General features: G+C 30.0%; 28 protein-coding genes across 54 annotated transcripts; 9 read left to right on the top strand and 19 right to left on the bottom strand.

Annotated features, from left to right (window-relative positions):
- Positions 1–6228: 6228 nt before the first annotated feature.
- LOC123264076 lies at positions 6229–7218 on the bottom strand. Its single transcript, XM_044727139.1, has 3 exons — positions 6712–7218; positions 6607–6648; positions 6229–6531 (listed from the first exon to the last, which is right to left on the bottom strand). The coding sequence occupies exons 1-3, from the start codon at positions 6760–6762 to the stop codon at positions 6295–6297; spliced, it is 330 nt and encodes a 109-aa protein (XP_044583074.1). The 5' UTR covers positions 6763–7218; the 3' UTR covers positions 6229–6294.
- A 7771-nt stretch (positions 7219–14989) lies between these two features.
- On the top strand, positions 14990–37588 carry LOC123263765. Its single transcript, XM_044726739.1, has 3 exons — positions 14990–16624; positions 32990–33153; positions 36798–37588. The coding sequence occupies exons 1-3, from the start codon at positions 15283–15285 to the stop codon at positions 37164–37166; spliced, it is 1875 nt and encodes a 624-aa protein (XP_044582674.1). The 5' UTR covers positions 14990–15282; the 3' UTR covers positions 37167–37588.
- A 16800-nt stretch (positions 37589–54388) lies between these two features.
- LOC123263898 (chromatin accessibility complex 16kD protein) lies at positions 54389–55301 on the top strand. Its single transcript, XM_044726945.1, has 3 exons — positions 54389–54457; positions 54530–54703; positions 54775–55301. The coding sequence occupies exons 2-3, from the start codon at positions 54569–54571 to the stop codon at positions 55180–55182; spliced, it is 543 nt and encodes a 180-aa protein (XP_044582880.1). The 5' UTR covers positions 54389–54457; positions 54530–54568; the 3' UTR covers positions 55183–55301.
- Positions 55302–55381: 80 nt separating this feature from the next.
- LOC123263897 (biogenesis of lysosome-related organelles complex 1 subunit 5-like) lies at positions 55382–57829 on the bottom strand. 2 transcript variants are annotated; one of them, XM_044726944.1, is made up of 4 exons: positions 57682–57829; positions 57435–57517; positions 57176–57364; positions 55946–56447 (listed from the first exon to the last, which is right to left on the bottom strand). In XM_044726944.1, the coding sequence occupies exons 1-4, from the start codon at positions 57698–57700 to the stop codon at positions 56280–56282; spliced, it is 459 nt and encodes a 152-aa protein (XP_044582879.1). In that variant the 5' UTR covers positions 57701–57829; the 3' UTR covers positions 55946–56279. The 2 variants fall into 2 exon arrangements, with proteins under 2 accessions (XP_044582878.1, XP_044582879.1); XM_044726943.1 differs by lacking the exons at positions 57435–57517; positions 57682–57829 and adding an exon at positions 55382–55655 and having other exon boundaries at positions 55739–56447; positions 57176–57313.
- A 142-nt stretch (positions 57830–57971) lies between these two features.
- LOC123263894 (THAP domain-containing protein 1-like) lies at positions 57972–59771 on the top strand. Of its 2 annotated transcripts, none has more exons than XM_044726940.1 (4): positions 57972–58277; positions 58412–58723; positions 58965–59169; positions 59243–59771. In XM_044726940.1, exons 1-4 carry the CDS (start codon positions 58207–58209, stop codon positions 59543–59545), a joined length of 891 nt encoding a protein of 296 aa, XP_044582875.1. In that variant the 5' UTR covers positions 57972–58206; the 3' UTR covers positions 59546–59771. The 2 variants fall into 2 exon arrangements, with proteins under 2 accessions (XP_044582875.1, XP_044582874.1); XM_044726939.1 differs by having other exon boundaries at positions 57978–58277; positions 58824–59169.
- LOC123263895 (cytosolic Fe-S cluster assembly factor NUBP1 homolog) lies at positions 59664–62278 on the bottom strand. The gene is made up of 7 exons (XM_044726941.1): positions 62119–62278; positions 61665–61906; positions 61170–61271; positions 60539–60629; positions 60184–60449; positions 59912–60098; positions 59664–59842 (listed from the first exon to the last, which is right to left on the bottom strand). The coding sequence occupies exons 1-7, from the start codon at positions 62147–62149 to the stop codon at positions 59790–59792; spliced, it is 972 nt and encodes a 323-aa protein (XP_044582876.1). The 5' UTR covers positions 62150–62278; the 3' UTR covers positions 59664–59789.
- LOC123263893 (tektin-3-like) lies at positions 61479–64982 on the top strand. The gene is made up of 9 exons (XM_044726937.1): positions 61479–61577; positions 62250–62395; positions 63152–63394; positions 63542–63774; positions 63851–63960; positions 64035–64183; positions 64248–64470; positions 64542–64696; positions 64764–64982. The coding sequence occupies exons 1-9, from the start codon at positions 61533–61535 to the stop codon at positions 64972–64974; spliced, it is 1515 nt and encodes a 504-aa protein (XP_044582872.1). The 5' UTR covers positions 61479–61532; the 3' UTR covers positions 64975–64982.
- Positions 64983–65064: 82 nt separating this feature from the next.
- On the bottom strand, positions 65065–66169 carry LOC123263896 (cytochrome c oxidase assembly protein COX11, mitochondrial). Its single transcript, XM_044726942.1, has 3 exons — positions 65786–66169; positions 65400–65717; positions 65065–65310 (listed from the first exon to the last, which is right to left on the bottom strand). Exons 1-3 carry the CDS (start codon positions 65993–65995, stop codon positions 65146–65148), a joined length of 693 nt encoding a protein of 230 aa, XP_044582877.1. The 5' UTR covers positions 65996–66169; the 3' UTR covers positions 65065–65145.
- Positions 66170–66256: 87 nt separating this feature from the next.
- LOC123263892 lies at positions 66257–82421 on the top strand. Of its 3 annotated transcripts, none has more exons than XM_044726935.1 (16): positions 66257–66454; positions 69102–69391; positions 69544–69657; positions 70029–70442; positions 70629–75834; positions 75933–76002; positions 76269–76340; positions 77534–77720; positions 77843–77959; positions 78656–78832; positions 78929–79096; positions 79189–79281; positions 80014–80056; positions 80173–80285; positions 81705–81835; positions 82267–82421. In XM_044726935.1, exons 2-16 carry the CDS (start codon positions 69245–69247, stop codon positions 82301–82303), a joined length of 7089 nt encoding a protein of 2362 aa, XP_044582870.1. In that variant the 5' UTR covers positions 66257–66454; positions 69102–69244; the 3' UTR covers positions 82304–82421. The 3 variants fall into 3 exon arrangements, with proteins under 3 accessions (XP_044582870.1, XP_044582869.1, XP_044582871.1); XM_044726934.1 differs by having other exon boundaries at positions 75930–76002; XM_044726936.1 differs by lacking the exon at positions 82267–82421 and having other exon boundaries at positions 75930–76002; positions 81705–82040.
- A 271-nt stretch (positions 82422–82692) lies between these two features.
- Positions 82693–84773, bottom strand: LOC123263891. Its single transcript, XM_044726933.1, has 4 exons — positions 83580–84773; positions 83395–83506; positions 82942–83095; positions 82693–82857 (listed from the first exon to the last, which is right to left on the bottom strand). Exons 1-4 carry the CDS (start codon positions 83742–83744, stop codon positions 82713–82715), a joined length of 576 nt encoding a protein of 191 aa, XP_044582868.1. The 5' UTR covers positions 83745–84773; the 3' UTR covers positions 82693–82712.
- Positions 84774–84866: 93 nt separating this feature from the next.
- Positions 84867–102030, bottom strand: LOC123262988. The gene is made up of 16 exons (XM_044725495.1): positions 101274–102030; positions 100627–100884; positions 100402–100562; positions 99998–100338; positions 99314–99413; positions 99143–99259; positions 98909–99064; positions 98786–98833; positions 96240–96246; positions 92279–92536; positions 91992–92152; positions 91545–91867; positions 91360–91459; positions 90875–90991; positions 85312–85467; positions 84867–85232 (listed from the first exon to the last, which is right to left on the bottom strand). Exons 1-16 carry the CDS (start codon positions 101356–101358, stop codon positions 85176–85178), a joined length of 2445 nt encoding a protein of 814 aa, XP_044581430.1. The 5' UTR covers positions 101359–102030; the 3' UTR covers positions 84867–85175.
- On the bottom strand, positions 93140–97417 carry LOC123263890 (odorant receptor 13a-like). 2 transcript variants are annotated; one of them, XM_044726931.1, is made up of 7 exons: positions 96781–97417; positions 96240–96500; positions 94982–95142; positions 94561–94898; positions 94387–94486; positions 93721–93837; positions 93140–93631 (listed from the first exon to the last, which is right to left on the bottom strand). In XM_044726931.1, the coding sequence occupies exons 1-7, from the start codon at positions 96791–96793 to the stop codon at positions 93416–93418; spliced, it is 1206 nt and encodes a 401-aa protein (XP_044582866.1). In that variant the 5' UTR covers positions 96794–97417; the 3' UTR covers positions 93140–93415. The 2 variants fall into 2 exon arrangements, with proteins under 2 accessions (XP_044582866.1, XP_044582867.1); XM_044726932.1 differs by having other exon boundaries at positions 93142–93631; positions 96240–96568; positions 96781–97415.
- A 453-nt stretch (positions 102031–102483) lies between the features above and the next one.
- On the bottom strand, positions 102484–110374 carry LOC123262986. The gene is made up of 14 exons (XM_044725493.1): positions 110140–110374; positions 109799–110056; positions 106665–106825; positions 106253–106584; positions 106074–106173; positions 105714–105839; positions 105483–105638; positions 105346–105407; positions 104394–104656; positions 104139–104299; positions 103723–104057; positions 103303–103402; positions 103103–103228; positions 102484–103032 (listed from the first exon to the last, which is right to left on the bottom strand). Exons 1-14 carry the CDS (start codon positions 110153–110155, stop codon positions 102820–102822), a joined length of 2409 nt encoding a protein of 802 aa, XP_044581428.1. The 5' UTR covers positions 110156–110374; the 3' UTR covers positions 102484–102819.
- A 1379-nt stretch (positions 110375–111753) lies between these two features.
- LOC123262932 (odorant receptor 4-like) lies at positions 111754–113665 on the bottom strand. Its single transcript, XM_044725427.1, has 8 exons — positions 113583–113665; positions 113257–113514; positions 113039–113199; positions 112644–112978; positions 112470–112569; positions 112249–112374; positions 111977–112132; positions 111754–111891 (listed from the first exon to the last, which is right to left on the bottom strand). The coding sequence occupies exons 1-8, from the start codon at positions 113599–113601 to the stop codon at positions 111838–111840; spliced, it is 1209 nt and encodes a 402-aa protein (XP_044581362.1). The 5' UTR covers positions 113602–113665; the 3' UTR covers positions 111754–111837.
- A 2159-nt stretch (positions 113666–115824) lies between these two features.
- Positions 115825–122816, bottom strand: LOC123262929. 2 transcript variants are annotated; one of them, XM_044725424.1, is made up of 4 exons: positions 122445–122816; positions 119749–120701; positions 117276–118676; positions 115825–116103 (listed from the first exon to the last, which is right to left on the bottom strand). In XM_044725424.1, exons 1-4 carry the CDS (start codon positions 122454–122456, stop codon positions 115998–116000), a joined length of 2472 nt encoding a protein of 823 aa, XP_044581359.1. In that variant the 5' UTR covers positions 122457–122816; the 3' UTR covers positions 115825–115997. The 2 variants fall into 2 exon arrangements, with proteins under 2 accessions (XP_044581359.1, XP_044581360.1); XM_044725425.1 differs by having other exon boundaries at positions 115828–116103; positions 117276–118631; positions 122445–122805.
- Positions 122817–126700: 3884 nt separating this feature from the next.
- Positions 126701–129667, bottom strand: LOC123262931. Its single transcript, XM_044725426.1, has 4 exons — positions 128451–129667; positions 128234–128344; positions 127844–128074; positions 126701–127405 (listed from the first exon to the last, which is right to left on the bottom strand). The coding sequence occupies exons 1-4, from the start codon at positions 129614–129616 to the stop codon at positions 127321–127323; spliced, it is 1593 nt and encodes a 530-aa protein (XP_044581361.1). The 5' UTR covers positions 129617–129667; the 3' UTR covers positions 126701–127320.
- A 2964-nt stretch (positions 129668–132631) lies between these two features.
- LOC123263727 lies at positions 132632–135902 on the top strand. The gene is made up of 4 exons (XM_044726674.1): positions 132632–133291; positions 133374–133621; positions 134593–135220; positions 135520–135902. Exons 1-4 carry the CDS (start codon positions 132821–132823, stop codon positions 135838–135840), a joined length of 1668 nt encoding a protein of 555 aa, XP_044582609.1. The 5' UTR covers positions 132632–132820; the 3' UTR covers positions 135841–135902.
- Positions 135903–136739: 837 nt separating this feature from the next.
- LOC123262984 (mucin-3A-like) lies at positions 136740–151534 on the bottom strand. The gene is made up of 6 exons (XM_044725492.1): positions 151279–151534; positions 150812–151189; positions 150629–150715; positions 144177–144259; positions 140901–143307; positions 136740–139962 (listed from the first exon to the last, which is right to left on the bottom strand). The coding sequence occupies exons 4-6, from the start codon at positions 144250–144252 to the stop codon at positions 136815–136817; spliced, it is 5631 nt and encodes a 1876-aa protein (XP_044581427.1). The 5' UTR covers positions 144253–144259; positions 150629–150715; positions 150812–151189; positions 151279–151534; the 3' UTR covers positions 136740–136814.
- A 3992-nt stretch (positions 151535–155526) lies between these two features.
- Positions 155527–165982, bottom strand: LOC123262748 (sortilin-related receptor-like). The gene is made up of 4 exons (XM_044725137.1): positions 165660–165982; positions 157959–163914; positions 157678–157884; positions 155527–157317 (listed from the first exon to the last, which is right to left on the bottom strand). The coding sequence occupies exons 1-4, from the start codon at positions 165942–165944 to the stop codon at positions 157256–157258; spliced, it is 6510 nt and encodes a 2169-aa protein (XP_044581072.1). The 5' UTR covers positions 165945–165982; the 3' UTR covers positions 155527–157255.
- A 3086-nt stretch (positions 165983–169068) lies between these two features.
- On the bottom strand, positions 169069–192807 carry LOC123262744 (spectrin beta chain). Of its 12 annotated transcripts, XM_044725122.1 has the most exons (13): positions 192625–192804; positions 190319–190355; positions 185665–185854; positions 179127–185125; positions 177185–177289; positions 175946–176088; positions 175804–175850; positions 175274–175333; positions 174239–174340; positions 173538–173693; positions 172862–173129; positions 172603–172785; positions 169069–171317 (listed from the first exon to the last, which is right to left on the bottom strand). In XM_044725122.1, the coding sequence occupies exons 3-13, from the start codon at positions 185798–185800 to the stop codon at positions 171314–171316; spliced, it is 7203 nt and encodes a 2400-aa protein (XP_044581057.1). In that variant the 5' UTR covers positions 185801–185854; positions 190319–190355; positions 192625–192804; the 3' UTR covers positions 169069–171313. The 12 variants fall into 12 exon arrangements, with proteins under 12 accessions (XP_044581057.1, XP_044581056.1, XP_044581060.1 ...); XM_044725121.1 differs by lacking the exon at positions 190319–190355 and having other exon boundaries at positions 192625–192807; XM_044725125.1 differs by lacking the exon at positions 190319–190355 and having other exon boundaries at positions 173538–173684; positions 192625–192807.
- An 807-nt stretch (positions 192808–193614) lies between these two features.
- LOC123262749 (vam6/Vps39-like protein) lies at positions 193615–197362 on the bottom strand. Its single transcript, XM_044725138.1, has 9 exons — positions 197108–197362; positions 196848–197021; positions 195836–196569; positions 195328–195756; positions 194932–195249; positions 194431–194857; positions 194238–194339; positions 193814–194135; positions 193615–193739 (listed from the first exon to the last, which is right to left on the bottom strand). The coding sequence occupies exons 1-9, from the start codon at positions 197175–197177 to the stop codon at positions 193676–193678; spliced, it is 2640 nt and encodes an 879-aa protein (XP_044581073.1). The 5' UTR covers positions 197178–197362; the 3' UTR covers positions 193615–193675.
- A 106-nt stretch (positions 197363–197468) lies between these two features.
- Positions 197469–198782, top strand: LOC123262752 (N-alpha-acetyltransferase 38, NatC auxiliary subunit). 2 transcript variants are annotated; one of them, XM_044725145.1, is made up of 3 exons: positions 197469–197570; positions 197841–197932; positions 198016–198782. In XM_044725145.1, exons 2-3 carry the CDS (start codon positions 197870–197872, stop codon positions 198310–198312), a joined length of 360 nt encoding a protein of 119 aa, XP_044581080.1. In that variant the 5' UTR covers positions 197469–197570; positions 197841–197869; the 3' UTR covers positions 198313–198782. The 2 variants fall into 2 exon arrangements, with proteins under 2 accessions (XP_044581080.1, XP_044581079.1); XM_044725144.1 differs by having other exon boundaries at positions 197570–197932.
- LOC123262750 lies at positions 198364–200471 on the bottom strand. 5 transcript variants are annotated; one of them, XM_044725142.1, is made up of 6 exons: positions 199610–200012; positions 199398–199531; positions 199128–199327; positions 198830–198953; positions 198557–198759; positions 198364–198475 (listed from the first exon to the last, which is right to left on the bottom strand). In XM_044725142.1, exons 2-6 carry the CDS (start codon positions 199449–199451, stop codon positions 198469–198471), a joined length of 588 nt encoding a protein of 195 aa, XP_044581077.1. In that variant the 5' UTR covers positions 199452–199531; positions 199610–200012; the 3' UTR covers positions 198364–198468. The 5 variants fall into 5 exon arrangements, with proteins under 5 accessions (XP_044581077.1, XP_044581078.1, XP_044581075.1 ...); XM_044725143.1 differs by having other exon boundaries at positions 198364–198472; positions 199610–200010; XM_044725140.1 differs by lacking the exon at positions 198364–198475 and adding an exon at positions 200102–200471 and having other exon boundaries at positions 198538–198759; positions 199610–199810.
- A 1006-nt stretch (positions 200472–201477) lies between these two features.
- On the top strand, positions 201478–212988 carry LOC123262747 (pecanex-like protein 1). 3 transcript variants are annotated; one of them, XM_044725136.1, is made up of 12 exons: positions 201478–202355; positions 202550–202796; positions 202920–203198; positions 203489–203838; positions 203902–204045; positions 204283–204530; positions 204603–204862; positions 205034–205102; positions 205313–206134; positions 206225–209873; positions 209958–210070; positions 210847–212988. In XM_044725136.1, the coding sequence occupies exons 1-12, from the start codon at positions 202203–202205 to the stop codon at positions 211398–211400; spliced, it is 6888 nt and encodes a 2295-aa protein (XP_044581071.1). In that variant the 5' UTR covers positions 201478–202202; the 3' UTR covers positions 211401–212988. The 3 variants fall into 3 exon arrangements, with proteins under 3 accessions (XP_044581071.1, XP_044581069.1, XP_044581070.1); XM_044725134.1 differs by having other exon boundaries at positions 205313–209873; XM_044725135.1 differs by lacking the exon at positions 205034–205102 and having other exon boundaries at positions 201479–202355; positions 205313–209873; positions 210847–212985.
- Positions 212989–213695: 707 nt separating this feature from the next.
- Positions 213696–214441, bottom strand: LOC123263702 (thioredoxin, mitochondrial). Its single transcript, XM_044726648.1, has one exon. The coding sequence runs from the start codon at positions 214333–214335 to the stop codon at positions 213916–213918; it is 420 nt and encodes a 139-aa protein (XP_044582583.1). The 5' UTR covers positions 214336–214441; the 3' UTR covers positions 213696–213915.
- Positions 214442–214451: 10 nt separating this feature from the next.
- On the bottom strand, positions 214452–215420 carry LOC123263703. The gene is made up of 3 exons (XM_044726649.1): positions 215256–215420; positions 214910–215114; positions 214452–214616 (listed from the first exon to the last, which is right to left on the bottom strand). The coding sequence occupies exons 2-3, from the start codon at positions 215108–215110 to the stop codon at positions 214476–214478; spliced, it is 342 nt and encodes a 113-aa protein (XP_044582584.1). The 5' UTR covers positions 215111–215114; positions 215256–215420; the 3' UTR covers positions 214452–214475.
- A 4103-nt stretch (positions 215421–219523) lies between these two features.
- Positions 219524–222114, top strand: LOC123262732 (zinc finger protein 511). 3 transcript variants are annotated; one of them, XM_044725105.1, is made up of 4 exons: positions 219524–219629; positions 219743–220093; positions 220273–220474; positions 221536–222114. In XM_044725105.1, the coding sequence occupies exons 2-4, from the start codon at positions 219930–219932 to the stop codon at positions 222046–222048; spliced, it is 879 nt and encodes a 292-aa protein (XP_044581040.1). In that variant the 5' UTR covers positions 219524–219629; positions 219743–219929; the 3' UTR covers positions 222049–222114. The 3 variants fall into 3 exon arrangements, with proteins under 3 accessions (XP_044581040.1, XP_044581039.1, XP_044581038.1); XM_044725104.1 differs by having other exon boundaries at positions 219526–219635; XM_044725103.1 differs by having other exon boundaries at positions 219526–219654.
- Positions 222113–224552, bottom strand: LOC123262731 (protein giant). Its single transcript, XM_044725101.1, has 5 exons — positions 224196–224552; positions 222827–223913; positions 222664–222712; positions 222495–222629; positions 222113–222315 (listed from the first exon to the last, which is right to left on the bottom strand). The coding sequence occupies exon 2, from the start codon at positions 223890–223892 to the stop codon at positions 222846–222848; it is 1047 nt and encodes a 348-aa protein (XP_044581036.1). The 5' UTR covers positions 223893–223913; positions 224196–224552; the 3' UTR covers positions 222113–222315; positions 222495–222629; positions 222664–222712; positions 222827–222845.
- Positions 224553–225397: the final 845 nt, after the last annotated feature.

Here is a 225397-nt window from a genome sequence, read left to right as displayed (position 1 = left end):
AGCATATAGTATACCTTTTAGATATATATATTTCATATTTATACCATTATTATGCTATACTACTATTCTCAATTCTCTCAACAGACTACTCTTTCATATAAATACGAGCAACGAGCTACTTCAAGCATTACACAATATATGACTCAGCTTATTCCCCTTCTGGATGGATTCTTCGATAATACCTTCTATTACAGCTGCTCGCTAACAGTTAAGTTATAAATGTATACACTCAATATACTTTATAATATGAGAGTTAAAGTATTTTAAGACTTAATTCATTCTATTTGACGATAAAAAATTTTAATCATTAATAAACCCATCATTTTTCCTACTATAAGTAATCCACTCTGATTATAGCTCTTTCAATTTTAACTTATCAACAAATAATTGAATTTATTGAAAAAACCAAACCAAAAAGTACTATCTACATATAATCATCGTTGTTATTCACATTCGATACCTTATATGAAGTACACTATTACTGCAACGAATCAATCAAGTACACTATTACTCAAATCAATTCTCCATCAAATTGGAGAATTTTTTTCTATATCATTTTATATTATTATTATGAGTTTTACTTGTATACCGTTTTCTGGTTTTTACAAGGTTACTTTCCGCTCTATATTATCAACACAATTTTTCAACCCTTTTTTATTATCAACATATTCTCCACTCTTTATAATCAACATGTTCTCCACTTTTTATTATCAACATGTTCTCTACTTTTTTATAACCAACATAATTTTCATTCCAATGCGGCTGTGGACCAACTTGTGCTTTCTGTACTGCATTTACCCTATTCCTCACCCCTTTCTATCGGTTGTTGGAATAGTGGCGATGGGGAAACCACAGAGAAAACCCATGCCAGTACAGGTCGGCTACCGGAGCGACCCCCGACGGTTGGTGTTGTAACTATTCGAATAACCGTCGGGGCTCGAACCCTCGCCTCCCGACATGATGCACGAACGAACTATGAGGATAATGACTTAGTCTGCTCGGCCATCATGCCGCTATATAATTTTATATATTACATGATTTTATTTTTCTATAAAATATAGTACACTAACTTAGGTTTCTTATTGATGTAAAATCACTCCCAAAAGTCATGATTGTATTAACTGCTCCGAAAACATTATGGATTGAAATATTTCATTTACGTCAATAATATATTGAAAATACTATAAGGGACTTCTCTTTTTTCATTTAATGTAGTTATTAATTAATTTTACCCAAATAATCAGAGTATTCTAGCAAATAGTTGACATTCATTAGTATTCTACTGAAACGTGGCATGAACATTGAAGAACGATAAATTGACGACACTTAAGTATATATATTTACACAAACTGGATGTACACTCTTTAGTACTATCTCTATGCGTGGCTTTCTTAAGGTACCTACTATAAGTAACTAGTAAGACCCGACTGATGATACGTTTATCTTCCTTTACTTAGTGTTGGTTTTATCACGAAACAACTACTATCTCGTTTGTTTTCTCAATTTTGGGATACATTATTGTGTTTTCTTGATACACATACAATATCTATCATATTTCTAGGTATTCAATTCTTCATTTAAGTATGAAAATAGTGTAGAGCATGAAAAAAACAAACTTTCTAATGATCTTATTTATTATAGATAATCAGAAGATTTTTTAGTTCGAAGAAATTTGTTTCTTACTGATAAATAATAAAAATGTTTTATTAAATCATGTTTAAATTCTTAATTAATTTCAATATTACAGCTTAAGTAGATTCTGTTGGTGAGCTCCACACCGTGTTTATGTATACCTCTCTTGCATCCTCAATTCAACATCATATTTTACAAAACTCACTTTTTTTCCCAATAATATTGCTTGAAAAATAAATTGATGAAAAACAAGAGCATTTTTTTGAATCTGTCATGAATCATTAAACTTTTGGTATAAATTATTTATTCATCATTTGTTTTCATTTGTTAGCAAATTGGGTTTTTGCTATTTTATTTTTCATTTAAAGTAGATGGATATGATGTTAATTATATTTTTTTTGTATCAACTGCTCCAAAGACGTAATTGATTAAAATTATTTATTTACGTTGATTATACATTGCATATACTATGAAAAACTTCTTTCCTTTCTTTTTAATGTACGTATTAATGAATTTTACTTAGATAATCAAAATGTTCTAACAAATAGTTGATGTTCATTGATATTCCACTCAAGCGTGGCTTTTTAGGTATACTTATTCACACAAGCATCCTAAGACTTTTTACCTGTTTCCAGGTGTGGTTTTCTGAAGTTACCTGCTATGAGTAACCAAAGAAATCCAGCCGATAATATGTTTACCTCCTTTTACTGAATGTTGGTTATATTACAGAACAACTACTATATTTTATATTTTCTAAATACCTCGGTTTTTGAAACATTTTTATATTTCATACTAGCTGATCCGGCAAACGTTGTTTTGCCATATAAATTATTTCTAGTTTCTAGATAAATTCTAGTGTAGACAAAAAATAACTTACTTATTATAAGTGTGTAAGTATGTGGTATATGCGTGAAATAGGCATGGAGCGCTATGAACGATAAGGGAATATAAAAATAACAAACGCCAAACAATATTATTTTTAAGTTATTATAGTTTATTTCTTAAAATTACATATCACTTATTAATTACGACAGTAACACTACCGAACAACATCAATCTTTTAATGCTATAGCGTTAACAATATTTTTTGTTAGCCCATCTTTAGCGAGCACAAACAAACTGGATGGCTTACCCACTCGAGAGCATGCTACGTACAATTGCCCGTGTGAAAAACATGGTGTGCTCAAATCTAAGCCACAAATAGACATCGTTTGGCCTTGGGATTTGCTGATTGTCATTGCAAATGCCAATCTAATCGGAAACTGAATTCGTTTGAATTGAATTGGCACATCTGTAGGTATGATAGGAATCCGTGGTATTAATTTATTTTCACCTTTGAACTTACCATTTAAAATGCTGGCTTCGATAACGTTTTTCATCAATTTTCGAATGACTAATCGCGTACCGTTGCACAGCCGTGGCGGGTTTAAATTACGAAGCAAGATAATTGGAGATCCAACCTTCAATTGTAAATTATGCGGTGGCATGCCTGGCAAATCCAGTGAGTTCAAAAATTCTGTGGGAAAATTGACAGCTCGCTGGCATCGCAAACTGTATCAATAGATTTGTATGATACCAAGTTTCCTGGCAACAACTGTTGTATCTTCAAATTTAAATTGTCAACGTCTGCATTTTTTGCTGCTAAAATAGCTCTTTCTGCAAGCCACTCATGATTTATGTACTGTGTGTGTACATCTGGAAATATTTGTTCAATGAGAGTATCTTGCGAATCAGCGATTGTGCAGAAATCGGTCGGTAATTTTACGTAGGGGAAGGACGGGCAAAACGGATATGTTAATTTGAAAATGAAATAACAAATATATATTGCAATCATATCCATTCTTAACTTTGGCTAATAATTTTTTGGGTAATTGAAGTTTATAATTAAAGTAAAATAAAAATAATAACAAAGAAATTCTTCTTCGAAATTAAAAAAAAAAAAAAAAGTCAACATTATCCGTTTTGCCCTACCAGGGCGGGCAAAATGAATACTCAGGTCGCGTAAAACGAATACTGATTGGAAAATACATTTCAATCAAAACAATCGTCGCAAAAATATCAACCGCGTCCTGAATATGAAGAAAAAAAATCAAATCTGCATCGTCCTTAACAACATTAAACTAAGTATTGTATACTTACGATTTAAAATTTTATTTTTTTTCCTAAATTTCAATATTTATAAAAAAAAATTCCCACAAGTATGCAAAACCAATGCTTTATCGATAACGGTAAGTGTAGTTACTTAATAGATTGATAGATTGCTGTCTAAAATGTTTCTATCGACCGACCAGCGATTTAAAACGATTATTCATTTTACCCGCCCTCTCCGTCTTGCCCGTCCGTCCCCTATCCAGTTTCATCTGTAGCAACTTTTCCATCACCGATATCTAACACTTGTTTTGAGAATGTTTCAGCGGATGGATCTTGAAGCATTTGAACGTGCATATTTACTTTCAGCTGTACTTTTTCAACATTACGCCACAATGGAGATGATTTTAAGCAAGCGTTGATCTCATCAGCGTATGTTGAACGTGGAATGACGGGAAGTATTTGTCTGAAATCACCTGAAAGCACCAACAGAGTGCCGCTAAATAGTTTGTCGTTGTTTTTAATATCTTTCAATGTCCTGTTCAACGCCTCAATTGAATGTTTGTGTGCCATAGTACATTCATCCCAGATGATAATTTTACACTGTTTCAACACGGTGGCCATGGACGATTGTTTTTTAATGTTACACACTGCGTCAGTGTTATGTAAATCACTTGTTTAACTAAAACTTGATTAACTGAACTAATCGTGTCAAATACACTTAAAATTAATAATTTTATTATTATGAATAAAATAGTAATAATTAATAGTTAATATGAGAGTTACACTGAGATAGCAATATAATAATTGTAAACCTTACTACTACACTTGATACATGAACAATAATGATGGCCGAAAACTGTGTAGGGAGTGAGAGAAGTCTTATTGTGTGAGTGAAACAGGAGACCGGCTTCAGTCTCATCCCTACTCCGTGCTGTTTACTTAGAAGTGACACCGGTATAGCGTGGCATTTCACTCACCAGTAAAGGCGCGGCAAATTTTAAGAATCTAAGATTGGTAACACTAAGCATATATCAGGAATAAACTTTAATAATAAAAATAAATGTTTATTTTCATAAAAAAAATTTTAGATTTGCCATAAGCTAAGGGAAATTTTAATCGAAGTACAGTTAAAAACACGATAATTGATCAGTTATCGAGCGGGATGAAAAATGATTAAATTACTAAAATGGCTATAAAAAAATAGGGGTTGGTGATAAAAAAGTAAAAATTTAGGGTTGTATGTATTTTTTAATGCCACATTATAAAAAAATAAAAACAAAAAATTTCGTCCAAAAATTAAAAAAAAAATTTTAAGGGTGAACAACCCTTATCACTTAGGGGTATGAAAAATAGATAGTAGCTGATTATCAGACCTACTGAATACGCATATAAAATTTGGTAAGAATCGGTAAAGCCGTTTCGGAGGAGTACGGTAACTAACATTGTGATATGGAAATTTTATATATTAGATATACACAACATTTTACAAAATAAAGTTGAGTATGAAAAAAACGAACTTAAAAAATAAAGTCTTTATTCCCCTCCGTCGAACAGAAAATCTGTATACATATCATAGGCAGTAAGTAAGAAAGCTTCAGATCACATGTTTGTCGACCTGGCTTTGCCTTGGCCGACAATTGCATGTGATTTGAGACATTTCTCACTTTTCTGCCCTAGGTGTGTAAATATACTTTTTGTCATATTAACCGCGAAACTTGAATTTTCGAGCAATATACAGAGGGCACAAAGAATATAATTTTTGATAATTTATAGTTTAGTTAATTTACCTCGCATTAGTATCGAAAAGTAACTTCTTTTTCTCTATCTGTCTCTACATTTCTGCAGGACTACTGAAATACGCTATAGATGAGTCAAATTATCTTTTAATTTGAGAAAAGTCCGCAGGGTAGAGTACAAATCGCAAAAAAAAAATCTTAGCAACAGTCGAATCTTGCAAACGACTTCAACATCTACTTCCGCAATGGACATGACAAAAAATTTAGTTCGATACGTGATGCTCAAAGGTAGAGATCCTAACAAACGAAGTGAAGGCACTCATTTGAGGCTATGGATACATTCTCATCAAGACCGAATTATTGATCCGGACGAGCGTAACGAGAAGAAAGCGCCCGTAGCCTCAAACTCGTGACGTCACTTCAAGCCGTCAAAATTCCTACCTTTGCGCATACACAGAAAAAAAAATGTTCTTGAATCAAGTATATAATTTTGAAGATCTTAATATTCTTGATTTGAGTAGAAAGATTCTTGATTTAAAGAAATTTTACTTCAAGAATTTTTCTCTTGAATCAAGTTAATTTTTTTTTTTCAGTGTATGTATCGAAAATACCTTATTGCCGAAACTCAAAAATTCTCGAATTACGTGTCTAACTATAATCATAAGAAGTTCAAATCAAAAAATATCTTTTTAACAATGTTTAACAAAATGTTTATTTTTAGCAGCAAGTATTTATAAGCGTTTACATTTGTAGCTCAATTTACATTTGTAGTTCAATATACAAGTATATAATAATTAAAAACAATATAATCTTAGATTTCCAATAAAAGTTTATATCAGTCAGTTTTATCTTCAAAGACATTTAATGAATCGAAACTAGACGACGATACTTGTTTTTTCAAATTTAAATTTTGCTCTAACATTGCATAAAAATTTTTATATTTTTCAACCAAAGCTGGATCCACTGAATTTGATAAATGCTTTTGATGATTTACTGTGGCGTTCAATAACAATTCCAGCATACTCCGATTCATATGCCGAAATTCGTCAGAGTTACTGTAAACTTTTATTTTCTGTAAGAAAAATTTTCTAAATTATTTTAGATAATCTGATTTTTATAAAAAAATACATGCTTCATTTAAACTTACTGGAGGTTTGAGAAAAAAATTATCCTGCAACGTCGGACTCGGCTGTGTAAAATAACTTGTTAAGATTATAAACAGAAGCAGATGAAGTTTAAACTTTTAGCTTACCTGACTAATCAATATATAAACAGCGATAGAAATTATTAATAATTTAAACATCTTGATTGAATTCTATTTATTTCACTAGAATCTTTTAAATTTGCTATTAATTTTTCATTATATTTTTACACTTCTTTTTACTAAAAAGCTAAAACAAAATAAAAAATATTTGTTTTAGCGATACTAAATAGAAGAGCCTAAACACTTAAATAAACAGCAACACATGCGTGATTTGAATTTCGTTTGAATTGGTTGAAATAATTTATTCAACTCGGGAAAACCGATTCCAAGAGCGAGAGAATTGAGATTTAAATTAGAATATATGAATATTTTTAAAATCGAATATTATAATGTCGTTTTTAGGCAATCTGTGTATAAGTTGGTGTCCACTATGAATAGTTGATCGCTTTCAAATAAATTATTATAGATATGTTATCTCTTTATCAATGAAAACCATCTTATGGATTATGTTCAAAAGATATCTAATATAACAGTATTTGGTGGGACATTTGTTATTTCAACCTATCTATCTGTAAATATATGAATTTAACCTAGATTTTGAAAATTTTGTTCTTCGACGACATAATTTTCAATTCGAACCTAAAGTAGATTTGAATTTGAAATAATTTGTATCAATCAAATAATTTTTTCGGACACATCATAAAATGCAAATGTTTGAATTAAGCTCGAAGCGAATTACATATGACTTTTCTTTCCGTATACTATACGATAATTCAAGTCTAAATTTCTTTTTTCTATTTTTTTTTTCGTTTAAAAGAGAAACTAAATAACAGAAGAATCCAAGCTTATCAACTGACACCCTTTTCGCGCCATGTCTATAAGAACTTGGTCAACTATAGAACCCGTAAGATGTCGCTCTTAGTAACATATGATTGCGCAGCCTTTCCGGCAAGGTGTAGAAATTTTGATTATCTATTGACACTAATTCGGATTTCTATGTTAATACTGCTTTGGAATTTTCAAAAATTCTTGACCGAAAACTGATGATTTTTTAATGGGGTGTCACCGCATCACATAGTCCACAGAATCTAGTCAGTTTTACCTGGTTTTGCAAAACTAACTAAAAAGCACCCCGAAAATTATGATTTCGTTAAATTTCGATATTAAATCGATTTGTTAAGAATTCTAACAAGTATATCTTACGGCAAATTTAATTTGTTTATAGAATTCAAGTGTGAAAAAAATATATTAATTTAAAACTAAATAGTTTCGAAACTATTAATCTGACGCGTAAAGTTTCTGCAAAAAAATTGTAGAACTTAAGAAAAGCTACAATTCATTAGTTGTAAAATTCTACGATCGCGGATTTATTTCTTTGATAGATTCCTGACATTAAAACGAACATTTTAAGCTTTTGATAAAGTATGTATCTCAAAAATTTGATTTCTTAAAGCTAAAAAATTGATTGTGTTTGAAGAATAATATCTTGGAAACTGATTGCGCTACATACCTCGCGTATAAAGCTTTAAAAAAATGAAAAATATGGGAGCCCCAGTATAGCGTGAGTGCAAGATAAATAAAATAGACATCTTTACTTCAGAAAATCGCTTGATTTTGGTTGAAGACGAGAATAGAGCATTACTTTATGCATCTCGCGCTATAAAGCGTGCAAAATAGAAAAGAAAAACTGAACAATAAAAAATAGAAAAGAAAAATACAATAGATTACTGTTAAATCTACTAAAAAGAACCTAAAAACAATATTGCGAGCTTTAAGAAAGTAGTTGACAGTGGTCGCGAGATAAAGTAGAATGGTGTCTTAGTGTTATCATAGCAGAAGAGGGGAATAAGTCGCTAATTAGAGCCAGATTAAACGCTTGTCCTGGGAGCCATTTTCCTTGACTCATCCCTTTTATGTTCTCTTCATTCTCTTGCGCAACCGCCACCTTTTCTTCGGTATATGAGCGTGAATATAAGGGTGCGCAAGCTGTTTGAGTTTACCTATACTACACCAGGTTTCCTCTACTTAGCAATATGCTCACTGAAGTCTCTTTAAATCCAGCGCGGGTACTGAGGGAACTTAAAACTATTCTCAACTCACCAAGTGGTGAACACTCTCTGGACAAGAGGGCTGAGGGTACAAGCGAGGATCACCAACGGCAAGTCTCGACCTTCCGTTGGTAGGAATACGAGTAGAGGGCTTAATGAAAAGTGTTTGCCCCGTAAAAGTTAAGATTAATTCGCGCTCGGGGGGTGGTTACCGCGGTAATCAGCACGTAACAGTGGTTTTCTACTCTTACTTTAAGTAACTATTCATTTTATTAATAATTTTCATTATTATACCTAACTACACTAACAAATTAATTTTTCAATTAATTCGACAGTACACTTTGTCAATTACTGAGTAGTTAAAACAATGTGCTGTGAAAAATAAAATAAATAAATGATTAAATCATTTGTCAAAAATTAACTTAAGAGTAATCACACTAATCACTATTCACTAGGGGGGAGGGGGGGGGTGCGAATAGTGTTCAAATTGATTCGAATCAAATGTTATTATTCGATTCGAAATTCAAATAATCGCACACCCCTACCGAAAAGCATTTTAGGTAGCGCTCGTAAAATCTATTAGATTATTTTGAGTTTTAACGACTTTCAAATCGTTCACTCTCGAAAAATTTTATAAGCGTGAAGTTAAAAATCTGAACACCACTTTTATTCGGAAAATATTATGATATAAAGCCAAAATTTTGACTTACAAATAGTTTCATTTAATTGTATTTGAACCGCAAGATTCTGGAGAAATATATCTTGTAAATTGATATACTGATAACATAACTTCATTTAATAAAAGAAGTCTTAAATCAAAAACATCATTTTGACGAGTTATGTTATCTTGCATCAAGCAAAAAATTCTTGAATCTTGAAGTCTTGAAAAATAAAATTTACTTGTACAAGAACACCTTTTGAGTTTAAGAATTTTTTTTGTTAGATTTAAGATGATCAAACTCTACATAATGATGTTCTTGGTTCAACATTTCTTCTTTTAAATCAAGTTAATTTTTTTATTAATGCGCTCTAATAGGTTTGTGAAAATTTTAAATAATTCTATTCAAATTCTTGTCGAATGTTCGCATATCCCTAGTAATCACAAGTTGATTTATTAATTAAAAAATTTTGAAATAATGTTTTCGTAATAAAAAAATTTAGTTTAAAAAGAAATTAAAAGTTTTCAAAAATTTTTGCTTATTTGATTTTTAATGTATTATTATTAGGGGTGTGCAAGTCGATTCAACTAAAAACCAATCCCAGATAAGTTTTTCAGGAAAATAATACCAATTTTAATTATTTTTTCTTTTAAATTATTACCTCAAACTTAACTCTCTTGTAAGGAAACTATTCAGCGATCATGCGCACTCTGTCAGAGATTTTCAAGACTACCTTTGATAAAATAGTAATTTATGTCATATGGCCGCAAAGTGGCGATTTTCTGACAACGACGATGTTGCGATATGAGCTTAAGGTTCGTGACGGGAATGTACGAAAACGGGCGTAATTTTAACGTCGGAGGCGAAGCCGAGTTGAACTTTTGGAGAGAGTATAACAAAAAATTATATACATATATGGACATATGTAACCATATCAAGGCTGATATGATCATATCATCTCATATAAGGTCTCATATATTAACATATGATGAAATATCAATAATTATGTACGGACATATCAAGCCATATATGACCATGCCATATAAAAAAATAGTATACAGCCCTTAGGAAGTAAAAAAGAAAACCTCAGATCACATGTTTGTTGACCTCGGCTTCGCCTCGGCCAACAATTATATGTGATCTGAGGCATTTCTTATTTTTCTTCCCAAGGGGTGTAATATACTATAATCTGGTATTTTTATTATTATTAGTAGTATTATTTTCATTATGTAAGCAGTGCTGAACGTACAAAACTTTTGATTTTTTAAACCGTTCTTATAATTTCAGAAAAGAAGATGATAAGAATTATCTGTAAATGATTCAAACGTTAAAAATATCTGAGGAAAATGAAACCCGTGGATTTAAAGACAAATGGGAAACTATGAAGGTTGAGCACTCCTGGAACGAGGGGTTAATTTGGCGACACCTAGTTTCATTAACAACGCCATTAAAAGTAATGGCCGGCTTGGGGTAAGAAGGGTAAGCGAGTACAGAGGAGCAGAAAAGAGCGAGGCGGCTAGAATAAGATAAAATTACCTTCAGATACTGATGATAGTAGAGGAAGAAAATTTTGTGGGAAGCAACCTCTGGTCTAGGGGATCTGGAGATTCTAATTACGAAAGAGGACCTTGACGGAGAATTGCTGGCTGATATTTTCTCTTACTCTCTCGCCTATAAACTTTCCGTATCTGGGTTTCTTGTTCTCCCTTATTACATATATACAGATATTTGTGAACCACGTGCTTTAGTACTTGACTAATATATATGCGTGTATATGTATAAGGTGCATTTATATCTATATGCTACACTTAACTAAGGATAGTTGGTATTACTCGTCGGTATCCAGATATCTGGGCTCACTGGGGATACGCGGTGTAGTGGGAGAAATTCAAAGACAGAGACACTGAGAGAGTGAAACAGAAGATCTGAGAATGAGAGACCTAGTAATATCTCATATCCAAGTTAAGCGGCATAATTGCTCTCACGGGTGAGACTCGGAATTCATGGCTAATTTATTTGCAACGATGCATCAGAGACGCCATATACGGTACAGTAAAATGTTCGATTCTCTGTATACATATATAAATATATATAAATTACTCAACCGTAAATCCCAAGCTGATGTTATTAAAATACTATTTATTCTTTTTATCATTGCTAAACTTTGAATATTTTCATTGCACGCCTCTAAATGAGGCTGTGCTTAAATATTTCCAAATAAAAATCATATAGCACGATCTTCAACTTTTTGAGGATTTTTTTACTACAAATAATTATAGATACTATTTAATTATTACTTACCATTAGGAATGTTTAGTCAAGTAGCTGAATCTTTAGTTTCCTTGACACTCAAATCCGGTATTGACGTTAATGATAAAAAGCGGCGCGATAGTATTCATAAATCAAATACTTGAAAAAAAAGTTAACAAGTTGATGAATTATGATAAATAATTTTTATCGTTAAAATTAAGCATTGAATTATTGAATTTAGTTCTTCTGAGGTATTAATTTCTTTAACTCTAAAAACTTTGTAATAACTTTCGAATTTATTGTTAATCGCGTCACTTATTGAAGAAAAAAGATGATAAGGATTATTATGTTTTATTATTAATCGGTTTAATTTATGATATCTTATAAATACTCGTAATATTTTTAATTTATAACCTGACGAGGATATACTTGATAAGGTAATCTCAAATAATTAAAATTATATTGGTAAGGATTTAAACGATTTTTCTTCACGTGTACGTGAGTTGATAAGTTGATATGTAATGGTAATCAATTGCAGAGGTTAATAATTAAATAAGTGACTCAATACGTTATTTTTGTGTAGCATTGAATATACTCAATGATTAGTCAATGATAACAAGTAGAAGTTAAATTCATTGTAGTGAATTGGAATTATGGATTTTTAAAATCATATCAAGTCAATTTTCGATCAAGAAAAAATTCTCAAATTTTAGATTTTTAAACGGAAATAATTTCAATTGATTTTCGCTGCATGTAAATAATTTTTTTTCATCGTTAATTTTATTTTTAACTTAGATTGATTATGTTACTTAGAATCTCGCTCTCATATGATATCAAATTCTACTAAATTCAACGACTTAATTAATAAATACGCGTTATTCTTTTTTTTCGTTATCAAAAAAATTTTCTGTTTTATAAATAATCGATAATTAATCGAGAGTATCCAATCATTATATCAATAAAAAGTTGAGATAATCATTCGGACAAACCAGTTGAGTTTGTGTATATACAGTAACATTCATACCTTAATTACATTGATCATATCAGTCGATCATTGTTCAATTATAAATTAAAAAAATAAATATAAAAATCATGAATATCAATATTTAATTATATACATTAGATATAAGTGTTTTTTCAGTGAAAAAAAATTTTCTCACTTAAAAATACATCTAAATTACTAAAATTATTTTAATGTTATGCCTAACAAAATATTGTGTGTTTGCCTATCGCTATTTTTATTTAGTTAGATTACCCATCTGTCTCTGACTCCATGATGATAATGACAACAATAATCATATAGTATATACTTGTTGTTAAGTTTTTCTTGGTGGTCTTCAACTTGTCTCACAGGTAATCCATCACTTTTGAGAGTGGCAAATAAAAGGTACATCTCAAGTGTCGAAGAACGACCAACGACATCCGACTGTAGATAAAATGTTTTAAAAAAATATATCAGAAGTTTTTATTTAAAATACCTGTCAATGTTTATTTTAACAGTCATTATTATTATTATGATTATTTATAAACCTTTAAGCATGAAGGATACCGGCGTACAGTAGTCCTCTAAATCGGTTAATTAATTTTTGAGATTTTGTTTTGATTCATTTTTAAAGAATTTACCATTTCTTTAAACAATTTTTCAGAAATAACAAATTATTCCTCGGGGTTCATGACTCAGATTTTTGATGGATAAATTAATAGTTCATCTAAATTTATTTAAGAAAAATGACGCCTAGTATGTAATTAAGAGATCTATGTTCGAATTCTGGCTTGGACTATCCAGAATTTATTTTTCTAATTTCAATAAAAAACTAGTATTATTTGAAATTAATATTAACTTCAACAAATAAAGGCATTTCGCAAAGACATAATGTAAAATTAGAATGTCTACTGAAAAAAAAAAAAAACCACTTATTACAGTTACAAAAAAAAAATAATATTATTCCATAAAAAAATCTTGAATCAAGAACATCATTTAAAGAATTTGATCATTTTGACAAAAAGTAGAAAAATTTGCTAATTAAGAAATTTTTTTTCTTCCAGTACATTTTACTTTAATAAAGAATTTTTTTACTTGATTGAAGATGGTTAAAATTTTCAAATTTATATTTTTTACTTAAGATTTTTTTTGTCGAATCAAATTAGTTTTTTTTATCCGTGGATATTAATATTTGAAAATTGTATAGAAAAAAATTTTTTTTACAGAAGATTGTGCTCCGTTTCCTCGTGCTATACTGGAGGTTTAGCATTAACGATCAGGATGTCTCAATACACATAATTTGCTTATGCATAGTAGGACTATGTTATGAATCCAGTTAATGTCATTTAGTCCATGTATGCTGTTAGTCCCAAATTGCCTGTCCTTGTATAAACTATATACATTAAATATCCTGATGCCTCTCTTGAGTCCTTCAATAGTAGATGTTCGATCGGTGCAATTATCATCAGTTTACCAGAGATGTAATTACACGAATGATATCAATATAATTATAATCATCGATAAAGATTTTTCTTGTCTGATTGTAAAATGTGTTAACTTGACATTTTGACTTTATTATTCAAATAAAAATTTTTTTTACTTTATTATCATCACATGTATTATTCTTGAACCTTTACACAGTACTAATCGATGATTAAAAAAATTCCAACTGTTCTTAACGATATTAATTAAAAATAAAAAGACAGTTTACAAGCGTTTGTCTCTTTTAAATCTAGAACAGTAATTGTAAGGTGAATCGTTAAATCGTCTAGCCGCAAATTTACTAAAACCAATCTCGACATTCTCTAGCTCGATTTAGTCTGACATTGCGCATGTAATCTTGGCAAAGATCCTAATACATCGGATCCTAGGTTAGGTGGTAGATGCATAAAATTCCCCATTTTCCTTTCATCTACCCTCAATCCTCTCATTTCTTAACTAAAAAAGCTCTGTAAAAGCGAGTCGACTGGTGATTGGCCAAAAAACCCGCAAGCTTACAAGTGCAAGTATATATACAGCAAGTACAACGATACGTACCGCAGCATCCGTCTCAACTCTCACAATTTACTTTTGTTTCATATACAGACATATATTATTCGTAGCTATATATGTTTTCAGCACGTAGATCTAGATCTAGAGGCACTCTATCTCTCTATATACAGATATAAGAATATAACAACGCGTTATTTCATCTTCTGTCCTGCTTTTAGAGGAGAATTCCCGCGATGGTGGGTGGCGGATTGTGATATAGAGTTGAGAGGCGGAGCTCGACTGGGGCGGGGCACCCCACGATTAAATCGCCGTGGCGCACGCAAGAGAGACAGCGGAAATGCGGATCCAGAGGGTGGGAGATAATTTTTGGATTGTACGCACGCGGTGGTCTCGCTTGTCAGGATTCACTTTGCGACCTTACGCTGTCGACAACGTTTTGTTCATCCCTCGTGTTACATATTTATACCTATATGTATATGTATATTAGCTGATTTTTAACGAGTGGCTGAGTAGTTTTATTAATTTAAATAATTTAGCAGTTGAGTGAATTAGTGGATAATATAAATATAGAACAAAACCACTTAGTTGAACAAGTGGCTACTATAAAAAGTGGATAAGTGATTTTCGTCTTAGTTATTTGATAAAAGTTATCTTGCAAAACTAAAAATGAATTAATGTGTTGTTTGATATGGCTGCGATGCATTACAACACGACAATGGTAGCTGAGGATATTCATTCACGTCATCCAAGACATACTTACAGCTTAGAAGAGCCTGGTGGTGCATCGCCTAGCTCTGAAGAGGCGAGGTCGCCAATCGCTGGCTCTCCTGTTGGTTACAGTAACCCCAATGAATCGAGAAGAGACTCAGACACGGACACACTTAATTCAAGGCTGATAAATTACGAGTCTTTTAAGTTCAATGATGACAACCAAAGAGGTTTGTTCCGCGAAGAACACCCACCTGCTAAACGTTACCGGGAGAACACGAGTGACGAGAGAATTTGCGGAGAAACTGGAGTCTGTGCTTCGCCCTCGGATGACAATGAGAGCCACAACGAGCCTTCGGGGAGGCATCAACGGGGTGCTACTGGCAAAACATCATTTTGCATTGACGCGCTTTTGGGCAGAGCGACTGGAAATAATCAAATAAGGCATTCAAATTCTGACATTGAAACATCCCTGAGAGTTTCAGCTTCCAGAAGAGATTTCGACGATGATTCTGAAACTCGTGGCTCGGAATCGCTCCTACCGCCACCTTCAAGAAGCTCTGGTTCCTTGGGCAATCCACTGAACCCGTTTGTGCCGCGAACTGAGCGCAACCACACGGAATTAAGTCCGGTTACGAATCCGCGGATGCTTCAGGCTATCAGGGAATCAAATAACTTGCGTCTATGTTCGTCATATGATAGCTTCGCTGGTAACCCGGAAGATTTGGCAGGAGACGTTTCGCGTTATGACAGAAACAATGAGGACAATCAGGAAGATGACGCAACTACTGATGTTGATGTTGAAGAAATGAGGGATGATGACAACGCGAGGAGGACCAGCAGTGCCAGTCCTGGGAGCAATGGCAGTCATAGTCCTGTTTCCAGTCCACCGATTTCTCCGGGTTCTGAGGAACTTATGTCGAATCCGCTCAACTCGGGAATGAGTCTTGTTGGTCATCCAAGTCATCGATCTGATAATCTGTCCTGCGGACCATATAATTTGGGTGCTTCGGGAGTTAACGTGGCCGTCGCTATGAGGCAAAGCCAACAAGGTATTTTATTGCATTCAGGCAGCCCTCTTATTCATCCCTCGGGGCTTTACTATCATCCGGCAGGGTCGACAAGTGCTTTTCATTCGATACACAAAGACTCACAGTCTCTAGGTCATCCGAGGGCTGGAACCGGCGGCACTGGAGCTGGGTCAACTGGTCCACCGCATCCTTCCCCGTCACAACAACAATCGCATCATATTTATCCACTACAACTCGAGTGGCTCGCCAGAACTGGGATGCTCTATCCAAGATTACCTGCTGATTTAGCTGGTAAGTGTTTATTCTAAAGAATTAGTGTGAATTTTCACGCGATTTATAGTTGGAGTAATATTTATTTGGTATTGGGCCAGATACTATTATTCCGAGTAAAAATTTTAGGGGTTGATTAAAGCTGCATTGAAAAAAATACTACTTGATTCAAGAAAAATATTCTCTTCAACATTTTCCTCGAGCTTTGGGATTATGAGTTTTCTAATTCAAGAAATTAGAAAATATTGAAATTTTTTTTATTTTCTTTACCTTTTAAAAATAAGTCCCAAACATTTTTCAGAAATGAATGAAAAAAAAAATTATTGTTTTTCTTTTTAAGTATTTTTAACGGAGAAACTTTTTCTTAATTTCAGCAAACAATATCAAATTCTTGAAAAACAAACGGAATTATTCTTAGCTCCAGAAACATGGGTTTTTCGATGAAGAAATTGATTGTATTTTACGAAAATAATGTACTTTCGATTGAAGTTATAAAATTTTTTAAGCTAAGTAAATGAGTTGCATGACAAAAAATTTTTGAATCAAGAACTCTCTTCAAAAGAACTTTTTTGGATCAAAAATATTTATCTTGAATCAAGTCGTTTTTTTCAGTGTACATTAACTTTAAAATACACATTGTACTTTTTTGAACTTAAATAGGTATATGAATTTATTAGGACTTTAAAAGATTTAATTATTCTTACTCAGACTTAAAACTTGAAATTAATTTTTCTGAGGAATGAAAGCATTGAAGTAGGTCTATACAAATGCTTAAATTAACATTGCATTATTGTTCAAAATCAATCATCTACTCATAAAATTAACTTTTTTTTTTAATTTCATCTCTTTAATTTTTGTATAATTACTTTACTTTACGGAAAAAAGAAAAAGAGAAAAATTACAACATATAATTTAACGGGACGCTTCACATAAAAAACTAGAAAAATTACAGTTTCAGATTGTAAAATGTGAATATTAAATTTAAAGCTATGAAAATTAACATTCAAAATTTAAATTTTAAAAATGTTATTTTGAACTGCAATTTTTCTAATTTTAAATTTGAAGCGATACTTCTTATTATTTATAATGTAATTTTTTCTTTTTTATTTTTTTCCGTGTATAGCTATTAACTTGGTTCACTGTAAAATTCAAACCTATTCAGATTTCATCCGCCAGAGAAGTTAATTTCAGGCTTAAAATCTAAGTAGGTCTAATTAAATTCTCTGAAGTCCTAGTAAGTCCAATCTACGTTTTTTGAGTTAATGTATAGATTTTATCAACACGTCAAATTTTTAATCGGATAAAAAAATAAGGAAAATAAATTTAGATTTACAAATTTTTTAATTAATTGGAAAAATTTCTAAATTATTCGAAAAAACAAATTCAGTACTCTCAAGTATCGCTTAAGAAAGTTTTATTTATATTTTATATTAATAAAAAGCATGCATGCTTGTAATGTATGTCAATTAAAAATTCTAAATACTTATAGATAAAGACAAAAAAAAAAGTTCGTAATGCTACAATTAGATAAATATTGACTGTAATTGTTAAAGATATTGAGAGTTAATTGAGGAAAGTTAAATAACAATAAAGGAAATGAAGATGAGATATGGGAAGAAAATCTCGTTGTCAATTGATAACAGAAACCGTTAACACCGATACCGATCTTAAGAAAGTTATAAATTGTAGGATTTAATGCTGTCGTAATTGCCATAATGTTGATATAAGAAAAGAAATAAAAATATTATTACATTACGTTTATGCCGACGCTTGTTATATCCGATTATGTTATCGGTATGTGGGATCAAGCTGTGAGATATCGATAATCAATTTTATGATCTATTATATCCGGAATAACAACTTAGGTTTTTCCAATAAAATATGCCAGGATAGAATACCTTGTTCGTTTTTTTCTATTTGATTTTTTTTTTTTATTTTACCAAAAATAATCACTAATTTTAGAAATGATTTTTTGATAGTGGACTATATGTCAATTTAATTAAGTACAATTTTACAAAGATATATCAACGATAAGTGATATCTTTGAGTCACATCTCCGAAAGTCAATATCATGAGCGTTTTATTTTAAAATTAATATTTTAATGTATATATATATTATTTTTATCATCAATGAGTTGTTCGGGTTTGCTGTATAATATCGATAGGATGAAACGAATAGAATAGGGGAAATAAAAAAAAAACGATAAGGTATTTAAAGCAAACATCACCTTTAGCCTGGCTGATGTATCACGTCATCTTCAAAAAGCACATGTTATTGTGATGCTCTCGACACCTATTATCGACTATTAGTTCATTTCGCTGTCGTGTGAGTATGAGGTAACTGCGGTGAGACAACGTATGTGAAGGCACCCAGATTGGTTTAGAGACAAGATACAGTTGTTGACATGCCTAATGGACTGTTATGTCCTGTCATATCACTAACTGATATACAGGCACTATACTCTACATTAGATTTTTTTATTTTTTTATTAAAAATTATGATAAACCATCCAGTGTATTGAAATAAAACCGTTAAATGATTAGAGACGGTAATGCGTTGTCCACATTCAATGTTTCTTATCAATATATTAAAACCGATTGTCTCTATATTTGATTTTGTTTGTTTTTCGTAAATGTTTTTTATCTCTTATATAATTATTATGATTGCTTAATATTTGGATTTATTATTTTTTTTTTCATTTTAAAATGGTTTTATAACTCAAGTTTTCTTTTGTTATTTGGTGCAAATTTTTTTATCCGAAAAAATATTAAGCGACTTATTTGTCTTTGAAGAAAATAATTTTCATTAATTAAAAAAATTTCTTGGTTCAAAAACTTTTTTGTTTCGTTCAAGAGGAAAAATTCTATCGAAAAAAAATTGAAAAATTTTCAAAAGCAATTTTTTATAAACGTTTTTTTTATTACTAATTTATTTTTTCATCAAAATCAAAAAGTGATCAAATATTTAAATGTTAATGATTTAATATTTCAATCAACATAAGATGAAATAAATTTGACAACAAATGTATAATTAATAATTGAGAAAAATTAAACATCATCAATGTTGATTAAAATTGGAGTATAAAAATTGCGGTAACCACTTTTATCAAGCCAATCAGTTGAAGCTTTTATCGAATAAATTGGTTGGAAAACGAACGAATAGAAAGCAGATGTTAGTAATAGTACAGATCAAATGCGTGAGAGGAGGATGAGAACGCAAGTATTTTGGCAGATGATCCTGATTGGTAGTTGCTGGGTTATCTGGTGATCTGTTAGAAAAAAAAATACTGACGTATATATCAACGTTGTATTCAGTTGTGGAATTTATTTATTCGCGTACGGATCGATTGGTATTGGTGTGACGCGAATGATCTGACGAATTGTAAAAAATTGGTGGCGCCACCATTTACATGTAGAAATATACATGTATAGATGACTGATCGCATCACCGTCATCAATAGCTGTTTGTCTCTTTTGCTCGATGGGCCAATTGTAAATAGTGATGTAGAACGACTTTTATTTGCTCAATATTCGATGCTGGGTTATGAAATATACAAGATCAACAGCATGTATCCTATCCATCTATCGCTCGATTGCCATCACAAGCACCCATTTTTTTTCTATATTCTCATTGTAACATGTATTTTTATTTAACTGCCCCGCAATACGATGTCATATCCAACTATCACAGGAAATTTTATCATTATATTGTATTTTGTATTTTATTATAAATGTTCAATGCACAGAAAGAATGGTTCACTTGAACCAAGAAAATATTTTTCTTGCTAATTATTTTCTTGGGCGAAAAAAAATGTTTTTTTTGATACAAGAAATTTCACTTATTCCAATAAAATTAATTCTCTTGCTTCAATAAATACGTATCTTGATCCAAGACAATTTATTTAAATCAAGAAAATTTTCTTGTTTTGAGAAAATTTTTCTCTTGCTCCAAAAAATTAAGTTCTTGAAAGAAGTAAATTTTCTTGTCTTGAGAAACTTTTTCTCTTGCTCCAAAAAATTAAATATCTCGATAATAAATTTTCATTATTATTTTCATTGACGAATATGTCAAATGGGAAGATCAAATAATATTGAACTATTTTCTTTCATTCAATATGTACAATTGCGTGCTAAAATAATCTAAAATGGGTATCAAATATTCAAGAGAAAAATTTTCTCAAGGTGAGAAAATTTTTTTCTCAGCTGAAGTAGGTGGCGCTGCTTTCCTAAAGTATCTGAAAATCTTGATCCAATATAAAAATTTATTGTATCAAGTATTTATGATAATTTGAATTAAGAAAAATAACTTCCACCAAGAATAGAATTTCAAGAAAAATTTTTACTTCGGCCAAGACAACTTCGGTCTTCCCTCGGGAACCCGAAAATTTACTTGAGCCAAGAATTTTATTCTCCAGTCAAGAAATCTCTTTTTCTGTGTGGTAATAAAATACCAAAAAATTATTTTTCTTAAAAATTACCTACTCCAATAGAAAAGTTGATTCGATTTATGAAACAAAATTTTGAACCTAGAAAATCATTTTGAAGACTTTTATTATCTCGAATAAAGAAGAAAAGAAATTTTTCTTGGTTGAAATAAATTTTACTCATGGTTTAAGGAATCTTCTGCTTGATTCCAATTCCTAAAAATGATTCTCTCGGTTAAAGATTTTTTATTTCGTATCAAATTAATTTTTCTATCAGTATAGCCGTATTCGTGATTTCAACAATTCAGATAAATTAAGTTTTACAACATAAAGTTATTAAATGCGAATTAAAAATAATATGTTGGAGACAAACTTTTATGGTTAAATTTATATTGAATGTAAGCGGTTAAAATTACATATGCGTGCTTATACGCTTGAGGTGAGTGCAATTGAGAAATCGATACTACTATTAGTTACTCGGAAACGTTAAATTGAAATGAAAATGGTCGATTAGCATATCAACTATGAATATTAACTAAATTTTAAATATGTCTCTGACGATTCATCAATTCTAATAAAATAAATTTCGAAATCTTTACTCGTTACTTTCCAAATAAGAAAAATCTGATTAAAAAATTTGAGAAGTTTCTTCAAATTTTTTAATTATTCTTGATTTCAATTTTAAAATAAACTTGAATAAAATTGTCTAGATTTTTTAACTATTTATAATAATGCTAAAAATAAAAATTTTAATGGTTAATAATTAATAAAAAAAAAAAATACAAAGTAGTATTTATTGATAAGCTTACAGTAAAAGTATCAAAATGATACTCAAAGAAGAATAAATAATTTTAATATACCGATAATAAGAAAAATCAATTGACTTGATTGATAACAGGAAAGTTTAAGTAACGGATATAAAATTATAATACGAATATTTGAACGGACAATTTGCTCAGGGATATTCTTCTCTCGCCAATTACTTTGACAAACTCGTGGAAATTTTTTTAGCCCCTGGCAATTACACATTTCTCCTGTCATCCGGGGAAAACGACGAGACCGATGACGTACAACGGAAGAATAACTAACGGTCTCTGCTCGTACAAGAGCCAGCAATGGCCGATCGAAAACGAGAAAAGGTAATACATATAACTGTATAGGGGTAGCAGAGGAGGGATGATACTCGAGAGACGAATAGAGGGGTTCGTACAGTGGGGTCGACGGATGATTTAATTAGTTAATTGTGCGTCATTCATCCGTCTATTCATCCCCCTCGGCCTTCCATCACCTCATCGTCCTCATCCTCCTCCACCTCCTTCTACCCTGTCCTCCTACTCCAGCTCCAGTTCCTACTACACCACCAAATTCCCATCCTCCGCCACTCTGACTCTCACTACTCCGTCGTTACCTATTCCTCTCTCTTCATCCACACAATTGGCATCGTTTCCATGACGACCATCCTTGGACTCGTAGGAATTTACCGTTGTCCAAAAAATAAACCTCTGATAAAGACTACTCTATTACCATTGCTATTATTTTTTAATTTATCCAATCAAAACTATTACTTTATGTTAATGTACTTTATTATATTCATGAAATTTTTGAGAATTTTATTACTATTGAACAGTGTATTGATACTTGAAAAAAAATTTTAAGCCAATAAAATTATTGTAGAAAATTTAGTTATTTTGAGTCAAAAAGAAAAATTCTTAAACCAAGTAAAATTTACTTAAGCCAAAAAAACGGTTAGTTCAAGAACTTTTCTTTTTGATTAAAAATAATCAAATTCTTCACAATGGTTAAAGATTTTCTTCTTTAAACTGATCTTATTTGTTTATCCACGTATATATTTTAAGTAAGCAATTAATTTATTTAATTAAAGAGAAAAAATTTTGGTCTAAGACAATTATTTTGAAGAATTTTATTGTCTTAAATCAAGCAACAAAAGCCTTGAACTAATCAATTTTACTTGGTTCAAGAATTTTCCTGCTCAACTCCAGTCAATAAAATTCTCCAAAATAATTTTCTCGATTTAAGATTATTTTTCTTAAATAAAGTTATTTTTTTCGTCGGTAAATGTTATAATTATAATCTTTAAAGAGTTCTGTTTATCTTTAATATTCAATAAATACAAATTCTCCATACTAATAAAAGAATAACTAATGTAAATAATTATAATGAATTATGCAAAATAAATGGAAGATATACACATATATCAAAGGATTAAATTCCACATATGATTATTTGGCAATAATATATAATGAATGACTAAATACATAAACAAACCACCATGAAAATAGATAATACAGAGTAATGATTTTGAGATGTACCTCAGTAGTAAATTAACGAGACACGAATGCCTAATGTGTGGTCAGCCAACTGTACACACACGGTAGCTAAAGTCATACACACCAAACGGTAGCATGTGAAAGCGTGCGAGCCCGTTTAACGCAAGCACGAACGTTACACATCGGGTAACCAAGATCTGTTTGCTCGCGGACAGCCAAACTAGCTGCCAGCTAATTCAGAAACACCATTACCACCAATACGCGCCAACGATCGAGCGATGAGCTCAATATACATCTATACTGCTCTGTGCATACAAATGTACATATCTATCTGACTGTGCCACCCGTTTCAACACAGGTGAATAACTACTATACATATAATTATCCAATAAAATTTACCCTACTTGTACACTCCACATACATATCCTCTGTAATTATATTATTTATTATTTAAACATTTGTTTTTATACTGGATATCATTTATATTTTACTTTAGCCCGGATTTTTTTAATTGATTATTAACATTTAAATCTCATTAAATAGAGCTTGATACAATTTAAAAAAAGGATGGACGTGTTCATGTTTTTAGCGGACATGTATGACTAAAATAAAATGCAAATTATGTAATTTTATTTTTCATGCTCCAGAAAAAATACACGCTTTTATAAAAGCTAATGAACTGATAAATTAATGTTACTATTATGAATTAGTATATAATTAAATATTTTTTTTAATTATATTTAATTATTATTCCAAGCCTTGAAAGCGAAAATTTACTTTTAACTGTCGAGAAATCAGTCTAAAATTTATTTGTAATATGCAAAAGATAAATATTAAAAAAAAAAACACAAATTTAAACGAACTAGCAACCTTCAATCATTGTGTGACTGTTGAGTCATACACTGTAAAAAAAAACCGGGGTAAGTCCGAAACGGTGTAGGTGTTAAAATTTGCGATGTTAAATTCCAACACCGAAAGCGATGTTAAAATAACACCGCTGCCGGTATAAATATTTTTTTCCGGTGTTAAAGCTTGTTTCGATGTTGAAGATATTTTACTTTATGAATGTTTTTATTCACTAAATTACTACTATTGAACGGTATATTCATTAATTCATAAAACTATTAATTAATGTAATGCTAGGTGTAAAATTGTATAATTTTTTAATAAAGTTTGTATTACATATGTAACAATTGAAATAACTACAAACCAAAATTAAAATTTGTTCTAGATGATACTCGCGCCTCATAGATTTTTTATATTTTTCTAAGTCACACATTTTTTTCTTAACTTTTATAGGCATAATTTTGTTTATTTCACTAAAAATCATAAAAATTACACCTCCCCACAAAAAAAAAAAGTGGTCTGTACTTTTGACCGGACCTACCTATCTTTATGTATTTTAACGCGCTGAATCCGAATCTGAAGTCAGTTTTGCTCGTACACCTTCAAAATTTTGAGTAAAATGCAAAAAACCCCAATAAAAGGCAAAAAACTGGTCACAGTGATGAATAAATTTTGTGGACCCGGATCAAGTTTGGGTGTATTTTAATGGATGAAATATGATCTTAGAATTGAAAAATTGACAAAATTTTTAAATATATAAAAAATGATCTATAAGTAGAATGAAGAGAACGATTTTCTCGAATTTTAAACTGTTCTTTGTTGTTATCGAACTTTTTTGTTCTCAAACAATCTTAATTCTCAGAATTTTTATCTTCAGAACCTGAAGATAAAATGACGGCTCAAGGGGCTACTTAACGTTTAGATTCAGATTCAGTGAATTTTGATATACGTAAAAATCATAATTTATCTGGGTTCACAAAAATTTATTCATTGCTGTGACCAGTTTTTCGTAATTTTTTGGGGTTTTTTTTGCATTTTACTCAAAATGTTGAGGGTGTACGGGCAAAACTGACTTCAGATTCGGATTCAGCACGTCAAAATACCTAAAGATAGATAGGTCCGGTCAAAAGTACAGACCACTTTTTTTTTGTGGGCCAGTGTAATGAATACTACTTTAATATATTTTCTTAATTTAAAAACTAAGTTTCATTATGTTTTATAGATTTTATAATCTGGATGTTTTAAATAGACTGTTTACTCCGCTTTTACACTGGTATTACACCGTTTTTACACCGATTTAACACCGGTGTTTTGACACTGGAAAAGTACACCGTTACGCCGATGTTATTTTATCTAAACACCGCGCGGTGTTAAAATAAGTCCATTTTTAACACCGCTCTTTTTACAGTGTATTACCTAAAAATATATAAAATCGTAAAACGACACAACTCCACGCAATGATTTTTCTGATTGTACCAAATTTAGCAAAAAAATGCCTTCTAAAATAAAAATATGCTTATTAAAAAATTTTCCTTCCTTTCTCAAGTATATAAGTTATTATTTTCAAACATTTGATGTGGATTATTCGATTGAAATTTTCATTTTTTATCGCTATTGTTCAAGTAAAGGAGAAATATACAGAGAGCACTAAGAAAATTATTTTCGATAAGAACTACTTCTAACTTTTATTTAAAAATTGGAATAATTGATGATCTAAAAACATGAAAATGAAGAACATAAAAATGATCAATTTTCATTTTTTTTTCATTTGTTCTTAACCCATAATTTTCTATAAATTGACGTGATTGAAAAGTAGAAAATAATTGTCAATAAATTTAAGTATAAAAAGAGTGATTAACAAAAAAGTTCATTTCATTTCAAATAAATTGCATACGGATTAAAAATAACTATCTCACTACGAATGTAATAATAAATAAAAATTTTTTTTCTACCATCATTGAGTTAATGAATACTCTCGTAAAGTAAAAGCTGTTTTAAAATGTTTAAGTAAGTAATAAATAAAGTACAGATACGAGTATGTCTAATTTTGTAAAAAATAAAACAAAAAAACTTTGGAACAGAGTTCTAAATAGCGGATGTTTACGACGTGATTTGTGGATATACAACCCTCACCAAAAGCGCCACTGAGTTCGAGATTAAATTCGGTCATTTCAGGCTAAGGGAAATAGCTCGATAAAACTTTAGCCAACTACAGTAAAGTACCAAAGTACAACGTCAATGAGAGTAAAGGATGGAGATTTCTTTTGGTTTTCCAAGAGATAAAAAGTATAGATTAGACGTAAAAATTCACGTTGTTAATCTTCTTTTAGCTCACACGTTTTAGCAAGATAAAAGACAGAGAAAGAGAGAAAAATAAAGCAAGATAAGTTTGTGAGAATAAAAAAAGAACAAGAATAAGAGTAAAATAGTTAAATTGTCTAAAATCTCCAGATATATTGGAGTTAAAGATATAGTAAGATAAGCTATTCTGCACTATCTGTTATTCGCTGAGCTTTAGTTGAGAAACTGAGTAAAGGCGGGGCGTTATGGGGGTGAAATAGGGTGTTAGAAGCTCCGCCTTTGCATCCTCGTCAATTCCGCAGTGCATTGACAATTGTAACATGTATGGATTACATCCCTTATGTCATCTCAATCGCTCCACTATTAAGTGTAATTGTTTAATCAATTAATCATCAATATAATTTTCAAACATTATGACTATTATTATAAATCCATTATAGTGGATTGTGTCTTAAAACAATTATTTATTTATTGTGTCATACATTTAAAAAAAAATTTTTTTGGGACTAAAATATAAGATGTAAATAAAAAAATTAAAAAAGAAATGGTTATAAAAATAAAGTTGAACTGTCCACAAATAAGTGTATAATAAAGCACACATAAAGTGGTTGAAGAGGGATATATTCACTCTTAATTAGTTTAAACTCGTAACTCGACACTACACTACACAGTAGCAATGACGAAGAGGAGTGGTCCTACTCGTTTGAGAGCTTAACGAAGCTGTTCTCTCTTGTGCTGCACTTCGTTAGCGTCAAGAGAGTAAACGATCAACTCGACTGACCGTAAACGTTGATTCGACTATCAGCTTCACAATTACTGTCTCACTATCTGAGTTAGCTGAAAATTTTTTAAGCTCTTTCTTTTTTTATTTATCTCTACATTTCATCACTATCATTGTTATTGGACAATTATCAAATCATGATTTTTTTGTATAAATGACTAATTTTCTTTGATAAAATTTGTCAAAAATGATTAAATTAATCACGTATATAATTAATCTAATGTATCAAATACTCAGACCATGATCATGATCCATGATAGTTGATAGTCATTAAGTGGACATAATGTACAATGTTTACCACTATGACGAGCGTCGATCGGAAAACGAGATTGATTATATTCGTTTATAGGGTCGTAAAGTTATAAACGCCGTGAACGACCAATGCAACCCCAAATAAATTAAATTATCATAATAAAAGTTTATGTGGAGGGTGTTTATCTTTTCTCTTCTTCAATTCAACCATTACTACAATTACACTTATCTCAGTTTTTTTTTTGTGGTTTATTTATTATATATTGTAAAAATTACCCTTACAGTCACTAATGCACAGATTTTATTTTTGAATAAAAAAAATATTTATTAAATTAAGATTGCAAAAAATTTTTTACTTGAAAAAAATTACAAAAAAAAAAAATTTGCCTTATATATTTCCAAAAATTTTTCAACTATTAAAAATTTCAATTAAATGAATATTGAAAAAAAGCAGTGATTTTTTTAAAAATTTCCATCTCATAGCCTTTAATCGAATCTATTCAATTTATATGATGATAATTGTTTATGAAAAATAATTTGGATCGTTAATTTTTTCAGGCTTAACTTGACTTGATCTCTAGATAATCTAAATTACATGTATGTATAGGTGGATTCAAACGAGAGCGCGAATTGTCCTATTGTCCATTTGACAAAGTTGCCACCCTCCTTGTTTACCAACATCTGTCACTATTTATGGGCTGCGTTTGTATCATAAAACTAATCTTTTATTTTCTTTCGCTTTAATCTTTTTTTTTTTTTTTTTTTCATTTTGTTTACTTGAAGAGTCATTATTCAACGAATCACCATAAATAGAAAATTTTACGCTTAATCAGATAGTTCCTGAACTTTGATTTGTTGGAACTGAAATTTTTGTGAATACTTCGAAAGTTTATTGATTACATCGCTAATAGCTCTTAGGGTGTGTATAGTATTGATGCTCGATTAGGATTTTTATTTTATTCACTTATTTTATAGATTGATGATGACTCCAAATCATAAAACTAGTAAATATTTGTCGCAATAAATTCTTTATATTTGTTACCTACCCGAGTCAGAATAATGAACCTACATGAGCCTACATGAACCTACATGAGCCTACAGGACAATTTTTAATTGTTTCGATCGATATTTTTATCTTTAATTGTTTCGATTGATCAATATAATCTCGCAAAATACACTTATACCAATATTAAATAGTACAATACAAATAAATTTAAATAGTAACTAAAAATTTATTGATAAAAAAACTTAAAAATTCAATTTATAAATTGAATAATATCAATCAAAACAATTGAAAATTATTCTGTAGGCTCATGTAGGTTCATGTAGGCTCATATAGGTTCATTATTCTGACTCGGGTATTCATACATATAATCGAAGAGAAAATCAACAAGTACTTCTAATGATAAATTCAATAATTAAAATTGATTTGAGTTTTGAAAAAAAGATTTTGTATAATTTTAATAGTTCCTAAAAAATTTTTTAATTGAAACTGAAATTATGTTAAAAGTAAAAATAAAATAATACAACATTATTTGAAAAACAACAATCAATTTTTAATAATAGATTATTTTAAAAATAAAGTAATCGAAATATCATAGAAGAATTAATAATTAGAAAAATTTAATTGGAAAATTATTTGAATAAAGAGATAGGGTCAAAATAAATTTAGATGGTCCATTCAAATAACAGAAAAAATTAGAGATGTATAATAAAAATATAAATATAAATCATTAGGTGAAAAGCAGTAGACATAAGAGGGTAGATGAGAGCTAATATTGTGTACCTGGAGAAAAAATAAAAGATACTTATGGGCATCATCTGAAACTAAATGATTGTCATCATAACTTTAGAGGAGAAAGAAGGAGGGAGGAAGAGAAGAGAAAAGATCAGAGGTGATGAAATAAATAGTAAGTAGAAAGGACTAACGATTGAGGGTAGACTATGGACAAATTATTTTGGCCATATGTGCCCCACAGGGGGTAACCACCCTTGTCGTAACGATAAATAGCCCGCTAAATGCTACATCCTAAATGCTAAGTGTCGAAATACTTAGCATTGAACACCCAAACTCAACACTCGAGTTTGTTCAATGTATCCCTATTATGTCGATAAATATCGAAATTTTTTTTCTGTCCTTATGCTCAATGTAGACCTCATAGTTTAAAGACAGCTTGTACTGCACACGGGTCACAATATTTTCTCGCGCGTGCCGTAAATATTGTTCAACCATATGTAGATAATTTGAAAAGAAAATAGAAATGTTAAACAAACATGCAATAACATTGTGCTGTAAAAAATGGTGTTATTTTTATAGAACAACAATTTTGGCCACTTGTCATTGTCACAATAATTTTGAAATTTTCAAATGTTATGATTTAAATTATGATCAAAAATTTTTATTTACATTTAATGACTACAATTGACTGATTTGGGCTGAAAATTGACTAATTATAATAAAATTTAAAAAGTATAAAAAAAATTTTTTTTAAGAATCGTTCGAGTTTTACTCTTGAATAGAATAAATCTTTTACTGTCATTAATCATAACTGAAACTGATTTCAATCTTAGTAAGAATTTTTTTATAAAAAAATTTTTTGCAACTTATACTTTTTTTAATTTTAGCCTTTCTATGCGAAAATTAATTTTTTTTTTTTTTAGATACTAATTATTGAAAAAAAGACCTATGAAATATCTTGACGCTAAGATAAATTATTTGACACATTAATTCAGTTAAAAAAAATGTATTCAAAATTTTTTTTATTTGAGTAATTTGATTTGTTTTATGTGAAATTTTTCGCAAATAATTTTAAATGATTCAAATCGAATTTCCTTTCTTGTTCTTACAAATTTAATTTTCCAAACAAAATACAATAAAAATTAATAATAAATTTTATTTTAACTCCCACTATGACCAATTTACTAATTTATCTAATTATAATTTGATCTATAAAATTAATACAACAGTTTTAAACGATTTAATACAACAGTTTTAAGACAAAATTGAAAAAAAAAAAATTATTGTTAGAGTAAAAGCAACAAACGATAAATAATGATAAATATAACATAGTACAATAAAAACTGATTGAATATCATTGAATAACGATAATCAGCTTGAAATGATCCCCTCAGAAGGGATGATAGGCGCAAAATAGTACCTGCAGGTTTAGTCGAAACCAAGCAAAGTGAATCACACGTCACTTAATCCATACGTCCCATCTAAACTCGTCTGGCTGGCATGTGTACAAACATTGACAGCCGGTTCATGCGTTTATACGAATAGTATCTACGGACTAGTATATAGAAGTATATAGCTTGTTAAGTCGGTTTAGGTTTAGTTTTAGTTATTAGTTGTTATTCTCATCCTCAACAATTTTACGGTGTCACGAATCCATTTTAACAGCATCACAAATTGTTTGCTTTTCATATCAATCATTCGTATTCAAGTGAAAAATATATAATATTGTTTAATAATAAATAATTTTGTTAATTTTTATTGTGACACAGGATAGATCAGAAACATAAAATACATAAATAAATAAATTAATAACATTAATTGTCGGGTGTAATAAAAATAGTAAGAGGGTCGGTGTATATATGTATCATGGATTGAATCGGTGGCTGATCACTCCTGTCCGTTTTATTTCAAGCTAGACTCATTGGCAGAGCTAATTGGAAGGGCGGTACACCACGGACGTTTTTACCCTTGGTTACACTTTTTCCCCTATCTCATTGCTTTTTATCTCTCTCCAAATTCGAATCATATCTCCCCCAGTTGCCCAAACAAATCCACTAGGATTTATGTCGTCGTATAATTACATTAGCATTGGCTGATTTTTATTGGATGATCTTGCTTTTAATGCTACGTTTGGTTGATAAAAAATTAATCTTTTGTAAAATGTATATACACCTTCATTTTTCTTTCTATAGTTTTTTCCTAAACGTCGATTATTTTGTAAGATTGAATTATATTTGGCGAATTATATAAAAATAAATGATCTGGCCTGTGAAAAAATTTTCTGATATGGCCCGACATGGTTCGATATGTCTACATGAGGTCTGATATGCTTATACATGCCCATTCATAATTTTTTGACCAAAAGTAGGAGGACGTATGATCGCTAAATCGTCTCCTTACAAGAGAGTTAAGTTTGAGATATTGATTTTTTAAATAATTTTTGACTCTCCTGAAAAAAAAAAGCTTATTTAATATTGGTTTTAAGTTTTATTAACTTCTAAAGCAATTTTTTATGTAACCCTTTAACACTTGGCCTTTAAATTTCACTTTTTACCGTAGTACGCACGGTAGAGACGTATGACAAGAATATGATAATTTATAGAAATTCGATATGAATTTTTTTAATTACGGCATTATATTGTAGTGTGATTATAATATTTTTCAAATTAATTGAAGATTGGATTGTTAATAACAAATTGATTTCATTTAATGTAATCATACAAATTGAGAATATTCACTGAAAATCTTGGTTATTAAGTTCAAAAATAATCAAATGATTTTTATTACTTTTGTGTCACTTCAATGTTATAATTTCCCGAGTAAAAACAGAATTCCGCCACACCACCGCCGCAACACCGCTGCACTACAGTCGTGACAATTTTGATTATTTTACAAGTGCCGTATCACCGCCGCCGTGACAAGTAAAGAATTTATCTATTCGCCGCACTACCGCCGCACCAGCGCCGTGACAAGTAAATAAATTTCTATTCGCCGCAACACCGCCGCACCACAGCTGTGACGCGCCCGGGTAAAAATAAAATTATTAATTTTTACGAAAAAATAATAAATTTCGTTCGACCGCCGCACCACCGCTGCACCACCGCCGTACCATATCGCTGTTTGTTGGTATATATATTGAAATAAAATATTTGTTGATCATTCAAATAGCTTAACTAAATTTTTTTAGTTAACTATGGCTTGCAGCGCAGTTGGCAATGTTCGAGACTTCCATGCAGACGATCCAGGTTCGAATCTCCATCACAGTTCAATTTTTAAAATTCTTTCAGAGTATTTCGATAGGCGTACCGCTTCTGTGCAACCCGAGGACGAAATTAAAAATCTACATCAACAATACGACTAAAAAAATCAATAATCTCGCGGTGCTTTGGCCTGATTTGAAAAAATTTTTTTTTTGAATATTAGGCATTTGATTAAAAGGAGGTTGATCAATAGGTCTTACATTAATATTTCTAATCGCATTATTTATTAATTAATTATTGCGTGATAAATTAATTATGATACCATTTTTTGTGAAATTGTAGGTATGACTTAGGATTGGTGCGGCGGTGGTGCGGCGGTCGAACGAAATTTATTATTTTTCCGTAAAAAATAATAATTTCATTTTTACTCGGGTTATAGCATTAAAAATTAAATACTTACTGACAAAACATCAATCACAAAAAACTAAACAACTTATGTTAATATTGAAAAAATGTTTACATCAATCGTTATTACTAATAATCGCATTAATTTCAGGGTGTGCAGCTCAACACGCACTTTTGGGTAAAACAAGGCGACCTAGAACGGCATTCACGTCACAGCAGTTACTTGAATTAGAGAAACAATTCCGGCAAAATAAATACCTAAGCAGACCAAAAAGATTTGAAGTTGCGACTTCACTTATGCTAACTGAAACACAGGTATGCAATTATTTAACATTTATTTAATTATTCAAAGCATCGATTTTGAAGTTATATATCTAGAATACTTTTACCATCGAATAAAGCTGAGTAGATGCAATTAAATAATAGAATTTATTCATGATGCTTTGTCATAGAGAAATAAAATAAAGTATTGTTTTTTTAAGAATAATAAAAATGTTCATATAGATAAAAGCACTCAACAAGACTAATCCCATTGCATTTTATTTGATTCCTTTACTGAAAATCACCGGCAGGCTGCCAACTTAAACGTAACTCGAAAGCATTGCCCGTTCCCTGACAGATGGCTCGGCAAACACGCGATTCTCGTGAAAGTCTGATTTATGGAGGGCTCAGGCTCTGATTTGTTTCGATAATTTACCGATTCTGTCTCCGTGTTATAGCAATGCAGAAGTGGAAATAGAGAAACAAAAAAAATCGAATTTACCAAATAATATATGAATACAGATAAAATAAATAGTAAAAAAAAAAAAACGATTTAGAATCCTTAAATTGTTTGACGTTACAATTTAAAATTTGTAAGCAACACACTTTCGCGATAATACTAACTCCTAGAGTTACAGGTTTCCCATTCGCATTCGCGTGAACATAAAAGACGAAAAAAATATCTCGAAAAGAGGAAGGGTGGTATAATATGAGAGGAGTTGAGAACGTGGCGCATGAGGGTAGCACGACGAGGTGGAGTGAGATTGGCTCGTTGGCTGACTGCTGCTAGCGTATGATATGTTGTCCGAGAGATTTACATGGTACTCCCGCGTAACGTGAGGGCGAAAAATCGAGTTCCCTTACTTTATACATATATACTTTGTACATATATGTTTATATGTATATATATTTCTGCAAAGATATTTTACGAGTCTCTTCCCACTGCTCATGTCGCTTACGGCGCGAATACAAATGTGAGACTGTCTAAATCTCGTTGTATCATGTAAGCTGTTTGTTTCAGTTAAATTTAAACAAACGTTTGATATATTAAAAATTCGGGATTTTTTACATAAAAGAAAACTTCAAAATTCTTGAAAAAAATGCCACCTTATATAAAAAATATTAAGTTTGATTCAATCGTACACTAAAAGAAAAAACTAATTGATTAAAGAAAAATTTAATTTTCAAAACTTCACTTCTGTTTCTAGATATTCAATTCTCTTAGTTGAAGAAATTCACTTTTAAATCAAGAACGTGAAACTTTTAGATGAATAGAAAAAATTATTAATTCAATAATTTTAATCTTGAACAAAGTAATTTTTTATTTTTAAACAAGATGATTAATATTTCAATGAAGAATTTCATTTTATCTTAAACTAGCCGTTTCCCGCCAGCTTCGCTGGGCGAATTAAAATAGAAAATAAATAAAATTTTATGTTTCATTATTATTTTTAACTTCCCGCTAAGAAAATTGAAAATTTTTAAAAATCGGGAAGTTTTTGTTTTTACCCCGTTTTTCGAAAATCGAGTATGTGTGTGTGTGTGTGTGTGTGTGTGTGTGTGTGTGTGTGTGTGTGTGTGTGTATGTGTGTGTGTGTGTGTGTGTGTGTAAACCTCTCATAACTTTTGAACGGCTTGATCGATTCGATTGCGGTTGGTGCCATTCAAAAGGGTTCGACTAAACTTAGATTTTGAATACAACTTGGACCGATTCGGACCGATAGATTTTGAGAAATCTTGAAAAAACTGCGAAAAAAAATTTTTTTAAATGTGAGAGGTTGGCAATGGCCTGGTTGGCTCGGTGCTCGCTTTTCGAAAGAGTGGGACCCGGGTTCGATCCCAGCACGCACCAATATTTTTCAGTGATTATAATTAAAAATATGTGCGTTACGTTATGTTGCCAGCCTCTGAAAGTGGCAGAGATAGCCGGGCGGCACACGTCTGACTTGGGCGATCACACATTTTAAGCAACAACTTGAATGGGTGACCACTCTAGTCAGCGTTGGCTAGCGCGAGGGATCTCTGCACACTAGGAAAGGGGCCTAATGCTCCAGTGGTCGATAAAGAAGAGTTTCTTATCAATCACTGTAGACTTAACCCAGCTCTGACTGTACTAACATGGGTTTTCTCTGTGGTTTTCCCATGTTACTGTTCCAATAGCCGAGTGGTGAGGATCAGGGCAAATGCGGTACAGAAGGCACAAGTCAGTCCACAGCCGCAATGATAAGGCAGAGTTAACTAAGCAGAATGATAAGGCTTAGGGTGTAAAAGGACGTTATTACGCCTGTACACTAGAAATCCGTATATAAATAAATAAAATTTTTTTAAATGTGGTTTTTTTTTAATAACTTTTAAACGGCTTGACCGATCAATTCCAAAAACTAATCAGCTCTTAACATAAAAAAACCACGTCGATCGCCACCAAGCCGGTCAAAATCGGTTGATTCGTTCGAGAGATATCGTGAACGAAAGAAAACCGAAAAAAGTGTTTTTTCGGAGTTACTCCGAAATTTCTAGTTCGACCAATTAAAACTTAGAAAATCTTTATGAGGCTTAAAAAACTGCGTAGAATGCCGTCAACCACGTAAAAATCGGTTCATTCATTCAAAAGTTATTGTGGTTTGAAAATTCAAAAAATAGTGTTTTATGAAACTTTTACCAGATAGTAAAAGTTCGGTAGTAAGTGCAATTTTGAGCGTTTAAATATGAAATTAGCGGGAAGTTGCAGGGATGGCCTTTAGGGTCAACCGTTTTTCTATTTTTTTTTTTTTTATTTTTGTATGAACATAAATATGCCCCGTGGATAGAACTGCAAGCATCGATATTGTTTAGACTTGCACAAATTCCAAATTCTATTGAATTAGCTTGTATCTTTCATCCATGTGATTTTTCTAGCTAATTTTCATTGTAACTTTCAATGTGGAATCATTATAATATTTCTGTATTATAATCCGGTCTTAGCTGACCTCTACATAGCAAAAGTAATATTCCTACCAAGTTTCACGTTTCTAAGTCCTATGGTTCCCGAGATTTCATGATGAGTGACTCTATAGATGGGAATCCTTCGATTACCATCGAAATTTTTAATTTTTTAGCGGATTTTTTAAAAAATTTATTGCCTACAAAACTTTTTCCTGACAATTCTGAAGATAACGAAAAAAAAAATAGCCCAATCGGTCCAGTCGTTCTCAACTAATTAAAAAAAAATTAATAAAATTTCTAATCTAAAAATAAAAATATTTATTTAATGCTGTAAGATGGACGGTGGAGTTTATAAGAAAATTTGTTTTTCATCAGTTATTCCATTGGGTATAAGGGGGAGTAGGTGGGTGGGTGCGTGGGAGTGTGTGAGTAGATTCTTAGCTGAATGTAAAAGAACATAATCCGTTTAATATACTCCGTTGAAATCCATGAAAACAAAAGAATCAAGAGAAAATGCTTGTCTTTTGTTTTTATTAGCGAGATAAATGTTCATAAAAGTAAAACAGCAATAAAAAAATGAAGGAACGTTGGAATTCGAAAAATAAATAACCATAAACCATCTAGGAAAAATTTCGCATCGAATGGTCGCAGTTTCATGTCGATACGATCAGTGGTTTAGGCGTGATTGAGCCTCAAACGAAGACCATTTTCATTATATATATATATATAGATTAAAATCCGATAAAATTGAATGAACATACAATTTTTTGTTGCAGGTAAAGATATGGTTTCAAAACCGACGAATGAAATGGAAGCGAAGTAAAAAAGCACAGCAAGAAGCACGTACTGTTAAGTCTGATGATTCAGGAACATCATCAGCAGCAGCAGTAGCAACAACTACAACAACAACAACCGGAAATTCAGGACGAACAAATTCATTAACGGAACGTGAATCCGCTAGTAGCAGTCATATTAATAGCGAAGTTGGAACAACGTCTAGTGCCAGTTCAACTGCTTCAAATTCAACAGTAGTAAACGCTGGCACTGGATCACAGTCTGATGAAACTCGGGGTAATTCACACGAAAATCATCCGAGACTTCTTAGCGAGCTTCGTGAACCTCTTTACAGGCCTTACGTTGTTTGAATCTTTTAATTTTGTCACTTAACGTCTGAAAATTATACTTCAACTGTAAATATATGTTTAGTTGATATCTTCTACGCCGCTAGAACAACTTCAAAATTGATTTATTACTGTCAAGTACCTGTTTTATTTGTCAATTATTTTAGGTTTTTTATGTATTATTATTCACCCGTCATTTTAAAATATTATTACCTAGAAATAATCTTTTAAATATTTTTTGACTCTCCTGAAAAAGTTACTGATATCAGATCAGAAAGCTTCCATATAAAAACGATGTTGTGCGTTTTAGTATTTGTAATGTTTATTAATTAATTTTATTTAAACCAAATTTTTTTTCGGACCATGTAAAAAAATTAATTATAAAGTAAATCTCTTCATTATAGTTTTTTCACTAATCCAACTAGTCACATATTTTTTTATTTCATTAGTTTAGGGAAAGATTAACTATTAATTTCAAGTAGTCTTCAAAAATTTCTGTCTCGCTTTTTATAAATGACGTACTTGGTAAATTCTTTTACATTTATTAAACGTTGCAGTTAGGGTTTAAATTTTAAAAAAAGAATATCATTTATGATATCATTTTAGTGCAAAAAAATCCAAAAAAGAAAAAATTTTTTAGACTAATTAAAAAAATAACCATTAATTCAGTATAATTTTATACGACTGTACAGATTAGAACTTTTTTTATTAATAGACACTGATAAAATTTATAATGAAGATTTTTGCCTTAAATAGAGAACGAATAAAAATTTGATTAATATCTTATTGCAAGTATAAGAGTTACTTATAATAAAAACATGTTATTATTATTTTTGTGAATTATTATTATCATTAATACACACATACTTATACGTATTTTGCTTATGTATTATAAAAATATTAAAACCAAAACTTGTAAATAATAATTGTGTAATGTAAGATAGAAAAGAAAATGAAAATTGTGATTATTATAAAAAAAAATCTAATATATTGCGACAAGTTCCTATAATAAATTACCAATATAAAAATAGTCAAAAGTATGAATTAATTTATTATCTAACCTAATTCATAAATTTTTTTGCAACGTAACCAATAAAAAACTAATAACAGATTTCTTAAGCGGTAAAAAATATGAAAAGTAAAATACGATAGATTTGTCGTCTACGAACAAAGGTAGAAATGTCGGATGCACCGACTACTTGGTAAAACAGTGCACATCAGTATTTATGATATGCTAATCCCCAGTTACGAATTCCGTAACGTGGGTACTGGATCACGATTCGCGGATCGTTGTGCCGCGAACGGAATTCACTCGCTTGGAAATATCTACTAGTATCTCAGGCAGCATCACAATCTACGTGTATACCTATGTATATAAAACGTAAATGTCGTCAACATTCTCATCATTTTACCAAATCTCCATCCATTTGCTTTAGAATCGACTTGATAATACCTTGGTGAATGTAAATTAAACAGAGAATTATACATATATAGTATGAACACACATTATATGTACGTACGTATACATTTAAACCATAGATTCGGGTGGTATGCAGTTGACTGTAAAAAATTCAATTTTGTTTGTATGCTTAAATCACAAGGGTATTGCTGTCGGAACTCATCTGGAAGAATGGTGATTATGTTAATTCAACGAAATACCACCGAAGGACTATTTCAAAACTACTATTCCCGACAAACGTTGATTTTACTTTACGCTTGGACTTTACTTTGTTTTATTGTTTCGTTTTCAATTCAAACTTTATATTATTATGCTACTTTTTATTCATCTCTGTCGTAAAGAGATTTGCTTTATCTTATTTTGTATTTTATATAATACAGTCGAGAAATAGGTTAACTTTTTTCTGTTATTTTAAATAATAATTTAATTTGGATATTGCACGACTCATAATACGAAACATTTGAAAATGCTCTACGATTGAAAAATTATTTTTGTCTCCTTTCTTCAACTATTTTTTTATTATTATACTCTTGTAAGTTCACAGAACCAAAAAAATTTTATGGACCATTAGACAAATAATTCAATGGAAATTAATTTTCCTTAGAGGATTCAAAATCTTCAACTGCCATCTAACTCGGTGTTGTTTAATTATAATTGTTACACTGACGAAAAAGTTAACTTGATTCAAGAGGAAAATTCTTGAAAAGAACATAATTTTGAAGAGTTTAATTATTTTGAATCAAGTTGAAAAATTTTCAAATCCAGTAAAATTTATTTGAATCAAGAATAATTTTTTAGATCAAGAATTTTTGGCTTTACTCTATGAATTAGCAATATGATATATATTTTTTATTAAAAATAAATAAAAATAAAATGAGCATTATAAGCTATGCACTTTTGAATTTTTCAAACTTTTATTCCTTCCAAATGATTGAAAAAAAAAATTAGGAAAACGGTTGACCCTAAAGGCCATCCCTGCAACTTCCCGCCAATTCCGTTAATACCTGGCCGCTTTTTTGAGCTCTTCGAGCTCAAAAATACAATCTGTGTGTTCTTTTGAGCTCTCCGAGCTCAAAAGTCTGATAGAAGTTTCATAAAACACTATTTTTTGAATTTTCAAACCACAATAACTTTTGAATGAATGAACCGATTTTTACGTGATTGACGGCATTATACGCAGTTTTTTGAGCCTCATAAAGATTTTCTAAGTTTTAATTGGTTGAACTAGAAATTTCGGAGTAACTCCGAAAAAACACTTTTTTCGGTTTTCTTTCGTTCACGATATCTTTCGAACGAATCAACCGATTTTGACCGGATTAGCGGCGATCGACGTGGTTTTTTAAGGTTGAGAGTTGATTAATTTTTGAAATCGATCGGTAAAGCCGTTTAAAAGTTATCCCAAAAAAACCACTTCTGAAAACATTTTTTTTCCTATTTTTTTTTTAGATTCCTCCAAATTTCTCGAAATCTATCGGTCCGAATCGGTTCAAATTAACAGAAAATCTAAGTTTGGTGAAGCCCTTTCGAATGGCACCAACCGCGATGAAATCGGTTCAACCGTTCAAAAGTTATAAGTGGTTTACATACTTACACACACACACACACACACACACACACACACACACACACACACACACACATACAGACATAGTGACACCCTCGCGGGAATAGTCAGGAAAGCTTCCTAGGACCTCAAAACGTCGAGATTTGATGAAAACTCGATTTTCAAAAAACGGGGTAAAACCAATAACTTCCCGATTTTTCGAAAATCTTCGATTTTCTTAGCGGGAAGTCAAAAATTATTAAAAAAATGTTGGAGGATTATTGTTCAAAATTTTCGAGACAAATAAATTATGATAAAAAAAAAAAAAAATCAATTTTAACGTTATCATGATTAACAATTCTGTCAATGTACAATTGTTCATGTAGTGAATTCCCCCCAAAAATTAAAAGTTTCATGTATATTTAAATACACGAAAGTAGCATCTATAAATCATTCATCGTTATTGCCAACAACTTTTTCATATTCAAAATCCCAATTGTAATTTGTTCGCATTATAATTTCAGGTCGTTGAGGCGTGTGACGAACAACCAATCGTTCAATTTCACCGGCCTCCCAAATCACATTCTATACTACTAGCATCATCTCCTCTCTTTATACTCACACACACGATTTTCAAAGTAAAAGCTACATACTACATAACTATCCACGTAATTTGACAAATTGCCATCAAGTGAAATACATTGGCTGTATGAAAAAAAAATTAAATAAATAAATACCCGAAGGATATATAGAACCCGAGCTATTGTCAATTTTTCGTAATTGGCCATGCATTCACTAGAAAAATTCAGCGATGAACCAATCATTTATTTGTATGCGTTCCATATTCGCTACACCAACCAATGAATTTATTGGTTGGCTAAATTACCCTTTCTCGTACCACGAAATTAACTATTTCAAATCAATATTAAATGAAAAAATAAATAAAAAGAAGTTATATAACAACTAAAATTATGTCGAAATAAATATATAATAAGATGTTTTCAAAATCCAAAAGTATACGTCCTAATCAACTATAGATTCATGTTTAATAATTACAACAAGAATTATTTATTAAGATCTTAACTTTGTTTTCAATGTTAAAATTTTTCTATTAATACTACTTAGATTAAAAGAGAATTCAGTCTAATAAACTATCCTTGGGTTTACGTATGGTTTTCTCACTTTATTTCTACGTTCATATTTTAAAGAAGAAATAGGATCATTATCTACAACCTTCACGGATAATTTTAAATGGATCATGGAGAAATATTAATTGTTTGACAGATAAAATGCACGTAAAAATAGGTTTACTTGAACCAAGAATATTTTTGAAAGACTCACGTAGTTTTGGAGTAAGAAGAAATGTTCAAGATTTTTTTTCTTGAATTAAGATTACTTTTTCATACTGATGAAAATGTACTGACACGGAAAAAAAATTGTAGGAAAAATTACAATTGTCACATCGTAAAAATGCGTATAAAAGTAGTCAATACGAATTTTTAAGATGTAACATTGTAAATTAAAAAAAATAAAATTATGGATGTGAAGATATTGTAAGTCTGGTTCTGGAGTACGGCGTCACAATTCTAATTTTCTTTTCCGTGAGTATTTATCTAATATGAGATGACAATACCGCCTTGATTTTAAGTGAATATGTGATTTCCATTTACATTACTTGAATTACATGACGTGTGACGAGAAAAAACTGCTAAGATGTTAAACTACCTTATCTGTAATTAACATGTATATATGTGGTCGTTAAAATTTTGATTTTAATTTTTTTGACTTTTGATAGTCGCTTAGTTTAATTTAAGTAACATAAAATTTCTGACTCAAAGTGTCTTAATTCTTATAAAATTATAATAAAAATACTCGAAGAAAAGCGTACTCCTTGTCTCTTATATTGTGAAAGTGAAGTACAGTATTTTCAAGGCGTGCATGACAGAAAAATTTAATTTAAATTGAATCTATCACTTAATTTGAAATACTCGAAAACACTCACATAAAACAACAACTCGGCTCCGATTCACGAGACGTTATAGCCCAGTTAAAGGAATCTATACAACGATTGATAAAAAAGAGGGTAAAAAAATGTAGGTAGATAGGTATAGGTATATATAAATAGCAAAGACTGAAACGATGACAACGAAGACTCTTCCGCACCAGCGACTTGAGAGGAGGAGTACTCATGTTTATATGCATTGTATTGCTAAAACCCTTTTAACCGAATTACATTTAGTGATTCCAACATCAGCCACTGAGAGAGCTTACTGAAGTGCGTGTTTGTGTGCGTTTTCCTACATAACAGTCATCGTCGTTGTCGTAGTCGTACTCAGCCGTTTAACTCGTCGGCGCCATCGTATCTTGGGGCGTTGGTGTGATAGAAGTAAAATGGTGGTGGTCGAGAATAGAAACTAGGTAACACGCGCGACGAGAAGAGAGAAGATCAAAGAGAGAAGGAAGACGTCTTTCCACCCTTTTTTACCATATATTTTTCTATTCTGTCTCTGTCTGGATTCCGGTACAAGTTGAGACTTGATGGAACGAGAACAGCATCCCTGAATCCTGATTCCCTTAGTAAACAAGTGCTTGGGTGATTCACTGCTTGTTCACTTCTATATCGGGCGTCGTTTGTTTCTCAGCAAGCACGTCGCCATCGCGTCGTCTTTCCTATTTCCCCATCATTCTCAATATACTCTCAAAAATACCACCTCAAAACACAACTTTTTTATTTTATATATCCATTCCGGAGATGTATCGTCATTGTTATTATTTTTTTTTACCCTCATTATACGATAGCCTGTAAATTGTTTTCACTTACGGAGGATTGAAGAATAAAAGAAAAGAAAAATTTTTCGGCAAATCTAAATATACAAGCCTTCCAGTACTTATCTTATGATTAAAGTAATCAGTTAATTAAAGTAAGATGTCTAAAACAATTAAAAAACCTATGATTCCACTAAATACTCGTTATTCTATAGCACAAAAATAGTTTTTGTAAATATATAATTTTTTTAGGCAGAAAATGAAATTTTCTTGTGAATGAAATTAAATAAAAAATAAATTCATTTTATTTAAAAAAAAATGCGTGGAGTGTATCTTAAGAATTTTTTTTTAACAAGTCTACTTTTACATATATGCTTACCAATGAATTATTTACAATACTTGACTTGATACTAAGCATCCCATACTTTCTTTACAATAAAATGACCTTTGTTAATCACTCTATTCTTATTTTGAACTCATTGGAAAATCATTTTCTAGTTTCAAATTTGGTTTGTTATCAAAGCATATTTTTGTTTTTCAAACTCTAATTTAATCTATTAAAAGATTAAGTGTTCTTGATTTATGAAATTTCTCAAGTGAACGATTTGAATAAATTATATTTAGTCTTAAATCATAACTCGCAATGATAAAATGCTCATCTAGGAAATTAGTAGCAAAATCAAAACTAAATGTTAATTTTTTTTTATACACTATAAATGTAATTGCTAAATAAAAATTAAAACTTGTAGATTTTCAAACAGAAGGAAAGTACTGAGAGTATCTAAAATGAAAAATATATATATATATATATATATATATATATATATATATATATAAAAGTACTACCATTTAAGTATATATGCATAAAAAAGGTACGAAAAATAGGACCGCAAATAATATCGCAAACGATCCTTTTCTGAGTTAGCTCAGGATAAAATGGTGAAGAATAAAGAGGGTAGAGAAGAAATGTTATAAGAAGAATGATAAACTAAAGGAAAGGGAAGAGGTATGAAGATCCTTTCGCGTCGGTGCGGAGCCTCGTCATTAGCTCTAACGAGGTTACCCTCGGGCTGACTATATACTCCTCCTCTTCTACTAGTACTTGTACTTCTGGCTCTCCTTTTACTGTTATGTTACTCAATAATGTTCAACACCAGCATCGAAAGCCAGAGCATTCTCTCAGCACAATCGATCTGTCTTTATCTTACTCTTTATCTGGTTGCCACTGAACAATAACGTGGCATATATCTGAGTTCTGAGTTTGTGCACACAAACGAGAACGACTCCTGGACCAAAGCCCAGGGATCCTACCCTAGTTACTTGCTAAAACGCGAGAGAAGGGATAATAAGATCTGCGACAATCAACTCGAACGTCGCGCGGCACGACCCCTTGGGCGAGCGAGCAAGCGCCGTCCGCCACGTTACGACCGTATACTATGGGCTTTCTAACGTTTATACCCTTCATCCCTTGCTCATATACATAGCTTTTAAAATTTTTTATTTGCTTTTTCTATCTATGTACTAACTACATTTTTCTCACTCATTTTATGTAACTCTTCACTCTTCTTTACGTCATTTTAACCCAGTTGACAATCAATCTTTTCTAGGTTTTTATTTTTACCTTTTATTTTATGCTATTCCAGCTGACTAGGTATTTATTCGAATTGGCCAAGCTCCGTTGAGTTTCTTCACCAAAAATAGGATCAAAGATAATAGATTCGCGTTTTTTTATCAGCCTCAAAAAAAACTGTAACTCGATTCTAGAGAAAAAATCATGAAACAAGAAAACCATTTTGGAGAATTTTATTATCTTGAATCAAGCCGAAAAAATTTTGAAATAAATTAAATTTCTTTTAAGACAGAGAAAATTTCTCAAGACAGAGAAAATTTTTTAAAATGATTTTCTTGATTAAGCTCTATTTTTTGATAGATATAAATAATTATTTATTAGATTTTTCAATAGTAAAGTATGTTTAATAATTTTTACAAAAATTAAGATTAAAAAAATATCGAAAATGTAATTATTTTATTTTGTAATTAAAATGTGATTAAAATTATTTTTTAATGCTGTGTATAACGGCGAGATTAAATTTTCTAATTAATTATAATTTTGATTCGTCAAATTATTAGTCACCACAACAATGGTTGTTTACTGAGTGCTCAGCCTAATATCAATTAGGCTAGAAGTACTTTATTAATTAGACTACATTGTGAATTATTAAAATTTCAAAATTTTTTAACTTCCCGCTAAGAAAATCGAAGATTTTCAAAATTCAGGAAGTTATTGTTTTCACCCCGTTTTGCAAAAATCGAGTTTTCATCAGATCTCGACATTTGAAGGTCACAGGAAGCTTCCCTGACTATCCCCGCGAGGTTGTCACTACACTGAGAAAACAGTTCATTAATGAATTTAAATTTAAATGAAATGAGGCTCGTTAACTATAAATAAATCTCTTATTTAAATATCACAAGAAATATTTATTTGATACAAATAAATTGATTTATTTGAGACAAAGTTACAGTATATTTGAATGAAATCCAGATTTTTTTATAGTTCACAAATATTTCTTTGGTGCTAACAATTATATATTTCAACCAAGTCAGATTTGTTAACTATAAATAAATGGTATGTTTGAATATACTCAAAGCAATGATTTTTAGTTTTAAGTTAGGAAAGTAGTAAAAGTAGACATATCGAACGTTTGGGGTTAAATGGGCAATTCTTTTGGAATTATTAATTATACTGAAATTAACAATAATACTATAAAGTTAGTCGACGTTTTTAATTTTTAATTTTTTTTTTTATTTATTAAATTAGATCTAGAAAATATTTTTATAAAATTGCACTTATAATTTTTCAAGTTTTTTACGAATGAAGTTTTTTAAAAAAATTTCTTTTGTAACAATTTTTTCAATAAAAAAAATTCTAAAAATTTTTAGATGACGGCTAACTTAATTTTCATAAATTAACAAACATCTGTCAATTTTTAGGAATTTTATAATAATAAAATTATCACGAAAAAATTTTAATTAAAAAGTTCCATGTCTAAAAATTAAAAAAAAATTACAAGTGCATTAAAATATGTTTTTTATCGTTGATCTGTAATAAAAATTAAAAAAATTGACAGCTGTCTGCTAACTTCAGCATCATAATTATTAATGTCTATTATAGTTAACTATTTCAATACATATTTGTCTAAGCATATAGATATATTTTTTTTTATTTTATTTATTTCTACAAAAATTAAACAAAATACATTTGTAAACTGAGTTAATTTTCATTATTTATTTTTTACAAATCACGTCGAGAAATAACAGTGACGACCGTAGCGACACCAAGTGTAATTTACTTAAAGTGAGATTTGTTAATAGTTAACAAATCTTTATTTAAATGAAATAAATGAGTCGATTCAGTTAAATAAACCAAAACGAGGTAGTATTTGATTCAAAGTAATATATATTTGAATAAAAGAAATTTGTTAACATTAAATATATATTTTTAATTTATTTCAAATAAATCTGCGCATTTGAGCCAAACAAACTGTTTTCTCAGTGTATGTCTGTGTGTGTGTGTGTGTGTGTGTGTGTGTGTGTGTGTGTGTGTGTGTGTGTGTGTGTGTGTGTGTGTGTGTGTGTGTGTGTGTGTGTGTGTGTGTGTGTGTGTGTGTGTGTGTGTGTGTGTGTGTGTGTGTGTGTGTGTTTATAGAGGAGGTCAAATACATTTACGTATACCGGGACGAGATGTTTGTCCTGGGTATGTCGGACTCGGAAGTCAGTATTATTGACAACAATACCGACTAAACATCCTCCTCTCTCTTTCCCCATAGATGTTACGGGGAAGACTGGATCGGGACCGCGTTAGCATTACTTCAATCCAGTCCGTGTTGCGTCTCACGACGGTTGCTCCTAGTTACTAGTCTCTTTCTGCGATTTTTTCCTTTAACAGACGCTGCGCATAGGCTGCGACAGCTGACCAGTTATCTTATTTTTTGATCATGCAGGTTACTAAGCTCTCAGGGGAGAAAGTGGTGCCAATAGTTTCATCAGTACTGCTTTTGTAGTCCTTCCACCGGTCACACTCAAAGAACGTGTGCTCGACGTTGTCAATTTTGTCTGGGAAGTATTTGCACGTTGGTGTGCTGTGCAGTCCCATTTTAAAAAGATAGGCATTGAACTGCCCATGTCCCGTCAATAGCTGGGTCAAGAAAAAGTCCGTTTCTCCGTATTCCCGAGAAAGCCAGACGTTGATGTTTGGGATCAGGCGTGCCGTCCATCTGCCCGTCTCTCCCGATGTCCATCGGTCCTGCCACTCTTGTTGCGTTTCCGCCTTTATCCTCGTTCTTGTGTCCTTCATATTTTCGTCACTGTTTTTAGCGTCATAGAGTTTCGCTCTCTCAAACGCGAGTAGGTCGATGGGTGCAGCTCCCGCAATGACCAATATAGCCGCTTCGGAAACCGTTCGATAGGCGCAGGCAACCCTGAGAGCGCCTCGCCGCTGCACTGCCGCTATTTTTCGTCGGTAGGTTTTCTGTTTCAATATGTCTGCCCATATTTCTGCTCCATAAAGCAGTACCGAGTGGACTACTTCTAGAAGAACTCTTCTCTTTTTGGTTCTTGGTCTCATAGTGTTGGTCATGATTCTTGCTAGGCTAGACACCGTCTTGCTAGCTTTCTCGCATGCACTGTCAAGGTGTTCGCAGAAAGATAGTTTCTCGTCTATCATTACCCCTAGATAGCGCAGGGCCCTTGTTGACGTCAGTGTTGTTCCTTCCTTGTCCACAGCGAATGGTTTTGGGAACCATTTTTGACGTGTCAGAACAACCATCTCGGTTTTATGCTTGGCGAGTTTCAGGTGGTGTTTATCAACCCAGGTCTCGACGGCGTCAATGGTTTCCCGGACCAGTAATTTGGCCTCTTCTACGCTGTCTACTACTATCGTGGCCGCAACGTCGTCTGCAAAGCCCGTTAGCTCTACTTGCTTTGGTAGCGAGATTTCAAGAAGCTCGTCGTAGTCCGCATTTCATAGATCGGGCCCCATTATTGAGCCTTGCGGTACGCCAGCCGTTATGGCGTATTCTTGTGGGCCTTCCGTAGTTTCCGCTATTAGCTTTCTTTCGCCCAGGTAATTGTCGACTAGTGCCAGATTCTCTGGCTCCGCGTCACATTTGTGCTCCAGAGCATCTAAAATGTCTCTCTAATTTGCGCTGTTAAATGCGTTTTTGACATCTAGCGTGAGGAGGAGACATACTTTACGAGCTTTGAGGCTACCAGACCATGCTTGTGTTGCTGTATTTATAACTTTCTCGATCGCTCCGACTGTCGAACGACCTTTCCGGAAGCCATGCTGGTTGGTGGCAAAACCTCCAGCACGGTCGATGTCGTTGCGAAGTCTCCCTTGTATGAGCTTCTCGAGCAGTTTTTCAGCAATGTCTAGCATACAGAGTGATCTAAATGACGAAGGTGTTACGGGGGTTCCCTTTCCTTTGTCTAAGAGAACCAATCTCTGCCGCTTCCAGACCGCGGGAAATGTGCCAGTTGCCAAGCATGCGTTGTAGGTGTTCAGGAGTATGTCTGGGTATTCCAGGGCTACAATCTTGATCACTGCTGCCGGGATGCTATCAGGTTCAGATGCCTTTCCTGTTTTGAGTGACTTGGCCGCGTCTTGTAGTTCCTTAGTTGTGAAGGGTGTTCCTTCGCTGTTTTTAGCGTAGTGTTTCTTCTTCCGCGGCAGCTGTTTGGGTAAAAGCTCCGCTACAATGCTGTCCATTAAGGCAGGAGACTTCGGCGCTTTTGGTGAAGCCTTTCCAAGTCATTTGGTGACAATTTGGTAGGCTTTGCCCGGTAGGCTTTGCCCAGTTTCTGTCGGAACACACTAATCCCTTCGTTAGGTGAGAGATAGACGCTCATGAAGTAGGTTGTGAGGGTTTGAATCCAGACAAAACCTGCTCCACTTCCGCTGTTGTTGACGGTAACGTTCTTTGTGTTCACAATCCGAATTGCTGCCGTGCCAGTTTCGTCTGCGAACCATGTTTTACCTTCGATATTTAGATATTGCTCGCAGATAAAGCAGACGTTGATTTTATCTTCAAAGACACGCTGGCGCAGGAGGTTTTGCGCTAAGGCGCATCTATTCAGGTTGCCTTGTAGTATGCGTGTCATTTCTGCCCTCTCTTGGCTTCTGCAAGTGCTGTGCGAAATGCCCTGCAAGCTCCAGTGCCAGAAATATGGCATAGACCATCCTGGGCATCTTTGTCCGGAGCACAAAGGAAGCATTTTGGCTTTTCCGTGCAGTTTACGGCCTTGTGGTTCTCTTCGCCACACTTGTAGCAGCACCTGCTTCTGTTTGGTCCCGCACACTGGCGTGTTTGGTGTCCAAAACTAAGACATTTAAAACAGCGGGTTACTTTTGCAACTGGGCGTATACGACAGTTCACCCAACCGATCATTATATGGGCCTTGTCAAGGGCCTTAATCGCACTGGCCTCGTCTACTCCGCAGAAGGCTGCCGGATTTCCTCGTGGTGTGGGTTTTGTCAAATTTACCCGTTTGACCTCCAGGCTGTAAGTGAATTCACGTTTGAGTGCTTCACGGACTTCGCTCTCGGTAGAGATTTCGTCCAAGTCGAGGATCTCGATCGTTGTTGTTGGTGTTAGCGTCTTGACCGTGCCGATGTTTGCAGTGGCTGCAAACAGCTGACCTTACTGCAGCTGACCTTACTGCATCGGTGAAAGCCTTGCTGTCTTCGGTCTTTCGAGCCATTTCAAGGAGAACGCCTCCGTGTTTCGTCTTTTTAATAGACTTTATGTCTATGCCCGTCTCGACAGGGCTTACCTTGGCTTTGATTTCCTTTAGGATATCAGCATAAGTTTGGCCGTCTACTGGTTGGACAAGAACAGCCTTAGTTTTTGTCTTCTTTTTCCTCGGTTTCTTAGAGGCACCCTTACTTGACTGGTTTTGAGCTTTATTAGGGGGAGCCGCTGTTTCGTGCTCTTTTTCCTTCTTCCTATTTCGGTTTACTGTAGTCCAGACGGCCTCTCGGGCTGTCTTTTTCTGTGGTGGCTTCTCGATTATTGAAGAAGGGCTGGGCGTGGACAGCTGCCTCTTCTTGTTATTGTCCTTTACTTGCTGTGGTAATTTTTTAGGAGTGACCAAAGGTGGCTGTGGTTTTTTGGTCAGTCTCGGAGTTGTTTGGGTCGTTGAGGCCGACATGCCTGGTGATTTGTTGGCTAACCTATATGCTGTAGTGCTAGATGTAACCAATTTTCTAATCTCATGATGGAGATTCTTCTTGTCTTTTATAAACTCGGCTAACTCTTCGATCTTGATGCCGAGCCTCTCCATTGGTGACTGTTGGCCTGTAACGGTCGGTACAGAGTTGATTCTTCCTCGGTAGGTTTGATTAGTGACAGGAGCAAAAGGTCCACTTTTTGGAGGAATGTTGCTCAGTTGTCCGTTCTCTGCCATCTGGGCTGATTTCGTACTCCCTGTAACCTTGCTAGCATTGCTAGACAGCAGAGCCATGGGGTCTACTCCGCTGTTCAAACGGTCGCTTGATAACGACGAGTTCAGGCCCGTTTGCACGCCTTCTCTCGCCGGCACTGAGGTATCCCCCCTCTGCACCGTAGACGATGTTTGAAATTAATCTGGCATTTTCATATCATCTTTTGCTAGGTTTTGGTCCACCCCGAGTATTCTATTTCCTCGGTACCCGACGCATCTGACGTGCAGATATGCCGGGCATTCCCCTATCCGCCACCTGGGGAGGCGCCCGATGCGGGACCCAGCAAGCCCGAAACGAGGTGTGTGTGTGTGTGTGTGTGTGTGTGTGTGTGTGTGTGTGTGTGTGTGTGTGTGTGTGTGTGTGTGTGTGTGTGTGTGTGTGTGTGTGACTATGTGACCGATTCGGACCGATAGATTTTGAGAAATTTTGAAAAATCTCAAAAAAAATAAAAAAAAATCATTTTTGAAAGTGGTTTTTTTGGAATATCTTTTAAACGGCTCTATCGATCAACTTCAAAAACTAATCCGCTCTTAAGCTTGAAAAACTACGCCGATCGTCGCTAATCCGGTCAAAATCGGTTGATTCGTTCGAGAGATATCGTGAACGAAAGAAACCCGAAAAAAGTGTTTTTTTGACCTTTCTTCGCCATTTCTTCTCGGATCGTTTTTGATGATATAAAATAATTTCAGAACTTAAAAAACCGCGTCGATCGCCGCCAAAAACGTGGAAATCGGTTGATTTGTTCGAGAGATATCCTCGATAAAATATTTGGAAACAAGAGTTTTTTTAACATAACTCCGAGATTTTTTGGAATAACTTTTAAACGGCTGCACTGATCGATTTAAAAAACTAATCAGCTATTAGCATGAAAAAATTACGTCGATCGCCGTCAAGCCGGTCAAAATTGGTCTATTCGTTCAAGAAATATCATGAACAAAAGAAAACCAAAAAAAGTGTTTTTTTGGAATTACTCCAAATTTCCTAGTTTTATCAATTCAAACTTGAAGATTCGTCATGAAACTAAAAAAATTACATCAAATACTGCCAACCGCGTGAAAATCGGTTGATTCATTTAAAAGTTAGTGCAGTTTGAGAATTTAAAAAATATTGTTCTATGATACTTTTATCAGACTTTTAAGCTCGAAGTTGCACGGGAAGTTGCACGGATGGCCTTCAGGGTCCACCGTTTTTCTAATTTTTTCATTTTTTTTTCTGGCTATAAATTTACGGATGAAACTCACATACATACTCGAAATCGTTGACTTGATAATACTTTCAAGTGAGTATTGAAATTGTATAATATATAAAACAGTTTTAGGGGAAATTGTCTAAGTAATGATTGTTGATGGGATATATAAGTCCAAGTGATAAATAGTTCTATTTCTATAATAAAGTCGAGTCGTTTTTTATTTGCGGTCATTGGCCAAAAGTGATCATGTAAGTGAGAAAAGAGAAAAGATACTTGAGTGAGCATTTCTCGGAGCTTTTATCCGATCTGTAAGTCTCTGTTTGAGCCTCGACTACTTCTTGAGTTTGGGGGCTGGTTTCGCCTGAGGGTGGGTGTGTTACTGGGAACTATATTGTAGGCCACATGTGGGGTTGAAGTAGCCAAAGAGATACGAAGCTAACCGCATTGTAATCAACGTAAAATGGCGCCGAGTAGTGAGCGAATCAATTTATATCTTCACGATTTTAGCGTTTTATTTTGTGGCCATGATTTCTTCTAATGGCGATGCTAATCACGAGTCATGAATAATAAATAAATTCGAAATTTCAATACTGTTGTTTAGGGTTGTTATTTGTTTGAAAACCTCTTCAGAAAAATGATCAAAATTTGCAGAAAAAAAAAGAAGAGGAAAGTTTCAATTATACATGTGATAAAGTACCATGAAATAGATTTATTTCTAAAAGCGAAACAAGCTCGTTTCATCCACGAATTACGTGTATTGAATGACGAAATATATCGTACGTTTTCGGTGCTATGTCACGGATCGGCTATTGTCGATATTTGAACTAAAACGACATAGAAATTCAGGAAAGCAACTTCCGACGCTTCATTTCACGTTGGGTGATTACTGATTGCTGTGGAGTTTTCTGTGTAGTAATCTTTGTCTATCGATAATCTATTTTCAGAGATACTGACATTGAATGTAATTTAGATATAAATTTATAAAAAAAAATTTTTTTATTCATATCTTTTCCATCGCTATAAAAGTAATTTACGTATTTTGTTGTAACAACTATTTTAAAATAATTATGCAACAATAAAAAATTATTTGAAGCATTCTACGAATATTGTTTTTCGGCTATAGATAAATTTGTAATGGGCATAATTTTATATCATAACGATTTGTTCATTAAAGATGCATGATAAAAAAAATTGGATATCACATCAACAGGCGATCAAGTTTTGATAAAGTTAGTGCCATAAACACGATCGAAAAAATTTCAATGCAATTACTTTTAAATCATCTAACACACAAAAAAATTTTTAGTAAGCGATAAATAACTAAGCTTTTATACAAATTTTTAAATTTTAAATTCAATTATTTTTATTTATAAATTTTCTCCATATTTTAATATCTTAGGAGATCGTTTCAACTATTCTCAGTGGGGTCCGGTCATGAGAGTGTGAGTGATTACGAATAGGCACTTTTCTTGGATCCTCGGTGCGTTTAAAAAATGACTACGATAATTTTTGCAAGCAAAATCTATATCTATGAAAGAATTTTTAGAACGTAAGATTTTGTTTCGAGCTCTTGACGAGTTTTAAAATTAATGATAAACAAATTTTCGATCTTTGAAAACCTAAAAATAGTGAAAAGTAATTTTATTTATAACTTTAAAAATTTACTATGATAATAATAAATTCCCTAATTAAAAAAAAAAAGATTTAAAAAGATTCGACCCCTGCAAAATGTATAGTCATGTGGGGCAAATGTACGCAGCGGGTAAGAGTGCGCAATCTCATGTATTTGGGACTCAAATGAATGGGTTTGCGTACTCTTACCCACTGCGCACTCTTGCCCCACATGACCCTATCTATATATTTGTCAAGTTGAATCTTTTTTAATCTTTTTGAGCCATTCCGAATCTTTTCAAATCTTTTTTTCTAATCACGGTTGTTATAAGTATAGTTATTTTTCCTTCCTGTAAATTATTTGAGAAAATTATCGTTGTTCTGTTTAAAATTTGTTATATATATTTTGAATGATTTTATTTAAGCAGTAATTGTGTCATTGTTAGTATACTCACCGGATCGCTGAACCAATAAAATTATTCATCCATTCATCTTGATGACAATCAAACGGTCATTCGAACCTCGCATAATGTTGAAATTTTCCGATCCGTAATTTTTGTATCCATGACAATTTTCCAAGAACATGTGTCCAATTATTGGCTTAATAATCATAATACTATGTAACAAAATGTTTGATTAATTCTTTAAATCAAACACACTGTAAATTTCGACAGTATCTTTTGTCATTTATTCAAAAGTACACGAAACGCTTGGTTAGAGCGAGCAGTTCATGACACCTGTGGCGCATTTATGAATTCTGTTTAGCGCTCTATCGGTGAAGCAGGAAACTAATAGATTTTAACGGAACAGTTAGCACAAGATATTCCGTAGTTTCTTTTTAAGAATTATAAATCAAAATTTAATGTAATCATTAAAAGGAAGATATTCTTACTGAAAAACCTTTTTTTAAATAATTATTCTATAATTTCATATGCACTTTTCCGAAAGTCTGCTTGGCATCTAGTCCGTCTGAAACAGTAGGCGCCATCTTAAAACTTGTGACAAGTGCGCATGTGCGAGAGTTCGAGATATCGATGTAAGCCTCGCGAGTATAACATAACCGTCATTCAATGTAAACAACCGAATAAGTAAACTTTTCAATAATTTCTTTCACGCTTTATATCATTTATTTTATTTTATTTAAATATTATATTTATTTATTTAAAATAATATTAAATCCAAACTTATTTTATAATCAAAATCGAAGTATTTTAATTTTGTTGGTTTCATGTAATCATTTTAATTTGTAAGTAAACAAAATTATTTAAAATAGTTAACAGTAATTTATTTTGAAAATAATATATTTATATTTTTCCAGATTTTATTACTAATTATTAAACAATCAGAATTTGATAAAATGGCAGCGAATCAAACGCCGCAAAAAATACGAGAACTTCGATTACCATTAGCAAGAGTTCGTACAATAATGAAAAGTTCACCGGATGTCGAATCTATTGGGCAGGATGGTTTATTTTTAGTTACTAAAGCTACGGTAATTATTTAAAAAAATTTTTTAATTAATTAATTAATATATATTATTAAATATTTTATTTATTTTATCAGGAAATGTTTATCCACTATTTGGCAACAGAAGCTTACACCAAAGCGAATCAAAAAAACGCATTAGACTATAAACATCTAGCAGAAGTGGCACAAACTAATGAGACTTTAGAATTTCTTAAAGAAATAATGCCTCGCAAAATAACAGTAAGACAATTCAAAGAACTGATGGCTGCTAAAGAGGCTGCTGCACAAAGTAGTTCATCTGGTAGTTCCGATTCTGATAGTGACAGTCAGTCGGATTCGGACTCAGCCTCGGACAGTGATTCAAAAAAAGACGATGATGAAGATGATGATAATGAAGAAGATGATGATGATGACCATAGTAGTGAGGATAATAAATCTATATCAAATGGTAAAAACAATTCGAAAATGAGTGGATCTAGTAGTGAAAGTGAACATGATGACTGAAATAAATTATTAGTTTTTAATTTTCATATCATTTTTTTATTTATGATAAACATTCATTGGTATTCATTTTTAATTCTATTATTTATGAACAAAATTAGTGTTTACTTTTTTTTTTTAGTTATATTCATTTAGAATGTTGCCGAATAAATCATGGAATATTTTGTATCGTATAACAGAGTTAAAAAAAACTTCAATTGTATAAATTTGTTCAGGAAGTTATTAATCTTTATGTAATTTTGTATAAATTGGCATTGGTCTTGTTACTTCAATATAATCTTCATTCAATTTTTTAGCAAGAAAATAAATATCTGCTAACGCAACAATAAGACCACATATTATTCCAAGTAACAAACGGAATCCAAAATCAAGATTACCAAGAATTAGTTCGATTCCCCAAAAACCAAATGCAAACGCCGAAGCCACAGTTGTTATAAATTGCAAAATAGCAATAAGTTGTCTATTTATTTCTTTTACTGTAAATAAGAGAAAATAAGTGTAATTAACTAATAATTTTTTTTACTTCTATAACTATTTAATATTTATATAATTTTCTTACTTTGAAATGCAATGGTGTCTTCTGGAAATCTTTTTTTAACTGGATCAACTTCCTTAGTCATAGCTTGATATTCACGATTACTTTGTTGGGCCGTCAATTTTTTAATTCTTGCTTCTAATATTGGATTTCTGGGTGTCACTTTAGGTTTAGGCAAATCAATATTTGTACCATCCAATAATTCATGTAAATAAACTTTACTATCTGATGTTTTTCTGTACTCTATCAAATAATTATTTAACCACTTAATAGCATCTACTTTTAATAAACAGTCTGACTTGTTTGATGACTTTTTCAACGACCGTATACTTTCAGGAGCGTCTTTGTTATTTACATTTTTTTTTACAAACTTGATTAATGACGGCGTTGCTTTTACCTTTATGAATGGATCTTCTATTTGTTCTACTGGCATATTAAATTAATAAAAATAACTAACAAAAAGAAAAAATAAAAAAAAATTTTTAGATAACCAAATATTTAATATTCGTGAAAATAAAATATTTAGGTAAAATACTTGAAATTATGAATTTAAAGTAAAAAATAGTTAAGGATTGATATGAAGTTTTTTTTCTAAGTCAACGTAAAATTTTTTTAACTCTTCTTCTTTTTCGTTAAATGTTGCGTCAACTTTACGACACTTATCACTCATATCATTGATAAATTTTTTCCATTCTTCTTTTCGTAGTTCTCTATTTTCAGCTATTTTGCTATCCTGTGATAAACATGAGAAAAATTGTCGGATAATAAATAAACAATTAACCACAGTACATTGAATCTGATTATCTAGAACTAAACAGGTTCAAAAGTACTAAAGGACACTGAAGTTGTCTGACATTAAAAAGTTTTTTTTTTAATTTTATAGCAATAAAATTATTAAAAAAAAAAAAAAAAAAAATTCTATACTCTGAAGTTGACATGTACTATAAATTTTTTTAGAAATTTATGACAGTGAAATTATTATGAAAAAAATTCAACAAAAAAATTTCGCATGTGAAAATTAAAAAAAATTTCAAGTGGAAATTTTTTAAAGCAATGAAAATTAATTTAGCATATTTAATCACTTTTAGAACTTTTGTTAACAAATAAATTATGGCAATAAAATAATAAAAAAAATAGGCATGTAGAAATTTAAAAAAATTAAAAATGCAATTTTTTAAAATTAATTTAAATTTTAAATAAAATAAGAAACTGGTCAAATGACAGCTAACTTTAATGTCATTTTAAAGCATTTTTTGATTGTAATTGATTTGTTATAATAATTTAAAAAATTGACACCTGTCAGCTAACTTCAATATCATTAAATTCTACATGTGAACATTAAAAAAAAAAAATATTTGTAGAAATATTTTAAAGCATTTTTTTATTAGAATTAATTTGTTAAAAAAATTTTTGTAAATTGGCAGCTCAGCTAACTTCAGTATCATCTAAAAAAATACTCACAGTATTAAATTTATTTTCTCTTTGTATTATCCTTTCACACATAGTCAGTGCAACGTCGGCATTAGCTTTTAAACTTGGCAGATGACAATCTCCAAGTTGTTCCGCCCGATCAATTTGATTTTGTTCAAGTTCTGTAGAGTACTCCAAAATTTTAAATAATCGTTCAACTTCCCTATCACCACGTTTTTCCTAAAAAAACAATTTAATTTTGAATGCCATCTTTGTTAAATAAATAAAAATAAAGTATGTAATGAATTACCTCAAATTCTCGTACAAAATACGATAATTCACCTTGTAAAAACGGGCGGTGATCAAATAGTCTGCTCCAAATTTCACCAATGTCTACACAAGTATTCACAAGTGTAATTAATTAAAATTATTCTTAATGACATAAACTATTTAACAAATAAATTAATTATTTTTTTCATTACTTAAATATGATGAAAAAAATATTAATTAATTATTTAATTACTTTATTTTCAAGTTAAATTAATTTTATCTCACACCTTTTATCACTGACGCCATGTTTTTAGTCCACGATAAAATCCCATCGTGTCAACAAAATCATATGATTCTCCATGCTATAGTGCTTTTGAAGTTATAAACTGTCTTCGAGTATTCTCGGTGCGGAATTTTTATTTAAAGTACATTTAGTATTCAAAAATTTTTAACCCAAGAATTTTAAATTCAAATTCAATGTACATCATACCTAAATTAAAACATCCTTTTATTTTTATTTAATTTTTTACAAATCACACATTATATTACTAGTATATCATTCATTCGGAAAATACGGAAATTCCCGAAGACTTAAAAAAGCTTCTCACATACAATAACAATACTAGTTTAACCCAACCTGTATATTATTACTTTATCACATGACAGTTCTTTACAAACTATCATTGTTATCAACTATTTAAATTACTTTTAGAGTGAACAATCATTAAATTATTTAAATTATCAATATTCTTCAGATATTTCAATAATTTATTTAAACTATTGGTTATATTATAAATAAATTTATTTAAAAAATGGGTTTCCGATGTATTGTAACCAGCTGCAGAGCAAGATATAAAAAAGAAAGTCCATTATCATTTTATCAGTAAGTTTTATTTTTATTTTTAATATTCTCTTTGTTTAAAATTCAATAATAATAATTATTTTAATTATTAGATTAATTTGTATGAATTTTTTTGAGTAACCTGAGTTTCTACATTCATACATTTATATTTTCAGACTCCCAAAGGATGAAAAAATGAAGGAACAATGGTTTTCAATTCTAGCAATAAATAATTTAAAATTTTCATCTATTTCTCGAATTTGTTCCCGTCATTTTACTGATGAATCGTTTATTCCAAGGCATTTTGGTCGAGGTAGATCATTACGATCCGATGCTATACCAACACTGTTTATAGGTGATAATGACAATAATGATAACAAAGTTATTAAAACAAGAAAAAAATTTACTTCGCCAAATATTATTTCTGTACGCAGACAACCAAATATTGTTCCTGTGGGTAAACAAACAAGCGAATGTAATGAGAATGAGTAAGTATGCAATTTATTATTTAATTGTTGTATTTTTTTCTTTACCATTATCATAATTGAAAATATATTTAAGTAGTTATAAATTTTTTATTTTTTAAAGAATACATTCAGATAATCCGTCGCCAGTTATAAAATCTGATGAATTATTAGAAAATGATTCAAGACACGCAGATGCATTAAATTCTAATACTGTAATGATATCTGAAATGAATTTGAAAAATTGTGAGAATTCAACTCGTAGACGCAGATACTTTGAAGGTGATTTTAGTATAGAAGATATGGATTCACCGCAAAATGCAAGGTTTTATTTTCAACAAGCTAGAAACCGTATTTCGGAACTTCAAAAACAAATCCAAATAGTGAAGAAAAAAAATAAGCAGTTAAACGATAATCACTTAAAATTACTCATGATAATAAAAAAATTAAATCCAAATGACAAAAGCCTGGTAAATATTCTTTTTTATCTGTTTTAATGGTTAAATTACTAGTGTAAATATTCATTATATAATTCTTTTGCAGATGGATGAAATGTCAGAATTAAACAATCCAAATTTTATTGCACCGGTTACGGTAAAGTGCGAACAGCTAGAAAATGACAATGAAAAGACTGAAATATTTAGATATGAAGCTTATATTCCAGATGAAGATAAATCGACAATGTCGATTAATGATAATGAACAAGAAAATATGAACAAAATATTTAGATATGTCGCTACTAACAGTATCGACACTGACAAATCATCTTATAGTGTTGAGCAAGAGGCTGAAAGTGTAATTTATCGATATATTTTTAATGAGTCAGATCATGATTATTGTACGTGACATTTTACGGTAAATATCATCATGAACTATAATTTTATGACTTTATCGTATCATTTTTTCCACTGTGCATCATATTGGTAATTGAATTACCGAACTGAAAATAAAAATGGAACTTATGTGTGAAAAAATTTTCTATTTTAATAATAACACATGATTAAAATATAAATAACACTTTTTGTAATGCATTATTAATATACTTATGATAATAAATTTATAAAGTTTGGAATTTTTTATTGTATTATTATTATTCAGCTTCTGCTGTTTTCATTTCACTGTTTTCGCACTTGTCAATGATCCCTGTTAAATAAATTAATTTTATATTTATCTACTCAATATTTCAACGATTTAAAAATAAGTTTGACTTACGAGTAACAATTTTTTTGAGCGCAGCAATTGTTGGTGATTCGGGCATTTCAGTAAAAATGTTTTTACCTTCATCAGAACAGCGTGCTAGCAGTGGATCCAAGGGAATAGAGCCTAAAAATTCAACATTCATTTCCTCAGCCATATTTCGGGCACCTCCAGTCAATGCTGGGAATATTTCAGCGCTATTCTAATAAATAAATAAATAAATTAGTAATTACTTAATTAGTTAAAATAAAATATACCTTTATCGAGAATTTAAAAATGACACTTACTTTGCATTTTGGACAAACAAAAATACTCATATTCTCAACAGTACCCAGAATAGGAATTTTAACTTTCTTACAAAAATCTATTTCTTTTCTGACATCAAGCAAAGCTACTTCTTGAGGAGTAGTAACAATAATTGCTCCCGTTATTCCTGTATTTTTCAAGTATGTAGTTGCCGATAAATGTTCATCAGATGTACCCGGTGGTGTATCTAAGATTAGGTAATCCAAATTACCCCAATCAACTTCTGATAAAAATTGTCTAATCATTCCTGTAAAAAGTATATATAAAATTCAAATATGAAAAAAATTTAAGGTATCAGAAGTTTAATATTTATAAATTATAAAAAATATATTTTACCATTTTTTTTAGGTCCTCGCCAAATAACAGCATCACTAGGACTATTTAATAAAAAGGCTATTGACATAAGTGACAAATTATCTTCTACATACTGCAAAAATAAAATATTGAATAAATTTTTATTAAAAAATAATCTAAGAGTGCAAGAAGATGTTATGAAGTGCAATTAAAATTTTAACCCTCGGAGTATACACCTCCAAACAGAACTTGAAAGTAGACACGAGGTTAAATTGATCCTACTTGACTTTCGAAGAATTATATCTTAGAAACTATGCATTTTATCGGAATTCAGGTTATTAAATTTTTGGTAGGTAAAACAATGTTCTGATGAATACAATAATTATTATTCTAAATTAAATAGTTTTTAATGTTGAAAAAATTAATCAAAAATGAACTTATTTTCGAGAAATATTTTAGGATAAAAAAAATTCTGGAGTCAAAATGATCCTCAGTGTACTCCGAGGGTTAATAAATTTGTAGTATTAGAAATTATACTCTGCCAAAATATCGTATACAAAATATATACTTGTGTAAGTAAAAAAAAATAATAATAACATTAAAAAAATTGCAGAACACCTTCTTCTCATATCTTCAATTTATGTAAATAAATAAATAGAAAAAAAAGACATACAACTGGAGACCAGCCAGAACCACTTTGGTGTATTTGTTCTCCAACAACTCCCAAGACTCTTGGTTGTGACGGGCCACAAATGTCGATATCCAATACACCAACCTGAAAGCAAATTAATTACAATTATCAATAAAATAAATAATGGCAATAATATCATTTTTGCATTCATAGGTTCAGGAGTTTAAAGACAAAATCCAAGAGCAATAACATAAAACATTGAATCGCGAGTATGCATTAGTAATCAATAAGAAGCTGGTACAAGCTGATACGACACAAATAGCGAATCGCTATAGATAGATGGTGAATTTTCGGAGCTTATAGGATCAATGCTTGTACAATGTTTTTAGTCCTTGACATGGAACGATGTACATTGAAAACCAGATTGATGTTCTAGGTTTAGGCAAGAAAGTAAGTATTTTGTTATTTTCCACAATAACTCTAATAGAAAATTTTTACACTTGCTTACTTAATAAATAAAAAAGTTTCTTTACTTACATTTCTATCTGCACTGTCTGCAGCTAAAGCACGTGCTATTAAACAAGTCATTGTGCTTTTACCAACACCACCCTTGCCTGATAATACTAAAATTTTATTTTTCACATCAGCGAGCCTCTTTTTTACTAATTCGATTCCTGGATCAGGTTGCTTTGTTGCACCTGACGCACAAATATTTTGGTTTGGACAACCAGCACATGCTGATACCTTTCCTGCATCATTACTTTCTGTTCCAGGACAGTCTGTAAAGAAAAAAAATTAAAATTTTAATCAACTGTCATGTAGCTGACGTAACCTATCAATTACGTTTAATTTAAAAACAATTCCTTAATATTATTATAATTATGTTTTTTATTATTAATATGAGTTAAAATTTTTTTATTTTAAAAGATATGTTAGGTAATTTTTAATTATATTTATTTATTTCTACTTATACTTGTCATTAAGTACGTACGTTCTGGAGCATTTGTTGGTATATCAGCCATATTGGAATTACTGATAGAAAATATAATTAAAACTTTTGATTTGTTTTACTTATTGTTTGTTATTAATTTAGTTATTGCTGATTTAAAATTTTTTTGATAGCTAATTCAACCTTGGGCTACTGTTGGATCATCAATGGCTTGTTTGGAGCCTGCTATTCCAGTTCGTGGAAGTGATTGCAAGAGAGTTCATTCGCTAATGCCTTGGCGCCCGAATATTGGATATGAAAATGTTCAGTTGGTTCCATTGTAAGTTTAACGTTTGATTATTTTTTTATTTTTTGCTAGCTTATAGTTTTACATTATTTTAATTAAATAAATTATACTGAAATTGAGAATGAAAATAAATTTAGCAGATATTTAATAATTTTTAGAATTTTATTTAACAAATAAATTATGGCAAAAAAAAAATTATAAAAAAAATTGACATGTAGAAATTTTAAAAAATTAATAATGCAATTTTTTCAAAATAATTTTTTAGAATAAACTTTTTTGTTAAAAAAAAATTAAAAAATTTTCTAGTGACTGCTAACTTGAATGTCATAAATTGAGAGACATCTGACAATTTTTAGAATTTTTTTAACAAATAAATTTTAGCAAGAAAAATTTATTTAAAAAATTCTATCTTTAGAAGCTCTAAAAAATTATAAATATCATTTCTAGACTTAATTTATTTTTAAAGAAAAATAAAAAAATGGTCAAATTTCTGCTAATTAGAGTGTTATTTAAATAAAAATATATTTTTTAATGAACTTTAAGAAAAAATAAATTAAAAATTTTTTTATTTTTTATGAAAATTAATTTAGCAGATATTTTATAATTTTAATAATTTTTTAACAAATAAATTATGTCAGAGAAAATGACAAAATAAATTGACATTTAGAAAATTAAAAAAATAAAAAATGCAATTTTTTAGAAATAATTTTTCGGAGCAAATTTATTTATTAAAAAAATTAAAAAATGGTCAAATGATTGCTAACTTCAATATAATTATTTTTTATATAGATCGACAAAGTGTGTGTCGAATTATGCAGTGGATCCAGTAACTGAAATGTCTACTGAACCATTAAAATTTCCAAATCTCGTGACTGGATTTCGACGAAATCCTGTTCATGCATCACAATCAGCTCTTCATACTCGTTATACTCCAAATGAGTGGTTTCAAAAACAAATAAAGTATTATAATGAAGCTGATGCTAATACTTACTACTCGGAGCGCATAAGAAATGACGCTGTAAAAATTATGCGGTAATTATTTATTTAGTTTACATTAAGCTGTTTTAATTATCGTAATTAATTAATCAATTGATTGATGAATAGTTTGTCATATTTTGTACGACAAATAAATAATTTATTTACATTTTAATACTGTTATTTATTAATAAATTTTTTTAGAGCTGCAGAAGAAAAAATTCAAAACTTCCAACATGATTCCGATCGCAGATTAGGCGAACGAATTACTGACGTTACTTTTTGGAGAAATGAAGTAGCATCTGAATCAGAAAGACTTATTCAAGAGTGCGAAAGACTTCAAGATTGTCGGGCTGTGTTAGAAAAAGCTGTTCAGGATATCGAAGGACCACTACACATTGCTGAAGAGTGTCTTTATCATCGTGAAGCTAGAAAAGGCTTGTAACGGCATAATTAGCTAGGAATATAAATTATGAAAATTTTTTTTTAATTCTCTTGCTTTTTTTATTTTAGGAACTGAACTTGTACACGATGATTCAGAAAAATGTCTTCTTTCTGAATTATCAAATCTTCGATCAAGTCAAAAAAAATTAGAAGCGTGTCTTGATAGAGTCAAAGATCAGGTGAGTATTAAAAAAATAAAATTATAGGCTAATATATTGTAATAAAAAATATTATGAATGTTTTTTTTGTTAAGTTACGAAACTGTCGAGCTTCTCAGAATCAGTTACAACTAGATATGAAAAATAAAGAGAGCGCATTAGGAATTGATACACTTTGCCATCAATTAAATAATTACAGTCATGGTATACAATATTATTCGGGTATTGAAAAATATGACCCATGGTAAATGAAATTTTATAAAAATTATCGTATAAAAATCAAGACTATTAACTAAAAAATTTTTTAGCGTTTCAGAACAAGAAACTTGGGCAGATGCAGCTAATAGGATAGTTCAAAAGTCACAAACTGAACGAGCTAAATCAGTCCAATTGCGTGCTGAGGCAGAATCATTAGTCAATCGTGTATCCAGAGAAATGTGGGAATCATGGACTTACTCCAATAACGCCTTGGCTCGTCGTAGCTCTGAAATGCTGGAAGCTAAAAGCCAACTACAACAACATCTCCACAAAGTATTTTATGACTAATTGTAATTTTTCATATGATAATAATTAATAACATAACGCAATAAATAATTATTCAGGTTCAACAAGAAATATTTGATGTTGAAAAAAATATGGAAGTACTCCGAAAAGCAATTGCTGACAAGAGTTATGCTCTGAAAGTAGCTCATACTCGTTTAGAAGCACGAATGCATAGACCAGAATTGGAGTTATGTCGTGATTATGCTCACGTTAGGTTTGTAAATTGAATTACTTAATTAAAATATAAAATATTTGTATATAATATAAAAAATCTATTACAGCTTGCAAAAAGAAATTGAAAATGTAAATCGAGAAGTCGACAAAATGCACAGAATGTTAAAGGAAATAGAATGTCAACACCAACGATTACTACGAACAAGAAATTCATTGGAGCATGATCTAGCATTAAAGATAGACGCGATGTATATTGATAAAGAAAAAGTATGTGGCTTACGTCGTGCATACCCAGTTAACGCTCTCTTTAGATTTTAATTGCTACATGTACCAAAGAATAGTTGAATTAATTCGATTAAAATACTTAGATTAAGTCAAAATACGTAGGCAATCACCTGTACTTAATAGTTTAACTATTATTATATTACAATTTATTAGTAATATTATATCATTTGTACATTTTAATCCAAACCGCTATAACTACAATCTTCATGATGACGGCGTCGTATGTGGCTTTACATAACTTGGTATTGGTAATTTAAATCCTTTTTTAGCTTCAAAAAATGTATATGACAATGTAATATCACTCAAATTTTCCATTAGTGGATTTTCAGCAAACTCTGGGTCGATATAAAAAAATACTGGCATGTCAACCTTTAACATAACATAGTTGTCATTAATATTAGAGAGTAGAATTAAAAATTATGAATGTTATAAAATAATAAATAAAGATAATTATTAACTTGTTCATGAGGATTTAATTGTTGTTCTTCAAAACAAAAACATTGGATTTTATTGAAATATTGTCCTGCTTCAAATGGAACAACGTTGTACGTAGAAATACCGACAATTGGCTTATCTGTCGGATTAGTAGCTGTATAAAATGCAAGTGCTGTTTCACCTGGTACAACTTTTATTTCTTTTTGCTGAGGCTTAAAGTTCCATGTCATAGCTGCTGCGGTGTCAGCTGTAAATACTACCCGGATTTCTCTATCCCTAACGGGCTTCATTGAGTCAACCATCGATGCATCGTGTCCTACAGTTCCTCCATAACTTGTTGCCTAAAAACATATTAATTTTATGAAATTAATTGTAGTAAGATATCAACAATAAAAATATAAAATTTCACCTGACAAAAAACTCGGTATAGTGGTACTGCGGCATAAGCTAGACCAACTGAAACTACACCAAGTGCAGTGAGATAATGTGATGTTTTTAATTTATTTCGACGTAATATTTCTTCTTCTGTAGATTCTCTTATCGCAAATTTTACAGTATTTGTAAAAAATTGTCTATTTGGATATTTTCGGCATACACTATTTATAAATTTCACCAACATGATCAAATTTTTATTTTGCGGTTATTAAAAACAGTTTCTTATATCGAAATAAAGTATAAATTTAATTGTCAATTTTTAACATACAATTTAATTCGATCATGTTAAATTTATTTATTTAAAACTTTTTTTTTTATTTACATTTCACAACATTTCATCATTTTGACTAGGTTACAGTTTTAAAATTCTAACATTCTGTTTGTTACCATCAGCAACATTATTATCAACCGGGTATACTGAATTTCAGTTGTCAGTATTGTTTCAACTACCAACGTAAACTCTAGAATGCAGCAGCGAAATGGAGATAATGATGGGAAAATACGGAAAATGAAATAAAAGAAGAAGAGAGTGTTAGTGGCGTTAGTGATCGTTCGTTTCTTGATGTTTACGGTGTACCGCACGAAATAAATCCGGTTAAAAAGTGTAATAAACTCTTCACCGAAGATAGTTATAGAAATTGATGTGAGTATCAAATGAAATAAATATTTAGTAAATATCAACAATAATAATTTTACTTGTATATTTGGCATCTGATTTTTTGACTGAATGGCGTGAACCCCAACCAATAATGGTGGCACATTTATTCAGCAAAGCCACCAGTAGTGTAATGCTCTATATATCCACCAAATCGATAAAAACTATGGATGCATTCATTTTTAACCAACTTTATTCTATAAAAATATCCTTATCTCAATAATGGGTTATTTTATTTTTCATTTTCATAAATAAATAATCAGTAATTACTGCAGTGAATTTTTATCCTTACAATCATATTATTTATTTAAGTTTAAAAAAAAAAATTTTAAAAGATAAAATTTTATTGCTATTTTTTTTTTGGCTATTAATTACTTTGAGTACGAGGACCGCGGTCTACATTTAAACTGTAATTATGAAATTTTAATTAGTATTAGACAGCTATTTAACTATGTAATATTATTTATTAATTATTTACGGAAAATTTATTTGTTTATAAGATTGCGAAGAAATTTTTAGTAAGTACATATTGAGAGAAATTAATTATTTTATTAATAACTCATTATGTAATTGAATTTTTCAATATTAATGCTGAGAATAGAACATAAATTATTTTTATTCATGCTAGTATCGTTGGCCAAAATAAACTACTTGATAGCTGTCTCATTTATTTTATTTTATTTCTTTTAAAGAGTTCAGCTATTTTGCAGTTGCTGTGGTACTTACTCAATAATGTTTACAATAATAATAATAACAATAATGATTAATGATGCAATAAATTAGAAAATATTAGTGCGCGTTCCTTTTGTTAACAAAGGGCAATTTGCTGCATTATTTAAAAAATAATCGTTTTTTTAAATTAATCCATAAATTAATTTTCGTAGATCATCATTTATCGACAAGGATTTACAACTCTGCCAGAAATTACTACTGAATAATAATAATTCATTCAATCTAAACTTGTCGCAGTATATCTACCTGAGAAATTCTTCAATAACAATTTGTCATTATTTAAACATGTTCTACTGCAACGAAATTATTGCCAAAAAAATGAGTGCCAAAAACAAAGACTATCATTCAAAATCACTCGTTGATATCAGTGAGAATGGTTGAACAAAATAGAAAATTAAACAAAGAATTGTAATGAAAGAAGCTATTTTATCAACCAGTCTGTTCTGCCAATGGAAGTTTTGAATGATAGTAATTGTTATTGAAAATTTTTTGTCCGGCTGTATTTTTATTGTGATAAAAAAAAATGAAACAATGGTAAATATGTGATTGGCGCACTTAAAAATTTTCCATTAGCTATTTAAAATAAAACTCTATCTAAACATGGTCTGTCAGAACATACCTATCAAAGCTATTCTCCTCAATAAATTATTTACCGTAGATTAAATTATTAACATCAACGTTATTAGTTGAATTTTCACAGTCGAAAGTTTAAAATTATTGATAAAATAATTTTTCGTGTAAAAGTTTTTAATTTTTATTGCAATCATCGCATTCATAATTAATTAAGCAAATAAAATTACTTTATAATAGAAATAAAACTAATAAGATAGAATATTTTTAAAATCATTTTGAAATTATGTTCATAGTCGAAGTGTTAATATAAGGCTAATTAATAATTTTATGATGATAAAGTATAAATGATGGTGAATATTGGTAATTATTTACAAGTGGGGTCAACCCTATTTTGGGCCATATCTAGGAGAAAAATTAACATTTTTTAATGTTTTTTTGATTCTCCTTGTTTTTACGGTGGATTTATGATAACAAATGTTATGAAAGGAAAAAATAAAGATTTCGATAGCTTTTTTGCCTTCAAAAGTTGGACAAAATTTTGGCTCTCATGTTTTTGGATAAAATTTCTATTTTATCTATTTTGATGTTTTTGATATATTTTTTTTTTTAAAGTACATAAACAAACGAACAATTAAAAAAAAAAAAGTTCAATATCACAATTTTTTTTTAAATTTATAATTTTTTTTGTAAATTTGTTAAAATTGTGATAATCATTTTTTTTTTTTTTTAATTCATTTTTTTTATGTATTTTTCAAAAAAAATATATCAATAAATTCAAATGGAAATTTCGTTCAAAAAAATGAAAATGAAAATGGTTAACCCCCCTTGTAGATATTTATCTAAATATTATATTAGAGCAAGAATTTATTTGACAGCTATAGTATCGAAGACTTTGATTTAGAAAAGTTTTAATTTTAGTATTTTTTTATGGCAGATTGGTTAATGCGCTATTTCATTGAGCAAGCTTCTTGGATAGACATGCTATGATTGAATGTATTATTACGTTCTGTTAAGTCACTTATGATAGAGTTGTAAATGTATTCTTATGGATTGTGGCTTTTCTTTTGATTTTTCTCTGGAGTCAGGATATTTTTTAAGATAATTAATATTTAATATTGATAGAAAATATGTTTCCAAAAAAATCAATAATTATAACTAATGTACTATAATAATAACAACAACCCATTTCTACTTTTTCGTAGATATTCTTAATGCATTTATTTTTATATATATTTAAAATAGTATAGTGTAATATAACTTAATATTATGACGTTTGTTGTTGCGTACTCTGGAGTATTTGTAATAAGAATTTTCTCCACACCTAAAATAGCGTCCTATTGGACAACGCAACCCCTAAAAACGTCCTCAACATGCTCTAGCTAAGTCTAAAATCAAGAACAAAAATCGCATGAGCTAGAGTACTGAGAATTCGGAATATTCAGTAAACAAATAAGTAAACAAAGAAAATAAACAATGCAAAATTGGGGTCAATGGCAAGTTCCGCCGGCTGGTACAGCTGCTGGACCGATGCCACAACCACCAGCGGCTCCAGGTTATCCTTCTACTGGCACTGATCCCATGGCGACAATGCAAGCTTATATGCAATATTATAATCAACCAGTAAGTATTTTTCATTTTTATATTATAATTGATGATAATTAAGTAATAAGTAATATCAAGTGACAAAGACTTTTAATAAAAAGTTTTTGATCACTTTTTTTATTTTTAATATCAAAAGATAATCTAATAAATATTATATAAATTAATAACAGGCTCCCAGTGGATATACTACTGAACAATGGGCTGCAGCTCAGCAACAAAATTGGGCTCAATGGCAACAATGGCAACAACAATATCAGCAGTGGCAAGCACAATATGGTGCAAAGGTATAGGACGTATTTTTTTAATTTCAGAAGTATAATTTTAAAATAATAAAAAAAATATTACGTTTGTATCGTTATAAAAATTACAATCATTAATGTTAATTGTTAATTTTTATATTTAATTAGAATTATTGAATACATATTTAATACAAGATATTTGATTCATTTTTAAAGATACAGTCTATTGGAGTAACTTTAGGCCGTCAGATTAAAATTGGATACCTCAAAAATAAAAAATAAAATTTTTAAACAATTCTAAAATATGAACAAATAATAAACATGTGATTAAAAATTATCTTGGTGGCATAAAATTTACTTTTATGGATTGTAAATGAAAACAATATTCAATGTTAATAAATAATTATATTTTTCAGTATCAAGAATCAATGAAACAGATGTCTAGTATGACCTCAGGACTTCAACCTCCTCCACTTCCTAAAGAAGACTTTTCAACAAAACCACCTTTACCACCTGAAAACATGAACCAAAATCTTGGTATGCCCCCGCCTACCCAAAATAACTTTCCATTTGCGTTTAAACCAAACGTAAATCCTCCCTTGCCACCTGGGCAACCACCACCACCCCCTGAAAATCCTCCGCCGTCTGATAATGATTTAACCGGTATTAAACGAAGTGCTAATGATCATCTTAATACTAGTAGTGCTAAAAAAACTAAAAGTGAAGACGATGAACTTACTGATGCTGAAAAAACATTTGACGCGCAATTCAAACAATGGGAAGAACAATTTAATAAGTGGAAACTACAAAATGCTGATCATCCAGACAAGGTAAGTTATTCATTTTTCTTTAACATATTCAACAGATACTGATGTATAAAATCTTTTTTTAACGTGATGTTTTTTAGATTATTCATGTGTAATTGATCATCATAGTACTTTTTTTTTTGATACACGTTTATCAATAGTTGTTACGACTAATTATATAATTATAATAAGCGCGATATTTTATTTTAGGCACAGTACAAGCAGTATGAAGCAAAATGGACATCATGGCGAGAAAAATTGATTGAACGTCGGGAACAAATGAGAAAGAAACGTGAAGCGCAGAAAGCTAAAGTTGAAGCTGAAAAGAAAAAGGCTTTACCCGGTGGTGATAAATTACTCAATATACTATCGAATACCGAAAATCAAGGATTGATAAATAATTTATTAGGAATTGGAAAAACGCTTGGTTTGTCTGGTAAAGAAGCATCGTCAGTGTCAACTAGCCAACCAGCTTCAACTTCTGTTACGGCGAGCTTAGCTGTTCAAGCACCAGTACAGCCAACAATGCCGGTAATGTCTACCACGATGACACCTGAAGTGAGTCAACAAGCTTGGGCTGCTCAACAATGGGCTCAATATAGCATGGCTGCTATGACTGTTCCATCTTACACAAGCTATCCACCACCTGTGATTCCACCACCAGCTCCGTTAGGGGCTCCAAGTTCATTAGGTTATCAACCAATGGCTCCTCCGCCTAATCCGCTGGGCAACTTTTCTCAACCACCACCAGGATTTCCATCTAATAATTTTTCTCAACCACCTTCTGGAGGATCATCGGGAAATCAAAATGCGCCGTTTAAGCCTGATGACAACTCAAATGCGCCATTTAGAAATGATCAGTATAATAACAATAACAAAAATAATAATAACAGCAACAATAACAATAACAACAACAATCAGTCATACAATGATCGTTTTGGCTCTAATGATTCTAATAATCGTCAAGGCCAGGACGGTGTGGGTCAATTCCGATCTAACGATTCATTTAATCGCGACAGTGGCCCGAACCGATTCAATCAAGATGACCGCAATAATTTTTCAGGCGACCGGTTTCGTCGCGATGGACCATCAGGTCGGGACTTCGGATTTGACAATCGATCAAATGATTATCGTTCAGGTGACTCTTTTGGATCTAAGGATCGATCTAATGACAGAAACTTTGGTGATGATAGATTTTCTAGAGATGATGGAAATTCAAGAGATACCAATCGATTTGGAGGAGCTAATAGAGATTCATTCAACTCCAGTTTTGACCGTGGATCAGGTTCAAATAATCGAGAACAGATGGATTCGGAGGATCGTTTTGGAAAAAATCAATTCAATGATGATCGGTTTGGTTCTGACAGATTTAATTCAGGATCGGATCGAAGAGACAACTTTGACAATTCGAATAATCGTAATCAAGGCAGAAATAGTCGATTTGACCAATCTCCGGAAATGTCACCAGAGCTTAAAAAATTAATGGAAAAACGACGTATTGCGATGGATATATTTAAACCATCAGGAACCTTTTTAGGAGCTGATAAATCTGATACAAATTTTGGTTCTTTGAGTGAAAGTTTCAAAAAAATAACCGGTGACTCACCATTTTTGCCAAGGAATCGTTCTAGCGACTTTGGTAGAAATTCATTTTCTGACAACAATAAAGGATCTTTTTCGGACAGTTTTAACAAGGGTTCAGGATCTTTTGCTCCTAACAATGACTCCGATAATAGATTTCGGGATGATTTTCGCTCTCGAGGATCCGATTTCAACCAGCGTGGTTCTGATGACTTTAATAATCGTTTTGACAATACAGGACCTCGTGGATCTAACGATTTTGGTCCTCGTGGTAGAGATTATGGCCCAAGAGGCTCCGACTCCGATTTCGGTAAGGATCGTGGTTTTGGTAGCATGATGAATCGATCCAAAACACCTCCTAGAGATGATCTACCCCAAAATGATTTCATGAAACCACCGCCTTTGATGGAAGGACGTCAACAAGGGATGGAAGGACGTCAGCAAGGGATGGAAGGACGTCAGCAAGGGATGGAAGGACGTCAGCAAGGGATGGAAGGGCGTCAACAGGGGATGGAAGGACGTCAACAAGAAATGGAAGAACGTCCATCATTGATGGGAGAACGTCCACCATTAATGGGAGAACGTCCACCATTAATGGGAGAACGTCCACCATTGATGGGAGAACATCCACCATTGATGGGAGAACGTCCACCATTGATGGGAGAACGTCCATCATTGATGGGAGATCGTCCCTCTCTCATAGAACGACGTTCTCCTCAGCCTGAAGACCATTCAATGAAAAAAGGATACTCAACAATGATGGATGATCAATCTACAATGAAAGAGAATCAGACGCCCTCAGAGGAAAAACAACTGTCTGCAGTTAATGAAAAAGAAAATAAAAGTGAGCCAGTTACATCTCCATCAAATCTTCCGCCTATGGATATCCCACCGTGGATGGATTCTCAAATGATACAAAATCGGTCTGATGATAAAGAACATGGTACAGTAGAATCTTTTTCAGTTCCCGAAAAATCTAACGAAGCGAACAATTTTGAAACAAAAACTGAAATCGATAAGAATCAAGCTGCTAGAATTGTGGAACCTGAAAAAAAGTTGGACGTTTTACCGTTTATGGGTGAGAATGATCCAAAACCTGAAGATCTTAATATGGAACCACCTCCTGAATTACCAAATTTAGGCCCAGTTGATAGACCATTTGAAACAAAAGAGCAAGGACGAGACTTTAATTCTAATTCTAGTGACAAACCTTTTGAAAAAAGAGAATCTGAACCTCGTCCTTTCAGTGGTAATGAACCTAATTCATTTGAATCTAAAAATTTAGATTCATTCGGACCAAAAGGGTCTAGAGAGCCTAATACTTTTGACTCTAAGAGATCTGATTCATTTGGTCCTAGAAATTCCGATCAATTTGGACCTAGAGGGCCTGATGGATTCGGACCGCAAGGCTCTGATTCATTTGGTTTTAAACGACCCGATCCATTCGGACTCAAGGGACCCGCTCCATTTGGACGACAAGAAACTGAATTATTTGAACAAAAAGGACCAGAACCTTTTGGACCTAGAGGATCTGATTCGTTTGGTCCGAGAGGATCTGATTCATTTGGACCTAAAGGAAATGATTCATTTGGACCAAGAGAAAAAGATTCATTTGGACCTAGAGGATCTGATTCATTTGGACCAAGAGAAAAAGATTCATTTGGACCAAGAGGAAATGATTCATTTGGACCTAGAGGGAATGATTCTTTTGGACCCAGAGGAAATGATTCATTTGGACCTAGAGGAAATGATTCTTTTGGACCCAGAGGAAATGATTCATTTGGACCTAGAGGTAATAATTCATTTGGACCCAGAGGAAACGATTCATTTGGACCCAGAGGAAACGATTCATTTGGACCCAGAGGAAATGATTCATTTGGACCCAGAGGAAACGATTCATTCGGACCTAGAGGAAATGATTCTTTTGGACCGAAGGGACCCGATTCATTCGGTCCAAGAGGTTCTGACATGTTCGGACCAAGAGAACCTGATTCATTTGGACCAAGAGGACCTGATTCATTTGGACCAAGAGGATTTGATTCATTCGGACCAAAGACTGGATTTGATTCATTTGGGTCTAAAGGACCTGGTCCATTTGGGCCAAGAGGACCCGATTCTTTCGGGCCAAGAGGAGCAGATCCATTTGGCCCAAGAGGACCTGATTCATTTGGTCCAAAAGGGCCTGATTCATTCGGATCAAGGTTCGGATCTGATACGTTTGGACCAAGAGGTCCTGCTCCTTTCGAACAAAGAAGAACTGAATCACTCGATTCTAGAGGTTCTGAAGGGAGTAGTTTCCGAAATCTCGATTTGTTTGGTCCCAAAGGACCTGATCCATTTGGACCTAGAGATCAAAGTGATAATAGATTTTCGTCTTCTTTTGGGTCATCCTTGAATAATCAAAGAGATAGTTCATTGCTCGGTGGTCCTGGAGGCTTAAATGATGATCCCTTCAGTGCAAGAAATCCTAATGATCCATTTTTAGGTCCTCGAGGACCGGATGACTCTGATTTTCGTCCGGCCAATTCTGGACCATCTTTCGGTTCACGAACGTTCAGCGATCTTCAATTTATAACACCTAGCTCTGAAAAACCTGCACCGCTTCGTGGACTCAATGAAAAAACCTTTGGTCCCAATCAACCTGCTGATGATCAACCGAAAATTCCATCACTTTTATCCGTTAAATTCGATCCACCAATAGGCATGCTGAAAGAACTTCGCGATGAAATCAAAGACAGTCATCCTCTGGACTCTAATCGACCATTTGATCGACCGTTCGGGCCGAATTCTATATCGGGACCTGGACTAGGGCCACAATTAGGTCCTGATAGAGATTTACCAATGCGACAAAATTTCCCGATGAAAGATTTTCTTCTTCGTGACAATAATCCTGTATCAATACTAGGACCTGGTCCCAGCTTAGGACCCGGACCAGGACCTTTTTCATCTTCGTTTGGGCCTATGCAGGGTGGTCCAAATGATATGCAATCGGGCTTCAATAAACCTCCAATGCATATAGATATGGATAATTCTTTTTCTCGACGCATGGGAAATCAACCTGGTGTCAGGCGTGATGGACCGATGCATCCATCGTTCTGTATTGAAAAACAATTTAATTATAACCATGGTGATAGTGCTCCTAATGAAGTGTTCAACGAGTACAGGCCATCAAAAGTTACAGACTATGGACATATTCGTCGTCCTTCTGCTCAAGACTACGTCACACCAGTGCATTGCTTCGATTACTCTCATGGTAGATTGAAACCTGTAGTCCCCGATCATGAAATTTATCCTAGGTTGGAATTTAAATACTGGCAAGAAAATGAACATAATTTAAAGGAGTACAATGATAGTTTCTCAGCCTACAAAAATCGCCATAATAGAACTAAGATGGCTAATAAACGAAATAGAAGAGAACCCAGTCCTGTTTGGAAGCGCGAAGATCGCAAACGATTCAGTGATCATTATTCATCATGGGAGAGAGAAGACAATCGTAGAGATAGAGACAGAGATAGAGATCGAGAACGGGATAGAGACAGCCGCGGTAAAGACCATCGTGACAACAAACGAGTAGACAATTGGGAAGATCGACGGGGAGAAAGCCGTGAAGACAGACGAGGAAATAACCGAGATGAAAAACGAAGTGACAGAGGAAAAAAAGACTCATTCTCCTCTGGACATCATTCTGGATATTCGAAAGATTCTAAAGACTACAAGGATAATAAAGATTCTAAGGATCATAAAGAAACTCGGGATAAAAAAGAACGTCAGCCATCTTGGGAAATTGAAATTGAAAAACTCAGTGAAGAAACTGCACGTAAAAATGCTAGTCAAGGTAATTTAATATCTAATTTAATTGATGAGCAATGTATAATCATAATTTTTTTTTATAAACTTATAATTTTAATTATCTTTTTTTTTACGTATCAGCAGAAAAAGCCCGTGATAAGTTAAATCGAAATCAAAAGGACTCTAATACTGAAATAAAAAAAGACGAAGAAAGGTAAAATCATAGAAACTAATTTTATTTATTTTTATTTCTTATTGTAAATTTTGTGTTTTAAATTCTTGTTATTTGAATTTTTATTGGTAAAAAAAACAGCTAAGCCTTTTGCGGAGTTGTTTATTTTACCATAAAGCTTAAAAATTTCGAGTTTTATAATACAAAAATTTCACAAAGAATATTTTTTTATTTTTTATTGTGGAAATAAGAAATATATTTTTTAATGTGATATATGGATGAATGAATGTGTGTGTCGATGTTAATAGATCTAAAGGGAATGTAAGCCGACAGGAGAATTCGTTGAACAATATCGCCGACGCATCTAATCAGGATTCCAGGTATGATTATTTATGTGATTGATTATCATAGAATAATTTTCATATCAATATTAATTACACAATGATGTTTACTTTTAACATCAAGTAATTTTTGTAACTTTTATTGAGTGAAATTTTTTTTTTAAATGATTTTCGGATAGGAATATTTTTACAGTTGTGATACTATTTTTACGAGAAAATTTATTATGTAAAAATGATTTATATTGATCTTAATAAGCGACAATTATTGTTTAATTACCTCCTAACATTTGGTCGGTATAAAGAAATATATTCCAAGCTCAAATTCTGTTGCTATGCAAGTCTATCCTCTATAACGTTGTAATCGATATAAATTTACTTAGTACATCAGATATTTTAACAGATCTGAATAATTAATTTTTGATAAAAATTTTTTTTGAAAAACAAATAATGAAATGTCAAGGTTTGTTTATTAAAAAATAAAAAATAATAATATTAGTGTTACCATTTCAGTAAATACGGTATTAGTGTTATGATTTTCATTGGAAATGAAAGTGAGAATTAGTCACATTTTTTAATTATTGCAGCGCAATGCGCGCAATTTCCGTATCACTTATATGAATAAATATAGTAATAATTATATAGTTATAAAACTAAAAATGTGCTTCTAAAAACTCATAAACATATTCAATGATTTATAGACATTTAAAGCCAATTTATCGAAAGCGATTAATTATTGTAATTAATAATGATAATTATTATTATTACATCACCAATGCATACCATGCACGATTTTAAATCACTTAATTGAAATTTTCCATTTTTACCATATTACACCTATAATTATTTTTCGATGCCCATTATTTATGTGTAATTTGTTTATTATGATAATCTGTTGCATTTGAATTTACGTACTTTATCGTCCATTATTATTATCTCCGCTTAATTGTTTACACTTCCCCAAACAATGCGATAATTATTAAGAACTATTTGAGTCAATCAACTGTTTATTATTAAATCTGAAAATATAAAAATTAATATAATTTATTTTTATATATATTTACACGATAAATATTTTCGTTAGACGTTGCGTTTATATTGCACCTGATATCTCAGTGCGATTTCATAAATTTTGTATATTTTAAGCCAATAATGCTTAGCAAATTTTTTTTTTTGTAAGCCAAGGATTAAATATGAGAATTATCTCTAACAATAAGTTGTTGATTTTGTTACAGTCAAGATGTTACCAATATCGAACCGAAGTCCCCGCCAAGGACAATGGAATTGGCGAAAACATCAAATCTCACTATTATTGATGATCTACTCTTCCCACCTGGACGTCAGAATAGACCGCCAAAAATAGCCATCATCTTGCGAGGACCACCTGGAAGTGGAAAATCTTTCGTTGCTAAACTTATAAAGGTTAGTTATTGAAAATTATTATTATAATATAAAAAAAACATTTTTAGATTTTTTTCTAAATTATATATATATTAGATTATTATCATAATACGTATTAATATAAATTGTCTATTTTCTTTCAGGATAAAGAATTAGAACAAGCAGGCTCAGCGCCACGTATTCTCAGCTTAGACGACTATTTTTTGACTGAAAAAGAAATAGAAAGTACTGATGATAATGGCAAGAAAATTATTAATAAGGTCAGTGAAACATATTATTATTATTATTATTATTATTATTATTATTATTATTATTATTGATGTATATTTAATATATGAAGATCGGTGTTTTAAATTTATTAAATCAAAGATAGTTAATATTATAAGCCAGACTATCCGATCCAAATTGTTGGATAATGACTAATTTTTCATTATTATTTCTTCACCATAATATTTTATCGGTATGAGGTCTCATACCATCAGAGAAAATTTAGGTGAAAATAACAATGAAAATTTTTTTCAACAATTATTATTAGAGAATGATATAATTTTTTACTCAGTGTAACTTTTTTCAGTAACTAAAAAAATAATTCGGACGGCCCAGACCAGGACTCGAACCTGGATTATTATTGTCGTCCGAATTATTTTTTCAGTCAAATTTATCTCTAATGACAAATTTAGATACAAATTGAAAATAAATTGTTTATGCCTGGAGGGAATTCAGGCTAACAATATTATGAATAATTAGAGAAAAAATTGTTGTATTAGACTGGATAACCAATAAACTGAAAATTTTCAATGATTTACGTCAGAAAAATATCTATAAAGTATTATAAACCAGTCTTTAGAAAAAATAAATATTAAAATTATTATCATTATTATTAATTATTAATTATTTATTATTTATTAATACTTAAAAATTAAAACAGCTGGATCATGATTTATTTTCAATTGCAGGAAATGGTGTACGAGTATGAAGAGGGAATGGAACCAAGTTATTTAACATCACTAGTCAAAGCCTTTAAGAAAAATATCGTTGATGGCTTTTTCAATTTTATAATACTTGATTCTATAAATGAAAAAATTTCTGACTATGAAGAAATGTGGAGCTTTGCTAAATCAAAAGGCTTTCGGGTAATTTAATTATACTTTTACTACCAAAAATATTTTCATTTTTAATTAATATCAAATCCTAATTATATTAAATAACTGATTTTCTTTTGATTAAAGGTATACATATGTGAAATGGACATGGACGTTCAAATATGTTTAAAACGTAACATTCACAACCGAACTGAAGACGAAATAAACAGAATTATTGATTATTTTGAGCCGACACCGAATTATCATCAAAAATTAGATGTCTCATCATTGTTACAAGACGAAGCCATCGAACAGGTAACTTACTCAAATAATTTTCTGGATTCATGCACAGTTAGTGAAGAACTTGAGATGATCCGTTATTAATAAAATTATTTTGGATTTATCAGGTACAAATGGAAGAAGTAACTCCTGTCACTGATAAAAAAAGTACTGATTCTAATGAAGATAGCCAGGATAGTCAAGAAGGACAGAATTCATTGGTGAGACGTTTATTTTAATTTTTTATAAATTTAATAAATAAATTTTGTTAAGTTAATAAATACTTGTTAGATTTTTTAATTAATTTAATTTTGAATCGTTTGTAAAACTTGGTATGGCGTTAAATTTAATTATTACTGAAAACTAAAAATCTTGGTATTTGCGTATGCATTCTAATTTTTAGATAGAAACTGATCAAATGTTGAAAAATTTTATTCCATAGGTAATAATGGTAATACATAGAGTAACAGCGGTAACATAACTCAGATCTGTATAAATTGGATTAGTTTTTTATCAATCTGACCTTGATGTTAATTTAAAAAAGTTGTAGAAAGGATATTTAATTGTATATACTTTGTTTGAAAGTGTTACCCGCATAATTTATATACTTTTGATCGCATACGAATTGCTCTTAAGTTAATCAGATGAGTTTATTGATCATATGTAAAGGGTATATAACTTGTTGCTTGTATTGCTTTATTTGTGTAGAGTTAAACACAATCATTGGGTTTTTATGCTATAACTACTTATGTCTCTATCTTTACCTAATAATATGATATGATAAGTGAGTAGCACTTAATTTAAATGTATGTATGTATACAAAGTCAATATATAATAACAAGATATAAGTAGTGGTGGTTGTTGCTATATGTCATTAGAACTGATAAATTGAGCGTTAATAAAGTTATAAAGATTACTTGAGAATTAGTTTTATTAATTTTATTCATTTATAGGGAGTTAGCAAATGGGAAAAAATGGAAGCTGAAAACAAACTAGGTAAGCTTATATTTAATTATCAATTTGATGCTATAATTAGTTTCATACATGGTTATGAGTGATTTTATAAATGAAATTTTCCTGGACTCTGTTATATTAAAGAAAAAAATTTACAGACCGTCTGGATGGTTTAGCAAAACGCAAAAATGATAGTAAACCTCAAACAATGGAGGACTTTTTGCAAGTTCCTGATTATTATGACTCAGAAGATTTATCAGGGAAAAAACGCGTAAGTAATTAAAAATTTTGTAATCTATATTATCAAGAGAATAAGAAAAATTTTGTGGTCAGTGTATTTATATGATAAAATGGATTTTTATGGTTAAATTTGGTATCGTCAAAAAAGTCTTGACTTGGAGTTGTGGCTTTTCAAGGTTTCATATCATTCTCACCAATAGTCAATTTATGATGATAAGTATTTAGGCTGCATTCGAAAATGCTCTATCTCTAGATATCTAATTAAGAAATGACTTCATATCTTGTGAACTATTAACAATTTTAAAGATATAAGCTCATCCCGATGTTACACTCATCAAGACCTTTCATTTGAGTACCCACATAAATTTTTCACATATTTATATATATTATATGGGTGATTCTCTGTAAGGACGTCTTAAATCTGTACAAAATTGTCCGACCAAATTATTTTTGATTTTATTAGAAAAAAAATTAACAAGGGCTACAAAACTATCAGCTTAATGATAATAAATAAACAGCCAAATTAATTTTTGTTTTTTCGATATTTGTGTCTTTTGCCATATAACATGACACGGGACTGTTTGCCAGGGGACTGAGTTTTGAAGTGGCCCAAACATATATTTCCAGCACAAACGGTGCTTTGAAACTAAATAAAATGTCGATAAAGCAAGCGCTAACAGCCCTATGGTTATTAACTTAAGGCTATTTAGATCCTTATAAACCTTACAAAAGGTAAAATAACACACTGGATTTTTTTTTTGGCTTTAAACTTCTGGCAGAGGACTGTTCTTAAAATGCCTGGGACAAACTTTGGTTTAATGAATTTAATGAAACAAATTAATTTTCGGTACTTTTTATTGAAGAAGATTGTTAGTTAACTAATTAAGTTCATAAACATTATGGACCAAATTATATATTATGGACGAATAACTTAAAATTTAATCTTAAAATTTTAATTTTGGGAATGGGACAGCCCAGATGACTATTATTTCGGTGGTTTACGAATTTATAGCAAAAATACCAAAATTTATTTCATTTTAGTTTTCAATGCTCCAAATAGAAATGTTTTTTTACTTTCGTAACTAATTTTTTTTAGTAACAAAATAACAATTTTTCCAATAAAAAAATGCCTGGGACAACAAAAAACATCCTTACAGAGAATCACCCATATATATGTATATGAAAAATATATCAAAATGCATGTGGATACTCAAATGAAAGCTCTCGATGAGTGTAACATCGGGATGAGCTTATATCTTTAAAAACGTCAATAGTTAAGAAAGTACAGTGCAATTTAACAAAAGTCATTATTTAATAAAGCAAAATTTTATCTATTTATAGTTCACAAGTCACAGCAGTCACATAGTGACTGCAAGGTTGCTAGTACATTATTTAATAAAATAAAAATAACTTCATCAATAGTAATAATTTTTGATCAAATATGTTGCAGGTCCGATGGGCTGACTTGGAAGAACGTAAGCAGCAAGAAAAATTGCGGGCAGTTGGTTTCGTCGTCGGACAAACAAATTGGAACCGTATGATGGATCCTACAATGGGCAGTAGTGCACTCACACGGACCAAGTACATATAAAATACATTTATCTTCCTTAATTAATCCATTCAATTGCAATTCATGAAATTGCTGTGATACTGCTATTAATGATGTTTATGATTTGTCCCGTTTTTTGTTTTAAGTTAATTTAGTTCTTAGATAAATTTATATTGCGTGGTTTTGTTCCAACATTTGTACATGATACGAAATATGTTTAATTGTCTTATCTATGAATTTAACAAAAAAAACCTCATTTTTTTATAATTTAATAATGAAATTATATATTTTTTACGATTGCTATATCAATTTAATTATAATTGATGTTTATTTTAAACGCATGATAGGCGCATTATTTACGTTACTTTTTTTTTTGTTCGATTTTTTCCATATATTTTTGTTAATTAAACGTCCCGCTTTTATTGAATTTATGCGTGTATTCAATTACACGTTTCTCTTGCAGGTTTTACGACTCGAAGTTACAACACCTACATAATTGAACGGATTAATATCGCGGTTATTATTTAATTATTCAACAGCAATTTTATAAAAAATATTATTTAAGAATAATTAGAAAATTGAATGTCAATTGAGCCATTTTAAATAAAATTTGTAATATTAATAATGATGATATTAATAATAATAATTACTAATTGTTTAGTAGTTCGTAAAAATAGAAATCGCTTTTTTTCTTTATATGTCTTTTTTTTTATAAAATAAAAATCATTCATTTTAATCATGAGGTTAACCACAATACATTTTTCACATAAATCATTCCATAAATTGAATGCAAAATAAAAATAGTTGATTACTAAGTATATAAAAAATAAAATAATTAAATGAAATTTGTATATAATTTGAATGTAAAATTAAAAATAAAAATCAGTCCAGTAATTATAATAACATCAATTAATTATATTCAGGTCGCAGAAAGTTTTTAATATTCTCTTTTTTACAACTATACTCTGGTGGGCATTGTTTCAGTTCTCCATACTCAATTGCCTTGCGAAAATCAGAAATTGTTTTTTCATAATCATTGTCAGGGCGGAGAGTTCTGTAAAAAATTAAAAAAAAGTATTAATTAATCTTAATCTTTGTAATACATTTAACAAAAAAAAATTATGAATATAAAATTTACGGTGGCATTAAACTCAGGGTCTGAGTTATCATATCAATTGCGTGCAAGTAATTTCTAGCAGTTCTTGGTACTTCACATGCTGCTCGATAAAGACAGGTATCACCTATCAAATAACCCAATGCAAGAGCGATCTCTTCTTCTGATACAATATTTTCTGTTTTAAAAATAAAGAGAAATAAAATGTAAAAATCAATATTCTTGTAAAATCTGCAGAGAAAAAAAAATTAACTTTGATCAAGTAGATAATTTTGAATGACTTTCTTAAACTAAGAAATTTTTCTCGATTAAAGTAAATTTTACTTGATTCAAGATTTTTCTGACTTAATTCAAAACAATGAAACTCCTCAAAATTATTTTTTTAGTTTAAAGATTTTTCTCTCAATTCAAGTTAATTTTTTTTTTTCAGTGTGATATTATTATGATAAAAAAATTAAAGAAATGATCGATCATCACCTTCTTCAAGTTCGCGGTTTTTATAGTCATTATTTTCTAAATACTTTGTTCCTATGACCATAGTTTTTAACATCAGCAACAAAATTAAATTCGATAGATTTAAATTAAGAACCTAAGTATTAAAAATAAAATATAAAAAATAATTGAAAAATATTGTACCACTAAAAAAAATAGTAATTAGTTACCTGGTTCGTATTTTTGGATCTCTCTACCAATTCTTTCGCTACTTCAACCAACACTGAATTGGATGTCTGTCTGCGATTGTTGGCATATGCCACATTAGCATTGCAGCCAATTACAAAAACATTGAGGAAAATTGCAATAGTCAATAATTCGTAATAGCACTTCATTATAAAATAACTCTTAAAAAATGAACAAGTGTATAACTTCTGTCAGTGTTCTCGGTGGTAAACTAACGTAATGCCACTTTAATAATATTATCAAGCCTATAAATACTTTCCTTCTGTAAAAAATTTTTTCAAACCACTGTTTTTTATTAGGGTAATCGGAGTGTAAAATTGGCATGCTTTCCTTTTTTTTTTCTATTGTCACAAGAAAACCTAGTGACAGATATATTATTTTTTACCACAAAACATGTCATTTAAAATTTGCCGAGAATAAAAGGTGAAAGCTTTTCATAACTACTTTTACTTAATTTATATTACGCGAATCAGTGCATTACACAATTAAAATAAAATTGTAGTGATAAAATAAAAATGTAATCTAAATATTTATCACTAAATGTCAACTGTACTTAACTTTCATTCAATTACTTAGTAAGTTCATTCAATATGGATGGTGGTTTTTAACTATCCATTAAATAAAGATAGAAGAAAAAATCGTTAACCACCTGTTGCTTGAATGGGCATCGATTCACTAGAATTGTTACTTTAATATTTGTATTTTATGCTTTTATAAAAACAGCAAACAAGATTTAAAATTTTTTAACAGTAGATATTCACCCCGATTGAAATAAAACTTAATATGTACTTAAAAAAAAAAAAAAAAAAAAAAAAAAAAAAAAATTCTATTGCAAGTACATTACTGTTAACGCAAAATTTGTTAGTTAAACAAGTATCATCAAGTAAAGTTTTAGTTATTAGTTTTCGCGCTCCCTCCTAGAAAACTTCCAGCCATCTGCTAGAAAACAAAGTTTAGAAATTTTAGAAGTAAGTTGTAGTTTCCGTGTAATCAATTACAGTTTTCTATACTTTGAGGAAAAAAAAAGTTTCGAGGGTCAGCAGCTAGTTTGTGAATAATTAATGTTTAGGAGGGAAGAAAACGATAAAACTACTGAACTATGATCGCTGAGCAATGAACAAAATTATTTTTATTTCTACTGCATTTTCAGCGGTCAACGATCCTTGCGTTTGTAAGTTTATGAAGGGAGCAAAAAGTTTGTTTTAGGTATCTTTTCTAGAGATAGAGAATGACGAATTATTGTTGTTAAGTGAAGCGTTAACACAACACTGTAGCTATGGCAGCGTGCTTTTACTGGCGAGCTTGCGCAATTTATTTTGTCTGAGTATTTCAGCGAGGGAACAGCGTGGATGTTTCTTGCATATGAACCAATACACCCTATTTTCTAGGTCTCTGTCAATCAATATTGATTGCACATGCTGAGCTTGCGGATACCCTGAAAAATTTTTCAAAACGAATGCATTTTCACATAACTGATTGATTATTCTCATTAAGAAATTAGTGAAAATTAATTTATTTTTCTAAAATCATCAAGAAACAAGACTTTTTAAAATTTAACATTTTGTCGATAAAACTACTTGTTAATCTGTTGAGATGGCCAACATCACTGAAAGATAACTCATTGATGTTTTCACAACCTGTAGTTTATAAAATGTATCAGCACTATCAATTAATTAATGAAATTATCGTATAATTTAAGATGATTATGAAGCTTACGGCAAGAAATAAGTTGTAAGTCAACGGCATATATTTGCCAGCTGTTAGTAAAAATGGTTTAGAACTTTTTTGAATAATCATTATTAGTAATCGAGCACGTATTGGTGGTAAATTATACCATTTACTTTGATAAACTGCGTAACCAAGATTTTCACTCTGTACAACATAATTTATTTTAAAATATTTATTTTTTTTGCTATAAAGAATAAAAAAATTAACTTGAATCAAGAAAATAATTTTGAAGATTTTTATAACCTAGATTTGAGTAAAAAAATTAGGAAAACGGTTGACCCTGAAGGCCATCCTTGCAACTTTCCGCCAATTCCATACCTAAAGGCTTAAAATTGCACTTATAACATTTCTGAGTTCTTCGAGCTCACAAATACAATTTGTGTGTTATTTTGAGCTTTCCGAGCTCAAAGAAATAGCTTTTTTATGCTTTTAAGCTTTTCGAGCTTAAAAGTCTGATAGAAGTTTGATAAAACACTATTTTTCAAATTTTCAAACGGCAATAACTTTTGAATGAATGGACCGATTTTTACGCAGTTGGCGGCATTTGACGCAGTTTTTTAAGCCTCATAAAGAATTTTTAAGTTTAATTTGATCGAACTAGGAATTTAGGAGTAATTCCAAAAAAACACTTTTTTTCGGTTTTCTTTCGACAACGATAACTCACGAACAAATCAACCGATTTCGACCGGGCTGGCGGCGATCGACGTGGTTTTTTGATGTTCAGAGCTGATTAGTTTTTGGAATCGATCGGTAAAGCCGTTTCAAAGTTACTCCAAAAAAATCACATTTGAAAAAAAATTTTTTTTTAGTTTTTTTGATATTTCTTAAAATCTACTGGTTCGATTCGGTCCAAATTGTACTCAAAATCTAAGTTTGGTCAAGCCCTTTCGAATGGCACCAACCGCGATGAAATCGGTCAAGCCGTTCAAAAGTTATGAGAGATTTACATACTTCCACACACACATACGCGCGCGCATATACACACACACACACACACACACACACGGACATCATCGCGGAACCATTCGGGGAAGCTTCCTAGGACCTCAGAACGTCAAAATCCTTTGAAAACTTTGTTGATTTTCGATTTTCGAAAAACGGGGTATAACCAATAACTTACCAACTTTTGAAAATTTTCAATTGCTTCAGCGGGAAGTTAAATTTCTTAAATTAAAAAATTATTTTTGGGTTAAGTAAATTTTACTTGATTCAAGAATTTGAATTAGATTCAAGAATTTTACTTTTAATTCAATTTAATATTTTTTTTCAAGAAAAATGACGCTTAATTATTGAACTAATGAGATTATATAACAGCATACCTTTGATGATAAAAGTTCACCAGCCCAGCAACAGAAGAAAAGATGAAGAACCATAACTGTCGTGTGAAATATTGTAAATGTAATTTGCAACGGATTCAATTTACCTGTAAACATTTTCTGCGTAAAAAAAAAAAAAAATAAAGAGATAAAATGTATTAAATTAATTTGAACTAGATAAATTGATACTATACCAAAACCTTGCGGATAAAATAAAAAAAGAAGAAAGCTTTGTGAAATATTTTAATGAGAATATTTAATTTTTACCGTCGCAATAGAGAATCCTTGAAAACAAAATGTTAATACACAACTCATTAGTTGTGGTAGAAACACAAAGTTGCATGAATCTTCAAGTATATCAGCTACACTGTATTAAAATACAAAAGATTATTCGATGGTTCTGAAATTGATATTTTATAAAAATTTCACTGAAATCAAAAAATTTTTGTTACTCATTCAGTTGCTCGTGCCGCTTTACTATAATTTTTAATTTGCTCTTGAAGCTTTTCAAATCTGTTTTGTCGGCTATTTTTAGTGCCCAAATCTTCAATAAATCCAATTGTCCGCAAAGGTGGAACACAAGGACGACAATAAACCCATCAAAACTTCCGTAAACTACGGCGCTTATAATAGAGGTATAAAAGTGGACAACCCACGTTATTACAAAATTCGATATTTTTGATGTATCATAGGGTAAATATACGACCCAAAATAAGTTTAATGTCAAACGAGGATCTGGATTTTCCACTATTGTTGTTTCGATGTTATAAAAAAGCTGTATATTATGTACATTTACGTTAATTGTATTTAATTCTGCTTGAGTTTGAATTTGGGATGAAAAAAATTTTAATTTAAAATTTCTTAATATTAGAAATTAGTAGCAAAATTCTAAGTTCGACTAAATTTATCTTACAAGACTTAAAATTGATATATTTTTTTTTACCTGGACAATAGCACCCAGCAAAATTACATTAGTTGTAAGAAAAGTAGACAGAATAGTTATTCTTCTTCCTAGTCTTGCCATGTTCATAACAACTTCATATTCTTCATTTGCCATTGGTTTTTTCCAGTCTTCTTTCATTCCATCCAGAATTTTAGCAAAATCTGTTGATATTAAATATTAACTAATAAAAAAATAATAATTTACAATACAAAAATGTTTACATATCATTATCATTATCAGTATTAATTAAATTATAATTATAGCAATAAGTTTTTAGACAATAATACCATTTTTTCGTTGATAAAGAATCAGCATTTTAACAACAGACAATGTTATCGGTACATTGGTGGCACCGGCTTGTGCCAAAGCGTCGATTTCACCCCATAGTAAAACAAAGGCAGCTGCACGTGGAACCCATAGTGTTATAAGAAGTACGATTGCGTCGACCAAAGTTCGATGTTTTTTTATAAATTTTTGATTTGACTCTGGCCAAACTCCAATAAGGGCCAGTATAAATTTGTTTACTCCACATTCGTAATGAAATTCTGTACATCATTAATTATTTTACAATTTTATCGTAACATAATATTTACATACGTAATTCAATACCTGGATTTTCTTGCATTGAAATTGATTGTAGGAAATTCGGAAATAAAAAGAATCATATTCTTCGCTCTATTACCGGTTTTTATTGAATTTTTAACTATCCGTTATAGACGCGCATGACCTTTTAATTATGTATCTTTACAGTTTTTTTTTCATGAGTTCTATAAGAATATATAACGAAAGTTTACCTCAAATGAAACTTGCGCATAAACTCTTACAGTTGCGCAGAATCTACATAACTCAATAGTTGAGATTTCCTTGCAAATCAACACAATTGTCATGTACAGAGTCTTTTTGTTCTGAATTATTGTGATTTTTTTAAATTCACTAATTTAAATTAATATTTAAAAAAAAAAGATTTTATAAGTGACAATAAAAAATATTTCTCGATAATTTTTGTAATTGACATTTTTAAAATGAAAAAAAAAAAAAAAAAAAAAATATCTTCAATATTAAGTGGTAAATGTATGAGAAAAATTATGGGAGTGTACTGTTATTAAGATTAATAATTACTTGAAATCTCAATTCATTTTGTAATAGTTACAGCAATATCATTTGGTTTTCTTTCAATTTTTTATGTTAAAATTGTAAAAAATATTCATCATTGTTTTTACTATACATAATAAGACGTATATATATTTTTTAAGGGGAATTAATTATAACAGATTTTTTAAGTACTATCTTTTTAATTGTGATGTAAATGATAGTTGATATTATTTAACTTCTTTAATTTCCATTTTTTCAAACTTTTAATATACAATAATTGAAAATTATTACAGAAATAATTAACAAACAGGGTCAATATTGACTATAACATTGTTTATTGTATTTTAAAGAGTTATAGATACATTATTTAATTGAATTTAATCTTTTAACTAAACAAAAATCTGTAAAAAAATTGATTCAGTAAATCATAGTCTCAAAAACTTCACGCGGTTTTTCGTTACATTTTAAAATTGTAATGAAAACTTCATTTTGAAGTTGATTTAAAAATTTAATATCTATTCAATTTTTATTTCTTCAGTAGATACTGGAATTTTATTTAGAGTCAAGGTATTTTAAAAAGGGCTTTCGATGATCATTTTGTAATCATAGAATATTTCTAATACCTTAATATTCGTACCTTTGACAGTCGTTTTAAAAACAATAAAATTTAACACTAACAGTATTTTGAGTAAAAAAATAGTTATTATAATCAACAATGTTTTATGTTAGGGTGATTCAAAAAATAAAAATAATTTATTTTTTTCTTCCAAACTGGCTCAAAAGTTTTATTTTGGTGTAAAAAGACACCAGTTAAAATTTGATCCCGTAATATTAATATTAAGATAGTCCTCATCGCATTTTTTTAATTTCCATAAGGATAACATGGGAAAAATTATTTTTGCTTCTTCTGATTTTTATACCGCTTAAACGACAAATTGACTAATGAATTGCTGTTATAGTTTTCGTAGAAAATTAAACGCTCTACAAAAAAGGAGTGACAACATTTGCTGATAAGTGCACGCGTTCAGAAGTTATTCACGATCAAAATTAAATTATTCAAAAATTTGATTGAATTCGACTCAAATAATTTATACTACCATAAAAAAATTATTTTAATTTTAATTTGAAGACAGATCATCTTAATTTTAGTTCTTACTCGAATGCACGTTTTCATGATTACTTTTTTTAGCTTTTACTCAAAAATTTCAATATCCTATCTCTAAATTATTTATTGTAATTTTAGAAACAGAAATGGCTATTTTCTTCGTTTATTTTGTCAGTTTGTTTTAGATATCTTGTCTAGAGATAGAGAATAACGAATTATTGTTTTTAAGTGAAGTCTTAACACAAAATTGTAGCTATGACAACATGGTTTTACTGGCAAGCTTGCGCAATTTATTTTCTCTGAGTATTTCAGCGAGGCAACAGCGTAGATGTTTCTTGCATATGAACCAATACGCCCTATTTTCTAGGTCTCTGTCAATCAATATTGATTGCACATGCTGAGTTTGCGGATACCCTAAAAAGTTTTTCAAAACGGATCCACTTTCACATAACTAATAGATTATTCTTATTAAAAAATTAATTTATTTATCTAAAATCATCAAGAAACAAGACTTTTTAAAATTTAACATTTTGTCGATAAAACTACTTGCTAATCTGTTGACATGGCAAACATCACTGAAAGATAACTCATTGATGTTTTCACAACCTGTAGTTATAAAATGTATTAGCACTATCAATTAATTAATGAAATTATCGTATAATTTAAGATGATTATGAAGCTTACGGCAAGAAATAAGTTGTAAGTCAACGGCATATATTTGCCAGCTGTTAGTAAAAATGGTTTAGAACTTTTTTGAATAATCATTATTAGTGATCGAGCAGATTTTGGTGATAAATTATACCATTTACTTTGATAAACTGCGTAACCAAGATTTTCGCTCTATACAACATAATTTATTTTAAAATATTTATTTTTTTTTTACAATAAAAAATAAAAAAATTAACTTGAATCAAGAAAATAATTTTGAAGAATTTTATTGCCTGAATTTGAGAAAAAAAATTCTTAAATTAAGAAATTAATTTTGGTTTAAGTAAATTTTACTTGATTCAAGAATTTTTCTTTTAATTCAATTTAATTATTAAAAAAAACAATGAGGCTTAATCATTGGATTAATGAGATTTTATAACAGTGTACCTTTGATGATAAAAGTTCACCAGCCCAGCAACAGAAGAAAAGATGAAGCACCATAACTGTCGTATAAAATAATGTAAATGCAATTTGCAACGGATTAAATTGGCCTGTAAACATTTTCTACGTAAAAAAAAAAAAAATAAAGAGATAATAGTATATTACACACCTAGGGAAGTAAAGTAAGAAATGCCTCAGATCACATGTAATTGTCGGCCGAGGCGAAGCCTCGGCCGACAATTACATGTGATCTGAAGCTTTCTTATTTACTTCCCGTGGAGTGTATATTATTTTTTTGCTCGACGAAGGCAGAAAGCGGCACTTTCGTTTAGCGTAGCGGGCCGAAAGTTGACGCTTTCTGCCCGTCGAGCAAAAAAATGTATTAAATAAATTTGAACTACATAAATTGATACTATATCAAAATCTCGCGGGTAAAATAAAAAAAGAAGAAAGCTTTGTGAAATATTTCAATGAGAATATTTAATTTTTACCGTCGCAATAGAGAATCCTTGAAAACAAAATGTTAATATACAACTCATTAGTTGCGGTAGAAACACAAAGTTGCATGAATCTTCAAGTATATCAGCTACTCTGTATTAAAATACAAAAGATTATTCGATGATTCTGAAATTGATATTTTATAAAGATTTCACTGAAATCAAAAAATTTTTGTTACTCATTCAATTGCTCGTGTCGCTTTACTATAAATCTTAATTTGCTCTTATAGCTTTTCAAATCTGTTTTGTCAGCTATTTTTCGTGCCCAAATCTTCAATAAATCCAATTGTCCGCAAAGGTGGAACACAAGGACGACAATAAACCCATCGAAACTTCCGTAAACTACGGCGCTCATAATAGAGGTATAAAAATGGATAACCCACGTTAATACAAAATTCGATATTTTTGATGTATCATAAGGTAAATATACGACCCAAAATAAGTTTAATGTCAAACGAGGGTCTGGATTTTCCACTATTGTTGTTTCGATATTATAAAAAATCTATATATTATGTACATTTAGATCAATTGTATTTAATTTGAGATTTTTTAATAATAATAGCAAATTTCCAAGTTTGACTAAATCTATCTTATAAGACTTAAAATTAATATATTTTTTTTTTTACCTGAACAACAGCACCTAGCCAAATTGCATTAATTGTAAGGAAAGTGGACAGAATAGTTATTCTTCTTCCTAGTCTTGCCATTTTCATAACAACTTCATATTCTTTTTTTGCCATTGGTTTTTTCCAGTCTTCTTTCATTCCATCCAGAATTTTTGCAAAATCTGTTGATATTAAATATTAACTAATAAAAAAATAATAAATTACAAAACATAAAATATCACATATCATTATCATTATCAGTATTAATTAAATTATAATCATAGCAATAAATTTTTAGCCAATAATACCATTTTTTCGTCGATAAAGAATCAGCATTTTAACAACAGACAATGCTATCGGTACATTGGTGGCACCGGCTTGTGCCAAAGCGTCGATTTCACCCCATAGTAAAACAAAAGCAGCTGCCCGTGGAACCCAGAGTGTTATAAAAAGTACGATCGCGTCGACCAAAGTACGATGTTTTTTTATAAATTTTTGATTTGACTCTGGCCAAACTCCAATAAGGCCCAATATGAATTTGTTTACGCCACATTCGTAATGAAATTCTATGCATTATTCATTATTTTACAATTTTATCGTAAAATAATACTTACATACGTAATTTAATACCTGAATTCTCTTGCATTGAAATTGATAGTAGGAAGTTCGGAAATAAAAAGAATCATTCTTCGCTCTATTATCGATTTTTGCTTAAATTATTAACTATCGGTTATAGACGCGCATGACCTGTTAATTATATATCCTCACTGTTTTTTTTTTTTTTTTTTTTTTTTTTTTTTCCCATGAGTTTTATAAGACTATGCAAAAAAAGTTTACCTCAGATCAAACTTGCGGATAAACTCTCACAGTTGCGCAGAAACTACTCAATAGTTAAGACCTTTTCCAGTTCAGCACAATCCTCATGTACAAAAGTCTTTTTGTTGTTAATATTCACTATCAAAATTGGTTTGAAAAAATGCTTAACTTAATGGTTCTGAATTATTATGATTTTTTTAAATTCACTAATTCAATTTAATTTAATATTAAGAAAAAAAGTTTTATAAGTTCCATAATAAAAAATATTTATGGATAATTTTTGTTATTAACATTTTTAAAATGAAAAAAAATATCTTCAATATTACGTGGTAAATGTATGAGAAAAATTATAGGAGTGTTCTATTATTATTACTAATTACTCATTTCTTCAGTAGATACTGGAATTTTATTTAGAGTCAGGAAATTTGAAAATGGGCTTTCGATGATCACGTTATAATCATAAAATATTTCTAATACCTTAAAATTCGTACCTTTGACAATCGTTTTAAAAAAAATAATATTAACAGTATTTTGAGCAAAAAAATAGTTGTTATAATTAACAATATTCTATATTCACATATCACAGTAATTTTTTAAATTGATAAACTGCTGATTATATCAATATCGAATCATCCACGGCTTTCAACAGCTCGAAGCATAGAAAGATATCCCATTGAAGTTTTTAGTATTGCCACGAACAAGTGAATTGAAAAATTAGCAAATTTTCCGGCTGTTATGCGAAGTGGTCTTAAAGTGCGACAGCCAACAATTACGAGTGAATATGCATTCGTAATTGAATGATTGTACCAGATGCTTTCGTAGTAAGCATATCCAACGGACGTACTCTGGATCAAAAATGATAAACAAAATTGATGATCACATTTTTTGGAAAAATAGTTAAGAATTAAGATTAATTTATAAATAAAGAAATAACCTCATGATAAAGATGTTCTCCAATCCAACAAAATATAAATAGATGATATAACGTGTAAGTATCATAGCTCAGATAGTACAAAATTTGAAGACTTGTCGTTTGAGTTTTAGCCATACTCTATTAGAAGTAGTTAAAAAAAATTACAAATTATATATGATCCAATTACATAGGTATAAATAAACACAATTTCTTAGAGTTTTGAATTTTGGAAAAATTTCAAATTTTAAATTATATTTTTTCTTTATTTCATAAACTTATTCTTTGAATAATTTTTATTTTATGATGAAATGACAACAATGTCGCAGCGCTCAAAAGTTGCCATTGTGATTTCTGTCTTACATTGAGTGAAAAAATTTATTTTGAAAAATTTTCAACAATTTTATTTCTTAAAAAAAAAAAATTTTAGATAGACAACTTGTGAATTTTTATCAAAAATAGTTTTTTTCCAAATCAAAAAAAAAACTTCTTTCTTAACTATAGTGTTACTATGAGAAAAATGTTTATTTCTTCAACTAAAAAATAAAGTTGCTGAAAATTGTCAACAAATTGATTTCTTGTCACAAAAATGTCCATTTTTTTCAAAAAAAAATTTTTCTCAGTATAAACTAAATCTAAATCTAAAAGAAGACTACTAAAAAACTTTTGTAAAAATTGACATAAATTTACCGTTAACATAGCATATCCTTGGAAACAAAAAATTAGTGGATAGCATATCAATTGCGGAAGAAGTATTAAATTAAAAGTTTTTTCAATAGTTTCTCCCAAACTTGAATTACAAAAAACATAAATTAAATTAATTATAATTAACTACATTAATAAAATCAATCATTTATTTTTCACCTGATAAGCTCTTGGTGCCGTTGAATAACATATCGAAGCTTATTCGTTACTAGTTTGTCAGCATACGGATGTTGATTTACGTCATCGTAGAGATTTTTTAATTGAACCCGAACTATAGCAAGTTGGCTACAAAGATGCAGAACAACTACCGTCATAAAAGTATCAAAAGTTCCATATACTAATGACGTAAACAAGGTCGCAGTTATTTGGCACACCCAGGTTGTTTCGAAAATATATTTTCTTGATGTATTAAACGGAAAATAGCTTGGCCACATCAGATTGCTTGCTATGGTTGGAATTGATCCGTAGAGAAAAAACTTTTCTGGTTTTAAATAAGTCTATAAAATTTCCAAAAAAACTATTCTTTTTTCATTACAAATTTTAGATTTTTTTTTTGTTTTGTTAAACTGAAATTACTAACCGTAACTAAAATATGTAAAATTACAATTAACGGAGCATATAAAAGTGATATAAATGCCAGTATTCTTCCAGTTCTTGCTTCATTCATCATTATTTTGATATGATGTTCCGATTTTACAGAATTCCAATCTTCAGCCATTAGCTTAATAATCGATGCCAGAGCTAAATATTTAAGTATTTAATTGGAAAGTAAATATATTTATTATAATCTTTTAATTGGTATTTACATGGCTGCACAGAAAAAAAAATTAACTTGAATCAAAAGAAAAATTCTTGAACCAAAAAAATAATTTTGAAGGTAAATTTTTAACTTCCCGCTAAGAAAATTGAAAATTTTCAAAAATCGGGAAGTTATTGTTTTCACCCCGTTTTTCGAAAATCGAGTTTTCATCAGATCTCGACGTTTTGAGGTCCTAGGAAGCTTCCCTGACTATTCCCGCGAGAGTGTCACTATGTCTGTGTGTGTGTGTGTGTGTGTGTGTGTGTGTGTGTGTGTGTGTGTGTGTGTGTGTGTGTGTGTGTGTGTGTGTGAGTATGTAAACCTCTTATAACTTTTGAACGGTTCAACCGATTTCATTGCGGTTGGTGCCATTCGAAAGAGCTTCGCCAAACTTAGATTTCCTGAAAATTTGAACCGATTCGGACCGATAGATTTTGAGAAATTTGGAGAAATCTAAAAAAAATAGGAAAAAAAATTTTTTCAGAAGTGGTTTTTTTGGAATATCTTTTAAACGGCTTTACCGATTGATTCCAAAAACTAATCAGCTCTCAACCTTAAAAAACCATGTCGATCGCCTCCAATCCGGTCAAAATCGGTTGATTCGTTCGAGAGATATCGTGAACGAAAGAACACCGAAAAAAATGTTTTTTCGGAGTTACTCCGAAATTTTTAGTTTGACCAATTGAAACTTAGAAATTCTTTATAAGGCTTAAAAAACTGCGTAGAATGCCGCCAACCGCGTAAAAATCGGTTCATTCATTCAAAAGTTATTGCGGTTTGAAAATTCAAAAAATAGTGTTCTATGAAACTTCTATCAGACTTTTGAGATCAAAAGCTCAAAAGCATAGAAAAGGTATCATTTTGAGCTCGGAGAGCTCAAAACAACACACAGATTGTATTTTTGAGCTCGAAGAGCTCAAAAAAAAAACGACCATGTATTAACGGAATCAGCGGGAAGTTGCAGGGATGGCCTTTAGGGTCAACCGTTTTCCTATTTTTTTTTTTTTTTCTATGTTTATAGTTATTTTAAATAACTTACCATGTCTCTGTTTATACAAAACAATATATTTGGCGATTGCGACTATCGCAGAAACATTATAGGAAAGTAAATTAACCATACTATCAATATCACCCCAAATAGTGATGATTGTTCCGGTGTGTGGTAAATAAAATACGGAAACAACGAAAATAGTGTACAAATAAACTCGTAATTTTTTTAGTAAAGTAAAATTATAAAGTGGCCATATTCCAAGGATACGTAAGCTCAATTCACTCCATTGACATGCATATTGAAACCCTACTGATAATTAGAAAATTTATTTTTATTTTTCGTAAAGCTTACTTGAAGACAAATAGTACTGTTTCAAACTAAAAATAATTAGAAATAAAATATTATAATTATTTAAGTAAAGTTTTTTTGATATAATAACTTTTATGCAAAAAATGTTTATTTAAATTATAAAAATTTTTTTGAAATAAAAAAATGACTTTTATCATTATAAAGAAAATGAAATTCTTTAGTTATTTTTCAATTGATTTTCATATTCTAAGCAATAGATAGCAACAGTCTAAATCTATACCTGAGGTTTTCATATTTATTGTTAGGTTGTCAAATGATTACTGGTTGCATCCTACGGTGTTATCGATCGTTTTGAAGATAGTTGTAATATTTCTAGTGTTGCGCGCATGATCGATTATTTATTCAATTATTCCAGTAATTTTTTATATAATCATATGCAATGCGTACGAAAAAAGTTTTGTTCAAATGAAAGTTTATCACAAGATAGTAGACATAGACATATTACCGGAAATAGAAAATTATAATCTTATTGACGACATGTAATAGATTAATTTGATCATTCTTGTTATTCTTAAGATATTCGTTGTTAGGCCTTTATTTAATTTGCTTTAAAACTTCTTTCATTTCATGTTTGAATTAGAAATTTAAAATTGATATTAATAAAAAAATAAGAAGAAGAAGACTCGTAAGTAAATAACATATTTTTAAATTGAATTTTAAAGATTCCAAGATCTAAAATCACTAAATCTACTCTTTACTCATTTTTGTTTTGTTCAACAGTCAATAACATGGATAGGTAGCCAAATGCAGTTCTAAAAATAGGAAAAAATAAATTTCTTTAAAAGCACAAATGGTTATAACAGTAAGAATGAGAATTTATTTTAAAAAATTCTTAAAAAAATCGTTTAATATTGAATGAATAGAAACGTTGAAAAATTCAATTAGCTCAAGTTAAGTAGATTCATTTTTTTAAAACAAATTCACATTTTAGATACTTTTTTAACACCAAATTTATTAATATTATTAAAAGATAAAAAAGTTTTTAACTTCCTGCTTTGAAAATTAATAATTTTCAAAAATAGGAAATTATAGATTTCGTTCCGATTTTGAGAATGTGAGTTTTCTTCAGATCTTCACGTTTTTAGGTCCTAGAAAGTCGTTGCGATTAATTTTGGCTGAGCGTCAGGCTGACTCCTTTCCTAGGCGAAATAATACGATGCGTAATGCTGAGTGGCGGTACTTTTTACTCACACTGTAAAAAAACCGGGGTAAGTCCAAAGCGGTGTAGATGTTAAAATTTGCGGTGTTAAATTCCAACACCGAAAGCGGTGTTAAAATAACACCGCTTCCGGTGTAAATATTTTTTTCCGGTGTTAAAATATTTTTTGATGTTGAAGATTTTGACGGATCAAGGGGCTACTTAACGTTTAGATTTAGATTCAGTGAATTGACGTACATAAAAATCGTACTTGATCTGGGTTCACATTTACTTATTCATCGTTTTGACTGCAGATTTCGCAATGTTTTGCCTTTTTTTGGGTTTTTTTTTGCATTTTACTTATAATTTTGAGGGTGTGCGGGCAAAACTGACTTCAGATTCGGATTTAGCGCGTCAAAATACATAAAGATAGATAGGTCTGGTTAAAAGTACAGACCACTTTTTTTTGTGGGCCAGTGTAATGAATACTACTTTAATATATTTTCTATTTATTTTTTTAATTTAAAAACTAAATTTTATTATGTTTTATAGATTTTATAATCTTGATATTTTAAATAGACTGTTTACTCCACTTTTACACTGGTATTACTCCGTTTTACACCGATTTAACACCGGAAAAGTTACGCCGGTGTTATTTTATTTTAACACCGCGCGGTGTTAAAATAAGTCCATTTTTAACACCGCTCTTTTTACAATGCATGATCTGGCCGCACTGGTCTGGTGTATGTATGTATGTATGAATTTCGCCAAGTAAGTCAAAATCTAATGACGCGTTCGAAAGTTATATCCATGTAAAAATTTCTAGATTATCATTTTTTTTATACAACAATTGCATTTTTGTGCTCGGAGAGCTCAAAAATCAACCAATAGGAAGATTTTCGAACTTTTTAAGCTCGAAAAAGACGAGAAGTTCCAGGGATGACCTGCTGGTCAACCGTTTTTCAGATTTATCATACGTGAAACATCAATTCAAAAATTTTATTGTTTTATCAAATTAAATATAAGTATAAAATCTTACATAATCTTCAGTATTGTACACTAAAAGTATAATTTATAAATTGCGTACTTGAACTGCTCTAAGCATCGATAAGTAACCCATTGATGTCTTCAATAACTTTAATAGTAAAAGTAAAGATCAATAAACAACTTAAATAGTCAAATTTGATTTGATTAGTTAAATAAAACTTACCGAAACGAATAAACTGAGTGAAAATCGGGCATATTTTCCGGCTGATATGTAAAGTGGCTGCATCGCTCGATATCCAATTAACATAAGCGATCGTGAATTGGTATATGAGTAATTATACCACGAACTTTCATAAAAAGATGAGCTGATTGATTTACTCTAATAATCAAAAAATTCATTCTCGTAGCTTAAAAAAATCTTTGAAAAACAAAAAATTTATTTTAAGTGAATGTCAACCTCATTAATTAGTTGTTCTCCAATCCAACAGAAGATGAACAAATGATATAGTGTGTAGGTGTCGTAACTTAGGTAATACAAAATTTGTAAACTCGAAGCTTGGGTCTTAGCCATGCTCTAAAAAACTTTAATTGTTATATTAATTAGATTTTATATTAAAGCAATACTTACTGTTAACATTGCGTATCCTTGAAAACAAAAAATTAGCGGATAGCAAATAAATTGAGGAAGAAGTACGATATTGAATGTATTTTCAATTGTATTTGCCATACTAAAATAAATAACATATTAATAAAATTATCAAGAGTGACTTATATAAACAAGTATCGTGATGATGATTTTCATAGTGAATAATTAAAAGGTTACTTCCATTAGATAGCCATTAAAAGTTTTCGATAAGAATCATTAACATTAAAATCTTAACATGTTGAACCGAATTGACTGATTAGTCAATAGAATTTCATTAACTCAATCATATATTAACATCAACTCAATCAAATTATGATTGATAGTCATAATTTTTTTAAGAACAGTATTGTCAATGGCTAATTTTTTTTATATAATACATAACATATGGCTATTAATTTTTTAAAGAAATAAATTCTATTTTTTTTGGCTACTTAGTAAAATTTTTTGCTAATAACTTTCTAAAAAAATTGATAATATTTTTTTTTTATCAACTATTGTTAATTTTTATAAAAATTAGACCATGAAAATAGCAAATAATTTTATTGGTAATCACTAATCAATCACTGTTTCTGATAAAAATGTATGTAGTAAATTGTTCAGTGAACAGGCCCATTACTAAATTCATGAGTGGGTCTATTCACTGAACATAATGTATGTATATTTCACCTGATAAGTTCCTCATGTCGTTTAATAATAGCAGAAAGTTTTTTATTAATTAAATCATGTGAAAGTGAATATTGTGATTTCAGGCCATTATGAAGATTTCGCAATCTTTTCCGAACAATAGCAAGCTGACTGCATATATGTAGAACAATTACCGCGATGAATGTATCAAATGTACCATATATCAATGACGCTCCTGTTGTCGCTAATATTTGACAAAACCAAGTAGCCTCAAAGACATACTTTCTGGATGTATCAAACGGAAAATAACTTGGCCACATGAGATTGTTTGCTACAGTCGGAACTGATGTGTAAAGAAGATCTTTATCTGGCTTAAGAAACATCTACAAACAAAGAAAATAAGTTTATATTTCTTATCTACCGAACAATGATTACAGATTAATTACCGTGACAAGAATATGTAGAGTCACAATCAGTGGAGCATACAGAATAGATATGAATGCCAATATTCGTCCAATCCTAGCATTACCAATCATTATTTTTAAATCAAAGTCCGAGTTATTTGCTCTCCAGTCTTCGGTCATTTTTTGAATTATTGATTTTAAAACTAAAATCAAAAATTAAATCAGTTCATTGTTTTGAGAATTTTCTTTGGTCTTGAATCAACCCACCTTTTTTGTGTCTATAAATAACAATATATTTAGCGATCGCTACTAATCCGGAAACGTTATAAGATAGCAAATTGATCATACTATCGATATCCCCAAATATAATTACGATTGTCCCAGTTTGTGGAAGATAATAAGCGAGAAGGACAAAAATAACGTAGAAATGTGCTCGAAGTTTACTCCAAGTACTGTAGTGAGCGTTCGGCCATATCCCAAGGATTCGTAAACTCAATTCACTCCATTGGCAAGCATATTTAAATCCTAATATGCAATTATGTTTATTTTAAACAAAGTCTACTTATGCTACATCTTTTTTTTAAGAGTTTTCAAAAAGATCATTTTATTCAAGTAATTTAAAAGAAAAACTAAAATTTGTTTAATTTTAGAATCATATTTTATTTCAAATATCATCTTAATTAATCATAAAAAATATTTTTTCAGATTTCAACCCAAAAAGTGTCTTTTTTTTTAAATATTGTATTTTTTAAAATATTAAAAAATGGAAATTGATAAATTTTTTCAAATCAGAATTTCTTGAAGTAAATTTAATTTATAAATAAAAAATTGTAAATATTTGATTAAAATTTTTTTCGAACAATAACGTTTATTTTCTTAAAGTTTCACGGGTATTTTTACCACTTAATGTATACCTGATCCTTTTATATTCATTCTCAAGTGGTTGAGTGATAACTGTCGCTTATGATACATTTTATTGATTATTTTCAAGATTGTCATACTATTCTTAACACAGTGCGCATGAATGATTCATTATTAATTACCTCACTTGTTTCTTCATAAGATCATTTACATCATAAATGAAAAAAGTTTTTCTCGAATAAAACTCTGCTAAAAACTGTCAGTAGTAAAAAACCTATCGAACTACCAAAATTATACACATACTTTTTAGTCGAGTGATTAATTATTATAAATTATAAAACTACACGTTGATGATAAATTGATAATGAATTCATTAATTATGCGCTTTACTACGAATTATATTTAAATAAAATGAATAACTCAAATTAGTTTTTTGACCAAAAAAATTTAGTTCATGTAAAAAATTTACACGGAGAGAATTTAATGGTAAATACAACTATCCGAGTATTGTAAAAACAGGCTTCTTAGTATGAATGATTGCAAGAACTATCCAAATTGTTAACTGAACCATCCAGATAGTTACATTTACCATCTGGATAATAATTATTACCATCTGGCTGGTAACTTAAAGATGGTAAACTTAATCATAATATATGTTAACCGCTAAAATCATGTTGATTGTAAATTCTACAATCATGATGGTAATTATTACCATCGCAGCTAGTAATATGATTAGTCACTATGTGACTACCGTGACTTGTGAATTATAAATAAACAAAAATTTCGCTTTATTAAATAATGACTTTTGTTAAATTGCACTGTACTTTCTTAAATATTGACGTTTTTGAAGATATAAGCATATATTTATATATAATATATAAAATATATGAAAAATTGATGTGGGTACTCAAATGAAAGGTCTCGATGAGTTTAATGTCTGGGTGAATTTATATCTTTAAAAATGTCAATAGTTAACAAGATAAAAGGTCATTTCTTAATTATGTGTCTAGAAATGGAGCATTTTCGAATGGAGCCTAAATACTTATCATGATAAATTGGCTATCGGTGAGAATGATATGAAACCTTAAAAAGACGGAAATTCAAGTCAAGACCTTTGCAATGACACTAAATTTCACTAAAAAAAAACCGATTTTATCATATGACTATCCTGGAGACAAAATTTTTGTTATTTTCTTAATAATATAGATATACTTTTTTCAATACTCACTCTTATGTCAAAAATTAGAATGTTATTATATTCTGACTCTAAAATCGAAAAAGTTTAGTTTTTTATACTTCTTGTTTATTTTTTTTATGATTGCAATCATGATGATTTTAACTATCTCCGATGATAAAAGTTACCATCTAGATAATAAACCGTATCATCATAATTGTGGGAATTAATATATACTGATCGTACTAATTACAATCGCCGGATAGTTGCATTTATCATCTTAACTTTGCAAAAGTTAATAACCATCCTGAATAGTAGAAGCTACAAAATAGGGATGGTTACCGTTAACATAAAATTCTCTTCGTGTACTGTTATTACTATTACCAACACTCTGAAAACTACTTATAGTAACTCTAAACAGGAAGTTAATCTTGCTTTAAAGCTAATAACATCGATAAATAGCCAAAAGATGTCTTCACAACAGCGATAAATAAATTTCTCGAAAAAGCACAGAACGTTCCTGCCGTAAGTAGTAAAGGTCTGCGAGCACGATGACCAATGAACATTAAAGACCGTGCTTTCTGTTGTGATAAATCATACCAACGGCTGAAGTAGTATGATTGCCCAATTATAGTACTCTATATAAATGATTTTATTTTATAAAACAGAAACTTAAATTAATGTTTTGTATTGAAAACACGTATTTACCTCAAATGACAAAAAATCTCCGACATAACAGTAAACAAATAGATGCAAAACGGTATAAAATACGTAGACAATAGAAAATAACATCTCAAAAATAGAAATTTTTCCTGCAGATGGATCTATGAAGCTCTGAGGCAAATTTTTCATTAGTTTTATAAGAATAGTTGAGAAATGTTCATTTTTTTTTAATAAATTCTAATTACCGAGATCATTGCAAATCCTTGAAGGCAAAACGTTACGGTACATACAAACATTTGAGGCAGAAGAATTAAATTGAATGAATTTTCAATTGTTTGTGCTAGTCTGCTTATGCAAAAAAAATAAAAAAAAACAATAAAATAGTAAATAGTGAATTCGATTTGCCTTAACCATTCACAAATTCTTACCTTATTTATATGATAAAAAAAAATTATCTTAAGAGAAAAAATTTTAAATTTTAAAGATTATTTTGAATCAAAAAGAAAAATTATTGGATCAAGCAAAATTTACTTGAACCAGAAATAATTTTTTTTTCAAAAAACTTTTACTTCTTGATTTAAGACGATCTAACTCTTCAAAATGATATTTTTGGTTCAAGATTTTTTTCTTTCAAATCAAGATAATTTTTTTATCAGTTTACTTACTTGTTTATTTCTTCGTGATGTTCAACGATTTTTGAAAACTTATGCAAGTAGTCGTTCAAGTCATTTTCAACGTCATCATTAATAAGATTCTTTAATGAAACTCCAATAACTTTCAATTGTCCGCAAATATGGAGCACCATTGCTGAAACAAACGTATCAAAAGCTGCGTATGCTGTCATGGAAAAAATTGTGGCAAAGCATTGCGCTATCCACGAAGGTATGAAGAATATCATTAGTCTGGAGTTATAAGGCAGGTATCCAGGGTAAAGTAACCGTGGATCCGACAACCGGGAATCTAAATCAGTTCGTTTTATCAATTGCTTACCGATCCAAATCTAGAATTATATAAAAAAATTTGATATAAGACATGGATAACTCAGTTGATTATTAATTAGCTATAATATTAAATTACTGACCTTAAAAAACACAAATGCAATAAAGAGAGAATTGGTAATTATAGTTGAAATTACTGAAATAATTCGACTAATTTTAGCAGTCTTAAGCATCACTGTATATTCTTCTTTACTTCTCACTTCACTCCAATCTCTTGCCATCATATCGATTGCTACTCTCAACACTCGAAAAAAAAGTTTTAAATTTATTAATAAATTATTAAAAAAAAATAATTATAGGAATAGTATCTAAAAATATGCAAATTTAACTGACTTTACCTTTCCTGTAACGACGAAAAATGATAATTTTAATTATTGCGATAAATATTGGTCCGTTGATAGAAAGACTCTCAATGACAGCGTTCATATTACCCCAATTAAGGTAAGCTAATGTTGATTGAGGCAAATAAATAGTTAAAAATATCAACGAAGCACCAAACCAAGCTTTTAATTTAGTAATATATCCGTCATTTGCTTCTGGCCAGAGTCCCACAAATTTCAAACTAGCTTGATTGAACGCAATTGCAAACTTGAAATCTTTTTAGACAAAAAGTATTACTTAATTACAATATAAATTTGTTGTACGACTTATTATTATTTATGTGCACAAAATTTAAGAATACCCTGGCTATATTCCATTTTTTCAGGTGGATGTCTAGCGGCTACTGAGAACACCGACTGAAAATACTAGACTACACCCGGGAAGAAGAAGTTTTAAAATTTAAAGGAAAAGTATCGATCTATAAGATAATTGGGTAAATTTCATTCAACCATATGTCGAATATGCGTCGTGAATAGTTGCGCGTTGTTAAGTACCTAGCGAATACTTTTTTTGTCATTTAAAGTACTTCTAATGTACGCTTGAAAAAAAATGAAAAAAAAAATTTTAGTTCTTTTTTTTTATACAAAAATAACTTATCGTCTAAAGAGAGTATTTATATATAACATGATTCATTTTTAAGAGTGAAAGAAAACCTTTTTTTATATAAAAAAATTTATCATTTAAGAAAAAGTCGAATATGTGCCTAATAAATAAATTATTAATAATTTAGTTTGAAAAATATTTCACAAGGAAACTTTAATTTTTTTTTTTATTAAATAATTTTAAACTTATGAAATTATGTATTGTGTATAAGCAAGAGCAGTTAATGGATCATTTCTATATACGGAAAATAAATCTCTAAGGTAATATTATTGGATTATATAAATATTTATTATTTAAGGATTTTACGAAGGACTTCCTTTTTTAACTGCTAATAACATAGATAAGTAGCCGAAACTGGTTTTCAGAACCTAAAAATAGTAATTAATTTAATAAAAATAAAAATTAATGAATAATTTGATTTCAAATAAAAATACTCGACTCACTACAAGAAATAAATTTCTCGAAAACGCACAAAATTTCCCGGCTGTTATTTTTAAAGGTCTTCGGGCGCGATGTCCAACGAACATCAATGATCGTGATTTGTCTACAGATAAATTATACCAATTTCCTTTGTAATATGATTCACCAATTCGTGAACTCTAATAAAGAAAATAGTTATTTTTATTTGTTACAATTTAAAATTTGTTACAATCACTTAAAGAAAATTAACTTACCTCAAATGATAAATAGTCACCAACGTAGCAATAAACAAATAGATGTAAAACAGTGTAAAAGACGTATACAATTGAAAATAACATTTCAAGAACAGATACTTTTCCAGCCAATGGATTAATGAAACTCTGAGCCAAATGATTTCATTAGTTTTATAAATTAATACTTACAAAAAACAAATTTCTTGCGCCAACAAAATTTTAAGGAAAACAAAAGTTATTTTGGAGTAAGAAAAAATTTTCTTGGCTTCATTCAAGAAATTTTCAACCTTCCTTAATATTTTATTGAGCCAAGAAAATTTACGCTCTAGTCAAGAATTTTTTTTTCAGTGTACAAACATTAATAATTAATTTTATCATTACCGAGATCATTGCAAATCCTTGAAAACAAAAAGTAGTAGTGCAAATAATCATTTGTGGAAGAAGTATGGAACTGAATGAGTCTTCAATTACTTTAGCTAATCTTGATGATTGGAACATAAGATTTGTTTTCTAAATAACTTTTTAAAATATTTCTAACTGAAGTATTGAAAAAACCTCACTCGTTTAATTTTTCGTGTCGTTCAACTATTTTTGAAAATTCGCTCCAAAACTTCCTTGGATTATTTTTCGTGCTCTCATTAATAAGTTTCCTCAACGCTATGCCAACGACTGCCAATTGACCGCAAATATGGAGCACCATACACGACATAAATGTATCGAAAGCCGCGTATGCAGTCATTGAAAAAAATGTCGCTATTAGTTGTGCTATCCATGTAGGAACAAACAATCTTATTTTTTTTGTATCATAAGGAAAGTACGCGGGGTGAAGTAGTCCTACTGATAATCGAGGATCTAGATCCGTTCGTTTTGACATTTCATAGCCTTCCCATATCTACAATCAATACAAGTTCATTATTTTAACTCAAAATACAATAATCATTGCCGTATATAATTTATAATAAATCAACTTTCCTTAAAAAATATATATGCTACAAAAAGGCTGTTAGTGACCGCAGTAGAGATTACGGAAATAGCTCGACTTATCTTAGCAGTTTTAAGCATAACTGCAAATTCTTCATCACTTCTTGAAACACTCCAATCTTCTTCTATCGCATTGATAACTCTTTGCAACACTAAAAAAAAAAATAAAGAAATATAATTTTTCATTGTTATACATTTTTTTACTTTTCTTTAAGAAGAAAGATAACTATGAAAATGAAAAAAAATTTTTTTTCTATTTCTACACTGAAAAAAAATTAACTTGATTCAAGAGGAAAATTCTTGAACCAAGAAAATAATTTTGAAGTGGGTAATTCTCTAGAATCAAGACGAAAAATTCTTGAATCAAGTAAAATTTATTTAAAACAAGTAAAAATTTCTTAGTTTAAGAATTTTTTTACTCAAATCAAGAAGATGAAGTTCTTCAAAATTATATACTTGATTCAAGAACATTTTTTTTTATTTGTATGTATGTAGATAAAATTTCAAGTTAGAGTTTTCCTAAGGTCTTCTTAAGTTAGAACCCTCGCGACTTCCGTAGTCAAAAGTTTATGCTAGAGTGTACGGTACATATACTGGAGAATCATTATTGACATGCCTAAAACTTTTTGCTGTTTATGTACATATTTTAGCCAATCATGAACGAAAAACTGATCGTTTGAAAAGTCTGGCAACACTGCATGAGCGTTAAGATATTTTATAGTGGTTATACTGTAGTGTTTTAGACCAGCTGTTGACTAACCTCTGTTTTGATACATGCGTTTATTTATTTATTTACATACATTTATTCGGAAATATAATTACAATATCTGAAAAAAAATAATTGACAATATTGTTTTGTTTTTTCTGAAAAATCAGTAATTAAATTTTTTGTATTCATGTATTAACTGATTTTAAATTTTAGTATTTTTTATTATTTCATCTGACTATTATTTTTATAACTTATGGAAGATTAATATATATTACTATATTAAAATTGTTAACTTTTTGAATTTTTAATAAATATAGAAAAATATTTATTTTCTTAAAATAATCATTGTTATTTTTTTTTAAATAAATAAAATTAATAACTATAATGTTACACTAACGTAAATTAAACTTTTAAAATTTTTCAGCGTATGCGCGTCTCATACTTTTTTCGCGGCTCACAAAACTTGCGCTGTTGCCACAGCTTTATTAACGTATCCCTTCATCGGCTAGTCTGATAAATTTTGCATTACTTATTCATAAATATCTCTGAAACTATGTGGTAATTATCAATGAAATTATTTTTTCTCACCTCTGGGCGGAAAGCGTCAATTTTCCTCCCGCTGCGCTAAACGAAAATGCCGCTTTCCGCCTCCGTAGAGGAGAAATAGTATATTACACATCTAGGGCAGTAAAATAAGAAATGTCTCAGATCACATGTAATTGTTGTCCGAGGCGAAGCCGAGGTCAATAAACATGTGATCTGAGGCTTTCTTATTTACTGCCCGTGGTGTGTATACTATTTTTCTCCTCGACGGAGGCGGAAAGCGGCATTTTCGTTTAGCGCAGCGGGAGGAAAATTGACGCTTTCCGCCCGGAGGTGAGAAATAGACAACACCTGAAGTAAAGATCACATGTACGAGGCGAAGCCGAGGTCAACAAACATGTGATCTGAGGCTTTCTTATTTACTTCCCGAGGAGTGTATACTATTTTTTTGTCCAACGAAGGCGGAAAGCGGCAACTTAGTTTAGCGCAGCGGGACGAAAGTTGCCACTTTCCGCCCGGAGGGCAAAAAAATAGTATACACACCACGGGCAGTAAATAAGAAAGCCTCAGATCACATGTTTATTGACCTCGGCTTCGCCTCGGACAACAATTACATGTGACCTGAGACATTTCTTATTTTACTGCCCTAGATGTGTAATATACTATTAAAAAATTGTTTAGTTGCACGCATAAAAATTATTTGTTAGGACAACAAAAACAGGAATAACAAAAAAATATGCTGTGATAACAAATGAATTTACTTACAATAACAAATCAACTAGTTTATTTAACAAGATCAACTAAGTTGTAATAACAAATGAGTTTTTACTGCTCTGAAGTTAATTTTGTTGTCTTAACAAAATCGCTTTGTTACTTCAAAAAAACTATTTTTTTTAAATAATTGAAAGATTTGGTTACAATAACAAAATAATTTTGTTGAGTGAGCATATGAATTACTTATTATAACCTATGTGTTTGTTAACACAACATATTATTTGTTATCCCTATATCAACATAACAATTTGTTGTCACAACTTATTTTTTGTTGCTTTAACAAAAAATTTTTCTGCGTGTGTTAGTTAACGTTACTTTAGTTTTTTAAAAAGATCCTAAGAAAAGTTTCTGAGACATAAAAATGTTTATAGGTAAAGTTTTCGATATCCCGTATACCGTAATGTATAAGAGCGTTCAAAACTCAAACTTTGAACTTAAATATCTCTGAAACTAGATGGTCAAAAATTTTCAAATTGTACCAATCGATGCAGAATTATATGAATATGTATCTGCCAAAATTAAAAAAAAAATCCTAAGAAAACGACTCTGGCGAGGGTACTACCTTAATGTCAACAATTTTTTTTGCTCGACGGGCAGAAAGCGTCAACTTTCGGCCCGCTGCGCTAAACGAAATTGCCGCTTCCTGCCTTCGTCGAGCAAAAAAATAGTATACACTCCACGGGAAGTAAATAAGAAAGCCTCAGATCACATGTTTGTTGACCTCGGCTTCGCCTCGGCCAACAATTACATGTGATCTGAGACATTTCTTACTTTACTTCCCTAGGTGTGTAATATACTATTTTGCTCGACGGGCAGAAAGTGTCAACTTTCAGCCCGCTGCGCTAAACGAAGTTGCCTCTTTCTGCCTTCGTCGAGCAAAAAAATAGTATACACTCTACGGGAAGTAAATAAGAAAGCCTCAGATCACATGTTTGTTGACCTCGGCTTCGCCTCGGCGAAGTGATCACATTACATGTGATCTGAGACATTTCTTACTTTACTTCCCTAGGTGTGTAATATACTATTAAATTGTTAAAAATTAAAATGCTTAAAATATTAAAACTTAAAATGTTAAAAATAAAATTTATTCCTAATTCACCTTTTCTGTTATACCGAAAAATAATAATCTTAACAATTGTAATTAATACTGGCCCGTTTATTGAAAGACATTCGACGACAGCATCCATATTGCCCCAATAACAATACACACTAGCTGATTGCGGAAGATAAATTATCAGTATTATCAAACAGGCACTAAACCAGCCTCTTAGTTTGGTAACTACTCCATCGTCGCGTTCAGGCCAAAGACCGACGATTTTCATACTTGTTTGGTTCCAGGCGATTGCATACTTGAAACCTTTCTTGTTTAAAGTAATATAATAATAATTGATGATAAATTTTATTTTGATTTCATATTTTTATAAGAACTTAGGAAATTACCTTTGCTGTTTTCCATTAATGCTGTCTCAACGACAATCGAAGTGTAAGTGACCAGGTAATCGTTAAAAATCTATATACGGAAACCGCGCAATACTGAACAGTTTAAAAGTTGAATTAAAAAATCATGGTACCATGAGATAATTGGCGAGCCGATATGTTCGACCATCTGTCGAATTGAATTGTTAAGTTGTCAGTGGGCAGTAAAGTAACTCAATAAGAAAAAAAAATGAAAAAAAAAAACTATGATATTCGAGGGGACTTTAAATGCTATCATAAATCAATAAAGTGAATAAATATTACTTTTTTTATTAACATATATATTTGCAATAACAGAAAAGTAAGAAATTACTATGTGAAATATTTAAAAAACTTTTTTTTTCAGTCGTCTAAATTATCGAGTATCAAAAAATTTTTAACAAATAAATAAAGTTACGAATTAAAAAAAAAAGTCATTGTCATAAGTCCTAGTTTTTTGAAAATTAAAGAAGCTATTATCACTATTTTTGTGTCGATTTCTGGATGTATGTCTCAAATCTCAAAAATAAAATTTTCAAAAAAGTTTTTTTTGTCATAACTTAAAAATCGAATTTTACTTAACGCATTAAAATCAATCAATTTGTTTCAGAAATGTCATCATAGCAAATTTTCAAAAAGTCGTTTTTTCAATATAACTTTCTAATTTCTTGTCGAATTCATTTTTTCGTAGTGTGCAAATTTTTCTTATCGAAGTGTTCTGTAGAAATAAATGAATGCTTATAATAAAAATTGTAAAATTCAATTATTATTTAATATTAACATTGTGGTACTTACTTCAAAGGAGAGATGACTACTAATATAACAATAAATATAGAGATATAAAATTGTGTAAACCATATGCGCAACAATAAACATTATTTCAAGAACTGACAAGTCGTTATTCGTGCTATCAACCAAGTTCTGAAAACGCCAAATTTATTTATGGTATTGATCTGTTGTATCAATTATTCCTTTAATTAACTCGTCTATTCCAATAGAATAAAAAATAATTCAAGGCCGGATTCGCGACAAATTAGCTGACAACTAAACCATTAGCGACAGCTTATTCGTGAGAGTTAGATATCAATTAAATAAAAACGAAATATGTGCGAGGTATTAATGACAAACAAGATAAGGCCCCGACGTAGCGTAAGAACAAACCATTCAATAACGGAGAACGCGCACGTATTAAAGCGAATCTTCGAAAATGAAAAAAGTTGAAGAAAAAGAAAAAGAACCAAGCAGAAGAGTTGGAGATTTGAAAAAAACTAGTTAAAGATATATGTGACTGCATGATATAAAATAATTCCTATTTTAATGGTTCGTATTTTATTTATTCAGTTTTTAAATTTTCAACCAGATGATTGTTATATTTTTTTTTTATTGAAATCTATCTCTACTTCTTAAAATCACAAACGGTAGATAATCTTTTGTGAATAAAAAAAATAAATAAATCATTTGATCAAAAACAAATTTTATTGATTCGTTGAAGAAAAAAGTATAAAAATATATAAAAACTTATTTGATTACATGCTGTAACATATCAAAAAAATTTTAATATATGCAACTAAGCTAAGTGACATAACATTTTATACACAAATTAAATACTGTTTCAGAGAGAAAGAAAAATTCATCCACTGCACGAAATTTTTAAAACTAGAATTACTATAAAAAATTAATAATTTATTGTTTTATTGTCAAAAGCATTGACAAATAGCCAAAAGAAGTCTTCAAAATCTGAAAGAGTTAATCATTATCATTAATAAAAAAAGCTAGTTGATATAAAACTTATTCCAAAGAAATATTATAAAGTTATACTCACAACAAGAAAAAGATGTCTTGAGAATGCGCAAAATTTCCCGGCTGTTATAACAAGAGGCTTGTATGTACGAAAATTAATAAATATCAATAATCGAGCTTCTTTGAAAGGTAAATTGTACCATTTGCTTTCATAACACCATTGATTTATTGACATACTCTAAAAACAAAATGTTTGTAAAAATTTTTTAAATGAAAAAATTTTTCAAATAATTCAAATATTTGCAAGCCCTTTATAAATTATTAAACTTAAAAAGGCTACTGATCTAGACTTACATTGTAAGATAAGCAGTCACCAATATAACAATAAATAAAAAGATGAATAAGAGTGTAAATCATATATGAACTAAAGAACATCATTTCAAGTATCGACATGTCATTACTTTCGTTATCAATCAAACTCTGAAAACTCATTTAATTTTTGTAATAAAATTTATTTTTAGTATAAAAAAAAATTACTATACTAAAAATAATTTTTTCATTCATCTGTTACTTACTGAAGCTAAAACGTAGCCTTGAAAACAAAATGCCAAAGTACATACAAGCATTTGAGGGAGCAAAATAATGCAAAAAGAATTATCGATCAATTTAATCAACCTTAAAAAAAATTGATTTAAAAATTATGTCATCGCTTTATCAATGAAGTAAAAAATGATTTTCTTAATTCTCACTGGTTTAGCTCTTCGTGACGTTTTATGATTCGTCCAAAATTCTTTTGGAATAGATATAAATTTTCTGAATTTGTTTTGTTAATAAGATCTTTTAGTGATATTCCAACAACTGTTAATTGGCCACAAATATGCAACAAAATCATGGACAGGAAACTATCAAAGGATGCGTAGGCAGTTGTTGAGAAGTATGTCGTGAAACACTGAACAGCCCAAGTGGGCAAATAGTATTTATATTCTCTAGTAGAGTAAGGTAAATACGCTGTATAGAGAAGATTAAAAACTAAATTCGAATCGTTGATTATTTGTTCTTTTTTCATTTTTAATGCCAGCCAAATCTGAAATTTAACTCGGATTATTTAATAATCTAACTATCCATTTTATTTCATTCAATCAACCTTAAATAATAAGTATGCAATAATAGTAATATTGATGAGAAAAACAGAAATTATTGAAATTATTCTGCTTAGTTTCGCCATTTCTATCATCACTAATTTTTCTTCTTTTTTTCTCACAACCGCCCAATCTTTAGCAACTGAATCAATCAATACCCGCATTTCTGAAATAATAAAACACGCAGTTAGAAAAAATTATCAATCAAAATAAATTAAATTACCTTTTTTATAGTAATAAAAAATGACCAATTTCATTAGAGCAATAATGAGTGGAATAATGATGGATAGACATTCAATAACGGCGTCCATATTTCCCCAAAGTGGATAAACACTTGCTGTCAGTGGAATCCATATAAAAATTAACACACAAAAAAAGGAAAACCATATTTTGTATTTCTTAATTCCCTTGTTAGACTTGAATGGCCACGCACCGATAAAATTAAGCATGAGCGGATTCCAACCCACAGCATAGGAAAATCCTGATAAAATATTTTTTCTCAATAAAATCTGTTAATAAAATTTTTTTAAATTATCGGGTGGTAAGTACCTTCATTGTAATCGTCCATTGACGTTTTACTGATGATAGATGAATAAAAACTAAAGTTCTATTTGATGACATACCGAAAATTATTGATTATTAACTTCCACGGCGAAAGAAGAATGCATCAATAATACACGATGCAATAAGATAATCTCTCTTGTGTAGATCCGTTTAATTTGTAAAGTTTTAAAGTTTCGATCGAAAATTTATATACAGGAAAAAATTACTTGTGAAAATTTCTCTCTAGTTTTTGCTGCCATATGTTACGTTTTTACTTGGGGGGAAAAAAAAATCTTGCAGAGAAATAAATTAGTGAAAGTAAAAAATACGCTAATTAATGTTGGAAATACTTGATTTTTTTTTAAGGAAAACTCATTAGTGTTACAGTCTATTTAGTGTTTAGAAAGCTTCAAATTTATCTAAAACAATGACAAGCAGTTTATGAGTTTATGAGTGTGATATAGTCCATAAATAATTTATCTGCTAAATTTTTAAAAAATAAAAATGAAAATTTTAAAAGATCTGAGTCATTGTGGGTATAATCATTGTTTAATCAATGTAATAAAATGTTTTTGATGATCATACCCTATCTTATAATCGACTGTAATCACGCAACATTATCATGGAAGTCAAACTATTGAAGTGTCGTCATGGAGCAAATTACCGCATTATCGTGACGAGTTGAATCAAGTAGGCAAGTAGAACTTTGATGCTTTCTCATGACATGTAATGGATAATGTAAACACACGAGCATGAAAACTAATTAATGTACCTAAATGCAAATTTTATTGTTTTTTCATTTTTACTGTTAAATTTTATTTTTTTCAGTATATACTTTTTGAATGAAAGCATTTTATGACTTCTATAATTTAAAAAGTATTAAATACCAAATGTAGGTTGACGCTTAGATAATTTTAAAATATATTCTTAAAAAATAAAAAGTAAGATAAATTTCTTAATCAAATTTAGCATTTACTTTTTGGCAAAGTTTTATTTTCTTTATAATTAATTTTATAGTATTAATTACAAGTAAATATCTTCTTTCAGTTTCTGAAGAATTTTATAATTTAAGAAGTATTAAAAACTAAAAATGGAGGTCAATGCTTAGAAATAATTTAAAAATATATTCTTAATAAAATTTACTATAAAACTATAAATTTTAGAAAATAAATTTCTTAATCAAATTTAATATTTACTTTTTGACAAAGTTTTATTTTCTTTACGATTAATTTTATGGTATTAATTACAAGTAAATTTTTTCTTTCAGTTTCTGAAGAATTTTATAATTTAAGAAATATTAAAAACTAAAAATGGAGGTTGACGCTTAGATAATTTTAAAATATATTCTTAATAAAATTTACTATAAAACTATAAATTTTAAAAGACAAATTTCTTAAACAAATTTAATATTTACTTTTTGACAAAGTTTTATTTTCTTCACGATTAATTTTATGGTATTAATTACAAGTAAATGCCTTTTTTTAGTTTCTGAAGAATTCGATCTGATTGAATGAAGAAACATCTAACTTGATACCTTTAAAGTTGTAAACTACTTTTTGTAAAAATAAACAAGAATTTGATTGATAATAAAAAAACTATTTAATAATAACTCCTGTAATTGCAGATAATTATTATAAATTACTCCTAAGAATCTTTAATATACGACTATTAAGGGTATATCATATTAAAACCGTAATAAAAAGCAGCATGTTTTCATTTCAAGGATGATGGAAAAATTATAATCAGTTTAATAAGAATGTACTTAAGTAATAAAAAGTTATTTTATTATACATTTTTAACAATTATACTTACAAAGTAAAATATATGTTTTTGTTTTTTATAAATAGATTAATTTTTATGAGATTTTAAATATTTTATGCAAAGAATGTTCATTAAAATTAACTGTGGGGTTCAAAAACCCATCATGTAATTATAATGAATATCTTATATTTATAATCATCATAATTTATTTTAAATAAAATCAGGTTCGGCCAATTATAAGCAACAGTACTTTGATAAAGTATTTTACGGTATTGATTATGAGTATAAATTACATAAAAATATAATAATTATAAACAAAAAAATTTTTTTAAATAATTACATCTCTTTCATACTATATTGTTATTTTAAATAATTAAATAGAGAACTAAACATTTTCATATAATTTTTTACAGTCTCTTATTGAATAAATATTTATGTTTTATAAAATCGTATGAAAAATAAATAACTTAATTTTTCATACGACAGCCTCGTAATCGCCGTCAATTATAAATATTATTATTATAGACATTATTTTCATTATTTTATAATAAATAATAAAAAATAAACTAGATTTCACATAAATAAAACCTTAAATAATGTATTAATTTTTTAAGTATTACTTCGATTAATTTCAGATGGCTAATAAATAACATTCTCGGCTTACGTCGCAGGGCAGGCGAATCGTGAACAGTCATGCCTCCTGACGGCTTCCATGACCTCCTGGAAATGGTGAGACACCTGCTGTGTAGCCTCGGGCTGCATTACCCTATGAAAATAAAACAATAGTGTAGAATTTAATTGACGAGACGGAGAAGAAATTTTTTTAAAATTGTACAACTTTATAGTAAAGTATTAAAAGTACAGCGCTTTAGAAAGCGTTGAAAGGGTGTCAACAAATTATTATTGTAATTTATAATAACTGTTAGTACACATTGTCATTGGTTAATAGTATAAATAGTAATTCTTAATAATGAAATTACTGTAATTATATAGCACTTAAAAATAATTTTATTTAATCAACGTTAATTTGTTAAGTTAATAAATAGTTGCATGTTTACGCAGCGAAAAAGACAGTAAAATAAAAAACCTCAATTATTCAAGGTGTGAAAATATTAATAAAAATTTTTTATTTCATTTTATGGGAAAACATTGTTATTATGTCGAATAAAATGATGTTTACTGATAGTTTATTTATATTATTCATGACAATACAATTGTAAATTGTATTACCGTGAAACTATGCTAAGAGGTAAAAGTTTAATCAAGAATGCCGAGCCATTGATGTGTATGAGCGAAAGCCAAAGAAGAAAGTTCGTATAGAATTCTATATAATGTTAACCGTACAGGTTGCCAGATATATAGTTAATTATATCGATAATTAAATCATATGCATACTAACGTTAATATCAATATATATTTTTTAAAGTAATATTATTACATCAGTATTTTTTTCTTATGATAATTTATTTAAACTAATTCTATTTGTTTGATTTAATAAATTTTTTTAAAAAATCACTTTTATAAACTTTCGCTCAACTTTCAAAATACTTTTTTGTATTTTTTTTTTTTTCATTAACATATTTGTAAGCTAGAAAAAATTTTTAAATTTCTGCGGCTTTATGTATTAGTAATATATCAATAAATTGTTTCAAGAAGAAATTTATAAAAAAATGTTCATGAAAATTTATGAAGTAAAGCGTGAATAATTTAAATTCTTAGATTTAAACCATTTAGAAATTTCCAATTTTAATGTAAAATATATTTTATTCGACAAGTAAATTTATAATTCAAGCAATTTTTCCAAAGCCATAAACTTCAAAAGATATTTATAAAAATTTGTTTTTCAGTGTCCAATTTCTAAACCGTTAGAAATGAAAATACCATAACTAAAATGTATTTAAAACAACTAAAAAATGCATAATAAATAAAATAACTTACTGTCTAAATAGCGATTCAATTTTCTTCTCCATGACAAAGCTAGAGTCATGTCCTCTCTGAAGCATAGCCTCGCAGAACATTTTTTTAGCGCATGGCGTGTAAGACCAGTCACCATGAACTAGCGTAACAGCAACTTGATCATCGTCATCAAGTGTTTGTAGCACATTATCGACTTCTTCTTCACCAATACTGCGTATTTGTCTTGCTTTACCACCATTCAATTCATTAGTTGCATCCTGACTGTTGCCCCGTAGAGAAACGTCAATTTCTACAATGTCACTTATTGAATCAGGTCCAGTTCTTCTTAATCTCTGATTAATAGCATCCATGACGTCTTCATTAAAATTTTTATCTTCAACCAGAGGATCCAAACTTCTCTTCCTTCTAGCTTTAATATCTTCCCCGCTAGCTCGTTCTTCGATCAAAAAACCACCATCAAGTTCCCGAGCATTAGCTTGGTGATTGATATTCTCAGAGACTTTTGAATTGTCGGGATAGTAAATATTTGAAACATCTCCAGTATTAGCAGCATCTCTTGAAAGCGCTCTTTGGTATTCATCGAGTGTTTGTCCATCTTCATTGGAACGTCTCAGCATATCAACATCAAGGTAACGACCTACAGCCACGGCACCAATTCCCAAGGCAGCACCGGAGGCAACAAGTCCAAGTGCGGGAATTAAAATTGAAGAGCCTGAAGCAACTGTTCCTACTTTGTCTTGCGCTTCTTGATTGTTGGTACCTCTTGAGAGTCCTAAGTTCTGTGAAATTTTATGTGTCGCTTCAACCAGGGGATCAATCACTGGCTTAGTCAATTGCGAAACCCTTTCAACCCCAGTGGAGAATTGATTTTTAAGTTTTTCTGAAATTTTTATCCAAAATGGTGGCTCAACATGCTGCTTCAAACCGTAAAATTGATGATTCGGGTAATAATTTCTCGTGTTGTATGAATCAACAATATTTTTGTCATTCAATACGTATTTCTTCTTATGACGTTGCTCGGTGAATGAATTCTGGTTGTCAGGAAAGTTATCCGGACGCTTCTTTTCACTTTTTAAAATCTTAGCCGGTTGAACTCCGAGCTCTGGATGTGCGTACTGAAGAACTGGAGCACGCGCGCCAGGCTTCAGTACCAATGGGGCTATTTTTTGACTTTCAGGCGCGTACATCTGCGAAATAGGGTAGCTTTGAGTGTTTTCTGGATGCAACATACGCTTCTGTATATTTGAACGGTAGTTGTCATTTCGTGCCTCGTAGATTTCAGCCTTCAATGCAGCGCTGCGGTGACTGGCTGGGTCCCATTCTAGGTAAACATTGCGCTGGTGATAATGATCGTCGTCATCGTAGTTGCGGCCGTACCTGCGAATCCAGAGTTCCGGGGTTAACGCCTGTTGATGGCTCGTGCTGTTCGAAACAACGTTTCACGTCTGTCTGTCTGTCCTTTTGTGCTCAGGCATTCATTATTTCAACTCAATAATCGTTACTTTATTCTATTCTCTCGTACAATAATTATAACGGCTATTATTCTATTTACTTTTAATTCTGAAAACCGTCACGCTGGTTATAATTATTGCATAAATAAGTCTTTCATAATTTTTGTGTTAAAAAACGTGATAATTATCAAGAATACAGCTCACTTTAAAAGTACCGTCGTTTTTAGAATTTTGTTTCATTAAAAAGTGACGATTAAATCGTAATTTCTTATCTATTATTACTGTTTAATTTTAAGAATAAAATAAAGTCATTTTTTTTATTGTCCAGTGTAAAAAATGACTATTTTAATAAATTGTGTCTGGTAACACGAAAATAGAGAAAATTATTATTTTAACTGAACTCAAGATTATTTCTAATAATTATTAGTAATTTTAAATTTAGTTGCGGATAAAAAAATTTTTTCTATACTAAATTAATGAAAAAAAAAAAAAAAAAAAAAAAAAATGTAATTTACAGAAAAATTTATACTTTGAATTCAATTATTTTGTAGAAAAATTGTTAAATTAAACAAAATTTTGATTACAAAAAAAATAAAAATTCTAAAAATATCTTATTAAACATTTTAATCTCACTGAGCTTTCACTCGGGATCAATGGATTCAAAATGTCATTCAAGAATCACCTAACATTAAAAAATGACAATTTTATTTTTCTTCTTAACTTATTCATTTATGAATAACTTCATTCAAGATACTTTAAGCCTTTACTGTCACTTTAAACTTTAAATTCCAAAGATATCAAAAAGACAATGCGCTTTTGAAATTAAAGGTCGAAATTTTTATTTTTTAAAATAATTGTATCATCAATTACACTGGACTTTTGTTACTGAAAAAGACTATTTTTAATAAAGTTATTTTTTAATTGAAATATATTTCGTAGACAAGTGAGTTGTTTTCATTAACGATTTCAACAAATAATAAAGTAACATTCATTGTGTTGAATAGTTAAATAAACTAAATAATAAATATAAAAAAAAAATTTACCTGCGATTAACATCTTGGAAAAATCGTTCGAATCTCTGTTTCTCAACTTTATTATCCAAGTAAGACTTGGTTTTAGATTCATCATCAACATTAGTAGCAACAGTACCCAGTACTAATTTATTATTAATCACTCTAGCATTTCTCCATGTCTGTATTTTATCAATTGGTTCATCTGGAACACGTTTACCGTGAATAACTGGAGTGCCGTCGGGATCCAGAGTCATAGGCATCCTGTGTGGCGTGGACTTGACATTTATCGCTGACCTCACAGTTACTTCTGGCGGTACATTTTTGCCGTCCCGATTTTTAAAAAAATTAGCGCCGATATTAGTGCGCGTTGACAATTGGGGCACATGGGCGACATATGAATTCGCGGTGTCCTCAGACTTTTCTTTTCTATCTTTGAAATTACGTGCCAGCACCAAACTACTGTAGTTAGTACGTTCTTCTGTAGTCGGTTTAACGTTTGATGATAAAGGTTTCCAATTTAAATAACTTTCTGGCGTTGATGGTAAGTTTAAGGCTTTTCCATCGACATCTAAGGGGGTCCAGCTTCCGTAATCCATCTTCCTGTCACTGCTCTGGGAGGTCTGGGTCTCAGGTTTCACGTACGTTAGCTCATTCTTGCTAACTTTCTCTTCACTATTCGTCTCATTTACATCAGTAACATTTTCGGCATTTATACCTTTGGAATCATTTGAATGTGATAAAGAAGATAAAGACACTGAAGATGCTGTTTCGTTAATTGGATTGGAAATATTCTTAAAAGCTTCTGACTTTTCCCGACGTTTCACTATCAACGTTGCGACATTTCCTTCAGCGGTACGGACTTTTAACTCTTCTGTCTGCCCTGGAAGACTTCTCGACACCTTTAACATTGTTCTAGTGTAACTTGGCTTAGGCACTTGAGCAATCACCGGTAATAAACTCGCCGCCAAGATTAAAATCGTTATCTGTAAGATAAAAAAAAACATTTTAATTCAATACACACTGTCATTTTATTTTATTTTACGAGTTTCTTTTTTTTATAATAATAATAATGATAATTCTTAGCCTTTAATTCAATTGGAATATGCGTGATTATTTTTTATAATTCTGTTACTTGGGTTAAATTATATGTGATGCATATGCATGTTCTCTAGTTCTTTCTCTTGCGTACACTCGGAAAAAAAATCCTAGGTTCTTTGCATTTAAAATGATTACTTTTCGAAAGTTTTAATTTAAAACAATAATTTAATAATTTTCTCACAAGCTCACATTTATAATAAATTGCTATCGAATGATAGAAATAAAATTACAATGTTAAAATATAGCGAATGTCTGTCATTGTTAGAATTACCGACTATCAAGTTTAAATATAGAACAATTAAATGTCTACAATATAATGCAGTATAGTCATTTCATTAAATAATAATATATGGATACATATATAAAATAAGTTAGTAGATCATCAGACGTCAAAACGAAGCATCAGAGAAATTTAATAGCTTGTATGTAGAAATGCATATTATTTGTTCTTAATTCTATTTACATTTGGTCAAATTATTGCTTTTGTTTTTTTTTCTCATAATGATATTCATTAGATTAGAAATTTTATTGACACTTGATAGGTCACTTTCTAATGATGTGATGGGTATAGATGTAAATATTATAAAAAAATACTTTCAATAACTTGAAGATAATTTTTTTAATTATTGTAGATTATAATCGCAGTAAAATTGCTATAAAGTTTTATTGTTATTTGTCAGTTTTTCAGTAAGTTATTCACAATATAAAAATAATTTTTCGATTTGTCAAAATTTTCTATTTTTAAACCGGAAAGTTAATGCCGAAACTTTGACGGAAATTTTTATATACTTTTAATTTTTTTACTTTTATTAAAATTATAGAAGAAATTATGACTGAAGCGAGTAGACTTCGTTGTAATGCGAGTACATTACAACTTACATTATTACAACAATCCGAGTAGGCATTGTTGTAATAAGAAATTAATTTGTTGAAAATTTTCAATAATTTCATTTCTTCGCTGAAGAAATAAAAATTTTTCTCACAACTTTCTTGTTAAAAAAAAAAATTTGTTTGATTTGGAAAAAAACTATTTTGGATGGAAATTCGCAAGTTGTATTTCTAAAATTGTTTTTTTTTTTTTTTAAATCAAAGAATCTTTTTTTCAAGAAGAAAGTTACTATGAGAAAATTTTGGATTTCTTCAGCTAAGAAATAAAACTTGAAAAATTTCAATAAATTAATTTTTTATCACAATGCCCATTTTTTTTCAAAAGCAATTTTTTCTCTCAGTGTACTAAGAAAATGTTTAAAAAAAAATTGAATTTCCATTTTTCTAAAATTTCTACTTGTGCAATTTTTAGAATTTCTTTATGATTTTTTTTTTTATTAAAAACAATTGTCAAATATTTATCAACTTCAGTATCACAAGAATTTTTATAATTACAAAAAAAAAAGTCATGAACAAATAATTAATAGCAAACCTTTGAAAAATAGCAATTGAAAAAGAAGACTACCGGAAGTCAAGAAATAAAAGAATTATTATTAATACCCGCGAACCGTGAATCACGTACACCCACATACATATCATGTATTCACTAAATTTCCGCTCTATATAAATTTCAGTAAACATTAATTGTGATGGAATTAATCAGGTAATTATTTAACTTAAGTAATAAAAAATAACATTACCTGTAGCTTCATTTTGTTTATGTTGTTTTTAAGTATTAATTGGAATAAATTAATGAATATAAGATTGTAAAATCATGGCACGTTGCGTCCTCAATGAAAAATACGGGCACTTTGACTGGACAATCAGTCGTGACGTTGGGGTACGTGTTAAAGTTGCACACGAAAACCAACAAACTTGTCTGGCACCTGTTGACTCCTGGGCAATCCTCACGAGACTGACGGCAATCGGTTCTGTTGGCTCCTCATGTCGTATTGTGGTAGTTCTCTCTGACCCACTTACTCTTGTATTGGCTCTTTGCGTGTTGTATCTGATATACCTTCTGTTGTTTGCTCTCTTATGTATAATACTGAATACTTAGAGCTTGAGTCGAAAGACTGGGACTTAAGAGCCAAGACATTGCTCGATTTTACTTAAAACAAGATACATCTAAGCTTTATGGATTAACAGTAAACATATGAGACCCATTCAGTTATTGTTGATGGGAAAAATGTCATATAACATTAAAAATGATAATAAAAAATACGGTTATATAAATTGAACAATGCCACTTTACACCAACCAAACCGTTACACCTGCAACTTCTGTCAAGGTTGCCATGTAATATCAATTTGTCATTTTTATATATTACTTACTTTATTTTATATTTTACTAAAATCGGCCAACATTTGGTTTAACTTGTCAATTAAATTAATTATTCTGAAATTAATGGACATTTTATAATTTTTATATGAAAATAAATTTAGCAGATATTTAATAATTTGAAGAATTTTTTTTCTAAATAAATTATGGCAAAAAAATTGACATTTTGACTTTTAAAAAATGCAATTTTTTAAAAGTAATTTTTTTGAACAAATTTGTTTATTCAATAAAATTAAAAAATTTTCTAGTGACTGCTAACTTTAATGTTATAATTTTTATAAGTTCTTAAAAATACAAACTATCATAAAAAAAATTGTAAAAAATTCTAAATATAGAAATTAAAAAAAAATTAGATAAAAAAAAATTTATAAAATTGTTAGTTATCAAATTTCAGTTGTAGAAAAATATTACAAAAAAATTTGCATTAATAATTTTTAAAATTTTTACAGGTGCATTTTTGTTAAATTTTCTTCATGATAAATTATTAAAAAAAAAAAATTGTCAACTGTCCGTTGATTTCAGTGAAATAATTTTATTTTTTTTTTTTTTTTTTTCAGTGAGAGTAATTATTTTAAAGTTACGCGAGACAACCTGGAGCCGACTTATCTGAAAATAAATATGGTTAAGATGAAAAAATGACAAAACAGTGTGAAAAAATATGCTAACATATTAATAATAGTTTCACCGATCTCGTTTATGGGAAAGTTTAACACTAATTTATCCTCTAATTAACTCTTCAATAAGACACGACATGATGGTTCATTTAGTTGTACATACAATCCCATTTTTCGGATGACTTATCGCTGTCTATTTGGGTGGCTATGTCCATCACATCTCATACTCAATCTTATAAAAAATAAACGCGTGCGAAAGACTCACCTGTCGACACCACTGCATAACGCAACACATATTTATACATATAGAACTTTGTATGGTGAAGAATGACAAAGAAGAAGAATAAGAAGAAGAGTTCAGAGACCTCGAGTGAAAGTTTTAGTGTGATGATACCTATGACGATGCTCACTGACCCCATACAGATGATTAAATTTAATCTGTTGAATTAAATAATTAGTATTCACATTCATAATTTTAAATTTATATGTTTTTTGATACATAGATCAAATGGTTGAAATCCTAAGTAATTCTTAATGGATTACATGTTAAGTATTATGGTTATGATTTATATTTTATTTGGAGAAAAAAGTAAAACGTTGCATGTAAAAGATGATACATTGTAAGTATTAGGATTAGAATAATTCTTATTTATATATAAATTCATTTTTTTCCAGGTTACGGAGTTATGTAAAAACTGAGTTGAATAATTTTTTAGTGAATGAAAGCTATGAATAAGAAAGAGAGATTGTGTTACAAAAAATTGATAGCGTTTTTTATTTTTTTAATGAAGAAAGAAAACGTAACTTTCGTGAACAATCAGATCAGTCGGTGAATTAAAATTTTATATGAAAATAAATGAATTATCATACATAGTCGTGACTAATGTGCTTTGTCACGGTCAATTGATCGTGATACTCGATAAGTACTTTAAAAAATATACGCTTGCTCAAATAATAATAACTCCAATAGTAACAAGTATGACAACTCAATTAATATCCTTAATAGTTGTTAATTGTTAATAAATAAATATCTAATTTGATCGATTACTTTTTAGTTTAAAATAAAATATTTTCTTGTAAGTGTTACACGCTACTTTTTTTCTTAATTACTGTTTTAAATTAAACATTCGTGATTTATTATTGGCTATAAATTTAGAGATAAACTGCAGTTTTTTATTAAACGAAAATTTTTATATATTTACAAATAAAAATAAATAGGTATTCTTAACTAAAGTAATTTTAAGCTTGAAAATAATTTTTTTACAGTGGAATTTGACGCAAGCAAGATGCCATTGTTAAATGAATGAAAGATCAACAATGAATTACATGTAAATTTTATACTGTATTGTAAAAATCTGATGTCCTTTTAAAGCGACGCATTCAAAATTGCGATAAAAATTTATACAAGACAATCACCTACGTGTTTCATCACTTTCAATTGATCACCAAGGACTGTTTAATTTTTTATTTCTTACCTATTGTTCAAATGAAATGAAAGCTTACTCTTTTCCTTGACACATCAAACTCGCGGTTTGTAATCAATTTTTATAACTTTATAAGTTTATTCATTGACATTTATTTGTCATACATATTTTATTGGGTTAAAGATGAAGAAAACTATTTAAAAACCCGTAAATATTTTCTTTTTTATGTCATGCTTATAATTATCTTAAGTAATTACAAAAAAAAAAACGTAAAATGAATCTTCATTACAATCCTCTTTAAAGTTATTATTTCATACTAAATAATATTTAGCCTTGACTAATTGCAATGTACTTTCAAAAAATAAAATTTAATACGTATTAAAATACATATGATGAGGAAGTAATTTATTTTTATATTTGTGAAGAAAACATTTATTTTATTCACACAATCAACCTTTTTACTTATTTCTTTATTCGATACAAGTGAAAACTATCAGATGACCCGAAAAATTCAATTCAACGGAATTATCTCAAAAAAATTTTTTACACTATAATTTTTAACTCGTCATCATTACCGATATGTCTTCTTTCAAAAAAAAAAAAATTCATACCGATGTACTTATGCTCATAATCATACTTAAAATTTTTTTACACGTGAGAAATTTATCGAGAAGAAATCATTGTTACCTGAATATTAATTGAAAATTTTTCATTTTTAGTTTATATGTAAAAAAAAGATGCCTATACACTGAGAAAAAACAAATTTTTTGTCCAGAAAAAAATTTCTTGGCTTAAGAATCATTAATAATAAATTTTGGTTTTTTGACAAAAGAATATCAATATCTATTATGATAATAATATATTGGCATTAATTTTGATAGATTAACAAACGAATAGGTTCACTTGAATTAAACAAAAAATAATTCGATCAATTCTTGTGACAGAAAAATTTTCTCAAGAAATACCGGGATTCTTTTCAATGCATATAACTGATATTTTATTACCAATAAATCTAAAATACTATAAGAGAAATATCATAAAAATAAATATGTTTGTTTTATAGAAAAGATGCTGAGAATATCTGAATCAGTTTATGACGTAGGTGAAAAGCATTCATGTGGCCTAAACCAGCAATGAAAAATATTAACGATCGTATACTTAGAAGATCAAAATATAAGTATTTAATATTATACATTAAATTCTTTTGAAATAAAATTAAAAAGGAAAAAAATTATTGATGATATGTAAACATTGGTGAAAACAGAGATGAAAACTCGTCTGGGAATTTTCTACTGCCGACTAATCGCGTGGACCGGTTCCGTAGTCAGATACTTTGGAATTTTTCATTTAAGTGGGACTTAAATCGCTTGTATTTCCAGTCATATTGACTTTCTAACATATGATTAATCATATTAATTCATACAATAGAATCGAATTTTAAAAACTGAAAACAGTAATTACAATTATTTAAAATATTTATGTATTCGTAAAAGTATGATATTAAAAAAAATAGAAGTAGCAGTTTGATAAAATAATTATTGATAATTAGGATTAAAAAAATTATAGACTATTTGTAACAAATAATTACTTAATGGAATAATGAAATCGATTATCAGAGAGTAAGGTGAGAAATAATTAGTATTTGACCTGGACTTCCGGTCTCATCTTGAGAGGTCACAAGTGTATTTATACACATATATATTTAAATATGTTTATATACACTAATACACCAGCGAGATGGGATAATCGAGCTCGTCTTGCGATGCGGATAAGTGAGAACGAATTCTCAGGCCACACTGGCACACAAGTCTGACCCACTTGCAACTACTTTCACTGGCGCTCGAGCCAACAGAAAAAAATAAGATTAAAAAATAACTAAGATAAAAAAGAGATAAAAGTATGAGAAAGAAAGAGTAAGTATGATAAAAGAGAAATGAATAGGACATAAAAGGGTTTTTACTATTTAACACTTTTAGTTTAACTTTATCTAACTTCTTTTTTTTCCTTGACTACTATTTTATACCATAGACTTGTATTTTCACACACAAACTTACTAGTACAATCATATAATGTTTGTTTTTACAGTAATTTAGAAAAGCAATTTACGAAATTCCACATTTGGTGACACTCCTAGAAATTAAGTCAATAAAAATTCTATCGACAACTTTTTTTTTTTCTTCATTTGTTTGTTTCCTTTTTTAGCATTTTATAAAACTACAATCTTTTTTTTTTACTGCGGCAACTATTTCTTCCAACTCATTACTTTTTGCTTCTTCAGTTGACCTGAAAAAAAAAAAAAAAAAAAAAAAAAAACAAATAAAATTTAATTAAAACTCTCGGTAGATATGCATCCATATCTACAATTATTGAATACCAATAATTTGCAAAAAATTTTTATCGAGTTTCAAAATAATAATTTTATATGTGTATTTTACTTCTTCCAATTAGCCAAGTTAAAAAAAAATTAAGATTAATCTAGATTTCTAAATAAATTAAAAACAAATAAACATAAACGGGAATTCAATAAACGGTATATGTTATTATTACTAATTATTATTTTACTAATTTTATCGCCAATATTAAAAAAATTAATTAATTGAAAAAATCAAGAAAAATGTCATAACAAAATTAAAATTTCTAGAAAATATCATTAGTTGCACAAACTGATATATAATGAATAATGAATTTAATAATTATTTATGAAAATAAAAAATACAATACTTGATAGTTAAATTCCAAAGAAGACTACTGAGTAAATCAGTACTTTTATCAGCTCCACGTAATATAATTTCGCATATTGATTTATCCTCGCATGTTTTATTGTAATCATAATCGGCATATTTATTTTTATTTTCTTTGTAATCCTCTTCTTCATCGAAACTTTCTAGCGATGTTTTATGCTCAAGTGGAAGATGAATGGCCCGCAATTTCGATAATACAATATTTGGCTGCCTGATAAAAATAAAATTATTGCTGTGATTTTAACCATGTATAATAATAATAATTATAATAAATAAAATATGTACTCATAAATATAAACATAAATATAAATATATTAACAAAAAAAAAAAAAAAAAAAAAACATTTTAAGTCATTTTTTATCCATCTTACGAAGTATTGCCATCAATCTTAACGGTATTGGGTGGTTTAAGTGCAGCAATAAGAAGCCCAAGAGGTAAAAAGGCACCGATCAGATGAATAATCTTGTTCCAAGGTGAAATTCTATAAGTATATATCAAACGCGTGTTGTATTATATCAGCATAACATACAATTCATTAATCGTCATCATAAATTTTAAAATACAGTTTAACAAAAAAATATTATTACTGTTTCTGCTGTGGCGCTATGGCATATCCGTATCCGTGATTCGGATAATGTACTTCTGTAGCCTGCTCCTGGGGGTGGTAATATTTATAAGGAAACTTTCGAGTCCGGGTAAATGAGGTCTCACGGTGTGAACTCAAGTAAACGACAGCCTCCGGCTTATCAATTACGACTTCCGGATGCATATATCCAGGATTCTGCAGATAGTACTGATGATAGTAAGGATTCATTTCCGGCTTTTCTAACCCAGTACTTTCAGGAACAGCGTACTGATACTGATAGTGATACGGTGGATCCGCTACAGCATGTTGAGTTTGTTTCGGATAATTCACCTCCAAAGTCGGCTCTGGCAGACTGTAATGATAGTGACTGTGATGATTATTATTCCAATTCGGGTGTCTTTCATCACTGTCTGCAAAAGATTGATGGTAAGAAATTTCTGGACTCCTGGTCGTTTCTTGATCCAACTGGTGATTGTTTACTTCTTGATCAGGACTGTGATTTACAACATACTGAGGTTCTTGGTTTGCTTGATTCTTGTCTGGATTATCTTGAGAAGAAATTTCCTGACCGGACTGACTGTGACTCAAATTGACATCTTCCATCGGTGCTGGAGGATGTACAACCACGTAACCTTCACCCTGAATTTCATGGTACGAGTTAGCATCATCTTCAGCTTCAGAAGCGATAGGAACACCAGCGCTGTCCGGTTGCGGCTGTTGGTCATTCTGCTTTCTCTGGTAATCGTAAATAAACTTGATCTGCTGCTTTGCCGGCGGTTGGAGAGACACCACGGTTTTAGCTTTCACTGGACTCTCGTGGGGAACTATTTTTCTACGAGAAATCCCAGACTTTGATGATAACGAGCTGGCCGTTGCTAATGGAAATTTTATTCTGTTTCCAACTGTACTCGTTGGCACTTCTTCAGGTTCTATTGCACCCAAATGCTCACTAGGTCGAAAATCACTGTCCTTTTCAGCTACCGATGATTTAAAAACTTTTTTTGAAGATACACTGTTATTTGCAACATTGAGCTTAACGTCAGTTGAATTCAATCCGGGAAGAAAAAGTTCAGACACTTGAGACCGATTTGACACAGGGTGAAGATTTTCGATGCATTCAACACTATTGAAAAACACAAAAAGTAGCATAACTGGTAAACGATTCATACTTATGTTTAAAATATTTTAACAATTAACAAAACATTAGTCTTCTTTTAAAACCGCGAATTTATTTTAATTAGTAATAATGATAATAATTTTCATAAATATGTAAAATGTATGTGTAAAATTGAGTTATTAAACAAAAAAGACCGTCCTGCTGTCATTAGATGAACTTATACTGAACAACTAAACTGTGTCTTGTGTCCTCGCGCATCTTTATTCTTCATGAAGTAGTGGTTTCTAAAAAGCGTGAAGACACATAATGTCTCTTAATCGTCGTCCACTCCAGTTGTCTAGTTGGAAAAATAGTAAATTTACGTTTACAACCATTACATGTGGCCAGCAGTCATCAGTCTTCCGTTAAAGACATTTAGTTCCAGTAGTTGACAATACCTTTAGTATCACGCAGTATATCTTTACATATATATCTCTACAAGAAGAAATGACTTGATGAAACAACAAGAAAATTAAAAAAACAACAATAAAAACAAAAAATTAGCTACTTTTTAGAATTGAGTGTTAAGGAAATGATTTTCGTTAGATAGGAAACGGGACAAGTGGTCATCAAACACTTGGAACCAGGTCAACTCTACTAAATTTCGCTAGAAAGTTTTTTGTTATTGTTATTATCAGTTTAAATAATTTAAAAATGTGAACTATGCGATCTTTGTTTCAATACTTTTAGTTTTTTGTTAGAGATGGGTGGATTTTTTTATCAACATTTAATCGATAACGATCGGCAGACTTGAGCAGAGAAGAGGCATAGCCATTACGCTTACGTTAATAACGATCCTTTTCTTATTGCAATCGCAGCATCGAAGTAAGTGGATTGCCCGACAATGAATGAAAGTAGCATTCGCACCACAGAGGTGTTTTTTGCTATAATCACAGCGATATGACCTGATTCCTAGGTTCGAGTAGGCCAAACAGTACATTTAACAACAACAAACAATTATTACTTTGAGATTTAATGATTCACTTGGTAATTTTTAGATTATTGTACAAATATCAACTACATTTAAAACTCCTTTAATTTTCTTTGGTCAATATTTATTTTTACTGCGAGTAATTATTCGAAGAAAAAATATATTAAGATTTTCGGATTAATCATTCGTTTTTATCAGAAAAGGTTGAAGAAAGAAAAATTGAAGGTGGTAAAGAATCGAAAGATCATCGCGATGACTTTGTCGAGGTTTCTCGGCCAAACACTTAAATTATTATTATGGGAAAAGAAAAGTCGTGAATCATGATTTATACTTAAGAATTATTTTTAAAATTACAATTTTTTATTGTTGGATAAAAATAGACGATGATTGTTATTGCACCGATAAAAACTAAATAAATAAAAGTCGGTTAATTTATTTAAATTTTAGTCTTGTAGTTTTTTTATTTCCACTGCGCTTAATTTTGATAAAACTCTTTTTTTATTTTTTTTTAGAAACTTTCGAATTTATATAAAAAAATGCTGTAGATAAAGAAAAAACCATGGATAAAATAATGTTTAAAAAATCTAGAGATTTTGGAATAAAAAAATGAGAAAAATTATATCTAAAAATTAATTATTTAATAACGATTAATCTATAACTACCTCAAAAAAAAAAAAAAAAAAAAAAACTTTCCCGGATGTGAGTAAAATTAATATTAGATACGCACGTTTTGTACAGAAAGCGAGTTCAAAGTGCGTGCCCAAAGTTTAAATGCTGCTTTAGTTGACGACGAGATAGTATAAATTGTAAGATTCTATGAATAAGATTTCACTTTTTCTTCTTTCTCTCCATCATAAATTTGCCCTACTTGTTCAAATGCATAAAGAAAAATAAAATAAGGAAAAAATAAACTTGGATTTTATTCTCTTTAAATTGTCATAGAGATAATATTATATTACTCTATATAAATGCATATGGTATTATTAATATCATATCTCAACTATTATAGTTGCCAGGGAAATTGCTACTCACTAGTGCATTCGAGAGAGAAAATGAATTTATATACGAGAAAGTCGAGTTATTAAAAAATAATAGTTCCATTACAAATCCTCTTGCCAATTCATTTTTTACTTCTTCCTTTATTATCAGTTATCACAATAACTTTTATTTTACTTCGAGTAAAATCCAATCAAGAAATTATTTTTGTCGATTTAATCTTGAAAAATATTGCTATTATAAAATAAAAATGCTTTTAATTGAACAGTAATAAGGAATATAAAAAAATAGTTTGATATTTGATGTCTTTTCAAAATCTTGACCTTCCTCAAATTTTTGTTGAAAAATAAATCATAAAAAAATTGGAATATCTTCATTTACTCTCAAGCAAGTTCTCTGTCAAACCAGTTTTAATCAAGCGATTAAATTGAAAGGTGAAAGTAGGATCTGTAAAAAAAATCAAAAATTACATACAAAGCTAGAGCGTCTTCTACAATCTTTTACTCACCAAGTGGGTGGCAAAGCAAACACGATGATCAATGGCAAACAAATTTTTTAAATACAGTATTCTTCTCAAGTACTATAAAGACTTTTCACAAATAAATATCTCCATCTTCATAGTCAAACAAGAGATCTTTACAATATCTAGTTGGCATTCAAGTAATTAGACCGTGACGATGACGATTCTCTATACTATATTTTTGTGTGTCACATTAAATTGAAGCGTTAAAAATGCCGATTTTTTAAAAGTAATTATATCACTGATAAAGATCTGTTGGATCGCTAGAAAACTGTCCTGCAATAAAATTTATTGGCTATTAAAAAAGTGTAGTATGGTCTGGTAGTATAATAAAAAATAGAGAAGTAAAAGAATGGCGTGATATTAAATGAAGATAATAATTAAGTGACAAGAGAGTGAGTTTTTAGTAACTGTTAGTGTTGTTGTTAAAACACTTGGAGTTCTCTAAAAGTTAGATTTTACGGAGTAGAGAGACAATCGCTAGGCATGAGAAAGCGAGACAGAAAATGGACCACTCGTACATAACAAGAAAGTGGGGATCTGGATTAAAAGCAAACGGGGACATAGACCGAGACCCAGAGCCATCTCAGACCTTCAACAGTGGAGGTCATTGCTGCATGGAACTGTTATTGTTGTTGTTATTGTTTATGTAACACGCGTGTCCGTTTACGGTCTCTAGTACACCGAAATACGAGCGTAAACTCAAGTTACCGGTCAGTGATTTGTGATCAGAAGTTTTAATCAATAATTTTTATTTTTGACACTCAAATGTCATTCAAAGATTTGAACGTTATCTTGCTGTTAGTATTCCTGGTTTTTCAGGAATCACGTGCAGACACGCGTTATCTTTTCAAGCGAAATGACAACCAGTTTTCAGAAAGAAGAAATACCTCGGATACAAACTATTTCGGACTAACCAGGAAGGAGAAGGAAGAAAAGCCACGAGCTATTTTTCAGGATGATGAGTCAATGATCCGAGAAACGCTGAAAGCGAATCACGATCGGCGAAACTCGTTTCTTGAGACTTCTACCTTCGATCCGGACGTGCTCAACAAGTTTCTAGACGAATATGCCAGTAAAATAAAAAGTACTACTGATAACAATTACGGGTTGCAGCATCACTCCACCAAGATGACCGAGGCTTCTCTCGAAATTGGTGATGACAGTTCCGAAGTTTCAACTTCTACTGAAGATTCGGTGACTGTTCATGGAACTACTCTCGCTCTTGATAAAGTACAGGTATTTTATAAAATAATACATTTTTTATTTTCTTCATTCAATTTTTGGTAATGATTTTTGTTTTATTTTTGTGATAAAATAGCCTTTCAATGATACGGTGGAAAGAAACAAATTCTACAACGCTAATCAGAACGATGATCGAGATAGTAATGGTTGGGTTACCCTCGAAGCGATCCCTTGGTCGAAAAGCAAAATATCTAAGTGGCAAGCAAATACTAACTCACAGCGGCCATGGCAGGATACTAATAAATGGGACAAGCCAACGAGTGTAAAACCATGGACGCCAGATTACACATCTTCACGACCTCATTACGGGAATAACAAACCATGGTAATTATAATTAATTGTTCAATAATAATAACCTACTTATTCAAGTTACCAAAAAAAAAACAACCGCACACCACTGTGAGACAAATTTATTAAAATTATTTTTATAAAATTGAATACTAATGTTTCTTCTGATTGAAAAATTTTAAATAAGCATCTTTATTTGTTATAAGGGGTATTCCGAGTCAAATCGACTAATTTTTACTCCGACCTTTCGTACCTTATAAAAATGTTGTTCAGAATTATTTCAAATTTTGTTATTTAACAAAAAAAAAAAAATATGGATTTTTTGAAAAAATGGCCTTTTTTAAATTGCTATAAATTGTTTAAAATTTAACTTATTGGGAGGTTTTTTTTTATCAGAATTTTTGTTTCTATCTTTTTTGAAAAAGTAAAAAAAAAATAGAAGACAGTCTTGTATAAATTATTAATATTTTTTTCGACAACTTCATTCGGAAATAATGAAAAAATGTTTAACGCAATTAATCTCAAATTAGCCATGAGAAATAAGCCAACGTTAAAAAAAAATTTTTTTTTCCATTAAAAAAAAATAAAAATCGAAAATACACCATTTAAAAAAAAATTTGAGGTTTTTCAGAAAATATCAAAGTTTATTACAGTAAAAAAAAAATAGCAATAGTAATCATAGAGAAATTTTTTTCAAAAATATAAAAAATAACGATGAAGATAAGCTTGAATAATTTTTTTGTATTTTTTTTTTTTAAAGTACATTTAAAAACAAAAATTCTGAAAAAAAATGTTATAAGAAGTTGAATTTTGAAGAAGTTCTAGTTGTTTGAAAAAAAGGCTGTTTTTTTTTTAATAATTTATAAACTTCTTTTGGTTGGATGAAAAAATTTTAATTAAATAAAAAAAAATTGGCTCAAAAGTGGTCGATTTTACGTGGGATGCCCCATAATTTTTTTCATATAACAATATACTCATCATCACTTACCAACGAATATAAAATTCAGGTACGAAAAACCAAAACCAAATTGGCCCGACTACGAAACCGAGCCATCGAAACCAGTATACCGACCTTATCCAAACGATCATTATGATACAAGTGTAACCCAGGCGCAAAAATGGCCACCAGAGCGTCCAAGCTCGTCGTCATCATGGGAAAACAATCACCACCCTCACACCGGAGATATAATCACTGACAACAGACCATCAAACTTCCCGACAAGTAATTGGGACAAGTATGATCAACTACCCAAACCGTCGGGTTTTTCGCCTTACAATGATCGGTACCAGGATCAGTACACCCATGAAGAAAACCAGAACAGTTGGCCTGGATCGAATTACCATCAGAATAAGTACGAGCAATTGAATGAAAAGCCAGCTTTCTCACGACCCCACAAACCTGCGTACTTTACGGGTCAGTATGAATACGAGAATCGGCATCCTCCGACGTATCCATCAAGCGGTGATGGTCAGTGGGTATTGTTGTCAACGAATCGTGGCTACTCACGCCAAAGATCGATCAAGTTTGACTCGGATGAAGCTATCAAAACAATAAATGGAACCATAAGTAAAACAACTAAAGATTCAGCCGATCCGACCGATTCTGTGGTGCCTGTGATGACATCTAAGCGACAGGTTGGTCGTACCATTTAAATTGCAACAGCACGCTACGCTTCTATATACATATATAAATAAAAGAAAAATATTTATGTTTATATATATATGTATACTCTACTACTACTTTTTTCTTCTAACTTATTTATTTCTACTACTTCGCTTATTTATAATATATTCACGAGTGATTGCATATAATCATCGTTAACGAAAGATGAATGATGCCTGTGCTGGACATAATAATCAATGCCAATTAAATTATGTAATAATTTATTTATTTTCTTGTAAAATTTCACCGTGAAATTTAATATGAAACTTAGGTAAGATTGACTGTCCTGCCTTCATTAAATGGCACCAATACCACAACGTCTCACGGAGGACTTCTCGAGGTTGAGAAAACATTTAAGACTGTCGATGAGAGCCAAAAAGAATTTGCTGAAGCCGAAAGATTATCGATAATTAAAAAAAAACCTTTGAGAAAACAAGCCATCAATAGAAGTCCGTCTAACGCTGCAGTACTTGCAGCGGTTGGTGCTGGCATGCTGCCAGCTACCATGGGTATGATGCTGCCAATTATGCTGGGAAGAAAAAAACGATCAACTAGTATTACTTTTGTATATCCTGGTGGCATGAGGTATTAAATTTCTACGAAATAATTTACTCAAGATGTTTACTTTTAAATTTATTGATTTTACTTGTAGTTAGTTATTATTTATTTATTTATTATTTAATGTGTATTTGTATTATTTTCATGTATTCATTTATTCATTAGTTATAATAGTTTTTTGACATCAATTACAAAGCATCGAATTAAATTTGTTAGAAAAAATTTTATTTTATAAATTAAAAAAAATTTATTTTTGATGCTTTTTCTTGAAGTTATTTTATTTTATTTAATATTTTTGGTATGTTTTGTGATAAAAAATATTTCATGTACTTAAAAAAAAAAAAAGATTTTTTTATAGATAAAAATTGTTCTTTTATTCTCATTATTTATATATTTTATTTACAAGATAAACGCTGAAATCTAGCACCTATATATTTTATATCATATATTTATGATGTTTTTACAATATAATAAATTATTGAATCATTTTTTAACATGTAGTTCATCCACCTCCCAATACTGAAAGAAACAACTCTTCATTTTATTAATTATTTAAACACGAATGATTCAATGAAGAAACTATTATAATAATTGTAATACAAAGTTAACAATTTTTCTCAAAATTTAAATAAAAAAACAATCCAATGCATATAAAAACATTTAATAATTTATAATGGTAAAAAATGAAAAATCTATGATACATAAAATTAAAAAACTGGCAAATCGTGCAACACGCAGTTTTAAAATTTGTGAATGTGGTTAGTCAGTCATTTAACTTTTTAACAATTTCAATTAAATATCCTTCATATTTTAGATACACCATTTATATAAATATTTTGAATTCATTTTCAAATAAAAAAAAGAAATACAAGATATAAATTTTTTAAAATAATTATTTCAATTATATCAAACAAATAAAAAATTTAATGTACCCTAAAAAATAAGGATTGATTCGTTAAAAAGTTAAAAAAATTATTTTTCCTTAAATAAGTATAAATCCTAACAAATTTATTGATCCCCATTTAACCGTTTCTGAATATTTCCAATATACTTTGCAAAATTTTCACCCGCATGTTTCAGAATTGACAATCCAACTCTTAATTTAACTTCGGCGACAGTTTTAACAAAGTTAAAAAAGTTGAATTTTTCTAAAACTGGCTTTGTTGGAATACTGTCAGATAACGTGCCATTGAAATCATTTTCATTAGATTCAGTCGTTGAATTAAATTTAACTGTTTCATCAGTAACATTCAACACAGGTAAGTACTCATTACTCAAAGTCGAATTTTTAAGATTTTTAGTTTCGTTTTTAACATCAACTTCTTCTAATTTCGTATCTTCAATTTTATCTCCAGAATTTTTTATCAATCCATCATCCAAATTTTTATCATCAGATTCCGTTACTTTTTCCTTCTCACCAGTAACTTCATTGCCCATATACTTGATCGGTTTTTCAGTGACAGCCGAGTCAATAATATCTAAAATTTCGTTGCTCAAATCGTCTTCTTCTGCTTTTTCGATTTCACTTTTCGCAGGAATCTGCTGAATAACAGATTCTCTCTTCTGTCTGGTTATCAATTTTTCCAATTTTATTGCCCGTGGACCATGTTCAACGGCTACTGCCGTAGGAGTGATCTCAATATCGTCATATTGAGGAGCGTCTGCCTTTAAAGCCGACGCTTCGGCAATTCCCGCATGACTATCACTACCAAAATTATCCGCGATCGGGTTTTTAACGAAATTCAATTTCTCCGCAATTTCTTTCTCAAAGTCCGTTTGTTGGATACTTTCCGTAGTCGTTGTAGTTGTCGTCGATATCACCGGGAGTCGTTGATTATCATACGGATACTCTTTAGGGATGTTACCAACAACAAATTTACGATCTCCACTAGCCTGACTATTGATAAACTGCGGTTTTGTCTGTCTTTCATAGTAATTTGGTGTTGTAGGCAAGTCCGGATACTTGAATTCATTATCTCGATTATGATTATCATAAAACGGCGGATCAGGTCTGTAAACAGGTACCGCAGAAGTTGGAAAACGTGATTCAGCGACAGTATTTCTTCTTGTTGTGTAAGAATCTGTGTAAGCACCGTCGTAAGCTTGATATCTATAATAATTTTTATCTACATTCTTATTAACTCCCACATTGTACTTACTATTTTTATGATGATAATTATTATTATTATTATTGTTATTATTATTATTCATTCCAAGAAACACTTTTGATAAAACTTCTTCTTCGCTTTGACCGTAATTGCCTCCATATTCATTGACATTGTACTTATAATTAGGTTCGACCTCGTAATTTCTTCGAGCGATAGTTCCCCCAAACGGATAGAGAAAGTAAGAAGCCAATCCAAGACCAATACCCACTAAAGACATTACTCCAACACTGGGCATCACTTCTCTGCTCAAAAATTGATAAATCTGAGTGCCTATCGGTTTTGCGACTTGCTTCTTCTTGTTATTACTCTTGGTATTATTGTTATTATTAGTAACCTTCGACTCAGGCACAATTTTAGATTCTTGAATTGATATATCAGTAGATTCATTAATAAGATTTTCAACGTTATTATCAGCTGGACTTGGCGACAATGATGTAGAAGGAGCTAATGTAGTCGAAGGCTTGCGACGGCGAAGTTTATTCTTCTTTCTTTTATTCTTAGGTCGTTTCGTTGTTGATGATACTGATGACGAAGAAGATGATGATGATGATGATGATGAAGAAGTAGAAGATACTGACGAAGAAGACGATACTCTGGTAGAAGTCTCGACAATTTTAGTCAACTTAGGATTGAAATCAAACTTAACATCAATTGGATCTTTGAATTTTACTGAATCGTCGCTTTGGAGGTAATCATTCTTGTCATCAACTTTCTCGATTGTCAGAACTGGAGCGTTTACTTTGATAGGTTCAATTTCAATGGTTGTTGGACTGTCAACTGGTTTCTTCAAGTGAACTTTTAGAACATTTGTTTTTGTAGGTTTTGTCTTTACTTTGACGTTGGTGGCGTTTATCTCTTCTTTATCGTTCGAAGTAGCAACTGAAAAGCTTGCATCAGAATTGGTGTGAAGTGTTGCTTGAAGCTTACTGACAAATGATGGCTTAGCTTGAGAATTTTTGTTTGTAATCATTTGAACGGGTCTGAAAGTAACCTTTTCAATTTTGGGTGTTGCGTTCACAGTTGTCTTCGTGATATTCGATTTAATCGATGGTTTCCTGATGGCGGGGGGCTTGGTTGATCTATTCAATGGATTTGGCCTTGAAACTTTCATAGCCGTAGTTTTCATAATGATGGTCGTTGACTTAGGGGTCGTTGATCCGGAGCCTGAGTTGTTACCTTTTACCTTTTTGGTTGTAGTTTTTGTGGTTTCTTTATTATCATTATCTTGAGTCATACTAGAAATCGCAGTAGACGTTTCGAATTTAGTACTTTCAGTTGTTTCTGCCCGTGAAGTTGTGCTTGAATCAATGATCGTTACTTTTTCCATGTGATTGTTCACCACCGTTGTTTGCTTCAAAGCGCTAGCAACTGGTAAAATTTGAGGAGTAGGTTTTTCAGTAGCTACTGTTGTCTTCATACTCGTCTCGACTCTTATTGTCGTTGAGGAAGGTTTCGCGGGACTGGTTGTTGATGAAGGCTTTGTCTCGGTAACTTTCTGGGGATTTTTGTTGTCAGAAGAGTTTGGAGTTTTTAATGTTGAGCTTGGAGAATTCAAAAGTATCCAAGTTGATATTCCGCCGACAGTAGTTACTGGTGTCTTGTGTGTGGTTGTACGTGCTGTTGCTAGTTCTCGTTCTAGTTCTTCTTCAGTGATAGCCATCGCTTGCCCGGGGTGACTTGATTGGAAGAAACCGAATTTTGAATTGACTGGCCGCCCGAAACTGTGCGGTTCTAAGTTAATTTCAGATGATTTCTTCATGCTGCCAAAAATTTCCAGCCCTGAAGGAGTTTCTTTGACATTATTGTCGGGTTTTCGTATCAATAAATTCAACTTTGATTCGATTTTTGGCAACTTTGACTTGTCTGGCTCAGTTGATAAGTTTTCGGGATTAGATACGTTTAACAATTGCGTCGCTACGGTTTTTAAAGACTGATCGATGTACTGGTAGCCTTTAAAATCTCGGACGCCAGTACCAGGAGCCTCATTCCTGCAAACATAATGTTTTATTTTTGTTACATTTATTTTTATAAAAATAATAGTATTAAAGTTTTGGGATGTCAAGGATTGGATCGATTTATCTTTGAATGTATACTTACCAATGTAATGCGGATTTTTTTTTTTTATTATTGTCTACTTTAAGTGTAAATATGACAATAAATAACAGTTATTCTTACAATTATTATTTATTTTTATTGTAATTTATTAGTAATACAATTTCATGCGTTAATGCCCTAACTTGTTATTATTTAAAGTTTTCTTAAGTACAATCGCTTATTTTTAAAAGAATAGAAAACTAATCTATTAATAATACTATTTAAATAACTATTAATTATAGGAATAATTTTTTTATTTTTTGTAGGAATTTTAGAATTTTTAGTGAATTTAATTTTAAATAATTATAAGGAAAAAATTTAATGCTTAAATAATATTGACTGATACAAACTTTTTTAATGATTAATTTAAGAAAATTTAAACTAACTTTGACAATCTGGTGTAAATTTTCATATTAATAATTAAATTATTTGTTTCATTAATCTCAATTCAATTTTATAAAAAAAAACTAAAGACCCACTAAATTTTTATCCCATATTCTTTACAATATATATAAATTTTGCTTTCATAAAATTGAATCGAAACTTTAAGTTATAGCATTATAATTTTTTCCGTAAATGTTATAATGTATAATTTTTTATTTAAAACTTATTTAGTTGAAAAATAATATTCCAAATTTAATTTGTTTACAACTACAATTAAATATTAATAAAATTAATAAACAAATAAAATATTAATAATAAAATTCCTACAATAAATTCGTTAACTAAATAACTTTTTTGTCAAAATAAATATTTATCATAAATAAATAAATATACATAAATTAATTAAAAAATAATAAGTAAAAAAAAGTAATAATATTAATAAATTCATCTCCTTCGCTTCTTTCGTTTGCTTTTCCACTCAGAAACATTTTGATAACGACTTATCGATTGTTTAACAAAATCTTCAAAACTCGGTCTAAATAATATCGTAACTGTATCCGCAGCTCTTCCAAAATTAAGTCCACTTGCAAAAGCCCAAGGAAAAAAAATCGCGGAAACCCCAACGATTCCCGCAGCAAGCGCTGCAAATGGAGCAGCTGCCAGGCTAAAGATTCCGTAATTTAGAGGATTAAGAACAGTTAAGTAAGTAAATACATTAGTAATACCCTCAAGAACACTCGAGGTACTGAAATCAAAGTCGTCGTCATCATCATCATCATCATCATTTTCTTCTAGCGCCGCCAGAGAAGTGGAATCTCCACTACCGCCGCCATTGCCATTACTACCTCCAGAATTGCTACCAGAAACTAAATTAGACAACTGATTCCCGATATTGGGAAGCCCAGGACGACTTGGTCGGCTGAGAGCAGAGCCAGCTAACCCACCATTAGAGTTACCAACTGCTTCTGAACCTCCTGAAATAACTTGGCCAGTTTCCGATGGACCAGCATCTGCAAAATCATTTTGAACACCGTCTGAAAATACCGCCTCACTGGGATCATCTTCATCATCTCCTATCAAATAATTCGACTCCTGATTGACATCATAAGGTCCTTCAAATTCAGATTCATCATCAACAACTGCTGCGTCATACAAATCATTACGATCTGGATCTGCCTGTACCGAACTAGGATATTCTGGCGTCAATATCGAACTAGAATCTGTTGAAGTAATAGCAGCTTCACCATTCACGTGTTTATCAATGCCTGATTCATCGCCGCCTAAAACGCCATTGAAATTATGGGTACTAAGCAATTGTGAGTTAATTATTATATTAAGATCCGTACAACCTTGCTTGCTTTCAATAGTATTGTTAACTTTTGTTATTGAATTGATAGTTATCGTTGGACATAAATTGTCTGATGTGTCTTTTAAATTTGTTGCAGACTTGGTATCATTTTCAGAAGCAAAAGTAATATGGACATTTGGTGGTGAATTCAATTCATTTTTAAAAGGCACTTTACCCTCGCTAACAGTGACGTTTCGTTTTTTTGACAAAGGATTTATGATATGAACAACTGTATTTTGAGTTATTTCAGAAACCGGCCTGAAGACTGGCCGCTGAATAACTGTTGGTTCTGTTGGAAAATCGGTTGAAGTCGGAGCGTCTGTTAGAGTTATTATTGAAGTCTCTGTTTTGTTTTTAACAGCTTCAATTGATTCCTGTGAGTCGAAAATTTCCAATGGATCGAGAGCAATTCCAAGATTTGGATTATTTGACAAAGCGTCTAAACTTTGAGACAACTGAAAATTATTGGGACTCTCATCAACACTCGGAGGCTGGGTATTTGTATAGAAAACGGGTTGTATTGATGTTACACTGGGTGTAAATACGTTGGATACCGCGCCGATAGTCGCTGAATTAGTAGCGATATGTGGATGATTTGAAAATGGGGGAATTTGAAGCCATTTTATTATTTCTTGGACACTTGGCTGTAACAACGGGTCTTCGTAATGTGTTAAATTTGATGAAGGTGACCATGAATTTATGGCTGAAGAAGGTTTATCTTTATTCGATAAAACGGGTTTGTCGAGTTTAGGATTCACATTTTTTACAGGATTATTTTCGGTATTAGAATAAGTAGGATAAGGTGATGTGTATTTTTGATAATTTAACAAATCTTGCTCATTACGAAGAGGGTCATTAGGCCAGTTTTTTAAATAAACTGTTGATATTACGGGATTTTTAACTACCGGATATTTTTTATTCCCACTGACAATCGTTTTGTTCGTCTTTATACCAATATTTGTCGTATTAATCTTTGGTGGTTTTTTTTTCGTCGAGTTCGCTACAGTGAAAGACATGTTCGGTTTAACAAAAATATATTCATTATTTTTAGATGGTGATTTTGAAGAAGAAGAAAACTTGGTCGAATTTACAATAGTATTTTTGACTTTTGTCTTTAGCTTGTCTAGAGTGAGTGAATTTGAGGGATCCAATGCGATCGCATGAAGAAGACGACTTTCATTTCTGATTCGAGTGTCTTTTAAAGAAATTTCTTTAGCCTGGACTAATGGTACCGTCGTTGAGGTAAGTGCATTAAAATTAATCCAATTGGTTGGCAAACGAGAGCGACGAGATGATTTAGTTTTAATATTATTTATAATCCCCGGTGTGAAATTACTCTGGTTTAATATTTTATAATAATAATAATTATTATTATTAGGTTCATAAATGTTTCGTGTACGACCCGACGACCTATACCTGCTGCTTCCAACGTCTTGAAGTTTTGTAGTCTGCAATGCATCACCGGCTTGTTGTTTCGTCACGTCCGTTCGAGACACTTCCGACGAACCTGCAATTTGATTATCGTTATCGAACGGTAATTTTAAGTGGATTTCATTAGTATTTTCTTATTTTCTTTTGTTAGTAATTATAATGATTTATAATTAAATACTCTTAAATTATAATGGTGAGTTGATTGGTATTTTTATAGCGTTTTAAGTTATTGAGTAAATTAAAATTATAGACGTTCTTTATAATATGAGGGAAGAAATTTATTGTATGTGATTATTAACTTGCTTCATGTTTTGCATAATCATTGGATAATATATGACAAGTATAAAGATATATCATTTTTAAAGTACTTTTATTTTTGCTACAATTATTATCATCAATTTTTATTGAAAATTTATAATGTTAATTTTTAGTAATTTAAATTCTGATAATTTGTTATTTAATGTGATTTAATTATACCTAGTTATAACTTTATATTTTTATATCTTTACCCTCTCGTCAATTTATGATTGAAATTAAATTGATAAAAGAATTTATTTTAAATACGTAGATAAATTTATTAATATATGATAATTATGTATGGTTGGTTTTATTTTTGAATATAAAAATATTTTAATCGAACTCTCATAAAAATTTTAGTTAAAGTATTCTTTTTTATGGTGATTTAATTCTTGATAAAAATATGTCTATTTTTAGTTATTTAAATTTAGAATAATAACAATTAAAAAAATTTTTTTAATTTAATATTTCAAATCTAATATTTTTAAAAATTTCTCCATAGGAAAATATGTAAAATTTGTATCAATTTTCATTTATTATAACACAAGATTTTTATCTTATTCAAGATTAATTATAAGTCATTATTGATCGAATGGCTACTAAAAAATTAATTCGTAACATCTCAAATAAATGAGAAATAATAATTACCTATTTCTGGAGGTCTTGCATCGATCTGGGCTATTGAGAACAATGCCCAGAGTAACACGCTCGTCGCTACTTGCATTTTCACACTGAAATTAAAAAAGTAAATCAATTAGTAAATTAAAGTATGTTTTTATGCATAGATCCACTTATGATATGGCTTGTGACTATTTTTTTACAGAAAACTTCCAGAGAAAATATCGGAGTAGTGTCTAACATAAACAACTTTTAATAGACAGTAGAAATTTTTTTATGATAAAACGTAACTATAATAATTGCATAATTTTAATGGTAAAATTACAAACAATGTCCATAATTGTCTTAATAGAAACATGATAATTTTTATTGTATGAAAACGTTCAAGTACTTTATGAAATTAATTTTTGCTAACGACTTGTACGTGGAAAAAATAAAAAGTGCTTGAAATAATTTTTTTTTCAGGCGATGTCTTAACTGGTGTAACAGAATTCATTTGACGAAATTTAAGCAACGAAATTACATAATGGATAAAAGGTACATTTATGAAGAGTAAGAGTATAAAAAATTATTGTGTACTGCGAAAAAGTACATTGCGAGAGTTGTTACGTCGAAAACAACGTACAGTAATATAGAGATGTGAATTTACAAAGAATTTATTTCAAAAATGGCTTCATAGCACTGTCAATTCATGATATGAATCTGTTATATAGCTTGCGGTGTAAATATCAAATAACTATAAATTTAATAGTGTTTTATATTCGATACTCATACGAAGCTGCCGTTTAAAAAAAATCTTTTTTTTTACTTTTTTATTCATTTATGCTGAAACAAAAATAAATCAGCTTATCTATTAAATGGAAATCTAATTTGAATTTTATATAAATAAATCATATAATGATCGGCTGTCATGTTCATGTGAAATATCGAACGAATATAAATAAGAATAATTTTAATTAGAAATGATTACACTTCAACTTCAATAAAAGTTGAATTAAAATAATTAATATTAACAATTGGAAATTAAAAAGGAATATTTTTAAAAAATCTGAGGAAATAAAATTTTTATCACATAAAAAATTTTAATTCTTAAAAATTAGTAATATATACCTTAAAGTATAAAGAAAAATTTGAAAAAGATATATTTTTTAACTCAGGTATAAGATATTAATACCGGTTTTTATTTCTGGCTTCTTTAAATTTAAATTATGTAATGTATTAAAAATACATAAAAAATTACAGAAAATTTATTTTTTACATTTTTTAATAGCAATGTTATTTTAGTTAGAATTAAATTCTTTAAAAATAAATAATTGTTACCAAAATATCTAAAATAACATTTTATGATAAATAATCTACATATTTTTGTAAATTAATCGCAGTTGTATCAAAACTAATTAGATTATTAAACAATCTAAGTTAATTATAAAAATATTTTTAAACTCTTTATAATTTTCTACCGTAATTTATATTTTTTATTGATATTTTTTTAATACATAAATGTCTGATAACGGTACTGGCGTTCCTGAGTTACGATGCTCCGTTTTGCATGTGTCGTCTCGCCGTCACGCCTTAATTCTTTCACGATATCTTTGATACTCATTTTTAATATACATCCACCACTATTAATAAACTAATAATAAATAAAATATGTCAACATAACAGTATAAAATATATTTATACTTATGTGATAAATAAATGTAAATGGTGAAGTTAAACAAAGAAATAGTAACTCAAAATAAAGAATTCAAATCATACAAGATTAAATCATGGTAAAATCATAATACGCAGATGGAGTTGGGTTTTCCGGTACGGCAAACATTTTAGCGGAACAGATTTGCCTTCTTCGAATAGTAATAAATATAACGAATTTAAAATTAAAGACTCGTGCTCGGGTGTAAGTAAAACATTGTGTATTATAGTAGGTGTAGTACAATAACATAAATTTAATGTAATAGTAAGTATAATAGTTGTAGATCGTGAGACTCAACTATTTAGAGCCGCCCGGGTGATTCAAGCATTATCGCAGTCACTGGCTTATATTTTATTCAATATAATGCATCGCGTTAATTTTAATGCAATAAAAGGGACGTTACGATGAATAATAGTACGCTTGATAAATACCATCGCGTTGCTACAAAACATTAAATCTTAAAAATTGACTTCAAACAAAAAACCGATAGTTAATGTCATTAAAACCCATTTAAAATTAGTATACGTGTTTCGCGATGCATAAGGAGCTGCTCTAGATCCCTAAGCTTTAATTACGTTAATTTATTTTAAAAGGAGACTAAAAAAAAAATAACAACATAAAAAACTTACAATAATCGACGACTTGGCTCCTACCTCTACTGAGGAATACTACCTGAGAAATAAACACCGATTAAAATAAATGACGGGGTAAAAAACAGAAAAGCTAAGCTGAAAAGGAAACGATTGAGTTATAAAATTTTATAAAAATAAAGACGCGCACACGCGTGAAAACAACTTGTTGAAACAATGCTGAGGACAATGTTTCGACTGACTGTGCACGGCTGACCGAATGTCCAGCGTGTACCTTCTTAGCACGCACCTCTCCTGACCAGAAAGGAGAGGTCCGAGTTCTCCCCAAACCGTTATTCCAAGGGGCCAGTGTATGTGTGTACCTACAAGCAAGAACAACCAACGGACGGGTTGAATAACCTTCGTCAACTTATTATATGCTAACTACTAAAATCCCGATCAGCTTAATCCCGGTAACTCAACATATTAAGCTATCACATACATGTAATTCTGTGTGTAGCTATCCAGTCACTAGATAATAAACACTGAGAACAATCTGTCAGATAACCGACGCAATGACGTACAAGAAACGGCTCCGAGCTTCAGGCAACCTTGACTTTACTTGTATTCCTGCTTTCAATTATTTATACCTTATCCTGGAGAACGGAGAAGCTTCAACTGGTGTTTTGTAACGCATAAATCAGTACACATGTATGCAAATTAAAACCGTCAAACCATTATTATATTATAAATTTTATTTGCTATGGGCTTTTACATTCTTGTTATCTGGGAAGTAGCAACAAAAATTTTCTTACCGGAACGGCGATTTTTATGTTTACTGAAAAATTAGGACTCTACACGGAAAGAACGAGATGACACTGCACTGATAGAAGGATTTGTTTATAGTTAAAAATATTTGTTAATATTTAACAAATCATTTATTAGAGACCACTTTTTAGTCCTTAATAAATATTCCTTAATAAAGATTTATTAATATTTAATAAATGAATATCAGATTTATTGAATACAAACAAATCATTTTAAATATTAAGAAATATTTGTTTCATACTAAAAAGTGGTCTCTAATAAATGATTTGTTAACTATTAACAAATATTTTTTGGTACAAATAAATCCTTTTATTAGTGTGGATATCATCCCAGATTATACTGAGTGAAAAAAAATTCCAGATAGTAGCTAGTATAATCCAGATTACAATGAGTATAATCCAGATTATAATGAGTATAATCCAGATATCACACAGTATAATCTGGATTTTTTCAGCTACTATCTGAAATTTTTTTTCACCAAAGATATCATTGAGTATAATCTAGGATGATATCCAGTGTCATATTTTTCTTTCCGTGTAAGTTGAAAGATTTTTCAAAGTTGATTTTTTTTTTTAATTTTGATAAGTTGAAGAAGATATATAAGCACGTGGGTGAAGTATTTGATACCGTTAGAAAAACTTGAAGTGATCGTGATCTAGATTATTAGTATTAACATAATTATCGAATCTCGGCTGCGTGTTACGGATATTTTTATTTATTTTATTGATATCTTCATTACTTCGCATGACTAAGAAGAAGTATTTCAAGATAGAGTAGGATATTTTCACTGGTGGGTGAAATGGAAAATACTCGAACTTTAAATAAACTTTTGACGCGAAATTAAAAAAATTATAAAATCAAAATAACTTCAAATTTTTTAATATTTTTTGTACTTAGATTTTTGAGTAAAAATTAATGAACTTTTTGATCAGCAAAAAATTCTCAAAAAAAATTTTTATAAATTGACTAAATAAAAAATATTATCGATAACCTCGATTTATCTTCATGAGAAATGAAATGATAATAAAAGAAATGTTTTCTTCGAAACCATTAAAACAAATTTTATTCAAAAAAAGCAAATCTCAAGAATCTCTTCCGCGAATTCAGACTATTCTCTCGTATAAATTGTCTACCGTAACAGAATCCGGGGGAGTTATTCCTCACGATCAACCGCATTTTCTACTGCCCACAATGAGCACGGTTAAAAAATAAGACGACGAGCATTAAATGTAAAAAAAAAACAAAAATAGCACATAAAGAGGAGAAAAAATAATAGTGAAGATTATGAACTTGATACTAACAAGCCATCAAATAGATCCTTATCACTTAATTATTTATTTTTATTTATTGTAATTGTTATTTGTTTTGCTTTTAAAATCCTTTAATCCAATCTTTACATCTTATAATCGTGAATCCACATGTGGGACATAGCGGAACTCCCTCAGCACGTAATATAATGTATGATACTTCCCGTGTTTTATCTTCATGGGGTACTGGTGGATTAATAACGCATCAACACGAGTCTGAATTAATTTGATTATTCGTCACGTTTCAAATTATCATTAACTACCTTTATATTTAAATTATATATTACAATAATTAATCATCATGTTTCTTCTTTCATTAATTCAAAATTAAAAATCAAATAAAATTTATTAACAATAATAATAATGATAATAAGAATTTTTTTATATTGATTGAAGAATACCAATAATAAGAGTAAATGAAAAAGAAAGTATTATTCATAATTAAAACATTGAAATAAAAAATTTAAAAGTAAATGACTAAATTATGTTAAATTTATTAGATCAACACGATTACTGCACTCAAGTGTATTTACAAACATCTATGTTTTCTCTGGGATACATTTAAATAGCGTAATTCAAGCAGCTTATCTCACCGTATAAATCAGCGCATTTCTAAGTAAAATCTAACATTTAACGCATCCTCAATGCTCTCATAAATAAAATTTAAATAAAAAAAAGAATACTTCAAATAATAACACTTATTAACCATACCTATTTCTTATTATTACTCACGGATTTAGTAACACTACACTATTATAATTGTTATTTTCTTTATCAACACCTATTATTGCGGTTGCATTTTGTTTTATCTTACATATATTTTCTATTTTATCAGTTTTATTTTTTATTTAATGCTTTCAGCAATAAAATGTAACCTAGTTCGTAAATATCGTAAACTATATCGAATACTATCATAAAAGGAATACGCACGTTTTTTTTTTTTTTTTTTTTTTGTAGTCTTGTCTTCTCTAAAACCGCCGAGATACTAACACCGTAATTACTGCGTGTAGTGGTTAAGTATTTAGAGCAGTTATTGTTACTAAAATTTTCCCATATTTAAGACTATTAAATGAAACAGTATGTATTATTCTTTTTATTTCTAACGCGTTATAATTGTCCCTAAATGTCATATAAATCCTTTGAAATGAAACAGGTATATTGAAGTAATAAATAAGAACAAGGTAACTACTGATACCTTGATAGTAGAACTATAAAATGAAATAACCGGATAATTACATTCTAAAAGTATGAAGCTAACTTTTGAGATTTATTAAAAAAAATGACAATAAAAAATAAAACAAATTTTAGCTAAATCATCACTAAAATTTTAACGGTAGTTTTTATTAGTGACCATTACCGTTCAAGTTCATGATTCTTTGATACACGGAATAATTACGGAGTATGTAAGGTGAAATACGTGGCCCTATATATTTATCTATGGTTATCCAATGATTGACGGTTATAAATAAATCAAGTGAGAAAATCCCGCTATAATGTGTTATGGTTTGCACATTTTATATAACGTGTTAAAACTTTGAATTTGCATGTAATCACCTGCATTATTATATTTCATGTTTAATTGTTACCTTACAATAATTATTCTAATTTAATAAGCCAAAGCAATTAAAGATAGAAGACTATGAAAAATACTGATTTTTTAGCTTAATTATTATATTATTAAAATTTTTAATTTATTCAAAAATAATATAACTATTTTAATAATCTAGCCGGATTTATCTGCACAATATTTATCCGGAAGTAGCTCATTAAATTAATATTCACCGCAAAATGCAAAATTGAATTTTATTTTATACTTAGTTTGTATTTTTAATCAATTTTTAGAAGATTGGACATGTGATGATTGATTATGACCAGTAAGATGAATGCAATGAGGTTGCAATGTAAATAAAATTACTCAAGAATCTTAAGTAGAAACGAATTAAAATGTCACGATTAGTCAGCCAATTTACTGACTTCGCGCGTATTTTTCAACAGTATTAAAAACATTTTAAATGTACCGATTCAATTTTTCATAAATATTAAAATTTTTACAGTTATAATTTTTGAGAAGAAATAGATATTTACCTTCATTGATTGTAGCTTTAAATCCAAGTGTAATTTGATGAAAACAAACTCCAATAACATCTAATGATTAACGATTATTTGTTATTTCTATAGAAAACAAAAAAAAAATATTAACAAGTTAATTATTAATTTAACGAGTAATGATTGATAATACTAGTAAAGTAATTAAATAAATAAAATTACCTTCCGTTTATTCATTGTAAAAACTAAATAATAAACTTTTTTATAAATTAACTCTGCATCAATAAATCTCGTAAGTAGATCAATCCTTTTCTGTTTCAATGAAGCTTACACGGAAATTAGACGCTGATCATTTCCTCTTCTAACAAGCTGATCAGCCTCCTCTCGTAAAGAGAAGTAAAGTAATTGAATGGCTTATACTGTTAATATAACTTTTATGTTTTTATTATAATTATAAGATGTCGTTTCCTGATCTTTCAATTAAATAACTTTGAAAATTTGCAAATAGTCGGCACTATTGCAAGATTGTAGTTCTTATAACATTTATATCCTTCACTTCCTTCTTGGCATTTCCTCAAAGTAATAATTGTAATTATTTCTCTAAAAAAAAAAACAAATAAACAAATTAGATAAATAAATAAAAAAACATACTAGCGAATTCATGTTCTAAAACTCATTTAAGCACTCACAGAGAAGAAAAAAACTGTATTATATAAATAATGAAAATAAATAATTGCTCTGAAATAGTTAGAACTTTAAAACAAGTGCATGTCTCGAATTAGACTGAGAGTTGATGTCGAATAACGCCCCCGATGTAGCTAGCTTTCGTGTGCCTCTCTTTAATCCTCAGACTACATTTTAATAGTGGGGGTTTAATCCCTTCTTTTGCACTCTTAGACCATAGACACCATAAATTCTTTCTGTATTTATACTTTACTTTTTTTTCCTCTTCCTACACATATTTTACACTTACTTTTTATTTCCTTCAATTTTCTTGTCAATCTTATTTTCTTCTTCTTTGCATCTAATGATCCTTCAAGTTTCATTTATCAGTAAGCAGCCTTTATTTTCATTTTCATTTTTTGTCTTTTGTAACACACAATTTATTTTTCTTCTTCTACTTTATCATTATCCTCTTCTAATGATATTTTTTTTTATCCGAAATTTTCTCAAACTGTCTGTCAATCAAAATCAAAATTTTTTACTCCTCTCTTTTTAAATAAATTCTACTTATACAATTTTTTTTTTTCTTTATTACCTTATATTTCAATCATCTCTTCATCCAGTAGAAACTTATTAAATATTTTTATTTTTTATTTTTACTGCAGTTACTATCATTTTTCTTTTCTCTCCATTTTTCTACTTTTCTTCTCAACACCGGTTTTTCATTCCAGTCTATCTTATTTCTTCAATTTCTCCACCTACTTCTGAAAATTTTTTTATGTTAATTATAAGCTTGACTTTTAATTTCTTATTTCTTCTTTTTTTTTTTTTTTTTTTTTTTTATTTAATCAATTTTTAGCATAGCAACATTCATCATCTTTAATCTTATATCTTCTTTTTTATTTTATATTAATTTCATAAACTTATTTAGATTTTTTTTTTGTCTTCTTATTACATTTCAGAGTACTCGCATTATCATCTACATTATCTTGTTTACGTCTACATATATTTTACATATACACATAAAGATCCACACATATGTAAATACTTAGTAAAACCATTTTCCCACGAGTACTATGTACCATTTCATGTACGACTACAACAAATAAAAGCGGTAAGTGGAAAGTGATGTTACTTACGAAAAATAATAGTTTATTTAGTGAGTACCATTGTTTGTTTTTTTCAACAGTTTATCCAAACACTTATATTGTTATTGTAATAATCATTGTTTTCATTAAACTTTTCTTCACAGGTTGTAATCATTCAATCAATGGAGTCATAAAAACTTAATAACAAATAATCAAAGTGAATGAATACTTACAAAATGTTGAAGCTTTTTTTGGACGATGGACAACTTGGATTAAATTGAGATATAAAAAAAATGTTCAACAAAAAAAGTCCATGAGTCATTGAAAAAGTGATATAAAAACAAAGTATGGCATGACCGTGTTATACTACTAAGTTAGAAAATCACCCACGCAGAAGGAATGATTCTAAGCTTCTTGCCTCCGGCGCAATAATTAGACGCAACAATTAGTTGTACGGTACCGAGTACGTGTATAAGCTCGGATTAAACGGCCCTTTTTATTGTACTTTTCTATTTAAATTATCATATTAAAATAATTTATATTTATATTTATATTCGGTAAGCAAATTCACTATTAAGTTTTATAAAAACAACAATTTAATTAATATATTTAGTTTTCAGCTTTCCACTTTTCACCAACTGGTTCTCAAGAGAAAAAAGAAAAAAATTTTTACCACTATTGTTAATTAATTTTTTTACAATTGCATACTTTTTACTTAAAAAATTAGAGATAGTTCTTATTTTTAATTGTCTATATTATTAAGAGAATAAGAAAAATTTTGTCTCTAGGATAGTCATATGATAAAATTGGTTTTTTTTTTTTAGTGAAATTTAGTGTCATTGTAATGGTCTTGACTTGAATTTGTGCCTTTTCAAGGTTTCATATCATTCTCACTGATAGTCAATTCAAAATGCTCTATCTCTAGAGACATAACTGCGAAATGACCTTGTATCTCGTGAACTATTGACATTTTTAAAGATATAAGCTCATTCCGACATTACACTCATCAAGACCTTTCATTTAAGTACCCACATCAATTTTTCATATATTTATATATATTATATACATGTATATATGAAAAATATATGAAAATGCATGTGGGTACTCAAATGAAAGCTCTTGATTAGTGTAACGTCGAGATGAGCTTATATCTTTAAAAATGTCAGTAATTAAGAAATGATCCTGTATCTTGTGAAATATTGACATTTTTAAAGATATAAGCTCATCCTGATGTTACACTCATCAAGACCTTTCATTTAAGTACCCACATCAATTTTTCATATATTTATATATATTATATATATATATGGATATATGAAAAATATATCAAAAATGCATGTGAGTACTCAAATGAAAGCTCTTGATGAGTGTAACATCGGGATGAGCTTATCTCTTTAAAAACGCCAATAGTTAAGACGGTACAATGCAATTTAATAAATATTTAGTGAACTATTGACATTTTTAAAGATATAAGCTCACCCCGACATTACACTCGTCGAGACCTTTCATTTGAGTACCCACATCAATTTTTCATATATTTATATATATTATATATATGTAAATATGAAAAATATATCAAAATGCATGTGAGTACTCAAATGAAAGCTCTTGATGAGTGTAACGTCGGGATGAGCTTATATCTTTAAAAACGTCAATAGTTAAGAAAGTACAGTGCAATTTAACAAAAGTTATTTAATAAAACTAAATTTTATTTATTTATAGTTTACAAGACACGGCAGTTACATAGTGACTGCAAGGTTGCTAGCATTCATTTAATCAGGATTTCTTAAAAGACTCTAACTATAATATATTAAAAGTGATTATACTTAAAAACTAATATTGATGATTACTAGCGAAAAGTTATTAATATAACGAAAAGATTTATCACTTGCTGTTTTAAAAATCTATAAAGCGTATTGAATAAAATTTTAAATTATTACTAACAATGTTTTTTATAGATGCTTGCATGTCACTGAACTATCATCGTTCGTGACAGTGGCTATAAAAAACTATTGAAAAAGTGTCAAAAAATTCAACTTCATGCTTGAGAGAATTCACTTCTCAATTTATTTAACGTGAAAAAATCTAAGATTTAAAATCCTTTAACGGTCAACAATATTTTTTCAAGTTTATGTAATGAAAGAAACCAATTTGTTATGGAAAATAAAATAAATTTAATAAAATATAAAATACTAAGTAGCAAAGACAAGTAAAAAGAAAATAACCGGAAATTTCCATCTGTTGAAACATCTGCAGCTAAATATTCTCCCGTGGTGATATTATATTAATCATAACGGATAGAAAGAACATCTGAATAATATATCTATGTAATATCTAGGTATGAAATGTGAGGTATGAACTACAAGAAATAATGACGATACAAAAAAGTATAGTAAAAAAGACGGATGTTAATGAGACGCATGATCACTGACACAAGTGTAACGGGTATACACATTTGAACGGAAATTCATTGTTACAAACTTTATGCCTACTTCCTTTGGACCAGCTCACATTCCTCAACAATTTCGTCTAAAAGCCCTGTGATTATTATTCGCGTTCTACTTTCCGCATTTTATCTGAAAAAAATGACAAAGTAAAAAACGAACAACAGCAGTAGCAACAACAGCGTTAATTACTTAAGCTCAACCGTGTCTTTTTGTTTTAAATGTGGTATGCCCTGACTCATAAAAATGCAAAACGTCCTCTTGACTCATGAATATTCAAATGTCACCAGAAAATCCAAACAGCAAATGATCTAACGGAAAATACTTGGAATACTAACTTTTCGTTTAGTTGCTATGCTAAAATATTTTTAATGCTTGTATTTTTTTGCATAACAATAAAGTTAGTTAAAAAACATTGTCTAACACATTAATTTTTATTTTATGTCATTTTACTACATATAGCTCAGTAATTTTGCAGTCCGCTGAATAGAATTACTGAAAATAAAATTAAGAGTGAAGAAATAAGAAACAAGTGATGAGCTAAATGAAAATCACCATAAATATAAATATTTTTAATCATTACTTAAAATTATTGAAGATTTAAAATATAAATATTAAAATTATTTAAAAAAATTATTATTATTAATTAAATTAATTATTAATTATTTAAAATTATTAAAAAAAATATAAAATTAAAAATATTATTGAATTTCGATTCTGAAATGTGTAATAATAATAATAGTTATTTTAGTTGCTTTTATTTAACTTTATTTATTTACACGCATATATATTAAATCACTGTTATCATAACTTTGCAAGATTTACAGGCTACAATCATAATCATTTTATTCACTTATTGGAATAGCGTCAGTTCATTATCTACTTTAAAATTCTTCTCGATTTAACCCTCACATTTATAATCGTTACTGCTGCAAGCTCTTCAGACTTTTAAATATTTATACGAAACAGTCGGATTTGTATAGAAATATATGAAAAATCTTAGCTTTACGATAATTAAGAAGTAATATCACACTAAAACAAATCACAATTATTAAATTAATTGGGTGAATTAAAAATTCTCAGACCTTATTGGAAATACTTTCGGAGTCAGAGATAGTTTCAATTAAAATGAGCGGAAATAGGTGACATTACATCTTAATTATAATAAATAAAATATTAATTAATATTATTAAAGAAAAATAAAACGTCATATTGCTCATTATTGAAATGGCAAGATTTTCTGGCGTGCAAAAGTAAATTAATAATTAAACATTAATGATTATCGTCCGGTTTTTTTTTTGTTTAATTTCACAAACATTATGCTTAGATAAAAGACAAGCTGTAATTGTTATAATTTTTTAATCCGACTGACTGGTTCTCTTTATTTCACATACTCTCTACAATACCTTTATAATTATTACGCTTACTTTCTTTCACATTCTCACATAAAAAATTTATCCATAATATATTCAATAAAAAAATCACGTTTGTTAAACATAACAATATTATTTGACAATATTATTGTATATTCTTTATACAAATTCTACAGTCATAGAAACATAAAAAAAATGAGTCTATTAATAAATCGTATGAAAAAATTTTTAAAACAAGTCCCAATTAATTTTACAAATAAATTTTCTTAAGTTATTTTTATTTCAGTATAAAAATTGACATCAAGATAATTTCTTTGTCACCTTTGATTTTTTTATTGTGGTATTTTCTTAATTTACTTTTTACAAAACAAACATCTTTAACTTTTCCATAATTATCGATTACATTTCAAAAACAATATATATTTGAAATATATTGAAGTCTGTAAGTAATTTTACATTTTTATAATTCAAAAAATCGATATGATAATAAATAGTTCAACCAAAGTAAATACGGACGGTAAATTTTTTTTGTCGACTCCAAAATTAATTTTACGAAGTACAAATGTGAGTTTTAATGAAAAAAAAAAAAAAAATATCTAATACCTTATGTAATTTTAAATACTCAATTTTAATACCAATTCATTAACCGTTAGTACTTTTAATGATAATTATGGCAATCAAGAATCAAGAACTATTTTAAATATTTATAATAATTATAACAATAATATTAAATGATAAAGAAAAAAATATTTATCACGAGAAAATTAAAATATATACAGAGCTACCGTCGCGCGACGCTCTGTCACCGATAATTTATAATTATATACTTAAATAACTGTAATTGAAAAATGAAATAGTCTATTATTTTTATTGAGATAGCGTATAAAAGGCGACAAAACATCGCGCAAAGGATATTTAAATTGATTTCAATATTGTTATATAATCATGCGTACCTGATCAGCAGTTAAATTATTATTCATTTTTCTCATTTACCTAAACTTACAGTAGTCAATAATCATAGTGTCTTTCTTACAATTAATGTAAATTTATATATATTTATATATATATATATACTTTTAAATTTATTATAATAATTACTTATGCTATTACCAGAGGCTCGTCGTCCGAAAAGCCGCGAATCACAGGACTGTCTTCTTCATCTTAAACAAAAATAAACATATAATTAATTAAGATGATAAAAATAATGAGCGTACAACATTTAAAAGAAAAAATAAAAAAGAAAACAAATCAAACTGTTAATTAAAGAACAAGTAACTTTTATTAGCTGCTGCATTTAATTAAAGTTGGTCTCAAGTAGCGAAGAAATAGTAATGAAAATAAATTAAAACAAAAAGAAAAAGTAGAATATAAAATAAAAGTAAAAATTAATTAAACAGCAATTATAAATCATAACAACAATTTCTGTTATCATCATTAGTATATTTTTAAGCCAGCTGTGCATTAATAACGAAAAACACATATCTAATTTAATTATGGAAAAGGAGAAAATTATTAATCACCTAGAGCATCTGTGGTACCCGGGAAAGTAGCTTGACCTCGTCTCGTGTCATAATGACTGTTAGCAAATAGCGTAAAGTTATTAGACAGCCGCCTGTGTCTCACGAAGAAATACGCGAATCCAACTCCTAATGCGATTATCAATAAACAAATTGGTATGGCAAATGAAAGTATACTGGATGTATTAATTGTTCCAGGCCAATCTGCAGCTGTAATAATAAAAATAAAAAATAATTATCATTTTCAATAGATTAAAAAAATGAAATAAATTTAATTGACATACTCAATGGAATTTGAACTCCAACAATTTCACTGATTCCGCTCTGGTATCCTTTATCAGTAATCAATTTGACAGTAAATAGATACATTGAATTAACTTTAGCTTCCGTGAAAATAAAGGGCGGTCGATCGACATTATATACTTTGGCTGTTGATTCATTAAATGCTCTGGTATTTTCATTTACCAGTACTTGATAATGACGCTTTGTGTCATTTTTCATATTATCAGAATTCATTGGCTCTTCCCAATAGACTGTAAATTTCCCATCTTTAGCCTCTACACGAATTTGATGAGGTGGAGTGAGTGGTGCTGCTTGATAAACAACTGGCTGGCTCTCAATAGCATCAGTAACATTTGTCGCAACTGTTATTTTATATTTACCACCGTACTTGATACCTGTAAATGTATGTTTTATCACAGTTTCGTTTGTCGGTGGTAGAATAACTGTTGACTTTTCATTAAGTGTCATTTCAGTAACAGTAAGCCTGTAAATAATAGGATCGTCAATCTTCATACAACTAGCACTCCATGATACAATTATTGAGTCGGTTGTTTTAGGTGCTGGAGTAACGCGTAATTGCTTTGGTGGTGCTTTGACATTATAATACGTATCTACTTGTACAGGTTGGCTGAGAGGTCCAGCTCCATATCCATTACCACGAACTCCTACAGCAAACATGTATGTTTCGCAAGCCTCAAGATTTTTTATCGAAGCGGATTTATTAGGAGTCAAAATTTTATAGTCCTTAAATAGATCTTGCATATTTAATGCATAGTGAATAGCGTACTGCCATCTAATTTTTCTTGTACTCTTTGGTTGATCCCAGCTGAGTTTAACAGTCGTTCCATCGAGTTTTTTCGATTCTGCATTAAGATTAGGTACTGATGGTAATGGTGTGTCTTTTGTTGTAGCCGCTATCATAACAACTTTACCAATATAAGATTTTTTCATCGCATTTACTTCGAAAGTATAGGGCGTACCCGGCGATAAATTAGTAACAACATAGTCATTTTGTGTTGTATTCAATGTATGATAAGATGGATAAGGTGGAGGTGCACGTGGCGTGATATGATAACCATCGACACCTTTCAACGGTGCCCATGTCAGATGAACAGAATTATTTGTTGTTTCTATAACTTTTAGATATTGAATATCGTCGATATTAGCAGCACCATCAAACACCAATTCTGCAACTGCTGAAGGTTTAGAATCGTACTTACGATTTTTAGCAATTACCCAGAATGAATAGGTCTTGTTAGGCTCGAATGGTAGATCAAAAGTGTAGGAAGTCTTTTGAAGAGGGAACGGTGCTGGTGGAATTGGTGGCGTTACATAAGCTTCGTACCCAGTAATTATACCATTTGGATGTTGAGGTGGTCGCCATGAAAGCTCAACACGAGTACCATTCTTCTGAACAACTGTGACATTCCAAGGCTCTGATGGTATTCCTTGATCGGTTTTTATGATCCAATATTTAAATGGAGGATAAACAGTAGTCTGACCCTCTTGTCTGACGTAAACAGTCAAATTGTAAGGTGTGTAAGGCTCAAGATTGTTAAATTGATACCTATTATCTTTTATCCAACCAGTAGCATTTATCCACTTGGCGTTAGGTTCGACTTTAGCTAACGAGGGTAAAAATTCAAGTGTTGTGTTTGATGGAATTGGTTTGTGCCAGTTAAGATACAAACTAGTAGCATTTGTCAATCTCTCGTCGAATTCAAGTACCATAACTTGGTACACTCGAGAATTATTTTTGTCACAGTGTAATTCATCAAATCCATCAACACAATCATGTTTACCATCACAATAGAAAGCCAATGGAATACATTTATTTTCATCGCAAAGGAAAGAACCGGTTTGGCAGAAAGTTGTCGGTGGCTCTGTCTGATGAATGTCACAGCTAGCCTCATCACTGCGGTCAGGACAGTCGAGAACTCCATTACAAATATTTGTCAGTGGTATACAGCTGCCATCTGTTCGACACATAAACTGATCAGGACGGCAACCTGTACGTGTATGATCACAACGTAACTCATCTTCGCCCAATTTACAATCCGGTGTGCCATCACAAATCCAGGAGTCGTCAATACACTGTCCATCGTAACACTGGAACTGATTATCTCTGCAAATACGAGGAAGTTTTGGTGACTCGGTGATGTAAGGTGTTTCTGGTTCATCAGGTGGTACTCCGCAACCAAGTTCGTCAGATGCGTCACCGCAGTCGTCAACGCTGTCGCATTTCCACCAATATGGTACACATTTGGTGTTATTGCACCTAAACATCCAGTCGTTGCAGGTATTTGTCGGAAGTGCTGAGGGTGTAGGTGGCTCAGGTGGCGGTGATGGGCAATGATCTTCATCAGATCCATCGTGACAATCTCTATCACCATCACAAAGCCATGACTTGTAAATGCACTTGTGAGCTGTATGGCCATCTTCTGTTGTATTGCAAGCAAACTGCCAATCATGACAACCTCGACTCGCACATTCTTTTTCATCAGTACCGTCGTCACAATCATTTTCACCGTCGCATTCCCAAGTCTTTGGTACGCAAGTGTTATCTGAGCAAGCAATTTCATCAGTTTTGCATGTGTTTGGTACGGCACTCTTGTTACAGTGTCGCTCGTCCGATCCATCACGACAATCATCCTCACCATCGCATTGCCACCTGTGAGAAATACAACGACCATTATCACATTTGAATTGTGTGTCGGTGCAATTCAAATAAGTACAATTGAGTTCATCTCTGCCGTCATTGCAATCTTTATCGAGATCACACATCCAGAATCGTGGTATACATTTGTCGTCATCACATTCAAAGTTATTTGGACTGCAAGTTGCTTTTTTACAATTAACTTCATCAGAATTATCACCACAATCGTTGTCACCATCGCATTTCCAGAATTCAGAAATACAAACGCCATTTCCACATGCAAATTGATTTGATGCACATGTGCTAGCAACACGTGGACATGTTGAGTTAGCGAATGGTTTAATACCACCGGGACACATGCATTTACCGTCAGTCATTACCATACCGTCGGGACAAAGACAAACAAATCCATCATTCGGAGCACCGAGACACAGATGTGAGCATGTGCTATTTTCGCATTTATTTGTTCCAGTTTGGACGCTGTGGGCAAATATTTTTAAATCCATCAATCCAGATAGTGTACCTAAAGGAGTTGTTATACCAGCACCATGGTCTTTATCCGCAACAAAAATCATCGATTGCTTCCAGTCATCCCAATACATGTTTTCTTTAAATACAGCAACAGCGAATGGATGCGAAACTCTGTCATCGGTGGTGATTACTTTTTTAAATCTTTTGCCATCGTAATCTGATGATCCTATATAATCTTCTCGTGCGTCTACCCAGTAAATTCTTTCAGCGATAAAATCAATACAAATACCGTTTGGCCATTCTACAGTGCCTTTTGTAAACAACCGTTTGATATCAGTACCATCCAAGTTAGCACGAGATACTGATGCATTACCAGGAGCCCAATCTGTCCAAAACATGTAACCCATCATGGGATGTACTGCGATTCCACGTGGTTTTTGTAAATTGTTAGATCCCAATATAGTACGTCGCATTCTGCCAGCCATTGTCAAATCCGTCCGGATTATTTGTATTCGCATTTTAACACCGTCAACAAAATAAAGTACTTTTGAGACCCAGTCATAAGCCATACCTTCTACTGAACTCAAATCAGTCTCAACAAGTATTTCAGGATAACTCGTACCATCTTTGAAGCATTGTCTTCCAATAGTATCATTTACTATATCAGCCCAGTATAAACAATTGTTTTTAACGTCATATTCAATAGCAATGACATTTTTCAAATCATGAACCGGTAGAACTTCCAAACTGTGAGATCTAATGTCAATACGAGAGATGTGTTCTCGCTGAGCAACCAAAAGAAATTCCTGTGGTTCAACAATCGGACAAGGTATTTCATCAGGCTCAAATTTTTTAGCGTAACCTCCGGAACAATCATCATCCGGAATTTTACGGTATCCTTTAGTTCTGTTGTAAAATTTTCCAGGAAAACATGAAGATGGTACTTTGTATGGATCGTAATGTACCAAAGCATTATTTTTAATACAGTGAGCAGGACTGCCGCTTTTGATAAATCCGTAATCACACTGATAATCTTGAAAATCACATGGACAGATTTCAAAGCTTGTTGGTCTGTCATAGTCGATACCTGTATAACATTTAACAGATGCAGCACGTCGTTTGTAAACTTCTCGACGTCCCAATATACAAGACATTCCAGGTTGATCAGAGCTAACTGGTGACCAAAATTTAAAATCGTCATCTTTACATTCTTTTTCGAATGCATTGCGTAAATCGACTTTAATAATGAGCCATTTATGTAACCCGGGAGTAGATCCAAACATCGTGAAAACAGTTGTATTCTCACCGGGCTCAGTCATCAAACCATAAACCCGAAGCATTTCTTCGTTAAACTGCTGAGTTTGCCATGTTGCTCCTTCATCGATCGAGTACAAAATGTCTCGGGTTTCTCCACGTGTTTTGAAGTATTTAACGGCAACAAGAACTCCACCATGATCACCCATATTGAAAAAGTAGAAGTCCTTGAGTACTTGTTTCCATGTAAGACCGGCATCACGTGACACATACAGAGCTGGATGACCTTTCAAACTTGATCCTAGTACACCTGTCGCCATTATTATCCCAGGAGCAGACTTTGAACTCATGATGGTCACTGACCGAGTTACAGGATACAATTGACTGAAGCGTTGACTTAAATGCAATGACCAAGTTGAATCCGGTACATTCTCATGTTTAACATTCTCTGGTGGTTTTATTTTATTCCAGGTAACACCGTGATCAAAAGTTATCAAAGATTCCAGATATTCCGGTCCAACAGAATTACCTTTAAAGTTTTCTTTGATGTGTGACACGATATAAATACCTCGTAAGCCCTCAACTTTATATAGATCAGTGAAAGCTTCTTCGGCAAGTTCATTCACCCAGCTGCCTTTCCATGTACTATTTGGGAAATGTGTGAAAATTCCTTTTAGCGATAATGTGAATCTGGCCATTGTGTGGTCAACAACCTCTGAAATATAAAGATTTATAAGTGTATCGGTATGAGCAACTGCAACAAATATTCTATTGTTGGAAACATCTGCGATATGATATTGTTTTCTTTCCAGTTCTGTGTCAAAATGTGCCATGACGAATGTTTGATTTTTAAAAGAAACATACAAGTCCAGTGACTGAGCTGTTTCATTAGCTGACGGATCTACCACAGATTTCTTGGTAGCAAACATGTAATCGCCTCTTATCTGGAAGTCTTCGACATTCTTTATAAGTACAGATCTCAAATCTCGCCTCTGGTTTTGATCGAATGTAAGATCTAATTCTACTACCGTGCTGCCTTTAAATTCATCACGGACGATTATAATTGTTTTAGGACTGGAATTAGACCAGTAAAATGCTTTTACTGACTCATGAATACGTAACCATGTTTTACCCAAGTCACTTGTCATCCACAATGTCCGTCTCGGATCAATTTTATCCAGGGCCAAAAAATACAGCGGATTATCTTCGTAAAATAGAATTTCGCTTGGATGAAATGGTACACTGGATTTATTAATTGTTTTACCATTGTTGTTTGTTGTAAATATAACGCTGTTCGCGCTATCCGCAAATACACAATAGGTATTAAATTTTGGATGATTGTAAAATTTATCAAGCGTAGCATATTCGACCGGATTTGAATTTATTTTAAATAATTCCGATTTATTTTCAAAGGTATCACCGTAGTCGTAGCTGATGTAAACAGCGCTAGGATTTAATTTTTGCGTTGGTTTATCACGTGGGCTTGTGTTATCTCTCGCCAAGCAAATTATTACATTTGATTTTTCTCCAACCCAATGGACCATCAACTGCTGGTGTGGGTCCTCTAAGAAGTTTAACTGTAAAAAAAAAAATTATGAATGTTTGTGAATATAAAGTAGAAAATAGAGAGAAAAATATTGCTTTAGAAATTATGCTCTGTTTTTGTTTTAAAGAATTGCTATCAGCTCTGTGTAACGATGAGTGATAACTGGTGATTTCAATTCTATGAATATTAAAAAAAAAATAATAAAATCATACGGAAGTATGAGGAAAAGTATTAAAACTATAATATTTATAACTCCAACACGCGATTACATCCAGTATCGGTATCAGACTACATTAAGTTTCATACGCACAATATTACATCAGCACTAGGCTCTAGCAATATATAATAAATAAAATGAAATATATAATAATAATAATTATTAGCAGTATAAACCAATAAGTCAGTTAACTCTCATCTAGTTGAAAAGTGAAACCATCTTAAGTGATTTGATAGGCGAAAGTAAATTGATAGTCATATCATATTGATTGCCGTGATTAAAAAATGTTGAGATTAACAAAAATATGTAAATAAATTAAATTTTATTTAAATAAATTATTTTTTTTAGGATAACTCCTATAGTTTTATAATAACTATCAAGCATTGGATAGATATAAACCGTTTATTTATACTACACTTTGAATCAAATTACAAAAGATATCACGAGTAATAATATACGATCTGCATACTTTATTGTATGTGTATCATGATTCTTTTGTCCGCTTCAATACTAAAAAGATTAGCGATTGTATGTGAGTGTAGTGTACAAAGAGCATCATGAAGTTATTTTCCTCTCGGACTAACAATATTGTTAATATTATATTTTATAAAATAGCATTTGAATTAAAAAATTTTAACACTCTGAAAAAAAATGTAATTGCTGTTTATTTATTTTAAAAAATCTGCCGGGAAATAAACGAAATAAATACGTTTATTTATTTGAGATATACCTAACTTTTATTTTTTCCTTATTATAGAGTATTTATTCTCAACAGCTGATTTAATATCAAGTATAACGATTACCTTATCTCAAAGATCTTGCTGATAATATTGTTAAAATAAAAACAACAGTTTTAAAGTCTGACACTCAAATATTTTAAATATAAAAACGTTTCTTCAATAAATCTTTAAGACGTAAAAAATTTATTTGTTTGGAATTTTATAATTAACATTATTATTTGATATCTGATAATTATTGAACTAACCTATGGACTAATTATTAATTAGTCTATTTATTACTCCAATTACTAGTATACAGTTTATTAGAATCACCTAAATTGTTGTCAAGATAACGAAATTGGAGTGTAATTGATTAATCATTGACGTTTGATGTTAATTATTTAGTTCAACTATTTTTTATATAATTTTAGAATCGAATTGAATATTTAAAAACTTAATTTTAGTGCACTGTTAGTAAGTAACATTGAAATGCAGATAAAAGAAAAACATTATTTTTAATTGTGTGTTATCTGGTGACGCTTCTATTTTAAATTGAATTGTATGAACAATAAACACCAATTATTTCTTGAGAATAAATCACTTTTGAACAAGTAAATACTTAATAAAAAAATAATAAATTGAATGAAAACAATTAATATGTATTAGGTTTAACAAGTGCACATAAAAATAGTAATTTTAAAATAAAATTTTTCTGTCTTCATGTCTTTAAAAAATACGTCGCAAAAACTTTTGTTTTTTGTTATTTAAATGAATAAGAGCTTTTGAAAATAAAAATATCAACACTGTAATTTATTGATAAATAAATATTAACATAACTACCTTGACTGTAATATTAGATGACGAATTGGAAAATCCTGATGGTGTTGGAGTTTGCGGTACATTTCGACGAAATCGTCCCAAAGTCTCATCATCATTATCATCACCAAAATAATCATTTTTATCGATAATAAAAGACCTTTTTTGACGTAATGATTGGTCATTATCGGTGACATATAGTGTTCTTGGATTTTCGTAACTATTTTCACCATTATTAAAATTAATAAATAAGAATAAATGTAATATAAGCGTTAGCTGATAGAACCCCGATGTGACCCGGGCGGCCATCTTGTATGAACTGACTTTCTCAACTAAAAACTCGAGTTAGCATGTTGAATATAGATGCATTGTATAGAGATATATAAACACATCGCTGGCGCTGTCGTTTTAAACACTCGAAGCTTCTCTCCACCACACTAGTGTTATCTTCGTCCTTCCTTTCTTTTTTTTTTTTTTTCTCAATAATTTTGTTTTCGTTTCACCACCCCCAAAATTTCTTGGCAAGCAACATCAACGTCATCATAGATTCTCTTCCTATTCCTCCATTCTGGACCTAAATGCAACCATTATATACTTTTACGCATGGAAATACATTATCATGCATGAGTTAACAATTTAATTAAAGATATGATACTCATCTATTATTTATTAATTATTATTATTCATGTTACTTGCAATCATAATTATATCTTATTTTATAATATATGAAGCGAAATTTTACTAAAAAAATTCTTACCTGTTAATTTTTTTAAAAACTCATAAAACTTGTCGTCTGCCTCGAAATAACTGGTACGTATCTAAAGTGGAATTGAAACTTGTTTACTAATGTAATTTTATAAATTTTAAGACAGTTATTAAACTTTAAGTAGAACGTTGATGAGTTCAATGTTGGATTCGTATGCTATATATTATTAAAAGAAACTTAAAATAGCAGACACATCCGATAATTTTTAATTATTGTTCCAGATCGATGTAACTAGTAAAAAAATGAAACTAAAATTAGCAGACATGTGTCATTTTTTTAATTTTTACAACATGAATTTTCACTAAGAAAACATTTAAAAAAAAAATAACAATCATTTTCTAACAAATCTACGAGTAGAATTTTTTATAACAATAAAGTTAGCCGACATTTTTAATTTTTTTTTATTTATTAGATTAGAATGAAAATTAATTTAGCAGATATTTCATCATTTTTAAAATTTTTTTAACAAACAAATTATGTCAGAGAAAATAAGAAAAAAATTGACATTTAGAAAATTGAATAAATAAAAAATGCAATTTTTTAGAAATAATTTTTTGGAGCAAATTTGTTTATTAAAAAATATTAAAAAATGATCACGCGACTGCTAACTTTAATGTCATTTGATAGAACTAAAAAATATTTTTTAAAAATTGCACTGATAGATTTTAAAATTTTTTGCAAATGAAAATTTTTTTTTTTATTTTTTAGTAATAATTTTTTCAATTAAAAAAAAATTATAAAAATTTTCAGATGTCGGCTAACATAATTTTCATAATTTTTTAGAAAATTTTTTTTATATTTATTTGTTGAAAAAAATCTTAGAAATCATCAGTGTCATTTATAAAAAAGAATAGTATAAATAATTTTAATTTCACATGAAAAAGTTTTTTAAAAAAATAACATATTTTATGTACGTTATATTTAAAACAATGTCATTTCATGCAATTTTATTTTGAAAACGATAATAATTACCTCAATTATTCAGAACTGATGGATTAATTTAATTTCCTTTTATTGATCTTCAATTCTACATAAAATATTTAACGACCTACATTTCGATTCAGTTCAAGTAAATTAATTAACAGCAACATTTTATGGCAAAATAAGTTTAAAAAATTATTTATAAACATTTGTGTCACTCAATAACAAAACAAAGAAAATTAAATGTCCTTGTAATAAAACGAATAAGCAGATAGATATGTATATATTTATATCCTGACAAACGTCTGAGAATACTTTATAAATAAACAGAAAATAAATATATATATATTATAAATAAAGTGCATTGAACTATTGACCAATCATATCTTTTAATATCCACCCGTTCTTTGTTAACTTTACGCGGGAATAATTTTAAAAATGAGATAAGGAAAAAATAAAACGATAAATGATGAAAGCATGCTAACGTTTTATTGAATGCCGGCTTTCTTAGCAACTCAAAGGTTGGATTGAATGTATTTTTTAATTTAATTCAATTTAATGGTTTTTTTCTTCAAAGATGTGATGATACGGGCGAAGAAGAGCTACGGGCATGAAGAGCGAATGAGTAACCATTTTTAAAATGACGATCTGACGATATAATAAAAGTATATTAGATAATGGGTTTCATTTCCTCATGGCACCACCAGTGGTCCCAGATCCCTCTCATCAGTCCATTTAAAGCCAGTACGACTGTTGATCACTGACCCTCGTATATAAAACTGTCACGATATTTTTACTGCAACAATCTCACCATACACATCTTGATATGTATTGATGTTTTTTTTGCATATCCTCCTGTAATCTACACTAATTGTACTCACAATTTTTTCAACAACCATTTATTACATAAGCTTCACATTATCTTCTCATAATTGTATTATTATTTATCAAGAACTTACATTAATAATATTTATTTATTTATAATTTCTTTATTGTTAATAAAGTTTTTACGCATAATCACGTCATACGAATGTGCTAAGCACAATAAGAAAAATGATCTTATAATAATGAATGGTATTTTTTTTTATTATTGTATTTTATTAAGATACTATTACTTTTCTTTATTTAATACGTATCTTTCTTCGATTGATCCGTTATATTCTTTGAATAAATAACCATAAAGATAAATAAAAATATAATAATAATATTAATTAATTAATTAATTAATAATACAATTGCAAAGCAAGGAATATTAAATCCACTAATAATAAAGCAAGATCATATTTCATTAACTTTCATTTTAAAACTAGAAATTAATAAATTTATACTTTAATATATCATTTATATACACATAAATGTATATGTAAATTTATTATTGTTTTTGACATAGCCATTTGGGATGCACCCGAAAAATCTTACAAGTGTTTATTTATATTGATTTATTTATGCATTTATTAATTTGTTTTTTAAGCATTAGTTGTTTAGGGAATACTACGGTTGCTCTCATTCCATTTCTTACTTATTTCAGTATATTTTATTTAAGAAATTAAACTGAGTAAACTTCAATTGTATAGAAGAATGAAAAACTGCTAATTATATAGATTTTATTTACTAATTAATGAATTCAATGGTTTATTGTTTTGTGAAATTTGATTAAACTCCTTTTTGTTCTTTTCATTTCTTTGAGATGTAAACATTTATTTTCCTTTTTTGTTTCTCTTATTTTAATTTATAATTAAACTTGTCCACTATTTCTTTCGTACTTGCGAAACTTTTATGCACATCGGTAATTGCCACTTCATAAGGCTATGAAGATAATACATTAAAAGCTTGATATAACATATTTGCACAGTTGTAGAAATAAAATTTTATAAAGATAAACTAATTTTAAATAATATAATATCATTTCAGTTATTTTAATCATTCACACAATCATTCTCACTTAATAATAAAAAATTCATTTTATTTTTAGATATTTTTTTTTCTTTTTCTATTTTTTTTATTTTTTTTTTTTTTTTTTTTTAAGGAAGGCCATTCTAAAACGAAAAGAGCAAACTATTTATTTGTTTTACAATTATATATTATTTATATTTATCAATTAATAATATTTATCCTACTTTAATAAAGTTTTATTATTTATATTTATGTAAAAAACATAGAGCGATTAGTATGTCGCATTAATTGCAAAAAGATTAAAATAAAATTTCGACATTAAAGCCAATTGTCTTTACACATCATGTGCATATATTTTAATATATATTTTACGTGCAATAAAAGCTTTTTGTTTCTTACAATGTAGAAACGGACGTATTGCTCTCTTTAACGAGTCATTATTAATTTTTTTCTTTTATTATTTTTTAAAATTTTATTTAGAATTTAGTTTTAATTAAAACACGTCGTGATGTTTTTTTTTTTTTTCAATAAAAATTAAGAAGAAAAAAATGACATTATGTTTCTATACAGCAATAGGTATATATGATTAAGTCTCATTCGCACAATGAAATGTGATTTCAAGACGCAATATATGTGAAAAATAACAAAATAAGCAACAGAAATAAAATATATATTGTATTGAAAAATCTTATAATTGTTTTTATATATAGTATGATTTACATTTTCAAAAAATTAAAACACTATCCATCATTCGATAAATACTTTATAAAATGAAAAATAAAATTTTCAAAACTGTATAATATAATTCTCAAGCTATTTGACGTAAGAAATTGCAGTGTCCGATACGCATGCATCAAAGCTCGCGTGAGTCACTTAAAGTTTTTTTTTCTTTTTATTATTATCTCATTATTACAAATAATTTTCATCATTTAATTTATATATTTAAAATCGGATTTGTTCGAAGAGAATAATACGAAACAGTCGTAAAGTTCGAGAGAATCATCTAGAGTTTATGAATTTTATTTTTATATAATTTGTATTTTATACCTCGTAATTTCGTATAGGAGGAAAAACTCTTCTTTGTTAATACAATAATCTTTTTTTTCTTTCAATATTTTATTTTTTCACGTAATATAACATTCTTTAAAAGTTTTATGATTATTATTATTATTATTAATTAATTATCATTTTTTATTTCATCAATATAATAAAACAATCCCAGGAAAGCGCGGATCTTAAAAAATAAATGGCAGTCATTTCGTAGTTCATACATTGATAAAGAAAGAAACATACAATTAAAATTACTAAAAGTTTCATAAATATCACTCGTCAATTGTACATATATAATTTTTAAAAATATTGTTTTTTTTTCTGTTTGTAAAAATAAACGAGTAAACCGACTATTATAGTCTTACGTCACTATTTTTCATAGCTTGCTTGGAATTCATTGAAAAATTGTGCGCTTTACTAATACATGAGACTTTTAAAGCATTCTTCGAAATAAAATCTTTATGAAAACATTTTAAATCAACAACATCGATAATAAATTTACAAAAAATTTTTAGATGTTAATAATTAATAATACAAATTGTCAATAATAAAATTTATCAAACACGATAGAGCCAAATATATATCATTAAAAAATTAATATCTTTTAATGAATTGAAAAATACTTTCTTTTATAAAAAACAAATTAAATAAATAAAAACAATACTTTAATTGAAAGCACGCTGACCTGGGAAAGTTTAATGTTAGATTACTCTCTTGATTATGGCAATAGCAAGCCGTTTTAAAATATATTATATTTCAAAACGTCAAACACGACAAATTATTAAATATAAATTTGCCGCTTGCCAATATAATTAAAAAAAAGTCTCTGTTTATTAAAAATCTGACAATTAAATCACTTATGACTATCTACATAGTCTAATGATTTTTATCTTCTAATTTGTTATTAGCGTTGCTTTAACGTAGTAGAGCGACGAAATAGCAGCATCATTTTCATTAAATATCATTCTATTATTAACTTTTCTCCTTAATTACTTTTTTTCTGTATAATAGCCCATACTCTTTCTTGTCAATATGTTACCGCTCCAGTTTAGCTGAAAAAAAAAATATAAACATATTAACATATCTATAAATCAATAATTATTGAGTTATTTATTATCATAATTTCTTCTGATCTGAAAAATAATTATTAACTATGTAACATTGCTTATATTATTAATGATATCAATGCCTACAAGCTAATACAAAATAAATATATGAAACGATGATAAATGATAAAAAAAAATTATAAGTATAACGATGACACATAGCTAATAATAATGCATGATTAATTCTAAAAAATAAATAATTTAAATAATAAATGACTCATAACATTTTTTTTAAATATTCAATCAACAAGCGCCTAATCTCAAACTGATTACTTATTTAGTGCGTCAGTATGCTTCATATACCAATAACTATCCTAAAAAAAGAAATAAATATTATTATCAACTCAATAAATATTTCAGTAAGGCATATGAAACACGTGAATGCCTGATTGGATTTTCAAGTTATCCGAAGAATAATTTACGTCATTCCGCATTCACAATTGGAAGAACATTCCTCTCGACATGATCAGTAAACTAAATCACAGGGATACAATAATTTTAAAAACGAATAGGTTTAAAAAAAAATAACTTTAAAAAATAGTAAAAAAAAAATATAAATTTAAATAGGGAGATGATTTACGTATCGTGCAAAAATATTTACGACGTTTATGAGGAATAATGGTGTGCGACTCACCGCATAAAAATGTTGTTCCAATTGTGTACTGAACTTTTCTTATGATCATGGTATTCGCTTTCTACTTTTTGGCTTTTCTAAAAATATGATAAATGCGATATGATCGAAAAGGGATGCTGAATGATGACCTATTGTCAAATCAACAAGTGTTACAAAATTTAACAATTTAAATATTATCAATTGCTTACTTTATTCTTTTAATTCATCAAGATGGAATTTTCATAATAACACCATTACTCATTTGTTAACAATGAATAATAAATAACCAATAATGTATCCATTATTCATAGTCGTAATGAATACATTTTTTTTGCAACTCTTATTGTCGATGCGAATAAAAAAAATGTTTATTATTTTTAAATGATAGTAGAATAATAAAATAATACTATGCATTTATAATCTAGCGATGAAATGAAGACACAGTGATGAAGGAACTTACAATAGCAGGTGCATTATCATCTTATTTACATTTTTTTAATACAGTCATTAATTTATTAAAATAACAATAATAATAAAATGATATACATAAGATTATTAAGACAAAAAAAAATAAGCCAGAGAAAAACAAGTTATTTACTAAATTAAAAGCCAACTTACTTCTTTTTAAGAGTGAAAAAGCTACGTCGTTTTGTTTCAGCTTGAGTTGGTGCTGGGAGAGTGTGTGCTCTTGATGTACTCGCTCCTGCAGTTCCCTGGGCAGCTTGATTTAATACCGTAACCCATTCGTTCATTTCACTATCATCTTTAGCTTGGAACAAAAAGTCAGCACCTCCTTGCGACCTAAAAATAAATTTTTTATAAAATTAATATTTATTAGTTATAAATTATTTTTAGCATAATAAAAAAAATAACTTACTTGACTCGGAAGACGTGTTTTTTCTTGGTATAATCACTGGCGACGGCGATCGTAGCACCACGAAGATCGAAGGGTGCTTCACCTTTGTAAAGTTGATCTGGAGCTGCCTTGCAAGATTTTTGATCTTTGTACGCCACAAGATTTTGTCCACGGACAACCAAATAAATCTTATCCCATGATCGGTTGGTTGCTTTTTTCGTTGTACTTTCCCATTCATGCTTACGCACAAGTGTGCCTTCGAATTCATCATCACTTGGGCTTCTCTGCTCTGTTCAAATAAATAAATAATTAAAATTTAATAAATTTTTATTTTTATATTTTATAATAAGCTACTTATAATATAAAAACTTAAAATGAAAATATGATTATGATTATGACTGATTTAGTCGATACTATAAACTAATTTAATATAGAGTACTTCGGTCGACTGCATCACAGAATACTACCTGAAACTGTTTTTAATTTATAAAATTTAATTATAAGTTAAAATAAAACAAATCTGGCTCAAGACATGCTTAATAAAATGTAAGCATTCATTCATATATTATAAAAGCAAACAGAAAAAATAACGAGCTTAAAAGGATGCTTGCTTATCATAACTAAAAAAACTTATTAATTAAAATACTTATTAAGTCGTTGATAATAATCTATTCATGGGCAATTACGACAAACTTACCGTGGAAGCTGTGCTCATCATCACTCACACCGCTACGATCTAAACTCGGTGACTTGGGAGTTTTTTTCCAACGGAAGCTTCTGAATGGTGACTTGCTGCGACTACGTTCCTTTCGTCGCAATGTACCAGGTTCTGAACCAGTTCCACCTTTAGGAGCTTATATTCGGATTACAATTCAATTAACTACTTACTCAATATATAAATGCTTCATTTTGTAATTGTTTATTGTTTAATTTCACCACCGTTCCCATTATTTTTTGTCATCTACTTAAACGTGCTTAAAATTTCAATTTTTTTACGTGCGACATGCACATGCATCAAATAAATACTTATAGCAAGTTTAAATTTGAATTTATATTTTATAATTTTATGAAAAAGAATTTTGTACTGCCCAAGCGTCACATAAAAAACTGATGACTTTTTGGTAAATTTTATTTAACAAGAAGTCATAAATTAATAATTGTCAACTTAGATTCAACAATATATTACCAAAAAAATTTTTGTGTCGCTTGGGTGATAAAGAAAAATAGAAAAAAAAAAATTATTGAATTTAAAAATTTTGAACTAAAAAAATTTGTAAAATGATTTTAAGTATAATGAATATGTATTGACGTGATTGTTAAGTGAGTGATTGAATAATTGTACTTGTAATAATTAATTTTCTTAAATATGTTGAATGTCGGGCTTAAATTGACACTTACTTGTTGGTGTTGATGGGACAGAAGCACGAGATTTGGAAGTTGTTGGAGTAATAGATCGTGTCACATCTCCAGAAGAGAATCGCTGGGGCCTTTGAACATGCACTATACCACACCAATATACAAAATCATGCATTACAGTTTTTGTTTCAAATTTTATATTAAATACAGTTTTTTACATAAATAATTAATTTAAACTGTGATTTGTATGAGCGAGTTACTGATATAATATTATAAAAAAAAATATAAAATAATAAGCAACTACAAAAACATGCAAGCTTACATTTTATTCAAGAGCGAAACATGCAAAAAAATTATTAATAGATAAGCAATATTTATACTGTTTAATTAATACAGAAAGAAAATATTTTTAAGCCAGATGTGCAATTTTCAGAAAAGTAATTACTAAACGATATTGTGCTTAAATTAAGTATTAGTTAAATATACTAAGTTAATAATAATTATATTAATTATAAATTAATTAGCCATTAAAATATGAACATATTGATTCCGCCACCTGTGGATAAAAATGTTAAGGCACACAAAAAAGCATGTATATTAATTACTAGTCAATAATTTAAAAAATGTAAATTTTTGAAAATTATTAAAAAAAAAATAAATCTTCCAAAGTACATGTCTGAATTAGCTATTTCTTAACTTTGTTAGAATTTTTTAATTCTACCTCATAAGTTATCGATAAAAAAACAATAAAAATTAATAATTACGACAATAGTATCACTAATTGAACATGTACCTTGATAAATGTAGTTAAGTGATAAGTAATTAATATGATATGTGATATGATTTGTTGAAAAAAAAAAAATAACCCAAAAATATCTCAAGTTAACACAAAAAAAATTGGTGATTATCAATAAATGGTGGTATCAGTGAATGGTTCAAGATATAAGGTGTCGAAAGTGATTTAAAAAAAGAATAAAAATTTCTAGACTACTTATATTAAAATTGTTGAATAAAAAATAATAATGAAAAAAAAAACTGGATATGAATTTTTTTTTAAGTATTCTACCGAACACTCACCTTCCTTGGGTTTTTCTTGGGATTGCGGTGTTCGTGTAGAAGAAGCCTTGCGCGGTGCCACTGCGGTTTGTGCATTCCGTGCCGCATTTTATAGGAAAATAGGTATTATTTGAGGAATTCAAGGACAAAGGATTAAGAATAGGAGAATTTTATTGAGAATTTAAGGATCGAGAGAAGGTAAGTGGCAAAAATAAACGTGCTTGTTAGCGATATTCATGCTTCAACGCGATCTTTTTTCTTTTATGTTTTTTTAAATAAATTTCCATGATTTATACTTCAGAATTATTCTTTTGTAGACACGACGACTAATCGATATTCTGTTTGACTTCTACTTTACAATTTATATCAAGTTATTCCATTAATTAATTCCTTCATCTTATGATAGTCAGATTAAATATTTGAATATTATTTAAAATAATCTTTTTTTTTTTTTATATAAAAAATTATTTCGCGAAGTACCCAGACGTGCATTTTAATCAATAATACGGACAATTTTTTCATTATTATAATTTTATTTAAAAATTTCTTACCATCATCATCGCCACGGTCACCGCTAGTTACACCATCGGCTTCGACCCTGTGAAAAAAATTATTTAAAAATTTAATAAGCTTGATCTTGATATATTTATATAATACCGCTGTAAAAGTAATTAATAAAAAAGTTCAAATTACCGTTCACTCGTTGGTTCATCAGGACTAGTAACAGGTGTTGTTTTAGCTAATCGCGCTGCCTCGGCTGCTGCAGCTTCTTCTTTTTTACGTCTCTCCTCCTCTTCTCGCTCTTGTTCTCGTCTCTTCAATTCTTTTAACTCAAACTATAAAACGAAATAATTGATCAATTATGGCTATCAGGAGTTATTTTTAAATTTAATACACCTTGCAAACAAACAAAAGCGGTTTTTAAAAGCATAGCCAGCTTACCTTAAACTAATTAATGTTGTAGTTTCATTTTAAGGATTAGAAAAAAAAAAGGAAATTACGAAGAAAGAGTTTAAATGACAAAAATTAGAAATTAAAATGATTTTTTCTTTTTTTTTAATGAATAATTTTGGCTAAATATATTATTATTATAAATTATTAACATATTTATTTAAGAATCTAAAATAAACAAGGATTGAAAATAATTTTAGAACCCGTCCATTTTCTTAAACATCGGATTACCGTATTCAGAAATTTTATTCGGCGAATGAATCGCTACTTCATCAAAAACAAAATCGTTACTTAAATTATCTAGATTTTTAATAGAACTTGAAGAACTATCGCTATATGATCTAATAGAATTATTGTTACTTTTTACCCAATTAGAATCCCATAAAAATGATTTAGGACGTACGAATTTTTTATTATTTTTATTAAAAACTTCTTCAGATTTAGATGAGAACTGAGGATAAATAATTTTAGTCCCCGTGGACGTGTATTCACGTTTATATCTATTCACTGGTGAATAAAAACGATCTGAATTAATGATGATGTCATGTACAATACTATTTAAAGAACGATTTCGTTTCTTCGTAATAGTGAATGCAGGTTTTACGGGTATGGATGTAGTAGAAGTTAAAATAATAGGATATTCATCAGGAGGAATAAAAGTGAGCCTGTGTTCAAGTTCCGCCATTGGCATGCCCAATAAGAAGTCACTACAGTACACCATCTCAGGCTAAGAATAACCCATTAAACATGATTCCAAAACACATACAACGATTAACATAGTGATGGTCAGTGTTAAAAGCATATTTATCTCAAAATTGAGATAATATTTCATAATATCATGCATTGTCACAGACAAAATTAATTAATGTTATTCATTTTTTACGTCAATTAATCAAACATAGTGAATACTAATTACTTTGTGCTGAAGTACTAATTGTTAATGAGTCATGCAACATACAATAATTTATTTAAATAACTTACCGTAGTTAAACGTTCCAAGGCACTAAACCTTTCTTCCTGTGCAGCTGCTGATTTTTCAAATGCTTCGTGTTTCTTTATTAAATTCTCAACTTCGTCGATCGTGTGCTGCAATAGTATAGAAAACAAAAATTATTAAGTATTAATTAAAGTTGTTATAATTAATTAAATTGCATTATGGGGTTACATGGGTTTCACGGTTTCAAAAAATCGATTTTTTTTGTCTTATTAAATTCTACAACATCTCTAGAATATTGTCCTAAAGTTTCAAATCGATCCGAATAATAATTTCGGAGATACAGTCTTAAGAAGTGGCACGCTTAAGGCGCTGTTGTATTCTAACTCAAAACTTTAATCGCGTTTTTCTCAAAACTATGTTTTCAAAAACGGTACCCACGATTCCTCGTGAACTACTCAACCGATCTTGATGAAATTTTAGACAGGTCTTCGAGATATAATTTACAAAGTCTTGAACGGAAGATTTTTTTTTTCAATTACAACTATTTAAAAAAAAAAAAATTCCGCGAAATTTTAACCAAATTTTTAATTTTTTTGTAAAAGCTTCTGCCAAAAATCCAATTTTCATTTTTTTTTCTTTCGTTTAAGACCTAGTTTAAAGTCTTAACTAAAGTACATATTTTTTTTTTTTTCACTTCAGATGATCCTGCTAGAAGTTCTACTGATCACGCGGACGAATCTTTTTTTCCGAGGGCTCGTCGGAAATGATGTCACATTAGCAGAGTTTATAATATTTTTTTTTCAAAATTTAAATAATCCCTTATTAAACATGTATCTTCAAGAAAGTAAAAAGTTTAAACAGAATATTTCATTTTTTCTATTAAAACAAACTAGAAAAACGGTAGACCCTGAAGGCTATCCGTGCAACTTTCCGCTTTCATACCTAGGTGCTTAAAATAGCACTAATGATGTTTTTGAAAAATACAATTTATGTGTTGTTTTAAGCTCTCTGAGCTTAAAGGGATAGCTTTTCTATGCTTTTGAGCTCTTCGAGTAATTCTGAAAAAACACTTTTTTCGGTTTTCTTTCGTCAACGATAACTCACGAACGAATGAACCGATTTCGATCGGACCGGCGGCAATCGACGTGGTTTTTTTATGTTAAGAGCTGATTAGTTTTTGAAATCGATCGGTAGAGCTGTTTGAAAGTTATTCCAAAAAATGTCGGAGTTATGTTGAAAAAATCCTTGTTTCCAAATACTTCGTCGAAGATATCTCTCGAACCAATCAACCGATTATTACGTTCTTGGCGGCGATCGACGCGGTTTTTTGAGCTCTAAAAATTATTCTATTTCACCAAAAACGATCCGAAAAGAAATATCGAAGTTATGTGAAAAAAACACTTTTTTCGGTTTTCTTTCGTTCACGCTATCTCTCGAACGAATCAACCGATTTTGACCGGATTAGCGGTGATCGACGTGGTTTTTCAAGCTCAAAAGCGGATTAGTTTTTGGAGTTGATCGATGAAGCCGTTTAAAAGTTATTCCAAAAAAACCACTTTCAAAAAAAATTTTTTTCCGATTTTTTTTGAGATTCCTCAAAATTTCTCAAAATCTATCGGTCCGAATCGATTCAAATTTATAGGAAATCTAAGTTTGAGGGAACTCTTTAGAACGCCGTTTGGTAGATTCCGATCGGTTCAATCGTTAAAAAGTTATAAGCGATTCACATACTTACACACACACGCACACGCACAGACATAGTGACGACCTCGCGGGGATAGTCAGGGAAGCTTCCTGTGACCTTCAAACGTCGAGATCTGATGAAAACTCGATTTTTGCAAAACGGGGTGAAAACAATAACTTCCCGATTTTTGAAAATCTTCGATTTTCTTAGCGGGAAGTTAAAAATTGTTGAAAATAGGCCATTTTTATCCGGAGGAAACCCATGTAACCCCTTAACTTGTTTAGAATTAATAATCAACTTACTCCAAGCTCTTGACTCATAAGGTAAGGTTCCTGGGCAATTAGCCAAGCTTCAGCAACTGCCGCGTCCCTCGCGAATTGATAAACTTCTAAAATAAGTTGCAAATTCTCCCAGCGTTCTTCCCACCGATGTAATAAAGCATTTCTGTGAGCTGTTAAAGCCGATAATTTTTCTTTTATTTGTACACTGGCGTAGTGGTTTCTGGCAAGTAAATCTTTGCCAAGATTTATGCAAGCCAACAAGTTGTCTTCTCTAGTATCAATTTCAGCTTTCAAACTCTGGTGGTTGTTCATCAGTAATTCAACTCCTGATACATCTCGCGGTTTCTCTGAAGTATTCATCTGCCTTACAACGTCATCCATCCAAATCATTAGAGTCCTGACCATATTAAAGAATCTAAATAGATCACCAGTGTCTTCTAGTTTAGCCTTTCTGCCTTCACAAAGAGATTGAAGATTATTCCAAGCTGCAACAACTTCAGCTTCGCGATTTGTTATCTCGCTAGCTTTGTCACCAGCATAGCTGGCTTGTAATTTTGCTGACTCCTCTTGTATCTGCGTAACTTGATTCTGGAGTGTCGATAAATCTTGAATAAAGTTGCCGTGCTTGCGTTGAAGTGCTGATACTGAGCCAGCATCACGTCCAAGCTCATCCGACATGGCATTCTGTTTTTCAAGAATCCTTCCAAGAACATCCTTGCAGTCGTGGAAGAACTTATGTAGTTCACGACTTGCTGCCAACATTTGTGTACGCGTTTCAATCAACTCCAGAAGATCTTGCCACACTTCATTCAATCCGTCTTTCCATTCAGCAATTGTCGCTGCATCTGAGTGTCCAGTTGCTATTAATGAATCTGCTATTTCATTAACAGCTGCTACACGTTCAGACCCGATCGCTTCAGTGTCACGAGCAAACTCCTTGAATCTCTCCCACAGTAGCGTAACATGATCGTAGTCCTGGCCAAGTTCTTGACTGCCGGCAACTAATTCTCTCTCCGCGATCCATTGTTCCAAATCATCAACTTCACGGTTCAACATGAACAATTGAAGCGCTTCGTCTAATTTGGCACGTCTTTCACCAGCAAGATCTTTAAGACCCGCGTAGAGTTTGTCAACTTGAGATTGTTTAACTGCAATTTGATCTGCAAGAGGATGTTGATCATTTATTAATTGTCTGGAGGTTTCTCCTAACTGACGAATTGTCTCAGCGTAATCTTCGACAGCGTGTTCCAATGATTCGTGTTTCTTCATCAAATTTTGGGCTGAAATTTCGTCCTTTCCACGATCTTCGACCATCATATAAAGCTCTTGCTCGCTCATCCATGACTCCGCTTCGGTTGAATCGAAGAAATACTGTTGGGCTTTTTCATTTTGAAGAAGATGATTGTTTCTGTCATTAACAGCTTCCTTGAGTTCACGCCATTTTTCATGAAGCTCTGATATAAGTCTCTGGAATTCAGAAGTTGCTTCATGACCTTCGTCAATTAATTTTTGTCCGTTTCCACAGACAGCATTTATTCTCGGCTCATGGTTCTCAATTTCCGTGCGAAGTGATTGATTCTTTTTCTTCAACATATGAACATTGAACAGTGAATTACCGTACTCGTTGCTTGTAGCCTGAGGCATTTTTTCAGCAATCCAAAGTTTTTCATCCTCAACATCGCGACGGAACTGGAAGGCTTCTTTTTTCTTCTCTAACTGGCGTTGACGATCAATCAACGGTGCCTTAAGCTGTTCGAATCGCTGAGCAACTTTTTCTTTTTTACATTTTATCTCTTCCATCGTCTCATCAGGAACTGTAGTCTGAAGATGTTCTGTCTGTTTATCAAGTTCAGTAACCTGTCGTGCTTTCACTGCCATTTGTGTTTCAATCATCTGTTGTTTTTGCATAAGAATATTGACAGAAGCAAGATCTGATCCAGTATCTGTACTTTCGATTTGTTTTTCCAATTCATTCATCCACGAGTCGATATCATCGCATGTTTGATGAATAAGTACTTCACGATTCGCGTCAAACAACCGTTTACCTTTATCTTGTGTTGTAGTTTCAAGTTCTTCAAACTGATCAGCCAGTTCATTAACTTTTGGATTAATAATATTTTCAAGTTCAGGTTTCTGTTGAATAAGTTCATTAGCAGCGCGTTGGAGTTGTTCCAAACGATCTTTATTACTCGCTATTTCAGCCATAAATGCCTCATGACGCATCCATTTACTATGAACGGTTTTAGCGCTTCTGTAAGTTTCATCTTGGGCAGTAATGTGTTTCTCTTGTACCCATTCACCGAGTTCTTCGCAATCCTGTAAGAACATTTGCAATTGCAATTGATCTTTCAATTTCTCCATCAGTTGATTAGCCTTATCACGGTTAATACTACGACGATCGCTAATATTATCTGCCTTCTTTTTAACTTTATCTGAAGCAAAGTGCCCTTCGTCAACCAATCGAGTGGCAAATTGAACAACTGAATTTATTTTCTCGTCGTTTGCATCCATAGTAGTCATAAAAGCTTCGTGTCGTTTTATCATATTTTCCGCTTGCTCGAAATTCGAAGGAGTTTCGTCTTTGGCTAAAACGTGCTCCTGTTGAGATAATAATACCTCGGCTTGTCTGGCATTTTGATCGAACAGCTGGAGACTCAATGAATTTGATAGTAAATTCTGGCGGTTGGCCCACATTTGATGTAACTCTTCCCATCCCATTTTCAGAGCATTCAATCTTTCTCGGAGGAACATATATTGGGTATCACCATCTCCTGCCTCACTGGTTAATCTCTCACCGTACTCCATCATCTTTGTGTAATCATCGATGTAGTTATCGATTTCTTCCTTGATGTTTTGATGCTGAGTAAGTAACTTTTCTGCATCAGTTAAACTTGTTGGAGTATCCTCGCTGGCAACATCGGTTTGTGTCTTAGTCAACCAAGTTTGGAAGTGATCTAGATCACGTAAGAATCTGTGAAGATCACCAGCTTCCTCTAATTTAGCATCGCGTTCCTTCAACATATGCGTTAATTGCTCCCAAATAGTATGAATTTGAGAAACTCTTTCACGGATAAGTTCTGCTTCTTCAGGATGATCTTTTTCAATCAACTGCGCTTCTTTCTCAAGAGCGTCTAATTTAGCCTGGATAGCAGCAAGATCACGCTCCATACCACTGAGTCTTCGCTGTAGTGTCATAACACCTGTAAGATCCATTTCCAAGCTGTCTGTCTGTTGGAGAATTCTCTTCTTATCTTCAATCCAAGATACAGTCTCACGACATTCAATATGGAAGGTTTGTACACCATGAGCCGAGTTCAATGCTTCACGTTTGTTTTCTGCTTTGTCACGAAGTTCTGCCCACTTCTGGTTAAGTTCATTCTGTCTTACAACAATCTCCTCGGAGTTGGGGTGCTCAACATGAAGAAGCTGGCGCGCCAATTGGTTAACAACAGCTACTCGTGATGCGTTTGAATTCATTTCTTTCTCAAAACCATCATAACGATGTTTCATTATCTCTACATCTTCAATGTCTTTAGCTGGTACCATTGTATCCAACATACGGTTCTTTTCTCCAATCCATTGTTCTACACCATCGGATTCACTGAAGAGTTTGTAGAGTGACAAAGCATCAAGAAGTCTCTGTTTCCTCAATTTAGCAAGCTCCAAAAGCTCCTTGTACCGAGAGTCAATCGATGCAAGTCTTTCAAGTACTTCCGGTGACTTAGCATCTTGTTCCCCGAGTAAACCAGCTTGTTGGTGTAATTGTTCAATAGTTGTAGCGTAATTTTTCAACTCATCAGTAACATCTTTGTGTTTCTTCAACAGGGATTGCACATTCGCTTCATCTCTACCGACATCTTCTGAAGATACAAGTCGAAGAGTGTCCAACATCCAAATATCGATGTCATCAGCATCGGCAAACAATTGATGATAATCAACAGCTTCTTCAAGACGCTTACGCCTGAATGCTGAGAGATCTAACAAATGATTCCACATTGCCAAAATTTCTTGGAGTCTTTCTTGAATCCTGTCGGATCCAAAGTGTTGTTGACGTACCAATTCATCACCTACAGCGGCAACAGACATAAGCTGAGGCTCGTGAGATTGAATTTCATTCTCCAACGCCTTATGCTTGGACAAAAGAAGGTTGATAGTCGTAAGATCATGTCCAATGTCACCAGTAGAGACAATTTGTTCTTTCTCCTTGATCCAATTTTCTTCATCAGCCATGTCCCAGTAGAACTGCCAAAGTTTCCGAGACTCTTCAAGTCGAGCACGACGTTCAACTGCCAAACGCACCAGCTCTGAGTACGCATCTTCAAGCTGTTGAACACGTTCAACAATAATAGCGGGGTCACAAGGACGATAACCTTCATCTTGCTCCAAGAATCTTTGACTTTGTTGTACGACAGCCTTGACTCTTTCACCGAGAACGTTAATGTCCGCTTCAACTAACGAGTGTTTCTGCAAGAGATCTTCCACTCCCATCAAATGCTTTCCATAGTCATCTGTCAAAAGACGCTGCTTAAGTTCTTCCATACTATCAAGAATATAGAGCATTTCCTGGAAGTTTTGCTGAAGCTGAAGAGACAATTCAAGTCTCATACGCCTAGCACGCAATAACTCCAAAAGATAATTCCATAAACGTAATACATTAACTTTACGTTCGTTTATCTTAAGAATATCGTGGTAATTTTCAGCTTCAAGCTCTTGCGAAACCGCCATAACAGCTTGTACACGTTCTTCATAAGCAAAGATATCAGTCTCAATGGCTTCGTGTTTTTTAGCAGCAGCTTCGACCGCAGCAAGATCAAAACCAAAGTTATCCTGAGAAACTAGTCTCTGATTCTCAGATAACCAAGTCTCTCTCATACTTGCTTTTCTATTAAATCTCGCGGCAAGTTGCTCTAATTTTTCTTGGCGTATCAATTCTTCTCTAAGAGCAAGCTCACGCTCATGTTCAGCTTTCTCCAGTCGTTCCCATGCCTTATTGATATCCGAAATCATTTTACCTTCTTTGGGCGTGTACGGTTTTTGATTGTTAGCCCGCATTTTAGACTGAAGGGTAAACAAAAGCACTTCTAGATTACCTTTCTCAACAAATTTCGGTGGTTTTTCGATGGTTCGATAGTTGGAAAATTGCGATAGTTGAGACTGAACACCCACGAGTGAATTAGCAAAACGACGATCACCCAAAGCTTCAATAGTACTTTCAATCCACCGTAAAAGATCACTTGTCATGCCTTCGTATTCATTGATCATACGATCGTTCTCCATTGCAATGCCGACAACTTTACCAATTCTTTTACCGTGCACTGTTTCTTGCTTCATTTTAGAGAAGTAATGGTAATATGTAACGACGTAAGTTATTATTGATTTTTCATCAGGATGGTCTACGAATATATCTTCGGCGTCAAGAAGTTTTGTAAGTCCCAATTTATCTTCAGCTACATTGAAAGCATTGTTAAGATTATAGATAGCATTAGATTTTGATAATTTGTCAAAGTGTATTAAATCAGGGCGGTGTTTATGAATAATAGCATTGAATGCCAATCCATCTCGCCAAGATGTAGTGAAATTTCTCACATTAACATTGTGATAACCAGCGGTTTTCATCTGACACCACAATAATAACGCATCCTTGGCAGATTTTGTTTCTTGATTATCAGTTTCTTCAATCGTAATATCTTGAATTTGAAATCGTAATATAATAGTCCATATAAGACCAAGAGTAAGACGTGGATTTCCGTCGACAATATCATGTGATCCCATATTTTCCAAATGTACACGTTGTTCACGTAAAAATTGTAACGCTTTATCAACATTTTCCAAACAATGGATTCGCATTTTACCTTTTGTTGGCCGAGGTAATCGTTCTCCTGACAATATTTCTAATAGCTTTATCAACATTTTTCCATCTCGGAGATCTCCATAAAGATCGCCGATTCGACTCGAGCAGCGTACTAAATGTGAATTCACCCATTTTTGAAACGTTTTCTTTTGTACTGACTCACGTTCACCTAAACGAAAAAAAAAAAAAAAAAAATATATTACTGAATAAAATAATATAAAAAAATTTTCATAACTATAAAAAATTAACGATAGCAATAAAAAGTTTTGAATGTAATTTTACAACACTGATTTTTATTGCAAAAATAGACAAGAATTACCCCGTAAATCTAGTACTATTTTATCATAATAATCTTCAAGTGAATCACTTATAGATAATCTTTGGGTCATATTGATTGGAAAAGTCTAAATAATATATAATATAAATGAGTGTAAAGTCAATCAAGTCTAGTACATTACTGATTTGCGATATAAATGCTTAGTTCGACTAGTCGGTTTCACTATTGATAAGAAATATATCTAAGGATGTGGTTTTGCTTATTTCCTACACGACAAAATATTTTTTGTACATATGTGTGTATAAATAGAATTAGTATATCTTAAACTTTGTACGTTACACTCATGTAATATAATTATATATGTATTATTAAATAATACATTTAATCAGATAGAGATATATATGGATATAAATATAAATGTAAATACATACCAGCTAAGGCCTTGATTCGTGATCGTTCGAATAATCTCGAGCTTGAGTTTCCTCCGTCGTATTCGTACTCGTCGACAATCTCTTGCTGAAGCGTTGGGTCCCACCCTGAACGCACCACTGAGATGTCGGTCGTCATTTTGCCAATTGGACCAACAGCTCACTTTTATTTAACCCTTCTCCAAAGGGCCTCCTGAAAAATAAAAATTACTTTCATTAATTATTTTTTCATAAAAACTATTTTTTAATTTTTTTCTTTTATTTTTATTTAAAAATAATTTAATTCCAAGAAATATTAACAACTCAATTACGAGCGTAAATTTTCTTACATAATCAAATCATGAATTTTTTTTATCTTGATTAAATATTAAAGAAGATATTCAAGTCTATGACTTACAATAATTCATAATTCATAAACTTGCACTTAAAAATAGCTCAATTTATATTTTTTTATTTCAATTATCTCAAGTGTAAGTATAATAATGATAATAATATTTATTATCGCACAAAACAGGGCGATGTCAGTGAATATTGAATGTATGTGTAAAGATATTTAGCAGTGTAGGCTCTTAAATAAAAGCATCATCATCAACCATACGATGGGATTACGTCACTCGTATGATATCACAACCACAAAATATATACGCACACAAACACACACACACACACACAAACATACATATAAATTTTTTTTTCTCTACACAACCGGTGCTGGCAATTTAAAATGCTTAGGCATATAGGTGTGCCGTTATATTGTGCTTGACTAAGATAATCGAATATACTACACTAATAAATTCTATTCTACCTGTTCTAGAGGTCGTAAAAATAATATATTTTTCCGCATTTACAATATTTACTTATATATAAACTACCGTAACTACTTACAAGAATCAATCATCTGTTCTTCATACGAAAAACTTATCTTCAATAAATAACAAACTTTAAAATATCTGACACGATACCATTAATATTAATTATCACAAAATAAACACACAACGAGGCATCAGTTCTTATAAAATATTACAGTAGTTTCTTTACTAATCTCTGAATAGGCACTAGTGTATTTTACTCATCATCGTTTTCTTATACCTCTTGCCATTAAGTGACTGAGTCGCAATTTTATAAAAGCCAAAGACGATATTTCTTCAAGGAAAAACGGCTTTTTTTTCACTACACTAAAATGGAGAGAAACGTAAAGTGACCTCACGTACTGGCTTACACTATTTTTCGAATTTTACTGAGTTTTTATTTTTAAGTACTAATTTATAAATTATAATCCTAATCATTTTATACATTTGGAAACAATAATATTCCCTAAAAAAAAAATTTTAAATCTTGATTGATATAACTTTTAATCTGATACGATATTTGTATTTTGATGATTTATACATCAAATAACTTTTTTATTAAAAAATGATATCAAATAGTTCAGTGAAAATAAAATTAAAAGTTATTTACTAGACTATTATATTTAATTAAATAATTTTTAATTTTATTACGTAACACGTAGTAATCTTTTGAAAATGTGGACTGTAAATGTTTATAACTGTTAATCTAGGTCACAAAGTAATGACGTTTGCACAAAAGTAATATCATCCATATGAGTACAAACATTAAAAACATTTTTTTACTCTTTATCTCAGATATTATTCGTTTTCTATTATCAGCTTGCAGCTATTAAACATTCGCAAATGTCACACCCATACTCACTTACTATTTTCGATATTCGATTATCGCAAAAAAATATATATTCAAGGTTCAATTGACAATATTGAATTATTGATCCATCATTTTAAGTTATTTACCAAGTAATTAAAAATAAAAAATAATTACTTTAACTGGCTATGAAAATTAAGTTACCCGACATCTAAAAATTTTTAGAATTTTTTATTGAAAAAATTATTTAAAAAAAATTTTCATTTGTAAAAAACTTGAAAAACTGTAAATGCAATTTTAAGAAAATATTTTTGTTCTAATTTAATTATTGAAAAAAAATCAAAAAATTAAAAACGTCAGCTAATTTTAGTATTATCTGGCACTGAAAATTAAGTTAGCCGACATCTGAAAATTTTTAGAATTTTGTTTTATTGAAAAAATTATTACAAAAAAATAAAAAATAATTTTTTATTTGTGAAAAATTTGAAAAACCGTAAGAGCAATTTTTAAAAAATATTTTTTTGTTTTAATTTAATAACTAAAAAAAAAAAATAAAAACGTCGGCTAACCTTAGTATTATTAACTGGTAAGAAAATTTTTTTTTACTATAATAATTTTTATAGAAACAAAAAAAAAATCTGACTCAATAACAGAGATTAGAGAAAAAAATGAATTATTTGGAATTTGACAAAGGGTCAAGTGTATTCAGATGAATGAATGAAGTAGCCTTCTGGTAAATATAGTCAGTTAGTTACATTATTGTGAGTGTAATTGAATTTAAAGCAATTATGTAAGTGGCGTCATACTTAATGGAGCAAACTTTGTATTACGGACCAAGAATTTAATATTGAGCACACTCTACTAGATGTAACTCTCAGATCAGTTCATGACCATAGTACTCGATTACGATGTACAGTCTAGCCGCGGCTCATTATGTTACAAGATGATGATAGTCGGTAAACGCGAAGACACGCCCGGGAGGGCGTAACGGAATGAATCACGATGTGAATGACACTAGACCGTAATCGACGAAGTAAAGGTTAAGTTTACTGACTGTCTAGTTTTCTTTCCGACAAATTGTACTTTTATATATATCTATCGGTCTATTACTTCACTTTCTATCTCATATATTACCGTTACGTCATTCTGATATCATGCCAGCTCAAGACGAAACTTTACCTTATTTTTTCATTTAATTTAATAAATCCGACACTTTACTTCGCATTCAATTAATCAAGATTATTATTTGATAAATAAAATCTACCTTTTTAGAACTATTTTGTCATTTTTAGTTAAATTGGTATGAGTAATATAAATGAGAATAAATCAATTTTTTTTAAAGAAGAAAAATAGTTATCAAGAAATTGTCGTTTAGAATTTTCATTAAAAATATAATAAATAAAATTTAAAACCATTCAAATAGATATAACGGTTACAGTTAAAACAATAGTCTTATTTTTAAGAAAACAGCTTTAAAAGAAACCTCGTAAAAAAAGTAAGAAACTCTCAAGTAACGCTTTATAGTTATAAAGTAAAGAATAATTAAATTACTCAATTATACTTTCGTAAAAGAAATATTTTTCAGAGAACAATAAATATTTTTAATGAAAAAGATAAAAAATGTAATTAAATAAATAAGATTAATTAAATTTATCAATCTAAGCTGTGTAAATAATTACTTTTTATCACTACTTATCATTAAGCTATCAAAAAATAAATAATTTTTGATAGTTTATATTATTTTAAAAATTACTATCTTCATTTGCAATATTTTGTTGTTAAAATTTCAAATGTTTCAATTAAAAATATATTAGGCAGCAAATCAATGAGCTTTTTTAATCTAGAATACTTTCTTGTTATATATACAAAAATAATTAAAATTGACTAGCTTCTCGCGACTAGAGACAAGAGTAAATCAATGAAAAAAAAAAAAAAAAAAAAAAAATCTTTTTTTACCAAATCAAAAGAAAAATAACGAAGCAAAAAACCACTTGTTCTTATACATTCTTACTTCTTTTCACTCTCTATCTTCCCCTAAGGTACCAAGGTGAGACGAGACACACACACACATACACACAAAGTATGACTATTGATTTTCCGATGCAGTCGACGCGGCGCCGGGTACTTATGTGTTTCACTGTATGTATACTAATACCACCAATACTATATACTACATATCACCACTTTGCTAATACTAACAAGTCGATTTTTTTTGTCACATCATTCATACATATCATACGTACACCTGTACCACGTATTTTAGTCCCAATAGAACTCAAGATACAGCATAATACATGCGATAGACTAAAACGCCAACCACGACTGGTTTTGCTCAACTCAATACCAAATCTCAATAGTCAAGTAAGGTAATGAAAGGAAGACAGTAGTGACTTAAACAAATACATAAAATAATCCGTCTTCAGAGTCATTGACCGGTAATACTTTCTCTGATGTAAATAAAAGATGCAGTATCCAAGATTAAAAGCAAGTACGAGACAAAAAGAGAAGAATTTATAAAATTAATGTAATGATGACGATGATAATGATGATGATGAATAGGCAAGAGAGTCACGAATAAACGACTAAGGGTCAATCTCAAGTATTCAGGTTGACCTTCTTGGCTCTACTCTGTCGACGCCCTCGATTATAAATTTTTATTGTACTTATTGGTTATTGTACATATTTTATTGAAGATACTTTGATCGAGGTGAAGAAGATACGTGTAAAATAAAAAATTCTTGTGACTTTGAATGGCTGATGTGATTTAAAAAGCCACTAGCTACCAAACAGTTGTTATATTGTTCTGAAGCAAAAAATGAATATATTAATGATAATGAAAACAATACAAAGAATAAGTACCAACGGAATATTAACTATAATGTGGTGATTCTAACCCAACACGGGACTACGTCACGTCCGCATTTACGTTAATTTACGGTCGACTGATCTGGTCTGTTTCGTCCGTTTCGTCATTTACTTGAAGTGGAATTATGTATAGTACCTTCTTACTCCGGAAGCGATGACAAAAAATAAACCAACTGTAATTAAAAAAATAAATAATTAGATCTTTTGTTATTTTCGATGAATTAATTATTTTTTTTTACTGATATTATTACTATGGAAGCAAGATTGTTAATCTATTGACGTAATTAATCAACAGGATCTGAGATAAAACGTATAATGAATAAAGGGGATTGAAGAAAAAAAAGTAGGGCAGAAAACAAAAAGGGTGCGTGGTCATCTAAGCACACGGTACATAATAAGCTTGTATAATTGTATCGTGTTAGCGTTCACTAGTATAGTAGACAAGTAAAGTAACGTTAAAGAACATAACATCTAGAGTCGATGAGGAAAAGTGGAACGAGTTTACGTACCCGTGAAAAATATGGAGAATTATAATACAAAGCATGGAGAAAATTTTTAAAATATAGAATTGATATAAATTTATAAAAAGGTGTGGTTTGTGAAACGTTATACTATTTATATTTAAACGATATATTTTTTAATGGATATACTTGTTATAGTAAATATTGTTATTGTTATAAGTAATAATATAATTATGTAAAAAGGCGCGAAAGATATTATATTTACAAAGTATAATAAACAGATGCCGAAAACCCTAAAGTTCTAAATATAAAATAAACTTTTTCTTCTTTACTTATTTTTATACGCTCTTTCGTAAACTTTTTCATTTTGGAATACATTTAAATACAATGGAATGCTTTACTAAAGCAGTAATTTTATCCAATCGCTCACTGAAATTTTTTCGATAATTTATATTATATTTAAAATACTTTTTTTTAGTCCATACAAGATAACATTTGATGATTATTTCTCAACATCGTATAATTATGTGATAATTTAAAATAATACATGTATTTTATAAGATAATTATTATCTTGAATAACAATATACAGTTTTCTTAAAATATTAAATTTCAAACGAGTATTGTAATGAAATAGTACTCCATTGTTTCAAGGTTTAAAATAACTGGTTTAAAATAACTGGCTTTTTTTAAAAAAAAGAAGTGCAAAAATAAATAACTCATGTTTACGATCCTGACAGATGATATATCGAAACGGAATAAAAATTCGATTCAATTAGAATATCACTTACAAAACAAAATGTAAAAAAGTCGATGACTTGTTCATCTGACCATTTAATTAATTATTCATTAATTCCGAACGTGGAACATCCACGGTGACACGTACACGTATACATAAAATGTTTCGTAATAGTAAACAATTTATCTGTATATTCCCTTGGGTATGTTTAAATATTTTAGTCACTAATAATCCAGATAAAAGATAGAAAAATAAATTTATCGGAAACTAGTTTAATGCTTTGAAAAGAAAAAAAATAAATATCGGTAAATAAAAAGTTTAATTTAATTATACAAATATTTGTATAATACTCAGGGAAATTATAATACCCGTAGAAAAATAATCAATTAAACGCAACTAAAGTAAATATTTTAATCGTGAATAATATCTATTAATGGATCTAAGTATTAGTATTAGTAAGGTAGTTATTATTGTATCATCTATAATAATAACCTGACGACAATTATGCTATTGCAAGATAAATTTGTTTTAAATATCAAGTTCAATCTAAGTTTGTCATGACATACTATTTAATTCTATGTATTTTTTCATGATCTTTAGTGCTTTATTTACAATTAAATCAAAACAAGTTGAATTTTTATAAATTATCACTAATTAAATTAAAATTTAGTTTATCTCGAAATTATTAATTAGAATTATATCATAAAAGCTTATAAAAATAATCTAATAGTAATAGAACTATTCAAAAATTGATGAATTAGGTCACCGGTGGACAGACAGGTTGTCTTGACAAGTACTCAATCAAAATGTTATGTTAAAACAAATCTTATTAATGAATTAATACTGAAAGAACAGGTCTATTGATGCTATTAAATCTCATATTCTCTCGGCCTTGATAGTAAGATGAACAATATCATAAAAATATCTGTAAATCTTTACTATCAATATATTTATCTCCATAAATCAAACGGACACTTTTCATCTTTAATAATAGTGATTTAAAAAAAAAAATAAATCATTATTATAATAACAAATAATTAATATAAATCAAAGAAAGTATTTTTAAAATAAAATGGTATTGAGTAATTAAAAAAAATAAAGTATTAAAATAATATCGAGTAGACGAGACAACGCCATTTTTACATGGAAATTGCTTCGGCGCTTCCTACCCTTCAGCCAGCTCAACTATAAATTTTATATCTGATGATTATTTATTATTTTTAACTTAAATGTTTAAACTTACCGGGTTAAATTAATACACCGAAAATCCAATTATCACCTTCACTTGCACATAAAACATGCACGTCAATAAACCACGATAAAAACCCAACGTAAGATATATATAATAATAAAACACACACTCTCTTCTCTTCGGCTTTTCCGTACAACCTCTGGCACTCTCGCACTCAACTGAACCGGCGCGCAACTTACTGTAGTATTACGCTACCCGAATGCGCATTCAAGAAATAGTTCCCTGTGGAATTGAAATTATAATCTAAGTATTTATTACTTAAGCTTTATGAAATAAACTTACCTGGTGAATTATCTAACTCTCTTTATAATATGCGACTAAATTAATCTGTACGAAAATTTTTACCTGACAAGAAAATAAAATAAAATTTTATTTATCTCTTATATTTTGTTATAAAAATTAGAGAGCGATAAATTAATTATTACTGTGTAAACATTTTTATTCATAACAACAAAATATTAATTATTGATTATCCATAATTAATACTTGTAAATGAAGAGAGAATAGAGTCGGGTACGATGTTTAATTAATTCGTTCCTGTAAATTTTCGTATATGTACACACAGTGTATGTAACATAGCATCGGCGTAAGAATACAAGCTTAAACATGACATCATCTATACGATTTTGAGCCGGGCACGCCCCATCCTTCACCAGTTTATTACCCGGGCTTTTTATTGGACAGTTTCATATTTGTACGTAAATTTAAATAATCTTTTCACTATTACTAAATAAAATTATGTTTGTAAATAACTTTAAATTAACAAGTTACATTAGTCAATTAATTAATTCTTGATAATTACATGAGGAATAGTGTGTTTTTTTCATGTTGATAAGTTAGAAATTTCAGATTTTAATAAGTTCTGGAAATATACCTGCAAGATATAAAAAATCATGACCTTAATTATATTTTATTAATTTTTTTTTAAATTATATTTATTTTTGCAGCTGCATAAAAATTTTCTTAGTTAATTAAATCACATACAATTATTTAATATATTTTACATAGTGAAAATTATAAATATTTAAGTCATTTAATTATTTTATGTTTTACGTTCTTGACATGAGTAATGAACAATTTCTCCGTTTGGATACCTTGCAAACGCACTGTAAATAAACAATTATTATTTGTAATGATTATTCATTAATTGATTGTAATTATTAATAACTACAGTATTTACCTTTGATTGCCGAATCTTTTTTTACATACAGGACATATATTAAATTCAGTCATGAGTACACTTTTAGATTCATAATGCATTCTTTGTTCTTGTACCTGAAGATGTTCAGCTTGTAATAATCCTTTCAATACTTGAGTTTTTCTCCTTTCACTCAATTGATTGTGTAAACTAGCCTCTAAAAAATGTCTTATCCGCCCAATTGGAACGTTATCAGGTAACACTTCGAGAGCATTAATTGGAGTTATCTTCGAAGCATACTGTTCTAATAATTCTAACGCAGTTTCTAAATCTGGCTGAGCTGTCTTTTGTATCTCTGATGAACCTTTAATCCAATAATTCAAACAACAATAACTCTCCGAATAATATTAAAAAAAAAAAAAAAAAAAAAAAAACATAAAGTGAATTAATAAATGTTTGTACGTACCAGATACAAAAAATGGTTCAGGTTTAAGAAGTTGTTGAATAAGTGTCACGTAAACTTCATCCGCTCCGTCCTGACACTTCCCACCTTCAATATTTTTTTGACCTTCGAAATAAACATTTTATATTATGATTAAATATCGTAAGTGTTTGTAAAACTGTTGCTGATAATACGGTATAAATTGTCTTGTACTTACTCTCGTATCTAGCATAAACATTTTTACAATATTGAATCGCCCTTGGCACATCGTTGAGTAAATTTACATAGATAGATATTGCCTGATGATGACGACCTAACCTACCGAGTATAATAGCTCGTTCTTCGTATAAACAATCTGATGGAAATTGAATCAATACTGTTTCAGCAGTATATTGTGTTGATTTTTCTAAAAACTGTTGTAATTTTTGTCGAACATGTTCGCCACTCTGTTTTTCAGCTGGTGTTGCTGCTAAGCTCATTGACGCTAAGCATTTTTCTTTGTACTGATGGACAAGAACATTGTGAAAAAGAGGATTCTCATCCTCCCAGACACGCACCACGTATTCTAAATAAGTTATTACTAAATCTTTGTGACAGCGAAGCAAATAATCTAAAACTTTTGGTCTCGGAAGTTGTTCCACTTCCTAAATAAAAAGCACGTAGACTATTAAAATAAATAATAAAGAACACTAATATTAAATAATAGCTATATTTTTACCTGAATATCTTCCATGAATATACGTAAACCTTGTTCTGGATCCTGTTCTAAAACCCATCCGGAAAATTTCAAAATTAAGTCCATATGATCTTTCCCCAAATGTTGTAAATACTGAATAGTTCTTTCAGTTCCACGCAAGCTTGAATCATTTTGTTTAGATTGCTTTTCCAATAACTCAAGAGCTTTTTTATGTTGTCCTTTTGTTTGGTATAAAATAATTAATTCCGGATATTTTTGATGCATCAAAAGAGTTTTTTCAGCTTCAGCCAGATGACAATGATTGAGACGCAGTAATGGAGCAACTAATGCATCGTTTGTCTGTAAACTTAATAATTGAAGAAGCATTGACAAATAAAAATTTTAATTTAATAAACAAATTAAAAATATATTAATTACTTGTAAGTAACATTTTAATAATGTTGTATCTATTATTTTTAATAATTGTTCCGTTGCAACAGCTGTCATAGCTTTTTTATCTTTATCCTTTTTTTCAGTTTTATTATCTTTGTCCTTTGGGTCAGTGCTGCCCATTAAATTATGTCGCACTTCAGTCAAGAAACCAATCAATGCCAATAGTCCATTTTCTAAATCCCGATCTTGTAGCTTTGGTAAACCAGCAACTGGTTCATTAACATCATTAGTGTTACTTGACTGTGATACTAAATGCGGAAATAGTCTTATAACTTCATACGGATCTGTTCCTAGTTCTTGAAATTGTTTCATTGCTTCTTGAAACTTTTTGTTACAAAATAAATGATGAGCATAAAGCGTTTGAATTTTATACGTTCGCTTAGCCTTTTCCTCCTCTGTGGTGTCTGATAAACTCTTTAAAAGATAAATTTTATTATCATTACTACAACCGTTTTAAAAGCTTATTATTAAAATTTATGAAATAAATACTCACTGTGAGTTTCAAAGCTAATTGAAATTGATTTTGTTCGAGTAATTTTCGTATTTGTAGTTCAACATCAACCGAACTAACACACCAAACCTGACTAATCGAAGCTATATAAACTCTTCCTTGCTTACATCTGCACAAAAGTCGCGCTTTATTAAAATCCGTCAAAGTCTGAATATGTAAAGAGCCCTCAAGAGTATAAACTTCAAGAGTATCATGTACAATTCCTAGCAAATAAGGATCATCCCATACTGTAGCGGTTGGTGAGTCAGTCCACTTGACTGGATTATGCTGTATCAAGTCACCAGTGGTATTCATTATAATAGACTGTGAATCCTTGCCCAAAGCAAATGAACTGTTTGATAATTTAGTAATACTTGGCTTTGGTGGTTTACCAGTTGGAAATAATTCTTCGGTTTTACCATCAAGATTTATTAATGTGTAAGACAAACCATGGAAACCCACTATCAGTGTCTCACCACACCATGCTAGTTCTCGTGGTACATCTGACAATGATATTTCATTGCGTGGTTCATCGCCTAAATCTTCAAACTGATTATTATTCGCTTTCCAGTAATATAATTGAAGTTTTCTCTTCACAGCTACACATAATCTAACACCAGTCAAGCTCCCAGCACGTTGAACATCCAAAGCAAACAGTGTTGCTCCCTTAGTCTTAGATAATTGATTTATTTGTTGAATATTTACAGAATTTAAATCATGAACACAAATAATGTCATCTAAGGAAAATAATTATGAAAATTAATTTAGCATATATTTAATAATTTTCAGAATTTTATAACAAATAAATTATGGCAAAAAAAAATAGAAAAAAAATTGACATGTAGAAATTTTAAAAAATTAAAAATCCATTTTTTTTTAAATAATTTTTTGGACAAAATTTGTTTGTTAAATAAAATTAAAAAATTGTCAAGTGACAGCTAACTTTAATGTCATAAAATAATTTTAAAATTCAGATAATTAATTATTAAAATTAAATAAGTGGCAATAAAAGTACCTGTCAAGAGAATTAACAAGCTATACTCTGGTACAACATCAACTTGAACAATTCTTTTTTTACTAAAATTTTTGCTATATCTTAACAATTCCAGTTTTCCATATTCATTTGATTTCATAGGTACATTGTATATTAATAAATGACCTTCACGTGTTCCAATTAATAAATTATCATCTGCAACAATAATGTAATAAACATTGTTAACGAAATAAATTATTCTAATTTTTTTTTAGTTACAAAAAAAAATAAAAGTACTTTACCATAAGCTGCCATAGATTCAATTTGAACAGTTAATTTTAAAATAGGACTTGCTTCGTATGCGTCATGCATTTTGTCTATTTTTTAATTGAATTTTTGGCTATTACAAAGATGAGTAATAAATTATTATTTTGACAATAAGTAAATATCTGACCAATTGACCGCAGCACAATCAAATCCTCCTGAGCTTAGAAACAATGACTTTCACATTTGGAGTTAATCAATTATTATATTTTGAATTTTATTCATTTTTAATATTTTTATCCTTGAATATTATTATTAATGTTTACATTATTTCTTTAAATTTGCCATAGGTGAAATTTTTAATATTTATATGCGTAATTTTTATTTAAGAGATTATACTTATGTACGAATGAGGCGTCTGACTAATCAAGTGATGATTCTAAATGTCAGCATTAGATAGCAGCACTTTTTTGGGAGACAGGCTATAAATATAATATATAGGTATATACATATATTTAAAATTTTTTTGACATTTATATTATTAACTGGTGATAGTGTGACATTAAAGTGAACAACAAATACATAATTGCAATTTTTAAATAATATAAACACCAATAATTTTAAAAAACTTTTAGTCTAACTTTCGAAACAATAACTCTAACCTAAACATCTTTATTATTGAAAAAATTTTATAATTCTGTTAAAATTGATATGTTGATTAATTTACTATAAAATATATATTACATTGTTATTAATAATAAACAAATATAGGTTCACGTGTACTATAATTAATTTCTAAGATGAAAGACTCAACGAATAATTCATCAGAAATGGAGAATAAATCAGTTCAAGGAAACGGAGAGGTTATTATTTTTTTAATTTTATAAATGCAAATATTTAACAATAAAAATTTGTAAATTTATTTAAAATATTTACAACGTTACAGACATCACCTAACGAGGAACCTGGTGCTAAACAAAAATTGAGGTCATGGCTAAATCGATATTTACGAGTGAAAATAACAGATGGTCGTGTATTAACTGGAGCATTTTTATGTACTGACAGAGATGCTAATGTAATTCTCGGTTGTTGTGAAGAATTCTTGTCGGAAGAGCACACAGAACCACGAGCTCTTGGTTTAGTTATGGTACCACGCCGTCACATTGTGTCAATTCATATAAGTGATTGGCATAGTGAAGATGTTTTGTCAACAAAAAAACGATGTTCCTCCAATAGCGAATAAATAGACTTTTTATCCTTCATTTTACTGTCGCCGTTAATAATTAATCATACTTTTGGTGATTCCTCATCGAACAATATTAAGTATTGTCTAATCTAAATGTGTTGGTACATTGATTCGGCAGTTTTTTTTGTCAAAAAAAGAAAATATTCACTAATTTCAGCTGCTAAGTGATTAAAATTATTATAAATATATAAGAGTAAGAAGTAAGATAAGATGAACGCTTATTTACAAATTATTGTCTTGCCTTTCGGTAACACATTTCTCTTGTAAATTATTATACTCTTTCTCTAAGAGGTTGTTATCGCGAATTTCTCGGTCTTTGTGTTTAAGAGCATCATCCATTCTTTCACACAGAGTCATCGCTAAGTTTTCCATTCCTGCTGAATTACTCACTACTGATGCTGCTTCAACCATTCTTTGTACATAATCCATGTATATTAATAAATCCTATAAAATTGTTCAATATTAAATGTCAATAATAATTAAATTAAAACTGAAAAAAAACTTAATTTTTTACGTTTAAAATTTTTTTCTTGCTATTAACATCTAATCTAACAGCAATTATCAAATCCTGATGTTCATCAGACACTTCATAAATTAAAGTTTCTTCTATAAGACTCATTAATTTTGATAATAATAATCTATAAAAATAAATAAATAAATAATATAGTCATTTAACTTTTTTATATTTTCAATGTTTAATTTATGACATAAATTTTTTTATTAATTAGAATGGAGTATTTTTTAAATGTAAATTATTTAAAACTCTAAAATATAATTTGGAGCCTGTTATGTTTAGTATACCATAAACTAACCTGTATTCCCGGCTTGTGCTTTCAATAGCGGTGTAAGCTATTGTTAGAGCTTGGGAAGCACTATTTACAACTTCAACAGCCGATTGTTTAATCATAAAATCATAATTTAATTTATCAAAATTAGGCATTTGAACTTTAACTATCTTTTCATCCTCTGTATCTTTTTTTTCGTCAGAACGTGCGAACACTATTCCTACGGACTTTGAATACATACATTAATTTTAAAGAATAAAGTATAATAATAAGTAAATAAGTAAATTAATATTTTACCATAGCTGGAATAATATTTTTCGATAACAATCTCCATGTATGTCGAAATGCCATTCTTTATTTTTAATTTTATTAACTAAATAACAATTCTATTCTATACCAAAACACAAAATACCTTTAAATAAGAGCGCGATCTAGGAGCCATGACAAAAATATCAAATAAGTGAGTGAAAAAAAAAAAGAAACAATAATATTTTTCATGGAAATAATACCTTAATAACTGTTAAATAATGATTTCTTCAGTACCTACTGATTATTTTACTCAACAAAGAAAAGTTTCTATATTATCTACTGTTCTCAATTTTTCGAAGTGTTTACTTTTCGGATTATAACGAAGAGGATTTAATAATTTTCTATTGATGACGATGTGGATCATGTCTTTTTGGTGAGATGATTTTCTTGCACATATACTTCTGCAAAAAGTCAATACGCTTTTTAGATAATGTCCAGTCAGAGATTTGTCTTTTCAAATAAAAAAAAAATTTTTTTTGTAGATGGCGACTCTATTTTTGTCTTTTCGGATAAATAAGTTTTCGGTAAGTTTCGGGTATACAAAAAGGATGTAAATAAATTCAAAATAATCATAAAAAAATCATGATGAGTAATTAACCAATGAAAACATAGTTTTAAATAAAATGCTAGTGTTTTGAACTAGAACAAAACACGTATAAGGTCTGTAGTTTTGTCGGATCAGCCTGAACTACCTTCTTCTTGGCGTTAACCTCAGCCTTGTGTTTACCCAGATCTAGGATGTCACTTAGTGGAGGTTCTTCCTGTTCTTCCGCGGTCGATTGTGTGTCCTCGTCCCTCTGAAAATGCAAATTCACTAGGTGTTGCATTTGTCCCTGTAATGCTCTCATTTGCTTGCGCATCTCGTCGTACTGTACACGCTTAGGAGAGGGAAAATCATCGTGGTCGCCGATAGATCCGTCTCGCTTTCTCTTATCGTTCTCCTTGTCACTCGACATCCCGCAAAAGATATTATTTCCTTGTCAAGCTAATATCTTTCTCAAAAATGTGTTTTTCACCCACTACCCGAGAAAAAATGTTTATATAATCATATATAATTGTATATAATCATATATGACTATATATGGAGCAATATACAACCAAGCAAGATTATATAGTTCCATATATAATTATATATAAGTATATATGATTATATATGCTTATATATAATTAACATATATAAAAATTTTTTTTTGGTAATCACAAAAAGTGTAAAATGATGTTTAAAATTACGTTTAAATAATTCTAAAATACAAAATTTGTTACATTTCCTATGAGATGTTTTGGTCTGCTCTGTTACTACCTAATAGTAAAATCATTATTTATTTTATTATTTAAATAAGTGTTATATTATAATGAGATTCGGTAAAATAAATAAATTATGAATTATGACTACCCAAATATATTATAAAATCAATTTTTATATTATATTTATGATAAACCCATATGATACATTATCTAGATCATAGAATCATTGTCATCTACGACAGCAGCACAGCAGACAGAAACTTCAAGGCGTACGGAGATCACCAAAGTTAAGCAGCATTGAGCAGGGTTAATAGTTGGATAGGTGACCGCTAGTGTTATAATCGTAAAATTATAGCTAGATTTTTTTTTTTTTGCATTTTAATTGGTTACAGAGAATTGCGTAGGACCATATTAAATACTCTATCCATAAAATTAACCCAATAATTAATTAGATGTAATAAATATATAATTAAATATTGTTATATATAATTATATATGATTATATTTGGCCATTTTTCATATATAATCATATGTAACCAATTTATATATAAATATTTTTTCTCGGGTGTACACTAAAATACTTTCTTTTTCTCGTGTATTAGGATTTATTTCACTTATTTAATGTCTAAAACTTTGATTATATTTTTATTTCTTTTTTAATACAAAAATGGACGACTATCGTAGTCGAAAGTACTCAATGGTATGACGTGAGACGCGGTCAATCCCGCGCTTGGGGTGATCACCGGGGCAAAAAGAGGGGTAAAGAACTACAACAAACTCAGCCAGATGGCACGTAAGTAGGACGACTAAAGGTAAGTACACAACAGTTTCTCTCATAGGGATGCCGTGTATCGGACGGAGGGATATAATAGAAACTTTACGATTGAAAAAGTACGAAAGGGAATTTAGTTCAAGAGCCTCCTCACGACAAGACCTACTAAACGTCAAGTCAAGTTTATTGTCTTTTAAAGTTTTCGCTCAGCACAGTTTTGCATCATCATTTAGATCAACTAGTCATACATACATAGTTATATGTACCATACAATTACAATCACCACCAATGAAATGTCAGTTATTATATATATCTATATTCTATGGCTGTGAACATCTGAGAGATGGATTTGGATATGTTCATATGGCTCATAGGTGATAAAATACATATCGTGTGTGCGCAAGAGATCCATTGATTATCAGTCAGAGATAAAAAGATGCACAACCTCACTGATCATCACTGTCTGATTATCATCTCACCGAATAATACACTTCGCAAGTAGTCATTCAACGTGTATCTAAGTGTGTGAATATTCTAATAATTATTATTATAATTATAATAATACCAATAACAACAATAATAATAAATAGTATAAAAGATAAGTGAAAATAAATAATAAGGATTAAAGGAAAAATAAAATTAATCTTTAACGACAAACGTGTTACGACACGTTAAGTTAATAACGACGAGAAAAAAAATCCAAGTAAAAAGAAAAACTGAAGCTAAAAGAGAGTAAAGTAATGGGAAGATGGTGAAAAAGTACTACGGTCACTGGCATGGGTTCGCAATCGCTAGAAATATTGAGACAAGGTGTCTGGGCGAGCTTGACAGGAGGCTGGTTTTACGATCCACATCTAGATGTTTTTTCCAATACATTTCATCTTTACGTATGGCTCTTCTTACTATGTTTCCCTTTTACTATTTATCTTGTGAGTTATGTTTATTTATTTATTTATTATTGTTGACTTATTATAATTATTTACTGTCAGTTGTTAAATAATCATTGATGCTCAATTATATTATCTATGTACAATTAAATTAAGTTATATTATATTGTTTATTCATTTCTAGAATGTCAATAATTGTGTCATTATTTTTTGCTTTTATTTTTTTTTTATTATAGTTTTTACCTCCCACGTTTCACGTTTGGCTGGCATACTGCGCATCTATCTTGATGCTATTTGGAACAATAAAATGTGTGAATCATGCACTTCATTGTGTATACGACACAGGGAAACGTCTGGAAGAACCAGGACCATGTGTGAGTTTGAAAAAATCCGAGAGCGAAAAACAACGTGCTGCTCGTAGTAAATGCATTGATCGGTGTTTAGATCAAGCTGATCTTGGCATTGAATTACAAATATTAAATGGTAATTATAGTTTATTGATTTTTTATTTATGTTATATTTGTAAACATTTACATAGAAACATTATTGTTGATGGTAATTAATAATGTAAAACTATTTATGGATTTTTTTTTATTGTTAATCAAGGGAAAACTGATACACCTCCCGTAGAATGTTCATCGAGAAATTCATACATCGAACAAAATGCACCTAGTGCTGACGCTGATAGTATTACTTCTGAATATAATCGTGACAAACCAAATTCTACGATAGATTTAAAAGTTGAAATTCATCGAAAAAATAGTTCAGAGAGCTCTGAAGAAGCACAGCAATTAAGTAAACCTACTGTTACTTGTATAAATGTGCAAGATGCTGAATTAGTTTCTACACAAGACCGTGAACCCCGACTGAGAACTAAAATTGATGGTATTAATTTATTTTTTTATCATCAACTGACAAATTAAGTCAATTGATTCAATTAGGTCACGATATGCTTGACTATTTATGCTTTATTACAAACACGTCTATAATTTATTTATTGAATTTTTATAAATTATCGATTTAGAGAAAACGTTATTGACGCAAAGTCGTGATATAATGTTGTTGTATTTATTTAATATAAATAGTCTAACTTTATCATGATAAATCAATTAATTGTTGTAAGAAATATTATAAAAAGCTTGATTATGTTTAAATTATTGATTTTATAATTTTAGATTGGCGACTAACACATCAAACGTGTGTTGTACAAATAAAAGATCGTCCGAGTTCTCGTAAATTGTGCAGACACGCATCCGAAGATTCTCAAAGTCGGCATACAAATCAAGGTACACTTGGTAAAACTGGCTCTGAAAGTCGAATTAAGCAAACAAGCTCTTTGGAATTGGAACAACATGGTGAAGATTATCCTTATTGGAAATCTAATCAGAGTGTTCGTCGTCTTACATCTAATTCCATACCCATGGAAACTCATCTCACGACGGATCATCCTCAAAGTTTAGAAACTATTTCTAAGAAAAAAGATTTGGATAAAATAAAAATGCCTTCACATCCGCAGTCATTGGAGGTAAAATTTTAATAAAAATTTTATTTATTAACTTATTAAATATTAAAAATAAATTATAATTAGGTGATTGCAAAAAAACTTCATCAACAACAAGTACATCCTCAGAGTTTAGAAACAATTGGTGCTACTATTAAAAATGTAGATGCGTCAGACGACAATAATTTACCCCTTCATCCTCAGAGCTTAGAAACAATTAATACTAAAAAGGTACAGTGTATAATAATTTTTCTCAAAATTCTTATCAAAATTTGATTAGTAGAAATTTTAATATTTAAATAAATTAGTCTTGGGAATTTGGACAATAAATGAAGATATTAAATTATAAAAATTTCAACGTTTCGCTGATTTCCAAAGTCCAAATTCCCAAGATTAAGTTATTGAAATATTTTAAATATGAACGAGAGCTTAAAGAGAAGTTTTAATTATTATTTATAAAAATTTTAGATATTACCACAAAATACTTTAAAAAGAAATCAACTTCAACTATTACCGTATTTAAGTTACGGTTCTGAAATAGTTCATCCGATTGCCGAACAAAGTGACGAACAATTTGCTAATGAAAGTGCCGGTGGATTTAGTCTTAGAGACTCTTACAGTCCCTTACTTACGAGAAAAACAATAGGTGATAGTAGTACCTGCCCAAATCGCGACCGAAGTTTAAGTGCCGGTGGTTTTGAAGATAGATTTTCTAGGTCTGTATAATCTAGTGCTAATATTTCTTAAAATAATATAAATAAAATCATAAAATTGAAATTTTTTTATAGATTTAATGGAGAAGTAGTGATAGACAATGATTCAGCTAATTCCCGTGAAGCTCTTTTAGATAAAGGACAATCATCGTTCAGTCGGAGATTCAGCAATGGTAGTCGGAGTAGTCATGAATTGTCAGATGGTGATAGACGAAAAGAATCACAGGAGGATAACGTTAATAGGGTTGATGATCTTGTTAATTCAGGCAGTGTTGTTGGGCTTGATTGGCTCTTTGAGAATCATGAATGTACTGCTGAGTCTTGGGCTAATAAAAGTAAGTAATTTATTAGTACATATCTATAATTAGTCAGTAGTAAAAACTGCTTATGATAAATTGACAATAATTTTCAATAACCATCACGTTACTGACTGTCTTCCCGTGACTTCGGAAATTTATTTGGTTTTGTCGAGTAAAACCTATAATTCTCTCGATTCATGCTGCCAGTTTATTGGACGTTCACTCGTTCTGACGATACGGACACTTCGGAGAGTCTTCAAACAGCTAGTACTGATTGTAAGTTACTTAGTCGATGTCAATGCCTGGTACTCTCGGGTACAATGACAGTAGGATATTATTCTCCTAAATTAGAGTCTAGGAAACTCTATAGCTCGATTTTAAAATTAATCGCAACAAAAATAGAATATTAGATTTAATAAATAATTATATTGATTATTTTTCAATTATAAATGATAATGTATTTAATATATTTAATTTATTTTTTAGATTTTCACTCAAAAGAACCAGACTCTGGGTCTTCGAGTACAACAACATTGAGTATTGACAACGAAGTAAGGAAAACTCTATTACCTGCACCAAGTACGATAGACAGTAAACGTCATCAAGGCGCTATTCCTAAGCAAAACCGTCCGAAAGTATGCCCAGAAAATTTAATAAATAATTCAATAAATATATGTTCAGCATTGGAAACTTCGACGAATAAACCACGACGGACTATTGAGTCACGTCGCGATCGTGATAGAAAACAGGCAAAAGATAATAGTCAATTTGAGCAAGCCAGTAGTTCAAACAACGAATTAAGTACTTTACTTTCGACTCCTGCTCCTCCACTGCTGGCATCTCTGCTTAAATCTGATTCTCAAGTTAGTGGGTCTAATGGTCCCGATAATGCCCCATCTGCTGTACGGATTGAAATTCCTGTACCTAATATATCAAGGAGAAACAGAACTAGAAGACTGAAACGTCAACGAGTATATCGCAGACCAAGACATGAAGATAATGTAGGTGTTTTTACAGCACTTGAAGGTTTGATATCTAATGGAGATTATCACATTGCAACAAATCATAATGATACCAGTGAAGGTGCCATTCATTATTTTCATGACGATAATGGCCGTTGGTTTGCGTATAAATTTGATGAAAAAGATCCGACGTCTGCAACAACAGCACCGGTACCACCTGGTGGTATCAATGATAAATTTATAAATTCTTTATTACATCAACAACAGCAGCAGCAGCAGCAACAGCACCATCAACAGCAAGCTCAGCAACAACAGCAGCAACGCAGTCATAATATTCCTCTCGATGGTAATTGTCTTACTGATTCATTAAGTAATAGTTACAGTAGTTTGTCAATGAATTCTGCTGGATTAACATTAATTATTGATTCTCCACCAGTGTTATCAAGCCCTGCCAATAATCAAACAAAAACACAAAATTCGTTACCAGCAAATATTTTATCAACAAATACTGATGGTAATTCAAATGTATTCGATCAACCAACGGTTTTATTTGATCATGACTTTTACTGTCAAATACGTGCATCAAGAAATTGTCGTATACATCATCTATTTGAAAATATAAATGTTAATGCACAACAACCAGAAAATCAGAATCAAGTGGTAGTACTGCCATTACCGAATCATCAAGAGTCTGATATTCATAATAGTTCATCGTGGAATAGATTTTGTGATGGTATGGATCCAAATGATTCAAAATCAAAACCTACGAGACATTATTATAAATGGAAAATTGGTAAACTTCCTCATATTAAAGTAAGATTTGACAGGTTATCGCTGCTGGCTTTGCTCGATCGTAATTTGACAATTTTAGAGACAACAATATCAACTATTCTTGCAGTTACTGTTGCTGGTCTTGGATTACAGTTACTGCAAAAAGGATTTTACCGTGATATATTTGCTTTTATTTTTTGTTTTGTGACCGCTGGATGCCAGTATTCATTACTAAAATCTGTTCAACCAGATGCAGCCTCACCAACACACGGATTTAATCGTATAATCGTATTTTCACGATCCGTTTACTATATTATTGTTTCAAGTATAGTTCTTATTCTCAATGAATCACTGCATAATTTTAAAAATTCCGAATTTCAAGTCTATGGTTTACGTGTAACTGATTACGATACAATTAATCAAGTTAAAAATATTTTACTTATATTTTTACTAGTATTCCCGTTAATTTTTTCCCTTGGTCTTTTTCCGCAAATAAATACATTTCTTATGTACGTCTGTGAGCACTTAGATATCCACCTGTTTGGCGGTACCGCTACTACATCTCTTGTCTCGTCAATCTACAGCCTCGGTCGCAGCGTAGTAACAGTAGCTATTTTGTATGGATTTGCTTATGGTGCATTGACAGAGCCAAAATCATCCCAGCATATATTATTTTCTATTTTTGCTGGGCTTTTAGTTGCCATATCTTATCACTTGAGCCGATCATCGTCAGATCCCAGTGTGATATGGGACATTGTCAAGACAAATGTATGGCCACCAGAAATGTACCTCGAGGAAATAGGAGCCAAAGTTATTGAAAATACATCAAGACAAGACTCAACACCAGCTACAATTGTTACTACTACCACCGCAACTATCAACAAAGATACTAAGATAAGAACAACAGGTCGAAAAAAGGATGTAAAAATAAAAGTTGGAGAACAAATAACAGATTCTGAATTAGTTGATCCACTTCCAAAAAAATTACGGAATACTGTAAAAGCGAGACTGAAGAATGATCTGATAGTTTGTATAGTTATTGGTGTATTATCATTTATAATTCATTGTTCAACAATATTTACAGCATTACAATCTCAAATTAATCATGTTCTTTGGGGTGTAGTCAGTTGTCTTGGATTTATTTTACATTATATTATACCGCAATTAAGAAAACAATTACCGTGGTTGTGTTTAGCTAGGCCAGTATTAAGAAGTCACGAACACGCACAATTTGAAGTTCGTGAACCCGTTAAAATAATGTGGTATGAAAAAATCTACGTTTATTTGTGTTTTATTGAACGTAATATACTGTATCCAATAGTCTTCCTATGGGCACTAACAGAATGCTCATCAAAAATAGTCACTAAATTTGGTGAAAATGTCGGTGCATTAATAATTGTCGTTTGTGGATTAAAATCATTAAGATCAGCTTACGCAGATCCATCATCGCGTTACTTAGTGTTGGCATTTTCATTATTATTTTTTCGTTATGACTATAAACATTTAAGTGAATCATTTTTGGTGGATTATTTTGTTACAGCGATAGCATACGCTAAAATTCACGAATTATTATTGAAGATACGTTTTGTGATAACTTACATTGCACCTTGGCAAGTAACATGGGGGAGTGCATTTCATGCTTTTGCCCAGCCATTTTCAGTTCCACATTCAGCGATGCTTTTTCTCCAAGCAACTATATCAGCTATACTGAGTACACCATTAAATCCATTACTGGGCAGTGCAATATTTATATGCTCCTACGTACGACCGTTAAAATTTTGGGAACGTGATTATAAAACACGCCGTGTGGATCATTCAAATACACGGATGTCATCGCATTTAGAGCGCAATCTTGGCGCAGATGATAATAATCTTAATTCAATATTTTATGAACAATTAACACGATCTCTTCAGCATAGTTTGTACGGTGATTTGGCACTTGGAAGATGGGGTAATGTCGAGCAGGGTGATTGTTTTTTACTTGCCTCAGACTACCTCAATTGTCTTGTTCATGTTATACAATTGGCAAACGGACTAGTCACTTTTCAATTACGTGGACTTGAATTTCGTGGGACTTATTGCCAACAGCGTGAAGTGGAAGCTATATCAGAGAGTATAGAAGAAAACGATAACTGTTGTTGCTGTGAAATGGGCCACTTTTCAAATGTATTGAGTATGAATGCGGCGTTTGGACAACGATGGCTCGCGTGGGAAGTTGCTAGTGCCAAATATGTACTTGAAGGATACTCGATTTCGGATAATTCTGCGGGTTCAATGCTTCAAGTATTTGATTTTCGTAAAGTCCTTGTTACTTATTATGTTAAAAGTATTGTTTTTTATGTTATTAAATCCGCTAAATTGAAACAATGGTTAGACAATAAAGATATCACGGATTCTCTTAAGCCAACTTTAGAAAAAACTTTTGTCGATTTAGATCCTGTTTTTAATATGAATATTGATGAAGATTTTGATTTTCGTGCAAATGGTATATCAAGAAGTAGTTTTTGTAATGTTTATCTAGATTGGATACAATTTTGCGCTGTTAAAGTTGATAAAACTCTTGAAAGAACACGTGATTCTTATCTTGTATCACTGTGTTTAGCATTAAGTCTTTTAGGTAGACGTGTACTTGGAGCAGCTTCTCACAATACTGTATCAAGTGTTGAATTTTTTCTTTACGGTCTTCATGCACTTTTTAAAGGTGATTTTAGGATAACGTCAGTACGTGATGAATGGGTACTTCATGACGTAGATTTACTTAAAAGTGTCGTAGCCAAAGGTGTAAGGATGGCACTAAAATTACATCAAGATCACTTCATGAGCCCCGAACAGTACGATGATCCTGCAGCGTTGTATGAGGCAATTGATAATCATGATCGTCATTTAGTTATCAGTCACGAAGCTGATCCTCTTTGGCGTAATGCTGTGTTAAGTGGTGCACCGAGTCTTTTAGCGTTACGACACGTTGTTGATGATGGCATTGATGAGTATAAAGTTATTATGTTAAATAAACGTTTTTTGAGTTTTCGTGTTATTAAAATGAATCGTGAGTGTGTGCGTGGACTATGGGCTGGTCAACAGCAAGAATTAGTTTACTTAAGAAATCGTAATCCAGAAAGAGGATCAATACAAAATGCCAAACAAGCATTGAGAAATATTATTAATAGCTCCTGTGATCAACCAATTGGATATCCAATTTATGTATCGCCACTTACTACTAGTTATGCTGAAACAAATAAACAACTTTGTTCTATTGTTGGAGGACCATTTAGTTTAAATACTATTAAAAATAATGTACTCAAAATATGGAGAAAGTAAGATTATTATTTGGTTCTTTAAAAATTATTTTTTTTTTAGTCTGTGGCTATGTTAATTCTTTTTTTTTGTTTTCATTGCAGAGTCAGAAGAAGATGTGGTGAAGGCTGTTCTTCAGGTGGTACTGGATCTCAAGATGATGGAGGATTTGGTAACGATGGCGTTTATGCAATGACTACTTACAATATTCATTCTGGTAAAACTAATTTATTTATTTTATAAAATAAAAAATAATATAGTGGACTCTCGAAAACTCAAACTTCAAGGGAAGTTAGATATTCAAAATTTGCAAGTGGATCAAAAAAATTAAGAAAACACTTGATTTGCAAGAAAATAACTTGGAGAGAAAATATACATTACAAACAAGAATATAAGAATCATTGAAAATGTTTATTGGGATTTAAATTTGATTGTTTTTTTTTTTTTTTTTTTTTTTAAGTCGCATAAACTACTAAGGTCATGAGCGACTACGGTAGGGGGTAAACTTTTTGAGATTGGAACTCGTTTTTTTTTTATTTTTTGAGCATGAGCAGAATAATACACTTAAATATTGAAAATATTAATTGGTGTACACCGGACTCGAACCCGGTCCAATGCTTTGGAAAGCAAGGGCCGGATCCGATAGGGCTACTGCGCGCCTATATAAATTTAATTGTTATAAGCTTGGAAAGTTCGGAGAAAAACATCTTTAGATTTTACTAACTTCAACTTATAGAGTTTCACTTTTAAAATTCGAGTTATAGAATATAAATATCCTTTATCGATACTGGAAGGAAAACGATACTAAGTTCGAGTTACAGAGTCTAAATAATTCGAGATATCGCGTATTTAAGAGTTCAACGGAAAGGAATACAAATTTTTTTCGAGTTACTGAGGATTTTGACTAACAAGGTTCGAGTTACCGAGAATCCACTGTAATAATATTTTGGTTTGATTGAATAAAAAAAAAAAAAAATTATTTTTTATTTTTAGGATACAGTCAATCTGGTCATAACACTTCTGGATCTCAATCGATGGATTCTGGGTGTCAAATAGGAGGATCAACAGGCCGTGGATCACTTGGAAGAGCTAATACTGGTTCACTGGGTGGAAATCGAGGTTCTTTGGCTTCTGTTGGTAAACCAACAAGTTCAACTCTGGCTAGTCTTGCTGGATTATTAAGCAACAACGATATTAAAACAGAATCTAAATGTGAAACGAGCTTTTCCAATAAAGACAAGGAAGAAATATCACAACGAGTGAGAATAATGGATCCAAATCAAGTTTACGATGCTATTAATCTTGGTAGACGTATTGACGTTATTTGGCCAGATGAAAAAATGCGACAGCAAGGTGGCAGATCAGGCTGGCAGCATTGGGTACCTGAAAGAGGTATGGAAGGCTGTGTTGTTCATCGATGGTTACCGAATCATCGTGACCCTAATCGACGTTCACATGTCGATAAAGTTATTTTATTGGTAAAAATAGAAGACAAATTTGTGCCGATTGCTGAACAAGGTGTAAGAGATTTAGGTGCTGAGGTGTGAGGTTTGATTTCATTTTAAAGAAAAATATCTTTTTCTTCTTCCACTGATTTTAATAATTTCTTACCGAAAAACTGAAACAAGGTTGATGTATAGAACAAAAAAAAAAAACAAACAAAATAAAATGTGTGATTATTAATTAGTGATAGACATTGTTTTGATACAATGTATTGACATTTCTTACGAAACAACAGAGCGATATTGTTGTACTTTCGTATTGTAATATATTGTGTAATATAATGAATTTTATGTAATTATAAATGATTTTAAATTATCAGATCGTTGCTTTTAAATAGTACGAAATAGCTTAAACAAAATCTATATAAATTAATATTAAGGTAAAACAAAACTAATTGTATATAATTGTATAGGAAAAATACTCTTCGTTGTGATTCATTATTGAAATACTTATTTGATTTTTAATTCGGGAGAATTCAACGGTAACATATGAGTATATTGTATAAATAAAAAAAAATAAAATGTGAATTAATGCGATTATTAAGATTTGTAAATAACGTCATGCGTGTTTTTCTACATTTTGTTACATTTTTTTTAAAGAAAACTATATGTATTTATTAATAAGCTGTAAATAGCCATAAGAACTTATAGAAGCATTAAAGATGATAATATAATGTTCAAATATTAAATATTAAGAATTAAAGTGAAGAAAAAACGAGAAAGAGAGAAACAGGTTTAAAAATATATAGTGAAATATCTTCTCAGATGAAGACATATCTATTATTAAATCAGACGCTTATTTAATTATTTTATGTTAAAAATTATTGTCATTATTGTAATCAAATGGTTATTTAACCTTTATTAGTAATTATTGTATCTGTTATTTTTTTTTATACATATATATCCTGTTAGCTTTTTTTTTCTTTTTTTGATTAATTAAAATCTTAATTTCACAATCATTGTTTACTTAATTTTTTATCAAAACGAATTGTTTTATTTTGTGAATATTAGCACTTCAATGTGAATCATTAATACTAGAGAAAATAGTATGAGTATTGTTTGAATTGAAAATGAAATTTTTTAAATAATACGTTCGATAATTTAAGTATAAAAATCAGTTAATCACAGCATTGCCTTATCGAGGTGTAACTCTAAACACCTGACTGATAATAAAAAAGAAATAAAATGAAGAAAAATAATAATAAACCTTAGGTAGTTTCAATTGTTGGTAAAGTCGGTATTTAAATTATTTAAAGATAAAAAAAATATTATAAACTGTTAATAAATATTATTAATTAGAGGGAGAGAAACAGTCAAGTGACAAATTATATAATCGTTTTTATCGGCCTATTTCTCTTCTATTTCCATCATTAAATTTGTCATATGAAGGATCGTTAATAATTATTATTTGAATTTAAAAAATTATAAAGTAAATTTTAAACTACAAAAAATAAAAAAAGACTCAATTCAAATAACTAAACAATTTTTGTGCAATCTGTTACCTATATTTATATAATACACGCTTTTTGAAGCACATCGATTAATCAAGTTACACATTTAAATATTATAAAACACTTTTTAATGACAAAAGTATTCTGTAAATGTAAATAATTATCAAATGCTTATTAATTATTATAATTATTATCAATAAGACCATTAAATATCTTTGGTACACTAAATAATTGATAATGTACAGATGAATAAAAGTAATAGATTTAAACCAAATAAATAATAAATAATATTGTAATATTAATTTAATTATTAAAGAGCATGTACGGAATAAATAAATTTTAGTACAGTGAAAAAAAAAAACTATTTATTTGTTATCATTAATTTTAATTATTCGTATTATATAAATTAACAATAATTAATGAATAAAACAATCAAATAAAACAATATAATTATCATGTTATTTATATTTATATTTTGTAGAAAAAAAACGGAAAATTTTCATACAATCTCACTACAGGAATATGTTTGATTTTGGTCACAATGGAAGATATTAATAAAATTAATTATGGTTAAAAAATTTTTAAATTATTACAATTTTATAACGAAGTTTATTTTTTAAATGACCATTCTTTGTTACACTACTTAATTTTTTTTGTTACAAAAATAATTACTTCCAATAAACCCAACAATTTATTCAATTAAATTACTAAATTTAATAAAAGTTACATGAATTCTTTATTTTTTAAAAAAGTATTTGTTTCAATTCTATATAAAAAAACATTCTAGAAATTCACTGATCGTCAAATAAAGTAATATATACAAATTATAATATAAAATAAAATAATGAAAAAATTTAACAACATCAGAATGTGTGATCTACTGATTCAAAAATAATAAATCAGTAAAATAAATTTATATTCATGTATAATTAAATTTTTGGATAATCTTTAGAAAAAAAAAAATTAAAATAAAACATACACTCAAAATATATCAACGCAAGTGCAATTATAATATTGCCAAGACTAAGTCACTCTGGCAAGTTTGAGCAGAACAAAATAACTTTAATTATAGCGTAAAAAAAGAAATTAAAAACAAGAACAATAAAAATTTAAGAATTTCTACTCTGCGTATTGGAGGTTGATTCTGTTAATTTTTTAATTAAATTATCTATCATATTAGCATCCACTAGTCCGATGAATTTATCAACAACAAGCCCGTTTGACACAGCTATTACAGCTGGTACAGCTTTAACTTCGAATGTATGAACCAATTCGGGATTTCTTTCTACATCTACTATTGCAAGATTAAGATTTTCCATCGGACCGATTAGCTTTTCTAATTTTGGCGTTAATATTTTACAAGGATCACACCATTCGGCATGAAAGTTAACAATTACTGGCACTTTACTATTCATAACTTTAGATACAAATTCTGTATTCTGTGTTATTTCAAATTTTTTATAACTTTTTCCTAGTAAAGAAATATTTCGTTTTGTTAATTTAACAACACTTCTAATATTGCCTAACATATTTAAGGCTTTGAATTAATTACTTTTTAAACAGAAAAATTATGCGATGATTACAACTTAATTTTTATATCACGAAAAAATATTTGACAATAATTACCTACTCTACTTAATTATTGACTTTATAATTTGATTGATGATTTTTAATAAATCCAATTGACAATTCTTTGAGGTTTCTTAAAGTCCATTAACTCATACTTGACGTATCCAAATAATGCAATTAATGAAGAACCAACTAGCACAGTAAGAAGAATAACTCTCCAGACAAAAAGTTGATCATACGGCTGAAAAACAAAATTTATTTATATTAAATAACTTGTTAATCAACAAAAGATTTTAAATAATTATAAAACTGGATCAATAAATTTTTTTTTTAATTCTGATAAATTTATTATCAAAATTTGATACTAAATTTTCCAGATGTTTTGTGTGTAATACTTTTCGGTAATTTTATCAAAAAATTTAACGAAAATTTTTAATTTAATAAAAAAAATTAAAAAATTGACAACTGCAAAAATTGTTACTTAATAATAAATATTTTTTTGCTTGAAAAAAAGTTGATAAATGGTGGTCATACCTTTTCTTGAAAATAAGAAGGATATTCTGAACTTCTCGGTACACTCACAAGAACAATTGTAATTATTGCAGCAACAATAATAGCAATAGCACCAATTTTTTTGTCAATTCTAAACGATACAGCGAATATCAATGCAGCTGATAACCACAAGGTTAGAATGACAAATAAACCAACTCCAATTCCTAATATAAGAGTTGTCATTACCCTACAGAAAATAAAAAAAACATATGTATTTACAAATAAATTATTTCAAGTTTGGTAGTTTATATAATCTTTGAGTTATACATATACATCTGTATAATTCAAAAGCCGAAGGAATAAAAATAGATATTTAAGTTATAATTACCTTTACTTTTTTTCCTATTTTGATAAAAGTATGATTTTTTTGCGTTTAAAAAATTTTTTATAGATTAAAATATTAAAAAACGATACACTTACACGAATATATTCTTTTACATATTAACTTTATGTTTAAAAATTAAATACATTAAATTTTGTGAATACCGAACTAATTTTGTATAAATATAAATCAATATGATACAATACATATGTATAAAACATATATTTGTAGTACGGTATAAATGGGTCGTGATGTTAGCAAATACAATTATGGCGACCAAATTTTTTTATTTTGTTTTTCTCTTTAATTTAATTTAATAAAAATTTATAATGACGTCATCGTATAGAATATCTGACAAGGTGTTTCAATTAAATGATGATTTGTTAAAAAGTATCATTTTTTATTTGTATAAAAAAAAAAATAATGATAATAAACGGGGATGTGCTTATATTTATTTTTTTTTTCATCAGGACCTGACAGCCTGACAGTTACAGTTTAATATTTACAGTAAGTAAGAAAGACTTTTATCTTATCGACTAAATATTTACTTGAACTATACTTGAACTCAACCGCAGTTTCCAACTTTTCAAACTTTTCATAAAAATACTAACTGTTGTATTATTAACCCTGTTAATGGCCCCTAGCCTGTTGGGTTTGTTTATTTAAATAAAATAAAATAAAAAAAGCCATTCGGCAGCCGAAATGGAAGTAGATTTTTCAAATAAAGAAAATTGATTTTTAATAAAATAATATAATAACACTAATAATGTATAACTTAATTTATGAATTAAAAACAAAATTCAATAATAAATTTAAAACTATTTAGAACAAATTTTGGAAAAAAAATTAACTTTTGAAGAAAAAGTTTCTCAAAGAATTGCAAAGATTTTAAGATTTGAATTATAAATGACCAAATTTTAAATAACTGCTTAGGAACAACAATTTGCAAATCAATCAGATGTTTGAAACCGGATAAAATTTTAATTGAAGAAATCAATATATAGAACTAATCTGTGACATGTTTACTAACGAATTACCTGAAAACATTACACGAAAGACTAATCATTATCGTAATTATTGAATTTACATCATGATTAAGGTATAATGCAGACAATAATTCTAAAACGGCTGCAACAGTAAAACTGTTTCATTAAACGAACTCTAAAAGGAGTAATATTGAGGCTATTACCACTTCGGAGTAGTGGAAATTGAAGCTTATAAAAAGAGCTTTACGATGCATTTTACCGAATTTTGATATCTTGTCTCGATCAGTAATTATATCAAGTGAAGTAGTAAAAACATCAATTTTTACGATTTTCAAAATTTCAAAATCCTGTCATTTCCAAATTACTCGCCCGATTAAGCTCATCTTCGAACTTAACCTTGGTCTTGATCGATAGATAAAGCATGTTGAGTTTGAGAAGAATCGGTTATAAATTGAAAACGCTATCGTGCTGACAAGCCGCGTTATATCGTATAAATATATATATATATATATATATATATATATATATATATATATATATATATATATATATATATATATATATATATATATATATATATATATATAAACTTTTGAACTATATACATTTTCTGACTCAGCTCGACAAACTGAGTCAGAAAACGACTAAATTTTTTCAAAGTTGCGCCATGAGGACGGCTGTAATAGTTAGATTTTTATAAAATCTACTAAAAAAGTTTGGAAAATCCCAAAGTGCACGCGTCATAACGCTCATTCATTTTTTAAGAAAAAAATTAATTGTGTAATTGATTAAAAAAAAAAAAAGAATTAAGTAATTTCTTACATATTTTTTATTAACTTCCCGCTAAGAAAATCGAAGTTTTTAAAAAATCGGGAAGTTATTGTTTTCACCCCGTTTTGCAAAAATTGAGTTTTCATCAGATCTCGACGTTTGAAGGTCACAGGAAGCTTCCCTGACTATCCCCGCGAGGTTGTCACTATGTCTGTATGTGTGTGTGTGTGTGTGTGTGTGTTTTTTTTTTTTTTAAGGGGGGGAATCCTTTTTACTTTTTAGATAATAGTTGACCTCATCGTGACTCCGGTTTACAGTCAACGCTCTCTGTATTTGACTCACCCGTACAGGACCATTCTCTGTATTTGACTCATCCTTGTCCATAAGAGCTGTGTAAAATCGTCAAATACAGAGGAAGAATGTGGTCAAATACAGAGAGCGGTCAAATACAGAGAGGTCCAATACAGAGAGCGTCGACTGTAGCCAAACGTTGATCCTTGATATGAGACGATGCGTCCACCTACCCTTCACTGTGGCATCCCACTGTAGTTGCCATCGACTTATGCTCTTCTGCCGTTCTTCTGTTCTAAGCTCCTCAGCGCTTAGTGTGGTTGACTTCTTTCGTTGGTAAAGGATCCGTCTTTCCTCAGCTAAGACTCTGAGAGGCAAAGTTCCGGAAATGACACACATTGCTTCCATAGATATTGTGCGGAAGGCGCTCGCTACTCTTAAGGCACTCAGACGGTAGACTGGTCCAGCCTTTCTCCATGATTCTTGCTTCTCTAGTGCGTCCGCCCAGATAGATATTCCGTAAGTGAGCATTGATGTGACTACAGATGATAGCAGTAGTCTTCTGCTCTGCTTTGGGCCTCCGACGTTTGGCATCAGTCGTGCTAAGCTAGCTACCACTGCTGATGCTTTTGCACTCACGTGTGCAATAATTACCGTAATTACCGTAAAAGATTAAATCAACTCTGTTGATCAACAGCAAATGACTTTATTATATTTTTATGCGTCCCGGTAGCTGTATTTCGATTGCTGTTTATCAACAGCATTTTCGCCCCTACTCTGTATACGAGCCTGGCTTACTCCCAGTATCTGTGTAAATTCTCTGTAAGGTAAAAGACCCAATACCGGAACGAGACCCAATACCGGAACGATTTGACAATTATTATTTTATATTTTATCTCGTACTCAATCAAATTAAACAAACTTTTCTTTATTAGAAACCTCAATCTTTTTTTTACATAATAAAATATGAATGAAACTTTAAATTATATTGGAAATATAGAAAAAAAATGTTAATGATGTCAATAGTCTTAGATTTCTGATTTATCAAGGTCTCTTAATGGTTTTGCTAAAAATCACTCGATGATCTTAAGCTCATAGAAACCTAATGGAAATACTTTTCACTAAAATTTTTTTTTTTATGTATTAATACAAATACTAAAAATTCGATGCAATTCATTGATAATACAAAATAGACCCTATTGTTATTTAAAATTTACTGTTCGTCTATTGGTACACCCGAAATGAGCTAATACCCAGTAACGGAACAGTCAGCAGTATTGATATTATTTATTTACATTTACGATATATACTGTGTTGATTGTTTACATCAAGCACAACAACAAAAGTTTTTGTGAAATAACATTTAATACAGAAAGTAATTTTATTATAAAAATTGTTTTAAATATTCGTAAATTTTAACTTGAAGAACAAAAGCAAATTTCTGTTTTGAAATTTTCTTTTTTACATAAGTGTCGTCAAGTATAACTTCGAATCGTTTATTTTTTTTTTTTTATTTTTAGTAAAAATTTATTTGATTTTTTAATATTAAATAATTATTGTTAGTTTCACTATAAATACATACATGTCATTTGAGTTCTGAATTAACTGCTTAATTTTTTATAGGTAGTAGTAGGATGCCGAAAGTTAAGTCGAAGATAACATTTTATAAATTCGTTTTATAAATTCAGAAAAATTCACATAAAGTATTATGATTTGTTAATTAATTATTTAATTAATCCAGCTTACGAAAAGCGGACTCTTTAGATTAAAAAAATTAGTTTTGGGTATTGGGTCAACCATATTCCGGTATTGGGACTAGGCATTTAAGGTGTTCCGATACTGGGTCTTTTAGACTTTTTCAAAAAACATGTTTTTTTTTAATATTAAATTCGACAAAATTGATAAATTTAATTATTTTCGTGTAACTACATATTTATTCTATATGATTGGATAAATTATTATTACTAATGAACCATTTGAATATTTTCTAAGTAATAAAAACCAGTCATGTACCCTTCGTCGTTCCGCTATTGGGTCTTTTACCTTATTCGTTCTGAACTTTCTAAGCTATCTTTTCCTGTCTTTTGGCTATTTTTTTCGAATTTAGAACTGCCTACGCCATCTCTTGGCTGTCCGGTCAACTTTTTAATCAGTTATCGACCGCCCGAAATCTGTTTTCGGAAAAAAATGTCGTACACTCAAATTACAAACAATTTGATGTCAAGTTAACGGAAATTTTTTGCCAAGTGAATGTAAAGTTATCTGTAAGTCTAACGTCCCGGAATTTGAGAATCTGAAAATCCGCAACGATAGTTTGAAGCCAGTTTGACAGGTAAAGGTAAAGAGCGCGAGTTGTAGTAAATAAAAAATAATTTAAAATTTTTTAAATAATTCTTCTAATTTATTCGAACTTTTTTTTAAATATTTTATTCTATCTTTTTACAGATAATTATAAAAGTACAACAATGTAAAATAATAATTGTTACCTCGTATGAAATTCATCAAATTTACATTGAAATAAATGTATTTTGTAAAATTGAGGTTATCTTGGACTTCAAGCAAGTGAGAAGTAAACAAATGCTTTCAACAATAAAATTCTTCAGCTGTTCAAAAAGAGTAACAAATATTAACAATGGCTGGAAAATTGTCACCAGATGATGTAGTATTTTTAAAAAATATTGGAGTAGGTACGAGAGACATTAATGATACATTTTTTGAAGACTCCCATCGAGCTTGTAAAGTTTTTCAACGAACTGGGATTACAATAGACGATGAGGAAGAATTTTTTCATCAATCGTGAGTATATTTCAATTTATATAGAGAAATCATGATCTAAATTAATTATATTGAGTGTTATAATTTTTACCGTGAATTTGTAACTGCCAATCATCCTTTATTTAATATATTCAGTATGTTTATTTACATCTCTGTATTTTTAATTATAATGTTGTAATTGATAATTCTCTACATTTCAGGATGAATGAATTTAAATGCAATGCACCAGGATGTGAGATAAAATTCGATAATCTTCTGGATTTTGAAATACACTACAATAGTTGTCACAGATTTACTTGTGCAGAATGTAAGAAAATAAACGCTAATGCACGATTGTTAGAAATTCATATTGAAGAAAATCATGATAGCTTTTTCAAAGTTTTAGCTGATAAAAAACCAATGGTATGTATTATCATGTTTACTTTTTTTTTCTTTCAATTATCAAATCTAAATGTTTTAATGAATTTTATTGTCATACTTACACAATAATCATTATGACATCGATAAATATTGGAATTTCAAAATGTTTTATAGATAAAAACTTTAAAAACAAACATTTTACTAAAAAGTATAACTATCACTTATCAAGTAACTTTTTTCAGAAACTTACTTTCTAAGAGTAATAATAGATTTAATTATGTTGAGTAAGGGAATCCTTCAAGTAAATCAATTAATAAAAATTCGAGCTCAAACTTTTTAAAACTTAAAAAATTTTTTATTTAAAGCATTCTTTATTAACTCATTTGACTTAACATATGTATTATAAGTAATATTCCTTCTTAGAACTTGGCGGTAATTTGGGATACCATATTGCCAAATATTCAGTTACAGTATGCAGTAATAGATTTTACACCTAAGTGTATTCCAATATAAAGAAGAGATTAACTAAATAGTTTAAATACGTGTCCATTGTAAATACAAAATACTAATATGAGATTAGACAATATTTTTGACAATAGTAAAAAATTACAAATGTAATTAAAAAAAAATTCGCAGTTTGCATCACCAAAGATCTATCTAGATAATAAAATAATAAATTATTTACCAAAAAAGTTTTTCTGCTCATATTTATGAAACTAATATAATATTCATCTTGATGAATTTAAATAAATAATTAATTATGAAAAATTTTTTTCCAAATTTCTATTTATGTAAGTAAACAAAAAGTTATTATCACTGCCCTAATTGTTTGATACTTACAATTTTATTCTAATTAAAAAAAATAAAATGTTCTCAAAAAATCAATTATCTTAAAATTTATAATTCAAAAATTATGTTTATCAATTTATGAGAGTTGATTTGTTTTTTTTTTTTAATTAAAATAAAATTGTAAGTGTCAATAACTGGGTCTTTTACGTTATATACAAATTAAACTGTAAAAAAATAAAGTTTTTTTTTTTTAACTATAAAAGTTTACAAATTAAAGAGATATTTTTTAATAAATTACTTTTTTCTTTTTTCAGCATCAATGCTATGTCTCGGACTGCTATATCAAGTTCAAAACCTCTGAAGATAGAAAACAGCATTGCATTGAAGTTCATAAATTTCCCAAGTTATTTAAATTCGACGAATTGTCACAAAAAAAAACCGTGAAAAAAACTATCACACATCTAGAAAACGCAATGGAAGTAGATGATAATAAAAAGACAATTAAATTATCAAATAATAAAAAAGCTAACGACAATAAAGGATTAAGTGTTGATTTGAACAAGAACCAAAAATTAAGAACATTTAGTTCGCAATGTAAGAGTAAAGTTGATGAGTATCATCCAATTGGTGGTAGTTCAACATCTTCAGGCTCTTCATTCGGGCAGTTATTATCATCAACAATGAAACCTGTATCTTCATTGATGTTCATTCCACGACAAATCATGCATAAACCACATCCACAGAATCTCAGACGAAGCAGAACGATAAAAAGTGATATTGAAAATGATAATTTAATGGAGCTGAGTGATGCGTTACCTCTTGTATAGTTTAGTTATTATTATTCTATATTAAAGTTTTACATGGTGTAAATAAATATTTCTTTTTATACAAAAAAAAATTAGTTAAGTTTATAAATTCCAAAATTTATCATTATTGTTACGGATAAATATCAAATATTACAGAAGTTAGTTAATATAAAACTAGTATACTTGGTTTTAAGTAATAGATACAATGATGGGATGTATATTTTTCAGTCAATTATTTATAATAATTCTCTCCTACATTTATAACCTCTAGTCATAAGCTATACATTTGGGTGCGTCAAAATTTAATCTTCGAAAGCAACCTTTTAAAATTGGAATTTTGAGTTTCGCTTTTAACAGGAGCTGTATTTTGTCCTTTCCTAATATATTTTGGTGTGTCACACAGAATTTTTTAACAGAAGCTTCGTTTGGTTAAATTTTTAAATTCCAGAAAAAATGCTTAAACAAAATGAAATAAAAAAAATTTCTACTCAGTTATACAATAACTAAATCAGACGAATCGTTACTTTTTGTTTTATTGTACAAAAAGGTATGGATAACAAAATAATATCTCAAATTTATACGCTAAATTAGACTCGATTAAACTCATTAAATTAAATCGATTTGACTCGATTAAACTCATTAACTATGTACATTAATATTTACAAAATCTATTTGTATCTACAACCCTGATTCAGAAAAATGATTACCTTTATTTTAATTGTATATCTATATAGTATTTAAATCAGATGCTTTTAAATTATTTTAAATCATTTCAAATTAGATTTCTTAATCAGGGAACTAGTTTCTAAACAAATTTATTAACTAGGATAAATCATGCAACGCAGCCTTGCAGTTTCATTTCTCAGTGCTATGATTTCATATTTTAATTTAATATTTTCTTGCTCTAGATAAGCTGCCCTGATAGCGATTTCATCTTCCTTAGCTCGTCTTGCGTCGCGCGATCGTTTCGCCGCTTCATTATTTTTCCTGCGCCTTTCCCAGTAAGCCATGTCCTTGTCATCGACAGTGCTGGTTGGTAAGTTTGAATTTTTACTCAACCTTCTCATTTTAATATTAGTACCGTCATTGGATTTTCTCACCGACTCAAGCATCCGCTTGCGAAACTCGCTGTAAGATTCTTTTGAATTTTGGTCGTACATGAATTCCGGCGGGCTGACTGTCAAAGCCAGTGGGTCTTTAGGATACGCTTTGAATGGCCGAGGTGCTTTCTTCCCAACGTCAGGTGTACAAGCTTGCTCGGATACCTTTGGATTTATTGTTAACAAGTTCGTCGTCGGTGCTAGCACTTGAGGGTAAGAAATACTGTTATTTGGCACTGGCATCACAGGATGATGTACTGGGTGCGTTATTGGATTATTCATAAATAACATTGGCGATGAAGTAGGCGAATAATGATGATGATGATCTGTTTCAGGTGAAGTTTGTTGCGGTGAAATGCCTTGATATTTTGACTTCGTTGGCGAATCTGAATCTGAAGGTGGTGTTACCATGAATGAACGACTCTCAGGACTTTTTTGTTCGTCTTCAGATGAATTATTATGATAATCTTGGTAATAACGAGGACAATTTTGCTGCTTCTGGGCCTGATGCTGCTGCGCTAATTCTTCATGATAATTATTATTATGATGATGATAATGATGTTGCTCGTTGGTACTCTCGCTTAACGGCGACACTGATCTTGCTTCCAGTGACACGGGACTTAAATTACATGAAGCTATTTGGCTATCATGTTCTTTTTTGCAAGAAAGATCTAAAACTGTTTCTGTTTTTTCATTAAAGTTTTGTTTCAATGATGTACAGTCTAACGCGAGGTGTCTTGAAGGTGAGTTTACGTACGCTGTCATTGTGATGAGTTTTATGGTCGGCTAAAAATTAAAAAAAATTTTTTTTATTTTGTTATTAAATTCTATTCATCAAATAAAATTCACTAATCACTTTTGAAGAAAAAAAAAAGAAGCTCAAATAAATTTGAGTTGCAAAAATTTAATTTCAAGTAAAAGAAGCTTATAAAAATTTAATTTAAAAAAATGCACAATTATTGTTATTATTAGTTAATAGAAAATTTTAATAGAATTAATTCTCGGCATTAAATTAAAAGAATTAATTAATAGAAAAAAATAATTTAATAAAGTAGATTTAATTCTTACCTAAAAGTTATTCCGAATCTTACAATTACTCAAATCACAACACTGCGTTATAAACTTAATTAAATAAATTTTGAGTTATTTAAAATATTTAAATAACAACAACAAGTTCAATTATTGTATAACAATTTGAAACAAAAATAACCACAATCCCGAGTGAGTACCGACGAGCACGAAAAAAAAATAATTGTGAATATTTTGAAAATAAATAGTCATCCGTTGATGGTCAGTAGTAGGTGAGTTATGGTTCTCTCGGGGATGTTGCTTCGTTTATATACGCACCCCTTATAAGCTTCTCAACTACTACATTCAGTATAGGGTAGGAGAAGACGCTTTCTTTGCTCGACTCAGAGAAACCATACTAAGGAAATAGAAAAACGAAAAATTTTGAATAGTGGGAGGAGCTATTATGACCAATAGGCAAACAACCGTCCTGATAGTAGTGGCACGTGTTCAAATTCATTGGAAGTGGTAACATACGCTTACTGTGTGAGTGTATTACATTGTCTAATAAACATTATGAAGGACTGATAATACTTGATATGAGTTATGTCCACGTGTAATTGATAATTAGTATTTTGATATTGTTATGAAACTATATTTTACAATCTACAACTTTATTTGTTTGATTTACCTTCAAGGGTTAATTTGGATCCAAAGCTGCCATAACTTTAATTTTTAAAGATTAAATATGTATTACTTTCTATTTAAGAACATTGCAAAATAAATTTTATCACTGACAATCCTTTTTTTTATCAAAAATTTTAGTTTTTGAAACTAATTTTTATTCAAAACTTTATGAGTATTCTTCTTTTTATTTAAATAGTCATAATTATTCTCAAAAGTTAATTTTTTGTTATTTTTTAAAATTTGTTTGCATTTATTATTATAAATTTGGTTGTAAAATACATTTACTTTTTTTGCCAGTTTAAGTAATTATATTTTACACAACGATACTTAATGAATGTAAGATTACTTAGTGATAATGTTTCAAGTCATAATTGACGTAAGAAAAAATAATTAGGCACAATAGATATAAGTAATTTGTGAACAAAAGTAAATAATACTACCTAATCCTCTACGTAAGAGTATTTCTAAGAAAATATATTATTTTTATAATAATAATAATAATGAAATGTATTAATGACAATGTTCTTAGTAGATTGAAATGAATGTTAAAATCTTATTGTCAATAATTGAATTTT

The sequence above is a fragment of the Cotesia glomerata genome, linkage group LG4 (genome assembly GCF_020080835.1).
Source record: "Cotesia glomerata isolate CgM1 linkage group LG4, MPM_Cglom_v2.3, whole genome shotgun sequence".
Lineage (NCBI taxonomy): Eukaryota > Metazoa > Arthropoda > Insecta > Hymenoptera > Braconidae > Cotesia > Cotesia glomerata.
This window is presented reverse-complemented; position numbering and strand designations above follow the sequence as displayed.

What these genes read in the sequence shown, in the direction of transcription:
- LOC123264076 (XM_044727139.1), bottom strand. Translation starts at nt 6,762, where the DNA reads ATGTTTAAATTATTAATAATTTCTATCGCTGTTTATATATTGATTAGT. An exon ending in TTTATATATTGATTAGTCAG is followed by an intron (nt 6,649 to 6,711) that starts GTAAGCTAAAAG and finishes TATTTTACACAG; the next exon opens with CCGAGTCCGACGTTGCAGGA. An exon ending in ATTTTTTTCTCAAACCTCCA is followed by an intron (nt 6,532 to 6,606) that starts GTAAGTTTAAAT and finishes TTTTTCTTACAG; the next exon opens with AAAATAAAAGTTTACAGTAA.
- LOC123263765 (XM_044726739.1), top strand. Translation starts at nt 15,283, where the DNA reads ATGGCTGCGATGCATTACAACACGACAATGGTAGCTGAGGATATTCAT. An exon ending in ATTACCTGCTGATTTAGCTG is followed by an intron (nt 16,625 to 32,989) that starts GTAAGTGTTTAT and finishes CATTAATTTCAG; the next exon opens with GGTGTGCAGCTCAACACGCA. An exon ending in TTATGCTAACTGAAACACAG is followed by an intron (nt 33,154 to 36,797) that starts GTATGCAATTAT and finishes TTTTTGTTGCAG; the next exon opens with GTAAAGATATGGTTTCAAAA.
- LOC123263898 (XM_044726945.1), top strand. Translation starts at nt 54,569, where the DNA reads ATGGCAGCGAATCAAACGCCGCAAAAAATACGAGAACTTCGATTACCA. An exon ending in TTTTAGTTACTAAAGCTACG is followed by an intron (nt 54,704 to 54,774) that starts GTAATTATTTAA and finishes TTATTTTATCAG; the next exon opens with GAAATGTTTATCCACTATTT.
- LOC123263897 (XM_044726943.1), bottom strand. Translation starts at nt 56,147, where the DNA reads ATGCCAGTAGAACAAATAGAAGATCCATTCATAAAGGTAAAAGCAACG. An exon ending in AGACACCATTGCATTTCAAA is followed by an intron (nt 55,656 to 55,738) that starts GTAAGAAAATTA and finishes TCTTATTTACAG; the next exon opens with TAAAAGAAATAAATAGACAA.
- LOC123263894 (XM_044726939.1), top strand. Translation starts at nt 58,207, where the DNA reads ATGGGTTTCCGATGTATTGTAACCAGCTGCAGAGCAAGATATAAAAAA. An exon ending in AGTCCATTATCATTTTATCA is followed by an intron (nt 58,278 to 58,411) that starts GTAAGTTTTATT and finishes TTATATTTTCAG; the next exon opens with ACTCCCAAAGGATGAAAAAA. An exon ending in AGCGAATGTAATGAGAATGA is followed by an intron (nt 58,724 to 58,823) that starts GTAAGTATGCAA and finishes TATTTTTTAAAG; the next exon opens with AATACATTCAGATAATCCGT.
- LOC123263893 (XM_044726937.1), top strand. Translation starts at nt 61,533, where the DNA reads ATGTACATTGAAAACCAGATTGATGTTCTAGGTTTAGGCAAGAAA. An exon ending in TCATCGTGAAGCTAGAAAAG is followed by an intron (nt 63,775 to 63,850) that starts GCTTGTAACGGC and finishes TTTTTATTTTAG; the next exon opens with GAACTGAACTTGTACACGAT. An exon ending in ATTGAAAAATATGACCCATG is followed by an intron (nt 64,184 to 64,247) that starts GTAAATGAAATT and finishes AAAATTTTTTAG; the next exon opens with CGTTTCAGAACAAGAAACTT.
- LOC123263895 (XM_044726941.1), bottom strand. Translation starts at nt 62,149, where the DNA reads ATGGCTGATATACCAACAAATGCTCCAGAAC. An exon ending in ACCAACAAATGCTCCAGAAC is followed by an intron (nt 61,907 to 62,118) that starts GTACGTACTTAA and finishes TTTTCTTTACAG; the next exon opens with ACTGTCCTGGAACAGAAAGT. An exon ending in GCTCAAAAAAATTGTTACTC is followed by an intron (nt 59,843 to 59,911) that starts GTAAGTCAAACT and finishes TTTATTTAACAG; the next exon opens with GGATCATTGACAAGTGCGAA.
- LOC123263896 (XM_044726942.1), bottom strand. Translation starts at nt 65,995, where the DNA reads ATGTTGGTGAAATTTATAAATAGTGTATGCCGAAAATATCCAAATAGA. An exon ending in TATACCGAGTTTTTTGTCAG is followed by an intron (nt 65,718 to 65,785) that starts GTGAAATTTTAT and finishes ATATGTTTTTAG; the next exon opens with GCAACAAGTTATGGAGGAAC. An exon ending in AATTAAATCCTCATGAACAA is followed by an intron (nt 65,311 to 65,399) that starts GTTAATAATTAT and finishes GTTATGTTAAAG; the next exon opens with GTTGACATGCCAGTATTTTT.
- LOC123263892 (XM_044726934.1), top strand. Translation starts at nt 69,245, where the DNA reads ATGCAAAATTGGGGTCAATGGCAAGTTCCGCCGGCTGGTACAGCTGCT. An exon ending in GCAAGAAAATTATTAATAAG is followed by an intron (nt 77,960 to 78,655) that starts GTCAGTGAAACA and finishes TTTCAATTGCAG; the next exon opens with GAAATGGTGTACGAGTATGA. An exon ending in GGAAGCTGAAAACAAACTAG is followed by an intron (nt 80,057 to 80,172) that starts GTAAGCTTATAT and finishes AAAAATTTACAG; the next exon opens with ACCGTCTGGATGGTTTAGCA.
- LOC123263891 (XM_044726933.1), bottom strand. Translation starts at nt 83,744, where the DNA reads ATGAAGTGCTATTACGAATTATTGACTATTGCAATTTTCCTCAATGTT. An exon ending in GATCCAAAAATACGAACCAG is followed by an intron (nt 83,507 to 83,579) that starts GTAACTAATTAC and finishes TTTAATACTTAG; the next exon opens with GTTCTTAATTTAAATCTATC. An exon ending in ACCCTGAGTTTAATGCCACC is followed by an intron (nt 82,858 to 82,941) that starts GTAAATTTTATA and finishes AATTTTTTACAG; the next exon opens with AACTCTCCGCCCTGACAATG.
- LOC123263890 (XM_044726931.1), bottom strand. An exon ending in TTTTACATATTTTAGTTACG is followed by an intron (nt 94,899 to 94,981) that starts GTTAGTAATTTC and finishes GAAATTTTATAG; the next exon opens with ACTTATTTAAAACCAGAAAA. An exon ending in CGGCACCAAGAGCTTATCAG is followed by an intron (nt 94,487 to 94,560) that starts GTGAAAAATAAA and finishes TTGTAATTCAAG; the next exon opens with TTTGGGAGAAACTATTGAAA.
- LOC123262988 (XM_044725495.1), bottom strand. Translation starts at nt 101,358, where the DNA reads ATGACAATCTTGAAAATAATCAATAAAATGTATCATAAGCGACAGTTA. An exon ending in GAGAACAACTAATTAATGAG is followed by an intron (nt 99,065 to 99,142) that starts GTTGACATTCAC and finishes TTTGATTATTAG; the next exon opens with AGTAAATCAATCAGCTCATC. An exon ending in CGACACGAGCAATTGAATGA is followed by an intron (nt 91,460 to 91,544) that starts GTAACAAAAATT and finishes ATTTTAATACAG; the next exon opens with AGTAGCTGATATACTTGAAG.
- LOC123262986 (XM_044725493.1), bottom strand. An exon ending in CGACACGAAAAATTAAACGA is followed by an intron (nt 106,174 to 106,252) that starts GTGAGGTTTTTT and finishes CCAATCATCAAG; the next exon opens with ATTAGCTAAAGTAATTGAAG. An exon ending in CATCACGAAGAAATAAACAA is followed by an intron (nt 103,403 to 103,722) that starts GTAAGTAAACTG and finishes TTGCATAAGCAG; the next exon opens with ACTAGCACAAACAATTGAAA.
- LOC123262932 (XM_044725427.1), bottom strand. An exon ending in CGTCACGAAGAGCTAAACCA is followed by an intron (nt 112,570 to 112,643) that starts GTGAGAATTAAG and finishes ATTTTTTTTAAG; the next exon opens with GTTGATTAAATTGATCGATA. An exon ending in CAAGACATCTTTTTCTTGTT is followed by an intron (nt 111,892 to 111,976) that starts GTGAGTATAACT and finishes TAACTCTTTCAG; the next exon opens with ATTTTGAAGACTTCTTTTGG.
- LOC123262929 (XM_044725424.1), bottom strand. An exon ending in TTCCAAGATGTTAATCGCAG is followed by an intron (nt 118,677 to 119,748) that starts GTAAATTTTTTT and finishes TGTTTCGAACAG; the next exon opens with CACGAGCCATCAACAGGCGT. An exon ending in ATTGAATCGCTATTTAGACA is followed by an intron (nt 116,104 to 117,275) that starts GTAAGTTATTTT and finishes TTATTTTCATAG; the next exon opens with GGTAATGCAGCCCGAGGCTA.
- LOC123262931 (XM_044725426.1), bottom strand. Translation starts at nt 129,616, where the DNA reads ATGAATCGTTTACCAGTTATGCTACTTTTTGTGTTTTTCAATAGTGTT. An exon ending in ATAGCGCCACAGCAGAAACA is followed by an intron (nt 128,345 to 128,450) that starts GTAATAATATTT and finishes ATATACTTATAG; the next exon opens with AATTTCACCTTGGAACAAGA. An exon ending in CTTTGGAATTTAACTATCAA is followed by an intron (nt 127,406 to 127,843) that starts GTATTGTATTTT and finishes TTTTTTTTTCAG; the next exon opens with GTCAACTGAAGAAGCAAAAA.
- LOC123263727 (XM_044726674.1), top strand. Translation starts at nt 132,821, where the DNA reads ATGTCATTCAAAGATTTGAACGTTATCTTGCTGTTAGTATTCCTGGTT. An exon ending in TACGGGAATAACAAACCATG is followed by an intron (nt 133,622 to 134,592) that starts GTAATTATAATT and finishes TATAAAATTCAG; the next exon opens with GTACGAAAAACCAAAACCAA. An exon ending in TGATGACATCTAAGCGACAG is followed by an intron (nt 135,221 to 135,519) that starts GTTGGTCGTACC and finishes TATGAAACTTAG; the next exon opens with GTAAGATTGACTGTCCTGCC.
- LOC123262984 (XM_044725492.1), bottom strand. Translation starts at nt 144,252, where the DNA reads ATGCAAGTAGCGACGAGCGTGTTACTCTGGGCATTGTTCTCAATAGCC. An exon ending in TGCAAGACCTCCAGAAATAG is followed by an intron (nt 143,308 to 144,176) that starts GTAATTATTATT and finishes ATCAAATTGCAG; the next exon opens with GTTCGTCGGAAGTGTCTCGA. An exon ending in AAACGAAAGAAGCGAAGGAG is followed by an intron (nt 139,963 to 140,900) that starts ATGAATTTATTA and finishes TTATGTTTGCAG; the next exon opens with GAATGAGGCTCCTGGTACTG.
- LOC123262748 (XM_044725137.1), bottom strand. Translation starts at nt 165,944, where the DNA reads ATGGCCGCCCGGGTCACATCGGGGTTCTATCAGCTAACGCTTATATTA. An exon ending in TGGAGTTCAAATTCCATTGA is followed by an intron (nt 157,885 to 157,958) that starts GTATGTCAATTA and finishes TTATTATTACAG; the next exon opens with CTGCAGATTGGCCTGGAACA. An exon ending in GGGTACCACAGATGCTCTAG is followed by an intron (nt 157,318 to 157,677) that starts GTGATTAATAAT and finishes TTTTTGTTTAAG; the next exon opens with ATGAAGAAGACAGTCCTGTG.
- LOC123262744 (XM_044725121.1), bottom strand. Translation starts at nt 185,800, where the DNA reads ATGACGACCGACATCTCAGTGGTGCGTTCAGGGTGGGACCCAACGCTT. An exon ending in TGATGAGCACAGCTTCCACG is followed by an intron (nt 173,130 to 173,537) that starts GTAAGTTTGTCG and finishes TTATTTGAACAG; the next exon opens with AGCAGAGAAGCCCAAGTGAT. An exon ending in AAACACGTCTTCCGAGTCAA is followed by an intron (nt 172,786 to 172,861) that starts GTAAGTTATTTT and finishes ATTTATTTTTAG; the next exon opens with GTCGCAAGGAGGTGCTGACT.
- LOC123262749 (XM_044725138.1), bottom strand. Translation starts at nt 197,177, where the DNA reads ATGCATGACGCATACGAAGCAAGTCCTATTTTAAAATTAACTGTTCAA. An exon ending in TGAATCTATGGCAGCTTATG is followed by an intron (nt 197,022 to 197,107) that starts GTAAAGTACTTT and finishes TTATTGTTGCAG; the next exon opens with ATGATAATTTATTAATTGGA. An exon ending in TGAACCATTTTTTGTATCTG is followed by an intron (nt 194,136 to 194,237) that starts GTACGTACAAAC and finishes ATTGGATTAAAG; the next exon opens with GTTCATCAGAGATACAAAAG.
- LOC123262752 (XM_044725145.1), top strand. Translation starts at nt 197,870, where the DNA reads ATGAAAGACTCAACGAATAATTCATCAGAAATGGAGAATAAATCAGTT. An exon ending in CAGTTCAAGGAAACGGAGAG is followed by an intron (nt 197,933 to 198,015) that starts GTTATTATTTTT and finishes ACAACGTTACAG; the next exon opens with ACATCACCTAACGAGGAACC.
- LOC123262750 (XM_044725140.1), bottom strand. Translation starts at nt 199,451, where the DNA reads ATGGCATTTCGACATACATGGAGATTGTTATCGAAAAATATTATTCCA. An exon ending in AAAATATTATTCCAGCTATG is followed by an intron (nt 199,328 to 199,397) that starts GTAAAATATTAA and finishes ATGTATTCAAAG; the next exon opens with TCCGTAGGAATAGTGTTCGC. An exon ending in AGCACAAGCCGGGAATACAG is followed by an intron (nt 198,954 to 199,127) that starts GTTAGTTTATGG and finishes TTATTTTTATAG; the next exon opens with ATTATTATTATCAAAATTAA.
- LOC123262747 (XM_044725134.1), top strand. Translation starts at nt 202,203, where the DNA reads ATGGGTTCGCAATCGCTAGAAATATTGAGACAAGGTGTCTGGGCGAGC. An exon ending in TCCCTTTTACTATTTATCTT is followed by an intron (nt 202,356 to 202,549) that starts GTGAGTTATGTT and finishes TTTTTATTATAG; the next exon opens with TTTTTACCTCCCACGTTTCA. An exon ending in TACTTACAATATTCATTCTG is followed by an intron (nt 210,071 to 210,846) that starts GTAAAACTAATT and finishes TTTTATTTTTAG; the next exon opens with GATACAGTCAATCTGGTCAT.
- LOC123263702 (XM_044726648.1), bottom strand. Translation starts at nt 214,335, where the DNA reads ATGTTAGGCAATATTAGAAGTGTTGTTAAATTAACAAAACGAAATATT.
- LOC123263703 (XM_044726649.1), bottom strand. Translation starts at nt 215,110, where the DNA reads ATGACAACTCTTATATTAGGAATTGGAGTTGGTTTATTTGTCATTCTA. An exon ending in CTTCTTATTTTCAAGAAAAG is followed by an intron (nt 214,617 to 214,909) that starts GTATGACCACCA and finishes TTTGTTTTTCAG; the next exon opens with CCGTATGATCAACTTTTTGT.
- LOC123262732 (XM_044725105.1), top strand. Translation starts at nt 219,930, where the DNA reads ATGGCTGGAAAATTGTCACCAGATGATGTAGTATTTTTAAAAAATATT. An exon ending in GAAGAATTTTTTCATCAATC is followed by an intron (nt 220,094 to 220,272) that starts GTGAGTATATTT and finishes TCTACATTTCAG; the next exon opens with GATGAATGAATTTAAATGCA. An exon ending in TAGCTGATAAAAAACCAATG is followed by an intron (nt 220,475 to 221,535) that starts GTATGTATTATC and finishes TTCTTTTTTCAG; the next exon opens with CATCAATGCTATGTCTCGGA.
- LOC123262731 (XM_044725101.1), bottom strand. Translation starts at nt 223,892, where the DNA reads ATGACAGCGTACGTAAACTCACCTTCAAGACACCTCGCGTTAGACTGT.